The sequence below is a fragment of the Notolepis coatsorum genome, assembly GCF_963971535.1.
Source record: "Notolepis coatsorum genome assembly, chromosome: 13".
Lineage (NCBI taxonomy): Eukaryota > Metazoa > Chordata > Actinopteri > Aulopiformes > Paralepididae > Notolepis > Notolepis coatsorum.
Window position 1 is genome coordinate 80,129,032 of NC_140177.1, and position 271,127 is coordinate 80,400,158.

Below are 271,127 nucleotides of genomic sequence, written 5' to 3' on the forward strand. Positions count from 1 at the left end.
CTTCCAGTTCTTGTGCTAAGCTAGGCTAGCATGCACCTAAACCTCTCTCTGGGGCGACTGGAGACACGGAGATAAAATGTATACCAATATGACTCTGGGAAAGATGGCCTTTACTGGCCTTATTTAATGTAATGAGTATGTAATACAGTTATCCTTGATTTCATTTAATGTCATGTGTTTGCAAGCCACCCTGTATGCTGTGTGGGTCAGTTTGACCGGGTGTGTTTTTAGCCAGATACTCTATTTGTTTCTCTGGCTGAACTAACGTTAACGTTATTAATCCTGCGGCCGCACTTTATTTAAAAACAGCCAATCAAATCCGGGTGTATGTACGGTGGACTCTCCATCAAAATACTCAAGAAGTATGGCTGCGTGTGGCTCGCGATGCTGGGGCACATGCCTGGGTATACGAGTCCAGCCTGGGACTTTTGGGGTGTTTCCACTACCTGTTGCTGCGCCATGCCAAAATCTGTTTACCTTTTTCCACTTCCCACGGAACCGTATGGAGCAATGCCTGCCTGTGCTGATTTAGCTACAACTCTGAGGTAGGTACAAAACCACCTACCCTGCTGCAAACCAGACCATTGATTGGTCAATGGATATCGTCACTACATAATGTCAGCCCATGTTGATGTTCATGGTATTTCACCACACTACAAGACCCGCAACAGGAAGTGCATATTATAAGCTGATAAATCTTGTGATATATACGACCTCCTCCTTGCAGCTGACTCTGGCCACATTAGCATCCTCATCCTCCTGGACCTTTCTGCAGCCTCCGACACAGTCTCCCACTCCATCCTCCTCAACCGCCTATCCAACAACCTCGGAATCACTGGCTCAGCACTCTCCTGGTTTCAATCCTACCTCACCACCCGGACACAGTTTATCACCATCAGCGATTCCAGTTCCACCCCGGCCCCAGTCAACCAAGGCGTCCCCCAAGGCTCTGTACTTGGCCCAATTCTGTTCACCATTTACATGCTCCCCCTCGGTCAGATCATCCGCCGCCATGGCCTCAGCTTCCACTCCTATGCCAACGACACTCAACTCTACCTCTCCACCAAACCATCCACCCATCTCCCCCCACACTCCCTTACCAACTGCCTTCACGAAATAAAAACCTGGATGTCATCTAATTTCCTCAAACTCAACAACAATAAAACTGAGCTCATGGTTGTGGCACCCAAGGCCCTGCTCCGGAAGGTTGGGGATCTCACCCTCAACATAGACGGCTGCTCCATCTGCCCATCCCCTAAGGTCCGCAACCTGGGCGTTATCCTGGACTCCACCCTTTCCTATCAATCCCATGTCAGTTCCCTCACCAAATCCGCCTTCTTCCACCTCAGAAACATCTCCAGACTCCGACCATCACCTTCTGACACCACAGCTGAGACCCTCATCCACGCCTTCGTCACCTCCCGCCTGGACTACTGCAACGGGGTCCTGTCCGGGGTCCCAAGCAAAACCCTGGACAGGCTCCAGTATGTTCAAAATTCAGCTGCCAGGGTTCTAACCCGCACCAAACCCTGGCAGCACATCACCCCCACCCTCATCCACCTCCACTGGCTCCCCATCAAATTCCGCATCACCTACAAAACCCTCCTGCTCACCTACAAATCCCTTCACGCTCTGGCACCTCAGTACCTCACTGACCTCCTCCACCCCTACACTCAGTCACGGTCCCTGCGATCCACGGACACTAGTCAGCTCTCCATCCCCTGAACCAGATTGCGGACGTTCGGGGACAGAGCTTTCAGTGTGGCAGCTCCCACCCTCTGGAACTCCCTCCCCGCAGAACTCCGCACCGCCCCAACTCTGGACTCATTTAAAAAACTGCTCAAAACTCACCTTTTCAACTTGGCCTTTAACCCCTAATTTCTCACTTTATATGTATATATGTTGTGTCTGTCCACTATGTTTGTTAATTTGTCATCCCCCCCCCCCCCCCCCCCCATGTCAAGCGACCTTGGGTCTTATGAAAGGCGCTATATAAAACAAAGTTATTATTATTATTATTATTATTATTATTATTATTATTATTATTATTATTATTATTATTATTATTATTATTATTATTATTATTATTATTATTATTATTATTATTATTATTATTATTATTATTATTATTATTATTATTATTATTATTATTATATATGCACAAAAGCAATTCCTTTTTCCAGCTAATTTCTTAGTTACAATTAAATTGTATGAACTAAGCAGGTGAAATGTTGGTAGGTCAAGTATTTAAAGATCACCATTCTGTCTATTACTAGAACTTGGGCAGAGTAGATTGAACCACAAGCCCCACAACATGAAATGCACATCAATAGGTCAAGTATTTAAAGATCACATGAAATGTGAAATGCAAGCCAGCAAGCGGAGTAACCCCTCCCTCTATTGTCTCAGCTCCTCCTACTTACAGTACACCTACCAACTCCAGCAAGCGGAGTAACCCCTCCCTCTATTGTCTCAGCTCCTCCTACTTACACCTACCAGCTCCAGCACTGAAAAATCAGTTCCCTTCTGCTGCGCTTCTGTCACCCTTCTACCACTCAGGTGTTATATTTCTTATATAACTTAAGTGCTCCCCCAGGGAGGGGGTCGGGGGCTACTGCCCTCAGACCCCCAAGATAATTTTTAATAAGTGGGTTCGGGGCAGTCTGACTTGGGGTACTGCCCATATATTAGTGTTGCAATGCAACACTATCTCCCTATCTCCCTGTCTCCGGCTGTCCCTGAGCAACGACCGGAGTGTTAAATGTCCCTTGACTAAGACGGGGAGGACGTGACCCTCTTTGCGCCGCCCCTGTGCCTCAAATAGATTGCTATCAGCTCTATCTTTAATCTTTCAAAATGTTCAGTTGCTATCGCTATTAGCTCTATCTTTAATTTTTCAAAATGTACAGTTGCTATTGCATGCACTCATCTGTGTTCCACTACACACATGAGTGCATGCTTACCAACTGTCCGTCTGCAACACTACTATCACCAACATCTAAGAAGGGAGATCCCCCCTTGAATGGCCCTTCTAAGGTTTCTCTCCTCCACACTGCCTGTGGAGCTTTTTTCCCTATTGTTAGGTTTTAGTGAGTTTTTCCTTACCTTCGCGTGGGGTATGTCTGGGAGTGCTTGCATTCTTTCATTTATTTGCATCCATCTAAAAATGTTTGCACCTTATGGTGTTCTTGTTCTGTTCTTGACTTATTGCTATGTTTTCTTCTTGACTTGTTTAAAGAAGATCTGTATGGCCCATGGGGACATTAACGTGTGTTGTCGGGCCCTATAAATAAATTTGATTTGATTTGATTATGATAAGTAAACAGTGAAAAAAGCTAAGGAATCGGATGGAGCTGGGGGCGTTTGGGACGAATACAAATTTAAGATGAAAAAGTCTCCCCAGCCTGATACACTGTGGAAGGCAGTGGAGGTGTGAAATCTGGCCCGGTCCAGAACAAGAGCAGAGGTTTGACTTTTCAGTGCTGGATCTGTACATTGACACAGGTGTAAGTGTGTACTGGAAATACAACACAGGTACAGTAAAACGCCAAGGTACCCGTAAAGCAAGGTACCCGTACTCACTGTACCATCCCCACTGTGAAACTGTTAGTGGAAATTAGCCATTTGTTGCGTGTCTTGTCCTTCTTCCTCCCCCTGATTTCCTGTCACTCACTGCCATAAAAAAAGACGAATTGAGCATAATATGGGAAATGGGCTTGACTTATGGATGCCATTGAAGTCAACTCCCTCACGTTCCAAACAAAGATAATAATAAAAAAATAAACCCAACCTCCTGTCACTATTTATTATTATTAACATGTCTATTTAGCATGTCTATTCTAGTTATCTTATTATTATTACTACTATTACTATTGTTTTATTGCACAATCGTAGCGGGCATGGCCAACCGCATTTCACTGTCTGTATGGTATGTATGTGATGAATAAACTCTTGAATCTTGAATCTATTTGCGAAAATACAGTAAGGTTTTTTTTCCCCTGGTTGATTTCTCCATTGACTTCCATAGTAAAATTGGACAGTAAATAATCACTGAAACGACCCCAGCAGTCGGGCAGCAGTAGTCAAGCTCATCTCTCCATCTCACACTCCCTCCCTCCTCCCTCCCACCCTCCCTCCCTCCCACTTTCTCTCCCTCCCTCCTGTTTTTGCAGGGTTCCAGCGAGCGGCAGCGACCAGTCAAGCTCATCTCCTGGCCAGAGCAAACAAAGCCGAAGCCACATTCCCCAAGTTCAATTTGCTGTTACATGTCAGCTCTGTGGATTGGGACTTTTTGAGATAAAGTCTGGTCCAGAGGAGAAGCTGGGTGGCTTCTGGCAGGCTGCTAACCTGCTGTAGCACACTGTGCGTGTGGTGTGATGTGGTGTGTGTGTGTGTGTGTGTGTGTGTGTGTGTGTGTGTGTGTGTGTGTGTGTGTGTGTGTGTGTGTGTGTGTGTGTGCGACTGTGCGTGCATGTGCATGTGTGTGTGTGTGTGTGTGTATGCGTGTGTGTGTGTGTGTGTGTGTGTGTGTGTGTGTGTGTGTGTGTGTGTGTGTGTGTGTGTGTGTGTGTGTGTGTGTGTGTGTGTGTGTGTGTGTGTGTGTGTGTGATCAAGAAAAAGGGTCAAACAGCTTGCTAGATTTAGTTCTATCGATACTGACTGTGGTGGAGAAAATGCTTTTGTAGTCATACAGTAGGATGTTCTAAAAGCATTGAACCGCTGTAATATTTAAAACCTACTGTATGTATGTGATTTTATCTGCTGATTCAAATAAAGCACTTCAAATGGTGTGTGTGTGTAAAACACAACATTTGGTCCTGGGCTGATTCTCAAACGGGACATAAAGAGGACATACAATGGAACATTTCTTTTTCCTATTCTTTGTATGGATTCAGTCTGAACGTTTATTTAGGCACTGGGGTCAAGCCTAAACAAGATGTTCAGAATTATTGTCCTTGGTGACATCACAAGGGGGACACAAGCAATACCCAAGCAATAAACACAAGCAAGGACAAAAGCAATAAACTTTTTTTGGAGCTAGGAATACTTCCTATCTAATGTACTGCCCAGTTTGTAAAGTTTTTTTTTTTACTCTTGGAAGTGCAGACAGGGTTAGCCAGACAGGGAAGGAAATAATGTATTTAAAATATGGTGTGTTGCTACAACAAAACACTGTGTTCAATACAAAGAAAGGGGTGCTGGAAAATAAATAAAATTAGATTAAGACAACATTTTCTTTGCAAAAAAAATCTAATTAAATAAAATAAAACCCATTGAGATCATTTTCAAGGGGGTCCCACGACATGAAACACAATACAAAAAAACAACAATGAACAACAATCAAATACAACAACAACAACAACAACAAAACAACAACAACTACAACACAAAAACATAACATATGACTCAAAAACTAAACAAAAACAATGGATCACAAATATACTATAATATATATATACATAAGATAATAAATAAATAGGTAAATATATTGATTGATTGATTGATTTATTGAAAACTTTATTAACAGATCAAGTCAAGTCAAGAGTTTTATTTGTCACAGCATACAAGTATACAGTGAAATGCGGGGGGTCTTGCCCGCAACGATTGTGCATAATACAATAATAAGAATCCAATAGGATGAGAATGCGATATTTGTGCAATAATACAAGTAATAAGAATCAGGTATATGTACATGAGTTTTACAAAAGCATGGTAAGACATGCTAGGTCCTGTGATAGTGCAATACACTGTTAGCTACGGATGAGGCACTGGGTCTTATGTACACTACTATACAATGCAATACTATACAATCTACAGTTATACTATGTGTCCTTATGCTAGCTTGCTATCCTTCTGTTTACTATACAAGAACCACTCCTGTTCTTGTTTTTTTAAAGTGACCTTTCATTGTGTAAAGTGACCATAAGTGTGAGCGTGTGCAGCATGTGTGTGTGTGTGTGTGTTCATGTTAAAGTAACTGCTAGTGTGTGGGCGTATACAGTGTGTGTGTTGTGTGTGTGCTCATGTGTGCTTGTGTGTGGAGAGTTCAGTGTTCAAGACTCTGATGGCCTGGGGAAAGAAGCTGAGCTGAAGTCTCTCTGTCCTAGTTGCTGGTGTTCGCAGGCGTTTGCCTGACCGCAGCAGCTCGAACAGGCTGTTGTTGGGGTGGTGAGGGTCTTTCATTATTCTGCAGGCTCTGGATTTGTACCTCTTGTTATATAAGACCTGCAGAGGTGGTAGTGGCAATACCCGTAGTACGCTCAGCTGAGCGTACCACTCTCTGTAGGGCCTTCTTGTCCTGTGCCGTGCTGTTTCCATACCAGGCAGTGATGTTTCCAGTCAAGATGCTCTCTACAGCTCCGGAGTAGAAGGACTGGAGTATCTTCCCCGATACTCTGAACTTCCTTAACTGTCTCAGGTGGTAGAGGCGCTGCTTCGCCTTCTTTACGACTGAGTCTATGTGTGATGTCCATGTCAGATCCTCTGAGATGTGGACCCCCCAGGTACTTGAAGCTGCTCACCCTGTCCACGGTAGCCCTGTTTATCCTCAGTGGTGTGTGTGTCCCCTGCTGTGTTCTCCTAAAATCCACGATCAGCTCCTTGGTTTTACCAATGTTCAGGAGCTGGCTGTTGTCCTGGCACCAGCGTTCCAGTACCTCAACCTCCTCCCGGTAGGCCTTCTCATCGTTGTCAGAGATCAGCCCCACCACCACTGTGTCGTCAGCAAACTTCACTATGGAGTTGGAGCTGAACTTGGCCACACAGTCGTGTGTGTAGAGTGAGTACAGCAGGGGGCTCAGGACACAGCCCTGGGGGGACCCGATACTCAGGGTGATGGTGTTGGAGGTCTGACCCCCCACCCTGACCGCCTGGGGCCTCTCACTCAGAAAGTCCAGTATCCAGGCGCTCAGAGCGGAGCTCAGACCCAGCTCGATCAGCTTGTCCACCAGTCTGGTGGAGACTATGGTGTTGAATGCTGAGCTATAGTCAATGAACAACAGTCTCACATAGCCCCCCTACAGATTGTAGAATGGGTACAATACAGTACAGCTCAATACTAACTACTGCTAAAAGGATGAAGACCAGAAAAAGACGTTTGTCTTGTTTACATAAGGGTCCTCCATTTTCAATTCATCAAGACATTTATGACATACAACATTTATTTGTGTAATATAGTCATTCAAAGCGAGAATAGCTCGTTTTTAGATAAAAAATAAAGGAGTTTTAAATATACCAACATTTGTTTAAAATAATATATACCGTTTACCAATTTTTTTTTAAAACTTTCTTGGAAAAGGTGGTCAGAATGTCGGAGAGTATTGATTGCTATGGTTCTACAACTGCTTCAGATAACAAGGGGAAATAACGTAAATACACTTAAAGATAGATTTAAACCAATGGAAGTGTCTCATATTATATGGGGAAGGCCAGTCAAGTGCATCTAACAACACAGTGATGAGTCCCCTTTAAACTTTCGGAATCAGCACGTTGCTAGATATTGTTCAATATTTTAAAGTGATTTCTCACATTTTTTAAATGCTATAGTATAGATAACGGTAGGCTAATACAATGATGGTATTTTGGTTGTGTGGAAATAGGCTATGATGAATAAAGTGAAATACAAATAAATGATTACAAATACTATTCTTATTCTATTCTATTCTATTCTATTCTATTCTATTCTATTCTATTCTATTCTATTCTATTCTATAGGAGCGCCACATAGGAAGGTACCATGATGAGTATGCGCTACTGTTTCCACACGAGCTCATTTCATAGGAAGCACTAAGTAAAGTGTCATCATACGTGCTGCAGTTAGCTCTATAATTTAGCAGTCGCTCCAAATATTTTGACAGCAAATCCATATCTTTCATTCGTACATATCATACGAGTTATCTATTTTCCGCAATACGTTTAGTGTTGTTTTCAAATCTTCTCATTCGCCGCAGTATAGTTTAGGATACTGTGCTATTCGTTAGCCAAGTGCTATCAACAGTGACAACAAGTGCATGCTTGTCATTTCACTGACAGGAGATCTGCTTCTTACACAGCAGGCGCATATTGACAGGTAGGTCCCAGTGATTTACATTCAGCAAATCAGCATCATAAGACTATTGTCATGCTCTTTTACGCTGGCATTTGCAAGTTGCGAAATAGTCCAGCCAACGTTCAATTGTAGACTAACGTTAGCGAACGTTAACGTACGACTTGTCCATATGCTTGGTTATTCAGGTAGCCTTGTGATGACTGATGATAAAGTATTCTTGAAGAGATGACTATAAACGAATTATGTTATCCATTGTTGTATATTTGTGTGTGTGTTTTATGCCTATTGCCCGTCAATGATGCACTATATTGCGATGATGCTGATGGGGGCTGGCAGTCAAATCATGATGAATTGAAAATGGGGGACTTGATTGATTGATTGAAAACTGTATTAACAGATTGCAGAATGGGTACAATACAGTACGGCTCAATACACACAATTGTTAAGGGGATGCAGACCAGAGAAATACTTTCGTCTTGTTTACATCAGCGTCCCCCATTTTCAATTCATAATGACATTTATGACACGCAACATACAGATATATACAGTCGATATATATCATGACATAACATGATAACAAACTATCATTACACATGGGCAAAACAGAGTCCATTCTCTTCGGTTCAAATAACAAACTCAGCAAGACCGACGGCTTCTCAGTTACAGTGGGTGACAATATTGTCACAAGGAAAGACGAAATTACCTACCTGGGTTCCATCCTAGAGGCAAATCTTTCCTGTGACAAAATGGCATCCAATGTAATAAAAAAAGTCAACCAACGAACTAGATTCTTGTACCGGATCTCCTCACTGGTAAACAAGAATACCCTGAAGACTCTGGCAGGAGCACTCATTCAAGGGTACTACGACTATGCGTGCACCTCATGGTACCAAAGCACCTCAAAGGTGCTAAAAACAAGATTACAAACATCACAAAACAAACTGGTCAGACTACTACTTGACCTTAGTCACCTTACCCCCAGAACCCACCTCACCCCTGCCCACTTTGACAGAGTACAGCAACTTTCAATGGGCCTGGTCTACAAGATACACTATACGACTAAGATACCCATGTACATGTCAAAATACTTCCCAAAGGTCAGTGAATACCACAACCACTACACCAGAGGAAGCTCAACAAATCATGTTAAACCCAGATTTGGCTCAAACAAGGGACTAAACACGTTTAGCAATTATGCCACATCAATGTGGAACGCCCTACCCAAAGCTGTAAAGGAATGTGAATCCCTACCCACATTCAAAACCGCTCTTAATGAGCACCTACGGGCAATAGGGGATATCTGCAGAGCCACAGAGCCCAGGCGTGGACGGGTTTGAGGCGGGGCTTCGTGGCGTAGACAAGTATTAGTGGTCTGGACAAGTATTTGCACTACTGCGCATGCGGATGAGGGGGGGGGGCTCTCTCGCTCGCTCCCTCTCTCGTTTACGACACACATACACAACTTAACTTTCGTCTCGTTTACATAGACAGTAATGTTACATCTAGACATTTATGACATACCAGATCTATAAATATACAGCACTGTTTGTGATACAAAAATATAGTAATAATAGAGTATATACATTTGAGGGGGAATACATTTACATTTAGTCATTTAGCTGACGCTTTTATCCAAAGCGACTTACAAGTTCTGTACGACAAGTCATCAGGAAGGGCACAACTCTATCAGCTGAGTAACAATGTTCATAAAGTGTTGAGTGCTACAGTGTAGGTTAGTTTATTAGGACAAGTGCATGACAGTAAGGTTAGTTAGGGTTAGATTTTTTTTATTTTAATTTTTTAATTCAGATAATGGTTGAAGAAGTGCGTCTTTAGTCGACGGCGAAAGATTGGGCGGGTTTCGGCTGTCCTAACTGGGGTGGGTAGTTCATTCCACCATTGTGGGGCAAGGACTGAGAATAGGCGACTTCTCTTTGATGACCCTCCCGGAGCTTGGATAGGAGTAGGAATAAACTGTACATATACAGCACTGTTTGAACCTGGCACACAACATACCTCACATGTCATTTTTCTTTTTGTGGAGACGAAGATGATGAGTACCAGTCTTCTCCTCAGACATATAAAATCAGTTTTTCAATACAAGTACGACTCAAGACACAGAACATTAGTATGCAAAATAAAAAATGAACACAGATTTTGAGTGTGAATGAAAACTTGTAATGAAAAATGTAAATGTATTCCCCCTCAAATGTATATACTCTATTATTACTATATTTTTGTATCACAAACAGTGCTGTATATTTGTAGATCTGGTATGTCATAAATGTCTAGATGTAACATTACTGTCTATGTAAACGAGACGAAAGTTAAGTTGAAAATGGGGGACCCTGATGTAAACGAGACGAAAGTTAAGTTGTGTATGTGTGTCGTAAACGAGAGAGGGAGCGAGCGAGAGAGCCCCCCCCCCTCATCCGCATGCGCAGTAGTGCAAATACTTGTCCAGGCCAATAATACTTGTCTACGCCACGAAGCCCCGCCTCAAACCCGTCCACGCCTGGGCTCTGTGGCTCTGCAGATATCCCCTACTCCCTACGGGAGGCTGCAATTCGAAACTGGCCACCGTAAATGCCCAAACCCCCCACCACCTCCTAATAGACAGTCTCCTCCCCACCGCATGTATATATTCCCTCCCCGCCGTATGTATATTTCTTTCCCACCCACCCACCCCCTCCAAATGTACAGTCTCCACCCCACCATATGTATATTTCTCTCCCACCCACCCACCCCCTCCTAATGTACAGTCCCCTCCCCATCATATGTATATACTTTGTCAGGATCTAGGGGTAACAGTACTGTATATTTGAATACCGTTTATGTCACAAATGTATAAGTACTAAATACCTATATGTCCCTATGCCATAAATGTCATGTATGTTGTGTATGTCATAAATGTCTATATGAATTGAAAATGGGGGACCCTGATGTAAACAAGACAAACGTCTTTCTCAGGTCTGCATCCCCTTAACAATTGTGTGTATTGAGCCGTACTGTATTGTACCCATTCTGCAATCTGTTAAATAAAGTTTTCATTCATTCATGACATACAGATATACAGTACTGTTACATTTGTGACATACAAGATATGCAAATATACCGTACTGTTAAACAGAGATCCTAACAGAAAATATACATACGAGGGGGAGGAGACTGTACATTAGGAGGGGGTGGGAGGGGGGAACCCTGATGTAACAATCTGTTAATAACGTTTTCAATCAATCAATCAATCAATCAATCAATCAATTCTCTCTCTCTCTCCCTCCCTCCACATCTATCCCCTTTTCTTTTAATCTCACACCCTCTCCTCCTTCCTACCCCCTCTCTCTCTCTCTCTCTCTCTCTCTCTCTCTCTCTCTCTCGCTCTCTCTCTCTCTCTCTCTCTCTCTCTCTCTCCCTCCCTCCACATCTATCCCCTTTTCTTTTAATCTCACACCCTCTCCTCCTTCCTACCCCCCCCTCTCTCTCTCTCTCTCTCTCTCTCTCTCTCTCTCTCTCTCTCTCTCTCTCTCTCTCTCTCTCTCTCTCTCCCAGGAGACAGGATGGAGCTCCAGGCGGTGTTAATGGCGGCAGGTGGAGGTTCCAGGATGATGGACCTGACCTACAACACCCCAAAACCGCTGCTGCCAGTGGGCAACAAGCCTCTCATGTGGTATCCTCTCAACCTGCTGGAGAGGGTCGGCTTTGAAGGTAACAGACTCTTCTCTTTTTTCTTTTTTTTAATCTAGTTTTTCTCCCCCTTTTTTCTGTATTTTTCTCCCATCCCAATTTAGTCGTTATGCCAATTCCCTTCCCTCCCTTCCTGGTTGTTGCGCGCATTTGCCCCCCACTTGCCGGTCTAGGGAGGGTTGAAGACTATCACACGTCTCCTCCGATACATGTGGAGTCAGCCAGCCGCTTCTTTTCACCTGACAGTGAGGACTCTCATTGGTTGAGTGTAACGCGTGGGAGGATCACACTACCTCCCCCAGTTCCCTCCCTCGCTGTGCAGGCGCCCCGACCGACCTGTAGGAGGACTGTTTACAACAACCAGGATACACCCCACCGGCTTCCCACCCGCTGACACTGCCAATTGTGTCAGTATGGACGACCGACCAAGCCGGAGGTACCGCTGGCAGATGGATTCGATCCCACTGTCTCTGCGGTGGTAGGGAGACGCTTAGTCCGCTGCGCTACCCTGTCGCCCAACTAACAGACTCTTCTCTTAACACTTTGGCAACCAAAGTCCTGCGGCGATTTATAGTCCAGAGGACCGAGCGTTGTCAACAAACCGATGTACTTTCTAACAGCTATATATATACTTTATATTATTGCTATCTGTCCATTCTCATTGTCACTTGAGTGCATAAACTGTGCCTTAATGGCTTAAAGAAAATAAAAATCCATCGGTTGGTTGTCATTTTATAGCGCCGTGAATATAAGGTTTATCGCAGTTTTCGCCTCGTCTTTTTTCTGGGGAGCTAGATAATAGGCTAAAGGCTAGTCACGTTATATCAAACGCCATTTCTGCTGTATATATACGAATGAAATAAAACAAACTGCGTAGCATCCGGACTATTACAGAGCATCTATGGATGAAATGGGGGCGGCGGGGGACGCCGATTACTATTATTGTAATACAATACAGTGTGCGTTCAAGTAGCCATTTTCACTGATCGATCACGTTGCGTTTTAAAACAATGTTCAATCCAGCTGTAATTTGGGGGAATAGTATCCTACCGTCAGCCCATGTGATCGCCGGCAGCATTTCGTCATTAGTCATCGGAATCTGGTAGATCGATATGTCCATTGGCTGATCATAAATCCCATTATTCCAGGCTGAAATCTGTGTTCGGTAACGTATGTTCGGCTGGGATCGAGGCTCATATGATCAATCGCCCTCAATGATACTGCAGTGGAGCGATGGCGCCCCTAAGCGGATCTGGCCGGTATTGCATGTTTCGAAAATCAAATATGCGGGTAGGTCCTGCAAGTCGATCGGGGACGTTAATAGCGTTATTAATATGGAATAAAACAATAACAACTCGCCACGAGTTAACTCGTGGCTCTGGTCCACAACGCATGGCACCGTAACACGTATAAACTCGTGGTTTGATTGATTGATTGAAAACTTTATTAACAGATTGCAGAATGGGTACAATACAGTACAGCTCAATACACACAATTGTTAAGGGGATGCAGACCAGAGAAAGACTTTCGTCTTATTTACATCAGGGTCCCCCATTTTCAATTCATCAGGACATATATGACATACATGACATACAGATAGTCAGTACTGCTACATCTATGACATACCAGATTTGCAAATACAGTACTGTTTGTGATACAGAAGGAGTCAAGAAAAGGGAGTATATACATTTGACATAGAAACTGTACATTGGAGGAGGTTGGGTGGGGGGGGTTGGGTACATTGGGATATTGACAACCATACTGGGTAATTTACATTGGAGGTGGTTGGGGGGGGGGGGGGGGGGGGAGACACACTGTATAAACAAGCAAAACTGTACATTGAGGGGGGGGGGGGAGGAGACACTGTACAAACAAACAAAATTGTACATTGGACTATTGACAACCATACTAGGTAAATGACTGTACATTGGAGGGGGTTGGGTTAGGATATTTACAGGGGCCAGTTTTGAATTGCAGTCTCCCGTAGGTGTCCCTTGAGAGAGGTTTTGAAAGTGGGTAGTGATCCACATTCCTTTACAGCTTTGGGTAGGGCGTTCCACATTGATGTGGCATAATTGCGAAACGTGTTTAGTCCCTTATTTGAGCCGAATCTGGGTTTAACATGATTTGTGGAGCTCCCTCTGGTGTTGTGATCGTGGTATTCACTGACCTTTGGGAAGTATTTTGACATGTAGTACATGGGTACCTTGGTCGTGTAGTGTATCTTGTAGACCAGGCCCATTGCAAGTTGCTGTACTCTGTCGTCTACTCTAAGCCATCCTAGGTTGTCAAAGTGGGCAGGGGTGAGGTGGGTTCTAGGAGTAAGGTCAAGCAGTAGTCTGACCAGTTTGTTTTGAGATGTTTGTAATTTTGTTTTTAGCGCCTTTGAGGTGCTTTGGTACCATGAGGTGCAAGCATAGTCGTAGTACCCCTGAATGAGTGCTCCTGCCAGAGTCTTCAGGGTATTCTTGTTTACCAGAGAGGAGATCCGGTACAAGAATCGAGTTCGTTGGTTGACTTTTTTTATTACATTGGATGCCATTTTGTCACAGGAGAGATTAGCCTCTAGGATGGAACCCAGGTAGGTAATTTCATCTTTCCTTGTGACAATATTGTCACCCACTGTAACTGAGAAGCCGTCGGTCTTGCTGAGTTTGTTATTTGAACCGAAGAGAATGGACTCTTTTTTGCCCATGTGTAATGATAGTTTGTTATCAGCGAGCCATATGCAGATTCTGCCTAGTTCCGAGCTGAGGGTTTTTTCAACCTGTAACTTGTTCTTGTCAGAGACCAGCAGGGCTGAGTCGTCCGCAAACAGGAACAAGTTGCAGTCACAAGCTGACGACATGTCATTTGCATAAATTAGGAACAGTAGCGGTCCTAGTATGCTTCCTTGTGGAACACCACAGCTCACTGTGAGGGGGGGGGATAGGGTACCGTTTACCTCCACCATCTGTTCCCTCCCCTCAAGGTAGGATTGCATCCAGCTCACTGATAGACTATCAAAACCAATTGCTTTTAGCTTGTCAATCAGAATGGAGTGATTGACCGTGTCAAAGGCCTTTTGTAGGTCCAGCATGACCATGCCGCAGTATTTGCCTGCGTCCACCTCTTGTTTGATGTGGTCATTCAAATAGAGAAGGCATGTGTCAGTGGAGTGGGATGTTCTGAAGCCAGATTGGAATTCGTAGATTAGATTTTTTTCCGCTAGGTACTTTTCGACCTGTTCATAGACTATTTTTTCCATGACTTTCGAGATGGAGGTGAGAATAGAAACAGGGCGGTAGTTGCCTGGGTCTAATTTGCTGCCCTTTTTGTGCAGAGGGGTCACCCTCGCAATTTTGAAGTCCTTGGGGACGTGTCCCTGTTTTATGGAGAGGTTTATTATGTGTGTGATGATTGGGGTGATGGCGGCTGCTGAGTCTCTGAGGAATTTGGAGGGGATGTTGTCATGGCCAGTGGCCTTGTTAGGTTGGAGGGCGCTCAGTTTATTGAGTACCTCATCTGTTGTTACCATTTCCAGCTTGAAGTCGTCCTTGCGGACCCCTAGGTTTTTGTAGTAAGCTACTATGTGTTCTACCCCATAACGCCCTGAGTGGGAGGGTAGTTTGTTTACCAGTGTTGTGGCTATGTTTGTGAAGAAAATGTTTAAGTAATTGGCTACATCCAGCTTGTCTGTGATGAGCGTGTTGTCCGTTTTTATGTTTATGTTTGAGAATCTGGTTTTGAGTTTTTTACTGCATCCTAGTTGATTATTGAGTAATTTCCAAAGTTCACGTGGTTTGTTTTTGTTTTCCTCAGTTTTGTCATTGATGAAATTCTTTTTTGCAGGTTTGATCATGGAGTTTACGTCGTTTCTTAGTCTGTTTCTTTCTAGTTTGAGTTCAGTCACGTGGGCTTGGAGTTCACTGCTCGTGCTTTTAGTAAGCTTTGACTGACTTTTACGAAACTCAGAGCATTTTTTGTCTCTGGTTTTCATAGCGGCCAGTATTTCGGAGTGCATCCACGGCTCAGCGCGATTTTTTACCCTGGTGGTTCTTAGGGGGGCCATGTCGTTTAGTATTGTTGAGAATTTGGTTTTGAAGCCAAGCCATGTTTCTTCAACCAGTGTACCATTGAGTTCATCTGACCAGTCCAGACTCTCCAGTTCAAGGTTGAAGGCCTCGCTAGAGTAGGTTTTGAGGTCTCTAGATGTGACTGTTTTGTGGCAGCCAGCCTTTTGTTTGAGTTTTTTGCGGGTACAGAATATCATATAATGATCACTTAACCCGCATGCTATAACCCCTTTATTGGAGATCTTGGACTTGTCGGAGGTCAGAATGAGGTCAATGGTAGTCTGAGTTGATTCACATACACGTGTGGGTTGGGTGATTAGCTGGCTGAGGCCGTGCAGATCACAAAACCTACTGAATGACTTGAAGACGGGTGCATCTTTTCGTTGCATATCCGTGTTCCAGTCTCCAATAAGAATTTTGTCTACATCCTCAACTCCAGCTAAACACCCATCCAGTGTATCATAAAAGCCACTATGATCTGGCGGCCTGTAGATTGAGCCAACCAGTAGGGATTTCGCCCTTTCGAATAGGATTTCCACCCATACAGTTTCAATTGATTTATGATTCAGGTCATTTCTGTTGATGAATTTGGTGTCTTTGTGTATGTACATACAGACACCACCTCCATGTTTGTTCCTATCATTCCTGATTATTGAGTAGTTCTCAATCTCTATCTCTGGATCTTTTACAGAATCGTCAAGCTTAGTTTCTGAGAAGCACAGTATGTTTGCCTTACCATTTATGAATAATTGTTTGATTTCATCCAATTTGTTTTTTAAGCTGTTAATGTTAATGTGGAAAATGTTCAGTCCATTGGCGTTGGTTATTTCATTGATGTTGGCAGGTTCGAAGTATTGTTCGTTTGTGATCTGTTCCTCTGAGTGGGGCGGGGGGGCTTTGTTGTTGTGGGTGGGAAGGGGGGAGGGGGGGGGTCGGGTCCCGCGCCGTTCTGGTACAACAAAGGACTCGTTCCAGAGTCCTTTGTTCCTGGATGTTTTTGCTGTTAGCTCTGCTGGCTAGGGCTGGGCGATATGGCCTAAATATGATATCACGATATTTTCTGACCTTTCGGCGATACACGATACACATCACGATGTTTTTCTTTTTTTCCCCAAACAATTCATTATGAGGCTTACCAAGACACTGAAGACAGTATTTGAGTTTGCAAGCTAACATTAAAGACTAAATAAAATACCCATGCATTTAGCATTTTTATATTATATATTAGATTTAGATTATTGGATTATTAGATTATATATTGCATATATTTAGCAATGAGATATTATATGATTTAGATATGAAATATGATTAATTGAAAATGGGGGACCCTGATGTAAACAAGACGAAAGACTTTCTCTGGTCTGCATCCCCTTAACAATTGTATGTATTGAGCTGTACTGTACCCATTCTGCAATATGTTAATAAAGTTTTAAATCAATCAATCAATCAATAAATAGCATTTTAGCATTTTTATGAAACTACTGTATATTTGTATGTCTCTAAATGTTTTGATGAATTGAAAATGGAGGACCCTTATGTAAAAAAGCCGAAAGTCTTTTTCTGGTCTTCATCCCCCAGTCCACTGTTGTTGTATTGAGCTGTACTGTATTGTACCCATTCTGCAATCGTTAATAACGTTTTCATTCATTCGATCATTCAGCCGGCAACAGCATAATTTTGATTGACAGTCGAGTCTGCCAATTACGTCACACCGATTGAACCCGCCCTGCTGTTCTTAGCACCAATCGGCAAGCTCTATGCGTTTTTTACTTCCGCAATTGATTTTGACGAGAGCTGAGCTCAGCTCAACGACAACAACAGCTCCCTGCGGCAGACGAGTGATTACCAGCGCACCGCAGCATGACTAAACAAGCCATAATGATTTTATTGCAACGAATGTTATAATAAAAGCCTTTCCATACATCTGTCTGATTGAAAACTTTATTAACAGACCGCAGAATGGGCATGCACAACTCCGCACGGGCTGAGATATGAACAGTAACGCTTGCTATCTATGTCGTCATCGGACGTTGCTATGTTTGGGTAAATACGCTAATGTTATTGAACGTGTAACTAACTATATAACGTTAATGCCACAAAACGAATGCCTTTGTTAATAATAATTAGTAACTTTGATGCAGTAGTGTGTGTGGGGGCGGCGTTGTTCAAAAGTTTGAACGGGTGTGGACCAGATTGACGCGACACAATCCTCTTGGGCAAAACATCACGATATCCACAATACGTTAAAAAAGTGTATCGTTAATGAACTGTACCCGATATTTATATAATATCGTCATATCGCCCAGCCCTACTGCTGGCTAGCCGGCTATCGGGCGTCGAGATGTTTAAATCCCGCGTCGAGTTGGTCGTCATGGTTTCGACCCTCGGTTCACCTCCTCTCGTCTCTGCCTCACGTGTGCTCGTCTGCTGCGGCGTCATTGGGGGAGAGTCGCCGTCCGCGCTGTGGATGTAGCCACAGGTCGAGTTGTTGGTGTTGTTGTTGGTCGCGATGGAAACCTCCATCGCTTCTTGCGTTGCCAGACCAAGTCTTCTAGCCTGAGTTCTGGTCAAAACCGGGCCTGGGTTTAAATGAATGTCTCCCGAAAGTAGCAGAACCAGGATGATCATGGTCCTACGGTCCAATCTGCCAGTCGGGGGTAAGTCCTTAAAGTGTTAAAGGGAAAATATAATCCACATGATGTTATTTTAGAGCTGGGAGGTATATCGGATATGAAGGTATACCGCCAGGGATCCATGCAAAGGTATAGATTTCTACTATACTGTCATCCACGATATAATTATACTGTATATATATGTACATATTGTAGAATGCTGTATGTTTTAAAAAGTAAAGTATTAAAAAGGTAAAAGAAAAAGCGAATTTTGAGTGAAATAGCATTGTTACAATTGTGTTACAAAATGTAAAAAACACATCATATCACATATATTTTGACCATATCACCCAGCCCTGTTTTATTTATTTAATACTGATTGTCATTGGGAATATGAACAAGTCTCTCCTTCAGTTGATTACTAGAGAGACAAAACTCTAGTGATGATGTCATCAATAGACAAATCCTGGAGCTGCTCCATAGGACAGTGAATAATGGAACAACTCCTAGGACACTATGACAGTAACCATGCTGATTTTACTGGGATATATATGGGTACATCTTCTGATTCAGAGCATGGTCTCCTAAAACCCACCTCATCCCTGCCCACTTTGACTACCTAGGATGGCTTAGAGTAGACGACAGAGTACAGCAACTTGCAATGGGCCTGGTCTACAAGATACACTACACCACTCAGGTACCCATGTACATGTCGAAATACTTCCCAAAGGTCAGTGAATACCACGCCCACAACACCAGAGGGAGTTCCACAAATCATGTGCAACCCAGATTCGGCACAAACAAGGGACTAAACACATTTCGCAAAATGCCACAACAATGTGGAACGCCCTACCCACAGCCGTAAAAAAAATGTGAATCCCTACCCACATTCAAAACCGGTCTCAAAGAGCACCTACGCGAGGCTGCAATTCGAAACTGGCCACCGTAAATGTCCAAACCTCCACCCCCATCTAATGGACAGTCTCCTCCCCACCGTATGTATATATTTTCTCCCACCCACCCACCCCCTCCTAATGTACAGTCTCCTTCTCATCATATGTATATATTTACTGTTAGGATCTCTGGGTAACAGTACTGTATATTTGCATATCGTATATGTGACAAATGTAGCAGTACTATATACCTGTATGTCATAAATGTCATGATGTCATGTATGTTGTGTATGTCTTAAATGTCACTGAATTGAAAATGGGGGACCCTGATGTAAACAAGACAAATGTCTTTCTCTGGTCTGCATCCCCTTAACAATTGTGTGTATTGAGCCATACTGTATTGTACCCATTCTGCAATCTGTTAAATAAAGTTTTCATTCATTCATTCACTCCAGAAGTACAGGGTCTTCCATGGTGGCCCTTTGAAATTTTACAAATGCAGAGGCTACTTTTTCTTTTCAACATTGTGTTCTTAGAGCATGTTTATTTATGTAGGATTGTAGGTCTATATTTAACATTATATTATGTCTATAGGTTTTAGGGCTGACCCCCATTAGTCTAATAGTCGACCAATCGATCGAAAGGAGCCGTAGTCGACTGCCAACCTCTTAGTCAAATACAAAAAAAAAGCAAAGAGGCCTAGAAGCGTGTCTAACGCTAATGGCATGCATACCAGAGGCTAACTGCCTAAGAAAACAGGCACAGAGGCACTGAAAGAGGATTTCACCCATCTAATGAACACACTAGACTAGACAAATATCAAGATGTATCCATTAGTGGACCAATTGCATGCTTTCGCAGAGAACAAGAAGCCTTCCGTCGACTCCTTCAGACATTAACATTTCCGGCGCCAACAGCATAGGGCGCTGTGACCCTTTAGCCCCAGTGCTTTATCTAATGTAGGATATGACTTATTTGTGAGTGCTTAAAATATATCAAATATAATAGCAATAGATCTAAATAACACAGTGATCGTCAATGAGTTGCTTCCAGTCAACATGCAGGAAACGGATAATTATTTCATACATACATTTCCGTTTTATACCGTGATGAATATCAATACATTTCTAGAGCGTTCTGTCTCATCTCAATAAACTCCAGCAAATCGAGCTTCAATGTATTTATTTAGAAATCGTGCCATTTGTCGCTTGATTTATGAATCGTTTTCAAATAAACGCTAGATTATCGATATTACATGTGTCCTCATGCACGATACAGAAGCAGGCTGAAAAATCGCTTATCCGTGCCTTGGTCGGCGCCAACGGCACACACACACACACACACACAGACACGTTGTGATCGCTGTGAAAGAAACATCTTATTAACCCAAGATTGGTAACATAGTCTTTACCTCACATCTGATGTCCTGCAAAAAGATTAATCCAATTCCTGATCGCCATTCCAAATATTGATCGCGTTTATTGATCCAACGTTATATATCCAAAGCACATAATCCACGCTGCTCAGAGTGTCCCCAGTCAATGTGTTATAACGATACTGCATGCCCGAGAAGGAAAACCTGGACCAGACTTTTTTTTTGATCCACAACCCCAGCCAGAGGGATTCCAATGATGTGCAATACCATCCGGGAGACGATAGGCGGCAGTATTTGCCCTTTGCGAGCTCAGACCCATTCCCAATGATAACGTCAGGCTAGATGGATGAAAAATGAATGGATATAGCGAATAAAAGAAATATCGATTAAAACCAGAGATTTCTCGGGTTTGGCGCCCAGAGCATGGCGAGTTAACCTGACTTATCTCGGGTTTGGCCTCGAATGGGTTAACACATTGGTCGCCAAAAACGTCGTACAGCGTTATTGCCCGCCATGCGTTGAACTCCAACAACGCTGTACAGCGTGTTTGGGATCAATATTTCATTTTTTCGCCATGGCATTCATAATTCATCCAGCCAACCTCCGGTGCTGCAGCGGGACCCTGAATGAGACTGCAACGCCTCAATACCGCCTCCTGGTGGATGGTCGGGCGAGTTACACTCTCAAAACCGGATGTTGTGATCGGTGCGTCAAGGAAATTTCTCCGGCAGTAATATCTTGCTACGGGACTACAGACAAACACTGGCGTGCATTTGGATCGCTTCCATAACGCAATAATCGATATGATTTCGGCGTTTATTGCGCCATACAAACCGGAAATGGATGTAGGAGATCGGCATCAAATAATTGGGATCTTTTACTTCCAGTCTCATCGGCGAACGGTAAGAGGACAGTAACGTTATTTTCAGCCCGATTGTTTATTCATTTCACTGCAAACCATCTGATCAACGTATCAAGCCATAGTAAATAAAGCCGTTACTGACGATCAAGGAATTATAAACGACCCCCCCCCCCCTTTCCTTCACGCATGATGAAGCATAATGTATACCGATCATATACATTTGAATTTTTTAATATAGCGTGTATAGGAAAGAAACGCCAATCGATAATCTATATATGCTTCAGGGCCTATAACTACTGTTTTTGGAATTACAGCAGAAAACATACTTATATTCTCGACGCTAGTAACACAACAATGTATGAATGAAAAAATATAACGTTCCCACATCCTGAACGATAGATAATCGATGTTGAATGGGCCATAGTAATGTCAATGTAGCAATACAATTTAAAAAGTTATAGCCCTGCAAAGAAGGTAAACATCTCCATAGGCTTTCAACGGTGGCAGACTGGCTATATTGATGGATATAACCCATGGCGCCCAATGTGTTAACACTTTAAGGACCAGCCACGAGTTTATACGTGTTACGGTGCCATGCGTTGTGGACCAGAGCCACGAGTTAACTCGCGGCGAGTTGTTATTGTTTTATTCCATATTAATAACGCTATTAACGCCCCCGATCGACTTGCAGGACCTACCCGCATATTTGATTTTCGAAACATGCAATACCGGCCAGATCCGCTTAGGGGCGCCATCACTCCACTGCAGTATCATTGAGGACGATTGAAAAAAAAATGTTTTACTGTCTGTGGGCGTTTCATATGAGCCTCGATCCCAGCCGAACATACTCCATCTTTGATCACGTTACCGAACGCAGATTTCAGCCTGGAATAATGGGATTTATGATCAGCCAATGGACATATCGATCTACCAGATTCCGATGACTAATGACGAAATTCTGCTGGCGATCCCATGGGCTGACGGTAGGATACTATTCCCCCAAATTACAGCTGGATTGGACATTGTTTTAAAACGCAACGTGATCGATCAGTGAAAATGGCTACTTGAACGCACACTGTATTGCTAATCAATAATAGTAATCGGCGTCCCCCGCCGCTCCCATTTCATCCATAGATGCTCTGTAATAGTCCGGATGCTACGCAGTTTGTTTTATTTCATTCGTATATATACAGCAGAAATGGCGTTTGATATAACGTGACTAGCCTTTAGCCTATTATCTAGCTCCCCAGAAAAAAGACGAGGCGAAAACTGCGATAAACCTTATATTCACGGCGCTATAAAATGACAACCAACCGATGGATTTTTATTTTCTTTAAGCCATTATGAAGGCACTGTTTATGCACTCAAGTGACAATGAGAATGGACAGATAGCAATACTATAAAGTATATATATAGCTGTTAGAAAGTTGACAAAGCTTTGTCCTCCAGCCATATATTACACTGCAAGCCGTGGTTGTCAATGTGTTAAGCACCCCCACAGCCCAAATGGAATGATACAAAAAAAAAAATATATATATATATATATACTTTTTCTTTTCATTTTTTTATAGTCGACTATCGGCTAATTTCGGCGACTACTAGTCGACTATACAAATCCTTAGTCGGGGACAGCCCTAATAGGTTTATATTTAATAGACTAAACAAGACTCATTCTAGCAGCCTCTATACCTGTAACCTCTCTGTTTCAGTCCTGTTCTCAAGTCCTGTTTCTGTGCCTGAAACAAGTGATTCGCTCGCAGTGGTGCACAAGCCTGTACCATTAAACGAAGTTCAGATCAAACTTTCAGACTAGACATTGCAGATCAAATATGACTCAAGATCCACCAGTATAACAATCCTACTGTTAACATTTTTTGTTAAAAACTTTCTGTAGAAAAGAGAAGATTTACACATGAGTCATCTTGTACACGTGCATTTTTTTTTTTTTTTAACTTACGTTTTTATTTTCATTTTTTCAACAACATACATAGACAACATTCATAGACAATACACAGTACATAAATATAAAACAAATAGACAAAAAATTTGTAAAGAAAAAGTGTGGCATGGGTCCTTCGGTCCATTCTACATTTGCATTATTTATTTACATTTTTATTCATTTCCTTGTATCCTTTTCAAACCTCTGTGATGTTGTTACTTCCCCTCCTGTATTCTTCCCATTTTCCCCATTTCCATTCAAACTTTTCTTCTTGCAGCCTCAGCAGATGTGTGATTCTCTCCATTTCCTGTATCCCCTCTACCAACTCTATCCATTGATCCTTTGTCGGCACTTCTACCTTGTACCACAGTTTAGTTAGAGCTTTCTTGGCTGCCACTATCAATATCTTAATCAAGTATTTGTCTTCCCCTTGGATTCCTTCTTGTGACAGATTCCCCAAATACAACACTTGGCCTCCCTGGGGTATTTCGTATCCTATTATTTCATTTGTACACGTGCATTTCTATCAAGATCTCTTCACACGCACATACATACGCATATGAGGTCTTACTAACTACAGCGATTGTGGCTGCAATTCGGAATGGCTCGTTTCAAGAGGGAGGGTTCTTGTCACAGCTGAACTGCAGAAAAGGCACAGTGCACATAATACCATTTTCCCAGTGTTGGGACGACCCCTCATTCTGTAAAAACAATGCAAAGCACAAGAAAAGGCCATTTCACAATAGGTTCCCTTTAAATATGATACCTGAATATTTTTCTTCTTCTTTATGAGAGAGGACCAGCTGCTATAACCTTTATGTAAGACAGTTTCTTAATTAGACACTTGCACCTACAGTTTAGGCGAAACCTATTCGGCACGCACAGGCAACCAGTTCATGAGGATTTGTGCTTTGTTCACATGAAAGTTCACTTCTGAAATGAATCCACCGCCCCTGATTCAGAGCTGTAAGCAAGCCCCACATGTAAATTGTCCATGACTGTTAATCAGAGTTTGAACTTCAGCATTGTAGGCAAGTGAGGACGGATTTCATATTATTTTCTTTAACACTTTGAATGCCGACGACGTGTATTGTCGTCTTATCATGCCCCCCGTTGAGTGCCGACGACGTGTATTGTCGTTTGATTTTTTTATTAGCGATCTGAATTCATATTTCATCAACCGAGTCTCCCGTTGGAACAGCAGACCCTCTAGGAGCTCAGATGGGAAAAAAACGCCCCCTATCGTCTATCCCTGTGTAACTGCAGGTCAGTCGATTATACTAGGAATTGTGCTGGCGAGCCGTCTGATGATGAGGGATCTGATCGCGAATTGGAAAGCAGCCTGGAATATATATTTACAGCAGCCAATAATCAATCAATAAACGCGATCGATATTTGGAATGGCGATCAGGAATTGGAATAATCTTTTTGGAGAACATCTGATCTAAGGTAAGGAGTCTATGTTACCAGTTTTAGGATAATCAGACCTGTATTCACTGAGATATCAGCATGTGCCGTGTGTGTGTATGTGTGTGTGTGTGATCTTGAGGAAATGGATAATAGATTTTTCAGCCCGCCTCTATAGCATGCATAAGTACACATATACTATCGATAATCTAGCGTTTATTTGAAAACGATTCATGAATAGGCCGACAAATGACAACGTGTCTAGTAGAGCCATATGAAATCCGCGTTCACGGAATCGCGGACGGAATCGCGGAATTGACCAATAAAAATGGAATCAACTGCAAAACGTGGAATATTGCAGAATTTGGCCTAATCTGGACTGAAATTTCGTTTTTGGGTGGAACGCTTGGTGCACACGCGACCGGGGAGGCGGACGCTAGAGCGGGTTACACACAACACAGGCAGTCTCCCAAGCGTCTCGCTGCTTCGGTGTTTACATCGTCAAGAAGCTAATAAATTCCCCAATAAGCCCTCAATTCAGAGCAGAGCAGTATCCTAATGACTTTTATGCCTCCGGCGATAAGGTGTTTTGCTAATTCTGTCAACGTTCCGTGGACTGGAGCCACAAAAACACTTGCGACACTATTGTGATTAAATAGCTATAACGTTAGGACATGATCGCTTCTTGCTAAATCTAGTGCACCCATCCATTTGTTTAATGCAAACGAGTCATTATACACTGCCCTTTATAATCTAAATAAACTTAAATAGCTATGAAACGTTACAGTACATAGGACTATAGATGGAAATGATAGCTTCTTACTAAATCTAGTGCACTCATCCATTTGTTTAATGCAAACGAGTCATTATACACTGCCCTTTATAATCGAAATAAACTTAAATAGCTATGAAACGTTTTACAGTACATAGGACTATAGATGGAAATGATAGCTTCTTGCTAAATCTGTTGCAATCCATTTGTTTAATGCAAACGATTGTCATTATACACTGTCCTTTATAAACGAAATAAACTAAACTAAAGCTAAAGGTGCCTAAATTATGCATTACTATATTTCATCACAATAAAATAGATATAGCTAGGCTACTGACATTGTGATAATGTCAGTAGTAGCTAGCTGTATCTATTGTTTACACTTGAAATGTGTATTTTTATTTTGTCACAATATTATTTGAAAAGTATTGTGTAAAATGTAACTGTATTTCTGAGTTGCAGCACTTAAAAACATTAAATGGACTGTTATATAATATTCAATTGTAGACATTTATTCATTCCCACTTATTAGACACTATTTCTGATGGTAAAATGAGCATAAAAAGCAAAATACAGAATTCTGAAATATTAAAACGGAAAAAACGGAATTTGGGAAAAAATAAAATGGAATTTGGAAAATAATAAAACGGATTTCATATGGCTCTAGTCTAGTCTTCGAGAATATTCCAATAAATACCGTTTATGGGGGAATCTTTAAATTTTCCGAAAATTTTCGAGAGAACGATAGCTTTTCGAAATGCTATACAAAGGATATGAACCGATTAAAAAAAACAATCCGTTTCGACAATGTTGACTGCAAACAAGTCATTGATAAACGACGGGCAGATTAGACACATAGCCATAATTTGAAACATAGATTATGCGTTTTTAACGCTAACATTGAAGTGGATGATGGCATTCAACGGGGTAAAAAGGTAAACAAGGCCGGCACTGATAGTGTTAAAGGGACCACTTCTAGGCAAGGGCAAGCAAGCTCCTGAAATTCCTATAATATCAGCCAATAACCCTTTCCTGAGGGCATTAAATGGAAGGAATCAATGGGCCTATTTGAGTCTATGCTGCGAGAATACTCCCCATGGTACTCTAGAGCAGGGGTTCCCAAACTTTTCAGGCCGGGGCCCAGAAAATAAGGCGTCAGAGAGCCGCGGCCCAATGCACATCGTCTGGCTTTTTTTTCTTTTTTTTTTTGCCAGGCGACCGATTTTTTTAAGCCAAATATCACTTCAATCCTATTAAGTTAGTTCAAGTTAGTTATTCATTTATATGTGCTATTTATGAGAGGGCTAACTTGTTGCAAAATAATAATGATAATAATAATAGCCTCATTAAAATACTATTGTTGCTTCGGTTGTTTTCAGCATTTTATGTGCATAATCTGTTATTTAGTTTGAAATGTTCGTTGAAATAAATAGATTTTTCGTTTTTGTTTATTTATTAAAGGGGAACTCCAACATTTTGGGAAATTAGCTTATTTAACATCTTCCCTGGAGTTAGACAAGAAGATACATACCTTTTTTGTCTCTGTGCGTGCATTTTAGCTTTGGAAATAGACGCTCCGTTAGCATAGCTTAGCTTCATCACTGGAAGTGAGGCAGGACAGTAGCCTTACAGTGCCTTACAGTGTATTGCAAGGTCTGACATTGACCAAACTTGATATGCATGACCTTGGTGGGCTCTAGGTCAACTCCTGAAAAGGGGGTCAATGTCAGACTTCAAAAGTTAGGGGGCTAATAACCCTTGCCATAATTTCAGTGCGCCCCCTAACTTTTGATTGCAAGGTCTGACATTGACCCCCTTTTCAGGAGTTGACCTAGAGCCCACCAAGGTCATGCATATCAAATTTGGTCAATGTCAGACCTTGCAATACACTGTAAGGCACTGTAAGGCTACTGTCCTGCCTCACTTCCAGTGATGAAGCTAAGCTATGCTAACGGAGCGTCTATTCCCAAAGCTAAAATGCACGCACAGAGACAAAAAAGGTATGTATCTTCTTGTCTAACTCCAGGGAAGATGTTAAATAAGCTAATTTCCCAAAATGTTGGAGTTCCCCTTTAAGTTAATATAAAACCATATAGTCACATTTTAGAATACAATAGAATAGCATTTTTGAATACAACTAGAAACACTGTCCTGGCCTGCTTCTAAGTTCAGTGGCCTGACAAAAAAAAAAAAAGAAAAAAATCGTATTTTTTTTTAAATCATCTCGCGGCCCATCCGTGGCTGCTCGCGGCCCACCTTTGGGTCGCGACCCCGACTTTGGGAACCACTGCTCTAGAGCAGGGGTTCTCAACCTTTCTGCTGCCAAGGCACCCCTGTGTTCAATAAAATATTCCAGGGTACCCCTACATACGATAAAGACTTTTCCGGTCCTGTCTTTTTTGCTACAATGATGACAAAAGTGCTTGCTTTCAAAATAATGTTTATTTAAGAAATCAGGAAACACATTTGTGTGTGTATATGCAGGCTATATAATGCATTATTAACAGGTGTTTCAGGTCTAAATGGCTTAGTACTGTTGACATTACACTTCTTGTAGTAGTAAATCAAATAGCATATTTCTTTAAATAAAATTACAAAAAAGTATCACTAAAGTGATATCTGTTGCAGCTGCACACTTTTCCATAAAAATTTCATATTTGGATAAGTGTGACCATTTCTCAAACTGAAAATCATGTATTTTTTTTAAATACAGAAAAGGATCACCAAAGTGCTATCTGTTGCAGCTGCACTGTTCTCCATAAAAATACCATATTTGGATAAGTTTGACTATTTCTCAAAAACAGAAAATCATGTATTTTTTTTAAATACAGAAAAGGATCACCACGTTACCATTTCTCAAAAAATATAAATAAATACAGAAAATAAGCACTCGTTCACTCAGTGGAAATGTCTAGCTCAATGCGAGGTCTGCTGCTGCTGGCTAATAATACGGTCAATACGTGGGGAGATCTTTGACAAGGCAACACAACATGCATGTCATCCTCAAGGCTCAACTTGGCCCTATATTTTGTTTTCAGAGCTGTCATGCCAGCTTCACACAGATATGTGGTGCTGAATGGTATCAACACCTTAACTGCTGCATCATGAGATACTTGGTACTCAGCACCACACTCTGAAACTAGCTCCCCAGGTGGTATCAGATGAGATTCATTGAGTTCTTCCAAGAGTTTGGATGGAGATGTGTCAGGAAGCTTTGTCTCAATGTTGTCTGTAAAAATTTTTTTTTATCCAGAGTAACTTGGTGATCCTTTTCTGTGTTTTATTAAATAATGATTTTCAGATTTTGAGAAATGGTCAAACTTATCCAAATATGGTATTTTCATGGAAAAGAGTGCAGCTGCAACAGATAGCACTTTAGTGATCATTTTCTGTAATCCAAAAAGAGTAAAAAAATAAATAAAAAAAATCTTTTTATTATAATTTTTTCATCTCAAGGCACCCCTGGCAGCTCTCTGTTGAGAACCGCTGCTCTAGAGTCTACTCTAGACTATATACACACGTGAGTAATTTTGATTGATGTATTGATCTTTAATTCATATTTAAAATTAATTATAAGATCCAGTTCAACCCAGAGGCTAGCACGTGAAAGAAACGTTAGTTTGTTCTCTGTGTCTACCCTTATGTAACAGGGCTCGAAATTGCGACCGAATTAGTCGCATATGCAACCGAAATTGTATCTGTGCGACCTCAAAATATAATTGGGAGCATTCTAAGGCTGTCCCCGAACCCTGTTTTTGGGATTCGAACTTCGTCAGGGTTTTTCCGAATGAACGTTCGAACCTTCGTTTTTAATAAAAAAACAAATAAAAATTATCTTTATTTTTATTTTTTTTATTTTTTTAATATCCTCAAACTAAATCCTCAATTTGAATAAAGTGATTAATCTGATTAAATGATTTTTTTATTATATCAACTTTCCAGCCCCAGCCCGAGCCCAGGGAGAAGCCCCAGCTCAACTAAATCAATTAAATCAACTTTCTTTAATGAATATAACTCATCAGTTTCTTTTAATACTATAATATTAGTGTAGCCTAATCTTTATCTGCAACTGTGAAGAAAAACCCTGTTGGTTTAAACAGAATTAATAGAAAAAAAAGAAAATTGTATTCGAATGTTGATTTAGAATGCGAATGCCAACGTAACGAACGAAGGTTCGAACGTAACGGGCTCAGCTCTAGAGCATTCGTGCGAGTGCAAATAATTGTGTGTGTGTCCCCCCCCCCCCCCCCCCCCCCCGAACGTCCCTTTCTCTGTACATTCGCTAGTTTGTCACTCAGTATGTGCCTTGTGAGTTGACAGTGACCATTCTAACCAATCAAACGTGAGCTTGATGTTACTTACGGGGGTAATTAATGTGAGCTAACATTAGCCCTTCGACGAGTGGTTTGCATAGACCGTAACGTTAGCTACAGCTTCGTTAGCCTAGCTAATGTTAGCTACATATCTAGCAAGTTATAGACAACAAAAGTTTAATGTGACTGATCTAGTGACTGATCCGCCCATAAATAGCTAATGTCAAATATAAATAACGCAATGGCCATACCAATAGGGATGGGTACCTTTCACATTTGAACCGATACCGGTACCGGTTCCGGTACCCAACGGTACCTTTTTTCTGTACTTTAGTCTCAAGAAATTTAATTTACCTACCTCAGTCGTAAAAAAAAAAATCCAAACTTCAAATAACTACAATTTCGACAGTTTTCGGCTTGTCATTGCTCCGACTGCTTTGTTGTTGAATCAAGTCAAATCCTAGGTAAGCATATATTGTGCGTGTGAATGTTGACATGAAAAGAAAAAAGTAAAAAAAAAAAAGTAAAACTTTTTATTTTTTTTTGGTATCTCACTTGATTCGATACTCGGTAGTACCGACGTGTTTCGGTTCGGTACCTCAAAAGTACCAAATTCGGTACCCATCCCTACATACCAACCCGTTCATTTTGACAGGGAGCTAGTTAACGTTAGCTAGTTAGCCAGCTACCGGTGAATCATGTTGCCAATTGATTTCGGTTGACTAACGTTAGTGAGATTGGCCTACGTTCCGTTACATATTCATAATCATGAGAAGGATAGGAGTCTGAGGCGGGATGTCAAAAGACGACGCTAAACATTTATTAATGTTAAACTCTGTTGACGTTGAGCTAGTGTGCTGACAAGAAAGTAACAAACAATATGGTCCGTGCGGAACCCTTATCCCCAACACATAGTTCCGTGGGTGGTTGTTAGAGTTGTTGACCTTCCACAAAAGATGAATTGTTTAAATATATGTTTAATCCAGTAAGAATAGGCTATATAACATACATCTGTGCAAGTAGATTACATTACATTAACAAAACGTATTGCCCTTTTGACATGTAGCCTATTCATAATCATGAAAGTTTATTTGGAAGTATTTTTTATTCTGTACTTAGTTTGAAAGTGGTCAGACAGTTCCCTCTGTGTGTAATACAGACAGTCTTCACACATTCATAAATAACACTTACAGAAAAGCTGGTTTGTGCACTATAATAAAAGAAGTGTTGTTCAATGGGAAATTTAATTTTTTTTACCGAATACCGTGATATACCGTGAACCGGTATATTTTTGCCCAAGGTTATCATACATTCAAAATGTCATACCGGCACATGCCTAATTACAGTACTGTTATATTGTAAAAACTTTTATCAATAAAAAATATATATTACATATACTGTATATTGTTGGTGCTCCTTACATTTGGGTGGGTGCTCCTAAATTTTTGCTGGTGCTCCCAACTTTTTGAAAAATGTTAATGTTAAAAATGTTAATTTCGAGCCCTGGGTAAGGTTTTTTTATGTCACTAACTTAGTAGGCATAATTTGGTTATTGGCTCGAGTTTCAGTTATGCTTGCCTCATGTTCCCAAGGATTGCTGTCTAAACTGGAGAATACAGTGTCATGGCCGCTTTTAAATAGTAGGCCTAAATCGAGATAGCTTACTTTATCCAGCTACAATTTCTAGGCTGCAATAACAGGAATATATGGTTTAAAAAGTGGGTTTCAAATTAGGGTTTAATGGGATACAGTGACATGTTTATTTTTCTGTCCCTATGTACAGTATTAGTATAATTTAGGGCTGTCCCCGACTAAGGATTTGGATGGTCGACTATGATTGGCCAACATTTGCCGTTAGTGGTGACTAATGGTCGACAAAAAAATTTAAATAATATTAAATTTTTTTTTTTTTTTTGTATCATTCCATTTGGGCTGTGGGGGGTGCTTAATGTCTGAAGGAGTCGACTGGAGGCTTCTTGTCCTCTGCAAAAGCATGCAATTGGTCCACTGATGGATACATCTTTATTTGTCTAGTCTAGTGTGTTCATTAGATGGTGAAATCCTCTTTCAGTGCATCTGTGCCTGTTTTCGTAGGCAGTTAGCCTCTGGTATGTGTGCCATTAGCGTTAGCCACGCTTATAGGCCTCTTTTCTTTTGGAAAGAATGATAAAAAGAATTAAATAAATTTTATTTTTTATTTTTTTTATCATTCGACTAAGAGGTTGGCCAGTCGACTACGGCTCCTTTCGACCGATTAGTCGACTAATTTACTAATAGGGGTCAGCCCTAGTATAATTAGTAGTATGCACAGTATAGTATCCTATTCTCATGACCTGTCATGCCTACCAATATGGTGCAAGCACATAGGCACATCTCATTGGCCACGGTTGTCATTTAGTGTCATTTGTTATTTGATTACCGTCACCTGTTGTTCGCCTACCAAGATGTCTGCGATGATGATGTAATGGAATACTCTGGATAGGGGGGGGGGGTTACATAAACATGGCATATAATGATAACCATAGTTTGCTTTGCTCATTGAAACCTATGGGTTCAGCTGTGGACAGGCTTTGTATCCATGGTGTAAGAGGGCTGATGCCATGCGTGCCACTGCACGGCATTCCTTTATAGCACTAGGAGGTTGGTTGGTTTGTTGAAACATTTCACTGAGCTTATGAGGAGGCAGTATTAGTTTCCTCCAGCTAGTAAGCCCATTACAAGCCTTTTGTTGGGTGTGCGTTTCCTATCTCTGTATTTACAGTCCTGTTTTGCCTCTCACAGCGCAATGTAAGGTCGGGTCCAGAAACCATGGTCTTGTAAAGGGATATGGTGCAGTATGCTTATGTTCACCAGTAAAACGGGGCTGTTGATGATAAAAACCTTCCCTATACGTTATCATCATGTGTGGCCAGCTGTTTACTGTGTGCAGCCAGCTAGCCAAAGCCCTGCAATTAGCTTTTACTAGGCTGACACAGCCATAATGAGATAAATGCCCGGGAGGAGACATTTTTATCCAGACAAGGATAATTAAGGCCAAGGACTATGAGCAAATATTTTGGATTCATTTAGAACTTTTGGCCATTTTGGAAGCCTATTTTAGTGCCAACTTAAGAAAAAGTTAGATGATGTTCTCTCCGCTAGGTTTACTGACAGGGTCCCAGGGTACAGGATTTTACTCACATCATTGTAGAAGCTTTCTCATACCATAGAAAATATTCTTACCTAGAAGTGATTCTTTTGAACCATTGTGTTGACAGACATAACCCTGTTTCCAGGCTACTAGCCTAGCAGGCTGCAGTCAGTGCTTTGCTCAGCCCACCTTACATTGCAGAAATTTGGAAAGTCTTTGGCAACATAACATACAGTATGAGGACTAGGGGTGTAAAACGGTACGTGTATTCGTCCCGTGATGGTTCGGTATGTGGAGCCATACCCAGTTTTTGGAAAACTGTCGTCTAGATGGGTGTGCTGTATTTGGCCTATCCTATGTATGAATTATACCCTTAAAGGACCACGGCAACTTTTTGAGAAATTAGCTTATTTGCCATTACCCTCGATTTAGACAAGCAACCATTTTCTTCTTTGTGCATGCATTAGGCTTAGGGAACAGCCGCACCGTTAGCCTAGCTTAGCATCATCCACTGGAATGTCATTCACCTCAAAAGCCCTGTTTTTCAAAAAGCAACAGGGCTTTTGAGGTGATGAAATCACTGCGCCCAGGCAGCAGTGGTTCGACAAAAAAAAATTCAGAGTATATATCTGCTTAGAAAACGAAAATGTCTAATTATTATTTTTTATTTCTCCACATGGTCAATACAAGGTTTTGGAGTTGTATTTGGAGTGTATTTTGTATGACTGTTGGGAACTAGGCTATACTGGCACACCTACTTCCAGTGAATGACGATAAGCTAGGCTAACGGTGCGGCTGTTCCCTAAGCCTAATGCATGCACAGAGAAGAAAAGGGTATGTATCTGCTTGTCTAACTCCAGGGTAGATGGCAAATAAGCTAATTTCCCCAAAAGTTGGCGTGTTCCTTTAACAGTTCCCCTCCACGAAAGTTGTCAGGCTTGGCAGCGGCAACATTCCAGGTAGGCCTGATACAAGCCCAGCAGCAGATGTATGATGGAATGGAATTTTATTGAGGCACCATAAAGAGCACCCCATGAGAGTGGTCTTACTGTGTGGTATGGACCATAGAGAGCACCCTGGTGAGTGATGTTAGCGTGTGATACTGTATGGCAATACCAGTCCGCTCTCTGCCCCTCCCCCCAAGCCCAACAGTAGTTTCAGCTTCTGTTGAGAGGGAGGAGGGAGCCATGGTGCGTTATAATTATTTTGAAAATGTATTTAGTAACTTGTGATGAAGATGACAGAAAGACAGCCTTTGGTGGAGAAGAAACAAATTCAGTTGTCGTCATATGATGTTCCCAAATCAATCAGTAATTGTGTTTAATCAAGCAGCCCCACTGAGACCTCAGTCACCCTGTTCTCTATTGAGACCCCTCTACTTTATTTATCTTTTTTAAGATTCTTTCTTTTAACATTAAACATTTTCTCAATATATTTAATTCTAGTTTAAGTCTATATTTTGTGATTCTGTGTGAAGGAGGGACTAGCAAAGTAAGACTTTCATTGTATGGTGTTAACTGTGCATTATGACAAATAAAAGTCTTGATCATTATGAAATTACTGCTGTGTTGTCTGCTTTCAGAGGTGATAGTGATCACCACCAAGGAGGTTCAGAAGATGATGAGCACAGACCCTAAGATGAAGATGGATGTGAAGATGAAGCTGGATGTGGTGTGTATCCAGGAAGATGCTGACATGGGCACCGCCGACGCTCTCAGACACATCCAGCAGAAGATCAAGGTATGCACTATATGTATAACCTTTTTATTTGGTTAGCAGAGGGGGCTAGGTTAGGCTGAGTGTCCACCAGTAACCTGTTAATTTGGTTAGCAGAGGGGGCTAGGTTAGGCTGAGTGTCCACCAGTAACCTGTTAATTTGGTTAGCAGAGGGGGCTAGGTTAGGCTGAGTGTCCACCAGTAACCTGTTAATTTGGTTAGCAGAGGGGGCTAGGTTAGGCTGAGTGTCCACCAGTAACCTGTTAATTTGGTTAGCAGAGGGGGGGCTAGGTTAGGCTGAGTGTCCACCAGTAACCTGTTAATTTGGTTAGCAGAGGGCGCTAGGTTAGGCTGAGGGCAGGATCCACAAAGAATGGATTGTGCGGTGCTAATTGCACCCTTACTTACAATTCATTATGAATTGAAAATGGGGGACCCTGATGTAAACAAGACGAAAGTATTTTTCTCTGGTCTGCATCCCCTTAACAATTGTGTGTATTGAGCCATACTGTATTGTACCTATTCTGCAATCTGTTCATACAATTCTCAATCAATCAATCAATTACCTGCGCGGTGATTGATTGATTGAAAATGTTATTAACAGATTGCAGAATGGGTACAATACAGTACGGCTCAATACACACAATTGTTAAAGGAAAACTCCAACATTTCGGGAAATTAGCTTATTTGGCATCTACCCTGGAGTTAGACAAGAAGATACATACCCTTTTTCTTTTCTGTGCATGCAGTAGGAGTAGGAAGACATGCACGTTAGCCTAGCTTAGCGTCAGTCACTGGAAGTAGGTTCCTCCATTAGCCTAGTTCCAAACGTCTTCCTACTCCTACTGCATGCACAGAGAAGAAAAAGGTATGCATCTTCTTGTCTAACTCCAGGGTAGATGGCTGGAATATATAAGCTAATTTCCCAAAATGTTGCAGTTTTCCTTTAACACTTTGAGAGCCAGTCCGTGTTTTCCTTTTTACCCCCTTGAATGCCCACATCCACTCCAATGTTAACGTTAATATCGCCTAGTCTATGTTTTAAATTATGGCTATGTGTCTAATCTGCCCGTCGCTTATCAAAGACTCATTTTCCAGTCAACATTGTCGTGGCAGATTGTTTTTTTATCGCTTCATTTCCGTTTGATAGCATTTTCGCGGAAAAAACAACACATTCTATGATAATCGCCTTTTACTGGAATATTCTAGAACGTTGTAATTTTTCTGCCTATTTATGAATCGTTTTCAAATAAACGCTAGATGATCGATAGTATATGTGTAAGCATTCACGCTCGTGCCGCCAGTTGAAAATCGATTCTCCTATTTTCTGACCGCGAGCAGAGTCAAACAGTCTATCACCATAATCACATAAAAGCTTATATATCCGTGAAAACGGGTCTGATTATCCTAATACTGATAACATAGATTCCTTACCTGAGATCAGATGGTATCCAAATGGTTTATTCCAATTCCCGATCGCCATTCGAAAAAATCGCTCATTTGATTGATCCATCGTGTATACAGTAAAACACATATTCCCCGCGGCTCGGAGGCTCCAGAGTGAACTCTGGTAGACCCCGGTTACATGAGTGAGAAGTAAAATGTGGAGTGCAGGGTGTTTTTTCTCATTCATTTTCATTGAGTCCAATCTAAAAGGGTGATTTACCATCTGGGAGACGATAGGGGGCGCTTTTTCACATCTGAGCGCCTGGGGTGACTGGATCTCCAACGGTAGGCTCGCTTGATGCAATATGATTTCAGATCGCTAATAAAAAATAAAAAAAAAGAATAAAACGAATATTCTCGTGAGTGGGCATTCAACCCGGGGGGTAATAACACGAGAAAACTCGTGGGTGGCATTCAAAGTGTTAAGGGGATGCAGACCAGAGAAAGACGTTTGTCTTGTTTACATCAGGGTCCCCCATTTTCAATTCATAATGAATTGTAAGTAAGGGTACAATTAGCACCGTGCAATCCATTCTTTGTGGATCCCGCCCTGAGTGTCCACCAGTAACCTGTTTATTTGGTTAGCAGAGGGCGCTAGGTTAGAGTGTCCACCAGAGACCAGCCATTGCTTCCTTTTCACGTTGATTTCAGTGGAAACGCTGTGCTATTGCTCGTCCCGACTAGGTATGGGTCGTTTAACTGCCATTAAACAACAAAAGAAGAAGTTGGTGCCATTGTAAATCTTATGTCCCGTGAGGTTTATCAGGTCAGAGTTTCTAACCATCTCATTCGGCCCCATGCATTTTGACATTCATATCCAAAGACTACCAGTTTATAATAATTAGACTAGAAGTCTTTATTTGCCATGCAGTTTAACACACACACGCGAGATGGGCGACCCACAGGAACACACACACACATGCACTGAGTCGCCGATGAAATGTCTCTCTGCACTTTTCCCATCACGTTGTCCTTCCCCCCATGGGCAGCCGGGAGCAGATAGGGCGTCAACGTGAGCCGCGCCCCGGGGACCAATCCAAGTGCTCCTGTCCGTCTTCGTCAAGGACGCCACAGCGTTAGCGATCTGTTGTGCATGTTTTTCCATTGGGTTTATCTTATTGGGGGGGAAACCCTTGCGAGCACGGGGAGAACATGCAAACTCCACACAGAAAGGCCTGGGAGATACCCCACCTGAGTACCTGGCATCATGGAAACCTGGTCCCCAAGCGGGAATCGAATCCTGGACCTTCTTGCTGTGAGGCGACAGGGTTAACCACTACACCACCGTGCCGCACAGTTTGCCCAGTGATCAACAGCACAGGCCTCCCTGTGAACCTTCTCTTCAAGGCATTTAGTCTAGATAACTGTCAGGTGACATTGAATGCATTTACATGCACACATTGATATTCTGAATACTAGCTGATAACCCAGTTAAGCAGGGCTCTACGCTAACCTTTTCCCCAAGGAGCACAGGAGCTCCTAAATGAAAAAATGTAGGAGCACACAAAGAAATGTAGGAGCACACAAAGACATTTAGGAGCACAGTGAAACATTTTCAAGTAATACAGAATTTATTAACAAACTATTTATTACATATTATACTGTCCGTGCGTGCGTCTGCATACTAAGGGACAAACATCTGTGCAATAGCACATACCACCAAAATCACACATTTGCCCATGACGCAAATAATATCGGTTTTGAAGCTGCTTTTGTATGTTGTAGTGTTGTCACGATACCAACATTTTGACTTCAATACAGATACAGATAGGAAAGGCAATGGAATATATTATTATATGACAGAACATGGAAAATTCTTTATAAAATTCTTTAATTAATTATAATTTGAACGCTATTGAAACGTAAATCAAATGTTACAGCTGCTGAGCTATATACTATAGCTACTGTAGAGAGAGATACTCTCAGCTCCCCCCTTCCCTCAGAGAGAGAGAGAGATACTCTCAGCCCCCCCTTCCCTCACTATTGGATGCCTGAGCGTTCCCAGGGATAGCTTACAGTAGTTAGCGTTAGCAGGTTAGCTTAGTTAGAGTTAGCAGCTAACATTAGTTAAGGTTTTTAGCGCGACGTGGGTATACTATACAGGAATGGCGAGGATGCAAAGCATGTTAGACCATTGGACCTGTTACTCGCAGAGTTTTCCTTGAACATAGAAACAGAGTGACTAGTAGTTATAGACCCTTAAGCCTCCTCGGAACCGATATCAAACTGTACTCTAAGGCAGTGGTTCTCAAACTTTTTACACCAAGTACCACCTGAGAACGTAGCTGGCTCTCCAAGTACCACCATATGACCGGCGTTAAAATGCAGTCTATTCAGCTATGCACAGTTCACGCAGGAGGCAAATGTATTCCTAATACCATTATTTATTGTTAACTTTTGTCAGACACAGCCACAATGTACAAAGGGGTAGCACTAGAACTAGCAAACGCTTCCACACAACTCATACAATGCAAGGGGCATTGAGAACATAATAACTAACATTCTCACATAGCAAGTGAGAAAATTAAGAACAACTGTATTTCAGCAAATGTACTTAATTCTCTCTCTATCTCTATCTCTCTCTCTCACACAGCAAGCAATTGTCCATCATTCTCTCTCTCTCACACACACACACACACACACACACACACACACACACACACACACACACACACACACACACATACATACACACACACACACAATTATTTTGTTACAAAAACTTAATTTCCTGCATTCTACTGCAGGACTTTTTGAATTTTTACCCTTTAAATGCCAGTGTTTGTGATGGGCATCACAAATTATTGTAAAAAAGAAAAGAAAACACATATTCAATACATTTTTGAATTTTTACCCTTTAAATGCCAGTTTGTGTGATGGCATCACAAATTATTGTTAAAAAAAACACACAAAGTAAAATATTTTCAATATATCAAATGCAAAGTAGGCTACATTTTTCTGGGGGGGATTATTACAGGCTAGGCATGTGTCAATGATTAGCAGCAACACAGATTTTGATGGATTTTTTGTAATGTCAGATTTAACAGCAACTCTTGAAAAGTGGGAGTATTTCATTTTTTATCTGACATTAAAAAAAAAAAAAAAAAAATTATGATCAGGGCTGAAGTTGAATTAAAGACTGTTTAGACTGAATTACTCTCTGTCACAGTGATCTCCTGGTTGTTCCCCACTTAGGTTATCTAACTATCGCGCCGCCGCAACCAGAAACACTGGCCTGGCCTGCTTCTAAGTTCAGTGGCCTGACTGAAAAAAAAAAGTGTGCTTTTTTGTAAATGTTTTCAAGTACCACCAGCAGTACCACCAAGTACCACTAGTGGTACGCGTACCACCGTTTGAGAACCACTGCTCTAAGGTATTAGCCATCATACTTCAAAAGCATATGACGTCTTTAGTTCATCCGGATCAAACTGGCTTCATAAGAGGCCGCTTGATCACTGATAACATAAGACGATTACTACACGTACTAGATGCCAGCAAGGACGACACCACACCTAAGGCGATGCTGTCCCTGGATGCAATGAAAGCTTTTGATAGGTTGGAATGGTCGTATCTTTGGGCAGTATTAGAAAGGATGGGGTTAGGAAAAGGATTCATTGATATGATTAAAGTATTATACAAAGACCCATCGGCCATGATTACAACAGGTATAATCACCTCCGAAATCTTTCCGGTATCACGCTCTTCTAGACAGGGTTGCCCTCTTAGTCCCGGACTATTCGATTTATCATTAGAGCCTTTAGCACAATATATAAGACAATCCCAATCCATAGAACCAATCGTAATCAAGGGCACACAACATAAAATTAGTTTATATGCGGACGACGTAATACTGTTCATGCAAAACCCCAACACCGCAATGCCTCATCTTCTCAAGTTGATTGATGACTTTGGCGATCTATCGGGATTTAAGATAAATTGGCCGAAGTCGGCTTTCCTTCCACTTAACGCCCCTGCAAAAAAATATATACTCCTTCCAGAAGAGATACCAATGGTTAAACACTTTAGATGTTTGGGAGTTGAAGTATTCCCTACCATAAGCCAAACGGTGAAGTACAATTACATAAAAATCCAAAATAAAATCAAATACGACTTTGACAGGTGGTCAAAACTAAAAAACTCAGTACAGGCACGGGTATCAATAGTTAAGATGGACGTCCTACCTAGAATCAACTTCATCAGCTCAATGCTACCGTTACCCCCTCCGGATGGTTACTGGAAAAAATTACACTCTTCCGCATACAAATTTATTTGGAATAACAAACCACCACGTATAAAAAGATCCACCGCACAGAGAAACAAAGCCGACGGAGGTATGGCATTTCCAGATTTTTTCCACTATTTTAAGGCGTACACTTTAAGACCACTGACAACCTGGTTTGATCCCCAAGCATCAGTATCCTGGAGAAATTTAGAAGTAAATATAGTAGCACCACATAGACTGCAGGACATAGTATATACCAAATTATCAATTAAGCAATGCGAACTGAAATTTGGCCCCATTATTACTCATGCGATCCGGATATGGCGTGAAACACACAAAAAAAATATTCTAACCCACATAAATGGCATAATCATACTCCCTTATTCAATAACAATGCACTCCTGATTGGAAAACGACCTATAAGATTCCCTAGATGGGAAAAGCAGGGCATACACACATTAGGAGATGTTTTCAACAAACAGGGTTTTTGTAGTTATGAGGAAATACACAAAAAATTTAATCTCATCAGTTCCACATATTATTTTTACACACAGTTATTGTTATGTTTGAAGGCTCACGGTGTCCCATTAAGGATACCAATTGTACACCACAGATACCACAAATTCTTCTATGAAAGAGAGACATCGAGAGGTTTTGCATCAGATTTTTATCATCAATTACTAACGTCCTCGTATGAAATCCTCCACCTAGACTCAGTCTGGAGGAGGGATATACCAGACCTGGAAATAGATTTTGATTGGCAAGAAGCCTGGGCAAATGTTCGACTTGCATCACGGAACCCGGACCATCAACAAATCAATCTTAACTATATTCATAGGACATACTTGACTCCTATAAGACTGAACAGAATGGGTCTTAAACAAGACTCCAAATGCTCCTTATGTACAAATGGGGACGAGGGTACATTTATGCACATGTACTGGGACTGCCCACCAGTTAAGATATTCTGGAAAGAAGTGACCCAGCAATTATCAAATCTCTTAACTCTGAATATACCTGTACACCCCTCTGTATTACTGTTGAATGATGTTTTTGAGTGTGCAGTACCTATACAGCTAAAGAGATTGGTTTTATCTGGTATCACAGTGGCTAAAAAGCTGATAGCATCACGATGGTTTCAACCGGAAAAAATTTGCCGGAAGGTCTGGATTCTTACATATCTCGATGTGATTTATCTAGAAATATCTACAGCAAGAATTTTGGGTCTCAGTGAATCCAAAATTACAATGTGGTTAGAAGTGGTGGAGAGAATAAAAGCTAGCATATAATTGTAGTGCCTGGTTAGGAGCGAATGATAATGGATGGATTATCCAAGGGGGGGCCCGGGGGGGGGGGGGAGCGAGCGAGAGCATATGTGTGTAGGGTATTAGATAGCAGGTATTAGGTGTATATCTTCTATAAGACATTTATTTAAATGGTGATTTCATTGGATGTGCACTGTTAATTAATGCTTGTATATCTAATTTTATGTTGTCATGTTTGTTTATGTGTTTGTCTAAAAAATAATAAAAAAAAAGAAAATACAAAAAAAGAAACAGAGTGACTCGCGAGTTGAGTTGTTATAGAGATGGTTTGCGCTGCTCTGTGTCTATTATGAAATGACAATTGCCCGTTGACACGCCCACTATGCAAAACTATTACTCGCACACTGTGCTCCTAAATGATTTTTCCGATTCGCACAAATCTATTTTTAGGGGCAAATGTGAGTGAAATGCTCGCACCTTAGAGCCCTGTTAACACTTTGAGTGCCAACTACAAGATTTCTTGTTAGTTCATGCCAACCGTTGAGTGCCAACGACGAGAGATCTCGTATTTTTTTGTATTATCGATTTCCATAAATTTTTCATCAATCTAGCCTCACGTGGGGATCTGTCTGAACTCGAACAGGAAAAATATCGCCCCCTATCGTCTCTCCGGATGGTACTGCACCCCTTTGGATTGGATTGAATGAAACGCATGGAGAAAAAAAAGTCCTGCTTCCACATTTTACTTGTCAGACAAGTAACCGGAGACGATCCAAGTAATCGCCTACCACGAGAACAGCGGAGAATGTGTGTTTCCAGTACCCAGCGTTGGATCAATAAACGCGATCGATGTTTGGAATGGCGATCATGAATTGGAATAATCTTTTTGGAGAACATCTGATCTGAGGTAAGGAATCTATTTTACCAGTCTTGGGATAATCAGAGCTATTTTCACCTATATATCAGCGTGTGCCGTATGTGTTTGTCTGTGTGTGTGTGCGATCAGGAAATAAGATAATCGATTTTTTCAGCCTGCTTCTATAGCGTGCATAAGTACACATATACTATCGATAATCTAGCGTTTATTTGAAAACAATTCATAAATAGGCCGAAAAATGACAACGTGTTTTGTGTATTCCAGTTTATCACAGAATCTTAATTTTTTTCTGGAACTTTCAAAAAACGAGCGTTTTTCAAAATGGTATAAAACGGAAATGAACCGATTAAAAAAACAATACGTTTCGACAATGTTGACTGCAAACAAGTCATTGATAAGCGACGGCCATATTAGACACATAGCCATAATTTAAGATATAGTTTATGCGTTCGCAAATATGAGAGCTCTGTCATTGAAGTGGGTGGTGGCACGCAACAGGGTTCCGGGGCACCGGACCCGTGGCACTCAAAGTGTTAAGGTCATAGGTAAAATGATTAATCTGTGAGCGTAGTACATAGCTGTCAACATTGGGATTTGAAAAAATGGGAGATTTTGGCACCGCCCCCCCTCCCCCCATTTATATATTTTATACCCAGTACATTTGCACTCTGGTTGGAGGCCAAACATCTTTCCGTTGTACTGTACTTGTGCTGTATAATGACAATACATTTGAATCTAATTAGACTGTCTTATCACTCTCTGGATGCTTTAGAGAGACACAGAATGACGAATTCTTTGTCGTTGTTTCTGTTGTTTGATTCGTCGCACAACAATGAAAAAGGCTGAGCTTTTCATATGCTTGTAACTTCGTCGTCAAACTCCACAGCTATGGCACCTGTTGAGCAAAAGAGTCCAGTGATTAGATTTGATTGTCCTTTATATTTGCAAAACATTCTATCTATAGATCCTTTTCACAGCAGCCATTTAACAGAAAGCAGGGTAAACCTAGGCTAGTAGATATTGGCTTCCGGTATGAGAGCGGAAGAGTAGCACGCATGCGGTGAGGCTCCTGGTCAAAAGAGCGAAAAACTGAGAAATAAGGACCCGAAAAGTGATTTGAAATGAAGATGCAAACGAGAAGGAAGGAGGAGAAAACAAATATGAAGGAAAGAGAAATGGAGAACTCACAGGAAGAGGAGAGTTCGATGGAGCAAAACCCCCGAGGCGAGACCGAGAAGGAGAAGGCGGAGGAAGGGGGAGTCTCGGCTGAGACAGACAAGGAAATGCCAGGATGGGCCGTGCTCATGCAGGCCGGGATATTGGCGACCATGAAATTGAACTCGGACACGATGCAGGCAAACATGAAACTGAACTCGGACACGATAAGAAATGATATTGGGAAGTTACGGGAGGAATTGAGGAAGGAACAGGAGGACTTCAGAGGTGAAATGAATACAGAAATCAAAAGGGTGGATGAGAAGATGGCGGAACAGGACAGTAACGTGACAGAGGTACAGACTAGAACGGCGCAGATGGAGGAATGGAGCACAGAGATACAGGTGTTAACGTGTGCGATTCAAAAGCAAGAACAGATGGAGACAAAGATATCGGACATGGAGGGGAGGTCACGGAGAAATAACATCAGAATATGGGGATTGAAAGAAGGAGTCGAAGGGGAATCGGTGATCCAATATGTGGAAGAGCTTATCAAAGAACAACTGAAGGAGACGGGACTGGAAAAAATAGAGATACAGAGGGCCCACAGGGCGTTGGCTCAGAGACCGAAACCGGACAGACCTCCGAGGGCGGTGATTATTAACTTTCTGAGGTTTGAGATTAAGGAGTTGATACTCAGAACCGCGTGGACCAAAAAGATAGAAATCGAGGGGAAAAGACTGTCGTTTGATCAAGATTACTCGACAGCGGTGGCAATAACACGCAGGTCCTACGCGGGACTGAAGAGAATTCTGAAAGAAAACCGAATGAAATTCCAGTCACCCATGACCTCGCTAAGGATTCACTGGAAGGAAGGGACGGTGACATACGCGACGGCGCAGGAGGCGGTGGAGGAGATGAGGCGACGGGGGATGCAGATGGCGGAGGAAGGAGAGGGAAGGAGACAGGAGGGCCAGACGCGGAGCCTGCAGCAGAGATTGGAGGGGGCACGCAGATGGACCAGAGTGGGAGATCGAGGCCCGGGAGAGGAGGGAGGAGAGAGGAGAAGGCCGAGATGAGACGTGACAGACCGAAAGCGGAGACGGATGAGGAGGCCAGAGACGGAGAAGGAGGGGAGAGGAGGCGGGAGGAATGATGAACGGATGAGTACACGCACAAGAGATTGAAAAACTATCCAAATAGAGACAAAATATAGACAGTACTACTAACATATACATAAACACACATTCCCAGGTAGAGGCAGGATATAGGAACGAACATAACGTATACATGGACACATAATACACAGGCCGACGGAGGGAATAAATGGAAATATAATTAGGTATGATAGACGGAACACAGAACATATTGAAACAAGTACATAGACACACGCTGAGAGTAACACAGTTGGAAGGGATTAAGGGGATAAATGGACATCACATAGAAAATAAAGAGGAGGAAAATAAAATGAAAAGGGGTACACAGAAGACACCACACACGGGTTTGGGAGGAAAGAGGGACATTGGAACATACGAGCCGCATTGAGGGGGACCTAGGAAATGGGGGTCTCTCAGAATGAAGGACAGAGCGTTTTTGACCAGGAGCACGACAGCAGTAAAAACAGTAAGAATGCTGGACAAATATGACGAGCGGTTGGGGGCAAAGGTTTCAAACCCCCAAGCCGTCAGGAGGAGGCCTCTCACTAGGAGAGCAATTACTCCTCACCCACCAGCAGGGGACAGGGGGGGACACAGGGACCCCCCGAACGCCTTGGGAGCACTTTATGTAAAATTTATGTTTTTTATTTATGTTAATCATTATATGTATTCGGTGAAGAGAGCGGAGGCTACAACCGGAGGGGGGAATGAATGTGACATGGGGGGGACTGACAGACGAAAGAAGAAGAAAGATGACAATGGTTAAAGGTATAAAAATGATGTCGTTAAACGTTAATGGAATGAATAATGCGATAAAGAGGGGCAAAGTGATGTTGAAATGTAAAAAAAGTGAGATGGAAGTGATTTTTCTGCAGGAGACACATTTGGTAGCACAGGAGCATGAGAAACTGAAGAGATTTGGATATGAAAATGCATACTATAGTTCCTTTAAACGGAACCTGAGGAGAGGAGTAATCACGTTAATCAAAAACACAGTCAAATTTGAATTGATCAAGGAAGTAAGAGACAAGGAGGGAAGGTTTGTTCTGGTGAAGGGAAAAATGGAGGGCCAAATGGTTACGTTAGTGAATGTTTATGCACCCCCAGAGAGTGAGAGGGATTTATATGAGACCATTTTTGATATGATAGTGATGGAACTAGAAGGGATATTGATATGCGCGGGAGATTTTAATGTAGTACTGAATCACGACCTAGACACCACGAGTACTAGAAAAGGACGGGCACCAATCAGTAGATATATGAATATTCAGATGACGGAAATGGGAATTACAGATGTTTGGAGGGAGATGCACGCCATGGACAGGGAATACACACATTACTCACACCCGCACGTGACATATGCAAGAATAGACTACTCTTTGATGACGACGGGGGACAGTTACAGGGTACGGGAGAGCAGAATAGGAGTAGCGGACATATCGGATCACAGTGCCATATATCTGACAGTAGACACTTTATATTTATTGATGGGGGATTTGCACTACAACTCGTACACCTACTGTGAATTGTACCTAAATTGCACCTCGTCCCATTCTCCATTTCTGCCCTGCACTATATAGTATTGTATATTAGTACACTGCACAGTATTGTATATTGTATGGTAACTACGTCTATTCTGCATCGAACATTGTACATATGTCTAAACTGAACACTGTGACCTCATCTTTTTTTTTGCTTCTAATTTTGCTATGTTATTTTATTTCATACTTATCTTGTCTTGCACAGTCTCTGGAGCGCAACAGTAAGAAGCATTTTGTATAAAAGTATTCTGTACTTCTGTATGACAACTATTAAAGAAACTTGAACTTGAGATCTAGAAGGGAGACGGAGGAACACGATCTGGAGACTAAATGTAGGAATATTAAATAACAAGGGGGTGGTGAGTCAGATCAAGGAGGAGATAGCCAGGTATAAGGAAGAAAATGACAATGGGGCGGTAGATCCGAACATTCTATGGGACACACTGAAGGTGGTGATAAGGGGGAAATTGATGGAGAAGACAGCAATGCTGAAGAAGGCCAGAACGGAGACATATCACAATCTGATAGGGAAGCTGAAGAAGCTAGAGGGGAGACACCAGATATCAAAAGAACAGGAAACGCTCGGAGAAATCAAAGAAGTAAAGGCCAGGATAAATAGGGAATTATTGACGAAAATAGAAAAGAAAGCGAGGTTCATGAAACAAACGTACTATGAAGGGGGACCAAAAGCGACCAGACTGTTGGCTAGGAGAATTAGGACGCAACAGAAGTTGAACACGATACACACAATAAGGGATACAAAGACTAATGAAATATTGAGAGACCCAGCTGAAATAGAGAGGACATTTAGAGAATACTATGAGAAACTATACACACAGCCAAAAGCAGCAGGAGAAGAGGAAATAGAAGCATATCTGGAGAAGCTAGAGTTACCATCGATAGGGAAAGAACAGAATGAAGAATTAAATAAAATAATTACGGAACGAGAACTGGAAGAGGCAATTAGTAGAGCTAAAAACAACAAGTCTCCGGGGAGCGATGGATTCCCATTGGAATTCTACAAGACATTTAGAACTGAATTAGCACCCATGTTAGGGGCGGCGTTCAGACACACGATGGAAGAGGGAAAAATGCCCCCCTCGTGGAAGGAAGCCATAATCACCACGATACCGAAGGAAGGGAAGGATAGGGAATTATGTAGTAGTTTCAGACCTGTGTCCATACTCAACGTGGATTACAAGATGTATACATCGATAATATCAAAGAGATTTGAGACGTTTATGCCAGACATTATAGATGAAGATCAAACTGGATTTATTAAAGGGAGACAGACACAGGACAACGTGAGAAAGACATTACACATAGTAGAGGAGATACAAAAACAAGGGGGTAGCGCGGTACTGATTAGCCTAGATGCAGAAAAGCATTCGACAGTGTGAGCTGGACATTTTTATATAAAACATTGATGAGGTTCGGACTGAACGGGAGGGCGATGAAGATGATCAAGGCGCTATATCAAGAACCGACAGCGAGGGTTAAGGTGAATGGCAGCTTGACGGATAGAATCAGATTAGAGATGGCTACCAGACAGGGATGTTGTCTCTCACCGACGCTCTTCGCCGTTTTCATAGAACCACTGGCACAACTGATCAGACAGACCGAGGACATTAAGGGAGTAAGGATAAATGGAACGGAATATAAACTAGGCCTATTTGCGGATGACGTGATAGTATACATGAGGCAACCAGGCAAGAGCTTCCCGGCACTGATGGATCTACTGAAGGAATATGGCCACTACTCAGGATACAAACTAAACGTGACAAAGACACAGACCTTAGCATGGAACTATACCCCAACGACGGAAATTAGGGAACAATACGGGATAAGATGGGACATGGACAAGATTAAATACTTAGGGGTGAACATCACGAGAGGGGTGGAGAAACTGTTTGAGGCGAACTATACACAGATAAATCAGAACATCAAGAGAGACTTAGAGAGATGGACAGTAATGTCCTTGGACTTCAATTCAAGAATAGAGGTCATTAAAATGAACATACTATCAAGGTTACTATACCTATTCCAGTTACTACCGATACAAATACCACAGAATCAATTCAGGGAGTGGGACAGACTGATATCGAGGTTCATATGGGCGGGGAGAAGACCACGGGTCAGATATAAAACACTACAACTACCAAAGGAAGAGGGAGGGATGGCAGTACCCAGCCTACAAGATTATTACTATGCAGCACACCTGAGAGCAGTGACGTGCTGGTGTAACGACAGATATGAGGCAAGATGGAAAGACATTGAAAAAGAAGGGGAGGGATACAAGGTACAAGCTCTGGTGGGAGATAGGGAACTATTTAAAGAAAAAGAGGGACTATTAGATCCAATCACCAAATGCACCTTGACCATATGGAACAGAGTAGTAAAAACACACAAATTGGAGAAGCAGTTAGGGGTTCTGAGATGGGTAGCACATGACAAGAGATTCAAACCAGGGAGATTAGACCATGGATTCAGAAGGTGGGAGAGGGGGGGGGGGCAACAGCGATATGCAAAATGATAGAGAAGGGGGAAATGCAGACACTACAAAAATTAAAGGAGAAATTTGGACTAGAAAACGGGGACCACTTCAGATATCTACAGGTTAGAGACTACTACAACAAAGAAATAAGGGGGGCCAAAGACAAAGAACAGAATGGAATAATCAAGATGATAGTATGGGCATACGAAGGGGGGCAAGGAAGAGTAATATCAGCAATATACCGGGCTATAATGAACAGCAAGGGACACACGACCGATTACATAAGGGAGAAATGGGAGAGAGAACTAGAGATAGAAATAACAGGGAAGGAATGGGGTAACATATGCGAGGTGCAACATTCAACAACAGGATCGAGGATATGGAAAGAGTTTGGATGGAAAAACATAATCAGATTCTTTATAACCCCAGAACTGAAGGGAAAATATGCACCAACACAAAGAGCTTGCTGGAGGATGTGTGGGAAGGAGGGGGCAAATCACACGCACATATTTTGGGGATGTCAGAAGCTGAAGGGGTATTGGGAGGAGATAGGGGAGGCAATGATCAGAATATTAGGATACGGATTACCACAAACAGGACTGGTGCTTTACTTAGGAGACCTGACACACGAGGGAATACAAGGGGGGGGACAAATATTTAATAAAGATAATGTTGATAGCGGCCAGAAAAGCAATAACGAGACTGTGGTACAAGGAAGACCCACCGACAATAGCACAATGGGTAGGAATAGTGGAAGATATACAGGATATGGAGAGGATAACACACATGCTGAGGTTACAGGAAGAGAAATTTGGGGAAAGATGGGGAAAGTGGGAGGACTATAAGGGGAACGAAAACGACATCACAGAGGAAGAAACAAATGCAACACAAGAGGGAGAAGGGTAAAGGAGGAAAGAGGTTCAAGGAGGGTCTCTGAACCCATGTCGCACATTTTTGCTTTAGTTAGTATTTTCTATCTTTATCATTTGGGTAGGACAATTGTTTTATGTTTTTTCAATTTATTATTTATGTCTGTGGAACTTTTGCTTAAGTCGGTATTTTTTATTTCTGTTTTTGGATATTAAAATCTTTTCTTTATTGTTTATATATGTTTAACGGTGTTGTACATTATGTCTATGTATTATGTACCTGGAAGACCGACTGAGATGATAATAATATTCAAAGATGATGTTGTTTGTATGCTTGTAATCCAAAAATGCAAATAAAAATTGAGTTTAAAAAAAAAAAAACCTAGGCTAGTATATTGTCTATTCATTAGTAACGTTAGCTGCTAGCTAGTCTGTGGCTAGCCATAACAAAGCCATCTTACCTTTGATGAGCTGATGGCTTTCGTTTTCCCCGCCGAGTACCTCTGAGCAATGGCAGAGTCAGGGAACATGTCTGCTACGCTCGGGTTGAAATCGTCACAAAAACTGAAGGCCACGTTGGCTTTTGCACAAAGCATAGACATTTTAACATCAACTTTGGTGACTTGATTCTAGCCTAGAATCCTTCTTTATCCGGTCAGCCTACTTCTTCTTCTTCGGGTCGCAACCTTTTTCCGGTCTGACTTCCTGTGCTAACGTTCTAATCTACATGGCTGCCACCTGTCGTCACGGAGGGGAACTGCAGCCCTTTTGTAAATAAAAAAAAAAACAGGAAATTTACAGGAAAATATTTAACCGGGAGGACGGCGGGAAAGAAGCGTGAAATATGGGAGAATCCCGGGAAAAACGGGAGGGTTGACAGGTATGGCGTAGTAACTGTGTGGTGAAAAGTGCTATGTAGTACTGTAGGGCCATTCTAATAGAATGTACTCACCTTTTAAAAACATAGACGTTTATTATACAGGTATTTGTGTTAGCACTACTACTATTACTACTACTAGTACTACTACTATTACTACTACTACTACTACTACTACTACTACTACTACTACTACTACTAGTAATATTACTATTACTACTACTACTACTAGTATTACTACTACTACTACTACTACTACTACTAATAGTACTACCATTACCACTACTACTACTAGTACTACTATTACTACCACTACTACTACCACTACTACCACTACTACTATTACTACTACTACTACTACTACTACTACTACTACTACTACTACTACTACTACTACTACTACTACTACTACTACTACAGGGCTGTACGTTAACTTTTTTTGCACATAGCACTGGTGCTACAGAGGTTGATCGTTTTGTAGCACTGGCCAAAATCTTGTAGCACAAGTATAAAACGTGTTATATTTGTAACAGTCACAAATGTGCCTATTGTATTTGTGTTATTTAGTTGCAGTCAGGGAACAAACTTAACTTTTTGACTTACCAGCCATTTGGCTGGTAGATTTAAAAAAGGCAGATTTTTTACCAGCCAAAAATTATAAATTGCTTTTTAGTATATCGCCATGTGTTATTATTACTATAATACTCTCATATGCTATTTTCAATTAATATCATAAACAACATAAGGAATATTAGCATAATTTTGAGTGGACTGAAGGAATGAGTCAGCGTTAATAGTTTTAAATGCAAATAATTTATTGAAACATAGAAGTGGGGTCGGTTGGGACACACACACACACACACATACACACAATGGGGGACCCTGATGTAAACAAGACGAAAGTCTTTCTCTGGTCTGCATCCCCTTAACAATTGTGTGTATTGAGCCGTACTGTATTGTACCCATTCTGCAATCTGTTAAATAAAGTTTTCATTCATTCACACTGTTTCAACTCACCACCCCCACATCATATTGTAGTCTAGTCTGTCTTCAAACTTCCACTCCTCTCGACACACACACCCTTTCCCCAGTCCACACTGTCTCTAATTCTCTATGGCTCTGCCTCTGATCAGGATTAGCTTGTTAGCTTATGCTAATGTAACGTTCATTTCGGGCGATGTGGGCATAAAGGAATGGCGACGATGCAAAGCGTGTTAGATGCATTTGACCCGTTGTGAGAAAAAAAAACACCACAGACTTATTTCGGATCGCAAAATAGCCGCAGGCAGTCTGCAGTGCAGCTCCGCTCGGTCTGGGACGGATATGACATCACGGAGTTGCTATGGGGTTTTTCAAAATAAGAGTATCATATGAACCTGACTGTTGCTAACTGCCGGAGCCCAGATATATCATGACTGGAACTGCGCTTAGGCGGAAATGAGACCTGTGACAGTATTTTCAAAATAAGAGTATCAATATGAACCGAATGCCTATCGCACCAGTGCTACTGAAGTAAATCCATTCATCGCACAGACCGCTGTTGCTGTAGCACGTGATATATATGTCGCACTGTACAGCCCTGTACTACTACTACTACTACTACTACTACTACTACTACTACTACTACTACTACTACTACTACTACTACTACTACTACTACTACTACTATTACTACTACTACTATTACTACTATACTAATATGTCTTTACAACTATGCACTCAACACTGCACCACCCAAGTTTCAGCACTGTCTGATGAACATTGTTACTCAGTTGTAAGAGTTGTACCCTTCCTGTTGACTTGTCGTACAGAACTTGTAAGTTGCTTTGGATAAAAGCGTCACCTAAATTACTAAATGTAAATCTACTACTACTACTACTACTACTACTACTACTACTACTACTACTACTACTACTACTACTACTGTTATTGTCATCATGATAAAGAAAGATGGGGTGCGAGGGGAAGATGTAGAGAGAAATGGAGGCATGGTAAAAGATAGAGAGAAGGAGAGAGATGGAAGGAAAGAAGAGGAAGATGGGGCGTCAATGAGAGATGAATGGATGAAAAAAGAGACAGATGAAGGGAAAGACGTAGAGAAAGAGAGGGAGAGAGAGAGATCCTGTGTGCCGCTGGGCGACCACTGATCCATGGCTTTCCCTCCCTGCACGGCCGAGCCAGCCGAGCTGCCTCATTTCACCTGCTGAAAACACACACACACACACACACACACACACACACACACACACACACACACACACACACACACACACACACACACACACACACACACACACACACACACACACACACACTCTAAACACATACACACACACACACACACACACACACACACACACACACACACACACACACACACACACACACACACACACACACACACACACACACACACTCTAAACACATACACACACACACACACACACACACACACACACACACACACACACATACTGTAAACACACACACACACACACACATACTGTAACACACACACACACACACACACACACACACACACACACACACACACACACACACACACACACACACACACACACACACACACATACTGTAAACACACACACACACACACACACCTCAACCAGAACCAGCAGACATGTGTTTCTCCTCTTGTCTCAGTGCATTTGTGTTTTCAACAGAGGGAGACGGTTTCTCTGGCACGCATGCACCCACACACACACACACACACACAGACACACAGACACACACACACACCTGTCTGTCTGTCTGTCTGTCTGTCTGTCTGTCTGTCTGTCTGTCTATCTATCTATCTATCTATCTATCTATCTATCTATCTATCTATCTATCTATCTATCTATCTATCTATCTATCTATCTATCTATCCCTCTTGTCCTCATCTCTCCCCCCCTCCCTCCCTCCCTCCCTCCTCTCTCCCTCCCTCCCTCCCTCCCTCCCTCGGTCTCTAAACAGATGAACTCATGGTTTACCCAGTCTGCTGCCGATCCACCGCACCATTGACACTAACCCTGGAGTGAAGTGTGTGTGTGTGTTTGTATGTATGTATGGTTTGTATGGTGCATGGTTGTTTAAGCGGGCCATTGACACCCACCCTGCAGTGAGGCAACTATGCACGTGTGTGTGTGCGTGTGTGCGTGCGTGCATGCCTGCATGCTAGTCCAAGGAGCGGACCATTGACAACCATCCTGGACTCAGACAGGGACCTGGAGAACATGTGTTGGGATTAGGCGCGCGCGCGCTCGTGTGTGTGTGCGCTCGCACGCATGCATGCATGCAGCAAGGTAAATGTAGACTGCTTGTTGACATGATAAATCACAAATCACTCAGTCTCTTTTTTAATATTATTCTGTGGTGAAATTGGCATGCCTAATGTTTGCTTTCTTGACATATGAGTACTCACGAATCTTTCCGAAAGGCTAGACAAGTGATTTGTTACACTCAATAACATTTCTAACCACAATTACTCTGCTCCAAAATGCTGGGTTGACTTGGTGTCCACATCTTAACTCGGTGTCCATCATGTCAAAGGGCCACTTTGTCAATTTTCAACCTTTAAAGGGGCAGTTCACCCAAAATTAATTTTTTTATCTACTTTTTCTCCTCCTTTTTTTCTGTATTCTCCCATCCCAATTTAGTCATTATGCCAATTACCCCCATCCCTTCCTGGTCGTTCCTGCGCATTTGCCCCCCACTTGCCGGTCTAGGGAGCCCTGAAGACTATCACATGCTTCCTCCAATACATGCGGAGTCACCCAGCCGCTTCTTTTTTCACCTGACAGCGAGGACTCTCACTGGGGAAGTGTAACGCGTGGGAGGATCACACTACCTCCCCCAGTCCCCTCCCTCGCTGTGCAGGCGCCCTGACCGACCTGTAGGAGTCGCTGTTTACAACGACCAGGATACACCCCACCCGCTGACACTCACAATTGTATCAGTATGGACGACCGACCAAGCCGGAGGTACCGCTGACAGTGTCTCTTGCGGTGGTAGGCAGACGCTTAGTCCGCTGCGCTACCCGGCCGCCCAGTTCACCCAAAATTCAAAAAAGATAATTTTCCTTTTACCCAGAGTGCTATCTATTCATTCAGCTAGTTGAGGTGTGATCTGCCTAGTTTTGGAGAAGTCTGCTGTCATTCTGCTGACCTTGTTGTGTGCAGTTTCATGTAGGAACTATTTTCTACCAAAGTACACCCACCGTAATAATGAATGGGGGAGTACATCGGTAGAAAATAGGTCCTACAGGAACAAATATATACTGTACATGTATATTTCTAAATGTCCCATATTGTCTTTGACATTTTCTGCTGAAGAAAACTACTCAGACTATTTTAGCAGCCTCTATACCGCTCTGTTTCAGTCCTGTTCTCAACAGGCTGTTCCTGTACCTGTAACAACTTTAGGTAGAAAAGAGAAGGTTTGCGAAACACCATTTATTTCATACGCATTTTCCCAAGATCTCTTCACAAGCATGTTATTAACTGCGTCGATTGTGGCTGCAATTCTGAATGGATCGTTTCAATAGGGAGGGTTCTTGTCACAGCTGAACTGCAGAATCTGCACTATGTACATATTTCACAATTTCTCAGTGTTGAGACAAGTCAAGTCAAGAGTTTTATTTGTCACGGCATACAAGTATACAATGAAATGCGGGTGGTCTTGCCCGCAACAATGTGCAATACAGTAGTACAACATATAATAGAATCCAATAAAACAACATTGTGCAATAAACGGGTAACATAGTGGGGCATCTCGGTATCTGTACATAGTTATTTACAGAGCATGTAGGACATGCTAGGTCCTTTGGTAGTGCAATACACTGTTACTGTTGCTATACTATTTTTGAAGTGACCTTTCCTTTGTGGCCATAAGTGTGGGCGTGTGCAGCATGAGTGTGTGCTTGCTCATGTTAAAGTGGCTGCTAGTGTGCGAGCGTGTACAGCGTGCGTGTCGTGTGTGTGCTCATGTGTGCTTGTGTGTGGAGAGTTCAGTGTTCTGTGGCACTCAGTGTTCAGTGTTCAAGGCTCTGATGGCCTGGGGGAAGAAGCTGAGCCGAAGCCTCTCTGTCCTAGTAGCTGGGGTTCGCAGGCGTCTGCCTGACCTCAGCAGCTGGAACAGGCTGTTATTGGGGTGGTGAGGGTCTTTCATTATTCTGCAGGCTCTGGATTTGCACCTCTTGTTGTATAGAACCTGCAGGGGAGGTAGTGCAATACCCGTGGTACGCTCGGCTGAGCGCACCACTCTCTGTAGGGCCTTCTTGTCCTGTGCCGTGCTGTTTCCATACCAGGCAGTGATGTTTCCAGTCAAGATGCTCTCTACAGCTCCGGAGTAGAAGGACTGGAGTATCTTCCCAGATACTCTGAACTTCCTTAACTGTCTCAGGTGGTAGAGGCGCTGCTTCGCCTTTTTTACGACTGTGTCTATGTGTGTTGACCATGTCAGATCCTCTGAGATGTGGACCCCCAGGTACTTAAAGCTGCTCACCCTGTCCACGGTAGCCTCGTTTATCCTCAGTGGTGTGTGTGAGTGTCTCCTGCTGTCCTCTCCACGATCAGCTCCTTGGTTTTACCAATGTTCAGGAGCAGGCTGTTGTCCTGGCACCAGCGTTCCAGTACCTCAACCTCCTCCCGGTAGGCCTTCTCGTCGTTGTCCGAGATCAGCCCCACCACCACCGTGTCGTCTGCAAACTTCACTATGGAGTTGGAGCTGAACTTGGCCACACAATCGTGTGTGTAGAGTGAGTACAGCAGGGGGCTCAGAACACAGCCCTGGGGGGACCCGATGCTCAGGGTGATGGTGTTGGAGGTCTGACCCCCCACCCTGACCGCCTGGGGTCTTTCACTCAAAGTCCAGTACCCAGGCGCTCAGAGCGGAGCTCAGACCCAGCTCGATCAGCTTGTCCACCAGTCTGGTGGGGCCTATGGTGTTGAACGCTGAGCTGTAGTCAATGAACAACAGTCTCACATAGCCCCCCTTCTGGCGGTCAAGGTGAGAGAGGGTGCTGTGCAGTACCTGGGAGACCGCGTCGTCAGTGGACCTGTTTGTCCTGTATGCAAATTGCATAGGGTCCATATCACTGGGGAGGGAGGCACAAATGTGATCCTTGACCAGCCTCTCGAAACATTTCATGACCACAGAGATGAGTGCCACCGGTCTGTAGTCATTGAGACATGTTGGGGAGGGTTTCTTCGGTACAGGGATGATGGTAGACATCTTGAAGCAGGCAGGGACCACTGACTCCGCCAGGGATTGATTAAATATGGCGGTGAACACAGGTGCTAGCTGGTTGGCACAGGACTTGAGTATGCGTCCTGTTATACCATCTGGGCCAGCCGCTTTCCTGGTGTTCACCTGCATAAATGCTCTTCTCACACTGTGTTCCGACAACGAGAGAGCGTCCCCGCCCCCCCGCGGTTGCCCCTCCCCCTCCACAACAGCCGGCGCGCCAGTGATGTCACTAGCCGTTGAGCCAGTGGCGCCACAGTCTACACCAAACCGAGCGTAGAAAGAGTTGAGTTTGAACACGAGAGAGGCGTCGTCGCTCCCCATTGAGGGGGCGCTGACTTTGTAGTCAGTTATTGTCCTCAGTCCCCGCCATAAGCCTCTTGTGTCGTTTTGTGCCATTTGTGTCTCCAGTTTATCAGCATACGTCCGTTTTGCAAGTTTTACAGCCTTGCGCAGAGTATAGACTGAAGCCTTGTACTCATCCATGTTTCCTGACTCTCTGCCCAGGTTGTAAGCAGTGGTGCGAGAGTTCAGAGCTGCTCTGATAGTACTGTCCACCCACGGTTTCTGGTTTGGGAAAACCCGCACCTTTTTCATGGGGACAATACTGTCAGCGATTGTTGTTATGAAGCTCACAACGGTGTCCGTGAACTCGCTGACGTCACTGGCGCTTCCTTGAAACATATTCCAATCAGTGTCTGCGAGCGCGTCCTGAAGCGTGGCCTCTGATTGGTCGGTCCATTTTTTTGTCTCACGTGACACGACGGCGTCACGTGATCTTTGTTTGTAAGCAGGAAATAACAAGATGGAGTCGTGATCGCTTGAGCTTGTAGCACCCGTCAATGGTGGAGCCGCTACAGCCTTGTAGCCGGCTCTGAACGGGGTATAACAGTGGTCGAGTGTGTTTCCTCCTCTTGTGGAGCAGGCGATGTGTTGAAAAAAGGACGGCATCACTTTTTTCAAATTCACCTGGTTGAAATCACCAGCTACGATCGTCGCACAAGTTTTACCCTGAGGGATGATTTACAATAAAGTGCTAAGTGCTAAAAGGTAGGCTATTTACATTCTTGACGCTAGAATTCCCAAAATAGTATTAGCATACAAAAAGAACGCCAGCTGTAGTTTAAATTGTATACAACTTTGTCTCGAGGTTCCAAAGTATTCACAAGTCGATTATAAAAATAAAATTATCTACTTTTTTTCACCATTTTTCTATTTTTCTCCCGTCCCCAATTTCGTATTGTCCAATTCTACCCTCCCCTGTCTCGAACATTGTTAGGCCATGCCTCCCACAAGCCGGCTGCAATGTGGACGAAGCCTTGCATCACGTGTCCCCTCCGGTACTCGAGGAGGCAGCCGTCGCATCTTTTCACCTGCACAGCGCAATCTCTCAGCGGCGAGGGTCTGCGTGGGAGGGACACGCCGCCCTCGTCGCTTCCTGATTTTACTGCGCAGGCGCACCAACCATGTCGATTTTTTGTTGACAGCCCTACTTAACAGTAACTTCAACTACATCACCCGCGAGTGGAACATGGAAAGCCACGTTCTGCAAACTTTCTCCCAATCGTACCAAACCGTGACTTCAAAACCGAGGTACATAATGAACCGTGGTTTTTGTGTACCGTTACACCCCTAAAATGAACTATTAAATGAAATAGTTCTATGACTATTTTTTATTACAAGATAAAGATATACAAAAATATATGACATTATACCGTATATTGCATATAAAATATTGTTTGGGCCTATTGCCCAGGCCTACTTCATATGTCAGTGTTGATCAGTGTTTTTTTTGTTTTAGATACTAATGTACTACCAACTTCAATCTATTTCTACAGTAGTTGCAAAATGTTTTATAATAATAACCTTACTGTCTTATACTATCACGCACTCTACCTACTATACAATGTCTTTCTTTACCACTCAACACTGCAGCACCCAAGTTTCAGCACTGTTTGATGAACATTGTTACTCAGCTGTAAGAGTTGTACCCTTCCTGCTGACTTGTCGTACAGAACTTGTAAGTCACTTTGGATAAAAGCATCAGCTAAATGACAAAATGTCAAATGTAAAATGTAGTTGATGGAGAAAATTCTACTCTAGACGTACAGAACTCTGATATAAATCAATCTAATGCATGCACATAGACATAAGTGCATATGACACATAATGTACACACACACACACACCTGCATACACATGCACAAGCATCAGCATGCTCCCATCGAGAATTGCTTGGTCCCTAATCCTTCTAGCAGCCTGGTAGATTAGAGGCATTGAGTTACACACGCACCTGCACCCGCACACGCACACACACTCAGCCACACACACAAAACACTCTACAGGGTGATGAGAGAAGGATCGTGGCAATGGACTGCCAAATCCCTGCATAGGAATTGCTCACGCAAACTGTCACACACAGATGCAGAGTACTGTACACACACACACACACACACACACACACACACACACACACACACACACACACACACACACACACACACACACACACACAAAGAAATAATGAGGCACACATGCAAACATGTCTTTACACAAAGGGTAAGGATTTGGTGTATCTACCAAATAGGCTTCTTGTAGGAATAGGTGTATAGAAGTTAGTTGTTAGGGATCAACAAGAGCATTTCTGCCTCATTCAGTTCAGCTGTCAAACAGAAACACTAAACACACTGATATATACGTGTTTCACAACAAATGGATCGGTGTATCTGAATAATAGGCCTTCCATTAACTAAGCTCCGTACAATAATAGACTTTTCAATCAGCAACTCATGTAAGTTGTTTTGGCAAGTTTGGTGCTTACCCACATTTTTTGGATCTTGAAGTCTTAACTTATATTGAAAATGTTCATGTGGATTCATTAAATAAGACTTCTTTCTTTCTTTCTTTCTTTCTTTCTTTCTTTCTTTCTTTCTTTCTTTCTTTCTTTCTTTCTTTCTTTCTTTCTTTCTTTCTTCTTTCTTTCTTTCTTTCTTTCTTTCTTAATAAATAACCATCTTAATTAGGGGTAGGCGATATGGCCAAAATATATGTCACTAGTAAGTAACTGGTAAGAATATACAGTAGTACTCTATTATTAGCCTTTTAATATACAGTATAGGCCTATATTTTTAGACTTATTACTTATTAAACACAAGTAAAATCTCAATGTGAATGCATATCATGATGAAGCCTCAACCAGCGATGTCTAAGACTGCCATATTGCCCCTCACCACCCAAATGAAGAATTCCAGTATGTTATTTCCATGGCCTAGGAAGTTTAACCAATATATGTGAACATGAGCTCTCCCCCAAAGCCAGAAGCCAGAGAGACGTCAGACAAAATGTATGATGTCATCAGGTATAAAGTCTGGAGGTCCTCCGTAGACAATGAATGGGAGAATGAGAGAGAGAGAGAGAGAGAGAGAGAGAGAGAGAGAGAGAGAGAGAGAGAGAGAGAGAGAGAGAGAGAGAGAGAGAGAGAGAGAGAGAGAGAGAGAGAGAGAGAGAGAGAGAGAGAGAGAGAGAGAGAGAGAGAGAGAGAGAGAGAGAGAGAGAGAGAGAGAGAGAGAGAGAGAGAGAGAGAGAGAGAGAGAGAGAGAGAGAGAGAGAGAGAGAGAGAGAGAGAGAGAGAGAGAGAGAGAGAGAGAGAGAGAGAGAGAGAGAGAGAGAGAGAGAGAGATGAATGGGACACAGGAGACATGGTTGACTACAACTAGTGGGACACAGGAGACATGGTTGACTACAACTAGGTCATAGTTCTTTCTCTCTCACACACAGCCTTCTCTACGTCTTTCAAAGCTCTGATGTAAAGACATAGACGTGCAATAGACCTCTCACGCATTGTTGTCATATTGAGCCCTGTTTCCTTTTCTTTATTCAAATGAACAGTGTTTTCCTTTCCCTTTTCCTTTACTGCATGCGGGTAGAAAGGTAAAATGGCGTTTTACAGGAGAATTATACGTTTTGTTAGCTCGCCTAATTCTACTAGCCGGATGTTGCAATTTCATGGTGACATCGGGTGACCTGATCTGCAATGCTGAGATGGTTTTACCTCGCTCTCATGTGGAGGAGAGATTAGCAAAGAGGTCGCGTGAAACTATAAATGCTCATACCCCGTGACCACGGCAGATAAGGAATCTACGTGGAAGTCTATAGTGGCCTTTAGCCTCATGCAGGGGTGTTGGAGCCCCACGTTTCAAAATGTTTTTCTCTGGTGTCCTGTAACAGATATTTAAACCTTAAAACAATAACACTTTTACTCAGTGTTTTCTTAATCTGTTATAGGCTGTTTTGTGTTTTTGTGAAGTGTGTATTTGTTATCAGGCAGTTGCTCTTTTTATTTGTACTTTAAATCTATTAAGTACTTTATATGTTAACTATATTGAAAGGTGCTTATATAAATAAAGTAATTTTTTTTACTTATTTACTTTTGCAGTTGCAGAATGCCATGTCTGGAGGAGTGGATTACTTACACTTCAGGGACATTACATTAATTCACAGATGTATTTAAAACCCTGCAATGTTTTATATTGTCCCCTGACAACAGCAGTAACTGAGACAAGACACATCTGAGTAAGTGAATGCCATCCAATTAACATTAAAACCAAATCAACCTAACTAACCTATCTAATATTAACCTACCTAATATTAGGACCTACATACTTTAGAACCACATAGAACCTACCTAAGATACATATTCGAATCTACCAAAGATAAATATTACAACTAAGGCTGTCAAAGTTAACGCGGTATTAACGCGTTATCGCCAGATTCTATTAACGCCACTATTTTTTTTAACTCAAGATTAACTTTAAAATAAATTATTATTATTATTATTTTTTTTTAACTTTAAATTATTATTTTTACTAGACTTCACTCTAGGGCTGGGCGATATGACGATATTATATAAATATCGGGTACAGTTCATTAACGATACACATTTTCAACGTATCGTGGATATCGTGATGTTTTGCCCAAGAGGATTGTGTCGCGTCAATCTGTCCACACGTTACTCGTTCATATCTCAGCCTGTGCTGAGATATGCCCATTCCGCGGTCTGTTAATAAAGTTTTCAATCAGACAGATGTATGGAAAGGCTTTTATTATAACATTCGTTGTAGTAAAATCATTATGCCTCATTTAGTCATCCTGTGAAGCACTGGTCTCCTACTCGACGGCCGCGGGGAGCTAACGTTAGTAGCTTTGTTGATGTTCAGCACACGGGACATTCAGGAAGTCAAAAACTAATAACGCTTGCCGATTGGTGCTAAGAACAGCAGGGCGGGTGCAAGCGGTGTGACGTCATTGGCAGACTCGACTGTCAATCAAAATGATTATGTTTCCGTCAGAATGAATGAATGAAAACTGTATTAAAAGGTTGCAGAATGGGTACAATACAGTACAGGAGGATGAAGACCAGAAAAAGACTTTCGGCTTTTTTACATAAGGGTCCTCCATTTTCAATTCATCAAAACATTTAGAGACATACATATATACAGTAGTTTCATAAAAATGCTAAAATGCTATTTATTGATTGATTGATTTAAAACTTTAACATATTGCAGAATGGGTACAGTACAGCTCAATACATACAATTGTTAAGGGGATGCAGACCAGAGAAAGACTTTAGTCTTGTTTACATCAGGGTCCCCCATTTTCAATTCATCATATTTCATATCTAAATCATATAATATCTCATATGCAATATATAATCTAATAATCTAAATCTAATATAAAAATGCTAAATGCATGGGTATTTTATTTTGTCTTTAATGTTAGCTTGCAAACTCAAATACTGTCTTGGTAAGCCTCATAATGAATTGTTTGGGGTAAAAAAGAAAAACATCGTGATGTGTATCGTGTATCGCCGAAAGGTCAGAAAATATCGTGATATCATATTTAGGCCATATCGCCCAGCCCTACTTCACTCAGGTGTATTATTGATGCTCTCATTGATACTATGTTTGTTTCTGAAGTGTGTGTGTGTGTGTGTGTGTGTGTGCGTGTGTGTGTGTGTGTGCGTGTGTGTGTGATATAGAGAGAGCGGGGGGTGAGAGATGAGGAAGTGGCAAGAGAGAAAGAGCTGGAAGGGGCAAGAGAGAAAGAGAGCTGGGAGAGTGTGTGTGAGAGGGGGGGGGGGGGGTGATTATTCAGCCCTTGTGTGGGTGAATGTAACAAGTTCCTAACCTTTTCTTTCCCCTATTATTTCATGCACACTTTATTCGTTGTTTTAAATTATTATTTTCTTTTAAGTTATTTTGTGCATCACTGTTTTGAATTTGATGCAAATTTGCAATGCATGAGGGTCATCCTTTTGTGTTAAATGGCTGCATAAAGCAAGCATTTGTTGACTTGCATGTTGATAAGAGTATTAAAACTTGGAACTTGAAAAAGATATGTTTATGGTACAAAAAAAAAATGCGTTTAATTTGCGATTAATCGCGAGTTAACACTTTCAGTGCCACCAGGTGGCGCCAGAGTTAGTGCTTGAATGCCACCATCCACTTTAATGTTAACGTTAATATCGCCTAATCTATGTTTTAAATTATGGCTATGTGTCTAATCTGCCCGTCGCTTATCAAAGAATCATTTTCCAGTCAGTGCTGTCAAGGCAGATTGGTTTTTTATCGCTTCATTTCCGTTTGAGAGCATTTTGAAAAGCACCCGTTTTGAGGTAAAAAACAGCCCATTCTGGGCCATTCTGTGATAATCGTCTTTTACTGGAATATTCCAGAACGTTGATATTTGTCGGCCTATTTATGAATCGTTTTCAAATAAACGCTAGATGATCAATATTATACGTACACGCACGCTCATTCGAGCCGCGCGCTGATAATAGCCGTTTTCATTTCCTCATGGTTTTTTCAGTAAAACCGATAGAGCACATTTCACAAAACAGCGTATATCTTCATCAAAAAGAGTCTGATTATCCTAACACTGATAACATAGATTCCTTACCTGACATCAGATGGTATCCAACTGGTATATTCCAATTCCTGATCACCATTCGAAAAAATCGATAAGTGTATAGATCTAACATGTATACAGTAGAACTCATGATCCGCGGCGCTCAGAGGATCCATAATGAACTGTGGTAACCCCGGCTGCATCAGTGGACTGGAAAATGTGGAGTACAGGATTTTTTTCCCCATCCATTTTCATTGAGTCCATTCCAAAATCCCTTATGTCATCTGGGAGACGATAGGGGCGCTTTTTTCCACATCTGATCGCCGGCGGCTCTCGGGTAGACTAGGGTAGGCTCGCGTGATGCAATATGATTTCAGATCGCAAAAAAAGAAAAAAAAAAAAATTCAGAGAAATCTCGTGAGTGGCTTTCAACGTAACTATTATAAATCCAAGAAAACTCGTGAGTGGCAATCAAAGTGTTAACTATGGACAATCATGCGATTAATCGAGTTAAATATTTTAATACAACCTACCTCAGAATTGACTTAAGATAAATATTACAACCTGCCTCAGAACGTACTTAAGATAAATACTTAAGAACCTACTTTTTTCTTTTTGTCCTCCTTTTCTCCGCCTGATTTTCTATGCTTTTCTCCCCATCCCAATTTTTTTGCCGTTATGCCAATTCCCCCCCTCCCCTACCTGGTTGTTGTGCGCATGTTCCCCCTACTGGTCGGTACAAGGGAACCCTGAAGTCTACCACATGCTTCCTCCGACACATGCAGAGACAGCCAGCGGCTCTCTTTTCTCCTGGCAGCGAGGACTCTCATTGGTGAAGTGTAACGCGTGGGAGGTCACACTGCCTTCACCACTTCCTGCCTTTCGCTGAGCAGGCGCCCAGACCTGACCTGACCAGACCTGCGCTGTCCACAACGCCAGATTACCACCCACGACTTCCCTCCCGCTAACTCAGCCAAACGAGTTAGTATGACGATTGGCCCAAGCCGCAGGCAATGCTGACTCCGGGAGTCGAGACTGCAGCCTCTTGCATTGGTGACGAGCGCAATCTCCGCTACGCCACCCGACCGCCCTAATTAAGAACCTACTTAAGATAATATTATAAATATCACACAGCCGAAACTCGCAGACACTTCTTGGTCTAAAAAATTATGGAGCACGGGGCAGCTGGGCAGTGTAGAGGTTTAAGCACTCGCGTACCACCGCAGAGACCCAGGTTAAATTCCCAGCAGCGGTACCTCCGGCTTGATCAGTTGTCCCTACAAACACAATTTTGGCAGTGTTCACGGGTGGAAAGCCGGTGGGGTATGAGTCCTGGTCGTTACAGCAGATGGAACTTCTACACTACCTCCTGACAGGCTAGACTAGGCTCCCGACAGTCCGGAGGTCTAACCTTAAGCTCAGGGGGGGGCCGTGCCTTTGCTGTCGCAGCCCCCGAACTGTGGAACAGCATCCCCACCTCCATTAGGCTTGCCCCCTCGATAGATGCCTTCAAATCTAGGCTCAAAACCCACTTCTACCTATTAGCTTTTCCCGTTCACTGACTCATGCCCTGTTTTCCTGTGTGCTTGCCTGTGTGCCCTCCCGTAAAACGGAGTTGTGATTGTTGTCTATATGTATCTATGTATCTAGCCTCTGTACAGCACTTTGGTTGACATGTGTCATGTTAAATGTGCTATATAAATAAATCTGATTTATTGATTGACCTTAGAAGGACTTAGAACCTACCCAAGATATATATTAGAACATACTAGGGGTGTAACGATGCGACCTCACAACGATTCAATTAGATTATGATTCTTCAGGCAACGATTCAATGCATCATGAAATCTCTTCATTTGACCATGATTCGATTCGATTAATCTTCGATCAGTTAATTCCCCAAAAAAATATTTATACACAAATGTGGCTGGGGGAACTGATTCACTCAGCATGAATGGACTATAGGTCAATAAAAACAATAATAATACAAATAAAAAATATTTTTTACTTTTTTTTTTATTATAACCGATTCTAACATTTTCAAATCGATGCAGTTGAATCGTCACATTAGGATTGATGCATTTCGATGCATCAATGCATCGTTACACCCCTAGAACCTACCTTAAAACCACTTAGAACCCACCCAAGATATATTAGAACCTACCTTAGAACCACTTTGAACCTACCAAAGATTATCCTATCCTGGTGCAGTGCCCATTCGGGGCATGGCCTATTAGAGTGTGTGCCTGTTAGTATTGCTGCTTACAGCATTGTCGGAACGTGTGTCCATTTGGAGTGGGCCGATTGCTTGGCCCCTGGAAGTGCTGTGTTCTAGATAACTGCGGTATGGCTGCTTGGAGCATTCTTAAGAACCATTCATCCGATTGACTTCACACTCGACACTGCAGTCCCTTGGGTTCTCAGCACTAGTTGGTCGGACTATCAGCTAGTAGTTTAATCCCAACCCCTACCACAAATAACACATACACACACACACACACACACACACACACACACAGAGCTCTTCCTTCCATGTTCCCATCCCCCGGGGCAAAAAAAAGCTTTTACCTTAACACATTCGGGGCCAGACCCGAGATATCTCGGGTTAACTCGCCATGCACTGGGCGCCAAACCCGAAAATCTCGGGTTTTAATCGTTATTTCTTTTATTAGCTATATCCATTCATTTTTCATCCATCCAGCCTGATGTTATCATTGGGAATGGGTCTGAGCTCGCAAAGGACAAAAACCGCCGCCTACTCCTCCCGGTCGGTATTGCACATCATTGGAATCCCTCTGGGGTATCTAAGAAGTCCGGTCCAGGTTTTCCTTCTCTGGCAAGAGTAACGTTTATAACACATGGACTGGGGACACTCTGAGCAGCGTGGATTATGTGTTTTGGAGATATAACGTTGGATCATTAAACGCGATAAATATTTGGAATGGCGATCAGGAATTTGATTAATCTTTTTGCAGTACACCAGATGTGAGGTAAGGACTATATGTTACCAATCCTCAGATGTTTCTTTCACCGCCATCGGAGCGTGTGTGTGTGTGTGTTAGGGTTGTCACGATACCAACATTTTAGTTTCGATACTATACCAATATGAATTTCGATACTTTTCTAGCTAGCTAGCTTTAACTAGAATTATGGTTCGCTAGCTATATAAGCTAACGTTAGCCGAGTTTATTCTATGCAAAATGTGCTAGCTAGCTAACGTTAATCAATAAAGATCCTCACTGCGATTGCCGATGGTTGTGATAACCAACGTTACGTGCTAAAGTAGCTCCCATCAGTACTGTAGTCATGCCATTGATGCCAACATTCGTTGGACAAGCTATGCTAGCTCTCGTGACTACAGTTTGTTGTTCTTCATTCCAGAAGGTTGCTTCCGGTAAACTAGCGCAACGTCACCACTGACAGCAGCGCTGTGCTCCAATAGGAAGGCATTCGCATGCATAAATAAATAATTTTTATTTTTTTTTTAAAGTAACGTTTTTTCCCAAACGCAGTATAGTATCATTTCGAACACTCTAGTACCGCTGTACTATACTAATACCGGTATACTGTGCAACCCTAGTGTGTGTGTGTGCGGTTTGCGCCGACCAAAGTACGGAGAATCGATTTTTCAGACCCCACTTCTGTTCGTGCATGATGACACATATAATATCGATAATCTAGCGTTTATTTGAACACGATTCATAAATCAAGCGACAAATGGCACGATTTCTAAGGAAATACATTGAAGCTCGATTTGCTGGAGTTTATTGAGATTAGACAGAACGCTCTAGAAATATATTCATATTCACCACGGTATAAAACGGAAATGTATGTACGAAAAAACCATCTGCTTTGTGCATGCTGACTGGAAGCAACTCACCGACAATCAACGTGTTAATTAGATCCATAGCTATAATATTTCATATATTTTAAGCACTCGCAAGTAAAGCTATCCCTACATTGGATAAAGCACTGGCGCTGAAGCACATCAGCGCCCTCTGCTGTTTGGCCCCCAATGAGTTAAGTTACCGGCCAAAACTGTACTCCAGTGAGTCCTCAGAAATACACCCTCCAAGTGTGAAGTCGATCGGATGAACAGTTCTTGAGATATGCATAAAGATTGTTGTTATAGCGCCACCATCTGGCCAAATGGCACCATGTTTGACACTGCACTACTCTGGGTCCTCAGCAATCCACCCACTTAGTGTGAAGTTGATCGGATGAATGGTTCTCAAGATATGTGAAGGACAGAACAGGTAGACAGAGATTCCTTCCTTTATAGTTAGTAGGGGTGGGAATTACCAGAGGCCTCACGATACGATACTATCACGATACTTGAGTCACGATACGATAGTATTGCGATACTAAATATATTGCGATATGCTGAGTATTGCGATATTAATATTGCGATATATTGCGATTTATTACCTTTTTTCAACTGCAAAGTAAAACTGTCAACATGTTTTATCTAATAAAATAAAGTTCAGTCTGTTCATCTCACTTCAATAATTTTTATTGCAGAACATGGTATTTTCTCAAGCAGACAGATGTAAACACTGTAATCTGTGTTGCATGTACCTGACAAACTGAACTGTTTGTATTAGTCATATTCCAACTTAACTGAATGCACACATGTGCGTGTGTGTGGACTACTGTACTATTACAGGTATTGAAATGAACAATGCAACTTCCTTATACAAAGAAAATTAAAAAATAAAGATTTTTTTTATAAATAATTAAATATCGATACAGTATCGCCACGCAAAGTATTGCGATACTACTACGTATCGATATTTCCCCCCACCACTAATAGTTAGATTAGAACCCCTGTCATACCAAATGGTTGTGGTTTTGTGCACATCTGCATTAGGGGAAACATGCTACTACATACAGTACAGTAGGTCATTTCTTTTTTGGTTAAAGCAGCCAACCTGAATTTGTAAGCAGCAGTAGTTTTGGCTTTGTTTCCAGTTACGACTGGAATGTGTACTACTGTAAACGCCAAGTTGTCAGCATTCATCAGAGACCTGTACCAGTGCCCTTGTCCTCTCAAGGAAGGAGAAATGAGGAAAATCCTCTGAGGTGTGGACATTTAGTTGGACCTCACTTTGAAAAATAGGCTTTTTCAGGGTGTGTGCACATGCACATTATGTGTGTCTGTGTGTGTATGTGTGTGTGTTCGTTCCTGCACGTGTGTGCATTTATGTGTGTGTGTGTGTATGTGTGTGTGCTTAAGTGTGTGTGTGTGTGGTCCTGACCTGTCCTGCAGAGAGCATGGCTGTTGACAGGCCAGAGAGTCTCTTGTCAGTTGATCCTACAGCTGACTCCAGTCTGCTGTCGCCTGATTGTGTGTGTGTGTGTGCGACTGTGCGTGCACGTAAGCATTTGTGTGAGCCTGTTTGTGTGTGCCTGCACTAAAACGTCAGAGGATCTCTCACAGTCGTGTGTGTGTGTGTGTGTTTAGAGAGAGAGAGAGAGAGAGAGAGAGAGGAAGAAAGAAAGGAAGAAAGAGCGTGAGACAAAGTGGGAACAAGACAGTGCCAAGAACAGACCGAAAGAGAGCGCATGAGACGGAGCAATAAACAGACAGATACACAGGCCCAGAGAGAGAAGGGCTGAGAGTTTCAGTGTTAGTTGATGTGTTGCAGACACCTCCAGCTCTACTGTGGCCTGGTGTTCTGTCGCCTGTCTCCTGCTCTCTGGGCTGAGCTATGCTGGGTGCTGCCCCCAGGTCAAACCCCTGTCTCCTGCTCTCTGGGCTGAGCTATGTTGGGTGCTGCCCCCTAGGTCAGACCTCACCCAGTCAACACTGGTCAGCTACTTCTCCAGTGCCTGGTGGTTACATAAAACAACTTCAGCTAAGGTTTCACTTAGAATTGCATTTAAGTGTCACTTATGTTTTTATAATGGAACACACGATACTCATGCCCTAATGATAAGGACAAATGCTCCATGAAGAAACCCACTCCCATTGGCAAAAGAAAACCAAACATGCCTATAGATACTTATACTATGGAAATAGACACTATGAATGTGGTACATGGCCCATAACGGCCCCCAAACAGCACTGCCAACTTCACTTAAGCTTTAGGCAGCTCTCTCAAGCAAATCCATAAAGGTAAGGTAAAGAAAATAAAACACTTAAACATTCTTGCTAGGAAATAAGAAAAACCAAATATGCTCAAATATTGTTGTACTGTCAAAAATAAGAAAATACTGTGATATGATTCACTCAATGTCATATGATTATAATTACACATACTTAATTAGAAAAAAAAAACTTTCTGGAACCCTTTTGGAGGGCCAGAAATAATGTCATGGGGGGGGGGCGACTTTGGCCCACGGGCCCTGGTTTAACCGTCAGCGAGGAGATGACAGACAGACGCTGATGCCGTCATTCCCTCTCTCTCCCCTTTCTCTTCTCTTCTCTCTGTCTCTGTCTCTGTCTGTCTCTCTGTCTCTACTTCCTCGTTCCGTTAATACTTCTTTCTCCCCTGGTAGTTGACTGTCTGTCACTCCATGACATTACCTGTCACCCTCCCTTATCGCCTCCTTCTCTTGTTCCCTCCCTCCATCGCTCCCTCCCTCCCTGTCATAGCTTGTCTCTGTCAGTGGGTCTGCCGGTGCTAATGGTGGGATTAGCCCGTTTGTTGACAGCCCACATCATTGGATCGTCAGATGGACACACGCAATCACACGCACACACATGGCATGTACACACGCACATATGTATGCACATTGGTGCACACACGGGCCCATGTATAGACACACACACGCACACACACACTCATACACACACACACATACTTAAGACATCAATGGAGGCTTGGTAATTGCAGTGTGAAAGATATGTAGTTTTTGCTCTGCCTATTTCTGGTGATGGTAGTGTAAACTGTAAGTGATATCTCAAAGGAATTCTCTAGCAGTTTTGTCTTACATATTCAAACAACGTAGACCTCCGTGTTATTAGATCAGTGAGATACAGAGATGGTTGAAGACAGTCCATCAGTCTGGCTGGATTCTAAATGGTGGCTGTGTGCTGGGCAGGGCTGCGTATCGGAGAGCGGTGCCAACAAGTTATCGACCGCTTTGTGTAAATACCATTTGGAAGCCGAGAATTTGGGACAAAAACAGTACCCAATTTCAATACTTTATTGTAAAAAGAAAAAGCTTCTGTCGGTATTGTATCCAACTAACACATATATTTAGTATCTCGACAAATATTTATAGTAAAAATATGAACTGTTGTCCTTTTATAGAATCAGAACCCACCATAATTATAACCCTGGCAGAAGCCATTTTGACTGTGGCCGTTGACATTTGCTACAGCAGGGAGTTGAGCTACAGAGTGTGCAGTTAACAGCTTTCTAACCAGCTATCTGTTATTCATGTGCTCATACAGTCTGGCTGGTGTATGTATGTATTAGGGCTGGGCGATATGACCAAAAACGTTATCGCGATAAAATTATAAAATTATTTTCATATAATTCGATATCGATAATTATCGTCGATATAATGTCTGTCAAGTTTAATTAACTTCTAATATGCTGCTGCGAATGTCTCAAGTCGAGTTGATGATGTCGTCATCAGTCCTCGCACGTTAGCAGTTAGCCGACAAGCGGAGTATCTCATGACAATAAATATGACACTAAAATACTCTCTTCCGCCACAATATATTGAAACGACGTCCACTCCCACACTACTATAAACGTGGCCTCAGAATTCAAAACACACACATACTCGGCACGTAAATATATAAAACAGTGCCGTGCAAGCTAGTTAACCTAGCCAGCCTGTTGCTTCTACGCGGTGTATTCCATGACAATGTGCTAAATATCACACTAAAATACTCTCTTCCGCCACAATATATTGAAACGACTTCCACTGTATACCCCCACTACTATAAACGTGGCCTCAGAATTCACCACACACACATACTCGGCACGTAAATATATAAAACAACGCCGTGCAAGCTAATTAGCCTAGCAAGCCTTGTTGATGAGTGAGTCCTACCGCTCTGGGTCTCCTTCCGGGTCTCCGTCGCTCTCGGCCATCTCCTTCACTGATTGGTTGTTAGCTGTTGTGCGTAGCACGTCATCACGTAAGGTTGGTTGTTGTTAGTGAGTATGCTGAGCCGAGGCTGAACGGAGCCAAGCTTGGAAAATCGATATATCGAAACTTTGCGACCACGTTTCATGTTTATTTCGAGGAAATAATTTATCGCGATAGTTATCGTTATCGTTTTATCGCCCAGCCCTAGTATGTGTGTGTGTGTGTGTGTGTGTGTGTGTGTGTGTGTGTGTGTGTGTGTGTGTGTGTGTGTGTAATTATGTATGTATGTAGGGCTGGGCGATATGGCCTAAATATGATATCACGGTATTATCTGACCTTTCGGCGATACACGATACACATCACAATGTTTTTCTTTTTTTCCCCAAACAATTCATTATGAGGCTTACCAAGACAGTATTTGAGTTTGCAAGCTAACATTAACACTTTAATCGCCCAAGACGCTGTGCAGCATCTTTCCCCGCCATGCTTATTCTGCCGAAGACGCTGGACAGCGTCTTTGATATCAATATTTCAAAAATCTGTGATCGAAATCATATTTCTCCCCCGGAGACATTATATGTACTGGTGAGCCCCTCTCAACTCTCCAACGGTTCAAGAGCGCCATCTGGTGGCCGATCGGCCGCTCGCCCAAACAGGAAGTGATGCGGATGAAGTGGTGCTCACCCATATTTCGTCCGGGCACTCGCTATCATTAGCAGGACTCCATCTTGACACAATGGATGTCGATCGGTTGCAAATAACTCGATAAACAACATGATTTGGACGTGTATATACTATTATACAACCTGGAAATGGATCGGGTATTTCTACATCCCATAATAGGAATATTTCAGTTCCACGCTCATCGTCCAATGGCGCAAGGAAGATACGGTAAGATCCAGCGTTATTTGTCAACGTGTTCTTTACTAACTGCTCTAATGATCATATCACCCACACTAGATGAATGATATAACGTTGCCCACGGAATTATAAACGACCCCCCGCCCATCCGGTCAAAATCAAATGATAAGTAGTAACTCCTAGAAGCACGTCCAGTTGAAATTTTTTATCTCGCACAGATTCCTATCAAACTGTATTTGATCATCAATATAATGCATTTTGGGCTATAAATCAAGTTCTGGAGAAAGCTGCAGAAAACGATAAAAACATACTTATACTTTAGACCGTATTTTAGTATGAATATGTGAATGAAAAAGTATAACGTTGCTACACCCTGAACAATAGATATAGGACGTTGAATGGGCCATAGTAATGTCAATTTAGCAATACAATTTAAAAAGTTATAGCCCTGCAAAGAAGGGGAACTTCTCCATGTTAAATAGGGCTGGCGAGGGATGGTAAATTATGAATTTAACCCTGGCGATCAAAGTGTTAAAGACAAAATAAAATACCCATGCATTTAGCCTTTTTATATTATATATTAGATTTAGATTATTGGATTATTAGATTATATATTGCATATATTTAGCAATGAGATATTATATGATTTAGATATGAAATATGATGAATTGAAAATGGGGGACCCTGATGTAAACAAGACGAAAGTCTTTCTCTGGTCTGCATCCCCTTAATAATTGTATGTATTGAGCTGTACTGTTCCCATTCTGCAATATGTTAATAAAGTTTTAAATCAATCAATCAATCAATCAATCAATCAATAGCATTTTAGCATTTTTATGAAACTACTGTATATTTGTATGTCTCTAAATGTTTTGATTAATTGAAAATGGAGGACCCTTATGTAAAAAAGCCAAAAGTATTTTTCTGGTCTTCATCCTCCAGTCCACTGTTGTTGTATTGAGCTGTACTGTATTGTACCCATTCTGCAATCTGTTAATAAAGTTTTCAATCATTCAATCATTCAGCCGGCAACAGAATCATTTTGATTGACAGTCGAGTCTGCCAATTACGTCACACCGCTTGCACCCGCCCTGCTGTTCTTAGCACCAATCGGCAAGCGCTATTAGTTTTTAACTTTCTAGACGTCCTCCATTGATTTTGACGAGAGCTTAACAACAACAACGCTACTGTAGCTCCCCGCGGTCGACGAGTAGATTACCAGCGCTCCGCAGATGACTAAACGAGGCATAATGATTTTACTGCAACGAATGTTATAATAAAAGCCTTTCCATACATCTGTCTGATTGAAAACTTTATTAACAGACCGCAGAATGGGCACAAGTTGCACAACTCAGCACGGGCTGAGATATGAACGAGTAATGCTTGCTATCTATCTAGGTCGTCCTCGGACGTTGCTATGTTCGGGTAAATACGCTGATGTTATTGAACGTGTAACTATATAACGTTAATGCCACAAAACGAATGCCTATTAATCATAAGTACTAACTTTGATGGAGTAGTGTGTGTGTGGGGGCGGCGTTGTTCAAAAGTTTGAACGTGTGGACCAGATTGACGCGACACAATCCTCTTGGGCAAAACATCACGATATCCACGATACGTTAAAAAAGTGTATCGTTAATGAACTGTACCCGATATTTATATAATATCGTCATATCGCCCAGCCCTATATGTATGTATGTATGTATGTATGTATTAGAGTTGTTCCGATACCGATACCAGTATCGGAAATGCCGCCGATACTGCCTAAAATGCTGGTATCGGTATCGGCCGATACCCTTTAATTCTGCGCTCCGATACCATATGACATAATTTATCAACAACACTGCGGTCTGTTGTGTGAGCATTATAAAACAAACGTGTGTTTAACCGACCGTGAATTAAAGTGTCAATGCTGTTTGTCATTTTAACAGCAGATACTTTCTTAAATGCGATCCTCCCGACAGAGCGGTGTTGACGGGGAGCTCAGATGGGTTTGCTTGGTAATGTTAGCATTGAACAGCTAACCGAAAGCTAGCTTTAACTAACGTTAAAGGTTTAGCTTAAACGTTACCTTGGCTAAAGTTGGGGCTATTCATAATCCAGCAATAATGGCTGCAGACCTGCAAGCAAAGTACAGCAAGTTGGCAAAGGAGTATTCCAACGTAAATCACATTTTCACCAGTAAAGTTAGTCTTTTCATCTACCGTTAGCTCATGCTAGCTAACCTAGCTCACGTTGTCGTCACTAGTGATCGAGTACACAATTAATGACATGTTGCGGACAGCCATATCGGTGACAATGTTTAGCTTTTAGTGCCAAATGATAAGAGTCTGAGGCGGAGTCTCAAAAGAGAATGTTGAATATTTATTGTGCAAAAATCACAACAGATCCTCTGCTACTTCAACGGAGCCTTGTAGACTGAGTAGGGTATATCTGCAGAGCCACTGGGTAGCGAGTGCAAAGCGAGTGGATCATTGGAGTAGGGTATATCTGCAGTGCTGCAGCCCCATACTCATTGATTAATGATACTAATACAAATCTATACAATCACCTGTTGAATAAATATCATTACTTTCTAGTTATTACTAAAAAAACAGTATATATAAAACAGTATCTGTAAAAAAAATATATTTTTATTTTATTTTATTTTTTTAATGTATGCACTGGTATCGGATAAGTATCGGTATCGGCCGATACCCAAAGCTTAGGTATCGGAATCGGATCGGAAAGGAAAAAATGGTATCGGAACATCTCTAGTATGTATGTATGTATGTATGTATGTATGTATGTATGTATGTATGTATGTATGTATGTATGTATGTATGTATGTATGTATGTATGTATGTATGTATGTATGTATGTATGTATGTATGTATGTATGTATGTATGTATGTATGTATGTATCAAGTTCAAGTTCTTTAATAGTTGTCATACAGAAGTACAGAATACTTTCATACAAAATGCTTCTTACTGTTACGCTCCAGAGACTGTGCTAGACAAGATAGTATCAAATAACATAATAACATAATATAGCATGAATTTAGAAGAAGAAAAATGAGGTCACAGTGTTCGGTATAGACATATGTACAATGTTCTGAGTTACCATATAATATACAATACACAATACTATGCAGTGTACTAATGTACAGTACTATCTAGTGCAAAGCAGAAATGGGATGAGGTACAATTTTAGGTACAATTTACAGTAAGGTGTACGAGTTGTAGTGCAATCCTTCATCCATAAATATAAAGTGTGGGGAGTGGGTGCTACAGTGTGTTTGTTTAAAGTGGGTGTGTGCTATAAAGTGTGTGGAGTGGGTGCTACAGTGTGTTTGTTTAAGGTGAGTGTGTGCGTGTGGATGTGTGTGCTATGTGCGTTTGGTGGTTGTTGTTGTGTAGTGTTCATTCATTGTTCGTTTAGCAGCCTGATGGCCTGGGGATAGAAGCTTCTTCTGAGTCTTTCTGTGCTCGCCTTGAGACTCCGGTATCGCTTGCCTGACCGCAGCAGTTCAAAGAGGCAGTTGTTCGGGTGACTGGAGTCTTTAATGATTCTCTTAGCCTTGCCCTTGCAACGCTTGTAGTAAATGTTCTGGAGGGTGGGGAGCCCCCCTCCAATTGTGCGTTCGGCTGAACGTGTCACTCTTTGTAGTCTGCTTCGGTCTTGTGCAGTGCTATTCCCAAACCAGGAGGTGATGTTGCCGGTCAAGATGCTCTCTATTGTACATGAGTAGAAGTTCTTAAGGATCTTCTGGCTGACTTGGAACTTCCTTAGGCGCCTGAGGAAGTAGAGGCGTTGTCGTGCCTTCTTCACAACACTGTCAATGTGTGTGGTCCATGTCAAGTCCTCGGATATGTAGGCTCCGAGGTACTTAAAGCGGTTGACTCTCTCAACCGGTGCCCCGTCGATGCTGAGGGGGCTGTAGTCCTTGACCCCCGACCTCCTGAAGTCCACAATCATCTCCTTTGTTTTGCTGACGTTCAGGGAGAGGCTGTTTTCCTGGCACCATCCCGCCAGGACCTTGACCTCTTCCAGGTAGGCCCTCTCGTCGTTGGCAGAGATCAGGCCCACCACCACTGTGCAAATTTGATGATTGTATTGCTACTCCGCTGAGCCACACAGTCGTGTGTGTACAGGGAGTAGAGGAGGGGACTCAGAACACAGCCCTGGGGGGCCCCTATGTTGAGGGTGATGGATGAGGAGGTGCAGTTGCCTGCTCTCACCACCTGGGGTCTGCCAGTCAGGAAGTCCAAGACCCACTGGCAGAGGTCATAGCCCAAGCCCAGGTCCCTGAGCTTGGCTATGAGTATGGAGGGGACTATGGTATTGAATGCCGAGCTGTAGTCGATGAATAGCATTCTCACATAGTTCCCCTGCCTCTTGTCCAGGTGTGATGCTGCTGTGTGCAGCACATGGGATATGGCGTCCTCCGTGGACCTGTTGGGGCGGTATGCAAATTGCAGGGGGTCCATGTTGATGGGGAGGGAGGAGCAGATGTAGCCCTTTACTAGCTTCTCAAAGCACTTCATGGCTATGGAGGTGAGAGCTACAGGGCGGTAGTCGTTGAGGCAAGCAGGCTTGGATTTTTTGGGTACAGGGATAATAGTGGACTTCTTCAGGCAGGTGGAGATGACAGCCTGTTCTAAGGACAGGTTAAATATGTCAGTGAATACTGGGGCCAGTTGGTCGGCACAGACTTTTAGGACGCGGCCGGGGATGCCGTCCGGACCTGCTGCCTTCCTGATATTCACTTTTTTAAAGGTCCGCCTCACCTCATGCCAGGGTTAGAAATTAAATTTTTTTTTCAAGGGCTTTTTTTGCCCCCCTTAATTGATTTTCGGGGGCTTTTTTTTGTATTTCGGGGGCACTGAATTTTTATGATAAACGGTAGGGGTGGGACGGTTCACAAAATGGAAGGTTTGGTTCATATCACGAATTTGGGGTCACGGTTTTCAGTTCGATATACGTTAATTTTTATTAAAAAAAAATTAACACTCAAATCTAAAAGTCAAGATAGACTGCGCTCACAAATTATAACACTGGGTGCTGAAATCCCGTCGAGTATAATAGAAAAAGAAAGCAATACGCTTGGACCAGCACTCACAGATTTTGGTATATTTAATGGCAGCCTGAAACAAACATGTTTCGGAACATAATCGTTCCGAAACATGTTTGTTTCAGGCTGCCATTAAATATACCAAAATCTGTGAGTGCTGGTCCAAGCGTATTGCTTTCTTTTTCTATAACACTCAAATCTAAACATGTTTCTCATTTATTAAAAATAAAATAAAAGGTTTACAGTGTTTACAGCCTTAAATAATGTTTGGCACACAAAGACCGAACTGACTGAAAAATATAGGCTACATTTGTCAAAGTATTAATTTAGTGCAAACAAACAATATGCTCAGCCAGCACTAGACTTTCCTTTCTTTAATTAATATAAACACACAAAAACAATGTCAACCATGTTTAAATTCCCTGCTTGTCAGTTCTTAATGGAAAGATTCGTTTTCTGCTTGAAATTATTATGTTTCTGTCTACATATATTTAGACTAACATTATTTAAATATTGAGTGCAACTGTGGTGGATTACGTAATTCGGTGAGTTGGAACTATCTATGGGTTGGCGCCGGGTCCCCACGGACATTTTAGCGTGTGGCACCGCCACCTTCAGCTCCGGTCACGTTAGGAGCAGTTCATAACGTCAACAAGCAGCGCGAAAGCGGCAATAGTCCCGGTTGGAGTTAGTAAAACACAGTTGTATGTTAGCCTTCTTGGATGTTGAATAAACGCCTATCATTGTCTTTAAACACCCCGCCTCTCAGACTCCCATTTCCTCCTCTGCTACAGTAGCTAGTAGCTACGGTGTTAGCTGTTGTTGTGAAGGGCTAGCTAGCTAACAGCTACAAACATTGTACAAACTGCTAACGCTATGGCAAGATGTGTGTAGGCCTATGTAATGTTAATGGCTATGTTTTTAAAGTCGTAATGAAGATTGATTTATATTGTGCGTGCCATTTTTACACAAACTGACTAGCACCTGGCTGCTGCAGCCAGTGCAGAACACCGGCTCCGCCAAAAGATTTTTTTTATTTGCGCGTCATCTGAACCGTATACGATACACAGACGCTCCATTACCGGATAAATATATATATATAATTAGTAAACTGTCGGGGGCATTAAGTGCCCCCCTTAACTGATTTTCGAGGGCATTTTATCCATTTTCAAGGGCATTATGCCCCAAGCCCCCGTTAATTTCGAACCCTGCCTCATGCTCTGTTACCCTGAACACTGCGCCTCCATCAGCAGCCGACCCCCCCCCCCCCCCATTGCCGAGGCTTGTGAGCTGGTGTTGTTATTACCAGCATCAAACCTCGCATAGAAGGTATTGAGGTCATTTTCTAAGGAGATGTCACTGTTCAGTTTGAGGGAGGCGCCTTTGTAGTCTGTCATCGTTTTGAGCCCCTGCCACATAGCTCTAGAGTCAGCTTGTTCAAACTGGAGTTCAATTTTATCCCTGTAGCGCCGTTTGGCCTCTGACACTGTCCTCCTTACGTTGTATCGCGCCACCTTGTGGTCATTCATGTTGCCTGCCACTAGGCCGTCGTTGTATGCTTTGGTGCGCTCTCTCAGAGCTTCACGGACGGATTTGTCTACCCAGGGTTTTTGATTTGGGTAAACTTTCATTTTGGTAGTGGGGATTGTTTCTTTCACCCTAGTACAAACATAGTCCAGCACTGTCTCCGTGTAGACATTAATGTTATCTGTGTCGCGGAACACATTCCAGTCTGTGTAGTGAAACACTGACCGGATCGTCTCCTCTGACGTCAAATCCCATTTCTGCACCTCTCGCGAGACTACGGGAGTACTTTTAATTCTCTGTTTGTACTTTGGTGAAAGAAAAATGGACGCGTGATCTGATTTACCAAAGCCACTATCAGAATGAGCCTTGTAGCCACCTTTAAATTGCGTGTAACAGTGATCTAGGATGTTACCGCCTCTGGTGTTGCAAGTCACATGCTGATAGAAGTCAGGCAATACCTTTCTCAGATTGGCGCTATTGAAATCTCCCAGCACTAAAATGGCGGCGTTGACATTCGCCACTTGTATTCTATTTACCTCGTCGTGGAGTCTGGAGAGCGCAACCTTGTTGCTGGCTTGCGGTGGATTTTACACTCCGATCAGGACGATCGCCGTTAACTCCCTCGGGAGGAAGAAAGGACGACACTTGATGGTTATATATTCCAGTTCTGGGGAGCAGTGGTTGGATAATTCCTTCACGTTAGTTGGATCGCTCCAATTTTTGTTAAACATGAAGGCATGTATGTATGTATGCATGTATGCATGTATTATGACGAGCCTTGTGGTGTTCAGGCTCGACACAGACCAAAACAAACAATCCCAATGTCCACACAAGCACAATTTCAATAAACAAATGATATTTATTGAACAGCAGTACAGGTCCGATGGGCAATAGAGGGGTCATATAACAGTCCAGGGTCAAACACGCTCCAGGCTCTCGTACAAAAAGGGAATGTTCAATACTCAGGGTTTGTCGTCCGGTCCAGGGTCAGTTTCATAAGGGGGTATCTCAGCCGGTCCAGTAACACGAACACCTTCTCGCTCTAACCTCTCCTTCAAACTACCTCTCACCTTACAAACTCAGTATCTCACACTCTCTCCACGAATTCTGCTCCTTCCTCACCTCCACTCAACACTCCTCTGTTTCTCCTAGGGTTTTATGCTACTGTGTGTGTGTGTGTGTGTGTGTGTGTGTGTGTGTGTGTGTGTGTGTGTGAGTGATGTGGGTGATCACGTGGTGCACAGGTGTATTCCATCAGTCCTAATCAACTCCTCTCCTCTGCCCGTGACAATAGTATCTCCCTTCCTCAACGTAACACAGTGACAAGGGATGATATCTGCCACAGTGTGTGTCACAGTCCAGAGTCTATGCAGCATTCTCTCGACACCAGTCTGTACCAATCCTTCGGTCTCCAGGTCAACATCCAAAAAACCGAAGTCATGTCCCAACTCACTTCCCGAACCTCTACACTTCCCAGTTTTCACATAAACGGTGTTCCACTTAAAACAGTGGATCATTTCACCTGCCTCGGCTCCACTCTGTCCTCATGCTGCTCCCTTGACGCGGAGATACACACACGTATCAATAAAGCCGCATCATTCTTTGGACGCCTACGCAGCAGGGTTTTTGAAAACCGAAACCTGAAGGTCAGTTCCAAGGTTGCCGTTTACAACACAGTATGTCTCTCCACTCTGCTCTATGGAGCAGAATCCCCGACCTCATACCGCCGGCACATCACCAACCTGGATGCCTTCCACATCCGTTGCCTACAAAGGATCCTCGGCCTGACCTGGGAAGATCGAGTCCCCCACACAGACATCCTCAACAACACCAACTCAATCTGTATGGCCGCAGCTGTGGCCAAAAAACATCTTTGTTGGATAGGGCACACCATACGTATGCCTGACCACCGCCTGCTCCGCCAAGTCCTCTATGGCCAACTGAGAGGAGCAAAGCGGGCTGCTGGAGGCCAAAAGAGACGCTTTAAGGACTACACCAGGGACCTACTAAAGTGTGCAAACATCAACTATACGCATCTTGAAACTCTGGAACTCGACAGATCAGCCTGGCAAGTCACTTGTGACACTGCAGTTTCCCAAATACACCAAACCAACCAAGACCGAAGATCTGAGAGGCGCACACAACGACACCAGCTAGCGGCTGGCATCCCCCAGGTATATGGCTTCCCTTGCGCCATCTGCGGATGGGTGTGCGGCTCAAGGATCGGACTCAACGCCCATGAGAAGTGGCACCAGCGGCAGCGTCACTGAACCCCCCCCATCCCTGGAGCAAGCGTCATTATCGAACACGATGGACAGTGTGTGTGTGTGAGTGTGAGAGCTACATGGCCGGTGTGCAGCAGTGAGCGGAGCGGCGTCACAGCCTAGTAGCTACCAGTGTCAGCCACCCGCAGCCTGAAGCTGGGCCTGGGGCTGGGGGGTCTCACAGTGGGCTGTTGGGGTTTGGAGGCTGTAGAACCAGGGTCAGGTACACTGTTTAACCTTCTCTTCTCTTCTCTTCTCTTCTCTTCTCTTCTCTTCTCTTCTCTTCTCTTCTCTTCTCTTCTCTTCTCTTCTCTTCTCTTCTCTTCTCTTCTCTTCTCTTCTCTTCTCTTCTCTTCTCTTCTCTTCTCTTCTCTTCTCTTCTCTTCTCTTGGAACAGCTCCTGAATGTAGTGGAGAAGGAACTGAGATCACACAAAAAAAGTGTGTAAATAATGTAATGTAAAAAGGGTAGGCAATTATAAGCCTCGGCTTCAGCCTACACCTTTTCGGTAATTTAATTTTTTTCTTTCGTTTTTTTAAATGTTCTACTACTATGCTTTGTAAAAGAAGACGGAAATAAAATCATTCATTCATTCTTCTCCTGCTCCTGCTCCCTAGCCCCTTTGTTTATTTATACTCAGGCCAGTGGGAGGCAGGGAGGTTGAAGGTATGGATGGAGGGAGGAATGAGGGCGGTGTAAAGGGCTCTACATGCTCGGGCAACTGCAACACAACTGCAACACAACATGGCTCTGCGACATCTGCAACCGTCGCAGAGTGTGTTGCAAAGGGTGTTGCATACCTATCACAAAAATCTAACCGAGCGACTGCAACACAATCGTTGCGTGGATGTTGCACAGCATTGATTGGTTGGTTAGCGAATGGAGGTGGGGCTGTCATATAATATTGGTTCCGCAGGCAGGAATACTATCCTCGATAGTTAACGGAATTTATACAAATGGAAGTATTGATTTCTTCGTAACGAATCATTAAAAAAATATACAATCAACTGGAATATGTTCGTTTTTTACACATATGTTGGATTATGTAATTGGTTTGTCTTGACAAACCAATAAAAAATCGCGAATTAACCGGTGGTTATCCTATAACCCTAGTTGTATGTAGGGCTGGGCGATATGACGATATTATATAAATATCAGGTACAGTTCATTAACGATACACTTTTTAAATGTATCGTGAATATCGTGATGTTTTGCCCTCGCGTTAGAGGCCGCCGCGGCTGAGATGAGACTTACAAGCGCAGTGCTAAATGCTTTCCTCTCCCTCTTGCAGAAAAAAAAGTCAGTCACACACACACTTGCCCAAATTACGTCATCTACACGCACATACACGCACGCAAGTGCACACACCTAGCCAGAGACAGAGAGGCGGTGGTTCGGTGCTAGGGATGCCCCCCGAAACCCAGGAGTATTGATAAGCTCCGACGTTAACAGTACTGCTATCGGTAAATTAGTCTATGAGCGGATTAGCTACGGAGCTAACATAGTGTACCATCCATCTGCGACGCAAGAGTGGACACGGAGTAATGTTAATGTTATGTCGTTCATACTACACTACATGTATGAACTCGACATAACGTTAACTTTACTCCGTTTCCATGAAGTGTTTAATTAGCAGCAATCTGTTCTGTTGTTGAACATTTAACGTTAACTTAACTTAGGTATCCGACGCACTACCGGCGAGGACAGGAAGCAGTCATGAAACCGTTGTAGTCATATTGTAGTCTTTTAGTTTCAAGTTTCAAGTTCAAGTTTCTTTAATAGTTGTCATACAGAAGTACAGAATACTTTCATACAAAATGCTTCTTACTGTTACGCTCCAGAGACTGTGCTAGACAAGATAGTATCAAATAACATAATATAGCATGTAATTTAGAAGAAGAAAATGAGGTCACAGTGTTCGGTATAGACATATGTACAATGTTCTGAGTTACCATATAATATACAATACTATGCAGTGTACTAATGTACAGTACTATCTAGTGCAAAGCAGAAATGGGATGAGGTACAATTTAGGTACAATTTACAGTAAGGTGTACGAGTTGTAGTGCAATCCTTCATCAATAAATATAAAGTGTGGGGAGTGGGTGCTACAGTGTGTTTGTTTAAAGTGGGTGTGTGCTATAAAGTGTGTGGAGTGGGTGCTACAGTGTGTTTGTTTAAAGTGAGTGTGTGCGTGTGGATGTGTGTGCTATGTGCGTTTGGTGGTTGTTGTTGTGTAGTGTTATTAGCTAAAAGATTTTAACAAAATAAAAAGCAGCAGCACTATTGGATAACTGAGTCATGTTTGCTACTGTATGTATTTCTTTCTTCAGGGGAGTAGGACATTTGTTTCACAGTTTTAGCATGATGTTTTATAGATGGCTAGGTTAAACACAGGTTTTTGTTTTTAAGAGGGGGGGTTTGATTTGATTTGATTGAAGTTTATTTCAAGTATGCAACACAACAAACAAACATCAAGTACAGATATAGCCTTAAGCCGTTCAAATAATAAATGTATGCATAAATAAATAGTTACAATATATAATCTAATAATCTAAATCTAATCTAATATATAATCTAAAAAAACGAAAGGCTAAAATGCTAAATATATAATCTAAGAATCCAATAATCTAAATCTAATATATAATATAAAAATGCTAAATGCATGAGTCTTTTGTCTTTAATGTTAGCTTGCAAACTCAAATACTGTCTTGGTAAGCCTCATAATGAATTGTTTGGTGAAAAAAGGAAAAACATCGTGATGTGTATCGTGTATTGCAGAAAGGTCAGAAAATATCGTGATATCATATCTAGGCCATATCGCCCAGCCCTAGTTGTATGTACATTTCAACAAAGTGGAGCTGCAGGGGAAGACGTCCATAGCATACGCCTTCAGTTGATCATGACAAAACCTCTTACTTTGACGATTAAAAGCCTCCACAATTTAGTAAACAGTAGGGGTGGAATGATACGCATTCGAACTAGAGATGTTCCGATACCATTTTTCCCTTTCCGATCCGATTCCGATACCTAAGCTTTGGGTATCGGCCGATACCGATATTTATCCGATACCAGTGCATAAAAAAAAAATTATATAAATTATAAGATACTGTTATACTGTTTTTTAGTAATAACTAGAACGTATAGTATTTATTCAACAACAGGTGATTGTATAGATTTGTATTAGTATCATTAATCAATGAGTATGGGCTGCAGCACTGCAGATATACCCTACTCCAATGATCCACACGGACATTAAACGGTGTTGCACTCGCTACTCAGTGGCTCTGCAGATATACCCTATTCAGTCTGTAAGCTAGTGGCAGATAGAACGTTCATGTTGTGATTTTTGATGCAAAATAAATATTCAACATTCTCTTTTGAAACTCCGCCTCAGACTCTTAACCTTTGGCACTTGCTGTACTTTGCTTGCAGGTCTGCAGCCATTATTGCTGGATTATGTGAATAGCACCAACTTTAGACACGGTAACGTTATCAAGCTAAGCTAACTGACCTAGCTCGTCTTCCCGCATTGCCATTAAGATAACGTTAGTAATAGTCAGCTAACGCTAGTCCGTAGCTACTTAACTTAAATACAATTCACCGTGGGTGCATTATTGTTGATAGACGGTCACGGACAGTGTTAGGTCCTGGAGAAAGGACAGGCGATCATCTGATTTGATGTAACGTTAAAAGCGGATGTTGTTCCAACTAGCTATCTTTCCAGCTAATGCTATCATAACACCAGCCAAACACATCCCGATTCCCGTCCGAGCTCCCCGTCCCACCGCACTGTCGGGGACAATGGAATTTAAGAAAGTGTATCTGCTGTTAAAATGACACAGCATCACACTTTAAAACATGTTAATTTTATAATCCTCACTCTCCGCAGGACTCGGCAGGAGATAAATTACATCATGGGATCGGAGGCTAGAATTTACGTGTACTCGCCGATACCGATACCAGCATTTTAGGCAGTATCGGCGGCATTTCCGATACCAGTATCGGTATCGGAACAACTCTAATTCGAACCGTACACCGTTCGGCACGGCCTCCACGGTTCGGGGCGTTTGTGTATTGTTCGGTTCAGGGGATGCGCAAATAATAATAAAAAACGTCATTTGGCACGGAGCCGGGATAGGTGCAGTGCAGCAGCAGCAGCACTGCAGGTGCTAGTCAGTTTGTGGAAATGGCAAGCGCAATATAAATCAATCTTCATTACGACTTTAAAAACATAGCCATTAACATTACATAGGCCTACACACATCTTGCCATAACATTAGCAATTTGTACAACACAACGCACGTTTTAACTATGGTAGCCCGCCAGCTAATACAGCCAATGAAATGTTATCGTAGCTACTTGCTAGAAGAGGAGAAAATGGGAGTCTGAGAGGCGGGGTGTTTAAAGACAATGATAGGCGTTTATTCAACATCCAAGAAGGCTAACATACAACTGTGTTTACTAACTCCAACCGGGACTATTGTAGCTTTTCCACTGCATGTTATCAACTCCGGTAACGTTAAGAGTTGAGAAGGTCCGTGACGCTAAAATGTCCGTGCGGTCCCCCAACCCATAGATAGTTCCAACTCACCGAATTACGTTAATCCACCACAGTTGCACTCAATATTTAAATAATGTTAGTCTAAATAAATGTAGACAGATAATGTACGTATTCTAAAAATAGAATGAACAGAGCAGTGTTGTTTTGAAACAGTACAGTGTGTGTGTTAGTTTGATGTATGCTGCAATTTATATTGATGGCCTTCTAATTTGTTTATTTATTTATTTTAAATAACAGTGACACTTTTCCCTTTGATAAGAAATCCAGCCATATTCCTTTCATTGTACTTCAAAATACGATAGCAGCAATAATACTTCCGGTTGGGGGGTTTCAAAATAAAAGAGCGACGTCTAAAACACCGGAAAGACGTTTATTTTGTACATTATCTAACGTTAAAATGAACCTAAACTAACGTTACAACTAACCTAAAGTTTAAACTAACAAACGTAACAAATGAACTAAATATAACTATATTACACTATATACAGCAAAAACAAACATAAACACGGCTAAGGGAAGTTTCATCTATCTAGGCCAGGGAACCTAGCTACATACGGGGTACAATGTTGCTTAGGCTGCGCATAGCCGTTGCAGAAGTATAAATGTCTGCAACATTGTTGCATTGTCGATGTTGCGTTGCAGTTGCGTTCCTGTTGCCCGAGTATGTAGAGCCCTTAAGAAGGGAGGGAGGAGGAGGGATGGAAGGACGAAGGAGGGGTGGATGGAGGGAGAGAGGTGTGGGAGGTAGAGATGGGAGCAGCAGATGGGAAGCAGACACTGTCTCAAACAGAAACAATGGCAAAACCTGATGGGATTTATTAGCCAACAGCTGCAGGGTTTAGACAACCTAGGCACTACTGTACCTGTCTGTGTGTGTACAGTATGTATATGTTTGACCTGTATCTGGAACAAGTCTTCTTAGACATACTGGTCAAGTGTCAGGCCTTGGCTAATCGCTATGACTATAATGCTAAACTCCTCATATCTGGCAGCCTATGTTCATAGACTCGCTTTTAATGGCTTTAAAATTGCAGACCATTAAAAGAGAAAAGGTTCCCAACAACTAGCTAGTTTCTGCTGTGATAGCAGTGTTCAGTCTGTATGATATTAACACTTGGAAGAATCAGGAGAGCTTAACCTTTATTATCAAAGACGATTGTCTTCTGTCTTTTCTCCTCCATCTCTCTTCTCCCCTCTCTCTCTCCTCTTCTCTATCTCTCTTTCTCTCTCTTTCTCTCTCGTTCTCTCTGTCTCCCTCTACCCTCTCTATCTCTCCCCTCTAGAGCCCCCTTTCTAAGCCCATTCCTCTTGTGGCTGTCGTTAGGAGAAACAGTCCAGTCTCTTCATGCGTTGAGGAGTTTTTATGGAGCATCATTGGCTCGTATGTTCATGCATATATGAACGCTGAGATGACTGTCACAGCTGCGCTGAGTCCAAGGCGCTTTAAGCATACCATAAATGCTGAGTAGACTATCTCATGCATTCTGTGTATATGTATGTTTGTGTGTGTGCGTGCGTGCGTGCGTGCGTGTGTGTGTGTGTGTGTGTGTGTGTGTGTGTGTGTGTGTGGCCATGTGTCTAGCATTAGATTGGTTAGGGAAGCCTTAATGCCTGTTTGAATTCATCTGGAGGGTGTTCCCATATTGGAAAATATCATGTTGTCATGCACAGTTGCACACAGATGTAAAATGATCTTTCGCACAATAAGACCACTGACACAGATGTGCAGAGACATTGGTATACAGTATGTCCCAAATGTAGTTTGGTCCGGATACAAATGTCTACGCCTTCAGATATTGCGCTGAGACATCTTGTTAAAAATTTTTTTTATTTTATTTTGCAATAATACCGCAAACCGCACTTACACAGCTGCTTGTTATCTCAATATGGAGAAATCTATATTGCAAAACAACTCTACAAGGCAACAAGGTGTTTTCTTAGCTGACATGCTGTTGGAGACTCATGGATGTATCCAATGAGCATTATAGAGTCAGGGTTGGTTGACATTTATAAGCCTGACTAAAGCACAGTACAGTGAACCTCCAGCACTATTATCATCTCTATTAACCTTTGTTGAGATGAAGATTAACCGTTTAATCAGCAACTTATGATCGTGCATGTATTATTATAATTATTTTTACATTTCGTAAAACTCCCCCCCCCCCCTCCCTTACACCTCCTGTCCCTCCCTCCCTCTCTCCTCCTCTCTCTCCCTTTATTTATTGCTACCTCCCTTACCCCTCCTCTCTCCCACCCTCCTCACCATCCTCGATCTCATTCCTTCCATCCTTCCCTCTTTGCGTCCCACCTTCATCTGTCCTTTCTTCCTCCCCCTTGCCTCCTCTCCAGACGGACGTCCTGGTGGTGAGCTGTGACCTGATAACGGACGCAGCGCTCCATGAGGTGGTGGATCTGTTCAGAGCCCACAACGCCACGTTGGCCATGCTGATGAGCAAGGCCCACGAGTTCACTGAGACCGTCCCTGGCCAGAAGGGCAAGAAGAAGACTGGTAGGTGACTCAGTAGGTAGAGCGGTCGTCTGGTATTCAGAAGGTTCTCGGTTCGATTCCGGCTTCTCCCAGCAGTGTGTCGAACTGTCCTTGAGCAAGACCCCTAACTGCTCCAGAGGAGCAGGTCGGCACCTTGCATGGTTGCCTCCACCATCGGTCTGTGAATGTGTGAGTGAATGGGTGAATGTGAGGCATAAGTTGTGAAGTGCTTTGGATATGCTAGATAAATGCAGTAAAAACTTTTTTATATACATTGATTGGGCCTCATTCATGAAGCGATATAAGAACAGATTTCGATCTAGCATTTCCTCTTATTTTGTTCTTATCTGGGATTCAGCAATGTTTTCTTATTGTTGTTTTTCTCTCGGGCAAGACCAAATTCTAAGAGTGGTCGAGAGCACTCTTACCCAGATAAGAAACTCTTACCCAGATGAGAAACATTTAAAAAAGCCTACCATTCATAATAGTAATACATCAGATTTATATAGCACTTTTCCTAATGCTCAAAGACACTTTACAAAACAAACAATATAATACAATACAGTTTTAGTAGATCAAATAAAAAAATATATATAAAAAGGTGAGAGAGGAAGGAGTTCATGGGTTGAAAGCAAACCATTGGTCAATTGCCCCTACCCCAAATACGACTTTATAAACCCAGAACTTTTCAATAATAATTATTATTATAACTTATTGCTTGCTCCTCTTCTCCCCCCCCCCCCCCCCCCTTCCTCTCCTCCCTTCTCTTCTCTGCTCCACACCAAGTTCTGAGCGCACTCAGGGTTTTAGCCACAGGGACCTTTCAGAGAGAGAGGACAGGTGACAGATCCAGTATTTCCGAACCTACTGCACGATTGGTTCTTGACAAGCGCGCAGTCGTTCAGTATTGACAAAGCCTACTTTGCTGGAACGATTTGTTTCGCACTATACAGTACGTATAAGTACAAGTATAAGTCTTTATTTGTCATCAGATTAACACACACACACACATGCGATGAGCGACCCACAGGGAACACACACATGCACTGAGTTGCGAGTCGTGAGACGTGTGTGTGTGTGTGTGTATGCGTGTCATTTTGAGATCAGTCGCAAATCGCTTCTTGGATCAGACAGGGTTCAGATGCCGAACCATGGCTGTTTTACACACGCCTCAGAGATGGCGGGCGTGTCTGACTGTCTGTATGCAACGGTGGTGTAGTGGTTAACACTGTCACCTCACAGCAAGAAGGTCCAGGGTTCGATTCCCGCTTGGGGACCAGGTTTCCATGATGCCAGGTACCCAGGTGGGGTATCTCCCAGGCCTTTCTGTGTGGAGTTTGCATGTTCTCCCCGTGCTCGCAAGGGTTTCCCCCCCGATAAGATAAAACCAATGGAAAAACATGCACAACAACAGATCGCTAACGCTGTGGCGTCCTTGACGAAGACGGACAGGAGCACTTGGATTGGTCCCCTGGCGCGGCTCACGTTAACGCCTGTCTGCTCCCGGCTGCCCTTGGGGGGGAAGGACGACGGGATGGGTTAATCGCAGAGACGAATCGCATCGGCGATTCTAAAGAGACAATGCATGCGTGTGTGTTCCGGTGTGTGTGCTAAAAAAAACTAACCGCTGTGTGTACCACTAAAACATTGAGTGTCGTTGCATGCCGAATAAAGACCTCTGCAACAGGTCCTGCATTATATATTATATTATTATTATTATTATTATTATTATTATAATTGAGCGTGAACGCGCATTTGCGTTTAAGAATGAGTGGGATTCATCATGGAATACACCTGGGTAAGCACAGATTTGGACGTTAACACATTGAGTGCCACGGACGCGTTTTGTCGTTAGTTCATGCCGACCGTTGAGTGCCCCAGACGCTATATAGCGTTTGTTTGGCTTTTTTTTTTTTTTTTTTGGCGATTTTAATTCATAATTCATCAATCGAGCCTCGGGTTAGTGCTGCAGAGTCTCTCTGAGCTCAATTGGGAAGATACCGCCCCCTATCGTCTCTCCCTGTGTAACTGCACCCCATTACTTTACACTGCTGAAGGGGGGCTGGCCAGTTTGTTCATTTTACTTTTCCCTCAAGCCAACTGAAGAATCGATTGTGCTCGCCGGCCCGGAAAACGCGTGGATTATGTATTTACAGGACCCAACACTGTAATCAATAAGCGTGATCGATATTTGGAATGGCGATCAGGAATTGGAATAATCTTTTTGGATAACATCTGATCTCCGGTAAGGAATTTATTTTACCAGTCTTAGGGTAATCGGAGCTGTTTTCACCTATATCTCAGCGTTTGCCCTATGCGTGTGTGTGTGGCTGTGATCGCTGATGAGGAAATGAGAGAATCGATTTTTCAGCCCGCCTCTATAGCGTGCATAAGTACACATATACTATCGATAATCTAGCGTTTATTTGAAAACGATTCATAAATAGGTCGAAAAATTACGATGTTTTTGTGTATGCTAGAATATTCCAGTAAATGCCTTTTATCACGGAATCTATATATTTTCCTGAAAAACGAGGGCTTTTCAAAATGCTATAAAACGAAAATGAACCGATTTAAAAAAAAAAAAAAAAAAAAAAAAAAAAAAAAAAAAAATCCGTTTCGACAATGTTGACTGCAAACAAGTCATTGATAAGCGACAGGCAGATTAGACACATAGCCATAATTTAAGACAGAGATTATGCAATCACAACGCTATCATTGAAGTGGGTCCTGGCATTTAACCATGTTTCCCATGTTAATGGCTGGCACTCAAACTGTTAAGAACGGCTTGACGAATTGTGGCGGTGGCTTTTCTTATTGTTCTCTTAACACTTTGGGTGCCGGCCAAAAATCCGGAAAATGACTGTGGGTTGCCAGGATTCCTGGACGATTCTAGCATATCTCATGATCTTAGCGGAGCTATTTCTATATTTTATATTATAACTATGGGGAAATGGTTGGGCTCATTTGAAGACGACAAGTTGATGTACACAATGCAAAAAACCGTTTGTTTCTGCATGTCTTCGTTCGTTCACAATTACAAGTTAAAAAACGTCAACAAAAGATAAAAGTGGAGGTAAATTATTTAGAACAGAAGTTACAGGCACTTTTATGAAAGGTGTGCCGGCGGGGTGATAATAGGTACTGAACGTGTTATAAAGCAATTTAGACTGGGATGGATGGATGGATGGTTTGATTGATTGATTGTTTGACAGATTGTTTTATTGGTTTGATTGATAGAATGTTTTATTGTTTTGTTGATAGTTTGATTCATAGATTGATTTGTTTGATTGATTGATTACTTTGTTGGTCATTTGATTGATAGAATGTTTGATTGTTTTGTTGATAGTTTGATTCATAGATTGATTTGTTTGATTGATTGATTACTTTGTTGGTCATTTGATTGATAGAATGTTTGATTGTTTTGTTGATAGTTTGATTCATAGATTGATTTGTTTGATTGATTGATTACTTTGTTGGTCATTTGATTGATAGAATGTTTGATTGTTTTGTTGATAGTTTGCTTGATAGAATGTTTGATTGTTTTGTTGATAGTTTGATTCATAGATTGATTTGTTTGATTGATTGATTACTTTGTTGGTAATTTGCTTGATAGAATGTTTGATTGTTTTGTTGATAGTTTGATTCATAGATTGATTGGTTTGATTGATTGATTACTTTGTTGGTCATTTGATTGATAGAATGTTTGATTGTTTTGTTGATAGTTTGATTCATAGATTGATTTGTTTGATTGATTGATTACTTTGTTGGTCATTTGATTGATAGAATGTTTGATTGTTTTGTTGATAGTTTGCTTGATAGAATGTTTGATTGTTTTGTTGATAGTTTGATTCATAGATTGATTGGTTTGATTGATTGATTACTTTGTTGGTCATTTGATTGATAGAATGTTTGATTGTTTTGTTGATAGTTTGATTCATAGATTGATTGGTTTGATTGATTGATTACTTTGTTGGTCATTTGATTGATAGAATGTTTGATTGTTTTGTTGATAGTTTGATTCATAGATTGATTTGTTTGATTGATTGATTACTTTGTTGGTCATTTGATTGATAGAATGTTTGATTGTTTTGTTGGTAATTTGCTTGATAGAATGTTTTATTGTTTTGTTGATAGTTTGATTCATAGATTGATTGGTTTGATTGATTGATTACTTTGTTGGTCATTTGATTGATAGAATGTTTGATTGTTTTGTTGATAGTTTGATTCATAGATTGATTTGTTTGATTGATTACTTTGTTGGTCATTTGCTTGATAGAATGTTTGATTGTTTTGTTGATAGTTTGATTCATAGATTGATTTGTTTGATTGATTGATTACTTTGTTGGTCATTTGATTGATATGCCTGGCGCTAATGAACAAGTAAGTTTTATAACTACTGGTGTAGGTCCAGACAACATTATTATAAAATACAGAATACTTTACAATGCAAAAAACTTGAAACTTTGATGCCATGAACATTTTTATTGTAAAATATGTTCAATAAACTGGGTGACAAGTCATCAGTACCAACCATTGTTGCTGTGCATTATATGCTGGTAACATTCACAGTATAGGATTATGGTAATTTACCAAGACAATACCTTATAAAAAGTGAACACTGGAGGATAATCAACCATTGTTTCAGTGCATTTAGGAGTTTGTTGGTAACATTCACAGTATAGGATTATGGTAATTTACCAATACAATACCTTATAAAAAGTGAACACTGGAGGATAATCAACCATTGTTTCAGTGCATTTAGGAGTTTGTTGGTAACATTCACAGTATAGGATTATGGTAATTTACCAAGACAATACCTTATAAAAAGTGAACACTGTGATGATAACCAACCATTGTTTCAGTGCATTTAGGAGTTTGTTGGTAACATTCACAGTATAGGATTATGGTAATTTACCAAGACAATACCTTATAAAAAGTGAACACTGGAGGATAATCAACCATTGTTTCAGTGCATTTAGGAGTTTGTTGGTAACATTCACAGTATAGGATTATGGTAATTTACCAAGACAATACCTTATAAAAAGTGAACACTGGAGGATAATCAACCATTGTTTCAGTGCATTTAGGAGTTTGTTGGTAACATTCACAGTATAGGATTATGGTAATTTACCAATACAATACCTTATAAAAAGTGAACACTGGAGGATAATCAACCATTGTTTCAGTGCATTTAGGAGTTTGTTGGTAACATTCACAGTATAGGATTATGGTAATTTACCAAGACAATACCTTATAAAAAGTGAACACTGGCTGATGATAACCAACCATTGTGTCAGTGCATTTAGGAGTTTGTTGGTAACATTCACAGTATAGGATTATCGTAATTTACAAAGACAATACCTTATAAAAAGTGAACACTGGAGGATAACCAACCATTGTTTCAGTGCATTTAGGAGTTTGTTGGTAACATTCACAGTATAGGATTATGGTAATTTACCAAGACAATACCTTATAAAAAGTGAACACTGGAGGATAATCAACCATTGTTTCAGTGCATTTAGGAGTTTGTTGGTAACATTCACAGTATAGGATTATGGTAATTTACCAAGACAATACCTTATAAAAAGTGAACACTGGAGGATAATCAACCATTGTTTCAGTGCATTTAGGAGTTTGTTGGTAACATTCACAGTATAGGATTATGGTAATTTACCAAGACAATACCTTATAAAAAGTGAACACTGTGATGATAACCAACCATTGTTTCAGTGCATTTAGGAGTTTGTTGGTAACATTCACAGTATAGGATTATGGTAATTTACCAAGACAATACCTTATAAAAAGTGAACACTGTGATGATAACCAACCATTGTTTCAGTGCATTTAGGAGTTTGTTGGTAACATTCACAGTATAGGATTATGGTAATTTACCAAGACAATACCTTATAAAAAGTGAACACTGTGATGATAACCAACCATTGTTTCAGTGCATTTAGGAGTTTGTTGGTAACATTCACAGTATAGGATTATGGTAATTTACCAAGACAATACCTTATAAAAAGTGAACACTGTGATGATAACCAACCATTGTTTCAGTGCATTTAGGAGTTTGTTGGTAACATTCACAGTATAGGATTATGGTAATTTACCAAGACAATACCTTATAAAAAGTGAACACTGGCTGATGATAACCAACCATTGTGTCAGTGCATTTAGGAGTTTGTTGGTAACATTCACAGTATAGGATTATGGTAATTTACAAAGACAATACCTTATAAAAAGTGAACACTGGAGGATAACCAACCATTGTTTCAGTGCATTTAGAAGTTTGCTGGTAACATTCACGTCACATGAACTACAGGGCATATCTTACTTGGTCTCTCGCATCGATGACTGCATTGTCCATTGATAAATGGATGAAGCGCCAGATGATCTGTGGACCAAAAAATATCCAATACATGCTTCCAAAGTATATAAATAATAGGCCAATGGACTGCATTAGAAAAGTGTGGTATGTTACCTACAGTATATACTTTTTTAAACTGGGTGACTGTCAGCAACCATTGGTTCTGTGCAAACGGTAAAAATGAGGGGGGAAAAAGATAAATAAAAAAAAACTATATACACACACAATGCAAATTATGAATGGAGTCGATACAGCTAGATCGCTAACATAACGTCTCATCTGCAAGTGGTCCAAACATGCCTATGCAATATCGACAACCGTGGCCCAAATACATGTGTTCAACGCATTTGTCTTGTACAGAAAACAGTGCAACTACCCATACACTATACTATACTATACTATACTACAATATACTATACTATACTATACTACACTATACTATACTACACTCAGCTAGCTATACTATGTACCGGTACACATGGTTCTGTCTGTATCACACAATGATGGATTATTTAGAAGTAATCTGTACTTCTGTGTGCCGGATTATTTAGAAGTAGTCTGTACTTCTGTATGACAACTAATAAAGAAACTATTTAGAGAAATCCCTCTTTGTGTGGTACAGAGCGAAGCATTTGTCACGATGCAGGGGGACTTTGCACGATGTGCAAAAATATCTGGTCTCACTCCTGATGCCACGCCTACTGCAGACACGACATTTCCTACACGGTAGCTTTCTCTTCGGGGTGGCTTTGTATGCAACCATTACATGCTTCACAAAGCCACCCACTAATCTGCTCTGCGGGTCCCCCAGTGGGGCCCTAGGGTCGACACGCCCCACCTGCTCAGCCCCTGCCTCCTCCTCATCCCCACCCCCTGCCTCCTCCCCTGCCTCCGCCTCCGCCTCCATCTCCGCTGTCACCCCAGGAATCTTCTTCTCCTTACCGTCTGTGTAGGTCCGCGCCACAGCCCTGGTGAACCGGAAGAGGTTGGAGTAATGCCCTTGTGGGTGCTTTTTTTTGTACAAGACAAACGCGTTGAAGATACATATTTGGATCAGATACATCACAAACTTTTTGGTCCACTTTCCAGTCTTACGTGTAACCGGATAGTACGATATATTCTGATCCAGCTGATCGACGCCGTTCATGAATTTATTGTACTCCAGGATTGATGATGGCTTGAGCATCTCCACCCTCAGCGCTTTGCCCTTCTTCTGCTTCTTCCACACCATCGCCTTTTCCATAGTGTCCTCGTGGAAGCTGCTGATGGTCTTCACGATTCTCTTATCGCGCCATGCCACGATCAGGACCTCCTTGTTGTTGACCGCAATGCGCTCCCCCACACCGATGTCACGTTTGGTAATGTTCTTGATGATGGCTGGCTCGCCCCGGTGCTTCCTGAGGGTACCACAGACGTCGGTCCTCAACTGTCGGAGCCTGGCGGACATACGTACCGAGTTGTAGAAGTTGTCCATGTAGAGCGTATAGCCGGCCCCAGACAGACGTCCAAGCAGACCGACGACCGTGTCCCCCAGGAGCGAGCCTTCCCGACAATATGGCTTAAATGAAAAGCAATATCCTGTGCGTGATTCGCACAGGAAGTAGGACTTGATGCCATAGCGGGTGGGCTTGTTGGGGTTGTAGACCCGGAAGGTCAGGCGGCCTCGCCATGCCATCACCCCCTCGTCAATGGCGAGCTCGCGTTCAGGCTGGTACAGCTCCTTGCACCTCGTGTTTACATGGTCGACTACAGGGCGTACTTTGCACAATTTGTCTCTAACCTCCAGGGAAGTATTGTCCGCAAAGTGGAGGAATCGCCAGATCAATTGGAACCTGTTGCGTGGCATGGTATCAGAGTAGTACGGTGTGTACATCATGTCGTCAGTGGTCCACATCTGGTCCACGCGAGGCTTCCGCAGGACACTGCTAAGGAAATGGAGTCCGAGGAACTTCTTCAGCTCCTTCAATGTGAGGGGCTTCCAAAGCAGTGCCCTGCTACTGGTTAGCGTGGGGTCCAGCCGGGCAATGGACTGCTCAGCGTAGAGGTTGGACTGGGCAACAATAGAGTTCAGAAAAGCATCTGTCAGGAACAGATCCATCCATTTCGCAGGCCGGTAAGATCTGAGTGCCTTGGCGTCCTGGAGCAACCCCGGTTGGGCTGTGAAGGGGATCCTTTGAGGCACCCAGCCCTCACGAGACCAGGCATTCTCCTCTTCCTGACGGATCGCAGCCCTGCTCTTCGCTCCTCCACGACCTGTCAATTATACAAATATACTATAACACCCCTACTGTAGACATTCATATGCCACGTAGTTACAAACTGTGTGAGTGAATGAGTGAGTGTGTGTGGGGTTCAGATGTCAGAGCTGGACGTGGTGTGGGGGTCAGAGGTCAGAGCTGGAAGTGGTGTGCAGAGTGAGGCCAACTTACCGCTCTTAGATGTGCGTTTCCGCCCTGCAACAGGTTCCGGCATGTCCAGACTAGCATCCAGTTCTAGAATCACATGATGTAATACATTACACTAGGGCAACGCATTGTCATTGTATTTACCACCATCACCACCAGACCAGGCCCTACAGCAGCCAGTCACCACCAGGCCCAGGCCCTGCAGCAGCCAGTCACCACCAGGCCCAGGCCCTGCAGCAGCCAGTCACCACCAGGCCCAGGCTCTAGCAGCAGCCAGTCACCACCAGGCCCAGGCTCTAGCAGCAGCCAGCTACCACCAGGCCCAGGCTCTAGCAGCAGCCAGTCACCACCATGTACAATTACCTGCAGGAGTAGAATGTGATCCTATGTCGTTGCCAGTCTCAGCGTCACTATCTGCAGGGTCTGCGCCAGAATCTGAATTGGATTAAATTCATTCAGTAAGTAAGTCTCACAAAACACAATAGTAATACATTTACACATACATAAATGTAGTTAGTACATACCCAAGCATGTTGGTGTATTGGCCCCGGATTCGGTTTCGGAGTGTTCTGCTGTGTGAACACAAAATAAATCAGCGGCCATCAAAGCATGTACATGTGTGTGTGTTGTAATCAATGGAATTTTACATATGCTACACAACCATGCATTTAAATATAGGCCTCGCCATGTGTCCATGCCATTGTGTATGTGTGTGCTGTAATCAATGGAATTTGCATATAGAGGCTGCGAAGTTCAAAGGTGTTGGAGAGGATGCATGTCTTTTGATCTTGTGTGTGTGTGTGTGTACACACACTGCACACACACACACACACATACACACACACATCAAATGGCATGGGGTGAGGCATCTACACACACACACACACACACATCCATGTAACTAAATGTAGTGGCCTGTACATGCCTACTATATCCTATATCATTCAACTATCGATTTGAACATGCACAAAACAATATTCACATTGCAACATACCAATTACCACGTCGACCACCACCACCACGTCGTATCATGCCCAGCATGCAACTATTATCACTTACATGATAGCTACACACTTCAAAGAGCCACTTCAAAGGGCGTGCACATGCACACACACACACACACACGCACACAAGACAACCTAACTGTAGCACATGGTAGCGTGGCCTGTACTGCATGCCTACTATATCCTATATCATTCAACTATCGATTTGAACATGCACAAAACAATATTCACATTGCAACATACCAATTACCACGTCGACCACCACCACCACGTCGTATCATGCCCAGCATGCAACTATTATCACTTACATGATAGCTACACACTTCAAAGAGCCACTTCAAAGGGCGTGCACATGCACACACACACACACACACGCACACAAGACAACCTAACTGTAGCACATGGTAGCGTGGCCTGTACTGCATGCCTACTATATCCTATATCATTCAACTATCGATTTGAACATGCACAAAACAATATTCACATTGCAACATACCAATTACCACGTCGACCACCACCACCACGTCGTATCATGCCCAGCATGCAACTATTATCACTTACATGATAGCTACACACTTCAAAGAGCCACTTCAAAGGGCGTGCACATGCACACACACACACACACGCACACAAGACAACCTAACTGTAGCACATGGTCGTGTGGCCTGTACTCTACATCCCTACTATATCCTATATCATTCAACTATCGATTTGAACATGCACAAAACAATATTCACATTGCATTAGTAAACATGACGTACCGTTGCCCCGTCGACCACCACCGTGTCCGACTCCCACGTCTGAATCGTGCGATGAATCAGACTCATACCTCCGACCCAAGCCGAGATCATCGTCAGATGATTCCGGAGCTAGAATATAATAAATGCATATCAGCGTTAGGTTTGGCAAACTAACGTTACATAGTCACAGAATAAGCAGTAGGTAAATCATCAAATACACGTTTCACACACACACAATCACATGCATATCGCCGGCGTTGGTTTGTCGAACTAACGTTACATAGACAGTCACAGTATGTAAATCATCAAATACACGTTTCACACACACACACAATCACATGCATATCGCCGTTGGTTTGTCGAACTAACGTTACATAGTCACAGTATGTAAATCATCAAATACACGTTTCACACACACACATATATATATATATATATATAAGACCGTGTAATTACCTGGTGGTTCCCAATCGGCGCTCCCATCAGATTCGTGGGCGGTCGAATCGCTGTCCCCTGACTCGCATGAAGAAGCTATGACCACAGCGGCAGCCTTCCTCTTCCTCGAACTGCGTCGGGTAGAGCCGCTCCCGGTCCCGGGGAGAGACGCGTTACTGGGCCCAGCAACGGTCTCACGGCTCTCTCCGATCGGAGCTACCAAAGACGTTGGTGCTGTTGGTGCTGCTGCTGCTTGAACAACCGCGGGTCCAAACGCCAGCTTCGTCTGAACAAAGCGACCCGCCGCCGGATTGTCCCCTCGCTTTCCTACACTACGTCTCTTCATACTGATCTAAATGAAACTACTAACTGATCAAACTACTATTACTACTACTGAAATATACTACCTAGACTACACACTAATCCCTCGAATAGTACTACTACTTAGCACGACTAAGTACTTTCTAAAGCACAGCTGAAACCTTACAATTAGTCTGATACTACCACTATACTGTATAACACTATAAATATAGACTATAGGCTGATCTCAATTCAAATCTCTCTCTCAATCTCTCTCTCTCTCTCTCTATCGCTCTATCTATCTCTCTCTCTCTCTCTCCTCCAAAACCTCGTAGATTCTGGGATCGCGCTAACGTTTTATACCTGTGGTTACATTGGCCAGGTATGCTGGCCAATCAAATGCCAGATTCATTGTGGGGTACAATATTCCCCCTATTGTGATAGTGTTAGAAAATAGGGGGACACTGCCACCTAGTGAAATTTGAGAGGAAATGCAGTTTCCGGTTAAAATTTTCTTCCAAAAGCTCGGCGGTGAAGTTCAGACGGGGAAAATCGAAAAAAGATGTAAACAGATCAAAGACGCTGTACAGCGTCCTCGGCACCTTGAGCATGGCCGGGAAAGACGCTGTAAAGCGTTTCCCGGCACCCAAAGTGTTAACAGACAGGTAAGCAAGAATATAAGAAAAATAATAAGAGTATTGTTGAATGAGGCCCATTGATTCTATTACTTGGAGTTTACACATATTACCATGAATTGTCACTCCCTGGCCATAGTGCAGAACAAGGTCATATTAATTTGATTGATTGATTTTTTCCATTGTGACATACCATTTCTACCTACTAACTACTAGAATTCATCCCCTGCCTCAAAGGGCAGGAAGATGATGTGTAGTAGGCTGCATCTTGATATGGCCTTCTCCCTCTCCCTCTCGCTCTCTCTCTCTCTCTCTCTCTCTCTCTCTCTCTCTCTCTCTCTCTCTCTCTCTCTCGCTCTCTCTCTCTCTCTTTCTCTTTCTCTCTCTCTTTCTCTTTCTCTCTCTCTCAGCTGAACAGAGGGACTTTGTGGGCGTGGATGAATCAGGGAAAAGGCTGTTGTTCATGGCCAATGAGGCGGACCTGGAGGACGGGCTGACGATCAGGAAATCTATCATGAGGAAGTGAGTATAACAGATTTCATACCATTTGGCTGAATCCCAATGTCCAGTGACTTTGGACATGCAGACCACGTCCTCATGGACTTCACTGACATAATTATTTTCTAGTTCTATATGTCCATGTCAGGAGAACCTTCTCGGTCAACAGGAGCAACATCAGCTGCACAGAGTGGCGTCAGCACTCCAAGGACCTCAGATGTTATAATAATAAGACTAGGCAAGCCTAGTTAAGCTGGACCCGGTCAGGACACACGTGTCTCAACAATGGGGGAGTTTTTTGTGGATCTAGGGGTAGTGGTGGTCACATAGCCCTCCAACTGGCCCTCCAAACACAGTGTTTTCAGATGCTCACTCAAAACGGAGGTGTACAAGGCAGAAGATAAAGGAGTTTCTGTAGTGGTACTATATTTTGTACATAATAGTATATTTTGTATGTATCAGGCTATTTGGTTTTTGCAGATCTCAGCATAACACATTTCCCTCTGAGGAAAAACATTGAATCGCCCTAGCTCACTTTACTCCAGAGACGCACATTGTTCCAAAGATACAACTATTTCTAAATCATGAAAAAGTATTGGTTATAGGTAGGGGTGTAACGGTACACAGAAGCCACTGTTCGTAGATTCTGATCAATCTGCCAGTATCACGTCTTCTTGTGTTATCCTCTCTCCATCCAATTCCTCTGCGTTGTGTAATTTTAATGGTCCTGACGTCTCATATACTGGCTGATATAATCCTTATCTCTCCCCGTTAGTGCAATCCGCAAACCATAATAATTCTCCACCTTCGTAAGAATTCGACACTTTGACACAGCGTAATACCTTACAAGGAAAAGCGTTGTTTATTGATATAAACAGAAGCCTCAGCCCAGATGTTATCCGATTGTATTTTCATTGCTATCGTCTCTGCTGTTATTCAGTCCAATAGTGGTCAGGCCTGGTCGTTAGCCTGAACCCTCCTCGTGTTAGCCGAAGCTAATGATGATGTGTCATTCTCCCCCCCCCCCCCCTCTTCGTGATGAGAGGAGAGAGTCTCTTGGTCTCTTCCCTCCTGTGGGATTCGTTTCTTTGGTTCGACTTATAGATCTTCGTCATAGCAACGATAGCCCCGCCCCTCTTCTGGTTGTCATGCGACGCGCTGTCATGACAACCGCGTTTAACCTTTACACACATCCAAACGCAGTTTCTACTGTTTCAGTAAGGATGTCACCCCTCTCCCTCGCTCTCTCGCTATCAGCTTGTTCCAGATCGGAATGTCAACATTCGGCCCTGCTAAACATTCTGCTGGCTACTGCCTCTGAACCGCTTCTTCTGTCACCGTCTTCTAAGCCAAGCACATCTCGACCTCTCTGACCTGGCACCTTTAGATGCTACCATCTCCCCCCAATCTATACATCACATACATTGAATAAACCCCGTTTTCTCTCAGTACGTACCTCGGTTTTGGGGTCACGGTTCGGTACGAGTTCAGTACAACAGGAAAAATATTTAGAATGATTATTATATATTTATAATACCGGTAGTTATTATTATTAAATATACCGGTAGTCTTTCTTTATTAAGTTATACTTAGTTCCACCTAGGCTTGCCGCGGTAGTCAGTCAGTGATAACGGTGTCATTCTTGTGTTCAGGAATCCACTTTATCCAATTTATTGCCTAGTGCCCCCTCCCCCCACCGGCCTATACTTTCACTTTCACTTCTAGAGTAGATTTTACTTCACGTGAAGCAGAGACATTGTTACACAACAATGGCAGAGGATTTATCAATATTTTGGATTTAATTTGAGAGAGGAGCTCAGAGGACCAGTCCAGATCAGAAAAAGGATGTTTGCGTTTATTTTCTTTTTCGAATCAGCTGTGAAGGGAAAGTAGCATGGAACACGTTTTTGTGTGTGTGTGTGTGTGTGTGTGTGTGTGTGTGTGTTAAGGCTGAGCCCGAACCCTGTTTTTAGGGTTCGAACGTTCGCCAGGGTTTATCGAACGAACGTTCGTTTTTTTCATTTTTTTAATAAATCTTTTTTTTCATTTTTTTTATAATAATTCTTTTTTTTATTGTATTATTATAGATCCTACGGAGGGCGGCATTGCATAGTCTATTGGTGAAAAACATGTTTACAGTGGTGGCTGTTCATGTAAACATGTAATTAAACAAAGCACTCAGAAGAAAATAAACAAGCTACTGAATCAAAGTTACTATGATAAACAATAGCCCTTGCAGTCACGTAAGGGGCTAGATAAACAACGGCATTCGTTTTGTGGCATTAACGTTATATAGTTAGTGTTACACGTTCAATAACAGGTATTCACTCTTGGTCGACGGGGAGGGGAGCCGGGAGGAGAGGCACACGCTCCTCAACAGACCCGTCCACCGTCTACCTCGGAACGGCCGGGCTCCCAACACGCCTGCCGCCCGTCCGCCCTACCACCGTTCCGAGGTAGACGGTGGACGGGTCTGTCCACCGTGCGCCTGCTGTTGTTTCCAACGCAACCACCTCCCGCCATGAAGCTCGCGCTCCGTGGCCGAAAAAGGCTGGTATTCATTAATGATCCTTCTGCAGGTTCACCTACGGAAACCTTGTTACCGATTACTTCCTCGGCGGGGAGCTAACTACGGCTCCCCGGTAGCTACGGTAAGTCTGTTGAGGCTTCAAGCAAGCAGATCAATGGCGGCGTTGCCTGAAGTTAAAAACGAATAAACGCTTGCCGATTGGTGGTAACAGCAGAGGCGGGTGCAAGCGGTGTGACGTAATTGGCAGAATCGCCTGTCAATCAAAATAGAGCTCTGGTTGAGAAATAGTATCCCGCTGCAGCCCGGCAGACCATACTGGTTGAGCCGAGCGCCTGACGCGCCGCTTCACATCACCTCAACCCCGTGCGCATCCTTTATTTTTTTTTCACAGAACGTTCAAACCTATTAATTAAAGTCCGAATGTCAGCGTAACGAACGAACGTTCGAACGTTCGGGCTCAGCCTTAGTGTGTGTGTGTGTGTGTGTGTGTGTGTGTGTGTGTGTGTGTGTGTGTGTGTGTGTGTGTGTGTGTGTGTGTGTGTGTGTGTGTGTGTGTGTGTGTGTGTGTGTGTGTGTGTGTGTGTGTGTGTGTGTGTGTGTGTGTGTGTGTGTGTGTGTGTGTGTGTGTGTGTGTGTGTGTGTGTGTGTGTGTGTGTGTGTGTGTGTGTGTGTGTGTGCGTGCGTGCGTGCGTGCGTGCGTGCGGCGCGCGTGCATGCGTCTTTCCATTGGTTAACATTATTAGGCGAACAAGAAAACAATGAACATTTTCAGCCTTGTGTAATGACCCTGCTCTGTTACAAACATATCATTCATTCATTGTTTAGTTTCACACCTGTAGTAAGGGGAGGATGGCTGACACACTGGTTATGTCAGTTTAGCAATCAGCTACGGCAACACTGCTCAACGGGTGAACTGGACAGTACCGCTGGGGTCGTGGAACCCCATATGTCAAAATGTAGGAGAGACCCTTTCGGTAATGGAAAACCGGTGGTTTTTCGTAACTCGCAGATGTTGCGGAGATATTGGTGAAAACGCAGAATTATGTGGCTTTTTCACTCCTTTCTCTCGAGACGCGAGATGGCGACACGTTCTCAATAAACAAACAAAGTGATCGTGCTATGAAATTAAGTTTGCTGTCCGAGTATATTATTCTGGCACTCAAAGAGGCAGCAAGCATCTCTTTCTGACAGAAGTAAATACCTTCCATCAACTTTCTATCCGTTCATTGACGGATCAGTGCAGCCGCAGCCTATTCATTTGACGTGGTCATTACTAGGGGTGGGAATCACCAGAGGCCTCACGATACGATACTATCACGATACTTGAGTCACGATACGATAGTATTGCGATACTAAATATATTGATATGCTGAGTATTGCAATATTAATATTGCGATATATTGCGATTTATTACCTTTTTTCAACTGCAAAGTAAAACTTTGTCAACATGTTTTATCTAATAAAATAAAGTTCAGTCTGTTCATCTCACTTCAATCATTTTTATTGCAGAACCTGGTATTTTCTCAAGCAGACAGAGCGTAATCTGTGTTGCATGTACCTGACAAACAGAACTGTTTGTATTACAGTCATATTCCAACTTAACTGAATGCACATGTGTGTGTGGACTACTGTACTATTACAGGTATTGAAATTAACAATGCAACTTCCTTATACAAAAAAAAAAAAATTAAATATCGATACTTGGCGTCCCTGTATCGATACAGTATCGCCACGCAACGTATCACGATACTACTACGTATCGATTTTTCCCCCACCCCTAGTCATTACGTACTCATTGTACTTTTTCTATCGCACAGCAAATAATTTCAGCACCACACAGCCCATTGAAAGTGGACAACTCCTAGCCCTACACACAGAGGGAGAGAGAGGGAGGAGAGATACTGTAGAGAGCGATAGTTACAGGGGGAGAGAGATAGGCTACAGAGATGGACACACACACACTCTCCCAGCTCTCTTTCTCTCTTGCCCCTTCCTCATCTCTCTCACCCCCCTCTCTCTCTCTCTCTCTATATATCTCACACACACACACACACACACACACACACACACACACACACACACACACACACACACACACACACACACACACACACACACACACACACACACTTCAGAAACAAACATAGTATCAATGAGAGCATCAATAATACACCTGAGTTAAGTCTAGTTAAAAAAAGAAAATAATTCTTAAAAGTTAATTGTGAGTTAAAGAAAATAGTGGCGTTAATAGAATCGGGCGATAACGCGTTAATACCGCGTTAACTTTGACAGCCTTAATAAATATACGTATATACTAGGGGTGTAAAGGTATCCGTACCGAACCGTTTCAGTGTGTACCGTACCGTACCGAATGGCTGTGTACCGAACGCATACAGCGGTATGTTAACCACTAACTAATGGCTGTTTTTTTCACAATCTAATATAATTATTATTATTATTATAATAATTTTTTTACAGTCGATTATTAATTTCAATATATAATATTCGTTGACAGCCCTACAAGTACAATTAGTTAGTAGTTACTGCATACTACATCACCCCTGAGTGGAACATGGAAAGCCACACTTTCCCCCACTGTACCGAAAACCTGTACCGAACCTTGACTTCAAAACCGAGGTACGTACCGAACCGTGGTTTTTGTGTACCGTTACACCCCTAGTATATACTGTATATATACTACTTCTTCAACCTCCTACCTGTAGTCTATTGTCCCAAAAAAATTGGCTATTCTGTTGACATTGCTGACATTTTAATTAACATTACGTATTACATAAAAAACAACAATACACTACAATAGGCTATAAGCTGGGTATGAAATTGTATCCATAAGCATTCTGGCATTTTCCATTTAATTCAGCTATCCCTTTAATTATTCACTTTCTTTCCAACATGGCGGAGGTAGTCATGCTAAAACAGAGAGTTGAAATGGCTGATGGCATGCTGTGGAGGGCGGCCAGCTTGTGGTTGATTATGGCACTTTTTCAATCTTTTTAAATTGCTAAAAAAAATTGAAGGAGGGAGAACAGAACATGTGTGTCTGGTGTCCTTAATGATGTTTTGGGCTTTCCTTTTGCAGCAAGTAGTGTGTAAATGTTATGAAGTTGTTGTAGTTCCATGTCAATGATTTTTGCTGCTGTCTTTAGAGTCCTTTGTAGCAGCCTGCAGTCCTTAGCAGTCAGGTTGCCAAACCACACTGTGATAGAGCCTGTCAGGAGAACACTCTCAATGGTGCAGCCATAAATGTTCACAAGAGCTTTGGTACTCATAACAAAACTATTGAGACATACAGTACAGTCTCTGCTGTGGTAAATTAGTCTCTGCTGTGCAAACTACAGCCTCTGCTGTGCTAAACTACAGTTTCTGCTTTGCTAAACTACAGTCTCTGCTTTGCTAAACTACAGTCTGTGCTTTGCTAAACTACAGTCTGTGCTGTGCCTTCTTGCAATTGGCATTGGGAGACCATGTGAGGGTGTCTGAGATGTGTATACTAAGAAATCTAAAACTATCAACAATTTCAACAGATGTTGTCCAACAGATGGTCTGTTCAACAGATGTTCAACAGATGTTGTTCAAAAAAGGAAACGGTATCCTGTGTGATGGATAATATTTTCTGCTGTGTATTGTGTTGACTAATACATCCATTAATTTAGAATGCTGAAATCTGAATTCTAGTTAGAGAAATAACATCTTGTTTGCATGATCTGGCTGGATTACATTTGTCAACGTTGACTGGGCGAGAAAGAGAGAGAGAGAGAGAGAGAGAGAGAGAGAGCAAGCGGTGAACTGAAGGCGCTGTCGAGCCGTCCTGCCTGAATGAGAAACAGTCTGCTTTCAAGGCAGTAGAGAGAATGAAGGCAGGTGGGATAATCCTTTCAGTGTTGCTTGCAGCTTGATCTCCTGTTTTGTCTACATTGTTGTCTATGTTCTTCTAGCGTAAATAAGGAATGCCTTCGCAGCTATTGAAAATATTCAGTCAAGTAGGCTACCGACGGTGGTGCCGTTTCTCCAGGAGCTTAACGGCAGGCTATTGCGGTTCTGACCAAAGTTGGCATTTTGTTTATGTGTTCATGTTCAGGGGATTGTGAGGCTCGCCTCGGCTCACAGGTCTGATGCTTGCCCACACTCGTGCATGTCGGGTGCAATCGTCATTCAGTCATTCAGTCATTCAGTCAGTCAGTAAGGGACAACCAGCCAAAAGTACATTGAATGGACAGAAAGCTACATAAAAGCATAAATGCAGGTTGATTAATAAATTCAACACCCACTGTAGGCCCGTTTTATCTTCATGGTTAATAATTATCTAAAACAACTAAAGCATTGTGTTGGAATTAGGGCTGGGACTTTATCGTCTTCATTTTGATTAATTAACTACATAAAAAATTCTATGTGCAAAAAAATTACGCATTTTATCGCACGTCCTGGCACTTTGCTCTCGTCTGTCAGCTCCGGGCTGCGTTTTCGACGATCAACCAATACATTGTTGGAAAGTTTAATTTGCCGCCTTTCAATCGTCACCCCACTCAACCTGTATAGACCACTGCACTTCCGCGTTACATTGAGCTCATGGGAGAGACAGCGGGGGGAGAAAATGAATGAATGTGGATGAGAGCCTTGACATTAAGTGGTTGTACTGTAGCTACGGCTGTGGGGGTGCTGGAGACATGATCCAATAGACTTGTATAAGCCTGGGTCTCCTGAACACGGAGAGACCAATCCCAAGTTGACTTTCTCGCCCAAGCTATAGTCACTTTTCCGCACCTACTCCCGAACTCCGCATGCACAGATTGCCCACAGAGTCTCTCTGGATTGTCAGGAGATCTAGGTTTATCAATCTGTGCATGCGAAATTCGGGAGTACTTTTTACATTTACACTGATTGGAATCAGAATTCTGATATATATTCTGAAAATGGGTGGTAACTAAAATGGTTCCTGGACCGAGGGATTTGTCTCTATGCAACTCTGCACCCTGTAGGCTAGTTAGCACTATGGGTTTTCTCTGTACTAAACCCTGCACGCAGGGATTTGTCTCTACTCAACCCTGCACCCTGTAGGCTAGTTAGCACTATGGGTTTTCTCTCTACTCAACCCTGCACCCTGTAGGCTAGTTAGCACTATGGGTTTTGTCTCTACTCAACCCTGCACCCTGTAGGCTAGTTAGCACTATGGGTTTTGTCTCTACTCAACCATGCACCCTGTAGGCTAGTTAGCACTATGGGTTTTGTCTCTACTCAACCCTTCACCCTGTAGGCTAGTTAGCACTATGGGTTTTGTCTCTACTCAACCCTGCACCCTGTAGGCTAGTTAGCACTATGGGTTTTGTCTCTACTCAACCCTGCACCCTGTAGGCTAGTTATATTTACGTTAAGTAATTTAGCTGATGCTTTTATCCAAAGCGACAAATTGTGTACAACAAGTCAGTAGGAGGGGTACACCTCTGGCAGCTAAGGGTAAAGTGGCATTATTCGTCTAGCAGTGCCGAGCTTGAGTGCATAGTAGTATAGACATATTAGCATAGTAGGTTGTAGTATAGGCATAGTCGATAGTAGTATAGACATAGTAGCATGTCACATAGTAGTTGTTAGCAGCCAGGACAGAGAACAGCCTCGTTAGCAGCCAGGACAGAGAACAGCCTCATTAGCAGCCAGGACAGAGAACAGTCTCGTTAGCAGCCAGGACAGAGAACAGCCTCGTTAGCAGGCAGGACAGAGAACAGCCTTGTTAGCAGCCAGGACAGAGAACAGCCTGCTGCCTCGTTAGCAGCCAGGACAGAGAACAGCCTCGTTAGCAGGCAGGACAGAGAACAGCCTTGTTAGCAGCCAGGACAGAGAACAGCCTTGTTAGCAGCCAGGACAGAGAACAGCCTGCTGCCTCGTTAGCAGCCAGGATAGAGAACAGCCTGCTGCCTCGTTAGCAGCCAGGACAGAGAACAGCCTCGTTAGCAGCCAGGACAGAGAACAGCCTCGTTAGCAGCCAGGACAGAGAACAGCCTCGTTAGCAGCCAGGACAGAGAACAGCCTCGTTAGCAGCCAGGACAGAGAACAGCCTCGTTAGCAGCCAGGACAGAGAACAGCCTCGTTAGCAGGCAGGACAGAGAACAGCCTCGTTAGCAGCCAGGACAGAGAACCATAGATATCTATATAGAACACTAGATAGCTTAAGGCGGAGTCACCAGCGTCACTGAACCGCCGCCATCTTGCCAGGGGCAGCCTTGAGTGAGAGTGAGTGAGCTGCACAGACAAAAATACTCATAACTCGCTGAAATATTGACGGATTTACAAACGGGTTGGTTTGCTATAAACATCAAAGATGTAGTTATGATACTGCATACTTATAAAAAACATTTTTTTAAAGATGTTTTTTTAACAAATCATAGCCACGTTAATAATGCTTGTAATAAACCAAACCGTTTGTAAATCCGTCAATATTTCAGCGAGTTATGAGTATTTTTGTCTGTGCAGCTCACTCACTCTCACTCAAGGCTGCCCCTGGCAAGATGGCGGTGGCAGGGTTTCCGTTAGAAAAAATTGTTGCCGGTCTCCGTGACCTGCAAGATTTCAATCTACCGGACAAATGAGATTAATTCCGGTCATAGTTTATTGAGCTTTAAAACAATTGATAGGCAGGCAATATAAAGAATGTCATCCTCAAGGCATGTAGATTTATAATATTATTACTTAAAACTAGGCTACTTTTGCGTATACAGTCATTAATTAATATATTCCAAATAAAATAAGTCCCTCGATACTCCGTGCTGCTGCTGACTTGAACTAAAATAGACCGCGTATGTGGGCAGTCGGTCCGACACTAAACAGCAGTCTGTTATAATCACATTTTTATGAGCTAACGAATTCCGTTATATTGGACATTTGTATTAATTATATCAAGCGAAGAACTGAGAAAGCAGAGAGACGGCAACATTATCGTGGTTTGCGTGACGACTCTCTCCACCTCGCAACGACTTATTTGCAAAGAGTATGGCGCTGCAGAGAAGCTGATTTAGCTGTTATTGGCTCTTTTCTGGGAACCGCACAGCAGCGCCCCCCACCCAACATTGGCTGAAAATGGCCAAATTGGAGTACTGCTGGAATACTGCATTGTGCCGTTGCCTCTCTGGCTCTGCAGCTTCACACAAAAGTCCGCACACCAGCACTAAGCTCTCGCCGACAACGTCGTTGTCATTATTAGAAGCAACGAGGAAACAAATGTAATGATCGTTTCGTTCATCGCATAGGCTATTTAATTTTAGCCTATTTTAATACAATTCAAATAATCAAATTGTGCTTAGACTCAGGGAATTATTTTCACCGGACATTAAGACCGGAGATATTAAATAAGTCGGACTTCAACAGATTTTGCCGGTCAAAAACCGGTAATTACCGGCTAACGGAAACGCTGGGCGGTGGTTCAGTGACGTCGCTCTCCATTGGCCGGCAGCGTGGGCAAGCTATCTAGTGTTCTATATATATAGCAGCCAGGACAGAGAACAGCCTCGTTAGCAGCCAGGACAGAGAACCAATAGGGTCCAGCTGCAGCCCCGGAGATTGTTCCAGATTGGGCAACTTCCGCCCGCTCCCATGACATTTCTCCCGCTGACAGGACAATGCGCTGATTGGCGGAAAGTACGGAAGTATCTCGAAGTACGTCTGACGTTTCTCTACGTCCGTTAGCGAACGTGTTAAGTACGTCTGCGCTGACGTGCGGTTGTTGAGTGATTGATTGAAGAGTTCCTTATTCCATGAGAGGGGGGGGCTTGTATTGATCAGGTTAGTAGATATTGTACCGATCAGGTATTACAGATCATATCCGCATGAAATAAACTAAAATGTTAAAAACCCATTTAGACTGTTTCTCATTCCTGTACTGTTGTTTATACTCTGCTCCTGTGTTGTAACCCAACCCCCTCCAATGTACAGTAAATGACCAAGTATGGTTTTGTCAATATTCCAATGTACAGTTTTGCTTGTACAGTTGTACAGTGTCTGTCCCCCCCCCCCCCCCCCCCCAACCACCTCCAATGTACAGTCCCCCCCCCCCACCTACCCAACCTCCTCCAATGTACAGTTTCTACGTCAAATGTATATACTCTCTTTTCTGGACTCTTTTTGTATCACAAACAATACTGTATTTGCAAATCTGGTATGTCATAAATGTATAGATGTAGCAGTACTGTCTATCTGTATGTCGTGTATGTCATATGTTATGATGAATTGAAAATGGGGGACCCTGATGTAAACAAGACGAAAGTCTTTCTCTGGTCTGCATACCCTTAACAATTGTGTGTATTGAGCCGTACTGTATTGTACCCATTCTGCAATCTGTTAATACAATTTATTCAACACCTCGTTCACCACTGAACAATCAGGTTACTGGTGCATATCAGACACATAATGCTATTCCTTCAACACCTCATTCACCACAACTACAGTATTATTATATGGTCCAAAATGGTCTCCCTTCCTTCTTTATTTGCTTGTTGATCCTCCGGTCAAATTCCTCCACCTCACTGAAACAATACAAAAGGACAACATAATACATTTTATTTATATGATAAATAAATATATATTCCAGAGTTAATAATATTGTATATTGTTTACACTGCCTTTTTATTCTATTTTTACTTCTCCACTGTACTATAATTATGTGACCTGTACCTCTATGTCTTCTACTACCTGTACCTCCCCTCCCCCCTCCCCATGCTGCTGAATTTATCTTATCTTATGAATACAACGTTCAATTAACGTTCGCTAACGTAGAGAAACGTCAGACGTAATTCGAGATACGTCAGACGTACTTCGAGATACGTCAGACGTACTTCGAGATACTTCCGTACTTTCCGCCAATCAGCGCATTGTCCTGTCAGCGGGAGAAATGTCGTGGGAGCGGGCGGAAGTTGCCCAATCTGGAACAATCTCCGAGGCTGCAGCTGGAGGCTACTCCAGAGAACAGCCTCCTGCCTCGTTAGCAGCCAGGACAGAGAACAGCCTGCTGCCTCGTTAGCAGCCAGGACAGAGAACAGCCTCGTTAGCAGCCAGGACAGAGAACAGCCTGCTGCCTCGTTAGCAGCCAGGACAGAGAACAGCCTCGTTAGCAGCCAGGACAGAGAACAGCCTCGTTAGCAGCCAGGACAGAGAACAGCCTGCTGCCTCGTTAGCAGCCAGGACAGAGAACAGCCTCGTTAGCAGCCAGGACAGAGAACAGCCTGCCGCCTCGTTAGCAGCCAGGACAGAGAACAGCCTTGTTAGCAGCCAGGACAGAGAACAGCCTCGTTAGCAGCCAGGACAGAGAACATAGATATATATAGAACACTAGATAGCTTACCCGCGCTGCCGGCCAATGTAGAGCGACGTCATCGTAGGGCGGCCATCTTGCCCCAGGCAGCTCAGCTACTGATAACATTAATGTCTATGGTGCATGTACTATTTAAATAACCATAGATTGCTCAATTCTTTGCCGATTTTCAAACGGGTTGGTTTGCTATAAACATCAAAGATGTAGTTATGATACTGCATACTTATAAAAAAAATTACAAATTTAAGATGTTTTTTTACAAACCACTTGAATCATAGCCACGTTAATAATGCTTGTAATAAACCAAACCGTTTGTAAATTCGTCAATATTTCAGCGAGTTATGAGTATTTTTGTCTCTGCAGATCACTCACCCTCACTCAAGGCTGACTGGGGCAAGATGGCGGCGGTTCAGCGACGCTGGTGACTCCGCCTTAAGCTATCTAGTGTTCTATGTATATCTATGCAGAGAACAGCCTGCTGCCTCGTTAGCAGCCAGGACAGAGAACAGCCTCGTTAGCAGCCAGGACAGAGAACAGCCTCGTTAGCAGCCAGGACAGAGCAGCCAGGACAGAGAACAGCCTCGTTAGCAGCCAGGACAGAGAACAGCCTTGTTAGCAGCCAGGACAGAGAACAGCCTGCTGCCTCGTTAGCAGCCAGGACAGAGAACAGCCTCGTTAGCAGCCAGGACAGAGAACAGCCTGCTGCCTCGTTAGCAGCCAGGACGCGTGTATCACTTCCGCAACGGATTTAGTCGGATTTCGGTTTCCGGGTTCGCCTGCCCCCGCGGCAGCGGCAGCGTTGCCGCTGCGAATCAGTCAGAGCAATATTGTCACGCCATCTTCTGAGTGCAGACGCGCTGCTGTTTAATCACTTTTCCCACTTCAATGACAGAGCTGCTGTTTAATGCTCACTTTTCCCACTTCAATGACAGAGCTGCTGTTTAATAATATTGTCGCGTTGTGGAAAGCAGGATACGAGAGCGTAGATTTCAGTGTGTATCATTTAATCATTTATCATTTAACATTTGAAAGACAGAGCTGCTGTTTAATAATATTGTCGCGTTGTGGAAAGCAGGATACGATAGCGTAGATTTCAGTGTGTATCATTTAATCATTTATCATTTAACATTTGAAAGACAGAGCTGCTGTTTAATAATATTGTCGCGTTGTGGAAAGCAGGATGAGAGAGCGTAATTTTCAGTGTGTATCATTTTATCATTTATCATTTAACATTTGAAAGGCATACATTGTTGTCATACAGAAGTACAGAATACTTTTATCCAAAATGCTTAACAGTCTCTGGAGCGCGCCAGTAAGAAGCATTTGCACTGCAACTCGTACACCTTACATTTCTGCTTTGCACTATAGCGTATTGTATATTAGTACTGTAACTGAGGGGTACAATTCCCTGACTGTATTGAATAAGTATGGTATCATTAAACCACTACTGACTTATGTACATTACTACTGGCCATACAGTACACAGGTATATGAGATGAACACATCCACAATAACACGGCTTCACAACAAATACTTGTTTAGAAGAATATTTATTAGCAGCACGAAGATTATCTTACATTACTTTACTTATCAAGATTGAGAGTTGCGCTTGTAAGGCGAAGAATGTGCATGAATAGGTCAAGAGCGTAAGTCCATGAGCATATTACGCAGGAGATAATTAATACCACCTGTATCATAAGAATTATATATATGGTACACTAGTAGGGCAGCTGGAGATACTAATAGGGTCCCTCCGGTTGTAGGCCAGCAGGGGAGAGGATTTGTCGGTAGCGAAAGTCTGGGTCAACGAGGAATAAGGAGACTCCAGGTACAGGAGACAGTGCAATAATCTCTTGATCCGCAGACGAACAACAGCTATTCTCCGGTATGCAGTGCCGCATGGAGGAAAGCTAGCCAGCCTCAGGCGTCCTAGAGGCGGGCTCGACGTTGCTCCTCACAGGGTAAATCCCACACAATTGTGGGTGTAGACGATTCTCCGCTCCATCAGCTACAGGACCAAAGCAAATATAATCCAGCCGAAAAGGGCTCTGTAGTCGCCGGTGTAGGTTATCCAGTGTACATATCCACACGGTTCTCGTCTAGGGCTCCTCGGATGACGGCACCAGGTTAAGCCGCCCAGCCTGGATAAGCACACTAGCTCGGTACAAGGAAGCGTTGGTAATGCTGGTCACTGTAGAACGGTAGCCGCACGATACACTATACATAATAGACTATTACTTAATAATAGAATAGGTCGAACTCGACGATACAGCGTTAAACTCTGACACTTCAGCTATCAATTCGCACGCGGTCTCAAGGCTCTATTTCGGGGCAAAACGGGCCCACTTCACAGCATGTTGTATCGTGGTGTGAGGCTTCAACTTATTGGTTAACATTAGACTACTGCTGTATTCACCTGCGCCGTATTTATACGTTAGGTGAACAATCTAGTACCAGCCTTATTTCTGTCTCGTATTCTTGCGCAGAGCCGGTCATGTCCAGGCATGTCTTTGGCGGTGACTTTGAACTAGACATTGGGGGTATGGCCGTGGCGCCTAGGGGATCGCTGTCCAATAGGAGAACGAAATATTATGGTCTGTACTAGGTAAAGGGATATTCCGTGTATATGTACAAAGAAGATACAAGGTATATCAGACGATATACAAATACCATACAATATATCTCAAGTAATAAATATATATATTCGGTTTAATCTGATCCTTCGTAACAGCCGCCTCCTAATTAGTCCGCACCTAATTAGATAAGCAGAGACAGATTAACCGCACTGTCCACTACTCAATGTCCGTTGTGAGGGTAGGGCAGTTCACAAAGTCAGGGGGTCATGGTCGTCATCAAGAGAGTCGGGGAGCCTTGGCAACTCTATCAGCCTCGCCACGGGTCGGGTGTATGTCCGCCCTTGGGCGAGCACTTCTGCCGCTCTGACCTTTCCGTCGGCACCAGTGATCACTTTGCTTACGCGGCCGGCCGGCCACATAGCTCGGGGTAGTGACTGGTCGATAATCATGACGACTGTACCTTCCGTCAAATTGTCTCTTTCTTTCACCCATTTCTGACGGGTCTGTATAGACGGTAGATAGTGGAGGAGGAAACTGTTCCAAAACTTGTCAGCCAATACTTGACTGTACCTCCACATTCTTCGGCCGTTCGTTTCTTCAGGCCTGTACACTGTCTGGGGGAGCGCGAGGTCCAGCCGCACCATCAAGAGAGTGTTGGGGGTGACTGGGCTCGACATCTGCTACATCACTTGAGACGTAACCGAGGGGCTTTGAGTTCAATACTCCCTCGATCTCCGTGAGGACTGTCGTGAGGACTTCTTCCGCCACGGTCTGGGCCCCAAGCACGGCGTACAGGGCTGTCTTTATTGAACGTACTTCTCGTTCCCAAGTTCCACCGAAGTGAGGTGCATTCGGGGGGTTAAACTGGAAATCAATCTGAGATGGAGCGAGGTGGGTCTTAAGTTCTGGGCCCATAGCTTGGAAGCTCTCTCTCAGCTCTCTTTCTCCGCCTTTGAAGTTTGTCCCGTGATCAGACAATAATATAGACGGTTTTCCTTTCCGCAATGTGAATCTCCGGAAGGCCATAAGGAATGAGTCCGTACTCATGGTTGGAAGGAGTTCTATGTGTATCGCTCGGGTGGTCATGCATTTGAATACAATACCCCACCGCTTCTCCGTCCCTCTTCCTTTCTTTACATACAGCGGGCCGAAACAGTCCATACCGGTGGAGTGAAAGGGCTTGTCGTCGAGTCGGAGGCGACAGGGGGGTAGGTCAGCCATCCTGGGTATACTGGGCTGTGCTCGCCACTTGCGACAGTCTAGACAGGTCCGCTGGAAGCGTCGTACTGCTTCTCTTCCTTGCAGTATCCAATAGCGATGTCTGATCTCCGCGAAGACTCTCTCTGCCCCGGCGTGGTGCACGTCCTCGTCGTATTTCTTTATGATGAGCTCTGTGACCTTGTGTCGGCTGTTTAAGACTATCGGGTACTTGACGTCATCCGTTAAGTTTGGGGCTCTCCTCAGACGACCACCCACTCTGATGAGATTATGGGCGTCGCTCTCAGGGGCCAAGTGGAGCAGTCTGCTGTCTGACGGGACTGGCTTTGATCCCTGCATACAGTCTAGCTCGTCGGGGAACGAGTCTCTTTGGGCTCGCTGTAGCAGAAGGAGTTCTGCTTCTTCGTAGTTAGCTGCAGTAATGTCAGTAGTGGACAGAACCTCTGGGTGGTGCCACAGGAATGTCTTTAACTGCGCACTCTCAAGGGTGGGGCAGTCGTCTATGTTGGGATCTGTGGGGACGAGTGTGTGTGTCAACCCACAGAACATAGATTTCTTCTTCTCTGCCTCCTCTTCACTCGCCTCCCGTGGGGTGGGTGTAGGCCACTCTTCTTCCGGGAGCTTGAGGAACTCGGGACCGTCACTATAGAGATTGTGACGGGTGAGGTCATCCAGGGACATTCCCCGTGTGATGACGTCAGCTGGGTTCTGTTTTGTGTCCACATACCTCCAGCATGCTGCTTCTGTTAACTCTTGGATCTCTGTGATTCTGACTCCCACGAAGACCTTGTATCTACACGAATCGGATTGGATCCATGTGAGTACGGTCATGGAGTCTGACCACAGGATTGTTCTTTGCACCGGGATGGTGAGTTCATGTTGGATTAACGTGGCGAGTTGCGCTCCTGCTAGGGCTGCGCAGAGCTCTAGACGCGGGATAGATTGTTGCTTGCGGGGGGCTATTCTTGAGCGAGCCAGGATGAAGGCAGTATGTATTTCTCCTCCCTCCTCTCGGGCCCGCAAGTAGGCCACCGAACCGTAGGCTACTTCGGAGGCGTCGCTGAAGACATGCAGGTCCATCTGACACGTCTCCGGCCTCACTGTGGGTGGGAAGTAGCTGCGGCGTATGTTGACACCTGGGAGCGAGCTGAGTTCTGTCTCCCACTCTCTCCATGTGGAGGCAAGGTGTTCGGGTATGGGATCGTCCCAGCCCTGGTCCTTGTCCCATAGCGCTCGCACAATCATCTTTGCCCTGGTGGTGTAAGGTAGAATACATCCCAACGGGTCATATTGTCTGGCGAGTGTTCTGTATACACTCCGTCTTGTGGTCGGTAGTGAAGTCGACCTTCCCTGTTCCTTGGTCAGGGGTGTGTGTTTATAATGTAGCGAGTCTGTTTTGAAGCGCCAGACTAGTCCTAATGTCATTTCTTGGGCTTCTCCTGGGATGGTCGCCATCCAGGTCTCGCTGCTTGCTGCCTTGTCCTCTGGGGAGAGGCTGCGCAATACTTGAGGGTCGCTGCTGGCCCACTGCCGGAGATCAAAGCCGCCTTTGATCAGGGAGGCGCGGAGCTTGAGTAGGAGGGCCTCGGCTTCTTCTGGCGTCGAGACGCTTTGCAGACAGTTGTCCACGTAGAAACTATTTCCTACACTTTGTCGGACCTCTTCATCAGCTGCTGGGTCCTCTGCGACGTGTTTTTGCAGTGCAAACGTAGCACAGCATGGGCTGCATGTGGTTCCGAAAGGGAGGACTTCCCATTGATAGATGGATGGTTGCTCATCCCCGATCCTCTCTCTCCATAAGAACCGCAGCAGGGGCTTGTCCTCTTCCACTAGTCGCACCTGCAGGAACATCCCTTTGATGTCGCCGCTGATGGCCACCTTGTTCTGGCGGAAAACGTAGCAACACGCCCAGTAGAGAGGGGCCGAGTGTTGGGCCGGGCAAGAGCTCTTTATTCAGATTTTGTGATCCGATCTGGTAGCTGCAGTTAAACACAATACGATCCTTGCCGTTGTGGTGGACTTTGTGGTGCGGCACGTACCATGATTCGGTCGTCTGATCGGCCTCTTTAATGTCAATTTTCTTTATGTGTCCCCGCTGTGATTAGCTTGTCAATCTCAGCGCGGTACACAGTAGCTTGAGCGGGGTCTCTGGCTAGGCGCCGCTCTGTGTTCGATAGATACCGCTCCGTCGCTTCTTTTGGGGCGTGGAAGGTAGGCATACCCTCTCGCCTCAGGAGTGGAGTTGCGTATCTCATCACTCCATTGACTTTGACTCTCTTTGTCCCCTGCTCGAGGAGGGCTATAGCATAAATGTCTTCCTTGGAACGAATGTGTTTCTTTTCGTTCTTAAAGGGCATTGTCTCTAGTGTCCATAGCCTCTCGGCGTGCTGTAAGAGGGCGGTGTCTTCTTCTGTCACTCTGGAGTGGAGGCAGCTAGTGGCTGCTGTTCGGTTGGGAGACCTGGAGAGGGGGCCTTGTAGTGTCCATCCTAAGCGGGTCTCGACTGCTGCTGGACAGCCTCTGGGCCCAGTGTGGACCCGGTCCATCGGGACGATGAGGTGTGCATGGTCGGATCCTATCAGCAGGGTCGGGGTGGCACCGTCTATGAGCGGTATAGGTAGTTGACGCAGGTGCACGTATTTGTCCATCAGCTTGGCGATGGGGTAGGTGTACTGCGACAGGCCTATGTCTTGGCTGGTGAAAGCGTTAGTGATCCTATACCGTCTCTCTGGCTGCCCGCTTGCTGCGATAGTGAAGGAGACGTTCTCACCCTTGATCGTCTTCAGGTCTCTTCTTATAGTCCGAATCGTCATCGTTTCTTCGCTCCCCCGCAGCCCCAGCTGGGCCGCAGCGGACGCGAGGAGAAGGGTCTTCTCTGACCCGTCGTCAAGGACGGCGTAGGTGTCCATGACCTTGTCCTCGTAACTCAGTGTTACGCGGACCACCTTCAAGACTATCCGGGCGCCCCCGCTGCTGGCGGGGTCAATGTACATAACACTTGCCTTTGTGCTGCTTGAGGGTGCAGGCTTTCTTCTGTTACTGTCATGTAAAACGTCCAAGTGGGCTCCGTCACACCGACTACACCTCTTCTTTAAGCGGCACTCGGCTGCCATGTGACTGCGCGCACATCGGTAACAGCGGCGGTTGGACTTTATCCATTGACTCACCTCGTCGGCGGTCATCTTCTTGAACGTGTCACAGTGTGACAGCCAGTGTTCCTTTTCGCAGTACGGGCATACAATCTTCCACTTCTCTTTCATCGAGGGGGTACTGTGGTTCTTGTTGCGCGGTACTGATTCGGCTTGGTGCATGACGGTCACCAGCCTGCGGCCATCGTTTGATCTCCTAGGTCCCTCTCTGGAGCTTGGCGCGCTCCGCACGAACGTATCCAATCGTAGGCTGCTAACTTCTCTCGCCAGGAAGTCGGCTAGGTCTAGGAGGGATGGCTCGGGACCGTTAGGATCACGGTGGTCCCTTTGCCGCCTGAAGCGCTCTTGTCGGGCGGGCGGAAGCTTCTCTAATATTCTCTCAACATTAGAGTTTGCGTACAGTTCGTGCATACCCTTTTCCTTTTGTGCCCCCAGCATCCCTACCAGGGATTGTACCTTGATAGAGAGGTCATCTAGTGAGCGATTGTCTGTGGCTGGGGGTAGACGGTCAATATTCCTTATCTCTTGTATTACGTAGTCCCATATGCGTCCATAACGTTGGTCGAGGGCTACTAGAGTCGCGGTGTATGGGGTAGTAGAGTTGGAATATGCCAGCGCTATATTGTGCGCTCTGGGCACCTTCAGGTGCTTGAGTAGGATAGCATACTTGTACGGTTCATCTGGTACATCGGACATCATTGTCTCTAAGCACATTCGTAGCTCTGTGTACTGTGCTCTGTTCTCGTGTGTGAAGTCCGGGAACGTCGGTGTGCCAAGGTACGATGCCATGGATGGCTGGCACATCGGTGAGCGTTGGGGGAGAGGCCTCCTAGGCGAGTCTCCTCTTACGTGTCGTGGTGGGCTGGTACCTGTCGGGTACCAAGGCCCGTGTACCCAGGTGCTGTTCCTCAGGGCTGGTCGTGCGTCAAGCTCACCCGTGAATTGAGTCGGGGGTCTGTAGCGCAGAGCCGCGGGGGTAAAGTCTGGGCTGTACTGGACCTCCTGGTCCTGTGGAGTACGATGCTGCTGTTGGGCTTGACTTTCCTCCTCTCCCTCTTCTTCTTCCTCTGCCAGGTCGTCTAGATCCTGTAATCGTCTATTTAGTCTCTCAGCGGCATAGGCCGGTTCTTCCCTGTTGCTGGGTCTCGCATGGACCGGTCGGGGAGGGGGTTCGGAGAGGTGTATAGGCTCTTTCGGTTGGCCGGGCTCAGGGTCGCTTGATCGGGTAGGGGAGGGTGCCCTAGACCCTTGTCTTGACGAGGCCCTGGAGCTCCGTGCGGAGGGAGGGGGGGTTGCCCTGGCAATCAGTTGCTCCATTATCTGCGCTTGTAATCGGTCGCGCTCGGCTTCGCGTTTGATGTGAGCGAGGTCGCGCTCTGCTTCGCGCTGGGCTTGGGCTGCGTCGCGCTGTGCATTGGCGGCTCCGCGCTGTGCATCGGCGGCGGCGCGCTGGGCTTCGGCGCGGTCTCTTTCCATATTCTCTTCCGTCTGGAGGCGTCTAGTCTCTAGGCGTATGCGGTCGTCGTCACTCCTTTGCTGCGCCTGGAAGCGCTCTCGCTCGATCGCAGAGTGTTCGCGTTCACTAAGGGCTTGCGCTTGGAGTTGCGCGTGGAAGCGTTCTCTTTGGTCTGCAGATTGTTCGCGCTCACTTACTTGTTGAGCCTGCAGGCGGTCTCTTTCCATGGTAGAGTGTTCGCGCTCACTTTGGTGTTGCGCGCGGAGGCGCTCTTGTTCCATGGAAGAATGTTCGCGCTCGCTAAGCGTCTGTGCTTGGAGTCGATCGCGTTCAGTGGAGGCTGCCAGGGTGGCGATAAAGGCCTGCGCCAGCATCTTGTCCGCCTCGCTGGGGGAAGACACTGATGGAGGTGATCGGCTTCTGGCAGTGCTCGTTGGAGATCCGTTCTCCTGTCGCGCTCCGAGGAGGTCCATCTCCTGGGTGCGCGTCTCTTCTGGTGGTGGGTCGGGCTCCGTCCCTGGAGGGCTTTCTTTATCCTGGAGCTCTCCGGGGACTGCCTCGTCGACGTTGGCGGGGGGTAAAGTCATGTCAGGTCCCTCCTGGTCCCCCCCGTGAGCTTGGTCAGTTACGTTAGAACCCACTAGGGTCTCTACTGGCAGGGTCGCCTGGTCGGTAGGGTTTGACATACTTTTACTATCCGCTTTTTCCGCATTTAACGTCTGTATAAAGCTAGGTAGTAGACTGGCAGCGTAGTCCTCTAGGTAACGAGGTGGCTGCCGTCTGCGCTCCGGGCGATCTAGCTTAGGAGAACCGTTTGTGGAGTGTTCATCATTGGCCATGTTAATATTAATATTATATTAATATTACGCTAATTACCCTCCGGCTCGAAGGACCAATTGTAACTGAGGGGTACAATTCCCTGACTGTATTGAATAAGTATGGTATCATTAAACCACTACTGACTTATGTACATTACTACTGGCCATACAGTACACAGGTATATGAGATGAACACATCCACAATAACACGGCTTCACAACAAATACTTGTTTAGAAGAATATTTATTAGCAGCACGAAGATTATCTTACATTACTTTACTTATCAAGATTGAGAGTTGCGCTTGTAAGGCGAAGAATGTGCATGAATAGGTCAAGAGCGTAAGTCCATGAGCATATTACGCAGGAGATAATTAATACCACCTGTATCATAAGAATTATATATATGGTACACTAGTAGGGCAGCTGGAGATACTAATAGGGTCCCTCCGGTTGTAGGCCAGCAGGGGAGAGGATTTGTCGGTAGCGAAAGTCTGGGTCAACGAGGAATAAGGAGACTCCAGGTACAGGAGACAGTGCAATAATCTCTTGATCCGCAGACGAACAACAGCTATTCTCCGGTATGCAGTGCCGCATGGAGGAAAGCTAGCCAGCCTCAGGCGTCCTAGAGGCGGGCTCGACGTTGCTCCTCACAGGGTAAATCCCACACAATTGTGGGTGTAGACGATTCTCCGCTCCATCAGCTACAGGACAAAAGCAAATATAATCCAGCCGAAAAGGGCTCTGTAGTCGCCGGTGTAGGTTATCCAGTGTACATATCCACACGGTTCTCGTCTAGGGCTCCTCGGATGACGGCACCAGGTTAAGCCGCCCAGCCTGGATAAGCACACTAGCTCGGTACAAGGAAGCGTTGGTAATGCTGGTCACTGTAGAACGGTAGCCGCACGATACACTATACATAATAGACTATTACTTAATAATAGAATAGGTCGAACTCGACGATACAGCGCTAAACTCTGACACTTCAGCTATCAATTCGCACGCGGTCTCAAGGCTCTATTTCGGGGCAAAACGGGCCCACTTCACAGCACGTTGTATCGTGGTGTGAGGCTTCAACTTATTGGTTAACATTAGACTACTGCTGTATTCACCTGCGCCGTATTTATACGTTAGGTGAACAATCTAGTACCAGCCTTATTTCTGTCTCGTATTCTTGCGCAGAGCCGGTCATGTCCAGGCATGTCTTTGGCGGTGACTTTGAACTAGACATTGGGGGTATGGCCGTGGCGCCTAGGGGATCGCTGTCCAATAGGAGAACGAAATATTATGGTCTGTACTAGGTAAAGGGATATTCCGTGTATATGTACAAAGAATATACAAGGGATATCAGACGATATACAAATACCATACAATATATCTCAAGTAATAAATATATATATTCGGTTTAATCTGATCCTTCGTAACAAGTACATTGCATAGTATATTGTATATTGTATGGTACAGTAACAGTCTCTGGAGTGCAACAGTAAGAAGCATTTGCACTGCAACCAGGGCCGTATTAACGACCGGGCCGACCGGGCCGCGGCCCGTGGGCCTCGAGTGATGAGGGGCACCAAAAAAAAAAAAAAAAAAAAATAATTTAAATTTAAATTTTATTTTTTATTTTTTTGGAGGCCCCTCGTCACTAGAGGCCCCAAATTCTTTTTATTTTTTTTTAACTTTAATTTTTAATTTTTTGAGGCCACTCGTCACTAGAGGCCTTTTGGAGGCCCCTCGTCACTAGAGGCCCCAAATTATTATTATTATTTTTTTTACTTTTATTTTATTTTCTTTTGGAGGCCCCTCGTCACTAGAGGCCCCAAATATTTGTTTATTTTTTTTTAACTTTTATTTTAAACATTTTTGGAGGACCCTCGTCACCCCACATTTTATTTATTTATTTTTTCTTATTTTGGAGATCGATGTCATACTGTGACACTGAATGATTGGCACCGACTGACGCTCTCTGATTGGCCACTGACATGTTTGCCCAATCGCGTGACGAGCTGTGTCTTTGCCCATTTCCTCGTCAAACAGCCTGCAAACTACCTGGCGTTCTATCGCCATGCTCTAAGACAAACTCTAACCTTAACCAACTTCGAAAGAGTGCCTAAGCTTAACCGTCGAAAGAACTTGCCGTCAGCCTGTCACGCTCTAAGACAAACTCTAACCTTAACCAACTTCGAAAGAGTGCCTAAGCTTAACCAGTGTAGAAACAGGCATCGGCCAATCAGAGAGCGTCTTGCCAGAAATGCGGCTAGGTTTAGAAATAACGCGACTAGGGGCCTCCACACTACACACTAGTACTAGTACTAAATACCTATATGTCCCTATGCCATAAATGTCATGTATGTTGTGTATGTCATAAATGTCTATATGAATTGAAAATGGGGGACCCTGATGGAAACAAGACAAACGTCTTTCTCAGGTCCGCATCCCCTGCCTTAACAATTGTGTGTATTGAGCCGTACTGTATTGTACCCATTCTGCAATCTGTTAAATAAAGTTTTCATTCATTCATTCATTCATTCATTCATTCATTCAGTAAAAAAAATAAAAGAGATACGAAAATTAGAAATATAGGCCTCTCTCTTATACATGCCTCCTCCTAATACAAGCCTGGTATCCACTACAGTTGAAACAAATACAAGCCGGGGTTACTATTAGAGGAATTACGGTATTCTATATATTTTTTAAAGTGACATATAAAAACGCCACTGTGCGTGCGTGCACGTGTGTGTGGGGGGGCCTCCACAAGAATCTGGCCCAGGGGCCTCTGAAGTCTTAATCTGGCCTTGACTGCAACTCGTACACCTTACTGTAAATTGTACCTCATCCCATTTCTGCTTTGCACTATAGCGTATTGTATATTAGTACATTGCATAGTATATTGTATGGTACAGTAACAGTCTCTGGAGCGCAACAGTAAGAAGCATTTGCACTGCAACTCGTACACCTTACTGTAAATTGTACCTCATCCCATTTCTGCTTTGCACTATAGCGTATTGTATATTAGTACATTGCATAGTATATTGTATATTGTATGGTACAGTAACAGTCTCTGGAGCGCAACAGTAAGACGCATTTGCACTGCAACTCGTACACCTTACTGTAAATTGTACCTCATCCCATTGCTGCTTTGCACTATAGCGTATTGTATATTAGTACATTGCATAGTATATTGTATATTGATGGTAACTCAGTTACTTCTATTCTGCATCGAACATTGTACATATGTCTATACTGAACAGCGTGACCTCTATTTTTACTTCTATTTTACATGCTATACTATTTTATTTCATACTTATCTTGTCTAGCACAGTCTCTAACAGTAACAGTAAGAAGCATTTTGGATAAAAGTATTCTGTACTTCTGTATGACAACTAGGGATGGGTACCGAATTCGGTACTTTTGAGGTACCGAACCGAAACACGTCGGTACTACCGAGTATCGAATCAAGTGAGAAACCGAAAAAAAAATATAAAAAAAAAAATAAAAAAAAATATTTATTAATTTTTTTTTTACTTTTTTTTTTTTTTTTTACTTTTTTCTTTTCATGTCAACGTTCACACGCACAATATATGCTTACCTAGGATTTGACTTGATTCAACAACAAAGCAGTCGGAGCAATGACAAGCCGAAAACTGTCGAAATTGTAGTTATTTGAAGTTTGGATTTTTTTTTTACGACTGAGGTAGGTAAATTAAATTTCTACAGTTTTCGGCTCGTCATTGCTCCGACTGCTTTGTTGTTGAATCAAGTCAAATCCTAGGTAAGCATATATTGTGCGTGTGAACGTTGACATGAAAAGAAAAAAGGTAAAAAAAAAAAAAAAAAGTAAAAAAAAAAAAATTAATAAAAAATATTTTTTTTTTATTTTTTTTTTTATTTTTTTTTTAAAGTACCGAAAAAAGGTACCGTTGGGTACCGGTATCGATTCACAGGTACCGGTACCGGTACCGGTATCGGTTCAAATGTGAAAGGTACCCATCCCTAATGACAACAATGTATGCCTTTCAAATGTTAAATGATAAATGATTAAATGATACACACTGAAATCTACGCTCTCTCATCCTGCTTTCCACAACGCGACAATATTATTAAACAGCAGCTCTGTCATTGAAGTGGGAAAAGTGATCATTAAACAGCAGCTCTGTCATTGAAGTGGGAAAAGTGAGCATTAAACAGCAGCTCTGTCATTGAAGTGGGAAAAGTGAGCATTAAACAGCAGCTCTGTCATTGAAGTGGGAAAAGTGAGCATTAAACAGCAGCGCGTCTGCACTCAGAAGATGGCGCGACAATATTGCTCTGACTGATTCGCAGCGGCAACGCTGCCGCTGCCGCGGGGGCGTGCCACTCGTGTCACGTGGCCGTCGCGGCCAATCAGGCGAACCCGGAAACCGAAATCCGACTAAATCCGTTGCGGAAGTGATACACGCGTCCTGGCTGCTAACGAGGCAGCAGGCTGTTCTCTGTCCTGGCTGCTAACGAGGCTGAACAGCCTCGTTAGCAGCCAGGACAGAGAACAGCCTTCTGCCTCGTTAGCAGCCAGGACAGAGAACAGCCTTCTGCCTCGTTAGCAGCCAGACCAGAGAACAGTCTCGTTAGCAGCCAGGACAGAGAATAGTCTCGTTAGCAGCCAGGACAGAGAACAGCCTGCTGCCTCGTTAGCAGCCAGGACAGAGAACAGCCTGCTGCCTCGTTAGCAGCCAGGACAGAGAACAGCCTCGTTAGCAGCCAGGACAGAGAACAGTCTCGTTAGCAGCCAGGACAGAGAACAGCCTCGTTAGCAGCCAGGACAGAGAACAGTCTCGTTAGCAGCCAGGACAGAGAACAGCCTCGTTAGCAGCCAGGACAGAGAACAGCCTCGTTAGCAGCCAGGACAGAGAACAGCCTGCTGCCTCGTTAGCAGCCAGGACAGAGAACAGCCTTCTGCCTCGTTAGCAGCCAGGACAGAGAACAGTCTCGTTAGCAGCCAGGACAGAGAACAGCCTCGTTAGCAGCCAGGACAGAGAACAGCCTCGTTAGAAGCCAGGACAGAGAACAGCCTGCTGCCTCGTTAGCAGCCAGGACAGAGAACAGCCTTCTGCCTCGTTAGCAGCCAGGACAGAGAACAGCCTCGTTAGCAGCCAGGACAGAGAACAGCCTCGTTAGCAGCCAGGACAGAGAACAGCCTCGTTAGCAGCCAGGACAGAGAACAGCCTGCTGCCTCGTTAGCAGCCAGGACAGAGAACAGCCTTCTGCCTCGTTAGCAGCCAGGACAGAGAACAGTCTCGTTAGCAGCCAGGACAGAGAACAGCCTGCTGCCTCGTTAGCAGCCAGGACAGAGAACAGCCTCGTTAGCAGCCAGGACAGATAACAGCCTTGTTAGCAGCCAGGACAGAGAACAGTCTCGTTAGCAGCCAGAACAGAGAACAGCCTGCTGCCTCGTTAGCAGCCAGGACAGAGAACAGCCTCGTTAGCAGCCAGGACAGAGAACAGCCTCGTTAGCAGCCAGGACAGAGAACAGCCTCGTTAGCAGCCAGGACAGAGAACAGCCTCGTTAGCAGCCAGGACAGAGAACAGCCTCGTTAGCAGCCAGGACAGAGAACAGTCTCGTTAGCAGCCAGGACAGAGAACAGCCTCGTTAGCAGCCAGGACAGAGAACAGTCTCGTTAGCAGCCAGGACAGAGAACAGCCTTGTTAGCAGCCAGGACAGAGAACAGCCTGCTGCCTCGTTAGCAGGGTTTTGTCTCTACTCTGGGTCTTCACCGGCTCAGTCTCCTGTTTCCTCTGTGTTTCTACCTGCTGCTTCTGCTCCCAGTTTAGCCCAAACTTGTTGCTACTATTACTGCTGCTGTGTGTGTGTGTGTGTGTGTGTGTGTGTGTGTGTGTGTGTGTGTGTGTGTGTGTGTGTGTGTGTGTGTGTGTGTGTGTGTGTGTGTGTGTGTGTGTGTGTGTGTGTGTGTGTGTGTGTGTGTGTGTGTGTGTGTGTGTGTGTGTGTGTGTGTGTGTGTGTGTGTGTGTGTGTGTCCACGGTGTCTTTTAGACTGTAATGGGATTCAGATTTATTAGATTGTCCTCCTGGAAAAACAAACATCTACTTGCGTGCGACACATTTGATATGTTAGCTCCTTTCTTACTCTCATTGCGTTGTGACGTATTCAATGAGATGTGCTTACTTTTCAGCCATTTCAGATGAATAGTTAGGCTAAACACAAACAACAGTTTTTGTTGGGCTTTTAATTATGGGTCTCTATTGGCCCCCATGTTGAGCCATGCTGCGTAAAAGCGGCACTTCACCAAAAAACAATGCTGATTTATTTTGCACATAATCTCACAGACGTCCAAAACTTATTATTATTATAATTTTTTTTACCTTCTCTTTCTCTTATTTTTCTCTGATTTTCTCCCCGTCCCAATTTAGTCGTTGTGCCAATTCCCCCCCTCCCCTACCTGGTTGTTGTGCGCATGTTCTCCCACGAGTCGGTACAAGGGTGTCCTGATGTCGAACGCACGCTTCCTCCGAGACGTGTGGCGTCAAGCCAGTGACGCTTTTTTCACTTGGCAGCGAGGACTCTCATTGATGGAGTGTAACGCGTGGGAGGGCACGCTATCTCCACCAAGTCCTGCCCCGCTTAGCAAGCGCCGAGACCTAACCTGTAGGCGTCGCTGTCCACAACGCCAGATTCCCACCCGCCAGCTTTCCCACCCCCTAATACTGCCAATTGTATTAGTATGAATGGCCAGCCAAGCTGGTAGCAACGCCGAGAGCTGGGCTCGAACCCAGCGTCGCCGGCGTTGGTGACGAGCGCAATCTCCGCTACGCCACCTGACCGCCGACGTCCAAAATTTCTAAACAGTTTTACACACATTATTTTTGTTTGACAGTTATTGAGAGTAAATTAGTTTGAATATGGCCACCAGTGATGTCATCAGGGACATTGAATCATTGTGTTAATTACAGCTCAGTGAAATGATAAGGTAGCATACCTCAAGTTTCTTTAATAGTTGTCATACAGAAGTACAGAATACTTTTATACCTATAATACAAGGTATTGCTATGTTTTCATCTCCATAATTGTATGGTGCTGTAATTAACATACAATAACACTTGGGATGAGATTCAATGTCCCCGGGGAGATACAATTCAGACTAACTTACTTTACTATTAGTGCTACTAATAACTGTCAAACTAAATTAATGTATGCAAAACATTTTTTTTCTGAAGTACCCCTTTTAAGCCATATTAAAACAATGACTGGCTCACCATCGCATTACGTTAAGGACTATATTATGTGGATTCTTAAACTGAGTGATATTGGCCAAATAGCCTGCTAGTAGATTTTGTTCTTAACACTTTCCCCGCCAATCACGTTGTACGACGTGTTTCAAGTTCATGCGAATTCTGCCAATCCACGGCGTGCGTTGAGATCATATTTCATATTTTCGCCATGTTATTCATATTTCCCTCACGGAGCCTTGTCTGATGCAGTGGGACTCGGCACAACTCTGCAACGCTTCAATACTGCCCCCTGGTGGATGATCTGCGAGTTGCCAAACCGGAAATGGCCGGTTGGGTCTCGGTGTGTCTCCTAAATGCGTCCGGCCACTCGCATATCGTCGCGGGACTCTAGCCACACACCGTGGATATGGATCGCTGCCATAACTCAATAATCAACATGATTTGGGCGTGTATTAGTATTATACAAACCGGAAATGGATCGACTCGATCCCCATCAAATAACTGGGATCTGTTTGCTCCAGTCTCATCGCCCAACGGTAAGAAGAGGCTGCCGTGACTTTCAGCCTGTTTGTTTATTATTATCCATGCAAACTGCTCTGATCTATATATCACCCATACTACATAAAGCATTTAACGACGATCACGGAATTATAAACAACCCCCCCCCCCCCCCCCCCCTCCGTTCATCCGTGCATGATCAGTCATAACGTTTAGGACCATGTACAGTTGAAATTTTTAATATAGCGTGGACCGGCAACAAACGGCATTTGATAATCTATATATGCATTTATGCCTATATCTCACGTTCTAGGAATTACTGCAGAAAACGATAAAAACATATTTATATTCTAGACGGTATTTTCGTATGAATGAAAAAGTAAAACGTTCCTACATCCTGAACGATAGATAATCGTTGTTGAATGGGCCATAGTAATGTCAATTTAGCAATACAATTTAAAAAGTTATAGCCCTGCAAAGAAGGTGAACATCTCCATAGACTTACAGTACTGGCAGAGAATGGTATAAGATGCTGAAAGTGCGTGGCAGGGAATGTGTTAAACTGTATATATTTTTTTTGTCTGTTCTTGTTTTAACTTTTTGGATTATAACCAGCCATCCTTCAGAGGTTCTATTCTAAATAGAAATCAGTTTGGCTGGTGATGTCTTTTTATACTGCAGTCGGGCAAGTGCATACAACGCTATTAAAGCCCCTTGCGTTAGAAACGAACATGACAATGAACTAGAAATCAACTTGATGCACTGTATCCTTTTCAACAGTGCACACACACACTAGCTAGTAGCTACTCGACTTTTCGGGAAGCAAAACATTTGTAATTTCGGGGTGTTCTTCTTGGTGTGAAAGAGGCTTTTCATTTCCAGCTCGGAATGAACAGTTGGACGTCCCACCTGGCTACCTCCCACAATACACTTGGGCTATTTCCAGAGCAGGAATGGCTGAGCAGAGTTGAGTTTTATTGGGACACAGAAAAGGGCTTGGCAGACATATGCTACTGCCCACTGGTTGAACTGGCTTCTGCTCCGGTCACGGTGCAGAACAGGGTAGTTCCAAGTCTTTACCAGAATAACCCATGTGACTTTTATGTCGGCCTGCTCATAATGTCCCTTTTTCACAAGCAGGACTATTTTTGATAGATTTGTCACCTTTGCCCATCTCGTTCATTACTATCTTAACGCAGTGGCTCTTAACCTTTGACAAATGCCTATTCCCCCCAGTTTGGATGAACCAAAGAGTTCTAATAGGTGAGTGCATACAAAATGGTGTTTTGTATAAATTGTCACAAGACAAAGTCACGTCAAACAATTATTTTATTTCATCTTTAAATTGTATTTCACGCGATTATTCGAGGAAACCCAGAGGCTCCAAATATTCCTTATTCACAAGAAATACAAAGATTATGTACAGTACTGTATATGTATATTTTCCCACATTCCGCAAATCATCTCTGAATCCTGTGTCTGCGCTTTTACATTGAAAGCCTTGGTGAACACCGATGCAGGTCTAAAGGCTCAGTGAATTCACAGATGTCTAGCCTCACCTGTCCCCGGCCCTGTGGTGTCTGGGAAGGTCTGCAGAGCAGAGCAGAACTGCCTGGGTCTTTCACACTGTCTAATCCAGTGGTTCTCAAACTTTTTACACCAAGTACCACCTGAGAACGTAGCTGGCTCTCCAAGTACCACCATATGACCGGCGTTAAAATACAGTCTATTCAGCTATGCACAGTTCACGCAGGAGGCAAATGTATTCCTAATACCATTATTTATTGTTAACTTTTGTCAGACACAGCCACAATGTACAAAGGGATAGCACTAGAACTAGCAAACGCTTCCACACAACTCATACAATGCAAGGGGCATTGAGAACATAATAACTAACATTCTCACATAGCAAGTGAGAAAATTAAGAACAACTGTATTTCAGCAAATGTACTTAATTCTCTCTATCTCTATCTCTCTCTCTCTCTCTCTCTCTCTCTCTCTCTCTCTCTCACACAGCAAGCAATTGTCCGTCATTCTCTCACACACACACACACACACACACACACACACACACACACACACACACACACACACACAATTATTTTGTTACAAAAACTTAATTTCCTGCATTCTGGTGCAGGAATTTTTGAATTTTTACCCTTTAAATGCCAGTGTTTGTGATGGGCATCACAAATTATTGTAAAAAAGAAAAGAAAACACATATTCAATACATTTATGAATGTTTACCCTTTAAATGCCAGTTTGTGTGATGGCATCACAAATTATTGTTAAAAAAACACAAAAAAGTTAAATATTTTCAATATATCAAATGCAAAGTACTTTTTTCTGGGGGGGATTATTACAGGCTAGGCATGTGTCAATGATTAGCAGCAACACAGATTTTGATGGATTTTTTGTAATGATTTAACACCAACTCTTTTCAGAAAAGTGGGAGTACTTCATTTTTTATCTGACATTACAAAAAATCAAAAAATAAATGGTTATGATCAGGGCTGAAGTTGAATTAAAGATGTATGACTGTTTAGACTGCATTACTCTCTGTCACAGTGATCTCCTGGTTGTTCCCCACTTAGATTATCTAACTATCGCGCCGCCGCAACCAGAAACACTGGCCTGGCCTGCTTCTAACTTCAGTGGCCTGAAAAAAAAATAAAACGTTTTTTTTTTCTTTTTTTTTTGCTTTTTGGAAATGTTTTCAAGTACCACCAGCAGTACCACCAAGTACCACTAGTGGTACGCGTACCACAGTTTGAGAACCACTGGTCTAATCAATTCCAAGGTCAACAGCTCTCGCATATGTTTTCAGCTTACATACCCCTCTCACATGTGGAAAACGGCCGGGGAGGAGTGAGAGAGAGAGAGAGAGAGATAGATAAAATAAATCCTACCTACTGTAGGTCTTAAATAGGACAAGGAGAGGAAAATTAAGGTTAAGATGGATGAATTAAAGCTTTGGGATAGATATAGAAACTGCGTTGAACGGTGGCTTAACTTGCCAGGCGAGAATCATACCATTGCGGAGACATACAAACATTGTTTAGAGATCGAGTTTGCCAATGTTCCTGGAGATACTGATTTTCACGCTACTTGCTATAGGCATTTTATCGACAAAAAGTGCTTGGATACAGCTGAGAAGCGGGCCACAAGGTGTTCTGCAGCTCAAGATGTCGATACACTATTTGATGCTGTGCTGAGAGACAGTCATAAATCAATATCTCCAGACTGTTCTACAAAAGTATCGTTTTTATTTTCAAATGTATTCAAGTATAAACATCATAACCATGTCACAACAGCATTTATAATGTATATTATCATCAATACGTTAGTTTAGCAATAGGTTAAAGTGTTATTAGATAGATTTTCATTTCGTTTTGGTCAGGTTTATTTTGCGAGAGGCGACCATTTTGAAAATCTTTAACCATGGGAATTGTAGTTTTTTTCGCGGCCATTTTGTAATAGACATCGCTAGCTGTCGATCAGCGTTGGCATTTTTTCAGAACTACACTTCATGAAAGCCTCTATGTGGTTTCAAACGTCATACTTCTGCATGAATTTTTTTTTATATCTCTTATTATTCGGGATAATATACCACAAAACGTAACGTAATTGACATATATTGAAGGGCAGTTAGTTTCTCTTCCCTATTTTTAGCATGTAACAACAATTAGATTTGAAAATAGTTAAAAAATGGTGCCACCCTGATCAAAATAAAAAAAGTTACTGTACATTACAGTAGATTTCATTATCTGTTCTTATGCACGTCTGGTGATACTAAATCCAAATTGAACTCGGGCATTTGAAAGATAATATATGTATATATATAAATGTGCGAATTGGCTATAATAAGGTCATTTATAAGCCTGCTATTCTATATTCTATAATAATATTTCAAATTGCATTGGTCCGGATGGGATAATTCAGTACTGTATCTACAGAACCTTCTGTTTAATCATCTTCCCTTTATTCATTTCCTTAGATTTTTTGTACACACGATCCCAAGAAGGTATTAAACGAGATCAGTGATCAGTTTTTAATGTATGGACATTATTAGCATGGTGTTATTCACTGTCAAAGATTCAAAGAAACATCATAATTCATATTCTCCTTTGTTTCATCACAATTTAAGCAAGCCTAGTAATAGATACAATATTTCTGACACTGAGAATACATTCACTGAGGTCCATAGATGTCCCTAGATACCAAGAATATGCAAATGTACCTTGTAGAAGTGGAGCAATATTCCATTTACTTAGGTATGTATTTTAGGCGGATTTTCAGAAAATAGGGCTCCTGGCTTAAGAGGTTAAAGCGGTTGCAGCATGTGTGTTGTGTGTGTGTGTGTGTGCTCATGTGTACTTGTGAGTGGAGAGTTAAGTGTTCAGTGTTCTGATGGCCTGGGGGAAGAAGCTGAGCCGGAATCTCTGTTCTCGTAGCGTGTGTCCTAGTGATGTTAAGATTCACCGATTCGCATCGGTGCACCGGCATAAACGTTCAAGATGCGAGTGCATCGGTGGAATAAGTCCGCATCGGCTACAATTCAGGTTGAACTTGCGATGCATCTGTTGTTAGTGTCTTTGCATCGGTCAAAACCGATTCATTCATATCTCATTCATTTCCTCTCATCCACTTCTGTCAGCACTCAGCAGCAGAGACTATCTTTGCTTCGCTACTACAGAAGGCGAGAGTCGCGTCACAGTTATCAACAAACAGTGGAAGTCGAGGAGGAGACATGACCAACTGGCTAACGTTAGTAGCCGCTGGCTAACGTTAGCCGCTCAGCTAGCGCTAAACTATCTAACTAACTAACTAATGTGACTCTGCAACACCAGTTCCATTAGTGAGGTAATGGGGGGGGGGGGGGGGGGGGGGTATATTGACGACGCTTGACAACAGGTTCAAAGATAACTTCACATTTATTGGCAATATCGCTTCATCCAGGTTCGAACTGTGTTGACAAAATGCCATCATGATGGTGTGGTGAGCTACGGAGCATCAGAACGCTCAAACTCAAATGCGCTCTCGCTCTCGCTCTCTCTCTCTCTCTCTCTCTCTCTCTCTCTCTCTCTCTCTCTTTCTCTACGTTCAATGATTAAAAGTGGCCAAACGTTACAATATAAATACTAACTGGATAAATGATTGATTGGTTGATGATAAACATTTAATTTCATTATCTGAAATATTATAAAATCATCAAGTCTGCTATAAGCCATTATCCCTTTGTGTGTGATTATTATTGTCTCACAGTAGTGTGTATATAATATACATTGTGTGTGTGTGTTTTTAGCTAAAGTGGATAGAAAACACAGTACTGTGCAAGTCTTAGGCACCAAAGAGTTTTTATATAAATAGTCTTACAGTAGATTATTTTATTTTTAATAATAATATAAGCTGCATATAAGGAATACACCCAAATCCTCTGTCATACCATACAATTGTATCATTATTTTGCATCGTGTTGAATCGCATCGTATCGCCCCGAATCGCCATTATGTTGAATCAAATCGCATCGAATCGTATCGTATCTCAACAGGGGTGAATCGTATCGCATCGCCCGGTGCTTCAAATGTATCGTTAATGTATCGTATCGTTGGCACCGTATCGAGATGCGTATCGCATCGGCCTCAGTGATGGAGATGCACATCCCTAGTGTGTCCGTAGGCGCTTGCCTGACCGCAGCAGCTTGAACAGGCTGTTGTTGGGGTGGTGTAGGTCTTTCATTAAAATGCAGGCTCTATTGTCTCCATAGCTATAATACAGAACACTAGGGCTGACCTTCAAAGCTTTTTTTGGCCGTCGAAGCTTCGGGGGCAGAGATTCAATTTTAATTCGAAGCTTCGAGATAAAATTGTTTAAAAAAAATTAAATAAAAATTAAGACCATTTAAAAAAAAATAATAATAATTATCTTATGTTGTGGGACTTGTACAGCACTTTGGTCAACTTTGTTGTTTTTAAATGTTCGCTATAAATAAAGTGAATTGGATTCATTAACCCTTTAATCGCCAATGACGTGTTAAATCGTCATTCCTCGCCATGCGTAATCTACCAATGACGAGATCAATATTTCAAAAATCTGTCATGGTAATCATATTTCACCGACGGATCCTTGACGGGTGCTGGGGATCTCCACTCAACTCTCCAACGGTTCAATATCGCCACCTGGTGGCCGATCGCCAAACCGGAAGTGGGTATTCCGTCCGCCACTCGCGATCGCTCCCGGGACTCCATCTTGACACACTGGATAATCGATCGGTTGCCATAACTCAATAAACAACGTTATTTGGACGTATATATTATTATACAACCCGGAAATGGTTCATCTAGATCAACATCCCATAATAGCGAACTTTTTGCTCCACGCTCATCACTCAACGGTAAGAGGAGACTGGGGTGAGTTTCAGCATTTTGATTATTATTATCCATACAAACTGCTATGATCAATATATCACCCATACTACATTATTCATTTAACGTTGGTCATTGCATTATAAACGACCCCCCCCCCCCCCCCCCTTCGGTCAACATCAGATGATGGGTCATGACGTTTAGGACCTTGTACAATTGAAATTTTTTATCTGACGTCAATCGCTAGCAAACTGCATTTGATGATGTAATATATGCATAAATGGCTATATCTCACATTCTAGGAATTACTGCAGAAAACGATAAAAACATATTTATACTCTAGACAGTATTTTTATATGCATGTGTGAATGAAAAAGTAAAACGTTCCTACACCCTGAACAATAGCTAATCGATGTTGAATGGGCCATAGTAATGTCAATTTAGCAATACAATTTAAAAAGTTATAGCCCTGCAAAGTAGGTGAACATCTCCATAGACAAATAGAGCTGGCAGTGATCAAACATTGACAACTACATAACAACTACACCTCCCTATAACGTTCAGGTTTGTGGGAGATAATCCCGAAAAATAAGAGAAATAAAAAAAAGTATATCCAGAAGTCAGATGATTGACAGGGGCTGGCATGAGCTGGGTAGTGTAGTTTTTCGAAATTCTAAAGCCCTGGGTCTCTTCCTTCAAAAGACTACACTCACTTTTGGCTGTGCCACTTCCCCCATCAACATGCCCGAGACAGATTGTTTTTTCATCTGTACATTTCCGTTTTGAATAGAGTATGGTTTGAGTGTTTTTCAGTAATTCCAGGAAATTTATATATATATTTATATATAATCTTCTTACCTTGTATCTGATGTAATGCAAAAGAGATTATCTAAATATCTGATCGCAATTCCAAATAATCCTTGTGGAGGTCTGCACCACACTACCGACCGGTTCACAATGACGGGCGGGCGGAGTTGCTGCTTAATGCCACCGTTGTATAGAACTGGTTCGCCCGAGTATTTAAACCCCGCCCGCCCGGCTCAGATCGCCTCCTAAAACACACCAACCCATTTTCAATGAGATGCAATAGCTCCGCCTGGCAGTAGAGGGCACTGTTGACCGTCTGCCAGCTCAGACAGGCTCTGAAGAGGATACCAGAGGCTGCAGCTATGAATTATGAATAGATATAGCGAATAAATTAAATAACGATCCCAAAAACGAGTTAACTCATTTCTAGCGCTCAACGCATGGCGGCCAATAACGAGTTAACTCGTTTATGGCGCAGAATGTGTTAATGTCAATTTCAGGGAGATTCTGTCTTCCCAAATTGTTTTTCACTTTTATTTTTTTTTGTCATTTCCATACATACTGTATACATTTATGGCCCCTGACAAAATTCGGCAGGATATCTTGTGGAGAACTTTTAAACCAATGTCCATGATGGTATTGTCTATGGAAAAATGCATTCACAATGTAGTTCCCAGACGTGGGAACGAAAAGCATTTTCTAGACACTTTTCAGGCTTCACCTTATGGCCTATAAAGGGAAGATGATTAACCCTTTAATCGCCAAGGACGAGTTAGCACGTCATTCTCCGCCATGCGTAATCTGCCAATGACGCCGTAACACGTCATTGAGATAAATATTTCAAAAATCTGTGATGGCAATCATATTTCACCCGCGGAGACTTGAGATCTCCTGTTGATCTCCTCTCAACTCTCCAACGGTTCAAGAGCGCCATCTGGTGGCGGATCGCCCAAACAGCAAACCGGAAACAGAAAGTGGTGCTCATCCAAATTCGGTCCGGCCACTCGCTATAGCTCCCGGGGCTCTATCTCGACACACTGGATAATCAATCGCTCGCCCTAACTCAATAAACAACGTTATTTGGACGTATATAGTATTATACAACCTGGAAATGGTTCATCTAGATCAACATCCCATAATAGCAAACGTTCTACTCCAAGCTGATCGCCCAACGGCCCGAGGAGACTGGGGTAAGTTTCAGCGTTTATTATTACCGTGTTCGATACAAACTGCTCTGATGATCATATCACCCACACTACATGAATCATCTAACATTGGCCATGGAATTATAAACGACCCCCCCCCCATCCGGTCAACATCAGATGATGAGTAGTAACTTCTAGAAGCACGTACATTTGAAATTTTTTATCTGGCGCCGATCGCTATCAAACTGTATTTGATCATCAATATAATGCATTTATGGCTATAAATCACATTCTGCAGAATGCTGCAGAAAACGATAAAAACATATTTATACTTTAGACCATATTTTAGTATGAATATGTGAATGAAAAAGTAGAACGTTGCTACATCCTAAACGATAGATACTTGACGTTGAATGGGCCATAGTAATGTCAATTTAGCAATACAATTTAAAAAGTTATAGCCCTGCAAAGAAGGGGGACATCTCCATAGACTTTCAACAGTGGCAGATAGGGGTATATGATCAGAATAATCCCTGGCAGATATGAATGAATGAATGAAAACTTTATTTAACAGATTGCAGAATGGGTACAATACAGTACGGCTCAATACACACAATTGTTAAGGGGATGCAGACCTGAGAAAGACGTTTGTCTTGTTTCCATCAGGGTCCCCCATTTTCAATTCATATAGACATTTATGACATACACAACATACATGACATTTATGGCATAGGGACATATAGGTATTTAGTACTTATACATTTGTGACTTAAACGGTATTCAAATATACAGTACTTGTTGTGAAGGGCCAGATTAAACCGAATATATATATTTATTTATATATATATTTAATTGTATTTGTATATTCTCTAATATTCCCTGATATCCCTTGTATATTCCTTGTACAATATGCATTGAATATCCATTCTAGCCTACTGAACATCCCATAATAGTCTCCATTCTACTATTGGTCGAGACCTTGGTGCCAGGCTGCCATACCCCTCAGACCCAGTTCAAACGTACTGCTCGACATGTACGAACAAGTCCTAGTTCCGCGTAGGAATTTGGCTACCGCACCACTAATGGGACTATTTGTTCATAGTGCGTATATATACTGCGCTACTAAAGTAGGACTTTCTTTTCAGTCCAGTTTCTTACCCTCCAATAGAGTCACAGACGTAAAGCCTCCCCGCGACGCCACGTGTGGGAGTAAGGCCAAGTTCGCCTACCATCGGTATTGAGACATCGTGTATATTAATATTTGAATAGTCATATTTGGCACTATATCGTCGAGTTGGACGTAGTCTATTAAGCTAATAATAGTCTGTTAATATATAGTGCTTCGTGCGGTGAGAATACTACCGTAGTCAGTACCCCATCGTTTCGGGCAGAGAACTGGCTGCTTACCCAGGGTGGTTGACCCTATGTGAAGCTGCACCCGAGGAGCCCCAGAGCCTACGAGCGAGTGGACCTGTATACCGGATTATTCTACCGACGACAGCCCGCCTTCCCAGGCACGGATTATGCTTTGGATACTTTGATTATTCCATGGATAAAGACCCCCGACACTGCCGTGTGTTGGAACCCCCCCCCCCCTGGAGAGGACGCAAGGTGAGGAGACGCTCTGCAAGACGAGGTCGCTTCACGTCTCTCCCCCGTGGACCGGAGAGAGCCGGCCCACAAAGAGTCCACCTGCTTTCATCTGTGGTCCAAGGATCGCCGGCGCATTGAACGGCACTACAGTGGGTTCACCTGGGATACCCTTGGCCGGACGAGGCAGCCGGATTCTACCCCCCCCCCCCTCCTACTCCTGTCGGCTTACAAGCGACCGGATTAACCCCCTCTAGTGTATCTAGTATAATCATTAAAGTATCATTGCTGTTATTCCTTAACTATTCCAGGTCGTATATTTACCACCTGCGCCTTCAGAGATTGGACATTCTCTATTGATATACCGACGAATACTCCTTGCCATAAAAGTGCATACTATTTCAATTCATAAATGTAATTAAGTGATTAAGTGCTTCTTCTACACACCATCGCTGTGTAGAAATAAAGACCTGTTTCTAATTCGTACATTTGTGTTGGATCCGTTTCATCTACGTGAGAGTGTTCATGATAATATATTTATGCCGTGTACTGGGTGGCCGAATATTAAGTACAAAGGTAGTGGTAGTAAGTATCATATCTAGTAATACAGTCAGGGAATTGTACCCCTCAGTTACAGTACTGTTAGCCCTAGATCCTGACAGAGTATATACATATGATGGGGAGGGGACTGTAGGAGGGGGTGGGTGTGTGGGAGAGAAATATACATACGGCGGGGAGGGAATATATACATGCGGTGGGGAGGAGACTGTCTATTAGGAGGTGGTGGGGGTTTTGGGCATTTACGATGGCCAGTTTCGAATTGCAGCCTCCCGTAGGTGCTCTTTAAGAGCGGTTTTGAATGTGGGTAGGGATTCACATTCCTTTACAGCTTTGGGTAGGGCGTTCCACATTGATGTGGCATAATTGCGAAACGTGTTTAGTCCCTTGTTTGAGCCGAATCTGGGTTTAACATGATTTGTTGAGCTTCCTCTGGTGTAGTGGTCGTGGTATTCGCTGACCTTTGGGAAGTATTTTGACATGTACATGGGTACCTTAGTCGTATAGTGTATCTTGTAGACCAGGCCCATTGCAAGTTGCTGTACTCTGTCGTCTACTCTAAGCCATCCTAGGTTGTCTAAAAGAGTAAAGGGTTAAACAGAAGGTTTTGTAGATACAGTACTGAATTCTGCCATCCGGACACATGCAATTTGAAATATGATTATAGAATATAGAATATCAGGCCTATAAATTACCTTATTTTGGCCAAGTCGCACATCTATGGATCGGGCCAAATCTCCCCTTTCCAATGGCAGAGTTCAATCTGGATTTAGTATCACCAGGCGTGCAGCAAAACACTTGAATGAAATCTACTGTAAGTACAGTTACTTTTTTATAATGTACATTTCTCCACCATTTTCATCAGATTGCAACATCGTTTTTTGCTAGACGTTCACAGAAAGTTAGAGAAATGAACTGTGTTCTGTTTTAGGATTTATCATTGGGAAAATGTATTATCGGCTATTGTAATAATTCTGCCTCATGAACATTGGCAAGCTTTCCATTTTTGCACAAAATGAGTTCCCTTCTATTACTAACATTATTGTTTAAGCATTTTTGGTTGAAATAAAATTCAACGTAATTATTTTACGATTAATTGCGAATATTTTCATGTTGAGCTATAGATTGTGGATGAATACGCACAGAAAGGTACACCATGCAAATGTCCATGCTTTGTTTGTTTTAAACGAGACGATTTAGAAATGGGCAATAGGGAAATACATTGCAATTTCAAGCGAGGTGGACCGGCCGGAAACAGCAATGACGTAACCACTACACCTCCCTATAACGTTCAGGTTTGTGGGAGATAATACCGAAAAATAAGAGAAATAAAAAAAAAAGTATATCCAGAAGTCAGATGATTGACAGGGGCTGGCATGAGCTGGGTAGTGTAGTTTTTCGAAATTCTAAAGCCCTGGGTCTCTTCCTTCAAAAGACTACACTCACTTTTGGATGTGCCACTTCCCCCATCAATATGCGCCGGTTTCCGACTCAATGCCCTGAGATTTCTATCATCTTATATTTCACTAATAACAGTTAAACTCATTGGTAAACAAACGTAATGCTGAAGATATACACTTTGACTGCTGTTTTGTCAGGGTTAGGGTCTTTACTCGTGGCTACATTTGAAAAAGAAACGCAACATTAATTCATACAGTCTGTAGAGATGGATTTATGGCGTGATGTCATTGTGGGTCCGGTACCGGACCCCTCGGGTTTAAGAGGTTAAACTGTGAATGATGAAGGATGGATGGGTGGACCGTCGGAAAGAGGGAGGTATGGATAGATGGACGACTGAAGGGGAAGCAGAATAAGACAGTCCACTCCCCTAAGTATTTCCTCCATACAGTCTCTCTCTGGGCATGACCTTTGCTGTTTTTGCTGAACTAAAAGGACAAAGCTGAAATTCTTCGGTCTGAGGAGAAAGGCTTTGGGGACGTCACAAGACTGGGCAGGCTGCATAGCTTATACCCTAAGTCTCCAGTCAGGACAATGTATAGACTATGTTTACCACCAATCCAGAGAACGCTCACAGAGAAGCTTTAGGGTGTGTTCGTGTGCATGTGTGTGAGTGTTTCAAATCTGGAGATAAGGGCACAAACAGGAATGCTCATCACTGTGTGCATGTTTCAACAGCAAGGTCTAATTTGTTCACTTCAGTGGTTGGTCTGATTGACACTCAGTTTAATCAGTGTACTGGTGTGCAGGAGTCTGCTTTGTATCATGTATGTATTATGTCAAGTCAAGAGTTTTATTTGTCACGGCATACAAGTATACAATGAAATGCGGGGGGTCTTGCCCGCAACGATTGTGCATAATACAATAGTAATATAGTAATAACAATAGTAATATATAATAACGACATTGTGCAATAAAACAGGTAAACAAAGTAGGGCATATCGGTATATGTACATGAGTTATTTACAGAGCATGGTAGGACATGCTAGGTCCTGTGGTAGTGCAATACACTGTTAGCTACGGATGGGGCACTGGGTCTTTATGTACACTGCTATACAATGCTATACAATCTCAAGTTATTCTATACTATTCTTAAAGTGACCTTTCCTTTTGTAAAGTGACCATAAGTGTGAGCGTGTGCAGCATGAGTGTGTGTGTGCTCATGTTAAAGTGGCTGCTAGTGTGTGAGCGTGTACAGTGTGTGTGTTGTATGTGTGCTTGTGTGTGGAGAGTTCAGTGTTCAAGGCTCTGATGGCCTGGGGGAAGAAGTTGAGCTGAAGTCTCTCTGTCCTAGTTGCTGGTGTTCGCAGCAGCTTGAACAGGCTGTAGTTGGGGTGGTGAGGGTCTTTCTTTATTCTGTAGGCTCTGGATTTGCACCTGCAGGGGTGGTAGTGCAATACCCGTGGTACGCTCGGCTAGGGCTGGGCGATATAACGATAACGATAAATATTGCGATATATTTTAATAATCGATATCGAATATCGAAATAAAAAAAATCGAAAAATCGTTTTTTTTTTTTTTTTTTTTTTTTTTTGTGATTTGCAACAGGGCAGTTTTAAAACCAGAGACCGTGGACAGACTTGTCTTTCTTGCCTGCAACTTAAAGTAATGGCTTTGCTTGTCCAAATGACAATACTGACCAAATTGAGATTTATTTTTCTCTTGTCCATTTATTTTGTTTGCTTTCTAATTTAAAATACAGTTTGAAACCGTCTGTACACAGTAGGCTATGTGTGCTAGCAGAACTAGACTCCAGTCACGAGTCACGGTGCACATGTGCGGTGGTTTGTCCACCAAAAAAGCGCCAAAAGATCGAAAATAAACTAGCAGAGCCAGAACTGTTCAACTCCCCTGGAGCCACAGCCAGCAGAGAAGCCGGTTTACTTTCGCTTTTAAACCAGCTGCAGCCTGAGAACTGGAGTGTAACAGGGATGTAACACTAAAGATGGCGGCAATGACAAAGAATTGCTGCAAAATAAACATACATCTGTTGTTTATAAAAATAAAAAAAAATAAAAAATTATATACTTATAACAATTTCGATAATTATCGATATCGAGAAATATGATAACATTATCATATCGTTATCGCCATATGATTTTTCTCCATATCGCCCAGCCCTACGCTCGGCTGAGCGCACCACTCACTGTAGGGCCTTCTTGTCCTGTGCCGTGCTGTTTCCATACCAGGCAGTGATGTTTCCAGTCAAGATGCTCTCTACAGCTCCGGAGTAGAAGGACTGGAGTATCTTCCCAGATACTCTGAACTTCCTTAACTGTCTCAGGTGGTAGAGGTGCTGCTTCGCCTTTTTTACGACCGAGTCTATGTGTGTTGTCCATGTCAGATCCTCTGAGATGTGGACCCCCAGGTACTTGAAGCTGCTCACCCTGTCCACGGTAGCCCTGTTTATCCTCAGTGGTGTGTGTGTCCCCTGCTGTCTCCTCCTAAAATCCACGATCAGCTCCTTGGTTTTACCAATGTTCAGGAGCAGGCTGTTGTCTTGGCACCAGCGTTCCAGTACCTCAACCTCCTCCCGGTAGGCCTTCTCGTCGTTGTCCGAGATCAGCCCCACCACCACTGTGTCGTCCGCAAACTTCACTATGGAGCTGAACTTGGCCACACATGTGTGTGTGTATAGTGAGTACAGCAGGGGGCTCAGAACACAGCCCTGGGGGGACCCGATGCTCAGGGTGATGGTGTTGGAGGTCTGATCCCCCACCCTGACCGCCTGGGGCCTTTCACTCAGAAAGTCCAGTATCCAGGCGCTCAGAGCGGAGCTCAGACCCAGCACGATCAGCTTGTCCACCAGTCTGGTGGGGACTATGGTGTTGAACGCTGAGCTGTAGTCAATGAACAACAGTCTCACATAGCCCCCCTTCTGGCGGTCAAGGTGAGAGAGGGTGCTGTGCAGTACTTGGGAGACCGCATCATCAGTGGACCTGTTTGGCCTGTATGCAAATTGCATAGGGTCCATATCACTGGGGAGGGAGGCACAAATGTGATCCTTGACCAGCCTCTCAAAACATTTCATGGCCACAGAGGTGAGTGCCACCGGTCTGTAGTCATTGAGACCTGTTGGGGAGGATTTCTTTGGTACCGGGATAATGGTAGACATCTTGAAGCAGGCAGGGACCACTGACTCCGCCAGGGATTAAATATGGTGGTGAACACAGGGGCTAGCTGGTTAGCACAGGACTTAAGTATGCGTCCTGTTATTCCATCTGGGCCAGCAGCCTTTCTGGTGTTCACCTGTGCTCCGTCAATGAGAGAGCGTCCCCGCCCCCCCCCCCCCCCCCCCCCCCCCCGCGGATGCCCCTCCCTCCACAACAGCCGGCGCTCCAGTGACGTCACTAGCCGTTGAGCTAGCGGCGCCACTGTTTGCACCAAACCGTGCATAAAAGGAGTTGAGCTGGTCCGCGAGAGAGGCATCGTCGCTCCCCATTGAGGGGGCGCTGACTTTGTAGTCAGTTATCGGCCTCAGTCCCCTCCATAAGCCTCTTGTGTCATTCTGTGCCATTTGTGCCTCCATTTTTTCAGCATACGTCCTTTTGGCAAGTTTAACAGCCTTGCGCAGACTGTAGACTGTTGTCTTGTACTCTTCCATGTTTCCTGTCTTTCTGCCCAGGTTGTAAGCAGTGGTGCGAGTTTTCAGAGCTGCTCTGATAGTACTGTCCACCCACGGTTTCTGGTTCGGGAACACCCTCGCCTTCTTTGTGGGGACGATACTATCAGCTAAGGTTGCTATGAAGCTAACAACAGTGTCTGCGAACTCGCTGACGTCACTGGCGCTTTCTTGAAACATTCCCCAGTCTACGTCCTCGAGAGCGCCCTGAAGCGTGGCCTCTGATTGGTCGGACCATCTCTTTACCTCACGTGACACGACGGCGTCACGTGATCTCTGTCTGTAAGCAGGGATCAGGAAAATGGAGTCATGATCAGATGTGCTTGTAGCTCCCGCTAATGGTGCGTGTGACGTAATTTGTGTAATTCTCGTCAGCGCACTCGTCTGCACGGACCTCGCATCCGGCTCTGATTGGGGCCATTACACAAATTACGTCACTCGCACCAATGCGCACGTGCGGATGCGGCTTGCGGAAGGAAGTATATTTGGGGCTTAAGGTGTCACACAAAAGGCTGCTCGGCGTGTTGGTTGACATCGACCTGCATTAAATGTGACACTGATCTGCATTTTACTCTGAACACTCACTCTATGCCAAGAGAGAGTAGGGCAGGATCATGGTTCTATGGGTAGGATTGGTCCGGTAAAACTTTGGCAGGTAAATGACGCTAAATTTAGTTTTACTATCGCTAATTGTTATACATTCCAATTCATATACATTTGGACCATGTATTTTTTTCATCATCTGAGGAAACTTGAGAAGTTTGAATGGCTCTTTATTTTGACCTTGGTGGACTGGACTTTTTTATAATTTTTTAAGAAGTCTATATTCATCATGCAGTGACACACACATGCGATGGGCGGCACACACAGGAACATACATGCAATTTTTGGATCGCCGATGAAATTGAGTCTCTGCGCTTGACCCATCCCGTCGTCCTTCCCCCCAAGGGCAGCTGGGAGCAGATAGAGGCTGCGGCATGGGGGTACCTGGCAACACGGAAACCTGGTCCCCAAGCAGGAATTGAACCCTGGATCTTCTAGCTGTGAGGCGACAGTGTTAACTACTACACCACCGTGCCGCTGGACAACGCCGTGACAGAGCGTGTAAATAGTGCGCAAGGATTGTGGCAAATGTAGTAAACTGGCACGAGAAATGTAGGAAATTGGTATGCTGTGGTACGCTCGACTATGAAACCTCAAACGACTGTAGACGGTCCGCTCACAGTACGCCCGACTATGCCTTTAGCTTGGACAACGGATGTGAAGTGAGCTCAAGAGAATCAATGTCTGCTATTTCACAATCCAACATGAGCTTGTTATCATATCATACGGTAGCGTCTTTATAACTCGCTCCTCCAATCTCAATGTTATTTGGGCCAAGTCTAGCACGTAATAGTCCCTGTGTATGATGACAAAAGGGATTTATGATGTGGTAATATAAAGCACACAACGTGCAAGATATTCAGAAAGTGTGATTGATGTTCATCCTGTTGTATTGCATGATAATGACAAGTGTGATAAAGTATCAAGAGTGAAACCGTCATTTTCAAATAAAATTTTCGAATGTTTCAGAAAAAGATTTGTGAGAAATCTGATTGGTTTAATGCAGATTAATGTAGACAACAAGATTGAGTATCACGATTCACGATATAAGAAAAGAAATCCCACGATGCAACGACACCGACAGATAAAGGATAAATATCAGTATGTTTCCCAGCCCTACTTTCAGCTTGTTTAATCAGCCTGTCCTGCATGTGTGTAAATGTCTAGACTTTTCTTATAGGCCACAAATCTTTCACTGCGGGACATGCATGTTTAAATGTACCGTAAGCTCAATATGTTTCCACAACACTGTGACATTGTTGCCGTGTGTGTGCTTTACTTAGTATGTTTCTATAGCGTGTGTGTGACTGTGTTAGCATGTGTCCACTTAGTGTGTGTGCGTGTGTGTGTGTGCGTGTGTATGACCCCTATTTTCCCAGTGCATGGAAGTGTGTGCTAGCAGCTGCTTCAACCCTTCTCTTATTGGCCAGAATTTACAGTGCTCTGGCTCCCTGAAGAATTTACGAGCTCCCAAAACACTCTCTCTCTCTCTCTCTCTCTCTCTCTCTCTCTCTCTCTCTCTCTCTCTCTCTCTCTCTCTCTCTCTCTCTCTCTCTCTCTCTCTCTCTCTCTCTCTTTCTCTCTCACACACACACACACAGGTTTTTGAACATAAGACCTAAAACCCACCTAGAACCTGCTTACTGTAACTAGAACATAGACACATAGTGAGGGCTGGAACCTACAATAAAAGATTGTGAAAAAGACCGGAACATGCAATTTAAATCTTAAGACTTACCGGTACCTACAACATACAAAATGACTAGAACCCCAAAATCCACTGTCATATACCGAGACTAGAATCACAACCTTAAACCATAGGGCCGGACAATATATTGATATTTAGTTACCGTCTATCTCTGGTGTTCTATCATGGTTGTCATGAATCGTGATACACAATTATGTTGTCTAAATTAATGATAAAAAGAAAACATTGTGCCAGTTCTTGCAAAATAGTTTCAGAGATATTTGAGAATGTACATTTAAAAGTTTCAGTGAGATACTGTGTCACTCGTCCTATTGAAGTGCAGTCCAGTATGCAGTATGGAAACACCTGCTCCCCCACAACCCAAACACACCTAGAAAAAGCCCATTTACTGTCATTAGAATCCAAAATCCACAATCATTACACATAGCCTGGCATACTAGCTCCTGAAACAGACAGAAAGCAGATGCAGAATGGCCGGATACAGCATTATGTTGGTGCTAGAGCAAACACACCCAAGCACTGTTTTCTTTTTTACATACACTGGAGTCGCTATGAGTAAATATCCCTGTGTGCTTCTGTGGAGTCTGCATCAGACCCACCGGAAAACAGCCTTGACGACGTCGTGTCTTCCATCCCTGCCCCTCCGCTGGCCAGCCCAGTGCATCCAGTGTGGACGGTGAAGAGGGTGCCGCTCGCCGCGCGCTCCACTTCCCGTGGGTTTCAGGGGTAAACCCTGACCTATTAGCTAGAACTCTGTACCCACTTTAACCACAGCCCAAAACACCTGCTCTCACATTGACTGATGGTGAGTACATGGACATTGCTGCAGACAAAGCAAACACCAATTTGCACACACGCACGCACACACTCCTGGTTGACAACAAGTGAGTTATTTTCACTTCCCTTGAGATATACTAAAAGTTGTTTATGTACACGGTAGCTCAGAAGCACACACACACACACACACACACACACACACACACACACACACACACACACACACACACACACACACACACAGTCACACACACACACACACACACACACACACACACACACACACACACACACACACACACACACACACACACACACACACACACACACACACACACACATAGAGTTTCCCTCTGTTGGGTGCATCTGTGATCTAACAGAGGCATGCATGCAGTTTATTTTAGGTTGATCCTGTAGTTTTGACCAGGCTTATGTACAAGTCCCTGCTAGCCCTGTTTGACCCTGTAGTTCAAACCAGTGTACTGTGTAAGCCCCTGCTAGCCCTGTTTGACCCTGTAGTTCAAAACAGTGTACTGTGTAAGCCCCTGGTGGCCCTGTTTGACCCTGTAGTTCAAACCAGTGTACTGTGTAAGCCCCTGCTAGCCCTGTTTGACCCTGTAGTTCAAACCAGTGTACTGTGTAAGCCCTTGGTGGCCCTGTTTGACCCTGTAGTTCAAACCAGTGTACTGTGTAAGCCCCTGGTGGCCCTGTTTGACCCTGTAGTTCAAACCAGTGTACTGTGTAAGCCCCTGGTGGCCCTGTTTGACCCTGTAGTTCAAACCAGTGTACTGTGTAAGCCCCCGGTGGCCCTGTTTGACCCTGTAGTTCAAACCAGTGTACTGTGTAAGCCCCCGGTGGCCCTGTTTGACCCTGTAGTTCAAACCAGTGTACTGTGTAAGCCCCTGGTGGCCCTGTTTGACCCTGTAGTTCAAACCAGTGTACTGTGTAAGCCCCTGGTGGCCCTGTTTGACCCTGTAGTTCAAACCAGTGTACTGTGTAAGCCCTTGCTAGCCCTGTTTGACCCTGTAGTTCAAACCAGTGTACTGTGTAAGCCCCTGGTGGCCCTGTTTGACCCTGTAGTTCAAACCAGTGTACTGTGTAAGCCCCTGGTGGCCCTGTTTGACCCTGTAGTTCAAACCAGTGTACTGTGTAAGCCCCTGCTAGCCCTGTTTGACCCTGTAGTTCAAACCAGTGTATTGTGTAAGCCCTTGGTGGCCCTGTTTGACCCTGTAGTTCAAACCAGTGTACTGTGTAAGCCCCTGGTGGCCCTGTTTGACCCTGTAGTTCAAACCAGTGCTTGTGTACCCTGCTAGCCCTGTGTAAGCCCCTGCTAACCCTGTGTAAGCCCCTGCTAACCCTGTGTAAGCCCCTGCTAGCCCTGTTTAAGCCCCTGCTAGCCCTGTGTAAGCCCCTGCTAGCCCTGTGTAAGCCCATGCTAGCCCTGTGTAAGCCCTGCTAGCCCTGTGTAAGCCCCTGCTAGCCCTGTGTAAGCCCCTGCTAGCCCTGTGTAAGCCCCTGCTAGCCCTGTGTAAGCCCTGCTAGCCCTGTGTAAGCTCCTGCTAGCCCTGTGTAAGCCCTGCTAGCCCTGTGTAAGCCCCTGCTAGCCCTGTGTAAGCCCTGCTAGCCCTGTGTAAGCTCCTGCTAGCCCTGTGTAAGCCCTGCTAGCCCTGTGTAAGCCCTGCTAGCCCTGTGTAAACCCTGCTAGCCCTGTGTAAGCTCCTGCTAGCCCTGTTAAGCCCTGCTAGCCCTGTGTAAGCCCTGCTAGCCCTGTATACGCCCCTGTAAGCCCTGATAGCCCTCTTTGACAGCGTAGTGGAAACCAGGCTAATGAGGGTTTAGTAGGAAGTCATCATTCTGTTGTGATTAGGTCATCGTCCACTATGGCCTGCTGTAGATTTGTAACTTAGTAAGACATCAGTGTGTGTGACTCATCTCCCATTGTGGATTTTAATAGCTTTGCAGTTAAGACATGCTGTGTGTGTGTGTGTTTGTGTGTGTGTGTGTGTGTGTGTGTGTGTGTGTGTTTATGAATGCTTGTGTGTGTGATCATCTCCCACTGTGGCTTTTAGTAGGAGTTTAAGAGTAAGAATTAAACCATGACTTGAATCATCCCTGGAGGAGGAGCTGTGTAAATTCCTGCCCTCCTCGTCATCCACGCTCTACAGAAAACAGACACCATGTGACACTGTTTGGGATAGTAAGTTGTTTACTTTCACATGATGTCAGAGAACTCCTCTCCGGCCATTGGACAGTGGTGATTTTGCATCCCTCCTAGTAAGCATTAGGTCAGTGGCTCTCAACATTTTGTGTGCCAAGGACCCCTGGATTGATACACAGTAGGCTGTGGACCCATTTGTTAAGATTTTGTCTTTGTTCAGATTTTTGTTAAATTTTTTAACAATATGGGACCACTGGGGGCGCGGAGGTAACAGTGGAACCTATGGTCAGAATAGTCATTCTTGTACATTTTCTCATTGGGGTCTAACTTCTAGTCAATGAATATTGAAAGTAAAGTAAAACAATATACTTAATTTAGCTGGAGACCTCCTGGGACCTCCTCAAGTACCCCTGGGGGTCCTCAGACCGCTGGTTGAGAACCACAGAGTTGGGTGATATTTTCTGGGGTTGCAGAATGGTGCAGAAAGCATGCACTGATGATGGAACGTTTTAACGTACTGCACTCTGCACTTTTCCTTATTAGAGCAAAACAGACCTATATCTCAAATTAAACACACACACGCACACACACATACATACATACATACATACATACATACATACATACATACATACATACATACATACATACATACATACATACAATACACATCCACATTGTGTGAAGATGAACATTGGGACCTATGGAGATCAGACATAGACATGAAGTCTGCATGACAAAACACTCCTGGGTCTGCATTTTGCATTCCTCAGATTCTGTGATTGTCTCATTACATTCTGTGATTGTCTCATTACATTCTGTGATTGTCTCATTACATTCTGTGATTGTCTCATTACATTCTGTGATTGTCTCATCACATTCTGTCAATGTCTCATCACATTCTGTCAATGTCTCATCATATTCTGTCAATGTCTCATCATATTATGTTAACACTTTGAGTGCCAGCCACGGCATAATTAGTTATTTCATGCCAACCGTTCAGTGCCAGAAACGAGATATGCTGTTTTTGAATCGTTATTTTTTTTATTCGCGATTTCCATTCATATTTCATCAATCTAGCCTCACGTTACCAGTGGGGATCTGTCTGAACTCGAACAGGGAAAATACCGCCCCCTATCGTCTCTCCGGATGGTACTGCACCCCTTTGGATTGGATTGAATGAAATGCATGGAGAAAAAAAAGTCCTGCTTCCACATTTTACTTGTCAGACAAGTAACCGGAGACGATTGAAGTCATTGCCCACCACCAGAACAGCGGAAAATGTGTGTTTCCAGTACCCAGCATTGGATCAATAAACGCGATCGATATTTGAAATGGCGATCAGGAATTGGAATAATCTTTTTGGAGAACATCTGATCTGAGGTAAGGAATCTATTTTACCAGTCTGAGTTATTTTCACCTATATATCAGTGTGTGCCATATGTGTGTGTGTGCGGTCAGGAAATAAGATAATCGATTTTTCAGCCCGCTTCTATAGCATGCATAAGTACACATAATTATACTATCGATAATCTAGTGTTTATTTGAAAACTATTCATAAATAGGCCGAAAAATGACAACGTGTTTTGTGTATTCCAGTAAAGGGTGTTTATCACAGAATCTTAATTTTTTTTCTGAAACTTTCAAAAAACAAGCGTTTTTCAAAATGGTATAAAATGGAAATGAACCGATTAAAAAAAACAATCCATTTCGACAATGTTGACTGCAAACAAGTCATTGATAAGCGACGGCCATATTAGACACATAGCCATAATTTAAGATATAGTTTATGCTTTCGCAAATATGAGAGCTCTGTCATTGAAGTGGGTGGTGGCACGCAACGGGGTAAATAGGACACGGAGGCTGGCACTCAAACTGTTAATGTATAATCATAGCAGGGGGAGACGGATGGATGGATCATAGCAGGGAGGAGAAGGAGGGATGGATCATAGCAGGGAGGAGAAGGATGGATGGATCATAGCAGGGAGGAGAAGGATGGATGGATCATAGCAGGGAGGAGAAGGATGGATGGATCATAGCAGGGAGGAGAAGGAGGGATGGATCATAGCAGGAGGAGAAGGATGGCTGGATCATAGCAGGGAGGAGAAGGATGGCTGGATCATAGCAGGGAGGAGAAGGATGGATGGATCATAGCAGGGAGGAGAAGGATGGATGGATCATAGCAGGGAGGAGAAGGATGGATGGATCATAGCAGGGAGGAGAAGGATGGATGGATCATAGCAGGGAGGAGAAGGATGGATGGATCATAGCAGGGATGAGAAGGATGGATGGATCATAGCAGGGAGGAGAAGGATGGATGGATCATAGCAGGGAGGAGAAGGAGGGATTGATCATAGCAGGGAGGAGAAGGATGGATGGATCATAGAAGGGAGGAGAAGGATGGATGGATCATAGCAGGGAGGAGATGGATGGATGGATCATAGCAGGGAGGAGAAGGAGGGATGGATCATAGCAGGGAGGAGAAGGAGGGATGGAGGAGCTGCTAGTTTGAGAAAATGAGATGGTTTGCTTCTGCTCTCACTGTGTAAATGTCACATTTTATAACACTGCGGGTTGTTAGAATTTCAGCAGATTGTGTGTATGTGTGTGTGTGTGTGTGTGTGTGTGTGTGTGTGTCCTCAAATCAACATAGCCCTGTTTCATTGAAGTTGCTATCCCAGCAGCCCCATGGGGGCGGGGTGGATCTACGGTGTCTGATAGAGGACAATAGACAGACGTCCCCCACTGTCCTGTGACTTTATAGGCTTTAGGTTAGACTATGTCTGGTTTTTATCACATGCTCCTGAACTATTTACAAAGAGGTGGTTCAATAAAAAAGTTTGAAATTAGACATGAACTGAATCAGCATGTGACAACATTCTGCTGCCATCCTTCTACCCAGTGGTCCAGTAGAGATGACCTTCCTGCATGTGTTACTGTATGAAAAGTAGAGATTGAGTCATAAAGATACTGCTCTTGCCTACATGCGATTAATTTGAATGTGATTTATATGGAATGGAATGTTGAGGGGTGATATATATATATATGTACATACACATACACATATATATATGTTGGCTATATGTTTTTAATCGATATTTATTTTATTCGATATATCCATACATTTTTCATCCATACAGCCTGACGTTATCATTGGGAATGGGTCTGAGCTCGCAAAGGGCAAATACCGCCGCCTATCGTCTCCCGGATGGTATTGCACATAATTGGAATCCCTCTGGCTGGGGCTGTGCATCAATCTAAGAAGTCCGGTCCAGGTTTTCCTTCTAGGGCATGCAGTATCATTATAACACATTGACTGGGGGCAGCGTGGATTATGTGTTTTGGATATATAACGTTGGATCAATAAACGCGATCAATATTTGGAATGACGATCAGGAATTGGATTAATCTTTTTGCAAGACATCAGATGTGAGGTAAGGACTTTATGTTACCAATCTTGGGTTGATCAGATGTTTCTTTCGCCACCATCGGAGCGTGTGTGTGTGTGTGTGTTTCTGTTTCTGCCGTTGGCTGCGGCCAAGGCACTGAGAAGCGATTTTTCAGCCCTGTTTTCTGTTCATGCGTGAGGGGACACATTATACTGATAATCTAGCGTTATTTTCAGAATGATTCATAAATCAAGCGACAAATGGCACGATTTCTAACGAAATACATTGAAGCTCGATTTGCTGGAGTTTATTGAGATGAGACAGAACGCTCTAGAAATATATTGATATTCATCACGGTATAAAACGGAAATGTATGTATGAAAAAATTATCTGTTTCGTGCATGTTGACTGGAAGCAACTCATTGACGATCACTGTGTTATTTAGATCTATTGCTATTATATTTGATATATTTTAAGCACTCGCAAATAAGTCCTATCCTACATTGGATAAAGCACTGGCGCTAAAGGGCCACAGTGCCCTCTGCTGTTGGCGCCGGAAGTGTTAAGGTATCTTACCATGTTATGTATACAGTACATGTTGTACTGTTAGTCATTGTGGTAAGCGATGTAAGGAGAGTGTAATACAGTGTGTACACTTTATCAGTGCAGTAATGTGATGTTAAAACTCTCTCTCTCTCTCCCCCCCCCCCCCCTCCCTCCCTCCCAGACACCCCAAGATGCATATTAAAACAGGCCTAGTGGATGCCCACCTCTACTGTCTGAAGAAGTCAGTGGTGGACTTCCTGGTTGACAACAAGTGAGTTATTTTCACCTCCCTTCAGATATACTAAAAGTTGTTTATGTACGCGGTAGCTCAGAAGCACACACACACACACACACACACACACACACACACACACACACACACACACACACACACACACACACACACACACACACACACACACACACACACACACACACACACAAAATAAGTGACCTACAACATTGTACATTGTAGGGGGAGAAAATGTGGGCAGAGAGAGACCCTTGTTTATCAGGCAGTTTGAAACACAGGAAAATAACTGCCATTTGAAAATCGCATTAGTCGATATTGTAATGTAGATTTTTGTGCAACCTTAACACTTTGATTGCCTAAGGCTAAATTCATGATATACCATCCCTTGCCAGCTCTATTTGTCTATGGAGAAGTTCCCCTTCTTTGCAGGGCTATAACTTTTTAAATTCTATTGCTAAATTGCCATTATTAGGGCCCATTCAATGTCCTATATGTATTGTTCAGGGTGTATACGTTAAACTTTTTCATTCACATATTCATACTAAAATATGATCTAAAGTATAAGTATGTTTTCATCTCTTTCTGCAGCTTTCTCCAGAACGTGATTTATAGCCCCAAATGCATTATATTGATGATCAAATACAGTTTGATAGCAATCGGCGCGATATAAAAAAATCCAACTGGACGGACTTCTGGAAGTTACTACACGTCATCTGATGTTGACCGGATGGGCGAGGGGGCGTTTATAATTCCGTGGGCAGCGTTATACCATTCATCTAATGTGGGTCAAATGTTCATCATAGCAGTTAGTGTCGAACACGGTAATATTACACGCTAAAACTCACCCCAGTCTCCGCGGGCCGTCGGGCGATCAGCGTGGGGTAGACCATTATGGGATGTCGAAATACCCGGTCCATTTCCAGGTTGTATAATACTATATACGTCCAAATCATGTTGTTTATCGAGTTATTTGCAACCGATCGATGTCCAGTGTATCAAGATGGAGTCCCGGGACCTATAGCGAGTGCCCGGAAGTAATATGGGTGATCAGCACTTCATCCACATAACTTCCTGTTTGGCGCTTCTGCCGATCGGCCACCAGATGGCGCTCTTGAACCGCTAGAGGATTGAGAGGAGCTCAGAACTGTGTGTGAAGGCTGCGGATGGAAAATATGATTCCGATCACAGATTTTTGAAATATTGATATTAAAGACAAGTTACGGCGTCCTCGGCAACTTGAGCATGGCGGGGAAGGACGCCTAAACATGTTTTCGGCACTTAAAGTGTTAACACATTGTCCGCCATGCATTGTACCCATCCTTGGGCCCAGTCTGCCAGTGCTGTAACCCTATGGAGATGTTTACCTTCTTTGCAGGGCTATAACTTTTTAAATATTATAGCTATATCGACATTACTATGGCCCATTCAACATCGGGTATCTATCGTTCCGGATGTGGGAACGTTATATTTTTTCGTTCATACATTGTCGTATTAATACCGCCGTGAATATAAGTATGTTTTTAAGGTTTTCTGCAGTAATTCCTAAAACGAGAGTTATAGGCCCGGACGCATATGATAGATTATCGATTGACGTTTCTTTCCTATACACGCTATATTAAAAAATTCAAATGTATATGATCGGTATACATTATGCTTCATCATGCGTGAAGGAAAGGGGGGGGGGGGGTCGTTTATAATTCCTTGATCGTCAGTAGCGTCTTTTTTTACTATGGGTTGATACGTTGATCAGATGGATTGCCGTGAAATGAATAAACAATCGGGCTGAAAATAACGTTAGATTCCTCTTACCGTTCGCCGATGAGACTGGAGGAAAAATATTCCAATTATTTGACGTCGATCTGCTAGATCCATTTCCCGTTTGTATGACGCAATAAACACCGAAATCATATTGATTATTGCGTTTCGAAAGCGATCCCAATGCACTCAAGTGTGTATCTAGATCCACGCTACAAGATATTACTGCCGGAGGAATTTCCTCGATGCACGGAGCGCCACTTCCGGTTTGGCTTGGAGTGTAACTCGCCCGACATCCACCAGGCGGCGGTATTGAGGCGTTGCAATATCAGACAGGGTCCAGCTGCAGCAGCGGAGGGAGGCTGGATGAATTATGAATGCCATGGCGAAAAATCTTTATATTGATCCCAAAAACTTGTTTATTCATTGTTGGCACTCAACGCATGGCGGGCAATAACGAGTATACACGTTTTTGGCGCACAATGTGTTAACACACACACACGCATGGTTAAAAAATTTCAGAAATATGAAAAAAAAGTCACACAGATACGCACTCTGAGTCTGCAGTGGAAGGCTGCATAGAGTGACTTTCAAAAGTCCTATTAGCAGGCCATTCTAGCGAGGTGTTAATTTGTTTTACTATGTGTCGCCGAGCCAGGCTATTAGGCCTTTAGCCCTTCAGTGAGGCCAAGTTACAGTCAGTCCTCTTGACACTTTTCACCACTTTAACATCAATAAACCATTGTAAAGTAATGAGATGCAATAGTAATCCCAAATACGGAACTGGATTTAGATTATGCACTCGGCCCTGATTACAGTTACTTTATTATTTTAGTAATTATATTACATAATCCAAGGATTACAGTTACTACCCAGCTCTTTCTGTCACTAGCCAGTCTCGCAACCCTTTTTTCCCTTGCAACCCACAAACACATCTATAGTTATGAGAGGTCATACACTGCTTTTATAAGTGGTAAGTTATTTGAGGAACATTTTTCAGGTACATTTCTGCCCAGGTTTACAAGGATCAGAGCTTTGGTCTGGAGCTAAGGTTAAGCCAAGGATAAGGGACTCTCAACCTGGGAACAAGGCTCATCAAAACATGCTAGTATTCTTGTCACGCGGGCGACCCACCGTAAACAAGTCCATGTCAACATGCTAGTATTCTTGTCATGCAGGGGACCCACCGTAAACAAGTCCATGTCAACATGCTAGTATTCTTGTCATGCGGGGGACCCACCGTAAACAAGTCCATGTCAACATGCTAGTATTCTTGTCATGCGGGGGACCCACCGTAAACAAGTCCATGTCAACATGCTAGTATTCTTGTCATGCGGGGGACCCACCGTAAACAAGTCCATGTCAACATGCTAGTATTCTTGTCATGCGGGGGACCCACCGTAAACAAGTCCATGTCAACATGCTAGTATTCTTGTCATGCGGGGGACCCACCGTAAACAAGTCCATGTCAACATGCTAGTATTCTTGTCATGCAGGGGACCCACCGTAAACAAGTCCATGTCAACATGCTAGTATTCTTGTCATGCAGGGGACCCACCGTAAACAAGTCCATGTCAACATGCTAGTATTCTTGTCATGCAGGGGACCCACCGTAAACAAGTCCATGTCAACATGCTAGTATTCTTGTCATGCGGGGGACCCACCGTAAACAAGTCCATGTCAACATGCTAGTATTCTTGTCATGCGGGGGACCCACCGTAAACAAGTCCATGTCAACATGCTAGTATTCTTGTCATGCGGGGGACCCACCGTAAACAAGTCCATGTCAACATGCTAGTATTCTTGTCATGCAGGGGACCCACCGTAAACAAGTCCATGTCAACATGGAACTCGGGACGTGAGAACTCGAGACTCATAGTACCCACCTGCACTCATTGTACTATCATGTATACTTTTTATATTGTATTTGTATTTATATTTTATATTGTATCTATAGTATATATAGATACTTGACTGTATAGGACTGTGAAGCTCTGTATTGATTGATTGATTGATTGATTGATTGATTGATTAAAAACTTTATTGAAAGAGTTAGAAATAGAGATAACAGAGGAGGAATGGTATAACACATGTAAGATACAACAATCAACCACAGGATCAAGGATATGGAGGGAGTTTGGGTGGAAAAACATAATTAGATTCTTTATAACACCAGAAATACAGGGCAATTACACACCAGCACAGAAACCATGTTGGAGAAAATGTGGACAAGAAGTAGCGAACCACACACACATATTCTGGGGATGTCAGAAAATAAGAAACTATTGGGAAGAGATAGGAGAGAATCACGCATATGCTGAGGCTGCAAGAGGAGAAATTTGAGTCAAAATGGGAAAAGTGGGAGGAATATAGGAAGAAGAGGAACGACATCACAGAAGGATGAAAAGGAAACAAGAAAATAAATTGAAATGTAAATAAAAAATGTAAAGATAGAAATGGCCAATGAACCCATGTCACACCCTGTCTTTTATTTCAGTTTTCCTTTTGATATTATAATTTTTTCTTTATTGTTTCTGTCTGTTTAATAGTATTGTACATTTTGTATGTGTATTTTGTATTTTGTACCTGTATGTTTGTAAATCAAAAAAAAAAAAAAAAAATGTAGTTTAAAAAAAAAAAAAAAAAAAATGTATTAACAGATTGCAGAATGGGTACAATACAGTGTACGGCTCAATACAAACAACTGCTACGAGGATGCATACCAGAAAAAGATTTTCATCTTGTTTACATCAGGGTTCTCCATTTTCAATTCATCAGGACATTTATGACATACAAGACATAAAACATTTTTTTAATACTATTATACAGTACTGTGTAAAAAATTTTTTTTTAAAGATCATAACAAAAATATATACATCCGAAGGGGAATAAACTGTACATTGGAGGGGGTTGAGTGGGGGGTCGATTTGGACATTTACCGGGGCCAGTTTCTAATTGCAGCCACTAGGGGTGTAACGGTACACAAAATCCACGGTTCGGTATGTACCTCGGTTTTGAAGTCACGGTTCGGTATGATTTTCGGTACAGTAACCTACTAATAACACTTAAAGTAAATCTGAAGATTATTATATAGCAGATGCCTTGGATAAGTCGTGGACAACTGTAGCATGTGCTTGTTTACACAGAGCTGGTATGACTTGCTGCTGGCTGACGAGAGGGAACTAGGTAGCGGGGCTCTATTACTTTTAACATGTGCTTAAACCCTGTGTTCTCGACACCGGAGTATGGTCGCAGATCTGCTGCTATAAAAACACCTATGGCGTTTGTTATTGCTTTGGCCCGGTCTGAATTAATAGCGAGATGCTGCTTGAATGCCACGGGGAGCTGGGTTTGCACTAGGGTCTGTTTCTTCCGTGTACCAGTGATATTCACATTCGGGTGATGCCGTTTCAAATGCGTGATAAAGTTCCCTATAAAGTTGAACAATGCCGGCATGTAGCCCCTTTCGTGACTGTGATGCAAGGCTTGCATCAGTCACGAAAGGGGCTAGCCGGCACGTCGCTTTTGTGCGATCCACCCGTCTTTGTCCATTACTGTCGTTAACTGGGAATCCGAAATGATCCCAAACGGGAGACTTGAATGTTGTGGGAGCATCTTCTAGCTCTGGCTTGTCAGTTAGTATTGCAACCGCCATACTAAGGCTAATATGCTATGCTGAATTACAGCTATCGTTCAGTGTAGCTGCGTGGGATGAACAAACAACATCCGGTTAGTTGTGCACGTTATATTTGGGATGGGGGGATTTAAGTTCCGCAAAAAAAGGTTCCGTAATGTTGCAATCGTTCGGTGCACAGCGCGTACTGTACCGGAGGACCACATTGAGGCGGTACAGTACGTATTCGCGTACCGTTACACCCCTAGCAGCCACCCGTAAGTGCTCTTTGAGAGTGGTTTTGAAGGAGGGTAGGGATTCACATTATTTTACGGCTGTGGGTAGGGCGTTCCACATTATTGTGGCATAATTGCTAAATGTGTTTAGTCCCTTGTTTGAGCCGAATCTGGGTTGAACATGATTTGTGGAACTCCCTCTGGTGTTGTGGTCGTGGAATTCACTGACCTTTGGGAAGTACATGTACATGTACCCATGGGTATCTTAGTGGTGTATTGTATCTTGTAGACCAGGCCCATTACAAGTTGCTGTACTCTGTTGTCTACTCTAAGCCATCCTAGGTTGTCAAAATGGGTAGGGGTAAGGTGGGTTTTAGGAGTAAGGCCAAGCAGTAGTCTGACCAGTTTGGCCTTTGGGGTGCTTTGGTACCATGAGGTGCAAGCATAGTCGTAGTACCCTTGAATGAGTGCTCCTGTTAAGAGTCTTCAAGGTATTCTTGTTTACCAGAGAGGAGATCCGGTACAGGAATCTTGTTAGTTGGTTGACTTTTTTTATGACATTGGTTGCCATTTTGTCACAGGAAAGATTTGCCTCTAGGATGGAACCCAGGTAGGTAATTTCATCTTTCCTTGTGACAATATTGTCACCCACTGTAACAGAGAAGCCGTTGGCCTTGCTGTGTTTGCTATTTGATCCAAAGAGAATGGATTCTGTTTTACCCAGGTGTAATGATAGTTTGTTATCAGCGAGTCGGGTGCAGATTCTGCCGAATTCAGAGCTGAGGGCTTTTTCAACCTGTAACTTGTTCTTGTCAGAGACCAGCAGGGCTCAGTCGTCCACCAACAGGAACAAGTTGCAGTCACAAGCTGATGACATGTCATTTGCATAAATTAGGAACAGTAAAGGTCCTAGTATGCATCCTTGTGGAACACCACAGCTCACTGGGAGGGGGGGGACAGTGTACCATTCACCCCCACCATTGTATCCCCCCCTGTACCCCCCCCCCCCATGCTGCTTTGACACCTGAATTTCCCCAAGGGGATTAATAAAGGATACTTTAAAATCTTAACATAAGATTAACACTTTAACTGCCGGGAAACGCTTTACAGCGTCATTCCCGGCCATGCTCAAGTTGCCGAAGGATGCTTTACAGCGTCTTTAATATCAATATTTCAAAAATCTGTGATCGGATTCATATTTCCCCTCCGCTGGCCTGAGATCCACCAGGAGGACCCACTGAGCTCTCTGGCGGTTCAGGAGCGCCATCTGGTGGCCGATCGGCGCAATCGCCAAACAGGAAGTGCTATGGAGGTTGTGCTGGTCGGCCATATTACTTCCGGGCACTCGGTTTGGCTGCCGGCACTCTGGCTCGTCACAATATAATAGCGATCCATTGCCAATAACTCGATAAACAACATGATTTGGACATATATAGTATTATACAAGCTGGAAATGGTTCATCAGGATAAACATCACATTATCGAAAACGGTCTACACCACGCTGATCGTCCAACGGCGCGAGGAAGATCCGGTGAGATTCAGCGTTATATCGCCCCGATTGCCATCAAACTGTATTTCATCATCAATATAATGCATTTGGGGCTATAGATCACGTTCTGGAGAAAGCTGCAGAAAGAGATGAAAACATACTTATACATTAGACCAGTGGTTCTCAACTGGTCTAGCCTCGGGACCCAACATTTTCCTTAGTCATTAAGTTGCAACCCAAATTTTTTAACCACTATGATTTATTAAAAATAAAAAAATTGCAGTAATACGCAATCCTTCATGCACTGTTAACAACATGAAATAAACACAAAAAAGTGCAACAAAAGTGCAACTAGGGCTAAAAACCCAATGAAATAAAATAATAATAAATAATAATAGCTTCTTAGCAGATTTCTTAGCTTAACATAACAGACCTAAGTTTGGGGGAACTAATGGGATAACTATGGGGTTGCAACAAAAGTGCAACTAGGGATAAAAACCCAATGAAATAAAATAATAATAAAAAATGATGCTTCTTAGCAGACTTCTTAGCTTAACATAACAGACCGACAGTAAGTTTGGGGGAACTAATGGGAGTTGCAACAAAAGTGCAACTAGGGCTAAAAACACAATGAAATAAAATAATAATAATAATAATAATAATAATAATAATAATAATAATAATAATAATAATAATAATAATAATAATAATAATAATAATAAAAAATAATATATCCTTCTTAGCAGACTTCTTAGCTTAACATCCCAGGGAACTAATGGGATAACTGGGGATGTTGTTTGCTCCTGACAAGAGTCTCAAAGTCTGGGGTGATGGTACTATAGACAAAGCAACTCTGAGGTCATGCTCAATGTCCAATCTGTTCCTCTGCTTTGTCTTCAGTTGGACCAGAGCTGAGAAGCCACTTTTACAAAGATAGGTAGTGCAAAAAAAAAATTATAAAAAAAAAAAAAATTACTTTATTTTTTATTTTTTTTATTTTTTTTCACATCCGCGACCCACTCAAAAGTGGGTCGCGACCCACCAGTTGAGAAACACTGCATTAGACCATACTTTACTATGAATATGTGAATGAAAAAGTTTAACGTTGCTACACAATGAACAATACATATAGGACTTTGAATGGGCCCTAATAATGGCAATGTAGCAATAGAATTTAAAAAGTTATAGCCATGCAAAGAAGGGGTACTTATCCATAGACAAATAGAGCTGGCAACCCATGGTATAGCATGAATTTAACCTCCGGCACCCATAGTGTTAAGAAGAAACTCTGGAGAGTGATCTGTGAAGCTGTAGGACCGTAGAGATAAAATTAGCAAGATGCCTTCATTCATAGAGGGTGGCCAACCCACGGCTCGCGAGCCGCATGCGGCTCTTTGCCCGTCAATGTGTGGCTCTTCCATCCATAAAAAAAATAAATATATATAATATATATATTTTTTTTTTGACTTTTTTTTTGACTTTTTTCTTTTTCTTTTTTTTTGTGTCACTCATTCCATAAGGACGTAGAATAAACATCCTTGGTATCTGAATCTAGGGACATATATGGATCAATGTCAGAAATAGTGTGTCTGTTACTAGGCTTGAGTAAATTGTAATGAACCAAAGAAGAATATCAATTCTATTTAAAAAATTAAAATTAAATTATCTTTGACTGTGAATAACACCATGCTAAAATTGACCAGACCTGAAAAATCTAAGCAAATGAATAAAGGGAAGATGATTAAACAGAAGGTTTTGTAGATACAGTACTGAATTCTGCCATCTTTTTTATAATGTAAAAAGACGTTCACAGAAAGGTAGAGAAACTAACTGCGTTCTGTTTTAATGGCAATAACGTTCAGGTTTGTGGGAGATAATGCCAAAAAATAAGAGAAATAAAAAAGTGAATCCAGAAGTCTGATGATTGACAGGGGCTGGTGTGAGCTGGGTAGGGTAGTTTTTCAAAATTCAAAAGCCCTGAGTCTCTTTCTTCAAAAGACTACACTTACTTTTGGCTGTGCCACTTCCTCCTGTCAATATGCGCCGGTTTCCGACTCAATGCCCTGAGATTTCTATAATCTTATATTTCACTAGTAACAGTTAAAATAATTGGTAAACAAACGTAATGCTGAAAATATACACTTTTACTGTATATCTCGGGCTTAAGAGGTTAAGAGGTTTGGGCTGTGAGGCCCAAATTAAAAAGACATTAGCAACTTCAGAGGCCAGAGGGTGGGACATATAAACACATTTACTATCAAATAGCATTGTGAGGTTGAACAACAGGACCAATTGACTATACATGTGCTTAATTTTTTTTAAATAAACATTCTTTTTTTAAATGGCTAAAAGTGATTTTGTAATTTTGCAACCGTGGGTCTCACAGGGTACTTTTAACCCTGTGAGGCCCAAATAAAAAAGACATTAGCAACTTCAGAGGCCAGAGGGTGAGACCTATAAACACATGAAGGGTGCCGTGACTGAAAAAAAATGTTGAGAAACGCTGGTATATGGTGTGGCTCTTTGTGGTACCACAGTCATTTTTGTGGCTCTTAGTCTCTGACTGGTTGGCCACCCCTGAAGTAGAGGGTACATTTATCACAAAACCAGCTGACATAGCAAACTATTTTAATCGTTTTTTCATTGATAAGGTAAGCACAATTAGAAATCAGATGATGACAGTGAATGGCAAAAGTTCAGAGTCGATCATAAAAAATAAGATTATGCAGGACAAGGTGTGCAGTTTTGAGTTCAGAATGGTTGATGCAAAGGAGGTGGAAAATCTCTTATTTAATATTAAAGGTGATAAGCCCTGTGGTGTTAACAATCTGGACTGCAAATTACTGCAGCTAGCAACCAAGTTTGTACCGGTGCCTATTTGTCATATCTTTAATTTATGTTTTGAGAAAAGTGTATATCCACAGTTATGGAAAATTGCAAAAGTCACCCCGCTGCCGAAAAACAGTAAGGAGTCCTTCAATGGGCCAAATAGTAGACCTGTGAGTATCTTGCCTGTATTAAGTTAAATGTTTGAGAAAAGTGTATGTAATCAAATTCAGGGATATTTGGAGGAAAACAGCATTAACTCAGATTATTACATGGCGTTTTCACATTCGCCGAAATGCTTGCTTGTGATTGGTCAACAGCCCCCCGACAGCGGTCATTATTTTTCAATAATGACCGCTGTTTTTTCAATAATGACCGCAGTGCGCAGCTGTTGGCAATCAAGCCCACATCAGTGCAGCAAATCAGACACACCTGCCGCGCTGCACTGACAGCGGAGTGTCAGCGGAGCCAGAACAGAGCTGCTGCCCGCGATAATAATAATCACTTTATTTGGGCTGACAGAGCCACAGAACAACTGCGATTTGTCAAATGAATTAGGTATATTGTTAGTAAGTTAGCCATGTAATAAGCGGGATAATGTATAGCGCTGCACTGACAGCGGAGTGTCAGCGGAGCCAGAACAGAGCTGCTGCCCGCGATAATAATAATCACTTTATTTGGGCTGACAGAGCCACAGAACAACTGCGATTTGTCAAATGAATTAGGTATATTGTTAGTAAGTTAGCCATGTAATAAGCGGGATAATGTATAGCCTACTCGGTCATTGTCGCAAAATAATTGACCTTCACTACGTTTAAAACACCTCGGCGCGGCGCCTCGGTATTTTAAACTCCGTGTCGGTCAATTATTTTGCGACAATGACCTCGTAGCCATACATTATCCCTTACATACCAGCATGCATATAAAGTCAGCTACTCCACAGGCACAGCACTAACATCTAGAGATGTTCTGATACCATTTTCTCCTTCCCGATCCGATTCCGATACCTAAGCTTTGAGTATTGGCCGATACCGATACTGATCCGATACCAGTGCATACATTTAAAAAATAAATAATAATAATAATATTATAAATTATATAAAAAAAAAAAAAAAAATGTACAGCTACAGATACTGTTTTATATATACTGTTTTTTAAAGTAATAACTACAAAGTAATGGTATTTATTCAACAACAGGTGATTGTATAGATTAGTATTAGTATCATTAATTGACAACTATGCTCAATGAGTTCACCCACGGAACGGTTGTTGGGACATTGGTTCCGCACGGACGTTATACGTTGTTGCACTTGCTATCCAGTCTGCTCCGGTTCAGTTAGCTAGTAGCAGAGGCTCTGTCTAGTAGTAACGTGTATTTTTGTGATTTTTAATGCACAATAAATATTCAACATTCTCTTTTGAGACTCCGCCTCAGACTCTTATCCTTTGGCACTAAAAGCTAAACATTGTCACCGGTATGGCTGTCCGCAACATGTCATTAATTGCGTGCATGTGTGCGAGAGGTCGATCAGTGACGACACTTAGGTTAGCCATGTTAACGTGAGCTAGATGGAAAGACAATGTAACATTACTGGTGAAAAAGTGATTTACCTTGGAATACTCCTTTGCCAACTTGCTGTACTTTGCTTGCAGGTCTGCAGCCATTATTGCTGGATTATGAATAGCCCCAACTTTAGCCAAGGTAACGTTAAGCTAAAACTAGCTTTTCAGCTCTTCAGCTAATGCTAATAACACCAGCAAGCGAACACATCAGAGCTCCCCGTCACACCGCTCTGTCGGGACGATGGCATTTAAGAAATCTGCTGTTAAAATACTTTCATGACAGTTCGGAACTAGGCAAAATCTGCATATGGCTCGCTGATAACAAACTATCATTACACATGGGCAAAACAGAGTCCATTCTCTTCGGTTCAAATAACAAACTCAGCAAGACCAACGGCTTCTCAGTTACAGTGGGTGACAATATTGTCACAAGGAAAGAAGATATTACCTACCTGGGTTCAATCCTAGAGGCAAATCTTTCCTGTGACAAAATGGCATCCAATGTAATAAAAAAAAGTCAACCAACGAACTCGATTCTTGTACCGGATCTCCTCACTGGTAAACAAGAATACCCTGAAGACTCTGGCAGGAGCACTCATTCAAGGGTACTACGACTATGCTTGCACCTCATGGTACCAAAGCACCTCAAAGGCGCTAAAAACAAAAATATAAACATCTCAAAACAAACTGGTCAGACTACTGCTTGACCTTACTCCTAGAACCCACCTCACCCCTGCCCACTTTGACAACCTAGGATGGCTTAGAGTAGACGACAGAGTACAGCAACTTGCAATGGGCCTGGTCTACAAGATACACTACACGACCAAGGTACCCATGTACATGTCAAAATACTTCCCAAAGGTCAGTGAATACCACGATTACAACACCAGAGGGAGCTCCACAAATCATGTTAAACCCAGATTCGGCTCAAACAAGGGACTAAACATGTTTCGCAATTATGCCACATCAATGTGGAACGCACTACCCAAAGCTGTAAAGGAATGTGAATCACTACCCACTTTCAAAAACACTCTCAAAAAACACCTACGGGAGACTGCTATTCGAAACTGGCCCCTGTAAATGTCCTAACACAACCCCCTCCAATGTACAGTAAAAATGACCAAGTATGGTCTTGTCAATAGTCCAATGTACAGTGTTGCTTGTACAGTTGTACAGTGTCCCCCACCCACCCATCCTACCCAACCCCCCCCCCCCCCCCCACCCCTACCAAACCTCCCCCCCACCCACCCAACCACCTCCAATGTACAGTACCCCCCACCTACCCAACCTCCTCCAATGTACAGTTTCTACGTCAAATGTATATACTTCTTTTCTGGACTCTTTTCGTATCACAAACAGTACTGTATTTGCAAATCTGGTATGTCATAAATGTATAGATGTAGCAGTACCCAAGATGGCGATTTAACACGATGCTGCTTAATAACAAGGAATTCATTACACAAATCAAAGAAGCTCTTACGGTATTCCTACGGATGAATGCGAACTCGGTGCAGGATCCCAGAATATTATGGATGTTGGCAAAGGGAATGATCAAGGATTTCACTGATAGCTTTTCCTCCCAAATACGCAAGAATCGATGCTCAAAACTGGCTGAACTGGAAACGCTTTACTCAACGTTATTTAATTCTTTACAATACAACAACTCGGTTCGACTGGAAAATCAAGTCAATATACTAAAAAAATAGATTAACGCCATATACAGACAACAATCTGAAATGCAAATACATAGCACAAGACAACAGCAGTACTCCCAAGGTTCCAAACCAAGTCACCTATGCGATTAAGAGTCAACGCAAAATTTGCAGATATAACTACCATTAGAGCACAACAAGGACTTGTTACAGAACCCAAAGAAATAAACACGACATTCAAAGAATTCTACTCCAACTTATACAAATCAGAAATGACCTTCGATCAAAACAAAATGGACACATATCTTAATCAAATTAACCTTCCTAAACTTTCAGAGGATGACGCTAAACAGTTAGAAACACCGATCACACTAGATGAACTTAGGGAGGCCATATCTGAAATGCAAAGTGGTAGGGCTCCTGCAAGAGACGGTATCCCACCAGAAATGTACCTCTCCTGTTGGGACATAATTGGTCCCTTATTACTAAATATGATTTTATACTCAGTCAAGGAGGGGAACTTCCATAAGAATGACAATATTGCACTCATAACAGTCCTCCTTAAAAAAGACAAAGACCCCACCGAGTGCGGTAGTTACAGACCTTTAAGCCTCCTCGGAACCGATATCAAACTGTACTCTAAGGTATTAGCCATCAGACTACAAAAGCATATGACGTCTTTAATTCATCCGGACCAAACTGGCTTCATAAGAGGCCGCTTGATCACTGATAACATAAGACGATTACTACACGTACTAGATGCTAACAAGGAAGACAACACACCTAAGGCGATGCTGTCCCTGGATGCAATGAAAGCTTTTGACAGGTTGGAATGGTCGTATCTATGGGCAGTATTAGAAAGGATGGGGTTAGGAAAAGGATTCATTGATATGATTAAAGTATTATACAAAGACCCATCGGCCATGATTACAACAGGCACAATCACCTCCGAAATCTTTCCGGTATCACGTTCTTCCAGACAGGGTTGCCCTCTTAGTCCCGGACTATTCGATCTATCATTAGAGCCTTTAGCACAATATATAAGACAATCCCAATCCATAGAACCAATCGTAATCAAGGGCACACAACACAAAATTTGTTTATATGCGGACGACGTAATACTGTTCATGCAAAACCCCAACACCGCATTGCCTCATCTTCTCAAGTTGATTGAGGACTTTGGAGATTTATCGGGATTTAGGATAAATTGGCCGAAGTCGGCCTTCCTCCCACTTAACGCCCCTGCAAAAAGAAATATAACCCTCCCAGAAAAGATACCGATGGTAAAACACTTTAGATGTTTGGGAGTTGAAATATTTCCTACCATAAGCCAAACAGTGAAGCACAATTACATAAAAATCCAAAACAAAATCAAATACGACCTTGTCAGGTGGTCAAAACTTAAAAACTCAGTACAGGCACGGATATCAATAGTTAAGATGGACGTCCTACCTAGAATCAACTTCTTCAGCTCAATGCTACCGTTACCCCCTCCAAAGGGTTACTGGAAAGAATTACACTCCTCCACATACAAATTTATTTGGAATTACAAACCACCACGTATAAAAAGATCCACCGCACAGAGAAACAAAGCAGACGGTGGTATGGCATTTCCAGATATCTACCACTATTTTAAGGCGTACACTTTAAGACCACTAACAACATGGTTTGATCCCCAAGCATCAGTATCCTGGAGAAATTTAGAAGAAAATATAGTAGCTCCATATAGGCTGAAGGACATAGTATACACCAAATTATCAATTAAGCAATGCGAACGGAAATTTGGCCCCATAATCACTCATGCAATCCGGATATTTCATTTCAAACCTTTATTTATACTCGTGAAAGCACTGAGGTTTCCCTCATTTACAGTGATGACGAGTTAACAAAGGACACAAATATCATAACAGTTAATAATTACAATGAATTACAATTACTACAATGATGGATTAAAAACAATTACATGATTCAGTACATAGGTCAAGTGCAATGCCTTTAAACTCCATGAATGACGGGAATGTTCCGAGCTTTAGAGTCTTTTGCAGGGTATTCCATGTGTATGGAGCATCGTAGGAGAAGGCAGATTTTCCAAGCTCAGACCGAACTCGAGGCACCCTGAGCACAAGCCGATCATTCGAACGAGTTTGGTAGGTGACAGCACTCCAGACAAACAAAGATGTAATATAAGGTGGAAGTTTGCCAATAATTGCTTTGTAGATAAAAAGATACCCATGATAACTACGTCGCAACGAGAGAGATGGCCAGCCTACCCTCTCATACAAAAGACAATGGTGAGTATCATTTGTCACCCGTAATAAATCTTAGGGCGGAGTGGTAGGCAGAATCCAAAGGCCTTAATGCAGACGCAGACGCATGCCTGTAAATGACATCACCATAGTCCAATATTGACAAAAAAACAGCCTGTATAATTCTTTTCCTACAGAACATAGGAAAACTAGCGCGATGACGGTACAAGAAACCAATCTTTTGCTGTAATTTTGTAGCTAGGTTATCTATATGGAATTTAAAAGAAAGTTTATCATCCAGCCATATACCAAGATATTTATACTCACTAACTCTTTCAATATACAAACCATTTGCTGTTGTGTGTAGCATGTGTGTGTGTAGCATGTCATAATCTATAACCCTGGCTCTAGAAAACATCATAGACTTGGTTTTACTAGCATTAAGCACTAACTTGAGCTTAGCTAGAGCATTTTGGAGAGTGTCAAACGCAAGCTGCAGGTTCACAATAGCTTCCTGAACAGTATCCGCAATGCAGTAGACAACTGTATCATCCGCATAAAGATGAGCCTGACAACCTGCTAGTGCTGAAAGACTAGAAACAATATCATTAATATAGATTGTAAAGAGGACCGGCCCCAATACCGAACCCTGTGGTACACCCTTAGACAATGGCAGGAAATCAGATTGAAAGTTACCTGAATTCACAGATTGACACCTTGAAGATAAATAGTCCTGAAACCAAGCACAAGCGGCTTTATCCAGGCCAATGCTAGCTAGACTATTCAAAAGCAAGTGATGGTCTACTGCAGGGCTATTCAACTGCCGGACCGCGGGCCAGATCCGGCCCGCAGGATGATTCTGACCGGCCCGCCAAAGATTACATGATAATAAAAAAAATTAAAAAAAAAAAAAAATTTTTAATTATTTTTTTTTTTTTTTACTTTTTACTTTTCATGTCAACGTTAACACGCACAATTGAGCCAAAAGTCACTCAATTAATGACAGATTTCATTGATAAATTGAGGGAAAACTTTGCAAGTCGATTTGATGAATTTGACATGTCCAGAGAATTGATGCATTTTGTGAGCAACCCATTTGCCAATGTAGCTGCTATTTCCACAAAAGGACAAGAGTTCCTTGCATCACTTCACATTGATGAAGGTCTCCTGCAACTTGAAATAATTGACATGCAAGCATCATCTGCTCTGAAGCAGGCACTTGAGACATTTTGGATAAAGTGTATTCATGTCAAGACATTCCCCAAAATAAAAACGCTGGCAATATCTGTGCTAACAATGTTTGGCTCAACATACACATGTGAATCCAGTTTCTCTCACATGAATGCCATTAAAACAAGCAACGTGCCTCCTTGACAAATGAGCATTTGCATCACTGTTTGCGGGTAGCCCTCACTTCCTATGAACCCTCTTTCTCTGCCATTGCCCAGTCAAAGAAGTGCAATCGCTCTCATTAGATGTGTGTATGTAGGCTAGGCCTGTCTGCCCCCCACCCCCCTGATGTTTGAGAGTTAAGAGTGGACAATAAGTGCTAATAAGATGCTGTGATTTGCTGTTGTTGCACAGACATGAAGCACTTTTTCATAAGCTCAGCTGCACTATAAATGTGTTTTTCTGTTCAAGTGTTGATGTTAGAATGTTCAGATGCACATCATGCACTTGTTTGTTTTTTATTTTATTTTTATATTGCAATGTTGAAGAGGAGATGTTGCAGTTGTTGCACAGTCATAAATGAAGCACTTTCTGCAGGAGATGTTGCAGATGTGGCACATAAATGAAGCACTTTTTTTTAAAAGTATACTACTTTTGCAATGTAGTTAAATAAAAGTTGTGAAAATGTGGTTGCGTGTTGTGTCAAGTGTACATATATTCATAGCACGGGGAGGCGCCGTGGCAGTCCGGCCCCTAGCCCCTTGGGTTTCTGACAATGTGGCCCCCTGAACAATTTAGTTGAATAGCCCTGGTCTACTGTATCAAACGCCTTTGAGAGGTCTACAAAGAGAACTGCACAATGCTTCCCATTGTCCAGGGCTGAAATAATGTCATTAGTGACCAAAGTAACAGCTGTAATAGTACTATGATTTGCTCTGAAACCTGATTGGTGAGTACTTAGCACTGAGCAACTTGAGAAAAAGGTTTTTAATTGGTTGTTTACCAAGGTCTCCAGTGCTTTGGCTAGGCATGATAGTTTGGAGATAGGACGATAGTTATCCATCTTATCCCTATCCCCCCCTTTGTGCAAGGGGAGCACCTTGGCAGATTTCCACACTTGCGGGACTATGCCAGATGCAATAGAAAGGTTAAAGATGTGTGACAATGGCTCACAAATGACAGGGGCTGCCAGTTTTATAAAAAAATAGTCTAAATTGTCCACACCAGTAGAACACTTAGGGTCTATGGATTGCAAGATATTGAGAGTTTCACTAGATGAAAATGGCTGGAAGGAAAATGTAGGTACACACAAGGCATGATCGAAGATTGGGCTAGGGTCAGAGTCAACATCCAGTGGAGCCAGCCCAGTAGACAACCTGTCAAATAAGGACCCAGCCTCAATGAAGTGTTTATTGAAAGCAAGACAAATTTCCTGAGGATCCGAGATTTTACAATCAGCCACATTAATACACAATGGCAATGTAGCAGGGTTATTTTTTGACAGGTTTACTGCACCCCAGAATTTAGCTGGGTTAGAGTAGGAATTCGAGACTAAGTCTAAAAAGTAATCAGATTTAGCCTTCCTCACAGCTGCAGTAGTTCTATTTCTAAGTTGTCTGAAGGAAAGCCAGTCTTGCGTATCCCCAGTGCGTCTAGCACGTGACCACGCAGAGTTCCGCTCAGAAAATAATGCTGACAGCTCACTTGAGAACCACGGTGCCACCCTATCCTTAATCCTAGTCCTTTTATAAGGAGCATGTTTATCTACAAAGCAATTAAATGTAGGGATGCACCGAAAATTCGGCTACCGAAAATGATCAGCCGAAAATGGTTAAAAAGGCTCTTTCGGCTTTCGGCCGAAAGGGTTTTAGCACTGAAAATATATGACCGAAAGTCAAATAACGTGTTGTTGTGATGACGTCATCAAAACGCGACTACATACATACCGGTAGCATCATAGATATCTATGGTAGCATGCGCAACATGTAACGTGAGCAGCTTGGCAGCTCTTCCTGCATTCTACAGCCTGTGATAACTAACTCCTCTTGGGAGTAGGGATGCCCCCCGAAACCCGGTTCTAAACTAAATTAGAAAAAACCGGAGTATTGATCAGCTCCGACGTTAACGGTACTGCTATCAGTAGTCTAGGAGCGGATTAGCTACGGAGCTAACAGTGTACCATCCACCTGCGACGCAACGGTGGCAGCAACAGTGGACACTGAGTAATGTTAACGTTATGACGAGTTCATACTACGCTACACGTATGAACTCGACATAACGTTAACGTTACTCCGTTTAAATGAAGTGTTTAATTAGCAGCAATCCGTTGTTGAAAATGTATCGTTAAACCGAAAATGGAAATGCGAGGACAGGAAGTCGTCATCAATCGTTGTAGTCTTTTAGTCTTAACAGTCTGGAATTAATGTATGCATTCAAAAGTGCTGAATAAATGTTTTATGGGCCCATAATAGTGATTATTAATATTATTTAAGTTAAGTTTAGCCATAATCATGTCTTTTGCCATAATCAGGTAGCTAAAAAAAAAAAAAAAAACATATATATATTTATATTAATCATTTTCGGCATTCGGTTTTCGGCCAACTGTTTCCTATTTTCGGTATCGGTTTCGGCCAAGAATTTCCCATTCGGTGCATCCCTAATTAAATGTCTTTATAAAAGAATCCAGTGCAGTTTGCACATTATCAGACCCTGCTAAACATAGACTATTATTAGTAGCAATGTCCTCCAAAAAGGTTTGGGGGTTAAAGATTTTAAGATTTCTTCTTTGAACAATACGCGGTCTTGATTTCAGCAGCTTTGTGGAACCTAACACAGACCGTAGGACAATGATCACTAATGCCTAAATCAAAAACACCACTAGCAGAGATCCTGTCACATCTGTTAGAAAATATCAAGTCAATGAGAGTGGATTTAGCATGATCTTTAGGGTTTGGTCTAGTGCTCTCAGTAATCAACTGAGTAAGGCAGAGGTTACCACTCACCTCCTTCAGGTAACTAGAAGCAGCATTTCGCCAGTCCAAGTTAAAATCACCCAGCACTAGCATCTCTGAATTAGAATATAATGACAGTATATCCATAATTTTATCAGTAGCACTAGCCTCAGCTTTGGGAGGCCTATAGACACCAATCAAAACTAAAGAGTTACAAGGCCCCAAATCAACCTTCAGCACAAGTAATTCGAAACACTTTGGAACTGTGATGGTATTCAATACTGAAACAGACAAACAGGATTTTACATACATTGCAACACCACCCCCTCTGCCAGCTCTGTCGCTTCTATATAAATTATAGTGCTGTAAAGCTGCAGATGAGTCATTGTCAGATTTTTTTAACCAGGTTTCCGATAAAACCAGAACATCAGGACAGCCTGAGATACTAAAATGTTCAGATGGTCTAACTTATGTTGTTGAAGGAGGCTTCGTATGTTTAAATGGATTAGGCCAAGCCCTTTCCTATCCTTGAAGGCAGATGGGCTGTTCAGACTAACTGTGGCAGAGACTGTATCATTAGGTACAGAGGTTATGGGAACAGAAACCTGAGACAAGGGGTGTACATATCTCTAATTTTTAAGATCCACCAGGTTACTCCTGACCACACCCCTCTCTTCTACATAACTGCGCCTACCACGCGACAAACCATCACATACAACAGAGATATTTTTAGGAGTAGGTCCATCAATAGGGCTTTGATCCGCCTGATCCCTGGGAGTGGCTTTAAAAACATGGACACAAGGAACTATGAGATGGATCGGACTCACCCCATTTCAGGCCACATCCACTGTTCTATGTTTTCGGACCAGTTCCCTACTCCCACTCACTGCGAATCTCAGAGCCATGTCCATACCCATGGAGAGCAGCCGGGCTCCATTCCAGTTGGGATGAAGGCCATCCCTAGCAAAGAGCTCTGGACGTCTCCAGAAAACATAGAAATGATCTATATAGGGAATCATCATTAGGCAACAGTAACCCTTCAGCCAGATATGAAGTTCACGGATCCTGCTGTACTTGCCATCCCCATACCTAGGGGAGGGAAAGGGACCAGCGATAATGCAGGATTTATTAGATGACTGGACTGTGGAGATCAGGGCCCTAAAGTCCTCCCTCAATAACTCAGACTGTTGATACCTAATGTCATTAGACCCGGAGTGGATGATGATGGATGATGCCTGAGGATGGTCCTTAATGAGTGAAGGGAGTGCTGCCTTGATGTCCGAGACCCTGGCTCCTGGGAGGCAGTAGGTTCTGGCCCTCGGGACAGCCACATGACGCACCATTGAAGTCCCAATGACAAGCACAGAGGGAGGGGGGGGGGGGAGCGGTGCAGGGCTCACCATGCCTTGTGGGTCTCTGTAGAGGTTTACCATTCCGAGTGGGAGGGGGGCGTGGCTGGCGAGGGGGATCCTTCAGAGAGTGAGGCAGGGGACCCATCCACGCCTCCTGCGTGTCGGCTACAGACGTGGTACCAGGAGCAGCAGTGAAGGACATTCCTGCATGACCAGTCTGCTGCAACACCTGCTCCCACGCCCCGGGAGAGGAGGTCGGTTTCGGTCTGGGGGTGAAGACCGGGAAACCAGGGCGCCTAGAAATGCTAGGAGTAGCTGGCAGATCCTCCTCCCGCTCCTGTGGTGGGGGGCCCAGACAGCTCCTAGCCGTAGGAGTGGGTGAGCCTGACCCCGGACGTTGCCTCTTGGCCCCTGGTGTCCGGTGGTCAAGCTCCACACTCTCCAGGATGTTGAATCTGTTGGAGAGTGAGAGAGACTCATGGGGTGGAGGGCTAAGACGAGAGTCCCAGGTTCGCCTCTTACGCCTCGACCGCACTTTAGACCAGGCCTGGGGAGGGGGGTGAGTAGGAGTGGAGCTGTAGAGCTTGGGCTTGGCTCCCTGCTTCCTGTATAGGCTCTCCCTAGAAGATCCAGCCGAACGGGGGGCGCGCGCGCGGGGGGGGGGTGCTTCTCTCAGGTCAGCCGACAGGATGGTCTCCCGATGTCTCTGCTCATCCAGATGGATGGTGGTGAGGAGGGAGACCCGCTCCAGCAAATCCTCCAACTGCTTGGCGATCTGGCAACAGCCAGTAGTGGAACACTCCAGTGGGGGACCGGCGCCCGATGTCATCCTGGAGCTTTAGGCTCAGGCAGAGCAGGCTGGAGGCCTAGTGGAGCTGGAGGTCCTCAGGTGGAGATGGAGGCCCAGTAGAGCTGGAGGCTAAGTGGAGCTGGAGGCCCGGTAGAGCTGGAGGCCCAGGTAGAGCAGGCTGAAGGCCCAGTAGAGCAGGCTGGAGGCCCAGTAGAGCAGGCTGGAGGCCCAGTAGAGCAGGCTGGAGGCCCAGTAGAGCTGGAGGCCCGGTAGAGCTGGAGGCCCAGTAGAGCTGGAGGCCCAGGTAGAGCAGGCTGGAGGCCCAGTAGAGATGGAGGCCCAGTATAGCTGGAGGCCCAGGTGCAGCTAGTGGCCCAGTAGAGCTGGAGGCCCAGGTGTAGCAGGCTGGAGGCCCAAGTCAGGCCAAAGTAAAAAATATATCTCTCAGGCAGATCTAGGCTATAGACGAGCCACACTGCAGCAGTAAGATGGTTGTGATGGGCAGGTAAACAGGAGATTATTCTTCCAACTCTGGACTGGATTGATAGCAGGACTAGCAGAGCCAGCTAAGCTACTGCAGGTCTTCCAGCTCTTGGCTAACGTCACAGTGCCCAAGTGCGTCCACCTTTTTATAGGATTCTATCACATTTGCATAACAATAGCGAATATTACGTACCTTGCGCCGTTTTCATTGGAATTTTTTACAAAACAACGCTGTTTTATTTGTCCTATATATGCGGATATCATTTAAAAACTTAAATTTTACCATTTTAGTTCCCTTTAGACAACAAACATAATGCTAATGATGCACTTTAATTATGATAATTAGGTGGCCATTCACGGTCACTGTACTGAGGTGACGTGAGGGCGCATTCATAGTTTAACCCTGTGTTCAGATCGCATTTTCATCACCTTACTGACCTGCTGACCTGTGAACTGTGAAAAAAGGTCTTGGAAAATGGAGTTCTTTTGTTTGAACCTGTTTTCATCCTTTAAAATCAATGCTGCCATCTACTGTTAACTGGAAGGTAGTGTATAAAGCGTTTGTCTACCATCTCATCTCAGGAGCAAACAACATCCCCATTTTATTTGTCTAACAAACAAAATATTAATCACAATCACTTGTCACATTAACATTTGTGAGTACATGTGTTTTCAACAAAAATATGACAAATTTAACACAACAGCCAGCACTTCATAAAATTGTATAAACAATATATAAAAAATATAATAAACATAACTTAGAACAATAACTATTTACAGCACACCATACATATTTATACATTTTTTCATTCGCTCACTCATTCATACACTCATTCATCCAAACACCAGTAACACCAGAAACTAGCATCTTCATCCTCCTCCTCCTCCCACTGAACACAGATGGTGTGGAACCATTTGTGACAGTTGTCACACTGGACCCACGACACCAAACCCTCAGACTCCACAGGGGGGTTCGCCTTTTTACACCGGCCACACCGCCAGATCCCCAGCTTCTGCCTCTTGGTGGTGTGACCTGCAGTTAAAAAGAAATTTATTATTATGACGCTGCTTGATTACAATATACCAAGGTCCAATAATAAGTAAGGGATAATGTATAGCTACGAGGTCATTGTCGCAAAATAATTGACCGACACGGAGTTTAAAATACCGAGGCGCAGCGCCGAGGTGTTTTAAACGTCAGTGAAGGTCAATTATTTTGCGACAATGATCGAGTATAGCTATACATTATCCCGCTTATTACATGGCTAACTTACTAACAATATACCTAATTCATCGACAAGACTAGATCAAATGAAGACGCAGTTGTTCTGTGGCTCTGTCAGCCCAAATAAAGTGATTATTATTATCGGCAGCCGGCAGGTCTCTGGTCTGATTGCATGACTGAGTGCAGCTGTGCATATGCTGAGCAGCACTGATACAGTGTTGTAGTGGGCTTGATTGCGAACAGCTGCGCACAGCGGTCATTATTGTCCCACAGCGGTCATTATTGTGTGATAACGGACCTCTGACACGGGCTATTGACCAATCACAAGCAAGCATTTCGGCGAATGTGAAAACGCCATGTAATAAATATGAATAACCACAGTTCAAAGTGCCCCACAGCAATTTGTATAAAATCAGCAAATTTTTGACAAAATAAATAACAATTCATAAGTTTGCCCTGACAAACTCAAAAAACATAAGTAACATGCCGATGGGTGTCGTGGGTCTGGCGTGGGAGGAGGAGGACGTCGATGCTCCTGATGGTCCAGGAATACAGGAGGCTGCAGACACAAAAAGGGAGCACCACTAAAAAAAAATATTTTGTTTGGTTTGGTAAATATTGCGCTATGAACAGTCTATCAGTGTACTGTGTGTGTGTGTAGGCCGTAGGGGCAGGTACAATAAGAGTTTTTTTTCCTGTTCCTTTTGGCCATGGACATTTGTAGATCGTGTTTTTTTCACAGTTGTTTGAAAAAAAAACAGTGCTAGGAGGGAACTTATGTGAGTGATTTATGATGAAATTAAATTAGATTTGAATTGTTTTTTTGAATATGGATAAGGAGGTTGTTGAATTTAGTTTATTGCTATGGTTTGTTGGATATGAGTGAAATTCTGATGAAAAGATGCAGAACAATGGAAGGTATCAAGAACATCTTGCCTATTGTTAATGAACTTGAATATGAATGAGCATGAAACCAAAATGATTATGCTGAAATATTACCAGACATGCAAACACACACACAACCTTACCTTCACCCAGTTCAGCATGGCAGCCTCACACACACACACACCTCCATTCACCTGTAGAGAAACAAACAAGCACACACAAACCTACCGTGTCTGCTGTGCTGTCTCTGGACTTTGTCACTGTCTATGCTTCAGATGTTTTTTTATACAGAGATTGAGAGAGAGAGAGAGAGAGAGAGAGAAAACCAGTTCATTATTTTCCCCGCGAAAATTATTGTTCTCCCTTCGATTATTTTCGCGCAACCTCAGTTCATCACTCGTTCAGACAAACTTAGATCTCTTATTAAGATTACAAATGTACAACACATTTCGTCGGACAAAACACTGGCTATATATGCTAGCAACATAACCAAACAATCTGACTTCATCTTGGGGCGAGTGGGAGTTCATGTTTAAGGAACAGGAAGCTACTTTTACTTGGAAATCAGCGTCGCCCCGAACACATTCGAACAATTATAACGTTGCAGTGGTACAAACGTTCACATCTAGTAGTCTTTAGATGACTAAATATAGATGAATACTCATGAAATTTGATATATATACTCTAAAATAAGTATGATTTCATATCACCTACCTTTCGACGTCAAAATCTGGTGGGGCTGTGAGGAAAGATCCAGAATGCCGCGCAAGATGGGGCGTGACCGAAGTTGGGTTTGGGCGTTCCCAGATAAAGAGGGTGACCGGGATTGGTTTACGTTCCGTTAATTGCTAACAGAGCCAGCTAGGCTAGGCTACTGCTAACAAGCAAGAGCACAATTTCAGAAAAGTTCCCAAAAACAGTATAAGTAGTCCACAGTTAAAGCAGATGAAATAAAACAGACCCTTTCAACTGGCAGTACAATTCCATGTTAAAAATCCATTAAAATTCAATAAAATCCAATAAAATCCAACAAACTTTTCAGGAGCTGTCATTTCACACAGCTATCACGGCAGCCATTTTGTTTTTAGGGAGGAGCAAAAGGGATGGTTGTAGGGATGGATATGGCGTGAAACACAAAAAAAAGATTCTATCCCACATAAATGGCATAATCATACTCCCTTATTCAATAACAATGCACTCTTGATTGGAAAACAACCTATAAGATTCCCTAGATGGGAAAAGCAAGGCATACACTCATTAGGAGACGTTTTCAACAAACAGGGTTTTTGTAGTTTCGATGAAATAAGCAAAAAAATGTATCTCACCAAGTCCACATATTATTTTTACGCGCAGTTATTGGCATGTTTGAAGGCTCACAGTGTTCCATTAACGATACCAATTGCACACCACAGATACCACAAATTTTTCTATGAAAGAGAGACATCGAGAGGTTTTGTATCAGATTTTTATCATCAATTACTAACGGCCTCGTATGAAACCCTCCACCTAGACTCTATTTGGAGGAGGGATATACCAGACCTGGAAATAGACTTTGAGTGGCAAGAAGCCTGGGCAAATGTTCGACTTGCATCAAGGAACCCGGACCATCAACAAATCAATCTTAACTATATCCATAGGACATACTTGACTCCTATAAGACTGAACAGAATGGGTCTTAAACAAGACTCCAAATGCTCCTTATGTACAAATGGGGACGAGGGGACATTTATGCACATGTACTGGGACTGCCCACCAGTTAAGATATTCTGGAAAGAAGTGACCCAGCAATTATCAAATCTCTTAATTCTGAATATACCTGTACACCCCTCTGTATTACTGCTGAATGATGTTTTTGAGTATGCAGAACATCCACAGCGAAAGAGATTGGTTTTATCTGGTATCACAGTGGCTAAAAAGCTGATAGCATCACAATGGTTTCAACCGGAAAAAATTTGCCGGAAGGTCTGGATTCTTACATATCTCGATGTGATTTATCAAGAAATATCTACAGCAAGAATTTTGGGTCTCAATGAATCCAAAATGACAATGTGGTTAGAAGTGGTGGAGAGAATAAAAGCTAGCATATAATGGTAGTGTATGGTTAGGAACAAGTTATAATGGTTGGATTATCCAATGGGGGGTCCGGGAGGGGGGGGGGGGGGGGGGGGTACGAGCTAGAGCATATGTGTATAGGTTTTTAGATAACAGGTATTAGGGGTATATCCTGTATAAGACAATTAACTAAATGGTGATTTCATTGGATGTGCACTGTCAACTAATGCTTGTATATCTTATCGTGTGTTGTCATGTTTGTTTATGTGTTTGTTTAAAAAATTATTAAAAAATAAAATACAAAAAAAGATGTAGCAGTACTGTCTATCTGTATGTCATATATGTTACGGTGAATTGAAAATGGGGGACCCTGATGTAAACAAGACGAAATTGTATGTATTGAGCTGTACTGTACTGTACCCATTGTGCAATCTGTTAATAAAGTTTTCAATCAATTCAATCAATCAATCTTTAATTCACGGTCGATTAAAAACACGTTTGTTTTATAATGCTCACTCTCAGCAGGAGGATACTGCATGTGTTGTTGATAATTACGTCATATCGGGATCGGAGCATAGAATTGAAGCGTACTTGCCGATACCGATACCAGCATTTTAGGCTGTATCGCAACTCTACTAACATCGCTTACTGATAACTGGTTGAAACACATAGACAGAAAGTCAATTGTGGGTGCTGTGCTTCTGGATTTTAGCGCAGCATTTGATATCATTGATCATGAGCTCCTACTCGGGAAGCTATTCACATATAATTTCAATGAATGTTCTATTAAATTAATTAATAGTTACTTGGTTAACAGACAACAAAGCGTACTGTTTAATGGGACACTTTCAGATATGGAAACCCTTCAATGTGGCGGCCCCCAAGGAAGTTGCCTTGGTCCTTTGCTCTATTACATTTTTGTTAATGATTTACTTTATGTATTGAATAATGCATGCATGGAAATGTATGTGGATGACACGACAATGTATGTCTCTGCAGAGAAAGATAACTTGGTTAATACGTTGCTCCAAGAATAGTTAATGCTGGTTTCTAATTGGGTTACTGAAAACAAGTTAAAGTTAAATGTTCCAAAAACAAAGGCTATTATGCTGGCCTCTAGAAATAAATTAAGAACGGATCAGGAACTAAATATTGTGTTGAATGGTGTTGCTATTGAGCAGGTTAGAGAGGCCACGTTGTTGGGTGTGATTATTGATGAAAAGCTTGCTTGGTCAAGGCACATTAATAACATAGTGGCTAAAATTAGTAGGAGTATTTCAATGGTCAGAAGGTGTGCCCATCTATTGAGTGAGAAGACAGTTAAACTAATGTTAAAAGCTTTAGTCCTATCCCACTTGGACTACTGCCCAACAATTTGGTTGAGTGCTTCAAAGCAGGATCTGGAGAAACTTCAGCTCGCTCAGAACAGAGTGGCACGTCTCGCCCTCCGCTGCTCTGTGAGGAGCAGTGTTGGGGGAATGCATGCCGCTCTGTCTTGGCTTAGAGTGGATCAGAGGCTGGCATGCAGCCTTGTAATTTTTTTTTAATATTTATAAAATTGGCAAACCTAAGTCTTTGTGGTCAGAACTACAACCCACCAATATTAGACATGGCTATGTCACCAGACACGCTGTGGGTCTTCATTTTACTCAACCTCTACCAAGTACAAATGCACTTAAGAGAACCGTAATGTATAGAGCTGCTGCATACTGGAATTGTATACCTGTGTGAAGATAAAGATGATCAGCAACAAATTTACTTTTTTTTTTTTATCCACTTTTTCTCCCATTTTCGATATTTTCTCCCATCCCAATTTCGTATCATCCAATTCAACCCTCCCCTGTCACGGACGCTGTTTCTTGCCTCCCACAAGCCGGCTGCAATGTGGACTAAGTCATACATAGCACAAGTCCCCTCCGGTACTTGAGGTAACAGCAGTCGCATCTTTTCACCTGCGCAGCTCGATCTCTCAGTGGCGAGGAGTAACGCGTGGGAGGCTCACGCTGCCCCCGACACTTCCTGATTCTACTGCGCAGGTGCACCAACCGACCTGTAGGAGTCGCTGTCCACAACGCCCGATCCCCACCCATCAGTTTCCCACCCCCTAATACGGCCAATGTGTATTAGTATGAACGACCAGCTAAACTGAAAGCAATGTGGAGCGCTGGGCTCGAACAGGCAAGCCCAGCGTCTCCGTCATTCGTGGCGAGCGCCTTGCCCACTACGCCACGTAGCCGCCCCAGCAACAAATTTACTTTTAAGAAAAAGTTGAAGGATGTTGTTATGAATGGTGAAATACAGTTGAGTTACTGATTTATTTAGTTAGTATTGTTAGTTTAGTTAGTTCGTTTAGTTAGAATTGTATTTGTGGTTGGAGCCTTTGTCTGTTCTTTTTTAATTTTTTAATTTTAAAGATGTTGAGAATGTGCTTAGGCTAAGGTGTTTCTTATGTTTTTATTGTTTTTTGTTACTGTAATGTACTGTAATGTTGTAGGTTGTGTGTTAGGACCCCAGGAAGAATAGTCTTTCACCCATGGGTGTAGAGTCTAGACTAATGGGGATCCACAAATAAACATGCTAGCACTCTTGTCATGCGGGGGACCCACCGTAAACAAGTCCATGTCAACATGCTAGTATTCTTGTCATGCGGGGGACCCACCGTAACCAAGTCCATGTCAACATGCTAGCACTCTTGTCATGCGGGAGACCCACCGTAAACAAGTCCATGTATTTTGGGTCTAGACCTATAATTGACATATCTGGGAAGCGACAGTTGTGATTGGAGGATCAAGAAAAGAGGGTTTCAAATAGGTCCATTACACATTACCACAGGAGAGTACAGTATTATGACTATGTTTAGATTCTGTTTAACACAAGGTATAATTTCTCTGACATGTTTTAGTATCCCATTGGATATGGTTGAAGCCAAGACAACAGACACACACACACACACACACACACACATACTAGGGCTGAGCCCAAAGTTAGATTTTGAATCTTAATTAATGAACCTCTGCTTTTACATAAAATAAAATGTTTAAAGAAATTATTTCGCTTCTAATTTTTTTTATTTATTTTACACGAAAAATATAGATCACAATGTGATATATATCAGAATATCACAGTACTATGTGGTGTTTACAATAATTCGAAAGTCACGCGCGAACACAGACAGACAACACAATCGAGATGAGGAGGGGTCACGTCATACATTATCAGGACATTTTATTATATATTATTTTATTATATTATATATTATCAATCATGCAAAAAAGAGAGTTGAGTCACTCGCACTCACCCGTCTTATTTCATAATACAACTTTTCCGAATGGATGGTTGGATTAAACCAAGTGTATGCAGTGATGCTTTCCCAGCGGAACACAAGTTACTTAATGTTACACAGGTATGTTATGCATGTTAATTAAGTCAGACTAACACGTTTAGCTTGCTAACGTTGATAGCAGGAACCGTCGGCCAACAAAGATGTTTCAATGTATTCACAAAATGTATTACCATCTAAATGTTATTGAAGCCTCCCGTTACCAGTAAGTAGGTACTACTACTCTTAATAACCGCAGCAATATGCGCATAGGCTATGTGCCTAAAGTCAAGACTCAACCGTACTGAACCAGAAAACGTATTTATGAGCAATTTGTTTGCATGATTAAAAACGATGGTTCGAACATTCGTTCGAAAAACCCTGGCGAAGTTCGAATCACAAAAACTTCGGGGACAGCTCTAACACACACACAGTTTTACTTGAATTCGCCACAGTGAATTACACTTTGAATTTACCATAGTGATGCTGATTATTAATCTAATCACTAACTCATCATATATTTTCTTTCTTTCTTTCTTTATTTTTCTTAACTTTTTTTTCCCTCCAACCTTTCTTTTGTGGTTCTCCATCTTCCTCAGAATCCCCCCCCCCCTTTCCGCTATGGCCGAGCACTGAAGGAGAAAAATGGACAGAGTAACTGTTGTTTCTCTCCCTTCATTCAAATGGAAATTCTAATCTCTCCTTTAAAAGAAAGTAAGAGAGTGAGTGTGGGAGGAGGGGGAAGGAGGAGGGGGAGGAGGAGGAGGAGGAGAGGGACATTGCTGAGTGCAGCGCGGAGAAAGAGAATGAAAAGAGTACGAAGGGGAAATTACCTCGGGGTTTACACAGGGAGGGAAGAGGGGAGGATTCTGTCTTATCCCTCCTTTAAAGAACCAGGAACTGATGTTCACTGAAACCAGGATGTGCTGTTTTTCCTCTCCCTCCTCTTCTGTCAGGTTAGGTCACGGTCAGAGAGAGATGGTACAGTTATGTCTTTATCACAAGGCTACCTTACAGTATTGTAATTATCTTTTACCTGCAAGGACATGTGGTCGTCGGACACAAAACCTACATACTGTACGTGTTCTGTGTCTCGAGAGCTTGGCCACATGTTTTACTTACTCAGAAGCGTTTTATATTAACACTAGTGGTGGGACTTGATAAAAAAATGTAATCAAATTAATTTGAGACTTTATAGTTAATTAATCGAAATTAATCTAATTTTAAACGCATATCAATATTATTTGATGCGAAAAGCTAAAATTTTCAATTTAAATGGATTTTGGTATACGAGTGAATCAACATTATACATACTTTTTAAGCCGCATAATCTTGTTTATTAGCTACTACAACAGTCAGATCAATGCCATTTTTTACAAAGTGCAGCAATTTTAGGAATAATATATATATATATATAGCGCAAAGGACCTTTTCTCTTTTGAAAGGTAACATTCCGAAGTTTCTTACACAATAAAGAAAAATCACTGAGTGCTAATGAAATAGAGTAAGAGAGGTTTGAACGAATCTGTCACAGGAAGGAATCCAAGGGGAAGACAAATATTTGATTAAGATATTGATAGTGGCAGCCAAGAAAGCTTTAACTAAACTGTGGTACAAGGTAGAAGTGCCGACAAAGGATCAATGGATAGAGTTGGTAGAGGGGATACAGGAAATGGAGAGAATCACACAGCTGCTGAGGCTGCAAGAAGAAAAGTTTGAATGGAAATGGGGAAAATGGGAAGAATACAGGAGGGGAAGTAACGACATCACAGAGGTTTGAAAAGGATACAAGGAAATGAATAAAAATGTAAATAAATAATGCAAATGTAGAATGGACCCATGTCACACTTTTTCTTTACTCATTTTTTGTCTATTTGTTTTAATTTATGTACTGTGTATTGTCTATGAATGTTGTCTATGTATGTTGTTGAAAAAATGAAAATAAAAATGTAAGTTTAAAAAAAAAAAGAGAGAGGTTTGAACACACTGAAGTAAAAGTTGTGTGTACTCACATTTCTGTTTAGTAGTTGCCAGATGTTTTTAAGTTCTAGCTGAGAGGTAGGAGCTGGAAAACATAACGGTTCTTATAGTCATACAGGTCCAAAGTTTATAAAAATCCCACGGACAATGAGTATTTCACAAAGGTTTTTGTAATGTGTGTACCGCAATAATTCAGCGTGATTATCCAAAATGGCCGCCCACTGCCTTTATTTCGCGTTGAGTCAAAACAAAGGACTTTGTCTTGTGTCACCTTTCCCCACTGTCAGCGCTCGTCTGGGATCGCTTTCGGAGCAGATGCTACTTGGCTACAACGGTGGTCAATAATTTTCGCCATCAGCGGTGACTGGTCACTGGTCAGTTCACAACCGGACGTGGTCACTCGTCCGAACGGCTTGTCAAATGACGCTTGCCAGATGTTTCGTCTTCTAACTCGAGCACGCAATAGGTTGAAAGGCGGAAAATTCTACTTTCCAACAATGTATTGGTTGATTGGCGAAAACGCAGCCTCGGGCCAACAGACGAGAGCAAAGTTCCGCAACATGCAATAAAATGCGAATTTTTTTAACGTTACATTTTTTCTGTAGTTAATTAATCTAAATTAACGTGATAAAGTCCCAGCCCTAATATTAACCTAACATAAAATCCAACTTTCAAGGGAGAGTCTGTTTACTAGGGGCTGACATCTTGATTAGAACATACATTTTGATATTTTCACTCCAGTCACATTTGATTCATCATGGCCCAGTAAACAGACTCATTTGATTCATCGTGGCCCAGTAAACAGACTCATTTGATTCATCATGGCCCAGTAAACAGACTAATTTGATTCATCATAGCAGTAAACAGACTCGAGACACAGAGCATGTTGGTATGTTTCATGTCCGATTATCACATGTCCTCCTGGCAACAGAACGGCGGGATTCAGGTAAAAAATCTTCAAAATGGCCTCTTTAACACATTGGCGGCCACTGGGATGAGTCTAATATCACTAGAGACGACCAGCATTTGTAAACAGACTTGGGGCTGTTTGTAGAGCTAAATCTATACTTTATAGTATTGCTATCTGTCCATTCTCATTGTCAATAGAGACCATAAACCGTCCCTTCAAAATGGCTTAAAGAAAATAAAATGTCATCAATATGTTCTCATTTTATAGCGCCGTGAATATAAGCGTTATATGGCATTTGGTCTAGTATATTTCCTGGAAGGCTAGATAAAGGGCTAATAGCTACTAACGTTATATCCAATGGCATTTCCGTTATACATAAGCTACAGTTAAAACTCAAACTGCATATGATCGGCACGATCCTCAAGCATGTATGCATGAAAGGGGGGGGGGGGACGGGACGTCGTTTCTTATTATTGATTACCAATAACCGTGTTCGTCTAAGTAGCCACATACGATAATCGCCTGGTTGAGTATCATAGCAAGCAGTGGCGGCTGCTGGATGCTTCGCCACTAGGGGCGCTATACAAACATTTTGCAAACATGTACAAGGCACGCATTGGCGAATATTATCACCATTGCCATCGATCAATATATGATCACAGTCAGTCAAATGCAACCACGTTTCCAATAGCCCAACACAAACACGCACAGCTCTCACTCTCTCATCATTTTGAGAGAGAGAGAGAGAGAGAGAGAGAGAGAGAGGAGAGAGAGAGAGAGAGAGAGAGAGAGAGAGAGAGAGAGAGAGAGAGAGAGAGAGAGAGAGAGAGAGAGAGAGAGAGAGAGAGAGAGAGAGAGAGAGAGAGAGAGAGAGAGAGAGAGAGAGAGAGAGAGAGAGAAGAGAAGAGAGAGAGAGAGAGAGAGAGAGAGAGAGAGAGAGAGAGAGAGAGAGAGAGAGAGAGAGAGAGAGAGAGAGAGAGAGAGAGAGAGAGAGAGAGAGAGAGAGACCGAATTAACTCACTGTTTACGTGGTCCACTCACTGTTGTCCCGACTCCCCAGACTGTTGATGTATATCAAGCCGGAGGGCTTGATAAAGTGTATAATCCGCTGTTGATGATGTATATCCAGTCCACTGTCCAGACTGCCATATAGCTTGTTAGCAGTTAGCACCACACAACAAGTAGTTTGATTTCTTTGTCCATTTCCGCGTCGAACAGACTGCAAACTACCTGGCGTTCTATCGCCATGCTCTAAGACAAACTCTAACCTTAACCAACTTTGAAAGAGTGCCTAAGCTTAACCATCGAAAGAACTTGCAGTCACGCTCTAAGACAAATAGCTCGCATCTCAGTCACAACAACACAACTATGATCTCTACCACCAAGCTAGAATTGGAACATAGAAATTGGATTCGGCCAATCAGAGATCGTCTCCGCGAAATGGATGATCCCATGTTGTAGAGCATGCTCTTGGCATCCTATATGGTATATTGGATGTAAAAAAATTATGCAGGCAACTTGGTGATATGGACTTTAAAAGTATAGTTTCGGATTGGTGGACTTCAGGAATAATAACGTTACTCGCGATCTCAATAGAAGGGTCAAATACCGTATTTCCTCTAATAGTGACCTGTATTCAATTAAAAACCGACTCTCTATTAATGTCCGGGTGTGCTGTTGAGCTAAGCAATTATAAGCCGACCTCCTAATACAAACCGGGTTACTAATATACGCGTGAGCGAACCTCTCCTTACTTCCGTATGGAACACGGGTCGTGCGCAGCATGTAACACAACAACAACAGAGCAAGCATGGCTACCGGTACTAAATAGAGACGAATGACCCGGAGCTGCTAACTGGCTAACGTTATGAGAGCTAACGTTGCTACCTACAGTACAGTACCCGGAGCTGCTAACTGGCTAACGTTATGAGAGCTAACGTTGCTACCTACAGTACCCGGAGCTGTTAACTGGCTAACGTTATGAGAGCTAACGTTGCTATCTACAGTACCCGGAGCTGCTAACTGGCTAACGTTATGAGAGCTAACGTTGCTACCTACAGTACCCGGAGCTGCTAACTGGCTAATGTTATGAGAGCTAACATTGCTACCTACAGTACCCGGAGCTGCTAACTGGCTAACGTTATGAGAGCTAACGTTGCTACCTACAGTACCCGGAGCTGCTAACTGTCTAACGTTATGAGAGCTAACGTTGCTACCTACAGTACCCGGAGCTGCTAACTGGCTAACGTTATGAGAGCTAACGTTGCTACCTACAGTACCTGGAGCTGCTAACTGGCTAACGTTATGAGAGCTAACGTTGCTACCTACAGTACCCGGAGCTGCTAAGGTAAAGTTACTTGATTTCACTTTGAAAACGTTGAAATAACCAGTGACCACCTGTAATTGCACTGTTTACTATTTCATACAGTACTTGGTTTCAATAAATTAACCCAGTACATTTTACTGGGTTCAAACTGACACAAAATGTTGATTTATTCATTATGATCTGTTTGAAAATTAGAAATATAGGCCTCTCTCTTATACATGCCTCCTCCTAATAAAAGCCTGGTACCCGCTACAGTTGAAGCAAATACAAGCCCGGGTCACTATTAGAGGAATTACGGTACATGCATTTCCCAGCCAACACGGGAGCCTTGACATCTACAGTGAAACTTCTTATGCAAGTTTATCCTTAAATGTAAGTACTGTAGCTGTGTTTTAACTGTGTGGTAAACCTGGGTTTATCAACGTTAGTTAGTAAGCAGTGCAATCTTGCTAACTAGCTAGCAACTTTGAGTTTGAGTTTGTTTTGAATTTGGATTTTGTTAACAGTTTGAGTGCCAGCCATTTAACATTGGAAACCCTGTTGAATGCCAGCACCCACTTCAATGATAGCGTTGTGAACGCATATTCTCTGTCTTAAATTATGGCTATGTGTATAATATGGCCGTCGCTTATCAATGACTTGTTTGCAGTCAACATTGTCGAAACGGATTGTTTTTTATCGGTTCATTTTCGTTTTATAGCATTTTGAAAAGCCCTCGTTTTCAAGGAAAATATATAGATTCCGTGATAAACGGCATTTACTGGAATATTCTGGAATACACAAAAACGTTGTCATTTTTCTGCCTATTTATGAATCGTTTTTCAAATAAACGCTAGATTATCGATAGTATATGTGTACTTATGCACGCTATAGAGGCGGGCTGAAAAATATATTCTCTCATTTCCTCATCAGCGATCACCGCGCACACACACGCATAGGCCAAAAGCTTATATCTCCGTGAAAACAGGTCTGATTATCCTAAGACTGGTCAAATAAATGCCTTACCTGAGATCAGATGTTATCCAAAAAGATTATTCCAATTCCTGATCGCCATTCCAAATATCGATCACGCTTATTGATTACAGTGTTGATACTGTAAATACAAACAGACGCTATATAGCATCGGGGGCACTCAAAGGTCGGCATGAACTAACGATAAAAAGCGTCCGTGGCATCCAATGTGTTAATGATGCAAGCACATGGAGTGCAATCTTGCTAGCCAACATTCAGTTTGCTAACTAACTAGCTACTAGCTAGTGTTGGCTAGCTTGCATTGCTAGCTAACTACCAATACATTTTCACATTAGGCTGTGACATTACTTCTATACTAGTTGACATGAATAGTCTAGTCTTGATACATTTTGTAACATTCATTCTTATATCTACTTTTAGCCATTTTGTGATTTTTTTTTCTTAAAAAGGTTTATACTACTAAATAGGAACATTTGGGGTGAGACATTTTTGAAAAATCATTGATCATGCCTAGACTGATTCTATACATCTGTACTGTTAAGCTAAGCTTACTAGTGGGGATGCTGTACTGAGGAACCACAGGGGAACCAGCCTTATGTTTTCCCTTTTATGTTCATTAGTTTGATTTACAAAATATTTTACAGAGTAAGAGTAGGCATACTACCCCTTCTATGTAAGACTAATAATAAAGGAAAGAGGGAGGAGGAAGAGAAGAGGGGTGAAGATGAAAGAGGAGGAGAAGAAGAGGAGGAGAAGAGAGTAGAGGATGACAGAGGAAAAGGGAGAAGAGTGGAGAGGAGTTGAGAAGAGTAGGAAGAGAAGACGGGAGCGGACACGAGGGGAGGTGTGGAGAGAAGAGGACAGGATGAGATAGGAGAGGAGTGGAAGAGAGAACATAATCAATCCCAGTGCTCATGTGTTTCAAAGTTCCAGTTCAATAAATTGTTGTTCATCTACAGCTTGTTGCATTATTTCATGCATTGATATTATCAATAAGACATCATCTCTAAGCATTTACAATGTAGACTTGACTGGCACATCTTTTAAATCAAGTAAGTAGTCAGGTGTCCTAGGCCTAGGGGGTTGTGTGTGTGTGAGGGGAGGGGGGCGCGGATGGGGGCGGAAAGCTTCAGGGGCCTATAGATCATCACTTAATATGGTACCTGGAAAATCAGGAGGTAGCATGGAAAAAAATGTCACGGCAAGCGTGGGAACCCTGATGGATTCGAAAGCCGGATATATCCGTGCTTGGGCGCCATTGTGTTAATGGCATGCGTTTCTGAACCTTTTTCTAGAAGAAGGTATTAAGCACATTGTGCCTGCATGCCACACGCCACCTGAGTGGCTTTTCTACAGGACTCTCCGACACAGGGACACACAGGCGATAGATGGTGAAGATAGACCAAACCAGAGAGCGGCAAGATGTTCCAAGGAGCAGATGGAATGTTGGAATGACAAAGGCTCTCTCGTGTGTGTGTGTGTGTGTGTGTGTGTGTGTGTGTGTGTGTGTGTGTGTGTGTGTGTGTGTGTGTGTGTGTGTGTGTGTGTGTGTGTGTGTGTGTGTGTGTGTGTGTGTGTGTGTGTGTGTGTGTGTGTGTGTGTGTGTGTGTGTGTGTGTGTGTGTGTGTGTGTGTGTGTGTGGGGGGGTGTGTGTGGGGGTGTGTGTGTGTGTGTGTGTCAGGGTTAGAAATTAACGGGGGCTTGGGGCAAAAATGCCCTCGAAAATTGACCAAATACCCTCGAAAATCAGTTAAGGGGGGCAAGAAAAGCCCCCGACAGTTTACTAATTATATATATAATTATATGCTCTACAGTGCGAGCATTTCCCTCATATTTGCCCCTAATAATATGTGTGTTTTTTTTACTTGCAGTGTGCGAGACGAGTGAATATTACAAAACAGCTCCGCTGTTAATAGTTCAGAAACTGGACTGAAATTCAGTTTTTGGGTAGAATGCAAGGAGGGAGGGAGGCTGGGCCCGCTGCGTGTTACAGGTACTTGAGAGGTGCGAACGCAGACAGACATGCTTTCATCAAGCATGCATAGTGTAACTTAAGTTACACTGCTATCTTAACGTTAGCAAGCTAAGCATCTGCATAGCGCGACCTGTGTAACGTTAAGTAACTTGTGTTCCGCGGGGAAAGACTGTTCCATTTGTAACACAACTTCAAAGAATAACATCCAAATCCGATCCCGATGCGCATTTCCTTCATTCCACAGCGCTGAGCGTGCAACGTATTTCATTGATAGATCTGGCCAGAGCCTATACTCAAACATTCCAGTGCTGTCTTTGGGATGATTTTAATCCAAACGTCCATTCAAAACTTGTATTATGAAATAATTCTGGGATGTCTGACTATTTCCCTATGCATTGGTGCGAGTTCAGCTGACAGTCCATAGAGTCCATGACATAAGTTCATGAGATGCTCTGTTCTTTTGTTGTGTTTGAGGTGGATGTTGTTGCGTGTGTGGGGTTTTTCATGTATCAATTTGAAACAAGCCTCTTGACTGTTGGAATTAGGGATGTTAAAAATAAAATAGCTAATAATATTATTCAATATTAGACATTCATTGATCCAGAGGCAACCGGCTATTCGTCTGCTATTTGTAGATATATCAAGACAACAACACAACTTGCCCTCAGGCCGGGACAATCATATTTAATCTATTTAGATAAGAGTATGTATGTATTATTTACAGATAATTGAAGGTACCTCAAAACATGAAACCAAGCCATGTCACACATCGTGTGTGTGTGTGTGTCTGTTACTTGAACAATTGTCACTGTGCTCCTAAATTTCTTTGTGTGCTCCTAAATTTGTATTTAGATTTTATTTATTAACATTTTATTTAGGAGCACATGTGCTCCTTGGGAAAAAGTTTAGCGTAGAGCCCTATATATGGAGACATTAACATTACGTTATCAAACATAGGGACGAAGACTGTAAAAAAAAAGTGTCAACAATGTTTTATAATCTTTGTTAATTTTCATTATAAAAATGTTGTGCCCCCGAAATACAAAAAAAAGCCCCCGAAAATCAATTAAGGGGGGCAAAAAAAGCCCTTGATTTTTATTTATTTTTTCTAACCCTGGTGTGTGTGTGTGTGTGTGTGTGTGGGGGGGGGGGGGGGGGTGATGGCAGATTCAATCTATCTATTACCCAATTGCACAACAGGTGCATAGCCACCCCTGCTCCCAGGTCTAATTAGTATGACCCAGAGCAGGGGTGGCTTAAACCAGTCATCCCCACACCACATGCCCCCAACACCAGACTGAGGCCAGGGAGAATCCTTGGCTGTAGCTTCTATGCTATTGCTGGATCCTCCTGAGTCATATTTTATCTGCAACATCTAGTCTGAAAGTTTGATCCAAATTTTGTTTGATGGTACATACAGGCTTGTGCATCACTGCTAGAATGCTAGATGGTCCAGCCCACTGAGAACAGGACTGAAACGGAGGGGTATAGAGGCAGCTAGAATGCATTATCTGAGTAATTTTTTTTCAGCAAAAATATTTATACATATTTAGGGGACCTCAAAAACCTTAACTTGTTGAAAATGACTAAAATATGTCCCATTTAAAACCAACTAAAAATAATAAAACCAAATAAAAATAAGTCTACAAAAACAGGTATTTTTAGGTGCACCTGTATAATCAACTACACTCTGTGGGTTCCTTTGTTTGTTGGTTCATTCACTCACTCATCACTCCATACGTACAATCATACATATGTACGCACCTGCATGCATTTGCTAATTTTCTTCCATAGGTCGCACATTTGGACAAGCTGCCATACCACATTCGTCATCCACACACAGACACACACACACTGAACAACTATACACACACACACACACACGCACACACACACTCAACAACTATACACACACACACACACACTCAACAACTATACACACACAACTATACACACACACACACACACTCAAAAACTATACACACACACAACTATACACACACACACTCAACAACTATACACACACACACTCAACAACTATACACACACACATACATAATCAACAACTATACACACACACATACACACTCAACAACTATGCAAAACACTCAACAACTATGCAAAAGCGCACTTGTTACTGCATGCTTTACTGCAGCCACCCCATGCTTACACTCACTGGATGCAGAAACAGGGGTTACATTTTGTTTAATGCTTGTTAAGTTGAAAGAGGAGCTTTGAGCTAACAGGGTTTGATAGCTAACACTAGCTCATGTTATCCAGTGGCAGTGCCAATCGGTAATGCTAGCAGAATGAATGGATGTAAACTTTCTTTAACATATTGCATATGGGTATAATACAATACGGCTCAATACAAACAATTGTTAAGGGAATGCAGACTGTTGTAGCTTGGACTGGGGTCCTTATAACAATAACTTGACAACACATAGTAGCTGCAGCTATTTGGTTTGGGACAGCTCTCTGTCACCGGAAGGGCACGCAGATGGTAACTACTGCGCATGGGCGTTTTCGCAAACAACGGCTCATGCAGACTACACGCTGTTGTCTGCGTGTTTTTTAGCGTTTCTCCAAAACGCAAACACAATTTTGCGTTTCAGCTGTATCCACAAAAAAACGCCAAAAAACGCATTTCTGTGTAATAGGGACATGAAACGTATTCAAAAACGTATAAAAGAACGCCACAAATACACTAGTCTAACCATGGCCTAAAGCGGCTGGTACTTTACTTCTTCTTCCTCTTCTCCGTCAGGTCCCTGTCGTCCATCAGAGGAGAGCTGGTGCCGTACCTGGTAAGGAAACAGTTCTCTAAAAGCAGCAGCGACCAGAAGAGCAAAGACGACACAGCAGAAGACAACCAGGAGAAGAGAGATGGCAACGCTAATCTAGGTCAGAAACATACACACATACACATACATATACACACATAAAATAAGATAAAATAAGATAATCCTTTATTAATCCCCTAGGGGAAATTCGGGTGTCAAAGCAGCATGGGGGGGGGGGGGGGGGGGGGGGGGTACAGGGTGGGGGATGCAAAGATTCACAGTACAATACAATATAGTAAAATAAATAATTTAATAAATATTAAATAAAGGGCGGCTACGTGGCGTAGTGGGCAAGGCGCTCGCCACGAAATGCTGGAAACGCTGGGCTCGTCAGTTCGAGCCCAGCGCTCCACATTTGCTTTCAGTTTAGCTGGTCGTCCGTACTAATACACATTGGCCGTATTAGGGGGTGGGAAACTGATGGGTGGGGATCGGGCGTTGTGGACAGCGACTCCTACAGGTCGGTTGGTGCGCCTGCGCAGTAGAATCAGGAAGTGTCGGGGGCAGCGTGAGCCTCCCACGCGTTACTCCTCGCCACTGAGAGATCGAGCTGCGCAGGTGAAAAGATGCGACTGCTGTTACCTCAAGTACCGGAGGGGACTTGTGCTATGTATGACTTAGTCCACATTGCAGCCGGCTTGTGGGAGGCAAGAAACAGCGTCCGTGACAGGGGAGGGTTGAATTGGATGATACAAAAATTGGGATGGGAGAAAATATAGAAAATGGGAGAAAAAGTGGATAAAAAATATATATATATTAAATAAAAGAATAAAATATAATATAATAATAATAATAAATAATAATAATAAAGTAATATAAAAAGTAATATAAAATAAAGTAATATAAAATAGTAATATAAAAGTAAAATAGACCAGTGGTATGAGTCTCTAGTGCAAATAATCAAGATAGTCGTTGATGTGAGTCTCTAGTTCTCAGGTCCCGAGTTGAGACAGCGATAGCTCTGGCAGCAGAACCGGCCGCCCGAGCCCTTTATTGTAGAGCCTGATAGCTGCCGGTATAAAGGACCGTGGTGTGTCGGGGGGGATGAGTCTTAGGCTGAACGTGCTTTTCATTCTGGCTAGCTCCTCGTAGAGCGGGTGAGAGGGCTTCTAGCTTTTTCCTCATCCTCCTCTCAGCCACCACCTCTAGGTTATCCAGCTCACCACCCACTACTGAGCTAGCCTTCTTCACCAGCTTGTTCAGCTTGCTGGAGATCCTCGAGTTGATGTTGCCCCCCCAGCACACCACAGCAAAAAAGAGGACGCTGGCTACAACCGACTGGTAGAACGATAGCAGCAGTCGGCTGCACACGTCGAACGACCTGAGTCTCCTCAGGAAGAACAGCCTACTCTGTCCATTCCTGTAGAGGGCCTCAGTGTTGTCCGACCAGTCCAGATTTTTGTTCATGTGAACTCCAAGAAACTTGTAGGACTCCACCATCTCCTTTGTCTTGCTGACGTTGAGTTGGAGCTGGTTACTGTCCTACCATCCTACGAAGCTCTCCACCAGAGCCCTGTATTCAGCCTCATCGTCGTCCACAATGTAGCTGACGATGGAGGAGTCATCGGAGAACTTCTGCAGGTGGCACGTCCTTGTGTTGTAGCGGAAGTCGGAGGTGTAGAGGGTAAACAAAAAAAGTCTCACGTACTGAGGTCGTCTGGTGAGGTAGTCGGTGATCCAGGCCACCATTCCCCGGTCCAGCTGCATCCCAGTGAGCTTCTCCTCTAGCCGCAGTGGCTGGATTAAATGCGCTGGGAGAAGTCGAAGAACATGATCCTCACTTAGCTGCGTGGCCTTTCCAGGTGTGTATAGGCCCTGTGGAGCATGTAGGTGACCAATGTTTGCCTGGTAAGCAAACTGCAGCGGGTCTAGGGAGTCACTCACCAGGGGCTTGAGGTGCTGCAGGAGGTATCTCAAATGTCACCATTTCACATGGTTTGGTTGATTCACACTGTGGGTAATTTAGCTTTAATTTCAAAAGTCAAGTGTTTATTCGTCATGCACACATAATACAGGTACAATGACAGTGAAATATTATTTGGTTAGCTAGCCCCCCTCGCCCTCATTGATCAAATTGAATTAAAAGAGCTCAAGGGATAAAAGATGAATATAAGATGAAAACATAAAACAATCTCCTTTGATCATCATTTTCATATAATTTTAGCATGGAGCTATTTTAGTTTTGGTTTGTATTAGGGGTGGAACGGTTCGCATTCGAACCATGCACCGTTTGATACGACCTCCACGGTTCGGGGCATGTGTGTATTGTTCGGTGCCACAAGCTAGGCTAACGTTACGTTATCCGCAAGCTAACGACCGTTAGCCGCAAGCTAACCGCCGAAATGCTCACAGCGAATTCAAAAGTGACTCCATGACACAAGATCCATTAGTGGGGAAGGGGGAGTATATTGACAAGGCTTGACAACAGAGGTTTAAAGATAACTTCACGTTTATTAGCTGTTCGTTTATATTATATCATCAGGGCTTCTCCAGGTTCCAATGCTGTGTGTTACTGTTTTACTTCCTGGTGTGATGTCACTTCAAATACGGCTAGCAAGACTCTCAAATAGCAAAAGCGAGTCAAGCTGATTAGGTACCATGCAGTGAAAAACGGCATTAGAGAATACTTCATAATGTTTCATGCAATTAAAAAGTAAATATATATTTAGTACAGATGATTTATTTATTTTAAATAACAGTGACTTTTCCTTTATTTAAATTTTTTAAATTTTTAATAATTTCTAATTTTCTCTGTTTTTCTCCCCGTCCCAATCTTAGTCGTTGTGCCAATTCCCCCCCTCCCCTACCTGGTTGTTGTTCGCATGTTCTCCTACGAGTCGGTACAAGGGCGTCCCGAGTCGATCGCACACTTCCTCTGATACGCGCGGCGACAGCCAGTGACGTCTTGTCACTTGGCAGCGAGGGCTCTCATTTGGTGAAGTGTAACGCGTGGGAGGGCACGCTATCTCCACCTGTCCTGCCCCGGCTGAGCAAGCGCCGAGACCTGACCTGTAGCGTCGCTGTCCACAACGCCAGATTCCCACCCACCAGCTTCCCACCCCCTAATACTGCCAATTGTATTAGTATGAACGACCAGCCAAGCTGGTAGCAACGCCGAGAGCTGGACTCGAACCCAGCATCTCCTGCGTTGGTGACGAGCGCAATTTACGCTACGCCACCTGACCGCCTTTGACTTTCCTTTTTGATAAGAAAGTCTAGTGCTTGTTGAGCATATGCATACTCTGTGCATCCTCTGTGCATCCCCTTAACAATTGTGTGTTTTGAGCTGTACTGTATTGTACCCATTCTGCAATCTGTTAATACAATTTTCAATCAATCAATACTTTATGTTGATGGCCTTTGTCTATAATGTGGCCACAAAAAATATAATTATTTCGTTTGTTTGCACTAAGTTAATACTTTGACAAATGTTGCCTATATTTTTCAGCCAGTTCGGTCTTTGTATTTAAGGCAAACCGCTGTAAATCTTATTTTTTACCAAATAAATGAGAAGCATGTTTAAATCAGCAATGCCCCTCTTGCTGTACCAACATCTCTCCTAGCCCTAACCGGTCACTGTCAAAATAATGTGCCTGATGTCAAACTGCCTCATTCTTTCAGTTTTTGCATGCGTCCTTGAGAATAACTGAAAAGTTGGATTATTTTTAGGCTATATATTTTATGCTGATGTATGGGGGACCCTGATGTAAACAAGACGAAAGTCTTTCTCTGGTCTGCATCCCCTTAACAATTGTGTGTATTGAGCTGTACTGTATTGTACCCATTCTGCAATCTGTTAATAAAGTTTTCAATCAATCAATCAATCAATCAATCAATCAATCAATCAATCAATGTATGGTATTTTTGGAGTGTTACATTTAAAAAAAAAATTAAAACTACGTATATCGAACCGAACCGAAAACCGTTAAACCAAAACTGTGATACGAACCGAACCGTGGATTTTGTGAACCGTTCCACCCCTAGTTTGTATTCAGGGCAGGAAACTAACATCTAATTAACTAAACAAATTAACATTTTCTTCCAGTGATGGATTCATGAATTCATTATTAGTGTGGGTGACCTGGCAAAGCCAGTCACACAAATCGACTCTAAACAGGCAATGGCCCTGTTTTTCAATGTGTACAGAGTGGCTTTTATGACACACTTGATGGGTGTTTAGCTGGGGTGGAGGGGGTAGAAAAAATTCTTATTGGGGACTGGAACACGGATATGCTGCATAAAGCAGCACCCGTCTTCAAGGCCTACAGTAGATTTTCTGATCTGCACGGTTTCAGCCAGCTAATCACCCAACCCACAAGGGTATGTGATTCGACACAAACCACCATTGACCTCATTTTGACCTCTGACAAGTCCATGATCTCCAATAAAGGGGTGATAGCATGCGGGTTAAGTGATCATTATATGATTTTCTGTACCCGCAAAAAGCTAAAACAGAAGGCCGGCTGTCACAAAACAGTCACATCTAGAGACCTCAAAACTTACTCTAGAGAGGCCTTTAACCTAGAACTGGGGAGCTTGGACTGGTCAGATGAACTCAGTGGTACACAGGTTGAAGAAACATGGCTTGGATTCAAAACCAAATTCACAGCAATACTCAACAACATGGCACCCATAAGAACCACCAGGGTTAAAAATCGCGCTGAGCCATGGATGCACACTGAAATACTGGCCGCTATGAAAACCAGAGACAAAAAATGCTCTGAACTTCATAAAAGTCAGACAAAGCTTTCCAAAAGCTCAAACAGTGAACTCCAAGCCCACGTGGTTGAACAAAAAATTCAAAGAAACAGACTAAGAAATGACGTAAACACTATGATCAAAACCGCAAAAAGAAATTTCATCAACGACAAAACTGAGGAAAACAAAAACAAACCCTGCAAACTTTGGAAATTACTCAATAATCAACTAGGCTGCAGTAAAAAACTTAAAACCAGATTCTCAAACATAAACATAAAGACGGACAACACGCTCATCACAGACAAGCTGGATGTAGCCAATTACTTAAACATCTTCTTCACAAACATAGCCACAACACTGGTAAACATTTATTTTTTATATTATTATAGGGTAGAACACATAGTAGCATACTACAAAAACCTAGGGGTCCACAAAGACGACTTCAAACTTGAAATGGTAACAACCGATGAGGTACTCAAAAAATTGAGCGCCCTCCAACCTAACAAGGCCACTGGCCATGACAACATCCCCTCCAAATTCCTCAGAGACGCAGCAGCCGCCATCACCCCAGTCATCACACACATAATAAACCTCTCTATAAAACAGGGACACGTCCCCAAGGACTTCAAAATTGCGAGAGTGACCCCTCTGCACAAAAAGGGCAGCAAATTAGACCCAGGCAACTACCCTGTTTCTATTCTTACCTCCATCTCGAAAGTCATGGAGAAAATAGTCTACGAACAGGTCGAAAAGTACCTGGCGGAAAAAAATCTAATCTACGAATTCCAATCTGGCTTCAGAACGTCCCACTCCACTGACGCATGCCTCCTCTATTTGAACGACCACATCAAACAAGAGGTGGACGCGGGCAAATACTGCGGCATGGTCATCAAAAGGCCTTCGACACTGTCAATCACTCCATTCTGATTGACAAGCTAAAAGCAATTGGTTTTGATATCTTATCAGTGAGCTGGATGCAATCCTACCTGGAGGGGAGAGAACAGATGGTAGAGGTAAACGGTACTCTACCCCCCCCCCCCCCTCACAGTGAGCTGTGGTGTTCCACAAGGAAGCATACTAGGACCGCTACTCTTCCTAATTTATGCAAATGACATGTCGTCAGCCTGTGACTGCAACTTGTTCCTGTTTGCGGACGACTCAGCCCTGCTGGTCTCTGACAAGAACAAGTTGCAGGTTGAAAAAACCCTCAGCTCGGAACTAGGCAAAATCTGCATATGGCTCGCTGATAACAAACTATCATTACACATGGGCAAAACAGTCCATTCTCTTCGGTTCAAATAACAAACTCAGGAAGACCGACGGCTTCTCAGTTACAGTGGGTGACAATATTGTCACAAGGAAAGACGAAATTACCTACCTGGGTTCCATCCTAGAGGCAAATATTTCCTGTGACAAAATGGCATCCAATGTAATAAAAAAAGTCAACCAACGAACTAGATTCTTGTACCGGATCTCCTCTCTGGTAAACAAGAATACCCTGAAGACTCTGGCAGGAGCACTCATTCAAGGGTACTACGACTATGCGTGCACCTCATGGTACCAAAGCACCTCAAAGGCGCTTAAAACAAAATTACAAACATCACAAAACAAACTGGTCAGACTACTACTTGACCTGAACCCCAGAACCCACCTCACCCCTGCCCACTTTGCCAACCTAGGATGGCTTAGAGTAGACGACAGAGTACAGCAACTTGCAATGGGCCTGGTCTACAAGATACACTATACGACTAAGGTACCCATGTACATGTCAAAATACTTCCCAAAGGTCAGTGAATACCACAACCACTACACCAGAGGAAGCTCAACAAATCATGTTAAACCCAGATTCGGCTCAAACAAGGGACTAAACACGTTTCGCAATTATGCCACATCAATGTGGAACGCCCTACCCAAAGCTGTAAAGGAATGTGAATCCCTACCCACATTCAAAACCGCTCTTAAAGAGCAACTACGGGAGGCTGCAATTCGAAACTGGCCACCGTAAATGCCCAAAACCCCCACCACCTCCTAATAGACAGTCTCCTCCCCACCGCATGTATATATTCCCTCCCCGCCGTATGTATATTTCTCTCCCACCCACCCACCCCCTCCTAATGTACAGTCCCCTCCCCATCATATGTATATACTCTGTCAGGATCTAGGGGTAACAGTACTGTATATTTGAATACCGTTTATGTCACAAATGTATCGGTACTAAATACCTATATGTCCCTATGCCATAAATGTCATGTATGTTGTGTATGTCATAAGTGTCTTTATGAATTGAAAATGGGGGACCCTGATGTAAACAAGACAAACGTCTTTCTCAGGTCTGCATCCCCTTAACAATTGTCTGTATTGAGCCGTACTGTATTGTACCCATTCTGCAATCTCTTAAATAAAGTTTTCATTCATTCATTCATTCATTCATACATAATGTAAAGATCTGTAGATGACAGCATCTACTCTTAGATCTCAGATGAGGAGGACAACAGCCAGTGAGTGTGTGTGTTTGCACGGTAGACAGTGGGAGCACAGGCTGGGGATTTGAGCTGTGCTCAAAGGTCGGCAAGTTTTTTATTTAATTTTTTTATTTATATATTATATTTATGATAATTATTATAATTATTATTATTAAATAGAATAATTTTCTATAGGCTTGCCGTGGTAATTAGTGATACTGGTGTCATTCTGTGTTCAGGCATCCACTTGCTTACTGCCCCTTTAAACTTATCCTTGCTTCAGTTTCACTTCCAGAGAGAATTTTACTTCACGACCAGACTGAATACTAGAGAACAGATGACATATTACAACAATGGCAGAGGATTATTTGGATTTAAACACAGTGGAGCTCAGATGATCTGTCTGGAAAAGTATGTTTCTTGTTTTTATTTGATTGTGCCTGTGAGTCCGGCGGGGGAGAATGTTGATGTGTTTGTTGGCGCGCGTGTGTGTGTGTCGGCGACGCGTGTGTGTTTCTTTCCATTGGTTTCATTTGGTTAACGTTATTGGGCGCACAAGAAAACGAAAGAAAACTGTAATGACCCTGCAGCTGTTCCAATGTAAATGTGCTACATTGTCCTCCATGCACTTTCGCCGCTCTGAAGTCTGAGCTCGGTGTGCCCGGCCATGCGCGCTGTTCTCGCACGGACCTCGCGAGTGCCTGCATGTGGGTGTGTTTGCGCTGTGGGGCGTATTCGTCGCATGGGTGCGCGTACCGCACCGTGACGGCCGTACCGTAAATTCGTGGGACGAATACACGTACCGTTACACCCATGGACGTTAGTGTGTCAAAGGTGACCAGAGCGCTGTTGCCATGGTATCGTGTCACTTAGTAATGAGAAAAGGGGCGGGCCCCATTGCTAGGGGAAAGACGTTATTTAGCTGTGAGTTTCTTCCGGTGTAAGTTAGACAAAAAAACGAAGCTGAGACAAGCAGACGCGTTGACAGGGAGACAGCAGAAATCAGAATCTGCCGGGATCTTGCTGTCAGCCGCACAGGCGATGACGTCCTCCTTTTCAACTTGGAATGGCTCAAATGTTTTCTTGTCAATGCGCAAGCTAGTGTAGACGGTGGGCCGAAGGTTGCTAGAGGCTTCCGTTAATGAAATGATTGATCTGGTTTTAGAGAGTATATGTTATTGTAATATGAACTACATAATATACTATAATAACACATTTCCGTTTGTTGGCAACGGTTTTTGGGTCATATCTTTATGAAAATTAATGTGTTGAAAACTACCTACGTTTGTGAAAAGGGGCGTTGCTGCGGAACCAATCAAAACGCGTTACAACGTCAGGTGACTTGATTTCTCCAAATGACATTCCTCAAGCTCCGGAAACTAGGAAGTAAATTTGCGACTCGTCTGTTGACAACACTGGATTTAGCTCTGCATCGGTAAGCTCTCAATTCATATTGAAATGCATTTTTACTTAACTTTACAGCATTATTCAAACGTGATAGGAAGTTATGAGTCATCAGCTGTTTATATGCAGTCCGTTTTGACTTCCGATTACACATTGGAAAATGTTGTAGCCAGCTCACAGACTAACGTTACGTTAGCATTTTAACTTTCTCAGATAGCAATCTAACATTACGTTAGTGTAAATCAAACAACTCTAACCCAATACTAATAATAGTAACTTGTTTCACATTCTTGCTGTGTGTTACACTATGGTATAGCGGTCTGTGTTGTTGCCTGTGACGTTGTACTGCTACATCTATATATTTATGACATACCAGATTTGTAAATACAGTACTGTTTGTCACAAGACGTTGTCACAACCGTTACATATGTACAAAATATACTGTCTCATAAATATACTCTTCCAATATATAAATATACATATAAATATATTGTTTTAGATGCTGTTGTCACTATGAATTACAAATGGGGGGCCCTGATGTAAACAAGACAAACGTCTTTCTCTGGTCTGCATCCCCTTAACAATAGTTTGATATTGGATGGTCCCTGTGCTGTTGTTTACTGTCTATCTGTATGTCATGTATGTAATATGTTATGATGAATTGAAAATGGGGGACCCTGATGTAAACAAGATGAAAGTCTTTCTCTGGTCTGCATCCCATTAACAATTGTGTGTATTGAGCTGTACTGTACTGTACCCATTCTGCAATCTGTTAATATGATGAATAACGTTATCTATTGTAGTAACAATGTTCCAAAATGTATTGATTGTTTTTCTGTTTCCCCAGATGCTCAACCCTGGACCACACGACAGATATATTCTAGGCCTAATTAACCCTAGCCTGAGGGTTCTATAGTAATCAATCATGCAAGCTCAAAGATTGAGCTCTTGAGGTGACTGGCCCTGCTCTATATCAAGAACCATTATCAGAGTGGCAACTGCAGGACCTGTATTTCCCAAAACAATGAATATCATGATTGAATGAGAGGCCATGGTAAACAGCACAGTGAATAAACAATGTGCAGTCCCCTTATATATATATATATATATATATATATATATATATATATATATATATATATATATATATATATATATATATATATTGTTCTGGATAGAAGTGGGGCCAGGCTAATCTGCAAGAGCTCAACTTTTGAACAAGGATGGTCATCCTCTCACATAAGCTGTCCGGGGACGACTCACACAGCTCTCTACTCTCTGGGCCCTGGACTGGACACCCCTCCACTGTACTAGTTACACATTACACACATACAAATGACAATAACACTATGTAACAACCATCAAATGCACTCACAGCACACACATCCACACACACACACTCACTTTAAACAAACAACTGACTGCAGCACCCACTTTAGAACACCTAAACACACTTTATATTTATTGGCAAAGAATTTGCACTACAACCCATACCTCATTACACCTTACTGTAAATTGTACCTCATCCCATTTCTGCATTGTACTGTATAGTATATTGTATTGTAACTCAGTTACTTTTCTACTCTGCATTGTACATTGTATGTACCGGTATACATATATTGAACACTTGTCTACGCACTTGACTTCTATTTTATACTTATCTATTTTTATCTAGCACAATCTCTGGAGCAAAACAGAAAGAAACATTTTATATAAAAAGTATTCTGTACTTCTGTATGACAGACAACTAATAAAGAAACTTGAACATCAAAAAATCAACATTCTGTTCTCTATGCCAGGCTAGATCTGACCTTGACTCATGTTACAGGATTAATACATACTTAATACACAAATTGCATATAGCATTCTCTTTGGTAGCATTCATTCTGTGTTTATTGTGTCATACTGGGGAATAATATTAATATTATTATGTCCTATTGGGGACATAATTTTAAATTCTGAGCAATTCAATCGTTTTTTTTATAGAGGACGTCTGACATTGATTGAAAACGGTTAACAGATTGCAGAATGGGTACAATACAGTACAGCTCAATACACACAATTGTTAAGGGGATGCAGACCAGAGAAAGACTTTCGTGAGAGACCAACAAAGTGAGGTATATACATTTCGAATCAAATTGTGGTCGGTTAGATCTAACGTTAATATCACGTTATCCATCTAATGGATAGCAAGCTCACCTGACGTCGGTATGGCTTATACAGTGCGAAATACAATCTTATAGTAAGAAACAAAACACAAGTTGAACATAGTTTTGAACGTTTTATTACAATAGTATTTAGGTCGGACCGTCGGATAGATCTAACGTTAATATCACGTTAACCATCTAAAGCTCATCTGTGACGTCGGTATGGTTAATACAGTGCGAAATACAATCTTATATAGTAACAAAACAATACACAAATTGAACATAGTTTTGAACGTTTTATTACAATAGTATTTACTGTCTCATGTTGCAATGTATAATCCAGCTAGTGTTCCAGTCAGATCCATTCTCTGTTGTTCTTGTTGACAATTTTGGGGTCCCGAAATCCCGTTTCTGTATCCTGATTGGTTTATCAGCTAGAGGTGTCCAAAGATATGCATGAGCAAACATTTAATTTAAATGTAAGATTACGAACACCGATGACCACCAGACGGCTGGCCAACAAACGTATTTTGACTCAACATAATAACTAGATATCACACACAAAGAATTGTGTAGTCTCCCAACATGGATCAATCAAGTTCACTTTAGACACTCTCGGCCTGCCATCTAAGTGGGGTTCAAGTAAATACAAGCGAACTTCGACAGCTAAAGGTAACTGAAGAAAGAGGAGCCTGTTTTTGACATTGACGTGCATCCTGACAGACGTGGTCTAGTAGGGAGACCACGTTTAAACATCTCTCCGATAGCAAGATCTTGGCAGATTCTAAGTTTATTTACAATAAAACCCTCTAAATCTACCTCAGTGGTTACCTGGGCCATGGGGACTGAAATACAATCTAAAATATATTTAGCAATGTGAACGAGACATTTTTCATCCGTGCAAAATTCTGATTGGCTGGCTGGATAATCCAAAAGGCAAGTGCAGTCGATTGTGGATGCCTGGATTTGCGACTGTGGGTGGGGTAATTTGATTGACACATGGAGCACAAACCTTTAACGAACCGTTCAACAACGAAAGTGTCCTCGATTTGATGAAAGTGGTGGCGAAAGTGGTGGCGAATGGAATTGCAGCGCACTGAATTGAATTTCAAGGTGATTAGATAAACCAGTCTATTTATTATTCAGTTTGGTTCTGAATTAATTAAATCATTTGCTAATTCATCAAGTGACTATTTGATTTGATTGCATTTTAATCGGTTACACATTAATTTAATCGGTTACACATTCATTTATTGAATGCATTTTAATCGGTTACACATTAATTTAATCTGTTACACATTCATTTATTGAATGCATTTTAATCGGTTACACATTCATTTATTGATTTCTGTTACTTCCACCCCTCATAGATTTGTGTCAGTTAGGATTTGAATCAATTAAGGCTTGCAGTGTGCATTAGGGATGGGTACCGAATTCTGTACTTTTAAAGGTACCTACTAGGGGTGTAACGGTACGTCTATTCGTCCCGCGAATTTACCGTACGGCCGTCACGGTGCGGTACGCACACCCATGCAACGAATACGCCCCACAGCGCAAACACACCCACATGCAGGCACTCGCGAGGTCCGTGCGAGAACAGCGCGTGTAGCCGGCCACACACCGAGTTCAGACTTCAGAGCGTTGAAAGTGCACGGAGGAGAAAGGCACATTTACAATTGGAACAGCTGCAGGGTTATTACAGTTTTCTTTCGTTTTCTTGTGCGCCCAATAACGTTAACCAAATGAAACCAATGGAAAGAAAGTTAAACACACGCGTCGCCGACACACACGTGCCAACAAACACATCAACATTCTCCCCGCGGCCCGCCGGACTGACAGGCGCACAATCAAATAAAAAGAAGAAACCTACTTTTCCGGACAGATCATCTGAGCTCCACTGTGTTTAAATCCAAATAATCCTCTGCCATTGTTGTAATATGTCATCTGTTCTCTAGTTCAGTCTGGTCGTGCAGTAAAATTCTCTCTGGAAGTGAAACTGAAACTTAGCAAGGATAAGTTTAAAGGGGCAGTAAGCAAGTGGATGCCTGAACACAGAATGACACCATTATCACTAATTACCACGGCAAGCCTATAGAAAAGTATTCTATTTAATAATAATAATTATCATAAATATGGGCGGCTACGTGGCGTAGTGGGCAAGGCGCTCGCCACGAATGACGGAGACGCTGGGCTCGCCTGTTCGAGCCCAGCGCTCCACATTGCTTTCAGTTTAGCTGGTCGTTCATACTAATACACATTGGCCGTATTAGGGGGTGGGAAACTGATGGGTGGGGATCGGGCGTTGTGGACAGCGACTCCTACAGGTCGGTTGGTGCGCCTGCGCAGTAGAATCAGGAAGTGTCGGGGGCAGCGTGAGCCTCCCACGCGTTACTCCTCGCCACTGAGAGATCGAGCTGCGCAGGTGAAAAGATGCGACTGCTGTTACCTCAACGTACCGGAGGGGACTTGTGCTATGTATGACTTAGTCCACATTGCAGCCGGCTTGTGGGAGGCAAGAAACAGCGTTCGTGACAGGGGAGGGTTGAATTGGATGATACGAAATTGGGATGGGAAAAAAAATATAGAAAATGGGAGAAAAAGTGGATAAAAAAAAAATTATCATAAATATAATATATAAATAAAAAGAAAATATATATATATATTACAAAAAAATTATATTAATAATAATAATTATTATAAATATTTTTTTTCTGTTGTACCGAACTCGTACCGAATCATGACCCCAATACCGAGGTACGTACCGAACCGTGGCTTCTGTGTACCGTTACACCCCTAGTACCTACCGAAACACGTCGGTACTACCGAGTATCGATTCGCGTGAGATTCAACGGTGCCTACTTTCGGTACAATGCAATTTTTTCCGATGACGTCACGTTTTGTTGACCGCAAAATGAAACCGCACGTTAATGTCAACGGCACAATACATGTTTTCAAACTCTCTTTGGGTGTTTGCAATTCATGGGGACTGGGGAGTATGTGTCTGATATATTGGTACTGATTGATTGATTGATTGATTGATTGATTGAAAAGTTTATTAACAGATTGCAGAATGGGTACAGTACAGTACAGCTCAATACATACAATTGTTAAGGGGATGCAGACCAGAGAAAGACTTTCGTCTTGTTTACATCAGGGTCCCCCATTTTCAATTCATCATAATAAAGTACAGTGGGCAGGTTGTTAGAAAGTGTAGTTCAGTTTCCACATCTGCTCTGTCTGACATGGCTGTTAGCCTAGCCACAGAGCGTCTTTAGAGGAGAGGCTCCGATTGAATCCGGGACACAATGGGACACTGGCTCTGTTCATAGTCACGAATGGATTCCAGCTTCATTTATTTACTACAGATGACAAACGTGTTGTTTCTGTTTTTTTTTTTTTTTACATACTTGCGCCACACGGAACAACTCATCACTACAGCCCAGCATCATATTACTGTAGCCAGTCTCTTGAAACACTGCTGTCTATCTCCAAACTTCCACTCCTCTCGAAACGTTCTTTTGCTATGTGCTTGCGCTGCCGCGGTGGGTTTTATTTTTTTAGCGATTGGAACTCCTTCGATAGTTTCACATATTTGTAACCCGTTTAACGTTCTTAAGCTAACGTTAGCTAATCGTCGGACATAACGTTAGCTCCTAGGGCTACAGTACAAGCCGGCACAACTCAGGACAGAAGAGTAGAGGATGTGACGTCGGTAAACAAGCCACACACACACCGCAGAACGGGTCTTCTCCAAAGAGGGGGAGAAGCACACAGTGAGTGTGGAGCGAAAATAACTGCTAGAATACTCAATCAGCAGCCTGGCACGCGAGAAGTCCGCGGGGAGTGGGGGTGCTGAGATATCGATCGTTTTTTATTAATTTTTTATTTTTTTATATAATTTTTTTTTAATATAAAATATATATATTATATAATTATACTTGTAGTTGTATTGTCTGCGAGACATCGCCACCACGCAACACGTCAAAATGCTCGCTATCTGCAAACAGCTCCACTGTCTGTCATGTCATAACCAACACTCTCGTTCACTTGACTAGAGCAGTGATTCCCAACCTGGGGTCCGCGGACCCCTGGGGGTCCGCCAGGGGGCGCAGGGGGTCCGCCAGACCACAGATGGTTTGAGGTCTTAAAAAAAAAAAAAAAAAAAAAAAAATCTTTTTTTTCAGAGAAATGTTTAATTAGCATATTTTTATCATCAGAAGCATGAATAGTCTCTCCACTACAATAAAAAATAAAGATAAATAAACATCTAGACATGATTTTTGAACGTTAACAGTAGGCTACCGGGTAGCCGCTAAAACGCGAATCAGTTGACTGTAGCTAGCCTAGCACGCTAGTTAACTTTCTCGGCTCGTCTGCAGTCAGCCGCCAGAGGCGAAAATGTGTGACAAACGAAAAGGAGATGACGGCAGCTCATCTGCAAGGCTTCACTGAGGGACCAGACAAACGACCTGAGTGTGTGATTTGTGGAGAAAAGTTGGCAAACTCGAGCCTGAAGCCCAGCAAGCTGAAGAGACATCAGGCGTCTAAGCACCCAGAAACCGTTGGGAAGGATCCGGACTTTTTTCGGAGGAAAGAACAGTCTCTCAAGGCGAACAAGCCTGTTGATGTTAGAGTAGCGTGGAGCAGGGGTGGCAGTGATTTACAGAAGGCTACCGAAGCCTCCTTTGAGTGTTCGCTTTTAATTGCAAAAGCAAAGAAACCGCACAATATTGGCGAGCAGCTCATCAAACCAGCCTGCATCAAAATGGTTTAGAAACTGTGCGGCCCACAGGTGGCGGATAAACTAAAATCAGTACCACTCTCGAACAATGTAGTGAAAGACCGAATTGATAAGATGTCAAGTGATTGCGAGCAGCAGCTGTCAGAAAAGCTTAGAAAGGGTCCATTTGCCATACAACTTGATGAAACTACAACTGTCGCAGACGAGGCTGTGCTCATCGTTTATGTGCAATATATCGAAAATGAGGATCTGAAGCAGGACATTCTCATGTCAGTCAACCTTACTACCACCACTCGAGGTGAGGATATTTTTACTGCAGTGGATTCTTACTTCATTCAACATAAATGCAAACCGTTCACCATTAGGGCCTGATTTGAGAGGATGAATACAGGATTTGAATATTGGCCAACATTTTGAAATACATATGGTGCAAGATTAGATTTGTTGATTGAAGGCACAAGTCAAAGAAGCATAGTGGGTCTAATTATGATGCATATGCCTGTGTATAAGCAGTTTGTTATTAAAATGACAAAAAAAAGGTATTAAACCCAGCTAGGACAGATTCTCTCTGCTACTGATTGGAATTTCCTGTCTCATATTTAGTTTAATTTGTTGCATTGATTTGTTCCATAAATGCAAACCGTTCACCATTAGGGACTGATTTGAGAGGATGAATACAGGATTTGAATATTGGCCAAACATTTTGAAATGCATATGGTGCAAGATGAGATTTGTTGATTGAAGGCACAAGTTAAAGAAGCATAGTGGGTCTAATTGTGATGCATATGCCTGTGTATAAGCAGTTTGTTATTAAAATGACAAAAAAAAGGTATTAAACCCAGCTAGGACAGATTCTCTCTGCTACTGATTGGAATTTCCTGTCTCATATTTAGTTTAATTTGTTGCATTGATTTGTTCCATAAATGCAAACCGTTCACCATTAGGGCCTGATTTGAGAGGATGAATACAGCATTTGAATATTGGCCAAACATTTTGAAATGCATATGGTGCAAGATGAGATTTGTTGATTGAAGGCACAAGTCAAAGAAGCATAGTGGGTCTAATTGTGATGCATATGCCTGTGTATAAGCAGTTTGTTATTAAAATGAAAAAAAAAAATGTTATGGTATCTTATTAGGAGGGGGTCCGCGAATTTCATCAGAGATGTTTGGGGGTCCCTGGGGGGAAAAAGGTTGGGAACCACTGGACTAGAGGATACTATGATGAATTGAAAATGGAGGACCCTGATGTAAACAAGACGAAAGTCTTTCTCTGGTCTGCATCCCCTTAACAATTGTATGTATTGAGCTGTAGCCTACTGTACTGTACCCATTCTGCAATCTGTTAATAAACTTTTCAATCAAACTTTTCAATCAAAACCGCTGCCCAACCGTTCTGATGCACACATCACAGCCCAGCTTACCCCACCTGGCTGTGCGCACTCCCTCTGCAATTCGTTCCCCGCATACATGATCGCCGACAGGTCTTCGATCACCCTCCCGGGGGCTCGGATAGTTCTGCTGGCTTGTTCATATATTCCTTTACTGCGAATGCAGCGTCCCAAAAGTCCAAAACTATCCCAGCCGCTGTGTCTATTTTTTTTACCAACGGATTTCCAGTTCCGCGTTGACGCTTCCAGGCCGCGTCTATTCGAATCCCAACCGGTTCATGCGTAGGCTACACGCTGTTAATAATAACACTGCATTATCGAGACAGCGCCCCTATGACGATCTGAATGAATTCCAAGAGTAGGGTAAATCTGCAGTGCCGTTCCTCTCTGTGACATGAGTAGCCTCGGTTACAAATTTGGAATAAAATCCAAAACAACCTTGCAGTTGCAGTTACATTCCCATCCAGCAGGGGATGCTGCAGCCCCTGCCGCACCCCCCCCCTTCTCGCGTCCCTGTCAGCAGCAGAGTAGTGCATTGCTGCTAGATTGTTTGTTTGTTAATCAGTTGTAAAATACTTTACATCAGTAAGATGTAGGGCTGACCCCTATTAGTCGATTAGTCGACTAATCGGTCGAAAGGAGCCGTAGTCGACTGCCAACCTCTTAGTCAAATACAAAAAAAAAAAAAAAGTATAAAAATATATATATATATATATATATTTTTATCATTCTTTCCAAAAGAAAAGAGGCCTAGAAGCGTGGCTAATGCTAACTGCTTACGAAAACAGGCACAGAGGCACTGAAAGAGGATTTCACCCATCTAATGAAGTTCAAGTTCTTTAATAGTTGTCATACAGAAGTACAGAATACTTTCATACAAAATGCTTCTTACTGTTACGCTCCAGAGACTGTGCTAGACAAGATAGTATCAAATAACATAATAACATAATATAGCATGAATTTAGAAGAAGAAAAATGAGGTCACAGTGTTCGGTATAGACATATGTACAATGTTCTGAGTTACCATATAATATACAATACACAATACTATGCAGTGTACTAATGTACAGTACTATCTAGTGCAAAGCAGAAATGGGATGAGGTACAATTTTAGGTACAATTTACAGTAAGGTGTACGAGTTGTAGTGCAGTCCTTCATCCATAAATATAAAGTGTGGGGAGTGGGTGCTACAGTGTGTTTGTTTAAAGTGGGTGTGTGCTATAAAGTGTGTGGAGTGGGTGCTACAGTGTGTTTGTTTAAAGTGAGTGTGTGCGTGTGGATGTGTGTGCTATGTGCGTTTGGTGGTTGTTGTTGTGTAGTGTTCATTCATTGTTCGTTTAGCAGCCTGATGGCCTGGGGATAGAAGCTTCTTCTGAGTCTTTCTGTGCTCGCCTTGAGACTCCGGTATCGCTTGCCTGACCGCAGCAGTTCAAAGAGGCAGTTGTTCGGGTGACTGGAGTCTTTAATGATTCTCTTAGCCTTGCCCCTGCAACGCTTGTAGTAAATGTTCTGGAGGGTGGGGAGCCCCCCTCCAATTGTGCGTTCGGCTGAACGTGTCACTCTTTGTAGTCTGCTTCGGTCTTGTGCAGTGCTATTCCCAAACCAGGAGGTGATGTTGCCGGTCAAGATGCTCTCTATTGTACATGAGTAGAAGTTCTTAAGGATCTTCTGGCTGACTTGGAACTTCCTTAGGCGCCTGAGGAAGTAGAGGCGTTGTCGTGCCTTCTTCACAACACTGTCAATGTGTGTGGTCCATGTCAAGTCCTCGGATATGTAGGCTCCGAGGTACTTAAAGCTGTTGACTCTCTCAACCGGTGCCCCGTCGATGCTGAGGGGGCTGTAGTCCTTGACCCCCGACCTCCTGAAGTCCACAATCATCTCCTTTGTTTTGCTGACGTTCAGGGAGAGGCTGTTTTCCTGGCACCATCCCGCCAGGACCTTGACCTCTTCCAGGTAGGCCCTCTCGTCGTTGGCAGAGATCAGGCCCACCACCACTGTGTCGTCAGCAAATTTGATGATTGTATTGCTACTCCGCTGAGCCACACAGTCGTGTGTGTACAGGGAGTAGAGGAGGGGACTCAGAACACAGCCCTGGGGGGCCCCTATGTTGAGGGTGATGGATGAGGAGGTGCAGTTGCCTGCTCTCACCACCTGGGGTCTGCCAGTCAGGAAGTCCAACATAGAACACACTAGAATAGACAAATATCAAGATGTATCCATCAGTGGACCAATTGCAAGCTTTTGCAGAGGACAAGAAGCCTTCAGTCGACTCCTTCAGACATTAAGCACCCCCACAGCCCAAATGGAATGAAAAAAAGAAGAAGAAAAAAGATATATTATATATATATATATATATATATTTTTTTTTTTTTTGTCGACTAACGGCAAATTTTGGCCATTCATAGTCGACTATCAAAATCCTTAGTCGGGGACAGCCCTAGTAAGATGTAAATAATAATAAAGTAATAATAATACATTATTTATTTATTAAATATTAAGTTTGGATTTTTTTTTACAACTGAGGTAGGTAGATAAAAAAAAATTAGACGAAAGTACAGAAAAAAGGTACCGTTGGGTACCGGTATCGATTCACAGGTACCGGTATCGGTTCAAATGTGAACGGTACCCATCCCTAGTGTGCATGTACTGTACATAAAAAAACAAAAGCTTTCACTTAAAGGGACAGGCACATGAATTCAGATTCAGATTCCTTTATTTAGCCATTTGTGTAAAACACATTGGTAATTGTTGCAGCAATACAGTGTATGCATTTCCTTTCTTTTTTCACAGTAAACAACACCAACACAGACAAGAAAAGAAACGAAACAGTGCAGTGGGGGATTAATCAATAAATACATATATATATATAAAGTGAAGAGTGCAGGGATCCAGTACGGACTAGTGCAGTGCAGTCAGTGTCATTGTGCCAGTGTCACTTGGGGGCAGAGGGGGGGGGGGGGGGTACCGAGGGGGGGGGGGGGGGGGGGGGCCTGAGGCATTGATCAGCCTGGCGGCTGAGGGGAAGAAGCTCAGTCTGTGTCGAGCTTTCACAGCCTTTGGGATCCTCAGCCTTCTCCCAGAGGGGAGCAGGGTGAAGAGGCTGTGACCGGGGTGGGATGGGTCGGCCATGATCTTCCTCGCCCTCTTCAGCGCCCTGGAGTCGTGCAGGGACCTGAGGGAGGGCAGGGGACAGCCGATCACCCTCTCCGCGGAGCGAATCACCCGCTGCAGCTTGGCAAGATCCTTTGCCGCTGCAGCGGGGAACCAGGAGATGATGGAGTGGGTGAGGATGGACTCAATGATGGCCGTGTAGAATTGGGCCATCATGGTCCTCTGCAGTTTATATTTCTTCAACTGCCGGAGGAAGAACATCCTCCCCTGGGCCTTCTTGAGCAGGCCCGTGATGTTGAGCTCCCACTTCAAATTCCGGGAGATGGTCATGCCGAGGAATCCACGGAGGTCACCTGAGTGCCTCCCAGTATGATGGGAGAGGGCAGGGCTGCTTTCTTCCTGAAGTCCACTACCATCTCCACTGTCTTTTGAGCATTGAGCTCCAGGTTGTTGCAGCTGCACCAGCTCTGCAGCCTCTCGATCTCCGTCCTATAGGCCGACTCGTCCCCCCTGGAGATGAGACCCACCAGGGTGGTGTCGTCAGCGAATTTCAGGAGTTTGACCGAGGGGTGTAGAGAGGCACAGCTGTTGGTGTACAGGGAGAACAGTAGTGGGGAAAGAACGCAGCCCTGCGGGGAACCGGTGCTGGTGGACCTAGAGCTGGAAATGCTCTTCCCCAGCCTCACCCGCTGAGACCTGTTGGACAGGAAGTCGGTAATCCACCTGCAAGTGGAGGCCGGCACCTGCAGCAGGGATAGCTGGTGTTCCAGGATGGGTGGAAGGATGGTGTTGAAGGCCGAGCTGAAGTCCACATACAGGATCCTGACATAGTTGCCCGCATAGTCCAGATGTTCCAGCGTGTAGTGCAGAGCCATGTTCACAGCATCCTCTGTGGATCTGTTGGCTCTGTACGCGAACTGCAGCGGGTCCAGCACAGGATCTGTGATGAGCTTCAGGTGGGCCAGGACAAAGCGCTCCAGGACCTTCATGACCACAGAGGTCAGGGCGACAGGTCTGTAGTCATTAAGGCCCGTGACCTTGGCCTTCTTGGGGACGGGGATGATTGTTGAGGCCTTGAAGCATGCTGGGACGTGACACAGCTCCAGCGATGCATTAAAAATGGTGGTAAACACCGGTGCGAGCTGGTCAGCACAGTGCTTCAGGGCAGAGGGGGAGAGTCCGGGCCGGCCGCCTTCCGGGGATTCTGACTAGAAAACAGCCGTTTCACCTCTCTCACACTGACAGAGAGAGGGGGGGGGGGGCCCACTGGGGTGGGGGGATGGAGGTTGTGACCGAGTGGGTGAAGGAAGAGGGCGGGGGGGAACCTCTTTCTCAAACCTACAGTAAAATGTGTTTAGCTCGTTCGCCAGGGGGAGGTTATCAGGCGCCTGTGGTGACTTCGGCTTATAGTTTGTAATGGTCTTGAGGCCTTTCCAAACGGAGGAGGAATTCCCCTCAGAGAGCTGCTGCTGCAGTTTCTCTGAGAAGCGAAGTTTCGCCTCCCTCACCTCTTTGGCGAATTTGTACTTGGCCTGCCTGAACCGATGAGCATCACCACTGAGCCTGGCCACCTCCTTCTCCGACCTCAGCCGCCTGAGTTGGGCTGAAAACCAGGGTTTGTTGTTGTTGTAGATCTTCCTAGTGCGGAGGGGGACACACACCTTCTCGCTGAGGCTGATGAATGATGTCACAGTGTCTGTGTAGTCATCCAGGTTGTTTCCAGCCTCAGGCCCCGCCCACTCAACAAAGACCTGGTCACAGCCTGCCCTCTCCAGCCAGGCGCGGAGACACTCGCATGCCTCACTGGACCACACTCTGAAGCTCCGCACTACAGGTTTTGATTGTTTTAATCTCTGCCTGTAGCAAGGGATCAGGTGGATGAGATGATGATCACTGTTGCCCAGTGCTGCACGGGGGACAGAATGGTAGGCCTGCCGAATAGTACAGTAGCAGTGATCCAGAGTGTTCACTCCTCGAGTTGGGCAAGTGACTTGCTGCCTGTATTTGGGGAGAGACCGGCTCAGATGAGCCTGGTTAAAATCCCCCAATACAACAACAAAACTGTCCGGGTGGTTTCGTTCAACATTCGTCAGCTGTTCGGCTAGTGTGTCTACCGCTGCGGTGACGTCAGCGTCAGGAGGAATGTAAACACAGACGAGGATGTAAGAGTTGAACTCACGGGGGGAATAGAATGGACGACAGCGGATGAAGAGGGATTCGATAGCAGAGGAACAGTGTTGGTGAATTACTGTCACATCGGAACACCAGCGATTGTTAATAAAAAACATAAGACCCCCTCCACGCGACTTACCCGCCGCCTCGAAGTCCCTGTCGGCACGAAACGCAGAAAAGCCCTCCAGCTGTACAGCCCCGTCTGGGACTGATGGCTTCAGATGGGTCTCCACGAACGCAAAGACAGCTGTGGAGTGAAAGTCCTTGTTTCCCGCAACCAGCCACCGGAGTTCGTCCATTTTATTTGGTATAGAGTTCACGTTTCCGAGGAATATACCGGGAAGTGGTGGCCGCGAGCCCCGCCGCCGGAGGCGAACCAGACAGCCACCTCTCCTTCCCCGTTGCCGTCTGATCCAGCGCACAGCACTGGCGAAGAACGCGGTCCCCCTGACCAGTATATCCAATAAATCCGTGGAACGGGTGAGTAGTGTTGGGAAAGTGTCCGATGGGTTTGAACACCCGATGTGCAGAAGTTCTTCTTTGGTGTAGAACGTTAGACAGGACACAGATACAACACTGAACAAACAAAACGCAGCACACTGTAGCGCCAAGGCAGCCGTGGGCGGCGCCATCTTGTTTCCGGTCACCATGACGGTCACCACTGATGCTCTAGTCTCTACGACAAAGAGCCTCTTACACTTTCAGAGGTAAAACCAGACACAGACACACACACATGCTTATGGAAGGTGTCAATCAACTCGGTACAGACTTCTACATTCATTGGTTTATGTTAACCACGCCCGTTCTTAAGCCACGCCCCCATTCGGAAGCCAAGCCCATAACCCATTTCATATCTCGTGCACTGTTTGTCGTAGAGACTTGGGGGTGGCGCCATTGGACTCAGTGGGGATATCCTCTTTCATTGGTCTATGTCGACCACGCCCCCTAATATTAGGCCCCGCCCCCCTTTGGTATCTTTTGAACCGTTTGTCGTAGAGACTTGCGGGTTGTGCCATTGTACTCAGTAGGGATATCCTCTCATGAGTCTATGTTTGCCCCGCCCCCTATGCTTAACTTATTCAGAGCCACGCCCATATGATCAAATTAGGGCTTGTATGCCAGCACTTTAGTCAATGGAAGGACAGGGATATTTGCGAACGCTTAAACTATATCTTAAATTATGGCTATGGGTCTAATACACCCATCGCTTATCAATGACTTGCTTGCAGTCAACATGTACGAAACGGATTGTTTTTTCATCGGTACATTTCCGCTTTATACCGTTTTGAATACGAGTATAGTTTTGGAGATTTCTAGTAATTCCAGAGAAAGACACGATAATAGCCCTTTAGTGGAATACACAAAACACGTTGTAATTTTTTGGCTGATTTATGAATAGTTTTCAAATAAACGCTAGATTATCGATAGTATATGTGTCCTCATGTACGAAGAGAAGCGGGGTCTGAAAAATCGCTTCTCCGTACTTTGGTCGGCGCGAACCTCACACACACACACACGCTCCGATGGCGGAGAAAGGAACATCTGATTACCCCAAGATTCGTAACATGAAGGCCTTACCTCACATCTGATGTCATGCAAAAAGATTAATCCAATTCCTGATCGCCATTACAAATATAGATTGCGTCCATTGATCCAATGTTATAGTCCAAAACACATAATCCACGATGCTCCCAGTGGGGGGACTCAATGCAATAGTATCCAGCTGCATGCCCGAGAAGTAAAACCTGGACCGGATTTATTTTTTTGATGCACAGTCCCAGCCAATCCAATCCAATGATGTGCCATACCATCCGGGAGACGATAGGCTGCGGTATTTGCCCTTTGCGAGCTCAGACCCATTCCCAATGATAACGTCAGGCTGGATGGATGAAAAATGAATGGATATCGCTAATAAAAGAAATAACGATTAAAACCCGGCTATACTCGTGATTGGCATGCAAGCGATGGCGAGTTAACCCGACTATACTCGTGGTTGGCACTGAATGGGTTAAGTCCCGCCCCTTTTAGTTTATTTTGAACCGTTTGTTGTAGAGACTCGCGAGAGCGGTCGTCATACTCTGCTGGAAGATCCTCTCCCGTTGGCCGGCAGTACACAGGCATCAGGGCTCTACAGTGCGAGCATTTCACTCGCATTTGCCCCTTACAATAGATTTGTGCGAACCGGACAAATCATTTAGGAGCACGGTGTGCGAGTAATGGTTTTGGGTAGTGGGCGTGTCAAAGCGCAATTGTCATTTTATAATATACACAGAGCAGTGCGGACCTTCAATTTTAGAAGCTACAGGTATGACATCTAACTATTCAGCCCTGCGTTTGACAGCTCTGTGACAACTTCTCACGAGTCACGCTGTTTTTGTGTAAGGAAAAGTCCGCAAGCAATGGTCTAAAAAAACACACCTCGCCGCGGTAAAAACCTCTCTCTCTCTCTCTCTCTCTCTCTCTCTCTCTCTCTCTCTCTCTCTCTCTCTCTCTCTCTCTCTCTCTCTCTCTCTCTCTCTCTCTCTCTCTCTCTCTCTCTCTCTCTCTCTCTCTCTCTCTCAGCTGTTTCTACAGTATGTGTGTAAGGAAAAGTCTGCGAGCAATGGTCTAAACGCACCTCGTCGCGGTAAAACTCTCTCTCGCTCTCTCTCTCTCTGGAAAACTCTGCAAGCTTTGCATCCCCTCTCTCCTGATTCCTGATACTATTTCATTCAAAAGGAAGATATTGATGGACATTAGCTATAGTATATAGCTCAGCAGCTGTAACAATCATTTGATTATTTAAGTTTCAACAGTGTCAAAATATTAATTTAAATTATAATGAATTAAAGAATTGTATAAAGAACTTTCCATGTCTGTCATCTAATAATATATTCCATTACCTTTCCTATCTGTATCGAAGTCAAAATGTTGGTATCGTGACAACACTACAACATACAAAATCAGCTGGACAACCTATATCCTTTGTCTAGTAGGCATGGACCAATGTGTGATTTTGGTGGTGCTATTGCACAGATGTTTGTCCCTTAGTACACACACACACGCACAGTATAATATGCATGTATGATGTAATGTATGTTGTTTGTTAATAAACTCTGGTACTTTTTTCACTGCGCCCCTTGTAACTGAGGGGTACAATTCCCTGACTGTATTGATAAGTATGGTATCATTAAACCACTACCGCTTTATGTACTTTAATTACTGGCCATACAGTACATGATATCTAAATATAATGAACACTTCCCACAATGAACCGGTTCTACACAAAGTTGTCTTTAAGTATTTATTGCAGCAAAAGGTACATAATACTTCTCTATTATACTTTGAATGCACTTGTAAGGCAAAGGAATGTGCGTAGGCAAATCAACAATGAATGTCCATTCTCTGGTTACGCAGGAGGTAATTATACAACCTGAATCTTAGGGAATTATATCTATGGTACACTAGTAATATATAGCGGGAGATACTGGAAGGGTCCCCCTGGTTGTAAGCCAGCAGGGGTAGAGGATCTGTCGGTAGTAGAGAGTCTGGTCAACGATGACTAAGGAGACTCCAAGTACAGGAGACGGTGCAATAGCCTCTTGATCCACAGACGAATACAGCTGTTCTCCGTAGACTGTAGCTCCACAGTGAAGAAAGCTAGCCGGCCTCAGGCTCTCTGAGGCGCCGACTCGACTTGGCTCCTCGCGGGGTAAATCCAACACGTGTAAGCGTCGGCGATTCTCCGCTCCATAAATCACAGGACCAAAGCAAATATAATCCAGCCGCAAAGGGCTATGTAGTCGTCGGGTAGATTAATCCAGTGTACATGTCCACACGGTTCTCGTCTAGGTCTCCTCGGGTGAAAGCGCCATGAAAGCAGCCCAGCCTGGATAAGAACTCTAGCTAATACGAGGAAGCGTTGGTGATGCTGGTCACTGTAGAACTTTAGCCGCACGATACACTATACACAAATAGACTATTACTGACTTAATAGAAATATGTCGCACTCGACGGTATAGCGCCAAACTCTGACAATTCAGTCATTAATTCGCACGCGGTCTCAATGCTCTATTCTGGGGCCAAACAGGCCATACTTCACCGCACGGAGTATCGTGGGTGAGGCTTCAACTTATTGGGTAACTCTTGACTTCTGACTAAGTAAGACTAAGTGCTTCTGTATTCACCTGCGGCGTATTTATATGCACGGTGAACAAACTAGTGCCAGCCTCATTTCTGTCTCGTAGCCCTGAGCAAGGCCGGGCATGTTCAGACATGTCTTGACGGTGACTTTGAACCTGACTCCGGAGGCACGGCTCTGGCGCCTGTGGACCGCTGTCCAATAGGAGAATGAAATATTATGGTCTGGGCTAAAGGGATATTCCGTGTATATGTACAAAGAATACACAAGGGATATCAAACGATATACAAATATTATGCAATATATATCAATCAATAAATACATATATTCGGTTTAATCTGACCCTTTGTAACCCCTAAATTTCTTTGTGTGCTCCTAAATTTATTTGTGTGCTCCAAACATTTTTCATTTAGGAGCACATGTGCTCCTTGGGAAAAAGGTTAGCGTAGAGCCCTGGGCATCACCCACACTTTCACAATTTCCCCCGTGGAATTGTCTAGTTCCATTATTATATTCCCAGCAGTGGAGGTTATTGCATGACTACTAGTGAGGCAGTGCTTCACTAGTATACAAAAAAAGAAAGATTTTTTTAATTATTATTAATATAAATCATATTTATTTATTATATATATATTTTTTATATATATATATATATATATTTTTAGAAATGTTTTCCTCTGTGAAAAAAAAATACCAGTGATTTTTTTTCAAGTGATACACAGCTCCCAATCACTTACATTGGCTAGTAGTGAGGCACATTCCTCAAGTGCCTCACTAGCTAATGTAAGTGAATGGCAGCGAAATAGCACCTTTGATTGGACAGTAACTGGTCTAAGTGCACACCCGTGAGGCTTAGACTCACTCATTCATTTGAATGGGGCTTGAATGATTGACAGTTCAGACACTTTTTTTACACCAATCAGAGAACACCATTTCCTATCCAACCATTTCCTGCTTTGAGAGGGCTTGGAGAGCCCTGTACAGTCAGTAACATTACTGTGTAGTAGTGTTGTCAAAAATATCTAAATTTTATTATTCATTAAAAAAAATATATATATATATATATTTTTTATAAGGAAGTTGCATTGTTCATTTCAATACCTGTAATAGTACAGTAGTCCACACACACACACATGTGCATTCAGTTAAGTCGGAATATGACTAATACAAACAGTTCAGTTTGTCAGGTACATGCAACACAGATTACAGTGTTTACATCTGTCTGCTTGAGAAAATACCATGTTTTGCAATAAAAATTATTGAAGTGAGATGAAGTTCTTTTTAAATGTGTGATCTAAAGATAAACAAAGGGTTTTAAAAGTGTTATATTTATCTTCTATTATAGTACCAGAGAGAAGCTGAGGAGAATCAACCAGCAACAAAAGCAAAATGTATAGAAAAAAAAATATATATATATATCTTATTTAAATTTTTTTACATTTTAAGATTGAACCTTTTTCCCCCGTGGTATCGAAAATCGTATCGAATATCGATACTTTTCAAGGTATTGTATTGAAGTTCGAAATTCCAGTATCGTGACAACACTACTGTGTAGGCAGTAGCACTGTAGGCTAAATGAAACTTTGCACCAAAGGACCGAAGTATAAATCAGCAACATGGAGAGGACTTATGCATCTGGATCTTTTTATAAAAAAAAGTTATTAAATTTATTATATATTTTTTTCTTTTTAAATTATTTTATCTGGGTTGAACATGATTCGTAGAACTCCCTCTGGTGTTGTGGTCATGGTATTCACTGACCTTTGGGAAGTATTTCGACATGCACATGGGTATCTTAGTGGTGAAGTGTATCTTGTAGACCAGGCCCATTGCAAGTTGCTGTACTCTGTCATCTACTCTAAGCCATCCTAGGTTGTCAAAATGGGCAGGGGTGAGGTGGGTTTTTGGAGTAAGGTCAAGCAGTAGTCTGACCAGTTTGTTTTGTGATGTTTGTAATCTTGTTTTTAGTGCCTTTGAGGTGCTTTGGTACCATGAGGTGCAAGCATAGTCGTAGTACCCTTGAATGAGTGCTCCTGTTAGTCTTCAAGGTATTCTTGTTTACCAGAATGGAGATCCGGTACAGGAATCTAGTTCGTTGGTTGACTTAGTTTTATTACATTGGATCCCATTTTGTCACAGGAAAGAGTTGCCTCTAGGATGGAACCCAGGTAGGTAATTTCATCTTTCCTTTTCCTTGTCACCTTCACCTAATATGTTTTGATCTGGTCAGGTGCACTGTCACCTAATATGTTTTGATCTGGTCAGGTGCGCTGTCACCTAAATTATGTTTTGATCTGGTCAGGTGCGCTGTCACCTAATATGTTTTGATCTGGTCAGGTGCGCTGTCACCTAATATGTTTTGATCTGTGTCTGGTTAGGTGTGCCGTCACGCGTCACCTAATATGTTTTCATCTGTCTGGTCAGGTGTGCCGTCACCGAATATGTAATTTTTTGCATCTGTGTCTGGTCAGGTGCGCCATCACCGAATATGTAATTTTTTGCATCTGTCTGGTCAGGTGCGCCGTCACCTAATGTTAATATGTCTTCATCTGTGTCCACTGACCACTGACACACACAGTGGGGGATGTTTTAAAAATATTATTTAATATATAATATAATATAATAATTTGTGCTTCACCAAAAAATTTGGTCACCAGCCGCCACTGATTCCCAGCCAAATATAATTTTAAAATAGAAAATAATCTCATGTGTAGTCTCAAGTGTAATTTCCCACCCTGTTTGCATTGTAACATTAGATATTCTCCTCTCCAGAGCTCCACATCTCGTCCCGGGACGAGCCTCTCCTCCAGCTTGCCAGGGAGCGGTCCTGTTGGAACGACCACCGCGGGGACATGAGCGACGCCTACCACGGAGGACGACTACGTTGCTATGTCCACATCATGGACCAGGGTCTCTGTTACCGTGTCAACACACTAGCTGCTTACATAGAGGCCAACCGACTGGTGAGTGGTACTGTCTCTCTCTGTTACCGTGTCAACTAGGGCTAGTCGACGTCGTCGACGATTACATTTAGTCGATTTGCATATTCATGATCGACACGTTGTATTGTTAATTGTATGTGCCTTTTGCGGTGGAAATGGCAGACGTTCAAAGTAGGGATGTCCGATATTATCGGCCTACCGATATTATCGGCCGATATTGGCATTCAAATGTGATATCGGAAATGATTGGTATCTGTTTTCAAAAAGTTATTTTTTCTTTTTTTTTTACATTTATCTAACCTTTATTTACCCAGGCAAGCAAGTAAGAACTAATTCAGATTTGATTTATTGTCAAAAGTATGCATAATGTTGTGTTAATTCCACGACAAGAGATATGTAATGTTAATTACCTGAAATTATTAAGTTTTTTGGGGGGGGAAACCCTGCATATATCGGTATCGGTTGATATCGGTTGATATCGGTATCGGAAATTAAGAGTTGGACAATATCGGTATATCGGTATCGGTAAAAAAGCCAATATCGAACATCCCTAGTTCAAAGTCATAACATGCGCAACGTGTAATTCAAGATTCAAGAGTTTTATTCATCACATACATACCAGGGCATACAGTGAAATGCGGTAATAAAAATGTGGAAATGGTGTAATCTAACTAATGCGCAGTGAATCACATTCAAAATATAATTAACTTATCTTAAACCACTATTCGTAATTCTGCCTAGACCCAGGACTCGACACTTGATAACTTCCATGTTACACTCCAGCTGGAAGGGAGGGGCTGTGCCTGATACCCACAGTAAACCTTACCGTTTAGAAGCTATGGCAGCTCTATACAGCCTGTGATAACTCCTCTTGCGAGTCGCGCTGTTTCTATGTAAACTCTGCAAGCAACAGGTCCAATAAATGCATCTAACATGCTTTATATCCTCGCCATTCCTGTATGCCCGTTGTGGTTAAAATCCTTAACTAACATTAGCTACTAACGTTAGCTGCTAACTAAGCTAAGCTAGCTCACAGGGACAGGAGAAATTAGTTCCATGGAGTAGTGAGGAAGTGGGGGGGTTGCGGGGGCTCTCTCTCCCTCTCTGTTTCTCTCTGAACATTCAATGATGATGATCAATGAAGTAGCCAAAATGTACACTATAAAAACGAACTTGGACTTCCGGTTACGCTACAACATGTAGCACACGCATTTTGCAATTGCTCCGCTCCCACTAACGCTAATTTCGTTTAAAAACATTATTTGGACAGTAAAGAAAGAGAATAGACCACATCGTATGTATTGTTAAGACCCTCTACTAACCATATCAAAAGACAATATGGTTAAAGGTGGAAAGAAGGCAGAGAAAATAACTACGGCAACTTCAACGGCGCAGGACGTAAAAAAACGAGATAGACGCGTCCTAACCGTCGCTGGTTCTGAGCCGACGGCGACAAGCTCCGAGGAGGAGAAGGAAGAGGACAACGTACCGGGATCATCGATTACGGTCCCCGAAAGAGAGTCAATAGAGACCAACATAAAAGAAGGTACAGATTCAAGCTCCGTGAAAGGGAGAGCAACCAGATTTATGGATTCCAACGTCACTGCATCTATCTACCATATGCCGTCAACTGAAGAAAGCAGAAATCCACCCGATTTCAACACACTGTCTAACCTGATGGTAGAACAGTCTAACCTGATGAAAGAACAGTTAGAACAGTCTAACCTGATGAAAGAACAGATGGTAGAACAGTCTAACCTGATGAAAGAACAGATGGTAGAACAGTCTAACCTGCAGATTACACACATCAAGGCGCTCGAGGCAAACGTCGAGGCTAAATTCGATCGCATCGAGGCTAAATTCGATCACATCGATGAGAAATTAGAAGAAGTCAAGGAAGCGTTCGATGCACAGTCAAAGCGAATCACGACAGTGGAGATTTCGGTGACAGAAAACACAAAAGCAGTCAAGGCGAACGAAGGTATCATGACAGAGATGGGAGAAGAGATGGAAAAAGTTAAAGATGAATACCGGAGGGAAATAAAATTGCTTAAAAACGAAGTGATGGAGAGGCAACTAGAAACCCATCGTTACCACAGGCGGAATAACATCCGCATTGTGGGGCTTGATGAATCAGTGAACTGCGATGACATCAACTTTCCAAACGAGTTATCAACGATTTTGGAAAACTCCGATCCAAACAAAGTGCCAGAAGTGGAACAAGTTTACAGAATTGGTTCCCAGGGGCAAAATATCAACGGGCCGAGAGTCATCATTGTCACTCTGCGGAAAACTACAACAAGGGATGAAATCATCAAATATGCTCGCAACCAACGTGGGAAGCTGAAGTATGGTGATAAACCAATATTTATCTACGAAGATTTGAGCAGAGAGGCCATCATCCGGCGTCAACCATACAAAGTTGTGATGCAAAAGCTGTACATAGCCGGCCACAAGCCAAGGCTAGCATATCCGGCGCTGTTATCATTCTTGGACAATAACGGCCGCAGGTCAGGTCCATTTACACCCTTTGATGCTGAGGATTTCCTGATTCAAAATGCAGCAAATAACCCAAAGCATGACGGAAATGCCGGAATCAGTTAAGCCTCTCTCTAAATATATACCAGTGTTGGAATGACTTTATTGTGTTCATCAATGAGGTCATTCCACCAGTGTTGGAATAACATTGTTGTGTTCATCAAAGTAACAAACGATATGCAAGTCGTCTATAACAATGTGTACTGTGTATAATACGATTCATAATACATTATAATTTCAGTCTCTGGTCTCTGAGGGGACAAATAAATATCAATGCAAAAAGATCTATCTGGAATATTCTGGGTTTATCGCTCAAATGCCCTGGGTCTCTTAGATCATTCTGGAATGTAAAATAGTCTAGGCACTAGTATATTCTACAACCTTCTAGAATATAAGGCACCATGACAACGAAGCATACAACTCTAACAATAACATTCGGTGTGCATACACATAGCATATAATAAATTAAATGAAGTGCAATCAGCCCTTAATAATACTTTAAAATTATCCACACATAAACATATGAGCACAGCAAGGTTATTCTAACAATTTAAGTAATCACTCCATTAAAGGCACATTGAAGCGCTAAAAGGCGCTGCTTTTCTATCTTATCTAATCAGTTAAATCGGTTCTAGTGGCTTCTCCACGTTGATAATTATTTATCTCTTATTCCTTATCTATATCTTTCCATTGATTTTTATTATATTAAATTTTTTCTTCTCATCACCCTATATTTTTTAAATATAATTTAACTTACATTGTTCTTTTCCAATGTTCTTCACATTAAGGTGTCAATATTACTATATATTTTTTAAATATATTGTAACTTACATTATTCTTTTCCAATGTTCTTCACATTAAGGTGTCAATACTGATCTACAATCTTTTCCTTTTTTTTTTCCCCCACACGTTGGTGGAGGGTTCAAAGGAATATGTCGATAAAGGTTTATTCTCTTTTTATTTTATTTTTTATTTTTATCTTTAGGTTATTTATCACAATACTTCATTACAGTAAGGGAAGGTGCAAGACCAAAAGCGACATTCTATTGCAATAGAATGGAAATGTTAGATCCTATGGCAATGAGCATAGGAAAATTAGGATTACAATGCTCAGGTTGGGCAATCCGGTGGACCATGGGAGAAAGTCAATCGCGGAGGATGTGTTCTTGGAACACAGGCATGTTCGACTTTCTGGGAGAGGGGAAAATAGGGGATTTTTATTTGTATATATATATGTTTTTAAGCTCAGCTCTCAACGGGACCTCATTAATTGGATGTGCATCTATTGTAGCTTCATACTCCAGAAACATTACCAAAAACTACACGAAAACATGCATAGACTATGGCTAGTTTGAATATAATGGTATGGAACACCGGTGGGATAAACAAACAACACAAGCGCAAAAGCGTGCTTACACTGATGAAAAAAGAACATGTGGACGTGGCACTATTAAGCGAAACGCACATTTTAGAGGGAGACATAAATACGTTAGCGGATAACATATACCATAATATTGGTCACTCTTCTTTTGCTACGAGAACTAGAGGGGTAGCCATAGTCGTCAGACGCAAATTAAATATCGAATTGAAAGGGGTATGGTCGGATGCTGAGGGGCGCATAACTATAGCTAGGATTATACACAATAACAGGAAAATTGCATTGGCAGCGGTATATGCCCCGAATTTGTACGAAGTGGGTTTCTTCACTTCACTAACAGGAGAAATGTTAAACCATCCCGAGTACTCATACATAATAGGTGCGGATTTTAATGCCATTTGGAACCCAAGGATGGACAAAACTTACCTTTCCTTCTCCAGCGAACAAAAGAATTCATCTAAAGCATTAAAAGATTGGTCGAAATCAACAGGAGTAACTGATTTATGGCGTTCACTTAACCCCATGACCCGCAAGTACTCCTGTCGTTCGGCGAGACACAACACACTATCCAGAATTGATTACGTCTTTGCATCCCCGAGAATATTTGATAAATACGAAGTGGAAATGACACCCAATCAGATCACTGCTACTTAATCCTGAAAGCAACATTTGGTACATTATCTACCCGGGCCCCAAGATGGCGTTTTAATTCGATGCTGCTTAACAACAAGGAATTCATTACACAAATTAAAGAAGCTCTCACAGTATTCCTACAAGATAATGCTAACTCGGTGCAAGATCCCAGAATATTATGGATGTCGGTAAAGAGTATGATCAAGGATTTCTCGGATAGATTTACCTCCATATTGCGCAAAAATCAAAACACAAAACTGTCTGAAATGGAAACGCTTTACTCAACGCTTTTTAATTCTTTAAAGTACAACAACTCTACTAGACTAGATAACCAAGTTAACATTCTAAAGACCGAGATCAAAGCAATGTACAGACAAAAATCGGAATTGCAAATACGCAGCACTAGACAACAGCAGTACTTCCAAGGTTCTAAACCTAGTCACCTATTAGCCATGCGACTAAGAATTAATGCAAAATTTGCAGATATAACTGCCATTAGGAAACAACAAGCTCTAGTAACAGAACCCAAAATAATAAACGATACATTCAAAGAATTCTACTCCGATTTATATAACTCAGAAACGACCTTTGATCAAGACAAATTAGACACATATCTTAATCAAATTACTCTCCCTAAACTTACGGATGAAGACGCTAAACAGTTAGAAGTACCGATCACATTAGAAGAACTCAAGAAGGCCATATCCGGAATGAAAAATGGCAAAGCTCCGGGAATTGACGGTATCCCATCAGAAATGTACATTTCTTGCTGGGACATATTTGGACCCTTATTACTAAATATGATCTTATACTCAGTCAAAGAGGGAAGCTTCATTGAACACCAAAATACCGCACTCATTTCAGTTCTTCACAAAAAAGACAAAGACCCCACTGAATGCGGTAGTTACCGTCCTTTAAGCCTCCTCGGAACCGATGTCAAACTGTACTCTAAGATATTAGCCATCAGATTGCAAAAGCATATGACGTCTTTAGTTCATACGGACCAAACAGGCTTCATAAAAGGTCGCCTGATCAATGATAACATAAGGCGAATACTGCACGTACTAGATACAGACAAAGAGGACATCACACCTAAGGCGATACTATCCCTGGATGCTATGAAAGCATTTGACAGGTTGGAATGGTCGTTTCTATGGGCAGTATTGGAAAGGATGGGGTTAGGAAAAGGTTTCATTGATATGATTAAAGTACTATACAAGGACCCATCGGCCATGATTACAACAGGCACAATCATCTCCAAAATCTTTCCGGTATCACGCTCTGCCAGACAGGGTTGCCCTCTTAGTCCCGGACTATTCAATTTATCATTAGAGCCTTTAGCACAATATATAAGACAATCCCAATCCATAGAACCAATCGTAATCAAGGGCACACAACAAAAAATTAGTTTATATGCGGACGACGTAATATTGTTCATGCAAAACCCCAACACCACATTGCCTCATCTGCTCAAGTTGATTGAGAACTTTGGTGATTTATCGGGATTTAAGATAAATTGGCCGAAGTCGGCTTTCCTTCCACTTAACACCCCTGCAAAAAAAGATATAACCCTCCCAGGTGCGATACCGATGGTAAAACATTTCAGATGCTTGGGAGTGGAAATATTCCCCACCATAAGACAAACGGTGAAGCACAATTACACAAAAATACAGAACAAAATCAAGGACGACCTGGACAGGTGGGCAAAACTTAAAAACTCAGTACAGGCAAGGGTATCAATAGTTAAGATGGATGTATTACCAAGAATCAATTTCTTCAGCTCAATGCTTCCGTTACCTCCTCCAGAGGGCTACTGGAAAAGATTACAAACCTCCACATACAAATTTATTTGGAATAACAAACCACCTCGCATAAAAAGATCCACCGCACAGAGAAGTAAAGCAGACGGTGGCATGGCAGTCCCAGATTTTTTACAATATTTTAATGCCTTCACATTAATACCATTGAAGAAGATATGGTTTGACCCCGAGGCTTTGGTATCTTGGAGAAAATTAGAAGAAAACATAGTAGCCCCACAGAGATTGAAAGACATAGCATACACTAAACTTTCAATCAAGCATTGTGAGCGAGAATTTGGCCCAATAATAACCCATGCAATCAGGACATGGCGGGAAACACAAAGGAAATTTCCTAACAATCAAGTATGGCATAATCACACTCCCATATTCAATAACAATGCTCTCTTAATGGGAAAACGACCTATAAGATTCCCTGTATGGGAAGAAAGAGGCATACACTCATTAGGGGATATTTTTAATAACAAGGGCCTCTGTAGTTATGTCGAAATATGCATAAAGTTTAACCTCACCGAGTCCACATGGCTTTTTTACATACAGTTACGACTTTGTATGAGATCTCACGGTGTTCCATTACACATACCAATTGAACACCACAGATACCACACATTTTTCTATGACAGAGATACATTGGGAGGTTTTGTATCAGGTTTTTATTATCAATTACTGACGTCCTCGTACGAAACCCTTCAACTAGACAATGTCTGGAGGAGGGATATACCAGACCTGGAAAATGACTTTGATTGGCAAGGAGCCTGGGCAAATGTCCGACTTACATCAAGGAACCCGGATCATCAACAAATCAATCTGAACTATATTCACAGGACATACTTGACTCCTATAAGGCTGTGCAAAATGGGGCTTATACAAGACTCCAAATGCTCCCAATGTACAAATGGGGACGAAGGAACATTTATGCACATGTATTGGGACTGCCCACCAGTTAAGGCATTCTGGGAAGATGTGTCCCAACAATTATCAATACTCGTATTTTGGAATATACCTGTACACCCCGCGGTATTGCTATTGAATGATGTTTTTGAGTTTGCAGTGAACCCACAACTAAAAAGATTGGTTTTATCGGGTATCACAGTAGCTAAAAAACTGATTGCATCACGTTGGTTTCAACCGGAAAAAATGTGCCGGAAAGTGTGGTTTCTTACATATCTTGATGTGATATATCAAGAAATATCAACAGCAAGAATTCTAGGGCTCAATGAATCCAAAATGTTAATGTGGTTAGAAGTGGTGGAGAGAATAAAAGCTAGCCTATAATGGTGATGTCTGGTTAGGAGTGAGGGATAATGGAGGTACTATCCAAGAGGGGGTCCGGGAGGGGGGGATTTGAGCTGGAGCATATGTGTGTAGGGTTTTAGAAAATAGGTATTCGGGGTATATTATATACTAACATTTATATAATTGTAACTTCGCTGGATATACACGGTATACGGTTAAAATGTTATTATTGACTATTTTTGTTTTATCCTGTTTCTGTACTTGCATATATTTTAACCACCTTTACTGAAAGTTTCATTATACATTGTGTGTTAAGTACTGACTTTTAATAAATTTTGTTTTGCAATAATAAAAAAAATTAAAAAAAAAAAAAAAAAACGAACTTGATAGTTGATGATAATAAATATTTCACTTCATTAGCAAAAATATTGTAAAATCATTAAGTCTGCTATAAGCTATTCTCCCTCTCGCGTGTGTGTGTGTGTGTGTGTGCGTGCGTGCAGACATTTAATATGCTACTCTTTTTACATGGATTAGGCTAATTAGCTTTCACAATCCTGATTCCTGAACCTATTTTATTCAAAAGGAAGATATTGATTTAAATATGTATAGCCTATATATTAAAAAAAATACATTTTAATCGTATCTCCTGTGCTTGCACAAGCACTACCATAGCGTGGAGTGGAGAGATAACACACAATACAGATAATTCACTAAAAGGCTATTTATGGCCGGTAAAAATCTATCTGGCTGGTCGTTTTTTAAATCTAAAGCTAAAAAGGATGAGGATACTCATTAAACATTTTGAAATATTCAATTGCAAATATAATCAATTGTTGTTGATTGTTGTATCGACTAATCGATCAAATAATCAACTGATTAATCGATAACAAAATAGTGACAGCCCTAGTGTCAACACACTAGCTGCTTACATAGAGGCCAACCGACTGGTGAGTGGTACTGTCTCCCTGTTACCGTGCCAACCGACTGGTGAGTGGTACTGTCTCTCTCTGTTACCATGTCAACACACTAGCAAGGTAGCATAGGCTCCAGACATATAGAGGTTTTGATTACATAGCTCCTTACATAGAAGCCAACCGGCTGGTTAGTGAGACTATCTCAATCTGTATTCCTCTGCCTCTTAACTTTCTCTTTGTCTGTATGACTCTGTATCTCCCTCTGTCGCGTTTCTTTCTTAGTCTTTGTGTTTATCTACAGTATTTGTCCCTCTCTCTCTCTCCCTCTTTCTCTCCCTCTCTCTCTCTCCCTCTGCCTCCCTCCCTCTCCTGACATGCATCCTGTGTCTCCTCCAGGCTCCTAAGCTGTTTGAAGAGCCAGCAGTTCATCCTTCAGCTGTCATTTCTGAGAGGTGTCTGGTGAGTGGCCGACATGGTTCATCCTGCACAGCCGTCTCTGCGCCTGTGCGTCACACTCTAAACACCTCTCCTCTGCCCAATTGAGCAAAAGTCTGTACCAAATCTGGACAATCAGCAATCAAATTTGAACGAAAATTCGGCTGTAATGTTGAATCGGTGTGTATATGGATTAGGGATGAGCCCGAATCTGAATCTGAATATGAATTTGGGAAAGCACGGATGATGAGATGGACACAGATATTAATATTATTATCCAGGAAAAAAAGTAATGTTTATGTTATGGGCTCCATTGGCTCACCGCCTAGGCGCCACCATTGTGTTTGGCATCAAAAACTACCTGTATGACTGCTAGGGCTGGGTTAAAAATTCCAGATTCTGAATCGATCTTCATTTGAATGAGTGATTATCCATTCATAATCCCAAGATCGATCTTAAAAAATTATAACCTTTTTTCAAATAAAATGTTGTCATTATGCCAATTCCCTTCCTGGTCGTTTCGTTGGCGAAAAATAAGAAAAGCCACCGCCGCATTCATCAACCCGTTCTTAACGTCCAAATCTGTTCTTACCCAGGTGTGTTGAATGATGAATCCCACTCATTCTAAACTGACAGGTAGCGCTGGAGCGCTTTGCGACGGATCAAAATGAGATCAGATTCAAATGTATTGTCATCATACAGCACCTATAGCTATATAGTGGAATAGACTGTATTAATATTCCATATTTTTACCGTCTAGTTGCGTGCTCCTGGCCAGCTATTTTAGTTTTAGTCTTAGTCATGTGCAGTGTTGGGACTAACGCGTTACAAAGTAACGCGTTACAGTAACGCCGTTACTTTTGGCGGTAACTAGTACTCTAACGCATTACTTTTGAAATTCAGTAACGCCGTTAGCGTTACTGAATGGTTCGTTACTGCGTTATTTGTGTTATATACTGCATAGATTGATAGCGAGCGGTAGTGATTATTATTATTATCCTGTCTGCCTGCGGGGAAACGCTGTGCTGGGGGCGTGTTTTGTTTACTATAGTCCTGACTGTTAATGGCAGCGCCCAGCTACTCGCGTATTTCTCTTTTGTCGAGCACAAAGAAATTACGTTTTAGTTAAATGTCATTTGTGTTTTGGCTCAAAGATACTGGAGTCTAACGTTAACGACCAGGACTCATCCGAAGCCACTCATCCGAAGCCACTCGCCACCCGCTTTCAGGGATCTACAGTAGTTAGCATGATACCAGGCGACACAGCAAATGGGACGGAACACTTTTTCCAACTACTTGGAGAGAGAATATACAACATGGAAATGAGATAAAGAAAATGTTTGAGGGGCTGGACTAACGTTACATCTCGACCACCGCAGACTTTGGTGAGTGCAGTGATGTGAATGAAAATGAATGGAAACTCAAGTTGATCAACGGATTTTGACTGTACGAATCTGCCAGGGAATCTCATCAATACTAATCAAACAATATAAATATAGTCCTTTCATGCACAATTGATATCCTAACTTTTTTTTTTTTTTATGACTTGTACTTTATTGCATATTTTTTTCTTTTTGCACACAGTACTTCAGGACAATACAATGAATGACATATTTTGCATCAGCATGGGTCAGTCCTGAAGGACAACACAGACACCTAGACCCCTAACGTCTAGGTTACACTGATAACCCCCATATGGGGGGGAAGACAGAAAAAAAATAAAGACATAAGAATAAGTAAACCTAAACAAACGAAAGATTCTACCAAAAAAAAATAAAAATAGAAAGATAAATTAGACTATGCCGAGAATAAAATGGGATATCCTAACTATTCTAACGTTGCAATGCACGATTGATATCTTAAACAACGTTGCAAGACGGTTATAATGAAACGCTCCAGCGACATCAAGGCTGTTCCTTCAACCTAAGCAGCGATACAATTAGGCACGGCGCATTTCTTATTACGACAACATTTGTGTTTGTGTCAGATTTGTGTTTGTATCTAGACCACATTGCTTGGCAGAGTTCAGTGATGTGAATGGAAACTGTCAAGTTGATCAACCGATTTTGAGTATCTGTAAGGGCATGGGAGCAATTTTCTTTTTTTTAAGTAACTAAATAGTTACTTTAATACTTTTGGGTGTAAGTAACTAGTAAAGTAACAGAGTTACTTTTTAAATGAAGTAACTAGTAAAGTAACTGAGTTACTATTTTTCAGTAACTAGCACAACACTGGTCATGTGTCATATTTAGTCATCTTCATTTATTTTTAGTTTAGTCAGTTTTAGTCAACTAAAGGTCTGAGCAGTTTAGTCTTCGTTTAGTCTTGATTTAGTTTTTTTGTAGTAATGCAAAGTGAAAGTAACTATTTAGTTAAAAAAAAATGAATCACTTGCTCCCAGTCTTTGTGTTTATCTACAGTATGTGTCTCTCTCTGTCTCTCTGTGTCTATACAAACACAAACCTGACACAAACACAAAGATATGTTGTCCCGACGTAATAAGAAATGCGCCGTGCCGAATCAGACGGTTAGATTGTATCGACGCGTGCCCGCGCCGTTAGCTCAGGGAGCGTGCACGTTTTAGGTTCGACCCGCGTGTACCTTTAGGCTCTAGGTTGAAGAAAAAAAGTGCACGTTTTAGGTTTGAAGGAATGGCCTTGATGTCGGAGCGTTTCATTATAAGCATCGTTCAATGTTGGTTAAGATATCAATCATGCATTGCAACGTTAGTTAGGATATCAATTGTGTATGAAAGGACTATATTGTTCAGGGACGTCCACAGGACTTTAGAGGGGCAGGTGCTCAAAAGCTGAAAAGGGCACTATACCTGTGTGTTTTAACCGAGCATGCGAAGCGCGCAAGCCCGATTTTTAAGGGCCCTTTTCGGGCGGGGGGGCCCCCTTTTTATGTTTTTTGGTGGGTTTTGGTGATCAAATATTGAATATTGAACTATAATAATCAGTGCAGGAGCTCACTTATCCTTGAAAGACACTTTTATCACTGACTTAAAAGGCCCATACATCTCCATAAATGTTCAGGGGGGAGGTTACTTACCCTACAGACCCCAAGAAGTGCTGTATATTCTGTATTGTTTAATATAAATGCATTTTTTATTCCAATCTCGATTTGTATTTGAAATTCCCAAATCCCATCGGACTTGATTTCTTCGTGTCCCTCAATGAGTGTAATACCAGCATTCAACTGTATGCGCCACAGCGGTTTCTATCATCATCACCACCCACGCTATGCATAAAATATATAGGTCCGCGGAGAGGCACGCTGAGGAGGCCGTGCAAACTGCAATGGAATATGGGGCATCTCTCTCTCTTTACCTAATATTTTGATTCTATCCTGACATTTTTCAGTTGGAAGGGCAGTCTATATGCGTAACGGTTAAAAAAAAAAAAAAAAAAAAAAAGGGCTCAAAAGGGCAGGTGGGCTCTATGTGTGCACGTGCCTGATATTGTTTGATCTAGGAATAAAGCAAAGTTAACGGCAACTGGTTTTGCAACTGGGAGCCAAGTCATGCTCAACTTGACAGTTTCCATTCATTTGCATTCACATCACTGAACTCACCGAAGCAGACTACAAAGAGTGACACGTTCAGCCGAACGCACAATTGGAGGGGGGCTCCCCACCCTCCAGAACATTTACAACAAGCGGTGCAGGGGCAAGGCTAAGAGAATCATTAAAGACTCCAGTCACCCGAACAACTGCCTCTTTGAACTGCTGCGGTCAGGCAAGCGATACCGGAGTCTCAAGGCGAGCACAGAAAGACTCAGAAGAAGCTTCTATCCCCAGGCCATCAGGCTGCTCAACGAACAATGAACACAACAACAACCATCAAACGCACATAGCACACACATCCACACGCACACTCACTTTAAACAAACACACTGTAGCACCCACTCCCCACACTTTATAGCACACACTCACTTTAAACAAACACACTGTAGCACCCACTCCCCACACTTTATATTTATTGATGAAGGATTGCACTACAACTCGTACACCTTACTGTAAATTGTACCTAAATTGTACCTCATCCCATTTCTGCTTTGCACTATATAGTATTGTACATTAGTACACTGCATAGTATTGTATATTATATGGTAACTCAGTTACGTCTATTCTGCATCGAACATTGTACATATGTCTATACTGAACACTGTGACCTCATTTTCTACATCTAATTTACATGCTATATTGCTATACTATGTTATTTGATACTATCTTGTCTAGCACAGTCTCTGGAGCGTAACAGTAAGAAGCATTTTGTATGAAAGTATTCTGTAATGTATGACAACTATTAAAGAAACTTGAGAAACTTGAAACCAAATGTCTGTGGTGGTCGAGATGTAGTCCAGCCCCTCAAACCTTTTCGTTAGCTCATTTCCATTTTTGTATATTCTCTCTCCAAGTAGTTGGAAAATGTTTTCTGTCCCATTTGCCGTGTGCCGCCTGGACATGATATCATTAAGCATTACATCACGCGCAGGAGTGGTTTGTGAACAATAAACCATGCCTAGGGGTGGTCGTTAGGCCCGAGGCGCAGCCGAGGGTCGTTAGACCCCCCTAGGCATGGTTTATTGTTCACAAATCACGACTGCAAGTGGTGTAAAGCTTTTATACAACTGCCAGATTCATCCAACCTTATTTCTATACAATAAACACACATTAATCGAAGATTTATTGAAAAAACCATCCGCCAGAAAAAGTTGTTCCCACAACTACAAAAAAGACAAGTTGCCTCCATGTGGAAGCAGCTTGAAGTGCATCCAACCAAACTAACACATCCAACTGTGTATTATTGGAATGATTGAGAGAAGTTGCCTCATGTGGAAGCAGCTTGAAGTGCATCCAACCAACTAACACATCCAACTGTGTATTATTGGAATGATTGATTGAAAATTTTATTACCAGATGCAGAATGGGTACAATACAGTACGGCTCAATACACACAATTGTTAAGGGAATGCAGACCTACTTTCCATAGAACTTCATTCTTAGATGCTTCTATATAAAGTAGGTAAAACAAATTAAAACGTTTTATTTGCCCTATAGGAAAAAAACGTTTTCTTCGCCCTATTTTTTATTTTTTTTTTAAACCTACTGTAGAGGGCCTAAACTTAACCAGTTGGAAACCAAGCGTACAGTAATAAAATTAGCAATCAATCAATCAACTCAATAGGCCATGCTCACTTAGAACAGCGCAGCACCCAGCTCTCTGACTATCCCCGTTGCAGGCAGAGTGTGTGTGTGTGTGTGTGTGTGTGTGTGTGGCGGTGGGTGGAGACTAGAGCGAGCGCTGACAGTCGAAAGGAAAAAGAAATTGAAAAGAAAATTGAAAATTAATCAATCAATCAATCCGCGATTTTTCTTTTGTTACAGAATGATTCAAGACCCATCAATTACATCATCCAACATTGTTTAAACGACTAAGACATTCGCTGTGACAGAATCGCTTGATATTTAGTCGTTTAGTCGCTATCAACATATCCATTTGTAAAGATTATTGTCCACCTTCTTGTGATCCGGCGGAGTGATGTGATGTGGTTCGGTTGTGGGCGGGTCCTGGGCCAGCAGCGTGGAATTGTTGCCAATAAAGACGTGTAAAATGACTGTTTCAGCCAATCAGAATCGAGAAATTTGCATGCCGTTGTATAATGCTAACTAGATGCCTGAAAGCGAGTGGCTTCGGATGAGTCCTGTTGCTGCTTTGGGCAGTAGATAGGATCTTTGAGCCAAGACACAATTTACATTTAACTAAAGCTTTCTTTTCTTTGTGCTCGACAAAAGAGAAATAGTGAGAATATCCATGTGTAAAAACTCGACTTATAGTGGGCGCAAGCACTATACATAACGCGAGTGTGGAAATGAATCAAAGCGGCGCGCTACACGGAAACGGAAATGCTTCACTAATAATAACATGAATTATTCTAAAAGTTATAATTATTTTGTCTTGTCTTAAAATGAAGAGAAATTTCACCTAGATTTTATTTTGTAAACTACATTTTGTGTCGTTGTTTGTGGTCAACGATATTGCATTAATTATTTAGTCACGTTAGTGTCACATGATCTACATTAACGTGACGTCACGTCTCGTTGTCGTCAGGGGAAAAAGCTTCATTGACAACCATATTTAGTCATAATTTGCGTTGACAAAATTAACACTGGCGCACACACACACACGTACTGTATACGTGCAACATGAATCGTTCCAGCAAAGTAGGCTTTGTCAATACTGAACGACTTGTCAAGAACCAAACACGAAGTAGGTTGGGAAAACCGGACCTGTCATCTATCTCTCTGAAAGGTCCCTGTGGCTAAAACCCAGAGTGCGCTCAGAACTTGTAGGTGTGGAGGCACACAGGATTTGACCGGCGTGTGTTGTGTCTGAGTTGAGGCTCCAGAGTATTGCATACATCTAAAAGGACCGCTCTTGGCGATCTGAAATGGTTAAGCAGCCACTCATCTGGCTCTGCAAATAGATCTAGACGATCTCTAAATATGCGTTCTATGCATACGGCCTGGGTGGCCAGAGCATCAACTGTTCTAACAGCAATATATAATCCACTTCAGAGGCAGAACGCACACAATAAGTTATAATAAAAGAATAATAATTATTGAAAAGTTCTGGGTTTTTAAGTCGTATTTGGGGGCAATTGACCAATGTTATGCTTATTTTTTTTTTGTAAAAGTTTCTTATCAGGGTAAGAGTGCTCTCGACCGGGGTGCTCCAGTAGCACACCATGTTACCGCGCTCGCGCGGGAGTCCGTGCTGCGTCACGGATCTGGTTGACTCCGAGTTCGATTCCCGGACCCGCCGTCATTTGCCGAATGTCTCCCCCTGCTCTCTCTCCCGTTTCACCCTGCAACTGTCGGTCATGCTTGACCAGGAAAGCGATAAACGCTAAAAAATAAAGTTTAAAAAAAAAAAGTGCTCTCGACCACTCTTAGAATTTGGTCTTGCCTAAGAGAAAAGTAAAAAAAGAAAACATTGCTGAATCCCAGGTAAAAAAAAAATGCTAGTTAAGAACAAAATAAGAAGATACTCTGTTCTTATATCGCTTCGTGAATGAACCATTGAATCGGAAATCGAATCGAATTGTGACCTTGTGAATCGGAATCGAATCGTTTTGGGAAATCAGTGGCTCAACCCAGCCCTAATGACTGCCCTGTCTCTTTGTTTGGACCCACATAAATATTAGTTGCTCCATGACAAGCTCCCTACATTTTTAAAAGCCTTATCTCTAGGGCTGAACCCTATTAGTCGATTAGTCAACTAATCGGTCGAAAGGAGCCGTTGTCGACTGCCAACCTCTTAGTCGAATACAAAAACAAAAAAAACTAAATAAAATTTATAAAAAAAATCTTTTTTTTCTTTTTCTTTTTTATCATTCTTTCCAAAAGAAAAGAGGCCTAGAAGCGTGGCTAACGCTAATGGCACGCATACCAGAGGCTAACTGCCTACGAAAACAGGCACAGAGGCACTGAAAGAGGATTTCACCCATCTAATGAACACACTAGACTAGACAAATATCAAGTTGTATCCATCAGTGGACCAATTGCATGCTTTTGCAGAGGACAAGAAGCCTTTAGTCGACTCCTTCAGACATTAAGCACCCCCCACAGCCCAAATGGAATGATAAAAAAAAAAAAAAAAAATATTATACTTTTTTTTGTCGACTAATAGTCGACTAATGTCAAATTTTGGCCAATCATAGTCGACTATCCAAATCCTTAGTCTGGGACAGCCCTACTTATCTCATAATCATGAGTTATGCATGTAAAATTTATTATATTTATTGTGTGCTTGTGTGCGCCTTTGGAGACCTATTTCAGAACCACAACCCGAGACGCACAGTGCACTCCCCTCTCCTATGTTACTGTTCTAAGAGCAGCCTTCACTGACGCCAATTCCAGGAATTTGATTTATAGATATAATTTATGTGTTAAAAAGTTGTCATGGGTTGTCCTGGTATGACAAATACAAATGCAATTACTGGTAACTTGCAGGTGTTGGTGGAGATAGCAGTATCTGCTCTGCCTTCCTTATTAATGCAAAACAGCCCAATAATTTCATATTTAGGCTATTTGTCATTCGTATGTATGAGGAATTCATTAGATGATAGACTTTAGAAACAAAATCTTGAACATGGGCCTTAATTTGTAGGAGAGACGTGAGCATCTTTTAAAGATTAAATTCTGACACTTATAAGTATCATCCTTCAACTTAAGCTCTATATAGCTGGTTTTGTTTTCAGAACATCACACTCTGTTTTCAAGTTTCAAGTTTCAAGTTTCTTTAATAGTTGTCATACAGAAGTACAGAATACTTTTGTACAAAATGCTTCTTACTGTTGCGCTCCAGAGACTGTGCATGACAAGATAAGTATGAAATAAAAACATAGTAAAAATTAGAAGTAAAAAAAGAGGTCACAGTGTTCAGTTTTGACATATGTACAATGTTCGTAGACGTAGTTACCATACAATATACAATACTGTGCAGTGTACTAATATACAATACAATACAATACAATATAGTGCAAGGCATAAATGGACGAGGTGCAGTTTAGGTACAATTCACAGTAGGTGTACGAGTTGTAGTGCAAATCCTTTATCAATAAATATAAAGTGTAAGTGTGTTTGTGTGATCTAAAGTGTGGAGAGTGGGTGCTGCAGTGTGTTGTTTGTTTGAGTGAGTGTGTGCGTGTGGGTGTGTGTGCTGTGTGCATTTGATGGTTGTTGCATAGTGATTATTGTTCGTTTAGCGATTATTTTCGTTTAGCAGCCTGATGGCCTGGGGATAGAAGCTCCTTCTGAGTCTTTCTGTGCTCGCCATAAGACTCCGGTATCGCTTGCCTGTCGGCAGCAGTTCAAAGAGGCAGTTGTTCGGGTGGCTCGAGTCCTTAATAATTCTCTTAGCCTTCCCCTTGCACCGCTTGTTGTAAATGTTCTGGAGGGTGGGAAGCCCCCCTCTAATTGTGCGTATACTAGTTTCCAGTGGTGTGTGTGTGTGTGTATGTGTGTGTGTATTTTGTTTTTATTATTATTGTATTACTATTATTATTTTTTTTTCTCAGATGGGCCCAGACAGCCTCTTTGGCGCGTCCTGCCAGGTAGCAGATAAGACCTCTATAAAGAGATCCACCATAGGAAACTCCACCACCATCAGAGAGAAGTCCAAAATCACCAACTCCATCATCATGCATGGAGTCACCATCGAGGAGGGGTGAGTGGTAGACACACACACACACACACACACACACACACACACACACACACACACACACACGTCACACACACACACACACACACACACACACACACACACACATGGAGATATGTTTCCAAGTGTTTGTCCATTTTATATGCGGGTGTGGGGATGGTCAGTGTGTGTGTGTTTTTGGTGGGGGGTTGGTTGGTCTTGCTTTCTGTTAGGTTGACAATGTGTCTATAGCAGTGTAGTCAGCCAGAGATTAGTTCTAAACACATAGTAGCTGCTGAATACGTCCCTGTGTTCCCTCCCACATCTGGGGTAGTTAGAGGTCATTTTAGTTTCACACAGGCCTCCCTGTTTTAGTTACAAGACAGGTTGTACATCTGACTTTATCATGATGGAAGTACTGATTCATTACATTTGATTTGATCATGATGGAAGTACTGATTCATTACATTTGATTTGATCATGATGGAAGTACTGATTCATTACATTTGACTTTATCATGATGGAAGTACTGATTCATTACATTTGACTTTATCATGATGGAAGTACTGATTCATTACAGTTGACCTTATTATGATGGAAGTACTGATTCATTACATTTGACTTTATCATGATGGAATTACTGATTCATTATATCTGACTTTATCATGATGGAAGTACTGATTCATTATATCTGACTCTATCTTGATGGAATTACAATTCCTTGCATCTGACTTTGTATGAAACCACTCATTCTAATAGGGATGCACCAATACTGGCATCGGTTATGGGGCTATTAACACTTTCGATGCCAGCCACGCGTTTTGTTGTTGGTTCATGCCGACCGTTGAGTGCCCGCCAACGCTATATAGCGTTTGTTTGTCGTATTTCTTTTTATTGGCGATTTTTATTCATATTTCATCAATCGAGCCTCAGGTTAGTGTTGCAGACACTATCTCTGAGCTCAATTGGGAAGATACCTATCGTCTCTCCCTGTGTAACTGCACCCCATTACTTTAGACTGCTGAAGGGGGGGGGGGGGGGGGGGAGGCAGTTTCCTCATTTTACTTTTCCGTCGAGCCAACTGAAGAATCCATTGTGATCGCCGGCCCGGAAAACGTGTGGATTATGTATTTACAGTACCCAATGCTGAATCAATAAACGCGATCGATATTTGGAATGGCGATCAGGAATTGGAATAATCTTTTTGGATAACATTTGATCTGAGGTAAGGAATCTATTTTACCAGTCTTGGGATAATCAGAGCAATTTTCACCTATATATCAGCGTTTGCCCTATGCGTGTGTGTGTGGCTGTGCGAGCGATCAGGAAATGATATAATCGATATTTCAGCCCGCTTCTATAGCGTGCATAAGTACACATATACTATCGATAATCTAGAGTTTATTTGAAAACTATTCATAAATAGGCCGAACAATTACAACGTTTTTGTGTATTCCAGAATATTCCAGTAAATGCCTTTTATTACGGAATCTTTATATTTTCCTTGAAAACGAGGGCTTTTCAAAATGCTATCAAACGGAAATGAAGCGATTAAAAAAACAATCTGTTTCGACAATGTTGACTGCAAACAAGTCATTGATAAACGACGGGCAGATTAGACACATAGCCATAATTTAAGACAGAGATTATGCGTTCACAACGCTATCATTGAAGTGGGTGCTGGCATTTAACCATGCTTTACCATGTTAACCAGTGGCACTGGAAGTGTTAATACAAGGCTAAAATACAGAATTGGTAAAGGGAGAATTTTACCTATGATATCGAGAGCCATGTGTAGCATGTCAGAAATCTGAGCTAATTTATATATGGAATAGTGTAGACCTGGAAACACAGTCGGCGTGGCTAGAGACTGAGGCAGTAGTTATAGTATATTTGCAGTTGCAGTAGTTATAGTATGTAGGCATACACCGTTGACTAAAAACACACTTCTTCAATCAATATCTGAAAAAATATTGAAAAAAAGAAGAGGAAAAACGAACCTTCTTACTGTCCTCTATCATGCTCTTCCTACTATACTAATATGTCTTTACAACTATGCACTCAACACTGCAGCATCCAAGTTTCAACACTGTTTGATGAACATTGTTACTCAGCTGAAAGAGTTGTACCTCCTGTTGACTTGTCGTACAGAACATGTAAGTCGCTTTGGATAAAAGCGTCTGCTAAATGACTAAATGTAAATGTAGGCAGTACATAGCAGTAGTTATAGTATGTATGCAGTAGTTATAGTTTGTAGGCAGTAGCAGTAGGGCCATGCAAAATAAATGGTTTGGTTCCGGTTGCCGACCGACCCTGCCGATTTAGGTGCAACCCAAATTTATTGTATGAGGAAAAAAGAATTATTTTTTTAACAATAAAGTGTAGTTAAATCTTAGTCAAAAAGTGCAGTCCATGTCAATAATGAGAATATATAAAAAGCAAGTATTTCACAATATTTGCACAGCTCTCTGACGTCATGATATTTAGTGAGTAGGGGTGGCATTTTTAATACTACTACCTTTGTACATTGTACTTTTGTAGTACAGTGTCTTTGTATTTTAACCATTAGTATTATGGATATTAAACATGCTGGCAGAGTACATGCATCCATGTTGTTGTGAACATTTAAATTAAATAAATAAAAAATTCCCTATCCATAGTCGCCGTGGGAAAAAATTAAATAAAATAAATTCCCTACCTACCCATGGCCTTAACTGACAACCAACAGGAACCAAACAATTTATTTTGTTAGGCCTAGTTATATTATGTATGTATGCTAGGGGTGTAATGGTACGTGTATTCGTCCCGCGACTTCACGGTACAGACGTCGCGGTTCGGTACATCCAGCCATACGACGAATACGTCTCATCCGACACTAGGTGAAACTAGGGTTGCACATTTTACCAATGAATGCTCAATATCTTTTTTTTTTTTATCCACTTTTTCTCCTTTTTTTTTTTTTTTTTTTTTATCCCAAATTTGTATTTTCCAATTCTCCCCTCCCCTGTCTTGAAGGTTGCTCGACTATGCCCCCCACTGGTCGGTTGTAGGGAGGATAGAAGCCTTGCATCACGTGTCCCCTCCGGTACACGAGGAGGCAGCCTGTCACATCTTTTCACCTGCCAGCACGGACTCTCAGTGGCGAGGTGTAATGCATGGGAGGCTCACAGTACCCCCGCTACTTCCTGTCTGCTGTGCAGGCGTCCCCCAACCAACCTGTAGGAGTTGCTGTCCACAACGTCCAATCCCCACCCATCGACTTCCACCCTCTAACTCGGCCAATTCAGTTAGTATGACGGCTGGCCCGAGCTGGAGGCAATGCTGACACCCGGATTTTCGAGACCGGAGTCTCTTGCATTGGTGACAAGCGCAATCTCCGCTGCGCCACCCAGCCGCCTGAATGCTCAATATCTTTACTTGACTTTTATTGGCTTACTTTTATCTCTCTTTATTTTCTTTTTTTCTCCGCCTGATTTTCTATGCTTTTCCTCCCATCCCAATTTAGTCGTTATGCCAATTCCCCCCCTCCCCTACCTGGTCGTTGTGCGCATGTGCCCCCTACTGGTCGGTCAAGGGAACCTTGAGGTCTACCACATGCTTCTACCGACACATGCGGAGACAGCCAGCGGATCTCTTTTCACCTGGCAGCGAGGACTCTCATTGGTGAAGTGTAATGCATGGGAGGCTCACAGTACCCCCGCTACTTCCTGTCTGCTGTGCAGGCGTCCCCCAACCAACCTGTAGGAGTTGCTGTCCACAACGTCCAATCCCCACCCATCGACTTCCACCCTCTAACTCTGCCAATTGAGTTAGTATGACGGCTGGCCCAAGCCGGAGGCAATGCTGACACCCGGATTCGAGACTGGAGTCTCTTGCATTGGTGACAAGCGCAATCTCCGCTGCGCCACCCAGCCGCCTGAATGCTCAATATCTTTACTTGACTTTTATTGGCTTACTTTTATCTCTCTTTGTTTTCTTTTTTTCTCCGCCTGATTTTCTTTTTTTTTAAACTTTGGCCATTCCCCTGGCTCTTTTTTGCGTTTATCGCATTTATTCTGGTCAAGGATGACCGACAGAAACAGGCTGAAGGGGTTCAGATGGGGGGGAAGACACTCTGGGAAAGGCACGGCTGCAGTCCGGGATTCGAACTCGCTAAACCCCAGATCCGTGACGAGCACGGTTGTCCCCGGCGCCGAAATAGCGCTCGAGGTACGTGGTGAGCTACTGGAGCTCCCTCCTCCGCCTGATTTTCTATGCTTTTCCTCCCATCCCAATTTAGTCGTTATGCCAATTCCCCCCTCCCCTACCTGGTCGTTGTGCGCATGTGCCCCCTACTGGTCGGTCAAGGGAACCTTGAGGTCTACCACATGCTTCTACCGACACATGCGGAGACAGCCAGCGGATCTCTTTTCACCTGGCAGCGAGGACTCTCATTGGTGAAGTGTAACGCGTGGGAGGTCACGCTGCCTTCACCACTTCCTGTCTTTCGCTGTGCAGGCGCCCAGACCTGACCTGTAGGAGTCGCTGTCCACAACGCCAGATTACCACCCACGACTTCCCTCCCACTAACTCAGCCAAACGAGTTAGTATGACGACCGGCCCAAGCTGCAGGCAATGCTGACTCCGGGAGTCGAGACCGCAGCCTCTTGCATTGGTGACGAGCGCAATCTCCGCTACGCCACCCGTGCTTACTTTGATCTTTAACGTTGAATATTAAGATTGTATTGCCAAATTTAGATGATGAATAAAACGTTGAAGCTTGACAGAACAAATTAACAACCACGCATTCTCTGCACTGGGCTGTTTCTCCCCTCCTCCCCTCCCCATTTACTTCAGTGAAAAAGCATGCATTGGCCGGGAATCGTCCCTGAAACAGAACCATGAATGAATGATATGTTTGTAACACAGCAGGGTCATTAACTCATTGGACGCCAGTCACAAGTATAGTCAGGTTAACTCGCCGACGCTTGAGTGCCAATCACGAGTATAGTCGGGTTTTAATCGTTATTTATTAGCGATATCCATTCATTTTAATCCATCCAACCTGATGTTATCGTTGGGAATGGGTCTGAGCTCGCAAAAGGGCAAATACCGCGCCTATCGTCTCCCGGATGGTATTGCACATCATTGGATTGGATTGGCTGGGGATGTGCATAAAAAAAAAGTCCGGTCCAGGTTTTCCTTCTCGGGCATGCAGTATCGTTATACCACATTGACTGGGGAGACTGGGAGCAGCATGGATTATGTGTTTTGGATATATAACCTTGGATCAATAAACGCGATCAATATTTGGAATGGCGATCAGGAATTGGATTAATCTTTTTGCAGGACATCAGATGTGAGGTAAGGAATTTATGTTACGAATCTTGGGTTAATCAGATGTTCCTTTCACCGCCATCGGAGCGTGTGTGTGTGCGTGCCGTTGGTGCCGACCAATGCACGGATAAGCGATTTTTCAGCCCGCTTCTGTATCGTGCATGAGGACACATATACTATCGATAATCTAGTGTTTATTTGAAAACGATTCATAAATCTGCAGAAAAATGACAACGTGTTTTGTGTATTCCACTAAAGGGCTATTATCGCGTCTTTCTCTGGAATTACTAGAAATCACCAAAACTATACTCGTATTCAAAACGGTATAAAACGGAAATGTACAGATGAAAAAACAATCAGTTTTGTACATGTTGACTGCAAGCAACTCATTGATAAGCGACGGGTGTATTAGACCCATAGCCATCATTTACGATATATTTTAAGCACTCGCAAATATCCCTGTCCTCCCATTGATTAAAGCAGTAAGTAAGTAAGTAAGTAAGTAAGTATTTATAAAGCACCTTTCATACATGTCATGTAGCTCAAAGTGCTGTACACAATTATAGGCATATATAACGATAAAAGCAATAAAGTCACAGTGATCAGTTAAGATCAATGTTTAAAAAAAATAATAATAATAATAATAGTAACGTAAAAATGAAAATAACGTAAAAACAGTCATTTGCTTACCAGTTTGGGAGAACAGGTCCGCACAAACATTTCCGCTCAGTAGCAACCGGAAGTGCACTAAACCAATGCACTTGTATGGTAGGTAGCAATGTTTAGCTCTTATAACGCTAGTGTAGTTACGTTTTTATCAGTGGTCATAGTTGGGTCCATAGTGCTTTACCAAGTCCCATGGATCCATCAGTGGCCGTGTATTGTGGTAGAAAGAAAGAAAAAGAAAAACGTATAAAGAAAACAGTCTAAAGTTTGAAAATTTGGGAGGTCCGCAAAAACACGACCGTTCAGCTCAGAAGCTGAGGCGTGTCAAAAACTTTTGAAAAACTGGAGGCGTGTCTCCTATGTACCCGTTCCTTCATCTAAAAAGTTTGAAAGTTTGGGAGGTCCGCAAAAACACGACCGTTCAGCTCAGAAGCTGAGGCGTGTCAAAAACTTTTGAAAAACTGGAGGCGTGTCTCCTATGTACCCGTTCCTTCATCTAAAAAGTTGGGTCCACAAGGCTTATCCTAGCCTCATGGATCCATCAGGTTTTTCCAAGCCATAACTATTTGTAAGCTAGACTGTATAGGTACGTTTTTAATTTTCCTTTAAAAATGTGTATAGAGCTGGCGTTTCTGATGTGTGTTGGTAGTGTGTTCCATAGTTTTGGGGCATAGTTGGCAAATGCCATACTTCCTATCCTTTTTTGGTTTCTGGGCGTGTCTAGTAAACCTGTAGTGGATGACCGTAGCGTTCTTGAGGGCAGATAACTAACTAGGGAATTTGCTATGTATTTTGGGCCTTGCTCATTAAGAGCTTTATATGTTAGGAAAAGGACCTTAAAATCAATTCTATGAGTTATTGGAAGCCAGTGCAGAGTGGCCAGGACTTGAGTGATATGTTCTCTTCTCCTTGTATGAGTTAGTAATCGAGCTGCAGAGTTTTGGATAAGCTGAAGCTTCCCAATGGTTGCTTTGGGAAGACCAGTGAACAGTGCATTACAATAGTCAAGCCGACTTGATACAAAAGCATGAATAAGTTTCTCTGCATCCTTTTTATTTACGAAAGGTCTTACTTTCGCTATGTTTCTTAGGTGGAAGAATGACGTTTTCATGGCCTTATTTATATGAGACTTAAAGGTCAGGTCTGAGTCCAAGATGACACCTAGGCTTGTAACCTCAGTCTTTACATAGGATGACAGACTCCCCAGGTTTTTACAAAGCACTTCCCTTTTCGCTTTTGGGCCGATCAATAGAATTTCGGTCTTGCTTTCGTTTAATTTTAGGAAGTTGTTGTTCATCCACTTGTTTATTGCTAACAGACAATTTGTAATGGACTGTATGGCTGTAGTGTTATTTGGTTCTGCGGAGATATATAGTTGTGTATCATCAGCATAACTATGGAAGCATACATTGTGGTCTCGAATGATGTCCCCGAGGGGCAGCATATATAGTGAGAAGAGTAATGGACCAAGGCAGCTTCCTTGTGCGACTCCAAAATTGCTGTCATGTTCCTCGGATACATTGTCTCCAAGCTTAACATAGAACCTTCTCCCCTTAATGTATGTTATGAGCCAATTTAGTACATGATCGGAAAAGCCAACCAGTCTTTCAAGACGACTGATCAAGATATTATGGTCAATCGTATCGAACGCTGCACTAAGGTCCAATAGGACAAGAATTGAGACTTTGCCAGCATCGGAGTTTAGCCTGAGGTCGCTAACTATTTTGGTAAGGGCAGTTTCAGTGCTGTGATTTGTTCTGAAGCCTGATTGTAGTTCCTCCATGATGTTATTATCTTTGAGAAAGGAGTTTATTTGTACTGAGACTATCTTTTCTAATATCTTGCTGATAAATGGAAGGTTCGATATTGGCCTATAGCTTTTTAGTTCGTTTACATCTAAGTTTGTTTTCTTTAGTAGTGGTTTTACTACAGCCGTTTTAAATGCATCTGGAAAAGTGCCTGTTTGAAGAGACATATTTATGATTTCAAGGACATGATTTGAGACACTATCAAACACCCGCTTGAGAAATGCTGTTGGTATAGGATCGAGGCAGGAGGTGGCGGAATTACACTCAGAGACAATCTTACAGAGGTCAGGTAACGTAATACATGTGAATTCCCCCATTGTTATCTCAGGTGGGTTTTCACTCACAGCCAGATCTATATCAGCGGTAATGCTTGCTCTAATCAATGATATTTTTTCATTAAAGAAAACTGCGAACTCTTCACATTTTGTGGCTGATTGCTGCGGTGGTATGTTAATCAGCCGGTCAATGGTGGAAAAAAGTACCCTGGAGTTTCCCATATTTTCTGAGATCATTTTGGAAAAATATTCCTTTCTCGCAAGTTGTATTGCTTTATTGTATGCGCCCATGGCGTCTTTGTATAAATTAAAGTGAGCTGTGAGTTTGAATTTCCTCCATTTTCGCTCGGCTATCCTACATTTTCTCTTGTTATCTTTAACATTGGTTTTATTTAGCCATGGAGAGATTCTATCAGTTTTTACCTTTTTAACCTTTAGAGGGGCAACAGTATCTAACACTGTTGACAAGGTGCTGTGGAAGTTTTGCACTTTCTGATTTAAGGAGGATTCACTGCATTGGTCATATGATTTCATCATACTAGAGAATTTTGCTTCAGCTCTAGCGTCCAGAAGCCTTCTGTGAACTATGAATTCGCTTCTGGTCTTATGTAATATTAGGCTTGTACCATAGAACACACAATAATGGTCAGAAATTGGAATTTGTTTTACTGATACATTCTCAATGTTTAGCCCTGTTGTTATTAGTAGGTCCAGAGTGTTGCCATGTTGGTGGGTGGCCTCGTGAACATGTTGCATCAGTCCAAAACTGTCCAGTAGGTTCAGAAACTCACAACCCCTGGGGTCATCCTTTTTGTTGATATGAATGTTTAGATCTCCATTAAGAATGATTCTATCATACCTGGTAATGCAGATCGATATGAGTTCTGAAAATTCCTGTATGAAGAGTGGCGAGTACCTTGGTGGTCGATACAATGTCACACATATTACTGGCATTTCTGTTTTCAATACAATAGCAAGGTATTCAAATGATAAAAATGTTCCCAGGTCAATATCATTGCACACAAATTGAGTGGAGATGATTGCTGCTATTCCGCCTCCCCTCCCACTCTGTCTGTTTGATTGATAGAATTTAAAATGGGAAGGGCAGGTCTCAATCAGTGTTGCTACACCAGTGATATTGTCTAACCATGTCTCTACTAAAAACATACAATGTACACCATTGTATGTACATGGCCTGGTCTACAAGATACACTATACGACCGGGGTGCCCATGTACATGTCAAAATACTTCCCAAAGGTCAGTGAATACCACAACCACTACACCAGAGGAAGCTCAACAAATCATGTTAAACCCAGATTCGGCTCAAACAAGGGACTAAACACGTTTCGCAATTATGCCACAACAATGTGGAACGCCCTACCCAAAGCTGTAAAGGAATGTGAATCCCTGCCCACATTCAAAACCGCCCTTAAAGAGCACCTACGGGAGGCTGCAATTCGAAACTGGCCACCGTAAATGCCCAAAACCCCCACCACCTCCTAATAGACAGTCTCCTCCCCACCGCATGTATATATTCCCTCCCCGCCGTATGTATATTCCCCTCCCACCCACCCACCCCCTCCTAATGTACAGTCCCCTCCCCATCATATGTATATACTCTGTCAGGATCTAGGGGTAACAGTACTGTATATTTGAATACCGCCTATGTCACAAATGTATCAGTACTAAATACCTATATGTCCCTATGCCATAAATGTCATGTATGTTATGTATGTCATAAATGTCTATATGAATTGAAAATGGGGGACCCTGATGGAAACAAGACAAACGTCTTTCTCAGGTCTGCATCCCCTTAACAATTGTATGTATTGAGCCGTACTGTATTGTACCCATTCTGCAATCTGTTAAATAAAGTTTTCATTCATTCATTCATTCATTCATTCATGTTTTACTATGAGTTCATTTATCAGAAATGATTTTTGTTTCAGCGCTCTAACGTTGAACAGTGCTAGTTTTAACTGTACGGGTTCTGTAGTGGGGTGTGAGATAGTCTGTGGTTGAACACTGATATTGATAAGGTTAGATTTACATATGGGACGTGATAATGAGTAATTGATTAGTCTTTTGGTGATCAGAATCGGGATGACACTCAATGTGTTTTTTTGTAGCTTAGGCTGCTTCTGTATATAGTCTACAGAGCTAGATATGGTTGGTTGTCAGGCCAGTGATGCTATACTTTGTATGACGTTATGTATTAGCACATTTACCCCTGATATGTTTGGATGGATGCCATCGGGTCTGTAATGGTCTTTCCTGGACCAGAGCAGATCAAAGTTATTTATATAGCAAAGTCCTATAGTAGTACAGTAGGTCTGTAGCCATTTGTGCAACCAGAACAGACAGCTAAATCGCTCAGATCCACGACCTATGGATGGAATGGGGCCAGACACAATGCATATTTTACCCAGGCTTTCAATAGTGAGTATTAGTGATTCAAAGTCAGATTGGAGTTTAACGGATTGTCTAGCTATTACGTCATTTGCTCCGATATGAATGATAACGGTGTGGGCGGACGGATATCTGTCGATGATTTCGGGAGTACACTCAAGTAAGTCAGTAACTTTTAAACCGGAAAAACAATACGTAATGCCGTGTGGTATTTGCAAAAACCTGGTGATGGAGTCTCCGATGAGTAGGATCTCTGGCTGTTCCTGGATGCATTCCCCGCCTGTTCGAATCCAGCTCACAGCTCCGGGGTTGTCACCAGCTTGGCTGGCCGTTCACACTAATACAATTGGCAGTATTAGAGGGTGGGAGAAGCTTGCGGGGTGGGTCCGGGTCGTTGTAAACAGCGACTCCTACAGTTCGGTCGGGGCGCCTGCTAAGCGCGGATAGGACCTAAGTGGGATAGTGTGATCCTTCCACACGCTACGCCCTCTCAGTGAGAATCCGCGCTGCCAGGTGAAAAGAAGCGGTTGATTGGCTGGACGTGTGTCGGAGGAAGCACGTGGTAGCCTCCACTCTCCCAGACCGACTGTGGGGGGTAAGTGCGCAGCGACCAGGAAGGGGATTGGGAATTGGCATAACGACTAACATTGGGATGGGAGAAAATCGGAGGAAAAAGGAGGGGGGAAAAGATCAATAAAAAAAAAAAAAAATGAAGATAACACAGTGTATAACGTTTTATATATCCCCAAGCATACCCCACATTTAGCATAAAACCCCTGACAATTGCATACCCAAAGTAATTTGCGATTTATTATACTTATAGCACAGTTTGTTGCATTAATGGAATTATGTTGACTTTTTATTGCTGTTTTTACCTGTTATAACAAAGGAAAACCTCAAACTCTTATGAAGAGGAGAAAAAATACTGGCTGTGTAGACCTATTTTTTAATAAAACACAGAAGAGGAGACAAAACACTGGTGTCTGTAGACTGACTTTGAAATAAAACCCTGAACTATTCAGGTTTTTTGAGTCCTTCCCTTATTTGTGGAACATTTATAAAATAAAAAGTAGTCCACTTTGAAGGGCTTAGATGACTCAAATTGCCTATTTTGATTGGATAATAGAATAAAAAGATCAACCCGTGCAGGGAAAGTTGCACTTGAGTGATTGACAGCTAGCCATTACTGACTGCAGGCCTGATCAGAGAGCTCAGAGCTGTCACTTTTGGCCATTTTTGAAAATAAATAAAAATTCACTGGCATTTTTTTTACAGGAAAACATTTCTAATAAAAATAATAATAATAATAATAATAATAATAATAATAATAATAATAATAATAATAATAATAATAATAATAATAATAATAATAATAATAATAATAATAATAATAATATATATGTAAATTTATAATAATTATGAATTATGAGTGAATTTGTGTTTTACGTGTTGTCATGGAATAACCTCCACTGGTATAGACCTACTTTGAAATAAAACACAGAAAAGGAGAAAAAACACTGGCATCTGTAGACCTACTTTGAAATAAAACCCTGAACTATGCAGCTCTATTTGAGTCCTTCCCTTATTTGTGGAAAATCTATAAAATAAAAAGTTTCTTTTTCGTTGTTCGCAAATTTCGCACCACATATCAGGCATACAGGTAACCCTGCATCGTTAGTCGTGAAAGCAAATTAATCTGTCCACGCTGAATTAAACCCTCTATTTTCCTCAGACTTTCCTTTTTTTGGATTTATCCATGGTTAGCTTACTGGGGGGTCGGAAACTTTTTTGTTGACTAAATATTTTAGTTGATGAAATATTTTTTCATTTCAGTGTCACAGTATGACGTCGATCTCCAAAATAAGAGAACAAAAAAAATTATTAAAAAAAAAATCTTTTATATATATTTTTTGGGCCAGGGAGCCGCAGCTGATTGGCTAAAGAGCCGCAGGTTGCCAACCCCTGATCTAGACCTATATTCGCCATATAGCGCCGGCGCTGAATGAGTTAAAATAGGCTCAAAATGTTCAGCCCAATAATGTTAACCAAGGGGGACTGTAACTGAGGGGTACAATTCCCTGACTGTATTACTAGATATGATACTTACTACCACTACCTTTGTACTTAATATTCGGCCACCCAGTACTCGGCATAAATATATTATGATGAACACTGTCACGTAGATGAAACGGATCCAACACAAATGTACGAAGTCGAAGTATGCGTTTATTACTACACAGCAATGGTGTGTAGAGCAAGCACTTAATCACTTAATTACATTTATGAATTGAAATAGTATGCACTTTTATGGCAAAGAGTATTCGTTGGTATATCAATAGAGAACGTCCAATCTCTGGTGGCGCAGGCGGTAAATATACGACCTGGAATAGTTAAGGAATAACAGCAATGATACTTTAATGATTATAAGACTGGATACACTAAGGGGGGTAATCCGGTCGCTTGTAAGACAACAGGAGTAGGAGGGGGGGGGGGGGGGGTAGAGTCTGGCTGCCTCGTCCGGCCAAGGGTATCCTGGGTGAACCCACAGTTGTGCAGCTCGGTGCGCCAGCGATCCTTGGACCACAGATGAAAGCAGGTGGACTCTCTGTGAGCCGGCTCTCTCCGGTCCACGGGGGAGAGACGTGAAGCGACCTCGTCTTGCAGAGCGTCTCCTCACCTTGCGTCCTCTCCAGGGGGGGGGTTCCAACACACGGCAGTGTCGGGGGTCTTTATCCATGGAATAATCACTGTACACAAAGCATAATCCGTGCCTGGGAAGGCGGGCTGTCGTCGGTAGAATAATCCGGTATGCAGGTCCACTCGCTCGTCGGCTCTGGGGCTCCTCGGATGCAGTCTCACATGGGGTCGACCATCCTGGATAAGCAGCCAGTTCTCTGCCCGAAACGATGGGGTACTGACTACGATAGTATTCTCACCGCACGAAGCACTACATATGAATAGACTATTATTAGCTTAATAGACTACGTCCAACTCGACGATATAGTGCCAAATATGACTATTCAAATATTAATATACACGATGTCTCAATACCGATGGTAGGCCGAACTTGGCCTTACTCCCACACGTGGCGTCGCGGGGAGGCTTTACGTCTGTCACTCTATTGGAGGGTAAGAAACTGGACTGAAAAAGAAGTCCTACTTTAGTAGCGCAGTATATATACGCACTATGAACAAATAGTACCGTTAGTGGTGCGGTAGCCAGATTCCTACGCGGAACTAGGACTTGTTCGTACATGTTGAGCGGTACGTTTGAACTGGGTCTGGGGGGTATGGCAGCCTGGCACCAAGGTCTCGACCAATAGTAGAATGGAGACTATTATGGGATGTTCAGTAGGCTAGAATGGATATTCAATGCATATTGTACAAGGAATATACAAGGGATATCAGGGAATATTAGAGAATATACAAATACAATTAAATATATATATATAATAAATATATATATTCGGTTTAATCTGGCCCTTCACAACAGGGACCCTGATGTAAACAAGACGAAAGTCTTTCTCTGGTCTGCATCCCCTTAACAATTGTATGTATTGAGCTGTACTGTACTGTACCCATTCTGCAATCTGTTAATAAAGTTTTCAATCAATCAATCAATCAACACACACACCCACACCAACTTTCTCCCCCAGACTTTCAGTCACAGCTGATCTGAGAAAAAAAAAAGACTAACCCACTACATACTTTTCCCCGACTGATCATCTGAGCTCCTCTCCAGTCGAGCTGCTGCTGTGTTTAAATCCAAAATATTGATAAATCCTCTGCCATTGTTGTGTAACATGTCATCTCTTCTCTAGAGTCTTCTTTCTCTGCTTCACATGAAGTTAAATCTACTCTAGAAGTGAAACTGAATGAAACTTAAAAAGCTACAAATGCAATTAATTACGACACCGGCAAGCCTATGTGGTACTAAGTATAACTTAATAGAAAATAATTATATTTAATAATTATAATAATTAATATACATATATAATAATAATTGTAAATATTTGTTTCCTGTTTAACCGAACTCGTACCGAACCTTCACCCCAAAACCGAGGTATGTACCGAACTGTGGCTTCTGTGTACCGTTACACCCCTAATGTACTGTATGCAGTAGCAGTCATGGGCGGAGTTTATGGGGGTGCAGGGGGTGCATTGCACCCCCTGGTGGCCGGGGGTGAAATTGCTTTAAAAAAAAAAAAAAATCAAGATTATTTTTATTTTAATAAAATTATAATAATTGTGAGAAACAAATCTGAATTCTATTATGTTTTGTTTTACAATACATTCATTTTATAGTAGTAATCATGTCACATTATAAGGCGAACCTTCTGTAGTGTGGCAGTGAAAGGGTTAACGCGCGGGCCCGGCCAAGCACCAAGCAGCAGCAGCAGAATGCCCCGCGCGATAGATTGTAACACTTGTACAAAGCCACTTATTCTGAGATGATAATTAATGTATCTGGATAACCAATGCACGGATTTTGTCGAGGCAGGTAGCGTTATTTCGGGAAAATTGATATCTATAGTCTGGTATATTTTCCGTCCACGAAAAATGGAGGCTGTAATAATTATTATTGCTTGAGACCGAGAGTCTCTATGAATAATAATAATTAGAGCCTCCATTTTTCAAGTCAGTTAAAAATGATCCCCCGTAGTGCTGTGTGTGTGAGTGTGTGTGTGTGCTGCTGTACTACCTAAATAAGTGCGCGGGTATCGTTCGCCACGCAGTCGCACCCCCTGGCGTGAAGTTCAAACTACGCCTATGGTAGCAGTAGTTATAGTGTGTAGGCAGTAGCAGTAGTATAGTGTGTAGGCAGTAGTTATAGTATGTAGGCAGTAGTTATATATCATACTGGTCATCGCGTCTCGCTCTTTGCCATTATGAGATAACTCTTATCTCCTAGCACCTACTGTGCTCATGAACAAACAATTTGCACTCATGCACGTGACCAGGCCATGCCCCCGCGTCCTGCTATAAGACGCCGGACATGGTCACACTCTACCTTTCTCTTTTTTTGTTTCCAACATGGACATTGCAGTGCACTCCATGAACTAGTTGTTATGAAATGCAGAGAAAAATTACACAATGTTGGGTTTTCGCCGGAGGTTCACCAGCCCCTGGAATCTTCTCGGCACATCCTAACAGCACATCGGACCTGTCCTGGGGTTCCCTCATCTCGTGACAGCGGATCGAGGGAGGTCGCGCGGCGGCTAGCTGTTGGGCTAGGTCGCGCACAGTAGGGCTGGGCGATATGGCCTAAATATGATATCACGATATTTTCTGACCTTTCGGCGATACACGATACGCATCACAATGTTTTTCTTTTTTTCCCCAAACAATTCATTATGAGGCTTACCAAGACAGTATTTGAGTTTGCAAGCTAACATTAAAGACAAAATAAAATACCCATGCATTTAGCATTTTTATATTATATATTAGATTTAGATTATTGGATTATTAGATTATATATTGCATATATTTAGCAATGAGATATTATATGATTTAGATGTGAAATATGATGAATTGAAAATGGGGGACCCTGATGTAAACAAAACGAAAGTCTTTCTCTGGTCTGCATCCCCTTAACAATTGTATGTATTGAGCTGTACTGTACCCATTCTGCAATATGTTAATAAAGTTTTAAATCAATCAATCAATCAATAAATAGGATTTTAGCATTTTTATGAAACTACTGTATATTTGTATGTCTCTAAATGTTTTGATGAATTGAAAATGGAGGACCCTGGGTGCTCCAGTAGCACACCATGTTACCGCGCTGCGTCGCGGAACTCCGTGCTGCGTCACGGATCTGGTTGACTCCGAGTTCGATTCCCGGACTCGCCGTCATTTGCCGAATGTCTCCCCCTGCTCTCTCTCCCGTTTCACCCTACAACTGTCGGTCATGCTTGACCAGGAAAGCGATAAACGCTAAAAAAAAAAAAAATTGAAAATGGAGGACCCTTATGTAAAAAAGCCGAAAGTCTTTTTCTGGTCTTCATCCTCCAGTCAGTCCACTGTTGTTGTATTGAGCTGTACTGTATTGTACCCATTCTGCAATCGTTAATAACGTTTTCATTCATTCAATCATTCAGCCGGCAACAGAATAATTTTGATTGACAGTCGAGTCTGCCAATTACGTCACACCGCTTGTACCCGCCCTGCTGTTCTTAGCACCAATCGGCAAGCGCTATTCTTTTTTTACATTCCTGAATGCCCTCCATTGATTTTAACGAGAGCTCAGCTCAACGACAACAACAGCTCACCGCAGCCGACGAGTGATTGCTAGCGCACCGCAGCATGACAACGAGGCATAATGATTTTACTGCAACAAATGTTATAATAAAAGCCTTTCCATACATCTGTCTGATTGAAAACTTTATTAACAGACCGCAGAATGGGCACGCACAACTCGGCACGGACTGAGATATGAACAGTAACACTTGCTATCTATGTCGTCATCGGACGTTGCTATGTTTGGGTAAATACGCTGATGTGTAACTATATAACGTGTAACTATATAATGTTAATGCCACAAAACGAATGCCTTTGTTAATCATAAGTACTAACTTTGATGCAGTAGTGTGTGTGTGGGAGCGGCGTTGTTCAAAAGTTTGAACGGGATGGACCAGATTGACGCGACACAATCCTCTTGGGCAAAACATCACGATATCCACGATACGTTAAAAAAGTGTATTGTTAATGAACTGTACCCGATATTTATATAATATCGTCATATCGCCCAGCCCTAGCGCACAGGTAGGGTCTGCGCTGCCAGGCATTAATGCTAGCATTTGTGATACTGCTCGTTGTCCAGTGAGACAGCCGAGTTGTGTATTGGCGCGAGGGTCAGGATATTTGGGAAAACATGGTCGTCATGACTCTGTTTTGGGTGTTTTCCCGACTATCCTAGTGCGTGCGGCTAATGCTAATGCTACAATGCTGGGTCTCCGTTCTTGTTCCCCGCCGAGGGCTGTCCTTACTAAAAGGTCTTCCCTCCTCTTAACCATTCATGCTGACGGTCAATCGGTGTCTAATGTTGGGGGTTTAGCGGGGGCTTGTTTACCATTTTCATGGGTGGATGGGCTGAGGCCTAGGGCTGGTGTGCTTTTTGTGAATCTATGAATTGTGTGCAGGACTGGTGTTTTTCTCTGGTCTGCATCCCCTTAACATTTGCGTGTATGGGCTAGCCCATTCTGCAGGGTGTTAGTGGAGTTTTCGTTTATAAATTTATTAATTTACCCCTTCATGGGTGCACACCACAGTGGAGGTTGCTGCATTCCTACTAGTGAGGCAGTGCTTCACTAGTAGTAGTCTTTTGTCTGCAGCCACCACTGGTGCTCCGTGCTTGTGAAGCAGGTGGCATCAGTCCTTTGCCTCTGACATGGTGGAACGGTGTCCCGCCCGGCCGACGCCATGAGGTGAGTCGGCCCGGCAGGTGGCTGGTGGGCTGTTAAAGCCTATACTGCCGCGGTATAGAATTAGCAGCGACTAGCAACATTGTTCGAATTGCTGTTTTTTCTGTAAAAAATGGTGTTAGGGCCAGCCGACGTCGAAACATCGCGTGAGGTTTTGAGGTTATTAGCTTTTGACCTAGCCGCAAGCTATAACCGCAGGGAGGGCTAGGATGCTGTCAACGCTTGTTTACAGACATCTTTGGTTGGATCAGTCTCCCCTTGAGGAGGAGAGAAGGGTTTTCCCTCCTCAGGGCTCCCTTCTCCGCAGAGGGACTTTTGTCTTTCCGCAGGAGCGCGGGCGGTATTTGACCTAGGCCCCACACCGCCTCACACAGCGCAGCCAGAGCGGCTGTGGCGAGGCCCCCAACCAGCGGCCATGTTTCCCCCGCCTGAGGTACCCTGGACACAAAGACAACAGGTGATCGCAAGGCCGACAGCCTTGGCGGCCGAGGGATCGGCTACATTAGATGAGCACGCCCTAAAAAAACTTTGCCGTCTAGCTGTGTCTAGCTCGCTCTCCGGTCACTCCCCCCCCCCCAACACCAGCGGGATACGGGCTCTGATTTGTTCCCTTTGGCTGCGGGCCGCATGCTTTCAGTGAAGCACGAGCGGCCCCACGTTTCGCTTCTCATGGGGACAGGGGTTGACACCCAGTTGTTGGCTAGGCCTGGGTCTGTCCGTGAGAATGCTGTGCTGTCAAGCGGCTCCCACGCCACACGTTCTGTGTTTGGTGAGCCTGGTGTTGTGTCTGTCAACGACGAAGGTTGTCAGCGGGGGGAACTCGAGGCCCAGGGGGTCGCGGAACTCGAGGCCCAGGGGGTCGCAGCGCGAGTTCCCCCAGCCCCGCCCTCGCCAGGCCGGGTATCACGTTAGTGCCTCCCACAGCCGGAAGATCGGCGGTGGTCAGGCAGGCGCGCGTGATTTGGGTGGTAGTAATATCACTGCAGGGCTACGGTGTGTAGGAACCCACCCTATCGGGCAGTGTGGGGACCTCACGCCTTGCATGTCCAGCTGTAGAACAGTTCCTCAGCAATCCATGCCGGGGAGGTGTTCAGTGGGGGAGCTTTTGTCACCCAGTGTGATGTCAGCTTCCCCCGTATCAAACCAGCCCTTTCTGTCGAGGTCCCCCCTTGGGTGCGATTGCCTCGTTGGTAGTGTCAGGGTGCGATATCCCAGCTCCACGAGTCACCCTGCTCGCGCGGTTGGCAACGCACAGAGGGTGGGACCGGGCCGCCTATCTACGGTTCCTGGCGGACCAGCGCCAAGTGGCGGCGGGTGCGCTTGGGATTATCATCACATTTGGCTACAGTAGTGCCATATGTCGAGGTGGATGGAGAGAACGCTGAGGCGGGGACTTGTGTTTGCACAACCCCACCCGTTTTCAGGTTTGGTACAGACCCTATTGTCAGGGTCAACAGCAGTGACAGCTCTGGCCGACGAGATCCAATTTCTGTCGGCGAAGCAAGCCATCGTCGTGGTCCCAAAGGAGGATGCGATGCGTGGCGTTTCCTCCCGTTATTCTCTGGTGCCCGAGAAATCGGGGGGGGGGGGGGTGTCAGACCCATACTGGACCTGTCCCATGGAAGGTTCAGAATGTTGACCGTCTCCCACCTGTTAGACGCTGTCAGGTGGGGGCCTGGTTCTCCTCCATAGACCTGTAGGATGTGTATTCGCATCCCTATCTTCCATCCTAGGGCTTACCTACTCTTCCTTTGCAGGGCTTACCGTACGGGTACCAGAGGCTGCCGTTCGGCTACTCTCTGGCTCCCTGCATCTTCACCAAGTGCGTGAAGACCACGCTGGGGCCTCTGCATCGTCGGGGGTTACGAATTCTGCCCTGGACAACGTTCTGGTCCTTGGCCGGTCAGGGTAGATCGCCAGGTCTCATACCGGGCAGGTGATGTCTCACCAGCCTGGGTTTTGCTGTAGACTGGAAGTAGAGTTCTCCTCTTCCCAGTCAACGGGTGTACCCATTCTGCAATCTGTTAATACAATTTTCAATCAATCAATTCAATCAATCAATCAATCAATTTGTGCTGCAAATAGAGAGAGCGGCGGCGAGTGGTTGGGTTCTCGGCGTGCTCGGGAGGTTCCGTCCTAGGACGGTTACGGCGCTGTCCGTGATGCGCCTGCTGCTGGGGTCCCTCTTGGCCTCCTCTTCATGAGGAGGATGCAGAGGTGGTTTTTTCCAGTATGAAAATGGACCCGGTGTGAGACATATGGAAGCGGCTGAAGGTTCCCATGTCAGTACTGGGGGACCTCGTCTTCTGGGGAGGGTCTGGTGCCCTCACCTGCGGGGTCCCCTTGGGCAGAAGGCTGTCACACGTCACAGTCTTCACCGACGCCTCCCTCATGGGATGGGGGGGGACGTGTCGGACCAACGCAGTAGGGGGCAGCTGCCATGCTGCCCGGTCTGCGCTACATTCAATGTGATTGAAGGCAGTTCTTCTGGTCAAACGGCTCGACCACCTTGTGGTGGGCAAGCGTGTTTTGGTCAGGACGGACAACACGACATCAGCGTTGTATATTGTCAGACAGGGAGGAGTGCGCTCCCCCCGTCTGCACCGGGCGGCGGTCTGGCTATGGGCGTTCTCCATCTGCTCTGCCTGAGGGCTCTCCACATCCCCAGCAGGGTGAATGTGGGTGCAGGTGTGATGTCGCGGGGCGGTCCTCACCCTGACGAGTGGGGACTACGTCCAGACATAGTCGGGCAGGTCTGGGACCGATTCCGTGGCCGTCCGGGATTTTGTACACTTTCCCCCCCTTACACCTGATAGCTCAGCTGTTGGGGCGGGAGCGCGGGACTTGGTCCTGGTCGTGCCGGGCCAGGGCTCAGATGTGTGGTCCCCGGCCCTGATTCAGCTCTTGGTGGCCCCGCCGTGGCCTGTTCCGTGGTCACCGCACGCCCTCTCTCAGGCACGCGGAACTCTGTTCTGCCTTCCTGTTCTGGGGCAGCCTCTAGGCTTGGCTGCTGACAGTGTGAATCTGGTGGGGATGCGTCTTGACTATTCTGTGGTTAACGCTATCCGGTATGCGTACGCTCCGTCCTCTACCGCGGCTTACGCTGGGGAGTGGCGTATGGTAGAGTGTGGGGGCGGAACGTTGTTCAGCCACCCTCTCGTGGGACGTTCCTGCTTGGCGCTCTGCATCTCAAGCCTGTGGAACGTTTCTCTGTCTCCGAGTGGGACCTCCAACTGGTCCTGGGCCGGTTGTCGGAGGCCCCGTTTGAGCCTCTTGAGCAGGCGCCATTGGATCTGCTGTCTTGAAGACCGCATTATTTTTGGCCATCACCTCCGCTAAACTCGTGGGTGAGCTGTGTGCTCTCTCGGTGCGGCCTGAGTGCCTGTCTATTCGGCCGATAGCGGTGTGACTCTGAGGCCTAATCCAGTCTTCATGCCAAAGAATATCCGGAGCTCTTTCGCTCCAGGGATATTGTGGTTCAGGCATTCGTCCGCCTCCTCACGCTAGTGAGTTGCAGGCGGGTTTTCACCTGTCGTGTCCTGTCCGTGCACTGGGGGTTTACCTCAGGACTCGGGCTCTCAGGGCTTCCGTTCAACTGTTTGTTTGTTATGGTGGCCCTTGCGCGGGTGAGGCGCTGTCCAAGCAGCGCCTTTCACATTGGTTGTGCGGAGGCGTTGCCTTTTGCTGCATGTTGGCTGGACAGGTCCCCCTCGGGCTGCTGCCCTGTTATGGGGGGCCTCGGTGGAGGACATCTGTGCTGCGGCCTCCTGGTCCTCCCCAGAGCCCTCATTCATCAAGTTTTCTTGGAAAATTTTCTATTTCCACACGTAAGCACAGAATTTAGAATGTGTGCACGCACAAAAAAAACAGGATTTATCACACGTGCGTACACAGGTCCTACGCACACCTGTCATGATAAATATCACCTTGCTTCTACGCTGAGGCTCGTGCACACTTTCACGTATTTGCATACCAAAACCGCCCGATTAACCATACGGTAATGGAACACCCCCATGAAATGTGGAAAAATGGACTAAACCGAGGGAAGCGTGTTATGAGACAGGCTGACAGACGTGTACACGTACGGTGATGTCGGATACATATGATATCTATTAACCATTGCTGCCTGGGCAGCGCAAACACTAATAAAGACCATGCTGGAATATGACTGCCTTTTTCCGTTTTGTTTGATTAATACCCAGGGATTAAAGTTCTCCTCGATTTTATTCCAAATCGCGACGGATTTTCCGTCAATTTTCTACCTGCTGCATATGATTTCTAGAGGCATACAATCTATTTTGATGTCAGTATTGGGTAGCCTATATAAACAATAATACGAGAGCATATACAGGAACAATGAATCTCACTGCCATGTATGATGTAGCCTGCCTATGTGATCAATACATGAACTTGAATTCCATCATGTTTGTGTGCGGGAGCTCACAAGGCTGTTGTCACAATGGGTGGTAGTACAGTAATAACAGTCTACACAATATCACGATGGACCATGCCATGTAGCCTATGTTCTATTATGACATGATATGTGATGACAAATGTTCTAGAATGTTTGATTATGACATCATACTCTGACAGCATGCCTATGATCAATAAAAACGCGAACTTGAATCCCATCATCATATTTACATAGTCTGTCCACTATCTTTATTACTTTGTTATTCCCCCCCCCCCCATCTATGTAAAGCGACCTTGCATGGGTCTCTTGAAAGGCGCTATGTAAAATGAAGCTATTATTATTATTGTTGTTATTATTATTATCATGTCTGTGTGCTGAGCTCAGTGAAGTTTCAACGGAGCGAGGTAATCTATTCTAATCAACAAATTGAAGTAGAAAGCATTCCGTTGTGGCCAATCTTATTTGGAAACATGACACAAAATAATAGTATGTCGCTTTTTATTTGAAACAATATTTAATGGCGTTTGGAGGTGGGTGTTCTGCTTCTGCCCCCCGTGCTAAACAAGCAAGCCAACCTCTTGTTCCCGCATGAGCCCGTTATAATTACACTACTGTCGCTATTTTACAATGAACTATAATGAATTACGGGTCATACAGAAGTTGAACACGCCAGTGTTGGAAGTAATGCACGGAAGCTTATTTCCGCGTTGAAACTAATGCATTAACTGAGGAGCGCATATGCCGTAGTAACGATATTCTACCACTGGGCGTCAGCTAAGCATGCTCAGAGCTGTGCGTAGACATAAGCACAAAGTCAAGCACAAGTTCAAATTGATAGATCCCACACTTTGCTTAGAAATGGTCATACGCACGGCTTAAGCACATATCTGTGCGTACGTCACGTTGATACATGAGGGCCCAGGTCCCTTCGTTAAGTTTTCCCTCGTGGACATGACTGGGGGTTCTGTCTCCCAAGCGGTTCTGAGGTCTGGGACCTCTCCTGCGTCCCGCCTTTGGTGGGCTAGCAGGGGTGTGTAGGTGTGTGCCACGGGGTGATGTGTCACACGTGGTCTCGCCTGTGCTGTGCGTTTTTCAGGGGTCTCTGGTTCCCCCTTTTTTCGTACTTTGGTGGAGTTGACTGCCTCCCCCCCTTCGTTAGGACGGGCGGGTGGACGGGACTCCCCTCCTCCCTGGTAGTGGGGCTTACGGGCCCTCAGGGGGTACACTTGTCGGGTCACGCATCCGTTCTGTCCCATATCTCATAATGGCAAAGAGCGAGACACAATGACCAGTATGATATATAACGAAAGGTTATCCTATAACCTAGTTATATGAATACTGGCAGAGCGTCTCGCTCTTGGTGCCCTGAGGTCCCCTGGTTGGGTTTTCAATGTTGGATACTTTTTTTCCGAGGAAGGTAGAGTGTGACCATGTCCGGCGTCTTATAGCAGGACGCGGGGGCGTGGCCTGGTCACGTGCATGAGTGCAAATTGTTTGTTCATGAGCACAGTAGTTGCTAGGAGAGTTATCTCATAATGGCAAAGAGCAGGACGCTCTGCCAGTATTCATATAACTAGGTTATAGGATAACCTTTCGTTATAGTATTTAGGCAATCACAATAGTTATAGTATGTAGGCAGTAGCAGTAGTTATATTATGTAGGCAGTAGTTATAGTATGTAGGCAGTAGTTATATTATGTAGGCAGTAGTTATAGTATTGTATGCAGTAGCAGTAGTTATAGTATGTTGTAGGCAGTAGCAGTCGTTATATTATGTAGGCAGTAGTTATAGTATGTAGGCAGTAGTTATATTATGTAGGCAGTAGTTATAGTATGTATGCAGTAGCACTAGTTATAGTATGTTGTATGCAGTAGCAGTAGTTATAGTATGTAGGCAGTAGTTATATTATGTAGGCAGTAGTTATAGTATGTATGCAGTAGCACTAGTTATAGTATGTTGTATGCAGTAGCAGTAGTTATAGTATGTAGGCAGTAGCAGTAGTTATATTATGTAGGCAGTAGTTATAGTATGTAGGCAGTAGTTATAGTATGTAGGCAGTAGTTATAGTATATAGGTAGTAGCAGTAGTTATAGTATTAGGTAGTCACAATAGTTTTTAGTGTGTAGGCAGTATCAGTAGTTATAGTATTTAGGCAGTAGTTATAGTGTGTAGGCAGTTGCAGTAGTTATAGTATGTAGGCTGTAGTAGTAGTTATAGTATGTAGGCATTAGCAGTAATTATAGTACAGTAGTAATAATAATAATACATTTTATTTGTAGTGAACTTTTCATTCAAGCAGATCCCAAAGTGCTACGGGTTTAAAAACATAGTATAAACAGAAAAGTAAAAACAACAACACAAGAATAAAAATCACAAGAAATAGCTAGCAATCAAGGGCCTTTTGAAATAGAAATGTTTTCAGGCCTGCTTTAAAGGAGTAGTTGGCACCACAGAGCCTGGACTCCTTTACAGTATGTAGGCAGTAGCAGTAGTTATAGTATGTATACAATAGCAGTAGTTATAGTATGTATGCAGTAGCAGTAGTTATAGTACTGTATGTATGTATGCAGCAGCAGTAGTTATAGTATGCAGTAGTTATAGTATGTAGGCAGTAGTGGTTGTTACAGTATGTAACAGGAACCGATTTGGGGGAGGAGTGGGATTATATATATGTGATCTATTTCCGGTAAAACTACGAAATGACATTGACATCAGTGATATTGAGGCCATCTGGTTGCAGGTACAGCTGCCACACCTAAAGCCCATAATTGGTTGGTTGCTGTTATAGGCCCCCTAGCTCGGATAGCCGTTACTTCAATAGATTGTGTGATATGTTGGATAGGGTTACTGAAGAAGACTGTGAATTGTATTTATTGGGAGATATAAATGTTGATTGGCTCTCAGGTAATTGTTATCTGAGTACCAAGCTTAAATCCATTACAAACACCTGTGGATTATTTCAAATTATGTCTCTACCTACAAGGATATCTGTTAATTGTCATGGAATCACCACTTCCAAATGTATAGACCATATCTATACTAACAATCCTGAAATGTGTTCCATACCTGTGTCTATCCCAGTTGGCTTCAGTGATCATAATATTATTGCTGTTTCCAGGAGAACCAAACTACCAAAGGGCAGGGCTAAAATTGTACTTACAAGATCCTATAAGATATTTAGTGAGGAGGCTTTTCTTGATGATCTTGGTTCAGTTCAGTGGAAGGATGTGAGGTCTGTAGATGATGCTGAGGTAGCTCTAAATATATTTATGGATTATTTAATGACAATTGTGAACAAACATGCCCCTTTAAAAAAGTTCACTGTCAAAGCGAAATGTGCTCCTTGGATTGATAACTCTTTAAAGGAATTAATGTTGCAAAGAGATGAGGCCAAGAAGATTTCGTTTTTATCAGGTCTAATTGAAGATAGAAATCATTACTGTAAATTAAGAAACCAGGTTACTAAAATTAAGAGATTAAGTAAGAGAACCTATTATAAGCTGAAAATCTCAGAAAGCAGTAGGGACAGTAAAAAACTCTGGAATGTACTGAATGAAATCATGGGTAAAAAATCTGCCCTGGCTTCGTTTGTGGAATCAGAAGGTGGTATTTATCTGACTAAGCCTCTTCACATTGCTGATTATTTTAATGACTATTTTGTAAACAAGGTGTCCAAGCTTAGGCAGGGAATGGATAATACTGTCAATAACAACTCTGATGTGTTGATAAAAGAACACATTATGAAGGATAAAAACTGTGTCTTTGAATTCCAACAGGTGGATATTGTGACTGTGGATAGGCTATTGCGCTCTCTACCAGTCTCTAAATCCACTGGTAATGACCACCTGGATAGCAAATTGTTGAGAATAGCTGTGTCTCATATCTCTGCACCAATCTGTCACATTTTTAATAGGTGTTTAATCAGTGGCATGTGTCCTTTGTTATGGAAGGAGGGAAAGATCATTCCACTTCCTAAAGATGCTAAATTACCTTTTGGAGGTCCCAACAGTAGGCCTATTAGCATTTTACCCGTTCTCAGTAAATTACTGGAAAAAATTGTGTCTGAGCAAGTCCAGGCCTACTTTTCAGCTAATGACATAACTTCAGTGCCGCATTTGATGTGATTGATCACAATCTTTTAATACAAAAACTCATTTGCTATGGTTTTAATAACTCAGCAATTTTATTTTTTAGGAGTTATTTGTCCTCGAGGTCTCAGAGGGTCTATTTTAATGGTGCTTTGTCAGGCAGTAGAGGGTTAGAATGCGGTGTCCCACAGGGGAGTTGCCTGGGGCCCCTCTTATTTTCTATTTTTACTAATGATATGCCTTTTTCTATTCATCAGGCTAGTCTGACTTTATATGCTGATGATTCAACCCTTTATTATGCTGCAGCTACAAACTCTGAGCTCAATCAGGTTTTGGCTGGTGAATTGGACATTTTATATGACTGGATAAAAACAAATAAGCTGGTGCTTAACATATCAAAAACTGTTTGTATGCTTTTTGGGACCAATCAAAGATTGGCACGTAAACCTACATTGGTTCTACAAATTGCAGGTCAACCTATACATCAGGTTGAAAAAACTAAGCTTCTAGGCCTTTGGCTTGATAGTACTTTATCATGGTCTGATCACATAAACAAAACTGTTTTTAAAATGGGTAGAGCTATTGCTACTGCCAGGAAATGTGCACCATTCCTTCCATTTGCACTGTTTAATCAGATTGTTTGTGCTTTGGTTTTGTGCCACTTGGATTACTGTTCTGTAGTGTGGGCTTCTGCTTCAAAGCAGTCGCTAAATAGGTTACAAGTGGTACAAAATAAGGCAGCAAGACTCGTTCTTGGTTGTTCATATAGGACTAGTGTTGTTCAAATGCATGAACGTCTTAGTTGGAGGAGTGTTGAGAAAAGACTTTCTGCCAACCTTTTAATTTGTTTTCATAAAGTGATCACAACCCACAGTCCTAAATATATCACGGATAAAATAATTTACGCCTCAAATGTGCACATGCATTTTACCAGAGGGGCAAGTAGAGGGCAGATTATTCTACCCCATACAAACACTAACAGTATGCAAAGAACAGTTTTATATAGGGCTATTAGGGCATGGAATTATCTTCCAAGTGACATACGTGACATAAGAGGTGTAGCAAGCTTCAAAATAAATTAAAATCTTACATGTAGCCAATATTGACAATGCTGAGATATGCAATATGTTACCGTTGATGTACATATTTAGATATAATATGTTTGTGTGTTAATGTTGTTGTGGTTCCTCGGTTGGTACGTCTTGCTATGTTGTGTTTCCTTATTTGGTATGTCTTGCTATGTTTTAATTGTATTATGTTTTAATTGCAATGTATATGTTGTAATGTTTTAATGTTGTCTTGGACCCCAGGAAGACTAGTTGACGTCTCGGCGTCAGCTAATGGGGATCCTTGCTAATAAACAAATAAACAAATAAACAGTATGTATGTATGCAGTAGTTATAGTATGTATGTATGCAGTAGTGGTTGTTACAGTATGTATGTATGCAGCAGCAGTATTTATAGTATACAGTATGTATGTATGTATGCAGTAGCAGTAGTTATAGTATGTATGTATACAATAGCAGTAGTTATAGTACGTATGTATAATAATACAATAGCAGTAGTTATAGTATGCAGTAGCAGTAGTTATAGTATGTATGCAATAGCAGTCGTTATAGTATGTATACTGATATTGTACTCGTCATGGATGTTAAACAGATGCTCACGCTAGGGCTGGGCGATATGGCCTCTAAAGGATATCGCGTTATTCTTTTGCTATATCACGATACACGATATATATCGTGATATTTTGACATTTCCTCTAAAGCACTTTAAAATGCTTGATTTAACCCTTTGATGCATACAGCCATGCCAATATGATGATTATAATAGTCCCTGCAACATATGTTTGCATTAAACCATGAAGATGCTTTAAAAATAATTTAATTAAAAGTTTCAAAAAATTACTAAGAGTAGTCTACTGACGCACTAATACTTTTAATTTTTT

The 271,127-nt window shown here is 42.9% G+C and overlaps 2 protein-coding genes across 2 annotated transcripts; one reads left to right on the top strand and one right to left on the bottom strand.

The window, feature by feature from the left end:
• Positions 1-7,792: 7,792 nt before the first annotated feature.
• On the top strand, positions 7,793-242,808 carry eif2b3 (eukaryotic translation initiation factor 2B, subunit 3 gamma; the record flags this gene model as incomplete). Its single annotated transcript, XM_084327117.1, has 10 exons — positions 7,793-8,068; positions 11,597-11,752; positions 34,672-34,829; positions 88,532-88,691; positions 100,970-101,081; positions 154,742-154,831; positions 195,352-195,488; positions 224,446-224,636; positions 233,531-233,593; positions 242,656-242,808. The coding sequence occupies exons 2-10, from the start codon at positions 11,605-11,607 to the stop codon at positions 242,806-242,808; spliced, it is 1,212 nt and encodes a 403-aa protein (XP_084183243.1). The 5' UTR covers positions 7,793-8,068; positions 11,597-11,604.
• On the bottom strand, positions 90,432-100,667 carry LOC311238836 (uncharacterized protein; the record flags this gene model as incomplete). The annotated part of the gene is made up of 7 exons (XM_084327037.1): positions 90,432-90,464; positions 97,169-97,293; positions 97,470-97,532; positions 97,809-97,880; positions 97,970-98,017; positions 99,211-99,318; positions 100,664-100,667. 7 exons carry the CDS (start codon positions 100,665-100,667, stop codon positions 90,432-90,434), a joined length of 453 nt encoding a protein of 150 aa, XP_084183163.1.
• Positions 242,809-271,127: the final 28,319 nt, after the last annotated feature.